The sequence below is a fragment of the Sitophilus oryzae genome, unplaced genomic scaffold (assembly GCF_002938485.1).
Source record: "Sitophilus oryzae breed Bouriz unplaced genomic scaffold, Soryzae_2.0 scaffold_186_pilon_pilon, whole genome shotgun sequence".
In the NCBI taxonomy this organism is placed as follows: domain Eukaryota; kingdom Metazoa; phylum Arthropoda; class Insecta; order Coleoptera; family Curculionidae; genus Sitophilus; species Sitophilus oryzae.
This window is the reverse complement of record NW_022146579.1, coordinates 239,813-494,007: the sequence shown is the minus strand read 5'-3', so window position 1 is coordinate 494,007 and position 254,195 is coordinate 239,813. Positions and strand designations below refer to the sequence as shown.

The 254,195-nt window shown below is 33.1% G+C and overlaps 3 protein-coding genes and 1 long non-coding RNA gene across 10 annotated transcripts; 2 read left to right on the top strand and 2 right to left on the bottom strand.

Annotated features, from left to right (window-relative positions):
- Nucleotides 1-11,025: 11,025 nt before the first annotated feature.
- Nucleotides 11,026-111,514, bottom strand: LOC115883355 (E3 ubiquitin-protein ligase RNF216-like). 6 transcript variants are annotated; one of them, XM_030901712.1, is made up of 22 exons: nucleotides 111,337-111,514; nucleotides 110,997-111,279; nucleotides 110,742-110,938; nucleotides 110,595-110,690; nucleotides 109,393-109,436; nucleotides 109,147-109,325; nucleotides 92,246-92,350; nucleotides 89,631-89,696; nucleotides 80,919-80,981; nucleotides 72,262-72,330; nucleotides 69,390-69,494; nucleotides 64,172-64,273; nucleotides 61,618-61,914; nucleotides 47,159-47,381; nucleotides 41,224-41,470; nucleotides 39,259-39,408; nucleotides 37,871-38,122; nucleotides 35,621-35,892; nucleotides 31,072-31,221; nucleotides 26,718-26,937; nucleotides 18,687-18,845; nucleotides 11,026-11,200 (listed from the first exon to the last, which is right to left on the bottom strand). In XM_030901712.1, the coding sequence occupies exons 1-22, from the start codon at nucleotides 111,337-111,339 to the stop codon at nucleotides 11,159-11,161; spliced, it is 3,324 nt and encodes a 1,107-aa protein (XP_030757572.1). In that variant the 5' UTR covers nucleotides 111,340-111,514; the 3' UTR covers nucleotides 11,026-11,158. The 6 variants fall into 6 exon arrangements, with proteins under 6 accessions (XP_030757572.1, XP_030757573.1, XP_030757574.1 ...); XM_030901713.1 differs by having other exon boundaries at nucleotides 18,687-18,842; XM_030901714.1 differs by having other exon boundaries at nucleotides 47,159-47,378.
- A 1,010-nt stretch (nucleotides 111,515-112,524) lies between these two features.
- Nucleotides 112,525-116,722, top strand: LOC115883333 (actin-related protein 2/3 complex subunit 3-like). Its single transcript, XM_030901685.1, has 4 exons — nucleotides 112,525-112,705; nucleotides 112,768-112,944; nucleotides 113,004-113,173; nucleotides 116,359-116,722. The coding sequence occupies exons 1-4, from the start codon at nucleotides 112,700-112,702 to the stop codon at nucleotides 116,537-116,539; spliced, it is 534 nt and encodes a 177-aa protein (XP_030757545.1). The 5' UTR covers nucleotides 112,525-112,699; the 3' UTR covers nucleotides 116,540-116,722.
- Nucleotides 116,723-131,216: 14,494 nt separating this feature from the next.
- Nucleotides 131,217-146,770, top strand: LOC115883340 (mucin-19-like). The gene is made up of 9 exons (XM_030901693.1): nucleotides 131,217-131,299; nucleotides 133,850-134,915; nucleotides 135,127-135,549; nucleotides 135,724-136,200; nucleotides 136,354-137,763; nucleotides 137,832-138,208; nucleotides 138,266-138,672; nucleotides 138,757-143,394; nucleotides 143,492-146,770. Exons 1-9 carry the CDS (start codon nucleotides 131,246-131,248, stop codon nucleotides 146,658-146,660), a joined length of 12,021 nt encoding a protein of 4,006 aa, XP_030757553.1. The 5' UTR covers nucleotides 131,217-131,245; the 3' UTR covers nucleotides 146,661-146,770.
- Nucleotides 138,237-138,656, bottom strand: LOC115883351. Of its 2 annotated transcripts, none has more exons than XR_004050366.1 (2): nucleotides 138,642-138,656; nucleotides 138,237-138,328 (listed from the first exon to the last, which is right to left on the bottom strand). It is a non-coding gene; the product is annotated as an uncharacterized LOC115883351 (long non-coding RNA). The 2 variants fall into 2 exon arrangements; XR_004050367.1 differs by lacking the exon at nucleotides 138,642-138,656 and adding an exon at nucleotides 138,432-138,450.
- Nucleotides 146,771-254,195: the final 107,425 nt, after the last annotated feature.

The following is a 254,195-nucleotide window of genomic DNA, read 5'->3' as shown; positions in this document are numbered from 1 at the left end:
AAGTAGACAACAAACACCAAGTCAAGATATTCACATGTTTATTCTGATGCCCAATGCCCAATTAAGTTATAACTTCTAACATAAAAAAATATCTACCTTTTTGGTAAAAAGAAAACGGTTACTAAGGTTCGAATTTTTTACTAAAGCCCTCCGCTGAAAACTAATTCATAAATATAAATTTCATTTAACGGAAAACATTATGAAAACATCATAAATCAACCAGCACTAAATCAAAAATCAATGTTACATTCAAAATCATTCATTGTTAAAAAATATTTACATAAAAGGGTAATTACCCATAAAAGATATTAACTATTACATAATGCTATTAAAAATTAATTTAATATTTGAATAAAATCTGCTCGTCACATGATAAATCTCTAGATCATATATAATTTATATACAAATATCTTAAAAATGTATTTCTATATATATGATCTAGGGATAAACGTCAAATTTTTGTCTATTTGCCCAAAAATTTGAAAGAAGAACACGTTTTTATTCTGTTTCGGCCTAGACATATCCTAAACGAAGAAAGGAGGAGGAGCTTAGGCGGTTTACAATCGGCTCCGCACGACCGCCCCCGATACTACACGAAAGTTTCGAGAGTTTGAACCAATGCCTTCTATTAAAAGATCAGCCTACGGGCGGACTTTTGTTTACTTCATCAGCTGTACATACTTAGATATTGGGTTAGATTCCGTTTCATATTTTGTCGGTTGATTTTTGGTTTTAACTCTTTGATTTTTGGTATTATTTATTATTGTAGTGCAAAAAACTAATTATTTTGGTGTTGAAGTGACATAAACTACTACTGCAGATATATGGTCACTCTTTGGTTTCTGCAAAAAAAAATAGAAATTTTAAAAATTACACGTTGTGCAAGTGATTTAACCTAAAAGTGCCCATACATTTTTTTACTTATCGTGATTTTTGTGTGTGTTTTTAAGACTCTAACAATTCATCAATAAAGCTTAAGTGGAGTGTGTTATTGGTGCTATGCCTCATCTTTGTGTTGTGTTCCTGGTGGAAAGGATGGTTACTGGGATAGTTATTATACTAGGCAGCCTAAAGTGTCCGGAAGAGCAAGAAAAGTGGGTACGAGTTATAAATCAAGAGAATTTTATTGAAAATATCTTTAATAAATTTAAAATAATATTCTCCCATGATGGTATTAATGAAAACTGGACAATTATGTTTATTTTATTCATATTGTGGAATCTCTCCACCCAAGTGTTGCTGGTTCAGCCCCGATAGATTCAAACACGTAAGTAGGTATTATGATCTAGGGAAAAATAAAGAATATGTGTATTAGAGAGATCATGAAAAAGATTATTATTTTGAGTTCAAATTTTAAAAAAGATTTTGTAAAGACAAGACTGATACAGTTTAAAAGAAGAATGTGTTTTTGTTTGATAATATATAATGTATGTTAAGCATAACATATATTTGTTCAGTAATTTTTTAATGAATAGTATTGATTATTTATAATACCAAATTAATATCAAATATTTAAGTGATGGCTGAATACAATATGAATAAAATAACAATAAAATTGGTATATTTGCATAATACAAAAATTAAGTTTTAAGAATAAAAGGTGTTACTAAAAATACTAAGAAATTCATATTTCTTTTGTTTTAATTGGTCTATCAAGTTATTTACATTTTACGTAAGAATTATACCGTATCATCGAAAAAAATCGGCGTCTAGTTGGCTTGAAAATGAACATCGATGCCATTCCCTAAATAACTGTACACATAAAATAATTAACTAGAATTTTACAATCTTGGAAAATTTGATATTCTTGAGCCTTGATTCTAAATATTCTAAATTTTTGATTTTCTTGGAATTTAGGTTCGGGAGGAAAAACTGATTGATTTTTCATTTGGTTTTTCATTATTTTTTATTTGGTTTAAAAAAAACGGTTCGGCTAACATTATAGCCTCCATCAGTGTTGTGTCATATGAAAAAAATAGTGTCGAATATAATCCAAAAATTGCATATAAAATATTCACACCATTGGCACATAATGTTTACTGCGTACTCCATAGTCAATGTAGATAATTTTAGTGTTAAATAATAATTTTAAAAAATATGGTCATCTTTTTTGATAAGTTTATATTAGTTTATTAATTGCAGTAAACATTATGAGGTGTGAATTATATTGGTATATTTAATTTTTTGGATTATATTCGACACTATTTTTCTCTCATATGACACAACACTGTGAAGGCTATAGTTAGCCGAAACGTTTTTTTTAAACCAAATAAAAATAATGAAAACCCAAATGAAAACTTAATCAGCGTTTTTCCCGAACCTAAAACATTTAAATAAACAGCAATATATTTTATACGTCGACTTGACGAGTACGTCACCGCAAATCGCTCTGCCCACTCATTTTATTGGCTACTTGCAAATTTGTCGAATTTTTATTGATGGGACGCGTCGTCTAATTTTTTACGAAAAACATCGAGAGAATATCGTTTCCCTCTCACGGATACCCCGTAGCTACAGAACGGACAGAAGTACTGTATCTGTGCTCTTTAAAAATTTGGTACATCTTTAAAAATAATCTAAAATGTCAGTATTCCATGGGTATATTAATAAATGAATTTAAAATTACAAGAAAATGCATTTTCTATGGAAACTTGAAGCGATAGGTAAAAAATGGTATAATACAATTTGATAGACAATTAAATTGTGCATTTGATTCTTATAAAATATACAGGGTGTTCTATTTAAATTAAAGAAGTTATTGCCGTTTAAAGCTAGCAATTATTTAAAATAAAATTTTACTGTATAAGGTAGTATAATTTTTATTATTGCAACACAATAACTGATCATTAAATAAACTTCAGTAAGTATTTATTATTAAAAACTTTGATACCCTTGGAGAAATGAAGCCTTAAAATATTTACTGCAATTTCACAAAATTGAAAATATTTCAAAACCGGTAAGGTTTAAGTGTAATAACCCTTAATCAAATTTACCTTTATTTTAATCGTAGAAACTAAAAATGTAATAATATACAGGGTGTTCCATTTAAAAAAAATACAACTTTGATATTTTTAATTTATTTGGGACACTCTGTATCTTGTAAAAATATTTTTAAATTGTAGCTCTAATAGTCCTTCAACGAATCCAAAACTTACAATTTGTAAAAATCTAATAGTTTAGGTACAATACTCCGTGTCGTATGTGGTGAACAACCCTGTATTTCTTTAAAGGTTTGGTAGCAAATATACTCTTAGACAAGTGGTCTTGCAGAAACGTTGGCCTTTTAGGAGCTCTGTTCACCTGTATCGGCAGTTTTAGTCTAATTTTTGTACGTGATCTAACCCTCTTTATGATCTTCTTTGGTGTATTTGAAGGTAAGAATCCTTATAATTAAATTTGTAAATATATCGGCATGTAAAAATATTATTTTTAAGGTTTCGGATACGGTCTTATTTTCCCTGCATCTTTGACGGCTTTGAACAATTTCTTCGATAAAAAGGTGTCGTTGATACTGAGCATCTCGCAGGCAGTGATGGTTGCTTGTACCATGGGCATGCCTCCCACAGCAAATTATATTATGAGAACTTGGAGTTACAGGTAAATAAATTAAATAAAATATTCTATTTGTTCTAATAAGCGAATTCCAGAAAGAGACAGTAAAATAGTTAGTTGTGCAACGTAACTATAATAATAAAAAATAATGCAATTTCAACACTTCCTAATATTATGTGACCAATAACGTTATTTCTCCAAAAAATCCTATATGGGTAATTCGCCACTGCAAGAAAATCTACAAAATAAAATAGTTATTTTTTGTAAACACTTCTGCGTTAATCCAAACGGAAACTACTTGTCAGAAGTTAGGTTTACAGATATACAAATTTGCCTAACGAACAAAAAAATACTTAACGTTATCTCTTTCCGTCGCACGGTGGAGTATTAGCATGAAAAAGGTGATCGAAATTCGAAAAAGCAAATGTGTTTAAGATTTCCCAAAAAAAGATAAATGATAAGTTAAATCATGTCTGTCATGTATGGCGTTGCTATGGGTGTGTTTAGTTGCAATCATTTGTTTCATCGAAACGTCAAAGTTGTTACTTCTCACCATAGATAAAAGACGTATACTATTAAATAGATAGGCAACTTATAATACATTTCAATTTTATTATACAAGGGCGCCTCTGGTAGACGGAGGAAGAAATACTAATGGAAGAGAGGGGTGCGGGAAAGGGGGGTTGTTTAAGTTAATTTAAAATAAATTTGGACATACATGTAAGAACACTTTGTGTGCTTTTAATTAGGTCGAAGATATTATAAACGATAAATCAACTAAATTAAAAGCATACAAAGTGTTCTTATATGTCGGATATTAATTAAAAAATATATTAAAAATACTAGAAATAGTATATATTAAGTTGTTACAGTTATAATTTAATCTTTGGCGGTTTTCAGCAAATAGCAAGCAGTTTTACATAATTTTCCTCCCTTTGAAGTGAATTGGAAACGGCTAGGTATATAATTTTGGTCTAGGCAAGATTCCCAGTTTCTTTCCGTTTGGGACCTGAAATAATAAAAACAAATTAAATCAGATGTAATCATCTGCTGATCATGCTAATATAAAACGCGCGTCCTTAATTCCTTACATGCACCGTAAAAAAAATTAAATAACTGCTCTGCAAGTAGCATTTATTAGCAGTACTAATTTAAAAATTCTATAACTGTAAGTAGATATATGTTTAATTTACTTACCATTGTATCCTTCGGAAACCAGGTGTACAACAATTAAACTCCATGATAAAAAATAATTAGAGTTATTACAAAACACAAATTGTCCCACCATTTTTAAAAAACATTGTCTAAAACAGAATACTGGCAAAAAATCTGAAGGAATTTAATTTTACAATAATTCGACAAATCAAAACGAAATCAAACCGTAAAATCACAACAAAAGCGTGTCTGAGTGACAGTTAAAAATCAAATTTTATTATTGTCAGATATTGACATTTGCATTGTTAATATTGACAGTTTTAATATTTTGCGCCTCTGCATCTTGGAGGAAAAACTATTTTTAATGAACTGTCATTTCCATTTAAGTTTCCCAGCCATGGTCTCGGGTAAGTTTTTTTTGTTTAGATTGCACGGGAAATACCCGACCGATTATCGTTTATGGGCGTGCAGAACTGCGAAATTAAGGGACAACAAACGGCAACATTCTTGAATATGGGAGTTGATTATTGGGACGTAGAAGCTAGGGAAGAACTGTATCTGGCCTGCGCAGTCCGCCTGTGTTAAATAACTGAGCGTTTGTTGGGCTCTAAAAGTGTTTAGAGAAAACAATAATTATAATTATTCTAGATTGGAAGCGAATTTTAAACTACTTTACGAAAGCTCAATAATTTTTTGCCGTTGCAAACGAAATCCAATACTAGCTTACTTCGGGTTTTATTACCGATTCGGAACCGTCCTAGAACTGTGATACCCTTGATTATTAATATCTCATATCACTGTCAATCAATTTAGCTGGCTAAGTATATAAAATTTGCTATGTGGATTAAGCGTTTATATTTTTTTTTATTTTCGAGAATATTTAGTTTGCCGAATATCCCTCCACTAGTAGTTCTTAGTAATTTTAGCTTCATTCATTTTGTACCTCTACATAAAATACAGTATCTGTCTGTTTTACTACCTGCCCTTAAATGAGTGTAATGGGTATCATTAATATTTTTACAAATTGGTATAAAATAGTATGCACTAAAGTTTTACTTCTACATAACTCAAATTACAAATTATACTCAATAGAACTGCAAAAATGGCATAAATGGATATGGTATTTTCCTAATTTTTTCTAGGACTGCTATGTAAAACGTTAAAAAACGCACGCCAAAGTCAATCTGAAAGTGATGTTTTTCACACACCGTGCGCAAATCTTTGCGCACGCTTACCTTAAACATGTGTCAATTTTAACATTTTTAACCTCCAATGTTTAGCAGAAACCTGGCTGAAACGCCAAACGCAACGCAGCCGTCAGAAAAGTGTCATCATTACATCGCAAATTATTCCACAAAACTGGCAACTGAGTGAGTCTGCTGCTAATTTGTAGTCGTAGAAAAAATAGCGTAAATAACTCGTTCGAAAACTTCTTTGTACACTCGTTCGACTTGTGGCTCTCGCCTGCGGCTCTAGCCAACAAACTGTCGAACTCGTGTGCAAAGCGTCGTTTTCGAAACTCGTTGTTTAATATACTATTGTTATGTATATTACTTACCGGGTGGTGCATCGTCGTTGCAAACATAGGAAATCCCATGCAAATTTTGAACTGTCCAGATATTGGCTCCCCTATTGATTTTATAGCGAAGTGGTAAATAGATTCTTTAAGGTCTACGTTTGGTAAACTGTGTCACATTTAAACAATTTTGGACAAGCCGATTTTGAGTAATTTGAAAAAAATTGAATCGATTTTTAAATTAAAACTGAATAGGTAACAATCAAACACCAGTCAAAAACCGACATACCTTAAGTTGTCAACATCATTTTCAAACGTAACTTAGGCTGTATTCCGTTGCAAAACCAGGCGAACCAGGCTTGTAAACTACGGTAAAGAGCGGTTCCTGAAAAACATCGGTTTGATATGGAACGGTTTGGTGAAATACTGGACACGTCAAATATTGACGTTTTCTAAATTTCAATACCTCTATTATAAAATTTATCTTTTATGCATTTTTAATGTACCTATTCTCTGCTTTTACGTTTGCTTCTTCTTTTCAATGGAGTTTAATATTGAAAAGTACTTTATTAATAAACTGTTAAACTCGTTGGACAGCTCAAGTGAAGATTTGCAGGTCCAATATTAAAACAGATCAATAATAAATAAACAAATCTAATCAATATTTATATTTTTATAGCTTACAAAACATTCACGATTACTTGTCTTTGATGTTTTCTCGTTTAAACTTGTTTTTCATGTTTTCTTTAAATGTTCCTGACTTTAAGAAACAATGGCTGCATGATAAGTTTAAATGGTCCTAAAAAAAGTCATTCTATTTAGTTAATGAAATTTATTTACCTTTACTGCCTACCTCCATATGTTTTGGATGTAAATACATAATATTATAACAAATTTTAGAAATTGAATGAGAATTTTACTCAAACTTCCAGTATTTGCTTGATTTCTGTCGCATAAATGACATGATTGACAAACAAAACCAGACAAACCAGTCTTCTCGCGCTGGTTAGTTTGGTGACAGTTATAACCGAATTTTTCAGGAACCGTGTTCCGTAATAAGAAAACTTTCAGGAAACCGATAGAAACGGAACATAAAACCATAACCAAGGTAAGCAACGGAATACACCCTTAATTTTAATAAAATTTAATATTCAGTACTAGTAATAATTTATGGTTACACACATAAAGAAAAAGTGAGCATGATAACATGCTACATACTACGTGGGAAATAGCTTAGACAGTGTATCTGACGTGTTTCGGTTTTTTTCTCCCGAATATTAAAAATTAAATTACTTTTGACAATTACAACAAGGAATGTCAGATTTTGATTGGTGTTTGATTGTTACCTGTTCGGTTTTAATTTAAAAATAGATGCTATCTTTTTTAAATTACTCAAAATCGGCTGGTCCAAAATTGTTCAAATTTGGCGTGTATTTACCATTATTTACCGTGTATTTACTTTAAAAAGATTTATTTACGACTTTGCTGTAAAATCAATAGGGGAGCTAATATTTGAGCAGTTCAAAATTTGCATGGGATTTCCTGTTTCCAACGACGAGGCACCACCCGGCACCCGGTATATAAAAACATACAATAGGTCTGTAAGGACGCGGTGATGACCCCCCCTACAAACATGTAAAAAAGTGTAATAAATACAAAAAATGTAATCGAACAATCTCGAAATTTGTTACATTTAGCCGTATATGCTGAGCACCCACGAGGTTTTATAAAAGCCGGCGCGGCGCCCCTGGCTGGGACCAATATGAATATATAATTAGAGAATATTTGACATTTCCCTATATGTAGGTATAGGTAGGTATTCCTCATTTGTGAGATATAGTACCCTAGAAAAAAAATATCAGTCATAATTATTAAAGAAAATATACAATAGTTTTTAATATTTAAAAAATCTGTTATAAAAAACTCATAGGCGCTATTGAAAATAAATTTTATTTTTTTAACATATTCTTATTCATTTTTTATAAAATTATTTTTAAGAAAGAGGAGCAAATACAACTTACAAAATATAATAATATATAACAAATAAGTATACACTACGTTTTATACAGGGTGTCCCAGGCTGAGAGTGCATTAGAAGTTTCTAGAGAACTACTATATCTAGATCGGAGATTTTTTGCACATTGCTCTTTCACAACGAGATCTATCGATTAAAAATATTTACAATATGGCGGCACTTCCGGAAATACCGGAAGTTGACAGCAACTCTCTTATTTTAAATAGGTACACCCATTTTTTATTGCATATTTAAATTATCTGTAAAATTTTATGAATTTTGATATCAAACACTCTATACCTAACATTAACCGTTATTGATAAAAAAATATATTAAAATTTTTGGAGAAAAAAAACCGCCTGTCAAAAACATTTCTATAGCCTAAACGACCAATTCAGTGATTACCACAGCCACTATGGCATAAAGAGAAGACATGTGGCTATCTATTTAAAAAATTAAATTGTTCGAATGTCATATAATATAGGCCGTAGCTGTCATGGAATTGAGCGATTAAAAAACTAATAAATCATTTTTTTCAAATGGAAACCCACTTTTTTTAATTTTACTAATGGAAAGGTTTTTCATTTCATTACTTTTTGACTATACATGTTCCTATACCTAAAATAAATCGTTTTTAAGTTATTTAAGATTTAGTTTTAAAGCGTAATTTTTTCTTGATTTTATCTAGCTTCCTTTGACATTAAGTGTCAAACCATCAGACAATTTTTTCTTCTGTCAAAAGACTCATTATTCGAATTTCCTATATTATAAATACTACTGGTAAAACTTTCTGAAGTGTATTTATAAAAATATATCTCGTATTTTAGTGATAACTAAGGGCAATATGACCAGATATAGTTCTTAAGGCCCTCACAGACGTCGTTCTTTTTCGGCAGGATTACTCGACGTGCAAAAATATTCGAGCAATTCGGTCGGTGTGTGGCTGAAAACCGTCGTGATTGCCGGCGTTCCAAATAATCTGTTTTGACCTGATTTTTCTCGTCGGTTTTGAACGTGATCGTGCAAGTCGGCCCGTGTGTGGTATGCGTACCGGTAATCACGATATATATTTCTAAAAATTGGCAATGTTAAAATGGCTGATTTGAGGCAATGCAGTAAACAATTTTTGGGCGAATTTATAGAAATGTACAGAAATTTTCCATGTCTTTGGAAAATTAAATCTAGTGAATACACAGACAGAGATAAGAAGAATAAAGCTTATGAAGTTATGTTATCCAAACTAAAAGTCGTCTCCAACAAATTAATGTGAGAGAACTGTTTTCTTTTTAGAATCCACTTTTTTGTCCATTTAGAGCGTTTTCTCTTAGCATATTTAACTTTTATAACTAAAACCGTTGCTAACGCCACTGTTGTATCCATAATTACGACAATACTGAAGAAAGCCTGAATAAAATACTGAATAGTATGTGGGCGCCACCAAGTTCGTGATTACCCAAACAGTTTTGCACGTCAAGTAATCCACAGAATATACTAACGAAAAAGAAGCCCAAGTTCCTTGTAATAAATCGGTTCCATTTTCGTAACGCCATCTCTCGACAAAGCTGACATTTACAGGTTAGCCAAAGGGGTGCGGGGCCGGGGGGAATTGTAAAATACACTTTTTTTATTTTAATTATTTTTATTCGCTATTTGCAATTTTATTTTTAAAACATATTATTTGAAACAATCACATAATATGTCTTATAAATAAAATTACAAACGGAAACAAAAGGAATTAAATAATCTGAAAATCTACAAAGTTTATTGATAAAATATTAAATATAACCTCTTTGGTATAACCAGGGTATAACATTATTAAACAAACATTAACAAATCATAACATATCAGATCATAGAACTAAAAAAAGTACTATTACATAAAAACAGGTGATACAATACTTCAAAATTAATTTTAGCATAATATCAAAACCGAAAAATCAAACTGCAAACACAACCACACTTATCACAACAGAAATTAACACAAACTTCCGCGGCAAATGTCCAAGAAAGACTGATCATTCTGATTGGTCCTGGTCCGGTCGTAGCCTGGTCGTAGCTCACGTCGTATTGTCGGTAAGCAAAATCCCTGTCCAAAAATCTTGACGATCAGCGCCATCACCCGTCATAATTGGGAAACTTTTGCTGGAACCATTTTGAATATTTCACTTACATGGCCCTGGAGTAATCCTGCCGAAAAAGAACGACGTCTCTGGGAGCCTTTACGTCGTGCGACGTTTAAGTCATAAACTACTGGTTAAAAAACAAAAAAATTATCGATTGATTTTAGGTATAGGAACACGTATAATCAAAAAGTAACGAATTAGAAAACCTTTTCACTAGTGAAATAAAAAAAGTGGGTTTCCATTTGAAACAAAATTATTTATGATAATTTTTTAATCGCTCAATTCCATGACAGCTACGGCCTATATTATATGACATTCGAACAATTTAATTTTTGAAACAGATAGCCACATGTCTTCTCTTTATGCCACAGTGGCTGTGGTAATCACTAAATTTGTCGTTTAGGCTATACAGATTTTTTTAACAGGCAGTTTTTTTCCTCCAAAAATTTTAAATATTTTTTTTCTCAAAAACGGTTAATGTTAGATATAGAGTGTTGATATCAAAATTCATAAAATTTTACAGAGAATTTAAGTATGTATTAAAAAATGTGAATACGTATTTAAAATAAGAAAGTTGCTGTCAACTTCCGGTATTTCTGGAAGTGCCGCCATATTGAAAATATTTTTAATCGATAGATCTCGTTGTGAAACAGTGATTGCAAAAAATCTCCGATCTAGAAACGAAAGATTAAAAACTTCTAATGCATGCTCAGCCTGGGACACCCGGTATATCTATCTTTTAAATAAAAAAAATGTCTGTAACGCTAAAATGTAATTAATAATATACAATTCTCACTATTCAGTTTCTTTGTTGATTATGGGGATAAGGTACTGCGGCATCCTGAAACAAAAAAAACTTTTATTACGGGGATGATACGACTGGGGATAGGATTTTTTCCGATATATATCATTAACTATCGATAGCTATCCATATCCATATTAAAGAGAAGAAAAAGATTAAACTGCTCAGCCCTCAACAACTCGTAACCGTATACACCAGTGTACACCAGTGCAGACACGCACACTCACACAACCACACTTTTTGGACACTCTCGTGGAAGACGTGAGGAGGAGACATGACCCAGTCGTAATCGCTGGTGACTTTAACGCCTGGTCCATTGAATGGGGCAGCCGTGAGACGGACAGAAGAGGTAAAACCATTCAAGAGGCTTTCTCATCATTAAACCTCATTCTTATGAATGAGGGAAATACGAGTACCTACCGTAAAGGCGCCGCGAGCTCCATCATCGACCTAACATTCATTAGCAGTGTCCTCTCAAAAGGAGGCTGTGAATGGAGAGTCGATGAGGAGTTTACAAATAGCGACCATCAGGCTATAATCTGGGAAATCAACACCCATCCCAGCAGCGGTCGGCGCCAGGGGATCACAAGGAGGCAGCCATCAGGCTGGAACGGCAAACGTTTGGATGCGGAGACCTTACAATTCATGATGAGGGCCTCACCAGTACCCCGAACAACAACTGCAGAGGGGATCACGGAAGAAGTAGCAGCCATTTTGGAGTCAGCTTGCGACGCGTCGATGCCGAGGAGTGGACAGAACAACGGCCGGCCACCAGTTCATTGGTGGAACGCGACCATCGCCCAGCACCGGCGAGAGTGCCTCAAGGCAAGAAGGCAACACCAGCGTGCCCGAAAGCGCGACAGGGCCACAACAGAGGAGCTCAGACAGATTTAGGAAGAGAAAAGGCGTCTCCTGGCGAAACGCCATCAGCTCGAGTAAGCCAGAATGCTGGAAGGAACTCTGTGCGGAAGTGGACCAGGACCCGTGGGGCAGACCGTATAAAACGGTCATGCATAGGATTAAAAGCCTACCCTCAACAACACCAACTTGTCCCGACAAGCTGCACAGAATAGTGGTACACCTATTCCCGGAAAAACCAGAACTCCCCGAATTCCACCCAGAGGATGGAGAAGTGGATATCCCCGGAGTAACCATAGAAGAGCTCACGAAGGCCTGTACTAGGTAGAAGAATGGCAACGCACCAGGACCAAGCGGCATACCCAACATCGCACTCAAAAGTGCAATTGCCGCGAGACCGGACATGTTTATAAGCATGTACGACGCCTGCCTGCAGCAAGGCGTATTTCCGACCCGATAGAAGCAACAACGACTGGTTCTTCTTCCAAAAGGGAAGAAACCACCGGACGACCCAGCCTCTTTTCGTCCACTTTGCATGCTGGATTCAGAGGGGAAAAACTTGGAGCGGATAGTGGCCGACAGATTGGAGCAATACATCGATCCTCAATTTTCTGAATTCCAATTCGGATTCAGGAAGGGGAGATCGACCATCGACGCACTGGAACTCGTCACGAACATCGCAAAGGAAGCCATCTCAGGAAAGAGATGGAAAGGCGGTTCCAAAAAGTACTGCTTCATCGTCACCTTGGACATCAAGAACGCGTTCAACTCAGCCCGCTGGGATCGCATTTTGGAGGCTCTCGAGCACATGGGTATACCCTACTACCTACGAAGGATGGTCAGATCATATTTCAGCGATCGACTTCTGCTTTACGAGACGGAGCAGGGAGCAGCGGTGCATGGGGTCACGGGAGGGGTACCTCAGGGCTCTGTCCTGGGGCCACTCTTGTGGATTGTTATGTACGACGGTCTGCTCCACCTTGAATTACCGGCCAACACAACACTCGTGGCTTTCGCGGACGACGTGGCGGTTGTCCTTGTGGCGAAATACTTGGAGGAGCTAGAAGCTGCGTTCTCCATCACCATCAGGAGGATAAGACAGTGGATGCAATCGGCAGACCTGTCGCTGGCGGAGCATAAAACTGAAGCACTCCTAGTGAGTAGCCGGAAGAAAATGGAGACCATCACCATCAGAGTAGGCGACGATGATATCAAGTCGCAACCCCATATCCGGTACCTTGGAGTGGTCTTGGATGAGAGCCTCAACTACAAGGAGCATATCTCCAGCGTCAGCAAGTAGGCGGGAGCAGTTCAGGGCGCACTCTCACGGATAATGCCCAATATCGGAGGCCCCAGGCAATCCCGGAGACGATTACTTGCAACAGTAGTTACCTCCGTCCTGCTATACGGAGCACCGGTGTGGTCAGAATCGCTGGAACTAAAAACATATCGCAGGGCAATGACATCAGTCCACCGACTCTCAGCGATCAGAGTGGCGTCAGCATACCGGACGGTATCACAGGATGCAGTGAGTGTAGTGGCATCATGCCTGCCAATTGACATCTTGGCGGGAGAACGCCAGCGACAACACCGTAAGAAGAAAGCCGAGCAGCGACAGGTCTTCTGTGAAGAAGAGAGGCCTGAAAGTCATCGTCTCTGGCAAGTGAGATGGGACAGCTCGACGAAAGGTCGGTGGACACATCGACTAATCCCGGATGTCACCAAATGGATCACCCGTGTGCACGGGGAGGTTGGATTCTACATCACCCAACTCTTGACTGGGCATGGATGCTTTCAAGCATACTTGCACAGATCCAAGAGAAGTGACTCCCCGAACTGTCACCATTGCCGCGTGGTGACCGAAGATGCGGAGCACGTGTTCTTCCGATGCCCTCTATACGATCAGATAAGGACAGAATTCGAGAGAAATCTAGGCTTGTCCATTAGCCCAGAAAATATAGTGGACTGCATGCTGAAGAGTCAATCGGCATGGAACAAGGTAGCGGAGTATGCTGAGACCATGCTCAAGGATCTTCACAAAAAAAAACACACAACCACACTTACACTAGTGTACATTGATGTAACTGCCTTCAGGCTTCATCAGTACGGTAAGGAATCAGGAAGCGATGAAACCGATCCCAAAACACAAAAAACAGGAAGCAAACGATGCAACGAGGCACCGTGTGCAACCCAGGAGATGGAAAAAAAAATGACGAAGAAGCGAAAATAAATGATGGAAAATAAAAGGAGCAACCGGGAGCCAAAAGCCCCAATTTGCAGGCAAGAGATAACATGCATATCCATATACAGGGTTGTTCACCACATACGACACAGAGTATTGTAGCTAAACGATTAGACTTTTACAAATTGTAATTTTTGGGTTCGTTTAAGAACTATTAGAGCTACAATTTAAAAATATTTTTACAAGATACAGAGTGTCCCAAATAAATAAAAAATAACAAAGTTGTTTTTATTTTTTACCTATCTCTTCAAGTTCAAATTTTTGAAGAGTACAGATACTAATATTGTCGATATAGCTTGTTTATTTCATTAAAAAATAAAAAAAAATTGTTTAAATATTTGTTAAAGAGGAGCAATTAATATGATTCCAATATTCAAACTACATTACTTGACTGTTTGCGTTGATTAATATTAATTGCTCCAAATACTAAAAAACTGACTTTTGTATGTGTATTAGACAGTGTGGTAAAAAGTATCACCTTAAAAATTATATTTCATTTTTTGACATATGCGTATTTATAACAACAGAGACATTCATTTTCATAACTTATTATTATATTGATTTCTGATTCAATTCTACATTTATTTAGAATAGTTATTTAACGAACATAATTAAGTATGTAATTAATTAGTATTTGGGCGGAAATAATGGTGGTATATTTAATTAATGGTATACTCTTTTATAAAGATTTAAATAGTTTTCTTTTTGCATACAAATGGGCTAGTAATATTATCATTTTGCTAAAAACGATAATATTACTAGCCTGTACATTTTGTACATTTGTTGCTTTAAAAACAATCTAAAATGTCAATAATCCATGGGTATATTGATCAATCAGGTCTAAATTATAAGAAAATGCATTTTCTACGAAAACTTGAAGGGATAGGTAAAAAGTAGTATAATACAATTTGATGGACAATTAAAATGTGCATCTGATTCTCCTAAAATATACAGGGCGTTCCATTTAAATTAACAAATTATTGCCGTTTAAAGCTAGAAATAATTTAAAATAAATTTTTAGAAACTCTGTATGAGGTAGTATTATTTTTATTATTGCAACACAATAACAGATCAATAAATAGACTTCAGTAGATATTTAATATTAAAAACTTTGATACCCTTGGAGAAATGAAGCCTTAAAATGTTTACTGCAATTTCACAAAATTGAAAATATTTCAAAAACGGTAAGGTTTAAGTGTAATAAACCTTAATCAAATTTACCTTTATTTTAATCGTAGAAACTGAAAATGTAATAATATACAGCGTGTTCCATTTAAAAAAATAAAACTTTGATATTTTTTATTTATTTGGGACAGTCTGTATCTTGTAAAAATATTTTTAAATGTAGTAGTAGTAAAAAAGTAGATGTAGCTCTAACAGTCCTTCAACGAACCCAAAACTTACAATTTGTACAAATCTAATCATTAGCTACAATACTCCGTGTCGTATGTGGTGAACAACCCTGTATATATCGAATACCCAATAGGAGGCTTCAAATTATTGATACCTACTGATATATATCGAAACTGTCGATGTACTGATAGCATTCCGATAAGTACTGGATTTTAAGAATTGAAGAGTGGAAATACTAAAGAGGGCGAGTGCCAAAATTATTTTTTCGAGATAAATGAGAAAAACACAGTAGAACTTAAAATAATAAATTTTTAAAATATCTTTTAAAATACATATAATCGAGCATATAATATACATACATAAAAAATAGACGTTTTCGCTTGGGACTTGTAACTTTTGTTAGGACATGCAGCATGGTATTTATTACGTGTCTAATGCAATAACGTAATATTGAAAAATTCGGCACTTACCCCCTTTGGTATTTTCACTCTTCAATTATAGATATATGATATATATAGTATGTCCCCGGATTGTCTTTACAAGAGGAAAACCGAGGGAAAAACGTTTGCATTCTTCATAAAAATTTTTGCTTGTTCTAAAATTGTTAATCTCCTTTATACTTTTCACAATTTCCATACCGTTTAGGAGAAAATTAAATAAATCATAAAAATATGATCGAATTCTTTCTAAGTTTTAAAAATCAAAAGGCGTTTCTATGGTAATATCATTTCGATTTCATTCTTTGATAGATGTTTATTTTTTTGATCAACAAGTTCAGGATCATGATTCTCGTAAAGTCTTCTTTGCTTGGATATTCACTTTGTTATTGCAATTATTAGGCAGTTGACAAAAACTGATGGTTAAAAAATGTAGGTACTTATTTTAACGTATATATAACAATGCGATTTAATAATCTTAAAATAAACTAATTTAAAAAAGTGCCTAAATGTTTGGGAAAATTTAGATATATATGTAAAAATGCTTATTTTTTTCCAAAATTACTGATAATAATAATTGAAGGGGTGGCTGTAATAACCAGGCAACTCCACTTTTTTCGAAAATGAGATTTTTAATGCCATTTAAAAAAATTGGCTGATCGTTTCCTGCAACAGTAAGTTCTTCTGCATTTAAGATTGGTAGGTGGGTGGAATAAACACTGTTATTTTTTGTTATTATATTATAACAATTTTATTTATTTTTTTTATAAATAAATATGTTTATAAAACAGTACAATTTCTGCTTTTTTTTATAATTTCCCTTATAATAGTAGTATTCTTTCGTTCTGAAAGAAACTGAACATTTTCACTTAAACTGATTTATTCCCTACACCACGTTTCCTTTACGTGGTATAGGGATTAAATCAGTTTAAGTGAAAATTTTCAGTTTCTTTCAGAATGAAAGAATGCTATACTAATTTCCCGCCAGTCAGAATAAGCGATAATGTCTTATGACACGTTTTATACCTATCTCGTTCTTTTTCATATGAAGCACACATAATAAAGAAAGATAGCAATAAAGACGTACGTCGTGCCATGGTCCTGCTAAATGGTTTCAAAATTGTTATTCTGAGTTGCGTTACGGGAACGCGATCCCACTCTTTACCATGAGATTAGTCCGTCTCTTTTTATTTTTTGTCTATAGTGCTTCCTTAACATTTTTAAAACAGCAAAAAATATGACGTTAATTAAAAGGCCTTTTTTAACTAATTTGAGTGGGGTAATATTAATTAACGTCATATTTTTTACTGTTTTAAAATGTTAAAGAAGCACAATATTTATTTAGTTTATTGCTACGGAAAGGGTGCTAATAGTTGTCGGAAAATGTGATACTTTAACGACAGCAATCAATATGACATTAATCAAAATTAATAATAACAGTCTATCAAAGAATGAATTCGGAATGATATTACCATAGAAACGCCTTTTAATTTTTAGGAGTTATGTATGGGAAATTAAAATAACTTTCGTTGCATATCATAATACGACCACCAGCAAACTCCATAAGACGACGGACGCAGGTGTCATTGATGACGTGCAACGAAAGTTGTTTTAATTTCCCTTTATACTATATTTTCATGTTTTTTTTTAATTTTCTCTAAAACAATATGGAAATTTGGAAAAGTATAAACAGGTTAATCAATTGAGAACAAGCAAAAATTTTTATGAAAAATGTGTTTTTCTCAAAATGTAATAAAAAAGTAATAAAAAAGTTTTTCCTCTTTTAAAGACAATCTGTAGATAATACTGTAGATAACAATCGAGATATTTTGTGCATAGTTATGGATATATCGAAATTTATACTTGTGTGTTTTTATTCACCTGTCTTAAAACAGTTTCTTAAATTAGTTATATAAACTTTTCAGAATTATTATGTAAAATAAGGTATATTTTCAGTTTTCCTTAAAATCTGATAATACCACTTCTATATTGGATACGATTAGTGATAGATTTTTTTTTGATATATTAATAATTACCAATTACAGACAATTAGATCCACATGAGAGCGTCAAAATTAATATATGTAAAGAGAATATGAACAGAGATAATGGTCCAATTCCTTCCAGTTCTTTGTTCCTATTACTCTAGCATTGGTAATTAATTGTTACATCCGCTTGGTAGTTTTTCAATGCTTGGTCAGTGCTGAGTGCCTATATAAACGTTCAATTTGTAGATAATAGGTTAGTTTTCATCATCTGCTGATGAGGCTAACATGGTTAGCCAAACGTGCGTTCGGTGCAAAAGTAAAGTGCTTGTGGTGAATTAGTGTTTTATTTTGGTGTTTTAACATCAAAGGTTCCAACCCCCAACTGTAATGATCATACGGTACTTTCTATTAGGAAATATCTTCCAAAGAAAAATGCTGAAAATTCTTCACCTATTTTATAACTACTTTACTATAATTTTGCTTCCAATCGTTAATTTCTTCGAAGGAAAAATAATTTTGAATTGACTGAATTCAATGGGCGCGCAATGTTAAATAACGGACAAATCTTGGAGACGGACAATGCGTTTAAATAACTGAACACTATACAACATTAGATACGAGTGATGCTGGAAATGTTTCTGTACTTACGGTAACATTTGGATTTTGCTGTACATATATACGGTTTACTTGGCGATGATGGTGTCTTTGTCGCTGATACGCAGCTACGCGTCGATGCGCAGCTGCGAGTTGCTGCGCACCTACGCGTTGCGCCTGGCCTATTCCAATTATATTCATATTCGGAAACTGCTAAAACAAAAAAACTATCTCAAATATCTAAATACATTTTTTTAGCTTTTAATAAACATAAGTAAAAATAAAAAAAAAAACAAATAAATCATATTCGAATAGAAATTTAAGCTTTTTGGTTTTACCGAATTAAGTAATTATTATTTTGGCTTCTACGTTGTTATTTCTGACCAAGAAAAAATCAAAGATTTTTTTTGATTTAAGTAAGAACAATCTTCGGATTGTCACGGGGTTTCTAACACTGTCTGTTCAACGAACACCTCAGTAGACTGAAGCTGAGAAACAACGGTGAATTTTCTGCGGGGAAAATGGGGAAACGCCAGAACATCTCATCACTGAAGGCACCGAGACTACAACCGTTCGTGCCCTCACAGATTAAGTATATGTATATGTATACAGATAAAAATCTTGTCCTTAATTCGTGGTACGAAAATTTTTTTATGACGATGAGCAAACGAGTAAAATTTCCTGTGCGCAAAAATAAACTCGAGTTTAAACAGCGTAAATAACTGGGCCGGTCAGGCGCTGTGCACAATTTTAGACGCCATAAATGGGCGTGCTATGTGCGCAAACTAGTAACCTAACTAGTGCGCGACTCAGAAAATTGGAACCACGAAAAACAATGCTTTTGACGATAAGTTTATAATCTGTGGTGCCATAAACTTTGGCACGGCTAAAGTCGGAGATGGAGAGTTGGCCTCAGCGGAGCCGTCTCAGATACTGGCTTTTGTCAAAGCCCTGAAACTGTATGATATAACAATGATGTATATGATACAACTCGTTATAACTCAAGAAAGGAGAACACACAATAAGATATTTATTGGGACTGAACAGTAGAATTCACTGCCAGAATTTCTTCAAAAATTTTAAAATACTGAATCTTCCTTCTTTATTCATTTTTGGATCCGTTTGCTTAATCCGCAAGCACATATCTGCTATTCTCGAAAGGCTATCTCACAACTATCCACTTAGGAATGCGGAGCACGATCTTTATCTGCCAACCCCGAGCTCAGAGCTAGTTAAAAGCTCAATACTGTACAATGCCAAAAAATGTTCAATTATCTGCCTTTGAATATCAAGTCGCTTTCATTCTTTCCCGCATATCGCAAATTTCTGAAATCATACTTACTGGACTCTATATGCGGTAAATGACTTTTTTGTTGATGTTTAATCATGAACAATTTTGAATTTTAAAATTTTGATCATCTCACACACTGGTTAAAGGTTTAGTATTTAATATTTTATAACTCTTACGTGATTATATCCATTCACAATTTTCCTATTGTAAAATTTTATTGATACGCCTTTTTTTGTGTTCTGCAAAGTCCATGTATGTTTTATTTGTAATTTTAATGACGTAAATTTTTTTGAATTGATTTGTATTGTATGATATTTTTTATTATTTGTATATTTCTTTTTGTACAATAAAGCGTTATTTATTATTATAATAGATCTGTAAGGTCGCGGTGATAAACTCCCCTCGTAAACATTCTACATTCTACAGTGCAAGTGGCGAAATACCTTTTGAAGAAAGCTATAAGTGTGTACTAACATGCTGCTATATAAAATTATACAGAAACTATAATAAATTTTGCGAGAAAGATACTTTCGTATTACTCTCGTACAATAAAATGTTTCACGATCCATTGGTTCCAACGATAAATATCTACTTGCCGCCTTTAGAAGCGATGCTAATTAAATTTTTAGTTACGTAATCGAGGGCGCGATTTTTAAATTCATTGTTGCCAACCATGGACATATTCGGAGCCGCGCCGGGCTGACTAACTGGAATTTAAATTTTCTGCTGGAGATTCAGGTGGTAGCTCTGCTGTAAAAATATCAAGTTGACACATTTATTTATTTATTTCCTGACACTGTCATTCGTTTTGATACTTTAGTGTTGTATTACGAGTTTTTGGTTTAAACGAATTGTGTTGTGATGCTTTAAGCTTAAAATGTTTTACTAGCAGACCTTGCAGTCGAACATTGTTCTTTTTAGAACCTCTTTTAGTGCGAACTGTACAAGATAGCTTAATAGCCGTTGCAAAAAACTCATCGCGAAAGCGGTAGTAATGACCCTTTATGTCCCTTAAGTGCTGCTAAGGAGGTGAGTCTTTTCAACTAAAACAATAACTTTTTATATACAGGGTGGCGCATCTCATTTGCGTCGGTTTGGTTTGGTTTGGAAACGCAAAGATGTAGGAACAAAATATTTTATGACTATTTATGTGGGACGGCAATTAATAATTTAATATTATTTTGAAATGTACGGGGTGTGTCAGAACTAAGATCCATACCAAAGTTATATTTTTTCTTATGGAACACCCGGTATTTTATTCTATTTTTGTATTCTTGGGTATAAAATAAGGCATTTATTATAAGGGTTTAATATGTTTAAAAACTTTAGTTTTTGAGATATTTAAAGATATTTAAATATGCATGCTGTAATAAAAAAGTTTGTCAACACCTTGTACATTACTTTTCAGAATTAATTTTTGTGCTGACTCTCAAGCCAGAGAAATAAACTTTACTAAGAAATTTGATTGCTTCCTTAAATGTATACAGGGGTATTAAAAATTGCTGGTCTATTTTAAATATTTATTTTATATTAAAAGTTCGTTATTTCAAATGCAACACTATGTATTTTTTTAAATAAGTCGAAGCAGATTTAAATGCTCTTTCAAACTCTATTAGGGTTTCCTATACCTATCTGGCTCAGATTTTGAATAAAGAGCGATGTTTCAATAAAATTGTAATCAAGATGACTGGTGTCATCATGGCAATTTTCTAGTGACACTTAGTAGCTTTTTTCAAAATCGACATTAGTTTATAGACCTTATTTAAATTTATAACAGGTTATTTTTATTTAATTTACCTACAATAAAGTTAATAAGTAAGTATTTATTATTTTATCAATAAAAATTAAGCAGTATCTGCCGACGGAAGGAATAAATATATGTTACTAGTGATTTTATTTTGTGAGAACAATTGCTTGTTGGTCTGAAGGGTTTATGATCAAAGATATCCAAATAGGAATTTTCTTGACAGGCGTTCCTTTGAAAAAGTATTTTTCCTATTTCGCAGAGCAGATAGTGAGGTATATAAATAACCTATTAGGCAGAAACCTCTCGTTGGAAGTGAAGAAAATGAATTTGCCTTAATTGGTTCTTTTATAGAAAATCCAATATATCTACAAGTCATCGTAATATACATCAAAGAACTACTTCTTTATATTTCTTGACAAAATAATAAATCGTCCCATTGCTACCAAAAGTCACTAACTTACTTTTTATTACTTCCGAGAAAAATGCATCTAAAAATGAATTGCATTGCATAAAGATGTTATAGTTAGTAACTATTCGGTATTAAAATAAAACATAAACAGCCAGAAATCGTAGTTAATGACTTTTGCAATCGATTCTCCGCTTCAAAACATAGTTAGTGATTGAATTTGGTTGTTCGGAAAAATGTTAGTTAGTGACTTTTGGCAGCAATAGGACGAAATATAATACTTATAAAACTATTGTAGGTAAATTAAATAAAAGTAAACTGTTATAAATTTAAATAAAGTTCATAAACTAATATCGAAGCTACTACCTGTCACTATTAACCATTGAAAATAGCTAATACTGTCACTAGCAAATTGCCATGGCGACGCCAGCCATCTTGATTGCCATTTTTTTTAAATAGCTTTTTATTCAAAATCTGAGCCAGATAGGTATAGGAAACTCTAATATAGTTTGAAAGAGCATTTAAATCTGCTTCGAGTTACTTTAAAAAATACATAATGTTGTATTTGAAATGACGAAGTTTTTATGTAAAATAAATATTTAAAATAGACCAGCAATTTTTGATACCCCTGTATACATTTAAGGAGGCATAATTTTTTTTACTACAGTTTATTTCTCTGGCTTCAAAGTCAGCACAAGAATTAACTCTGAAAAGTAATGTACAGGGTGTTGACAAACTTTTTTATTATAGCATGTATTTTTAAATACATTTAAATATTTCAAAAACCAAAGCATTTAAACATATTAAAACATATTAAACCCTTATAATAAATGCCTTATTTTATGCCCAAGAATCCAAAAATGAAATAAAATAACGCTGTGCCGGTCAAGGCAACACGTGAATAAAAGTTTATTTGATATGATCTATACACATCAAACTAGAGTTGATCAAACAGTTTGTGAAAGCAAGGGAAAAAACAGGACGCTTTTCAATTTTTGAATATTAGATTTACTCCCTTTAGTGAGGCCAAAATCAAGAAAGAAGTTCTTGTGGGTCCCCAGATTATACAGCTTTCCAAAATTCGACATTTATTGAATACCTCAATAAAACGAGCTTAGGTTGCATTTCAAAACAGGTATAAGAACTTCTTGTTGTCATTAACATGTCTCTTAAGAGTCCATTTCACCAGTCCGAAAAAGTAGCAAAATACGCGTTCGGCATTTAACGTTTTATGTAAAACTGGCTAGGTATTTTTACACAAATAAAGAAGGAAATTAAAGATAAAGGATTATACCATATCCGTATTGAAGCACATTTTTAGACAACTTCTTTATTTTTAAGATTTTGATGGTCCAACATCAACAAAATATTCCTTATGTTTGGACTAAATTTTCTCGAAAATAAAGACATAATATAAAATTCCGTTACAATAGGGAAATAGACTGAAGTTTTGTGATTACAGTGTTTATATGGTTTTGTAACATAATTGCTGGCTATTTTATGGCAAATGCTGAAGCTCTGCAAGCCTTAATCAAGCCTTAATCAAAGCACGTGTGTTGGAATGTTAACTTAACACGACAGGATCGGGCTAATCTTTAGGCAGATTTATTATAGAATATAGTAAACGCCACGAATGTTTGGGAGTGATTCATCGATCGCTACCATGTGAACTAATCTGTTCAAGGTCACATAAACCTTAATTCCAGTGCCGTGTTGTTTCAAGTCATATAATAATCAATATATAATCTGTTGTAATTTGTTGTTTTAATTGTCAAAGTCTTGTCAAAACATATATTTCGTTATAAATATAAAATGGAATGCCCCATCGGTCGCACTGCAAGCACACCAATGGACTGGCGTACAAAAACGAATCAATCAAAGAAACGCGATATAGTATCGTCTTTGTCAATCACGCTAACACTTTAGAATAAGTAGGAGGAGCGCAGGCAGATGATTAGACCGGGCCTTTAAAAACCTACGTCTGCGGTAAAAATTTACGTTTTTAATGTAAAAATGATAGCTCGCGTGTCGATTCTAACTTTATCAAGCGATGAATCACTCCCAAACATTCGTGGCGTTTACTATACGATATTAATTTTATTGGTAGAATTTCTTTTTTTTTTCTTTTTTTGATTGGTTAGAAAATAACGCAGTTTTTAAATTTATTACATTTTCATGCCTCCGTTTATCGGATATACGTTGGTGTTATTTTATATTTTCGTTTCCATAACGATTTAGCTATTTTACTTATATTTTTATTAAGGTTAGATTAAATTTGTCAAAAAAGTGTCAAAAGGTCCGTTATCGTATGAACGGGTCCGTTGACGGGCTGAAGTAAAATAATTACGGATGAAAAGTGGCGCGAAAATGCTATGACCAATAAGAGCACCGTCGGACCATCGTATCAACGTATAACGGATGCATGAAAATCAAGCTTTAGGCAAATTTCTGAAATATAATATACACGGTGATCCCTGTAAGTCGGTCATGATTTCGAGGAATGATAGAGGACGTCGAAATATTAATTTTGATATAACACACTATGGGTCGGAAATGCCTCTTACGCAAGATACAGGGTGTTAAAGTTTTTGAAAAATTAAAGATATTCTTTAATAGTCTTTTAACAGTTGAAGGTATTGTTATAAAATTTCATTATAGGAATCTACCTAACAGAGACACTTTAAATGTAAAAAGAAGAGGTTTTAGTTTCAACCAGTGGCGTAGATGTGATACGCATTGGGTATTTTAAAAAAAAAAAAAAAATAACATGACCACTGATAAAAATAAAAATTTCGGAGTTTTTTTATTTACTCGGTTTATTTCCAAGAAAAAATATCTCTTACAACATTCTCCTATCTAACACCATTTGTCACAATTTAATAATAAATACATTTTTTAATGAGAATCTTAAATACAGCGAATTATTATAATTAGAAGGCAGAAACACATGTGCATCAGCTCCCTTCATCTTGGGTAGCTTTAATACTTTTTACTATTAGCTCTAAATAAATTTTTTAAAAATTATAAATTTAAACTAGAATTTTTTTTTATTGTTAATAATAAAATTTGTAGTTTTAAGGTAGTTATTAGAATTCGCATATTTAAGGTTCTTATTAAAAAAATATTTATATTTAAATTGTGACAAAATGGTGTTAGATAGAAGAAAGTTGCAAGAGACATTTTTTCTTGGAAATAAACCGAGTAAATAAAAAGCTCCGAAATTTTTATTTTTATCAGTGGCGTACTATTTGTTTAAAAATATTAGCCGATGCGTATCACAGCTACGCCACTGGTAGAAACTAAAACCTCTTCTTTTTACATTTAAAGTGCCTCTGTTAGGCAGACTCCTATAATAAAATTTTATAACAATACCTTCAACTGTTAAAACACTATTAATGAATATCTTTAATTTTTCAAAAACTTTAACACCCTGTATCTTGCGTAAGAGGCATTTCTGACCCATAGTGTGCTATATCAAAATTAATATTTCGACGTTCCCTATCATTCCTCGAAAGCATGACCGACTTACAGGAATCACCCTGTATATTTCCTTCGGCCACACACCCGCTTTACCCGACTCCCGAGAACGACCCGACAGTACAGCGTAATAGACTCTTAAAGTAAATTTTCGCACCAGAACTTCTTCCCTGAAAATTTAGGAGCAATCTCGGATGAACACGAGGAACGGGTCTTGACATTGCTAAGCTGGAAAAGAGATTTTCAGAGAAGTGGAAGGCAAGTATGTTAGCAGAGTACTGCTGGTTTTTGGGACGAGAGAGTTATACTTCAGGGTATAAATGGCAAACAAGTACCAAATAAAGGTAGAGATCTTTTTATTTATTGTTGTTTACAGCTAAAATAATATAATTCCCCCCTTTCAATCTCTCCAAATTAAATTCAAGTCCATAAAATTATTATTATTATTATGGAAAGCTTCATTCAGAACCTCCCAATTAGTGGAATAAATTAGTGGTTTCAATTAGACTGTACTCTTTTTAGTTTACGACAATTAAAATTAATAAAATATCCTAGCAACAGTTTGCGGTAGTCTGTTGTATCCATAAAGAAAGCATAATATTTAACTTATAAAACAATAAACTTTTGATTTCTAACCAAAATTTTTCTTGACAGGTGATAATCAAAGGCCAAATATGACATTCCTCCCAAATTTTGAAGCATAATCAGTGGAAAAGTCAAAAGTTTGTTAACTTTTTCCAATAATTGAAAATTACTACCACTCATTAGGACGTTCTGAATGCTTATATTAAAATTAGATGAACAAACTTCTACGGCTAATTGAAACTACTAATTTATTCCACCGATTTCGAGGTTCTGAATGAAGCTAAAATGATAAAAATAGAGGAGGGATCTCCCCCGAAAATGGTGGGTGGTAGAGGAAAACGGGAGCTATATTCAGGACGTCGTTGTACATAAGAATCGGCAGGAATGGAGCCAAAGTTTGACAAAAATTGTTTTTGCAGACCAGTGTTATTAGAGAGTACGTTGTATTAAATTAGTTTATTGTGATTATAGTTCTAGAGTAAATTAGTTTAAGTGTTTTATCGTGTGTTTTAAGTTTAAGAACGCACGGAATTCGTAACATTATTATGAACAATTAGTTTTATAAAAAAATATATTTACCAGTGCAAAATTGGGCACATGGGGAAGTTGGGGAGGTTGCACAAAACCATGATGAACATGATTCTTACGAGGACTTTTTCCTTTCTTTTTAAAATGCTTCTCTAAGTCGGCAGTAGGATCGTTTATTAAATGAGCCTGGTTCACTTCGTTCTTCGCTTCTAAGGCAGCTTTTATCACTACTTCCTCGTTGACTGTGTAATTTTCCGTGTACAGTGGACACCTACAAAAATTATAACACAGATATGATTCGTCGGTAAGAAGAATGACTATGATTTAACAAACATTAAATAATTTATTTCAGAGGCCATTTTGATTAACTCCGCACCCTAATGTAAATCGTTGCAATAATGCTTTGAATAAAAAGACTAAGGAAGGAGTATAATGTTATCCATGTATTCATGCATGGTGGGCGGAAAAGGGGCTCTAGGGATCCATTTGAATTTGACTTGAAATTTTGTGAATTTGTCAGTCTTCACGGAGCTTATTTTATGTTATTTATTATTTATTCCACTACTGGTAGTTGTATAAAGGTAGTAAATCTAGATAGCAATTGTGGCAGAAGTTAAATTAACAGTGACACTATTGCGATTTATCGAAAAAGACTGTAAAATAGTTGGTTGTGTAGCGTGCGGTAGATCTCGGTCAAAAATCGAGTGAAATAATGAAATAACTTTTCGCTAGTAAGTGACTATATAATATACATACACAGATACATATGTGTAGTAAACCGATCGTTTATGAAATTCACTTAAATTAACTAATTATATATTTTTTCTTGCATTTTTGCTTTTATTAACTACTTGTCAATGATTAGATGTCAAAGAATTTAGATACGTCAATTTGACTTACCTGCTTCAGTAGCGAATCGGATGTTTCTGTTAATAAATAATTATTATAACTTATCTATTTTTACTAGACTTTTATATTTTTATAACAATTTCAATAACTACCAACATTTATTCACAACGTAAAACAACAAATTATTGAGTCTACCCCACGTCTACCCTACATCATAGTTTTACACTTTTTAAATAAAATTAGAACGGAAGAAAGACCATAGAAACGCCTTTTGATTTTTAAGACTTAAGAATGAAATTCAACCATATTTTCATGTATTTCTTAATTTTCTCTGAAACGGTATGGAAATTTCAAAAAGTATAAAAGGGATTAACCATTTCAGAACAAGCAAATTTTTTTATGAAGAATGCATTTTTCTCAAAATGTGAATAAAAAAGTTTTTCCTCTTGTAAAGACAATCCGTCATGCGTCGTCTCTTGTTGTGTTTAACCAGTCTTATCGGTTTATTAAAAAAAAAAAACGACAGATCATATTTCAATATGAATGGAGTGACGGAACGATGAACGATGCCCGTACGCGGATGCCTATGTACCGGGTGGCCAACTAAGAATGGACGCCGGCTGTATCTCAGAAACTACTTATCGTATAACTTTGGGAAAAAAATTCTAATAAGTAAATCGACCAAGAGAAATTGCTGGAAATTATTTTCATGTTCGAAAAATGTCCGCTAGGGGGCGTTTCTCTGATAGCCAAATAGAAGGCTATATTTCTCTTTACACAGTTAAATAGAGCACACAATTTCCAAAAAATCAGCGCAAACCGCAACTTTGTATCTTCTCTCTAACCGGAGATATTAAGAGAACAAATCATGTTAGGCTGTCGTTTAAGATTATATGATCTAAAAATTATAGTAGTAGGCTAGGAAACAAAAACAGGTAACTTGGTTACGTCAAAATATCAAAACGATTAAGTTCAGTTTTCATGCATCCGAATTTAGGGCGTTTTCTTAAAAAAATGGCGTCATAAGTTTTTAAACGTGTTTATGTAACATTATGGTCCATCAATATAATTTTTTTGGTTAATTACGAACGAATTTCTTGGTTAATTATACGTAGGCAGATCTAAGATTAGCATGACCAAAAGTCGGACAATCAATAATTTTATTAAAATTTCTTGGAATTGACTTCACTTGTTTTCGCGTTTTACCTGTTGTTTTTGTTATTTATTATTATATTAAAGTTTATGTTGTTTGGGTCACTTTTCAATATGCACTACTGGTCCAAATCTAACCTTGATGCAAGTAGTAGTTCAGCACCAAGACATTGGTCGGTAAATGTTTAGGCAGGAATTCTAGGATGGCGAATGATTGGACTTTTTTAATTATCTGAATGAAATAATAAACTATCCATAATTTCTAAGAGACGAATTGCCAATTTTGTTAGGGGATCCATAAATTGCATTTGTTACAATATCATCAGCATGAATGTAGTTGGTGTAGTTGATGCAGTAGGTGCGGTTGTGCCGCTTATTTTGTTATGAAAGTGTGGCGCTTCTTGGATACCACTTACTTTAGTAGATAGAGACGCTGCAGCGGCATATTTTCCATGGCCAGATAGGTCATTCGATTCAATATGCCTGGATTTTAATTTATGGTATCGAATCAAGAACGAACATGAATAAATAACAATTAAATGGTATTAAAATGAAATTAAAATGTATGTTTTCATATTTTGACGTAAAGAAATTTACCTCTTTTTGTTTCCTAGCCTACTACCAAACTACTCTAATTTTTAGACCTTAAGAACCTTAGACTCTAATAATCCTAGGCGACAGCCTAATATGATTTATTTTCTTAATATCTCCCGTTAGAGAGAAGATAGAAAGTTGCGGTTTGCGCAGATTTTTTGGAAATTTTGTGCTTTATTTAACTGTGCAAACAGAAATATAGCCTCCTATTTAAATTTTTTATGCAAAAGCGCAAAATCTGTTATAATGTCAAACAGCGCCCTCTAGCTACCACGAAAAAAAAATATGGAAAAAAAAATTTACTGGAGATCATTAAGGAAGAAAAGCTCTTTTAAACGAGCCCTAGTTTGTTTAAATCAGCTAACCTAAACCAGAGTTATCCTTATTTTAATAAATGCAGGTTTAACCTTCCCCCACCACTTTATTTTATGAGATAGAGCAAAATACTCTATATAAAAAAAATTACAAATTTCTCGATGATTACAACAGTCATATTTAAAATACCTGTTCACCGGCATATTTTTGACCAAAACCCTGTTTTCTGATTGGCTATTAGAGAAACGCCCCCTAGCGGACATTTTTCGAACTTAAAAATAATTTCCAGCGATTTCTTTTGGTCGATTTACTTATTATAATTTTTTTCTCAAAGTTATACGATAAGTAGTTTCTGAGATACAGCCGGCGTCCATTCTTAGTTGGCCACCCGGTACTCTATTTAAGATTTTTGAAACTCGTTAAACTCTTGTCAAATTAAAGATTGTTATTTGTGAAATAAAGATACCACACCACAGGTAAATAATAATAGATTTTAGTACAAGAGATAAGGTCAAAAGCTAATAATATAATAATAGCTCCCGTATATAGCGTTTAACGCCTTGGGAGTAGCAAGGTACAGCTTGCTATACTAGAGCCGTTGGGTATACAAGGAAGGTAATGTGGCTAGCACTACGCTTAAACCGCCTATTATTACCTCAGGATTCTGAATCCCAAGTACTCATTTAAGGCTGAGTCGACCTAGGTACCCAAACTATTTTTATTTTAATAAAAATAGTCGGCTGATGTAATGCCGGGTGTGGGAATCGAACCCACACCTTGAGATTGGTAGACGAGAGCCTGTGTCTCTACGCCACCGGGCACCTAGGTCAAAAGCTACAGGTTTAAAAAATTTAAGATTAAAGTTAATTAACTAACTTTTAAATTATAAAATTCAGTAAGTGTATTAATAAAATATTTTGTTTTATTTATGTTGTGTTTTATTTATTCCTGGGCAATATTTTTTTTTATTTTTGTACATAAGTTATATTGATAAAAAATATAATAATAAATGCAGGGAGTTTGAAGGTAAGAAATACCGTATGATCGAAAAAAAATGGCGTCCAGTTGGCTTGGAAATGACGATCGATGACATTTCCCATATAATTTTACATATAAAATGACAGCGATCTTCATTTCATAGCCATCGCTGACGCCGTTTTTAGTCAATCATACGGTACTTATTTCTGTATTTTTTGTATTGACCGTTGTTTGTTTTGTATTAACAAACACCCTAAACTATTTTTTTAATAAAATACCTCGATTAGATTTTTTGAGTTTTATACAGTTTTTTTTTCATAATATGTATTTTGAAATAATCATTTGTCGCTAAAATTTTAAATATATTAATTTCCCGTTTAGCATTCCAATTGTATTAACTTATTTCTTTGAAAAATAAAATAAACTACTTTGAAATTAAAATAATATCACTGTCAAGGATTTTATAGTCGACAGTTGAACAGACTATACTTGCAAAAATATGATTTTTAATACTTACAAATCATGTCTATCACCTCCTTGACCATTAAAATGTTTATAACTTTTGACAGGTTGTCGACATATGTAGCACATCACTGCACCGCAAGAACACGTCATTTTGTTACAACCCTCTATCTTGATGAACTTCTTTTTGCACTTATAGCATTCCCTACAACATTTAAAAAAATATATTTAATAATCTATATGAAAATCGGAAAAACTTGACGTGCACGTCATCAAAATATTTGATGAATGTAGGTCGCAATGTCTAATAAAATTCGTAATTTTACTTCAATATAGACACTATACATTATTATCTTGTCTAATGATTATTATACAAACAAATTTTAATTAAATGAAATTATTAGCATAGTATAAGGAAACTAGTAGCTTTACTCCTTGTCAAAGCCTTTGTTCTTTTTCTGTCTTTATATGACCTCGTTCTCGCGTTTACGTAGCTGTATAGTCGAGATCTACAGGGTGTCCCAGGCTGAGCGTGCATTAGAAATTTCTAGAGAACTACAATATCTAGATCAGAGATTTTTTACACATCCTTGTTTTACGAGATCTATCGATTGAAAATATTTTCAACATGACGGCACTTCCGGAAGGAATAAAATTTTATGATAATTTTAAAAAATGACACACTTTTATATTATTATTTTCAGAGATTTTCTACACAACTTATAAAAATCAAGTTTAATTTTAACATTAATGTGTTTGTTTTGTAGTAATATTGGTTAGGTGATTTTCAATGGATAACTACATTGAAAACACATTATACTAAATAATAAAATAATATATTTAAACTTCAATAATTGCTAATAAACATTATAGGAACTTCAAAAGAGAAAAAAGCATGAACAAGAAGAAATAGCATAACTATTTTCTCACGTAACAAAAGAATAATTTTTTAGTTATTGTTACCGAGTCCTAAATGTACCGAAAGAACCGGGAATTTCCAGTACTTTCTTTAACCGGTACTTTTTTAAATTCCGATCTGGAATAAGCTTCTTTTAAACCTCAAGTTGTGGCCGGCTGTAGCGCAAGCAGTAGCGTGTTGATCTGCGGAGCGAAGGATGGGATAGTACTGGGTTCGATCCGCAGCCAGTACGGTTGCTTTATTTATTTAAATAAAAATATTTATTTATCTAAATAGAGCGACCAGCGAGCCGCTACCTCAAGGAAGGCAATGACAAACTATCTCGAGTATATTTGCCTTGTACAACCTCTCAAAATAGTGCCGTTCGGATTCGGCGATAAACTGTCCCGTGTACTTGTGAAACTAGATGATGACACACATCACAGGTACATGCAATAGGTAGCCGACGCTCTGTATAGAGTATGGCACTGTAAGAAGAAACCTCAAGTTCGTTTGGCCATTTAGATCATCGTTGATGAATATTTTAATGTTCATATGGTCACTAATAATGCCTGCCCAAACGTTGTGGAATTTCTCTGGCCATTTAGTATAGACCTCCCTAATTCAGTGTACGTGTTCGTCTACCCAGTATCGACAGTTCTGTCGATATAGTTGGCCATTCAATGCGAAGCTTGAATTGTCAGATAAAAGTATGTCCTTTGAATTAACGATAATATTGTCAAGTAAATGCATCATTTGCTCATAAAACTATAGTCTCCTATCGCGAAAAACAACAACTATGAAACGTTAAAATGATTTTTTATTTGGTATATATCTAAAACGGTAAATTGGTAAATGTCTAAAAAATTAAAGGCTCTTTAAAAACCTCTAATAATAAGTTGTTGCCATTATTTAAAGAAATACCGATATCTTTAAATTTCTTTTTTGAGTCGCACCGTAGAAATATTTTTTACGTGAAAATTTGTGCGACTTAAAATAATAAAGAGTGTTCAAACATTTTTAACTGGATTATTATGATAACCAAAACAGCACACAATAAGGCACTCATTTTTTGTCAGTCCGTCTCTGTGTTGGTACGCAACCCTCGAACCTCGCAGGCCGACCGACGGAACTCAAACTGAAACGCTCTGCAATCTGTCACAATCTGTCGAATTCGAAAATCTGACAGAAAATATTTGGGAGAGTGCAACTACTCCTTTCCTTGTACTATGTTATTAGCAAGTTTTCTGAATGAAAGTTGCAAAATGTAAAGTTCTAATTGGTTAACATAAGTAACTTTTTTTACTTCAACTTTTTTCTAATTAAATTAAGTTATTAGCAGGTCTTTTGGATGAAAGCTGAAAAATGTAAAGTTCTAATTAGTTAACATTAGTCTTCACTTTTTGTGGGATTCTACTCACATTCCGTAAACTGATATTGAGCGCAGCTAAAAACGTTGAAGGATTTATGTATTTTCAATAAAAGCCGCAAAACTTATAGTCTAAGAGCTAGCAACGTTTTCGAGAAAGTATTTTAAGACGTCTGGGGTGGAACCACAGAATAACTACAGAACGATCAGTCAATGTAATAAAAAAGCGAACAAAATTTTTGCTGCCATCTATAGTGGGCCGAGTGCGGCTCAAGGCTTCAAGGTTAAATTATGTACACTTCCCTCGCTCCTCGCCCCGCTAAATCAAATTTTAATTTCATATTTAATTCAGAATAGTTATTAATCCGAATGGGCATCTTATTATTAAATACAAAATGTCAATATAGGCACACGGGCCTACTCGTGAACCCATATTGAATTTTTTTATTTAATTAGATGCCCATTCGGAGTAATAACAATTTTATTTTAAATAAATAAAACACATTAATTAATTATAATATATTTATTACTTTTGTGTCGTTTTTTTAGATCTAAACATATTAGAACATAATTGCTCGATTGAATTCTTATTATCGGGATAAATATCGAGACACATACACAAGGAACTGGCCAAACACAAATGGAACTGGCCAAACAACAAACTACACACGTGAACGCTCGTATCATAGATAAATGAAACAAGTTTAGATTGGAAAGTGCCCATAAGGACAATGTAAACACTATTTGGCGCTATTCTTGCAACGGTCGCGACCCAAAACATTTGAAAAGTTCGGAGCGGTTCGGCTTTTTCCGGAATTATATCGCCAAATATTGTTTATTCAAATTTATTATTATTTGCTTTTAATTTTATAAATAAAATACAGTGTGTTGCATACAAGAAACTTTATTTTATATAAGGATATGTATGAAATACCTAGGAAACATTGGAAACCGACGTTATGCCACGATCCACGATGGTTTTCACAGTTCACAGCACAGCTTTTTAAGTTTTTAGTGCCACTTTTTCACAATTATCACCAGTTGGAGTAAATAAAACTTGAATTAAACTCACAAGATAGCAATAATTACTTTGAAAATGAACGTTATAAACACTTTTCGGAATTTCTTTAATGAGAGCGGTTTAGATTTTTTGATTTTTGAAGATTCTGACTTTGACAAGAGAAAATTATTTCTGTTTTTGTTTGCCGTTGTTCTTAGCGACCGCTATAGCAGCGCCAGATCGCATATAACGGTCGCGACCCAAAATAATTTCGCGACCTAAAATTTTTACGGGCTTTCCTATCTAAACTTGTTGCATTTATCTATGGCTCGTATAAAACTGACGCGACGCGTAAGAGCGCGGGCAAGCGGGCAACTAATGGTTTGAAGAGTGGGGAGTCAATCGAACCAATCATAACGTTTAAAATTGATATGCAATAATCAGGCAACCAAATATACACGACTTTAGTTGCGCCATCTATAGTGGGCCGAATCGTTAATTTCTAATTTAACGCTCCATAAGAGTGACTGGGCCCTGGGTGGAACTCTGTAACGAAATAGCGATCGGTAGCGATGAGGAATACTGCCGCTTGCATTTAGTTTGCACGGCCAAGGTCAGTATTTTTTATCGCTACCGATCGCTATTTAGTTACAGAGTTCCAGTCCTGGCTCTTTGATATATCTTTTACTATGCTCTCGGGAACAGCATGCGGCCCGTCTGGCTGCCGATACCCGTTGCTTTCACTACTGCGCATCGGAAGAAGATCCTATATTTTTTTAAAATTTAGTCCTATAAATTCCAGTATTGAATATAAATCGAAAATGTCTCCATAGAGTAGAGTTTTCGACTACGAACCGAGGATTTAAAGTTCGAATCCGGGTCAGGGCAAAGACTTTTTTATTTTATTTTCGTTTATATTCTGATAGTAAAGTATTAAATAATTCTGGCGATTCAAAAAAAAACAACCAATATTTAATACTTTACTATCAGAATATAAACGAAAATAAAATAAAAAAGTGTTTGCCCTGACCCGGATTCGAACTCTGAATCCTCGGTTCGTAGTCGGAAACTCTACGCACTGCGCTATGGTTCGATTTATATTCAGTACTAGAATTTAAAGGACTAATAAAAATATAGGATCTTCTTTCAATGCGCAGTAGAGAACACAACGTTTACCGGCAGCCAGACGGGCCGCATGTTCTAGAGAGCATAGTAAAAGATATATTAAAGAGCCAGACGTATTAAAATACTTATTTTTCCGACGTTGCTAGCTCTGGTTTAAGCTAGCTAAAGTTTTAAAAAAAAATGTTTAATTTTTACACCACTCGATCCTATACCTTATTAAGGCCTCAGTCATTTTGTTCTCGATGTATGTCCGGGCTTTGACGCCTTCATCCTTCTCCACTTCGTCGCACCGGTACGGCACGTGCGACGGCTCTTTGCACTGCCTGCACGACTCCTTCATGCACTCGGGGTTGAGACAGCGGAACAGCTTGTCACCGGGCGCGGGAATGGTGGCAAATTCGCAAAACGGACACGACTCCAGATCGTCCACGCCGGCCGCCTTGATTTCGGCTAGAGCTTTCTTTTGCGCTATCTTGGAGAAAATCTAAAGCAAAGAGAACAACATTGAATAACACAAACCCAAAAAGATTATAACAGTGCACCGTGCAAGAAAATAAGTTTTGCTTTAAATGAAATTATGTGTGACCCAGTGGCGGCTCGTGGTTATTATTGTAGGGAGGTCAATATCTAAAAATATTATTCATTGCGTCGATTTTTTTTATGTTGCGACCAAATTTAATTGATTTCTTACAAGGTACTTGTACGTTTAGTTAAAGGAAAATAAATCTAAAAATAAATACAAATTATGTTAAAATGAAACCGACCCTTACATTTTTAAACAGGTGGTCTAGAGCCATTTCACTAAAAATCCAGTCAATGTTCTTTACACAAATTTTCCACGGTAGGACACTTAAATAATAATGTCACAAAAATATAAATACATATACAGGGTGGCACACCTCATTCGCCTCGGTTGATTATAAGGAAACGGAAAGATCTAGAAACAAAATATTTTGTGGGTATATGTGGGGAGGCAATAAAAAGTTGATTGTTTTATAAGCTAATTATTCGGTTTCCTCTATGGATACAACTGACTGCCACAAGCTGTTGCTAGGATATTCTATTAAATGATCAGAGTTTTCAATAACTCGATAATAAAAAAATCTCATTTTTTGCGAATTTTTATGCACATCCCTTATAATCGGGCATTAGACAGTGCGGTAAAAAGTAACACCTTAAAAATGATATTTCATTTTTTGACGAATGCTTATTTATAACAGACACATTCATTTTCATAAATTATTATTATATTGATTTCTGATTCAAATCCACATTTATATAGAATAATTTATTAACGAACATATTTAAGTATGTAATTAATTAGTATTTGGGCGGAAATAATGGTGGTATATTTAATTAATGGTATACTCTTTTATAAAGATTTAAATATTATAGTTTTCTTTTTGCATACAAATGAGCTAGTCTATTATCATTTTGCTAAAAACGATAATATTACTAGCCTGTACATTTTGTACATTTGTTGCTTTAAAAACAATCTAAAATGTCAATATTCCATGGGTATGTTGATAAATGAGGTCGAAATTCTAATAAAATGCATTTTCTACGAAAACTTGACGGGATAGGAAAAAAGTGGTATAATACAATTTGATACACAATTCAATTGTGCATCAGATTCTCCTAAAATATACAGGGCGTTCCATTTAAATTAAACAAGTTATTGCCGTTTAAAGCTAGAAATAATTTAAAATAAATTTTTAGACACTCTGTATGAGGTAGTATTATTTTTATTATTGCAACACAATAACTAATCAATAAAAGACTTCAGTAAATATTTAGTATTAAAAACTTTGATACCATTGGAGAAATGAAGCCTTAAAATGTTTACTGCAATTTCACAAAATTGAAAATATTTCAAAAAGGGTAAGGTTTAAGTGTAATAAACCAATCAAATTTACCCTTATTTTAATCGTAGAAACTAAAGATGTAATAATATACAGGGTGTTCCATTTAAAAAAATACAACTTTGATATTTTTTATTTATTTAGGACACTCTGTATTTTGTAAAAATATTTTTAAATTGTAGCTCTAATACTCCGTGTCGTATGTGGTGAACAACCCTGTATATTATGATAATATGGAAGAAGCGATAACGGCAACAATTCGGGAAACACTAAATGTAAATACTGAAACAGGGGGGTTATGTTATAGACTATAGCGAGATGCACGACGAAAATACGACATTATTCTATGTTTGAGAACAGTTTGAAACTGAAACCGGCTTCTTGGAACAGGTTGTACCTGTTTCGCCCGTCGTTCCGTCAGTCCTATCATATTATTGTATAGAGTTGCTTGTAAACCTACACTAAAGTCGAGTTTATATGCATCCGCCAAGCCAATCATAATGAAGGTTGACCTGTCGCTTTTGAAATAAGCTAATAAAATTACGTAAAAACGTCAACAGACCACACATGGCGGATGCATAACCCTACACTAGGACTTACCTTCGGCGTCAAAACGTTCTGCAACACTTGCAATTCGAACTCGGCGTCGCATTCTGAGTTGAAGCACTTGAAATCGATTTTGCCCTCGCCGAAGGCCACTTCCACGCCCCTCTTGATGCAATCGCGACAGAATCGACATCCCCCGGTACAGGTTAATATGTCTTTCAGCATTATCTCGTTGTCATAACAACAGTTGCACTCCTGCAGCAGGCCCAGCTCTTTCGCATTTTGGCGCGCCAATTCGTCCTCAGCCTAGGAGATTAGAAATACCAGAATATTTTAGATAAATAATGTGATGCCAAAAAGTTTACAATTAATTAGATAAAAAAAGTAAAAGTAAAGCTTCATTCAGAACCTAGAAATTAGTGGTAGTCAGTTAGCGTAGAAGTCTCTTTTTCTAATTCCAATATAAGCATTCTTACAGTGCCATACTCTATACAGAGCGTTGGATACCTCTCGCATATACTTGTGATCTGTGTCATCAGTGTTTCACCAGTAACGAGATCTACTGTTTATCGCCTAATCCAAAGGGCTCTATGAGAGGCTGTACAAAGCAATTATACACAAGGTGGTTTGGCATTGCCTTCCTCGAGGTGGCCGCTCTATTTAGAGAAATAAATATTTTATTTAAAATATTTATTTCTTTTAAACAAAAGATGTTATCGTGGCTACTGAAATAAAAAAGAACAACACATTAACAGTAAGATTAGTCATGTCTCACGACTAATCTTACAGTAAGATTAGTCATGTCTCACGACTAATCTTACTGTAGGCTTGGCCAATAAATTCTTTCTTCTTTTTTATTTTTATTTAAATAAATAAAGCGACCCAGCCACTACTGGGGTCGAACCCAGTACCTCTAGCACAGCAGTCGACACACTACTGCTGGTCAACGTAAGCATTCAAAACGCCAAAACTAGTGGTGGTAAAAATTTTCCGTTGCGTTTTTTTTGCATCTGAGTGTATTTCAAAATTTGCGAGTCATTTTGGTTTTTGATATCATCCGTCAAGAGAAATTATGGGTAGAAATAAAAAGTTGATTGTTTTATAAGCTAATTATTCGGTTTCCTCTATGGATACAACTGACTGCCACAAGCTGTTGCTAGGATATTCTATTAAATGATCAGAGTTTTCAATAACTCGATAATAAAAAAATCTCATTTGTTGCGAATTTTTATGCACATCCCTTATAATCGGGCATAAATATTCGCCAAGTCATCATAAAAATTCAATTACATTTTACATAACAATAAACGGTAATCATTAATATTTTTGTCCTTCAAACAAGAAAAATAAGTATGAGGGTGGTCAAAAAAGTTTTACTTTTTTTTAATATGTCCTTTCTAAGTTTCAATCAATGTCAATTGTTAACAATACAGTATACAAACCTTTTGCTTTTTAATGTGTTGCAAAATTTCTTCTTTATGATCGAAATAAGCTAACTCTTGTAATAGCGGTATATTGTGAGAATCCATCTTGGTAAACGTCACCGTTTTCGACTTTTTTAAACAGCCTTGATTAATCCTATTTTCTAATGCCTGAAACAATACGAAATTTTACTTGATAGTTTCATATTAGAACAACGACACCATTAAGAACACCATTAAATACAAGTACTAAAAAAAGCTTTTATACGGTACCCATTCTGAAACACTATTAATTTCAGTTTTGATTTCTGCAGACTATTTGTGTAGTAAAAGTGACGTCGACTTTTGATGGATTCATTCAGATTATGTTAACAGTGTTGCTGGGCGGTGTTTGTAACATTTTTTTCAATAATAATTTTTACTGTTTTTATTTGCAAAAGAACTATTTAAAGTATTTTTATAGTTATTAATGATACAAGTTCGATATGAACATCATAATGAAACGCGTGTAACGTTAAGCCACGAGGCGTTAGCCGAGTGGCTTAGTTACACCAAGTTTCATTAAAAAGTTTGTATCGAACGTGTATCATTCAAAATTTAATCTACGACGCGACACGAGGGACGATCCAAAGAGATTTGATTTAATTTAAAATATCAAAGATATCCTCATAAAAATTAAAATTCAAAATTATCAGGTGCCCACATTAGTCGACGCCGTGGTAACCGTGCTTGTTGATTGTTTCCATTTTGACTTTGACAACTCAATTATTGATGTTCAATTTTGTGTTAAACGTTCAATTTTAGCAAAAAGCAAAAAATAATATTAATATGGGTGATTCTGATTCTGAAAGTGTCCCTTCGGATATTGAAGGCATTGCGCAAATCGTTGTCGATTCCCTACTTCCCGAAAAATCAAGACAAACGTACGAGCATGGGAAGCAAAGGGAAAGGAATCAAGAATAGTAGTAACGAAAAGGTTCTCCGGCATATTTTAAACATCTTTCAAAACATAGGAAGGCTTCATCACTTTGTGTATATTATTCCATGCTACATTCAGTTATATCAGTGAAGAAAAATATAGATATTAGTAAGTACGTCCATTTAATTGCATTTCTAAAAAGAAAATCGGAATTTCGAATTTCGGTCAAAAAAATCGAGAATTTTAAGAAAAGAAGACTAACTCGTTTTTTGTTGGAAGCTGATGATAAAACTTATTTCCTGACAAAAGTTTCATTGATAGTAGGACTTGCGGGAGCCTGCCGCCGGCGGCGTATCGAGTTGACAAATCTGCAGCTGCAAAATGTTAAAGATGAAGGACAATGCATTCATGTCATTATTCCATTTACGAAAACAAAGATATCACGAGCTTTTTTTATAACGAAAGGGAATGTTGAAGGAATAAATATGGTTGCAAAATGGTTCCAAGATATATAGCTATGCGGCCAAGCAACATAGAGCATACTCGATTTTTTATGGGGTACAGAAATGGAAAATGTATTAAGCAACCCGTTGGCATTAATATTTTAGAGAAAATGCCGTATAAAATAGCATTGTTCCTAAGTCTTCCAAATCCACAACAATACACTGGACATTGTTTCCGTAGATCGTCTGCGTCATTGCTTGCAGATGCAAAAGTGGATTTATTAACTGTTAAAAGACATGGTGGTTGGCACTAGTGCTATTATGAAAGCCAGGAGTAATATATCGATATCAAAATCAAATTTCTCATGTCAAAAAACTCCGAGACACCATTTTCATCCAAATATTGATGTTACTTTAGAAATTATTTTGAAAAAATGAAAATAAAAATGAAACTTCTACACCCTGTATCTTCGAAACTAAGGGTTTTAGGACATACATTTAAACGAACCATTTTACTTATTTTTATCTGTAGAATATGCTGCCGAAGTTTCCGGAATACAGTTCGGACCACCAATGACAATGATGAATCCGCCTACATAGGAATACATTAATTAGATTACTTACAGTGATCACAGATATAATATTCTTATTGACGTGCTGATTGACCAAATGATCCACGTCCCTCACGTACAGTTGATTGAACTTCTTTCGCATGAACCAACTGACGTAAAATCTGTCGGCCGACGTCGAAACAGTGCTTTTCCTATTGGGATCTTCGAATACTGATACAGGGTCGGGAAACAGTTCCATAAAGCGAATCACATCGAACTCCGTGGTGTATTGCTTCTGTTGCGCCGAGATTTGTTGTTTCCTTCCAATAGAAAAAGTCAAATGAGAAACCAATTATACAGGGTGCTTCAGAAATAACTGCAAGTATTTTAACTGGTAGTATGGAGAAACACGCCCACGAGTTTTTTTGCGAAAAAAAAATATTATATTTTTCTTGACATTTTCCGGAAAATGTTGAAAAACTTTTGAGGGCCACTGTTCATTCCCCGGAAATTTGTTTTTAATAAATTCGTTTTTCTTGAAATAAAAATTAATTTTTAATTTTCAAAGAGAAATACGACAAAAATAATTCGGATAAGGCGGGTTTTGTTACAGTATGATGCATATTGTCGGTTTTGCTGAGGCAAGATATTAGCATTTAACCCTAACTTGGAATTATTAGTTGCTATGTGTAGTAGTATGCTATTTTATTAAAATTAGGTCAGGATTTGAAATGGATAAAGCTTGATTTACATGCCTCCGTTATACGTTGATACGATGGTCCGACGGCGCTCTGAATGGTCATAGCGTTTTCGCGCCACTTTTTATCCGTAAATTTTTTACCCCAGCCCAACTTTTTTACCTCAGTGACCTCGTCCCTTTAAACTGCGACTTCTAGGAGACTTCCATTATTGCCATACTGATTTTAATTCCACAAAATTTCATCATAAATTATGCATGCTATAGTATAATGAACATATATTCTTATTGAAATATGATAAATATTTTAAATCTTTAAAAATTATTTATATTCTTGAGAATATTTCGAATATTTTTTGTATATATTTTTGATGTAATACCTGTATTTTAAGTAATTATGTAAAGTATGGCAACATTGAAAAAAATTGACAAGGTTGGACTAGGTCAGAAATTTTCTAACCTTATACTTTTTTGCTTGTTTGTTTACTTGTTTACGCTTTTACAAGTTTGTAAATTTTAATATTTAGTTGAAATAATATTGTAATTGTTACTTAAATAAGAAAAAAAAAGTTATTGTGTAGTGTCATCGCGAACGTTTTAATAGTTAAATAGATACTTTCTGGATACTTCCATAAAATATGAAAATGAAAACATCAGAAAATGTTACAGACATTGGCGAAGAGATATGAAGAGTATTATTTATAAAGACTTTTCTCTCATATTGATTTCTATGAAAGGAAAAATTGGTTAAAAGGTAACTGATAATTGAGATAAGCATACAATCTAGAATATTTAAGACTAAATTTTACAGATATTAGGAAACTCTTATTGTGGTGAAACGGCAAGACAGTATTTTCCGAAGAATTATTGAAAAGCAAGGTTATTTATTGTAAAAGGCATACATTTCAAAGTGACTGAATATTAAGCTAAGGAGATATAGGTATATTTAGGAGTATTTACTACCTCTAACAGTCAAGTGGAAAAACGAAACTTTTGTACGAATTGCTCATAACCAAGTTGAAAATATTTGTCTAACAGGTAACTATAATATAGACCTAATATATCAATATTTAAGCAAGTATTCTCTAGGCTTTTACGTATTTCACTCAACATATAGATTTATATTTCATCGAAGGGTGGACTATGGATATTTTGTTACCTCAGTGACCTCGTCCCTTTAAACTGCGACTTCTAGGAGACTTCCATTATTGCCATACTGATTTTAATTCCACAAAATTTCATCATAAATTATGCATGCTATTATAGTATAATGAACATATATTCTTAATGAAATATGATAAATATTTTAAATCTTTAAAAATTATTTATATTCTTGAGAATATTTAATTAAATATTTCGAATATTTTTTGTATATATTTTTGATGTAATACCTGTATTTTAAGTAATTATGTAAAGTATGGCAACATTGAAAAAAATTGACAAGGATGGACATGGGTTGGACTAGGTCAGAAATTTTCTAACCTTATATTTTTGTTTACGCTTTTACAAGTTTGTAAATTTTAATATTTAGTTGAAATATTTAATATTGTAATTGTTACTTAAATAAGAAAAAAAAATAGTTATTGTGTAGTGTCATCGCGAACGTTTTAATAGTTAAATAGATACTTTCTGGATACTTTCATAAAATATGAAAATGAAAACATCAGAAAATGTTACAGACACTGGCGAAGAGATATGAAGAGTATTATTTATAAAGACTTTTCTTTCATATTGATTTCTATGAAAGGAAAAATTGGTTAAAAGGCAACTGATAATTGAGATAAGCATACAATCTAGAATATTTAAGACTAAATTTTACAGATATTAGGAAACTCTTATTGTGGTGAAACGACAAGACAGTATTTTCCGAAGAATTATTGAAAAGCAATGTTATTTATTGTAAAAGGAATACATTTCAAAGTGACTGAATATTAAGCTAAGGAGATATAGGTATATTTAGGAGTATTTACTACCTCTAACAGCCAAGTGGAAAAACGAAACTTTTGTACGAATTGCTCATAACCAAGTTGAAAATATTTGTCTAACAGGTAACTATAATATAGACCTAATATATCAATATTTAAGCAAGTATTCTCTAGGCTTTTACGTATTTCATTCAACATATAGATTTATATTTCATCGAAGGGTGGACTATGGATATTTTGTCGCTAAAGTGAACTATGGATCCTAATGGAAGAAGATAACCCAGTCATTCTGCATAACTTTATTGATAAATTGTAAATTTTATAACAATACATTTTTCACTTTATTAAACTGACTTTTATTTTGTCCTACATTTTGTACAATAAACTTGCCTTTGCGTAAATTAGTTGTGCAAAAAGAGCAGTAATCTTGTCTATTCTCTTGAATTGTTATATTCCTTGTGAAAATATTGTCCACATAGTTCATTCCATTTTCAAGACCTAAAAAATATAAACAAAAAGTTATGGCCATAGTAGTAATCCATAGCCTTATACCTATAAATATCAATAATAATTATTGAATATTAAAAATAATCTTTAAATAGGTAGTTTTTTGAAAATTTTCATTATATAAAGTACATAACAGCTATGATTCTTGGGTTTCTTAAATAAAATTTAATCTTCAATTAGCTATTACACTTTCGAAAATATTTAAATTCAACTGTATTTCTATTCTACTTAAATTGATAATTTTTACTTGCCTGTTGTCGCCTACTTGGTATTTTCTTAAAATAGTATTTTTGTATTCTTTGGGGGTAGATAGAAACGACTCGAAGGTATTCTTTCTATCCAAACACCAACTAGGTATTCAACATATTCTTGACAAATTCACAAATCATACGGAAAAGAATTTTTAACGAAGCAATTTTAAAGAAATAATTCGTAATCTAACCCTTCAAAACATTAGCATTAGGCGAAAATAAACTTGTCAGATGGAAATACAATGTTGCCACGTATAAAAAATTTTACCTGAATTTTGGGAAACTTTATAATTTACTACAGTAAAATTTTTAGTAATACAAAAAAAATACATTTATAATAGTATCTAAATGAATATAACTTAGATGTAATTATTTTATTGCATTGTTATTTATATATTTAGTATTATAATTCGTTTTATAATAAGATATATTTTATTGAATTCAGTTAACTGTTTTATACTTGGCAAGAATGTAATTGCTTGGAAATTGTCCATTTAAAATGCGACCCCCGTCTGTCTTTTTTTAAAAATCGTTTCTCTGTCCCACTGTCTCGTATTGTGTAGTCTTTGCTACTAGTGATGTTGGTAGCGAATATTTCCATTCGAATATTGCTGGAAATTTCAGAAATTTCCGAAATATTCGGTCCTAAAATCGCGAATATTCGCAAAAATCCGAATTTTGCAAGATATTTCTTTTCAAAATTCAAGACATTGAGCAAAAATTTAACGAAAGTGTATCAAGTATGCCGATTCTTCAGTCAGAAGAAAAAGAATGCTTCTCCGCCTTACAAAATAAAAAGATGGCTCTTGAACCAATGCATTTTGCCGCGAATCTCTTGGACCCCTGTTTCCTGGGAGAGCACCTTAACAATGAAGAACACATAGCCGCTATGGAATTTATCAACAATATCACCAACAATCATCCTCAGTTTGTCATTAATAAGCCATTTTTACAGACGTGGCAAATTATTGCGCCAAATCGGGTTTATGGGCTCTCGAGTACGTTTGGATGTCAGTTAAAAATGTAGACTGTCTAAGTTCGTGGCAAGCAATGTGTAAAAATACTCAGTTGAAATATTTAGCTGTTGCTTTGCTGTCTTTACCAACGTCATATACAGCCAAAGAGAGAAGTTTTATCCATACTAAAAAAAGGAATCGCTTAACTGCACAAAGAGCCGGTAAAATAATGTTCGTAGCTCATAACAATAAATTATTACTACAAAAACAAAAAGTAGATATGGAGCATGATATTCAACAACATAAAATTCCTCCAGAACCACTAGAACTCGTGGAGGTAGAGGTTCATCCTTCAGAATCAGAACCAGATGATACGTCCAATATATCTGATTTGGAAATAGAAACTGACGAAGATAGTACTACTACTACTATAATACCCTATGAAGATGGGACCAGCTCGGCGCCTGATATTCCGGAATAGAATAATTCAGTTATTTGTGTTTTACGTTTTTTAAATTTATATTTCGTGCTTTTTTGTTTTTTTTTTAAATTCATAGTCATAGTTCGTGGTTTATGCACAAAATACAAATGTTACCAAATGATTTTTGTTATGGGTTATGTTTATGACTTTTATGGGTTATGTATTGTTTATTAAAAATATAACAACTAATATTATGTCTATTGTTTTTTTTTTCACTTACATGTTGGTATCAAATGTCTATATCTAATTTATTCCTTTATTGTATCGAAAAAAAAATATGTAAAATTGTAAAATTTCCTTATATTTCATAAATTTCCGAAAGTTTCAGAAATTTCCTGCAACAATCAAAAATTTCTGAAATATTAACATCACTATTTGCTACTACTCCTTAGTTTCATTCATTCATACAAGGCGAATTCCTGATGCGCAGTAGTGAACAGATGTTGAATACAGATATGATGCGCAGTAGCGAATGCAACGTCTACCGGCAGCCAGACGCACCGCGCTCTGTTCACGAGAGCATAGCAAAAGATATATTGAAGAACCAGCTTTCTTAAAATTCTCTCTGGAAAACGTTGGTAGCTCTTAGAATATAATAATTAAATATAAGCGGAATCGTTATGGAAATGAAAATATAAAATGACACCAATCACAAGCAAATCGTATATCCGATGAACGGAGGCATGAAAATGCAATAAATTTAAAAACTGCGTAATTTTCTAACCAATCGAAGTCTTTAAATTCAACCAATAAAATTAATATTGTATCATTGTGTCATCGGACAACGGGTGTATGAAAATCAAGCTTAAGGCGGATTTTGCAACTTGACGCCTCAATTGTGTCACAACTATCCTTTATTAGTATGTAAAGCACGTAATGCTTTTCCTCGTAGTCATAAATTTGAACATTAAGGTACCTCTACCAAATAAATAGGACAGTTCAAATCAGGTGATAAGGATTTGAAACATCAGATTTCCCTAATGGACAACAAAATTGTTCGACATGGATTGCTTCATGCAAAACAAAATTAGAATTAAAAGTTAGAATAATATATCCGGCAGATCTGGAAGGCTCGATGTAACTCCGGACCCGCGGTATAAAAACGACAATTCTACTAATTGGAGTTCGACAAGCTGCCGTATTCGTCACTTTAATAATCAACTAAGCCTGTAAGAGACAATGTTTTATTACCTTAAATATTCCTTCATTGTGGGGTATTGGTGATTCTCTAGAGAATCGTCTATAAAGCGTTTCAACGCGTCCTGATCTCCGCCGAGGGTATAAAGGATGCCCTCTAAATAAATAGGGTCGGCATCGGGTAAAAGGGCCTTTAGGGTCTCCAATTGTTCGTTTTCATCCATTTCGACCACTGGAGACGGTTCTCTTGGCGGTCTTTTCGGATAATTACCTCCTGCTACAAATCAGTTCTTATAATCATATTTTACTGGCAAATTACGGAACAAATTTCTTAGTTTTTCTTTATCTTTTTGTAAAGTTGTAAATTTTTACTTTGTTATTTGTGAAAATAACATATTTTCAATGAGTTTTCAACATAACTATAGTGTTCAATATGGAAAAGAAATATTTACATAATCACGGTTTATTTTCTTTAAATTGAACGTAATCGGCGAAGTAACTTTTAATAAAACAGAATCTTTTTTGCTTTAATATTTTTTTTAATTTATTTATTAATATCTCTGAAATTATCGAAACTCATATCTTAGGATTATGTAAAGTGATCTGAAAGGAAGCCAAAAATGTAATAATATGCAGGGCGTGTTCCATTTAAAAAAAGAATCATCCTGATCCACTCACACTTTTTTGAGCCACCCTATAGAAGTTAAAATATTTTCCTGAAACATAATTGTACATATTTATGTTTGCACTTAAACAAAATTCTCAAGTTTTTTATTCTAGGAGCTACAGATGCCCGACGCACTATTGCCGGACCCTGTACATATATGTATATACATATACTAGTGATGTAAACTTTAGTTACTTATATGGACTTGTAACTACTTGTTACTTTTGCTAATAGGACTCGTTACTTTGGTCTCGTTACTTTAGTTACTCGTTACTTTGGTACTTAGTATCGTTAATTGTTACTTTATAATCGTTGTTTTGTGTACAGGTTGGAAGACTTGGGCTTGACTTGGAACTTCGTTACTTATTGTGAGCGGCGATCTTCGTTGCGTGCTCGGTTTAACCTATAAGGGGTTTCTACTTTCTTCTAGTGTAAGGGCTTAATAGAATAATTCCAATACTCGGTATTCAAGTACTGAATAATATGTTTTTAATAATACGTATAATATTTTTGTAATGATATGTTATCACTACGTATTAATAAAATTAAAAATAAAAGAAAACAAACCAAACAAAGAAAATACGTGTATAATATAAAGTTTTTTTTCTCTGTTCCTTTGTATTTTACATTAATAATTATGCAAAAATTAAAGAGTAAAAATAAAAGAAATATATATATTTTTGATAAAATGTAAAAATATTAAAAAAATGTCTATTCCTCTGTGACGGATTCATCTTTTCAAAAAAGTCCTTTAGATTAACGCAGCAGTGTTTACTAAAAATTACTATTTCTATTTTGTAGATTTTCTTACAGTGTAAGTGGCGAAATTATAACGTGACTTTATTTTCCGAATAATATTTCTTTTAATTTCTTTTGTTTTTAATTTTTCTTTTTTATCTATTCTTTTTTGAAGAGGAAAAATATTTGCTCTGCTTTTTCAGATGTTAACATTTTTTGTGAATAACGTGAATCCATTTTTAATTAATATCTAAGACATTAATCTAAATAAACAATTCTATTATTCGCCCACCGAGCAACTATAAATCAAAAAATAAAATACACTTTACCCCTAAATAATATCTTATATTACTTATTTCAACTAAAATTGAAAAAACGTGCGGAATTACCTAAATAAAAAGCGACAACAAACGGCAAAGGGACAGACCGCCGCGCCGCCAAGTCGGCATGAGCCAATCATAATAATTGTAATAAAAATATCACACATTTGCCATCCAAAACACCGGCCGGCGTCAAGTCAACACTTTAAACATAAACATATTGATAACAACTAGACCTATGTCGAAGTAAGGAATACTTCAGTATCGAGTTTCGAGTCCTCGGTTCGTGCATTTCCAGGAATTACGATTACTGCCAGCGCAAAATTAACGAATTAGCTTAGTAACGAGTAACGAGTCCTAAATTCAAACGGTAAGCGTTACTTCGAGTCATCGTAAAGTAACTGTTACTTTTTAACGATTACTTAGAATTCTTACATCACTAATATATACCCACAGGGGAACTGTTTACATTTTATGCGAATGCCAACATCCTATTGTTATTGTTTAGTATGTTGCCGAGTATATCTCCGCTTTTGTTTATTTTTAATTTTGTATACGTATACTTTGGGGAAATCTTAAGAAAATAATAATATAATTCGCTTACTACTTTTCAAAATTTCGACATTTATAATTTTATTTAGTACTTATTAAGATTCAGTCAAGATTACAAGAAAAATAAACTTGAAATATTTGTAAATTTCGTCATTTTTCATCAGCCGTTAGGATTAATTTTTAATCTGACAATGCCGCTCTGTTATAGTATTTTCTATAGTAGGGGAATTGGACGCGGTCAACAGTGTCAATACTGTCGATAAACAGCTGATTGGCATGATCAGCTGTTTGCCGTGCTTTTATTTTTCCATATTTCTTAACTATTAATAAACTATTAATGTATAATTGTTTCATTTTATATAAAAGACCAAAATTAGCATTTAAAATGGGTCTACACTGGCAAAATGTATGAGAATTAAAGAATTTAAACATCGTGGAGTGTCATTTCAAAAGTAAGTACTGTTCTGTGGTAATACAACATCTCGTTTTATTTACCTAAAATATTTACCATATTTGTTTAAATTTGTTTATTTGTTTTATAATATAATTGGTAAAGGTGTGGATCCGGTGGCTGACCTTGAAGCCAATATTTGCTGCATTTGATCATCGATACTACGCAAGCGCACATTGTCGATGTTGCCAAATTGCAGTTTATTTTGGAATTATTTGCAGTTGAAAATTTTTTTTGACTGTTAATTGCTGTTAATCGATAATAATACAAATTCTATAATTAATTTTATCATTTCAGATTTATCTTGATATTCAAAATTAAGGTAAGAAGGATAATGAAGATTGTGAAATGAAAATATTATGAATATATAAAATTCTAATAATAATAACATTTATTTATATATTTACATTAGAATTAAAAATTATCATGTACGGATTTTTTCTTAATAGTTTTAAACTTATTAGAATTATTTTATTTCTTTCAAGTTATCTAATTTCTAGTTATTTACAGGCAACAATAGTTTTGATTATATGTATTGATGTTTTGAAATACTACCATGACGAGTCTTATAGAACAATACATACGTCAATGGGAGATAGAGGTAACTTATCTTACCTATAATGTTACTAATATAATATACTTTGATTATAATGTTTGTATCATAATTTCTTAAAAATATCAAGTTAGTGGATTAATAATTTTAGACCATATATTTTTATCGAAGAGTGTGTTGATAAAGACTAAAATAAGCTGAATAAAGCTTTATGTTTTATCTTTTCTCTTTAGAAGGGAGATGGTTTGTGTCGTAGAATACATTACAGCATTTAATATCGTGTACTTTGATATTCTTTTCTTAATTAACTGTAATTTCTTGTTACCTATAATGCCAAATCTTGACAATATGGTGAAGGTTGAGTTTTGATCTTATTAGTTTTATAGCTGTGTTTATACAAGACCAAATTAAGATTAGTTTTGTAATTGGTTTTGTGATTTAAATTAAGATCTTTCTTATAATATTTTTTATGTCTTAATCTTAATACTATATTATTCTTTGTCTGGAAAATAAATGTTAAAATATCTTAATTTTACATATCCTATTCCATCCTTCCATTAGGAAAAATATGGTTTATAAATCATATTATGCTAAGAAAATCACATAAATTAGGTGTAAGAGTAAAGAAATCTTAAGGTAGCAGAAAAATTAATGCAATATATGTATAAGCAAGAATTAAACAAGGTAACTGTAAATGTTGCTGAAGCTGATTCTACAATTTTAATTACGGAGGCTAAAAGGCCTTTTAAGGCCTCCATAGTTTTTGATGGAATGTTAAAAAAAAAACCTATTAGGAACATGACATGGAGCTACAGCATTTAAAAATTAAAAAAGAAAAACTTGGACACATCCCTTTTAATTCCCCGAATTTTTAATAAAGCACTTTTTAAACATATCATTATAATCTAGAGCAATTAGATTAATTATAGGAATCTAGAATTTTATTTCTATTTAATTTTATTGACTATGAAAATACATAATAAGCGTTCACGTTTCACGTGTTGTGCGAAATATTAAAATAATAATATAAATAATATACCGGCGTACTATGATTGAAAAAAACAGCGTCAGCGATGACTATGAAATGAAGATCGTTGTCATTTTACTTGGGAAATGTCCTCAATCATGGTACAAAGAATACAAGGTATGATATTGCGCAGGTTGGTCGCTACGTCACAGGTGATAACAGGCGCTATTGGTCAGCACGCTCCGCGCGCCAGTTCAAATCGTCAAGATATTGTTATAAACCTGTTTTTTTGTTTATATACCGTCATTGAATTATCGCTAAGCAAGTTACTGTGGAGCAGTGCGTAAGAGTCGGGCTAGGAAGCGAGACCCGAGTTCGAATCTCGGGCGGGACATAACTTTTATTTATTTTTTAAATACTGTTGTATTCTATAGTTTATTTTTTGGTATTGTAAAAAAAGAACTATTTATTCCGTTATTTTTTAATCTCCGTTATTAATATAAATTGATTGTTAAGTACAATACCTCATTTAATATAAAATAATATTCTACTTTTTGAAATGTATCAGGGACCCTAATTGTACCTAAAAAGTAATATATTTTTAGTGATATACCATATTGTAAATTATTTAATATTTCAGTCACTTAAAAAGTTAATTTGCATTGAATAATTGCCTACCATTAAAGGAAATTTGAGCTATATAATCCTTGATGGGCATATTCACAGGTATGCAAATACTTCCTTTAAATTTTGGATGTTGTTCCACCGATTTATTCTCAAAACCAGAAACATCTACATATAAAAAAGCACAGGTCACTAATTATAATAAATTTCACCCTTGATTGTATTACTTCCACTAATTATAATAAACTTCACCCTTAGAATTACTTCTATCACAATTACAATACGTTCATCTGCATTGGCATTTTCTACTTTTCGATGTGAAACAATAAACTTCCCAACATTTTTTAAATGATGTAACAATTCCTCTTGTGGTTACTTTTCCATAGATATCCTCAACTCTGTCCTCATGTGAATTCAGAGGCAATGAAAATGAAAATTATTTACCATAAACATCGCAAACTAAAAACCTAATAAACAATTTTATACCGAATATGAAATAAATTTAGTATTCTTACCTATCGTCCAAATCCATGTTAATAGATAATTATTATTTTTAAATATATTTTTTTGGAACTGCTGGTTTAGTAATTATTAAATTAAACGAACTAAAAAGTCTTTAAAATAAACAATTCTTAACCATAACCCCAAAAAATGCAGATCTCCTGTCAACTTTCTTTATTTTTTATTTATTCATTATTTTCCTGGTGACGTCACAGGTGGTATGCGCGAACTGAACGAAATTGGAGCCGCTATCGATCATACCTTGTATTCTTTGTACCATGGTCCTCAATCGTCATTTCCCAGCCAACTGGACGCCGTTTTTTCGATCATACAGTATATATTGACAAAAAACACTGAAAAGCACATATTTGTTTTCTACTGAAAATAATTCCAAAATAACTTGCAATCTGGCAACATCGAAGATGTGCGCATGCGTAGTGTCTGTGACTATATGCAGCAAAAACTCGTTTCAAGGTCAGCCACCGGATCCACACCATTACCATATAATTTTGTGAATATAATATATTATGTATATTATAAGAAGTAATGTTTATATTTTTGTTACAATATTGTCCGATTTAAAATCGTATATTTGTATTTAATTATGAATACAAATAATTTGTATGTTCACGTAAATTATAATTGGTATGTTTACATTTGTAAAAAAAAATAATGCCTATTTACGTTTTCTATTACTAAGATAAATATTTTATTTCAGATTTCTAAAAGATAGTGAGAGAAAAATTAAATGGTTTTCTCTGTTAGGATTTATTCATAGCATAATATTAAAAAGTCGAGCAAAAGAGAACTCAAGAACAGCTGATTTTTTATAAGGAATTGAAGAAAATATTTAAAAATCTGATGATTTTTCACAGCCATTTATGTCGCGATTTGTGGTCTTTCAGTTGTTTCAACATCACCTAGGAAATTAACATTAAGATATCAGGATTCTGCATATAACGAGATAAGAACTATGATCTTGTTAGGATACCTATTCCGTCACAATATGTAAGTACATATATATTTACAGTTTAATTTTTTAATATAAAATATTACTATATACTAATATGTATACAAGCCCGAGCAATATTCACGAACATGAGAACTCTGTTGAGTAACCAAAGCCTGAGTCTACCCCTACGTTACCGTTTTGTAAAAGGCTACGTATACTCAGTACTACTATATGGCGTGGAGACCTGGACCCTCAAGGCAAAAACTATGAACCGACTAGAGGCCTTTGAGATGTGGATATTTCGAAGATTGCTCAGGATTCCTTGGACTGATCGCGTGAGAAATGACGAGGTTCTGCGACGTATGGGAACGGAAAGAATGCTGCTTCAAATAGTTAAAAACGAGAAAACAGCTTACTTGGGCCACATATTTAGAAACGCAAATATCAATTCCTGAAACTGATTATGGAGGGAAGATTGAAGGAAAACGTGGCATCGGAAGAAAGAAGTATTCTTGGCTTAAGAACATCAGAGACTGGACTGGTCTCGATGCCCATTCACTCTTTAGAGTCGCCCAAGATCGAGACGAATTTGCCAGAATTGTCGCCAACATTCATTAAATGAATACGGCACACTAAGAAGAAGAATATGTATACACAGATTCAAAGTGTACAGGGTGGTGCCTTTCATACGATATGAAGGTTTCAAGGATTTTTGTTGATGGAAGTTTGTATTGAAAGAACAAATGGAGGGTTTAGAAATCAATCAAGTCATACAAATTCACTTTCATTTTCCTTGGAGCCTTCGCGTCCTATGAGAGGTGTTACCCTATATGTATATATATATATATATATATATATATATATATATATATATATATATATATATATATATATATATATATATATATATATTATATTAATATTATTTTACTAAAATTACACTATAGTTGTATAAGATCTCACCATAAAAAAAAACAGCGTTAGGGTTGGCTTTGAAAGCAAGATTTATGTAATTTTATAAAATGTAAATTTATGTGGTGAATGTCATTGATCGTCAATTTTATTTTGCTCACAATGTATACTCAATGTAGATATTTATATTCACCAACTTCATGTTTATATTTTGTTTTAGGAAGTGAAGATATTCATGGTGTGGAAGTCGTTACTTTAATTACATAGTGCATATGAAATTGGTCCTTTACATCATGTTTAAAATTGACGTAATGCTACTATGCAAAATAGTGAGAGATGTGAACCCTAGGCAGAGCTACAGAATTACTTTTGTTGAGAGACAAATTATGATAGTGATTAGAATCGCATATTCTAGACTTTTACTTAAAAAATGATTTGTTCGGAATGAACTTTTATAGTGTGGAGGAATACCTGCAAATTATAATATGAGGCCTACGTATATGATAATTTTATTATGATCTGTTGTGTTTGTTTTTTTATATTTTGTATTATATATTTGTGTTAGCTTTAAGAATTTATTGACTATTCCTATACAATTGTACATTGTTTTATGGAAATAAATAAATGATTGATTGATTGAATAAGTTAGGAAACCATACGATCGAGAAAAAAACGGCTTCAAAGGCGACTGGGGAATGAAAATATGATAATTTCAGTGAGGTCAAGCCCTAGAAGTCATTTTCTTGGCTCGTACTATTTTTTAAAGGCGCTCTAAGGTTGTAATTTATTTTTACATTAAGTAAATATGATTTTTAAATGGTGTAGTTTAAGATTGACCTCGCTAAATTATCAATCGTCATTCCTCAGCCGCCTTTGACGCCGTTTTTTTTAGACTATTTGCTATAACTATGTTATCTGTTATGCAAATACATATGTCAACAAGTAAAAAGCCAATGAGAAATTAGTTTCTGCTTGGATCCTTACAGTGGCATTTAACAAAATATATATTTTTTCAGGTTACAATATTTTATTTAATATGAACCTGTAAATGTAAGAATATTATACATATATTATATTTTTTACTCAGTCCCTAAATATATTATTAAAATACAACACTTGTGTTTTTTATTAATATCGTGTTATGATTAATACCTAATTAATGTAAAATTATATGGTATGTAAATATCCTTACACTGAGAATTCGTTTGGTCAAAATATTACTCTCTTACTAATATGAATTTGAAAACTACAGAACATTGTTTTTTTTTAGTTTTTGTGCTAATATTTCCAATTAAAATTACCGAATATATTTATGGTATAGGTAGGAAAAGATGAATTTTGTGCTTTTTAATTATACATTATATTAATTATATTATTATTGTAAATAATATCTACTGATATTTAATATAAAAAATAGTTGTTCACATGCATCTATTTTTCTTTTGTAATTAATACTATCTAAATAACAAGACATCTTATATAATAGATCCATTAACATTTTAGTTTATCAATTATCAATCACTATACGATATACAAGATATACAATACGTATAATATCTTTTAATTATACTTCAGTTGGACACGTCCTCCTAGATCATCATGTAGTAATACTTCTGTCACTGTTTTGAGCGCATGTTTAAAGAAAATGATTCACCGCCTCTTATATCACACCACTTTTATGTCTCATTATACTTCTTGCGCTGGTACGAGCAGCAGTGTAAATTTAGCAGACAATATTTCATACAAAATTCGCGGAAATGGGTACAGAAAAGCGAGATAGGTTGTGAGAAAGGGTCAAGAAAAGGCGGAAAAATGAAAAAACTTGAAAAAGAAACTCTATACATATGAATCAAGTAAGTAAATAACCTTTAATTTCCCTAATTAGTTTTTTTTAGTTCATACAAGTAAACAAGGGTAGTAGAAATAGCTATGAGATGGTCTAGGGGTGTAGGCTGTTAGTCTAGACCCCGCATTTGCCTAAATTATATTATTTTCTTCGGCGACGCGGCCGTAAATTGCCTGCCTTAAAACATACCATTCATGACTCATAGCACTATCGAATTCGGTAAATAAACAACTTTTATCGACTCGAATATAAGCAATTTTCTTATCGGCTCGATAAAAGTAAACCTATATTAAAATTTAACGGAACCTAAACGTTATTTTGGGCATAAAAAATGTGGGCTCTTGCTAAATATTCAAGTGCCAGTAACACCTACAGGGTGCTAATAAAGTACTTGCTAAATATCCAAGTACCGACAACACCCATTGGGCGTCAATGTCCTACAAGATTACTTGCTAAATATTCAAGTTCAAAATCTTAGTTGCACTTGCTAAATATTCAAGTGTCTAGAAAATTAACGTAAAAGGCCAAAGCCCAAAGTCACCTTGGCAACCTAAAAGAAACAAAAATGTGTTCGGAAATATGAATTAAGATGGATTTGAATGGTTATCAATAATAGTGAGACAAATATTATGATTCTGTCTAATATTTACTAGCTTGGATTAATCCACATATAATTATATACACGTATAAATATCAATAGGCAAAGAAAAACTCATTTGTAACCCAGCATAGTCCTTGACTTATGCATGCTAGTATGTCTCCGAAAACTATTAACATGATCTGTATGTTCCGGCTGGATTTGGAAAATGGTGAGACAAATATTAGGGTTTTACCTAATATTTACTAGCTGGGTAATCCACCTTGTGGATATAAACATATGCTCATATAAACATTGTAACCCAGCATAGTTCTTGACTTATGCACGCTAGTATGTCTCTGAGAACTATTAAAATGATCTGAATCTTGGATCCGATATTTTGTGGCTGTTTTTGAAAAATATGCTTTGCAGTTTTATTAAATAAAGGTTGTGCTAAAACAGGTAACTTATATATGTTATACCCGGGCACAGAACGCCGAACGGAGTGTTTTTCTTTTAATTTTTAACTCTATGGTTTTCTACAGCATCAGGGTGACGCAACTTGTTGTTATTTGTTTACCTTTTTTTCTAGTGTGCTTTTTGCTCATTTTTGATAAATATTTTGTTGTTCGTTTTTGAATTGGAAATAATGAACTATATATTTTTTAGACAGGTCAAAACGAATCTGAATCTGTTTAAAAATAAAAGCTAAAAAACTATTGTGTTTACTAAGTGCAAAGTAAATACCGCTATTGGTTCTTAAACTAGAATATTGCTATGGGGACGGGGAACTGCAGAAGTTGCACAAATGTACCTTAGGCCCTTGTTTATATATTCTTATATTCAAGGCTTAGGCTGAGTTATAAAATATTTTATTAAAAACTATTTTAAACGCTCTCCAAAAATGTTTTTTGTCTTTGATTAAAGGTACAGATCCAGATAGTGTTATATTAGGATTTGTCTTACACATGTTTGCAATTTAAGAGGCCTTTTGGTTGCCATATAGCAAACAAAAGGCAGTCTAAAATAATTTTCCCATCCCCAGCAATTGCAGTATATTATAAGGACCGAGGTTAAATCCGGAGGTCAAATCATATTTTCTTCGACAGAAAGTAAGATATATATTTTTTGATAGACCTACAGCACGGTTTTAGGAAAACAAAAATGTCACCACTAGACCAAACAATTACAAGTTTGGTGGAACTTTCAAAGAAAATAACCAAGGTAGTTATCCTTAAAAATCTGATAAATTTAGGGAAACCGTTATGTTAGAGCATCCTACCGTACGAACCATCGCATCGTAAGGTTTTTTATTAAATTCACACTTTAATAGTAAAATTAAAAAGCGTGGCGATGCGATAGGTCAAATAAGCGATAATATGCCTTTTAGTAAAGTTTTAGTGAAAATGCAAAAGTCAAGAATCTTGACAATGCCAGAAAAAAAAATACTAGCAGGCTCATTTCAGAAACCAAAACATTTAAAAATTAGTGCTTTGAGATCCAGGTGAAGGTCCACAGACAGAATAATGAAAAGATAAGAGGAGGCAAATTCCTAGAAGAACCATTTTAAAAAGAACGAGGGGGAGCAAGAATTCGAAGAGGCAGGATGGATTGGAGGAGACAATAATTCAGGTTAGAACTCAAAACAAATATGCTGGTATAATTGATTATTTACTATAGCCAATGGTTGGAAATAACACATAACAAACTTGTTTTATGTTATGTAAAAGGTTATAATAAATAAGGTTGCGATTAAAATATATTTTAGGTCCTAGTAGATCTAAACCTAAAATAGTAGATCTAAACCTAAAATTTTAGACTAACCAGAAACAATATAGTTATTGAGAAACTCTCATTTGCAGCAAACTGGAATTTAAATTAAACCTTTAAAATATAATATATGTGGAGTTCAGATTCACGGGAAAATATAAAATTAAAAGCTATTTTTCTTGGAATTTGCAACATATGTTTTCAACCCCCCTGAACACCTGTAATTAACTGTTTAAAGGAAAACATTCTTTGTGAATGACTACGAATCTTGATGATGTTCTTTTATTAGACAAAAAATTTAGTGTACTGGAAATGTACTGGAAATATAAATAAAAGAAAGGTCTTTTCATACCTAGTCAAGAAATTTCAACAGCTGGCTTTATACATATTAAGAGATTTGAATGAGTTCAATACAAAGCCCTTAAGGAAAATAATGAAAATTATAACGCGTTCATTGTTCCAACAAGTTTTTTTTTTCTGAAGTTTATGACTGGTGGCTCAGAAACATAGAATGTGCAGATCAAAACTTCATGCTTCCTAAATTCAATTCAATTCAAAATGTCTTTATTAGGTATATAAACAATTGTATACAAATTAAAATAATAACGATGGCGACGTTCACATTTATGCTCTTCCACGCAACCATCAAGGTATGTACTACTAGATCATAAAATGTACTTCAATAACCTAGTACTGATGCACCAAAAATCGGGCTAGGGTACCTATTGTAATTATTTAAACTAGAGGTTTTGAGACCAAGAATATCATATACTGATAGAATAGGAGGTGTAAAACCTTAATTTTTTTGCACCTTAATTTTAACACTACTAAAATTTGGAAATGGTTTTCAGCAAGAAACCTAGGCCCAACTGCAACTTCGAAACAAACCATTGATTGCCAGATTTCTCTGGGCTGAAATCAAACAAGTATAATATAACAGATGAAAAAATGGTGGGTCTTTTTGTCAGTTAAACATGATTTTCCAACACAGTATACTCGGATATTTTAAAATTTTTAAGTCAAGAATATCAAAATAATTCAAAATATAACAGCCTCAACGCTCACCGATCAGCCCTTAAGATCTTAACGGATGCGGAAAACTGAATCAGTGGAAAGGCTTATGAAAGGTATATTTAAATGTACATCATCATTTCCCAAAATATGTAGAAATTTGGGATCCGCACCCAGTGTTGGTAATGCTTGGAAAACTGCATCCATTACATGACCTTGACTTAAAAAAATGTTATCAATAAAATTAATCTTATTACTGGCCTTATATTACAGCACAAAAGGTTCAAACTCTATCAAAGTATATACGGTTGGAAAAATACACATCATAGAAGAAGGACTGCACATTAAAATTAACGATATTTTAAAACATCTACCCCAAAATCTGCACAGCCGAGCTTTAACTTTTCTTTTTTTTTGCTGAAAGCCCCATCTTTGTGCCACCACGATTTTGCATTACATAGAACGTACTAAAACCTTAGGGGTAACGAACAATACTTATTTATAACAACAAAAAAAACCATACAGACGGGTCTCCACCCCAACCTTAAGTAAGTGGATAAGGGTTTAAAAGAGGGTGGTGTAAATGTAGACAAATTTAAAGGTCACAGTACACGACATGCCGCGACTTCTACGGCGGTGCAGATGGGGGTAACCATTGAAACCATTCGCAACACCAGCAGGCTCAGTCCGAAAAATTACTAACGTTTTGTAATTTTATAACAAACCAATAATAAGTGGTGCCAAAGAGCAGTCGTTTACTAATTTTACATAAACGACATTATTAATAACAAAAATAAGAAGTAGATTGTTAAGTCGTGGATACTTTAATGTTAATTGTTCGTCGTTAGATAGGAAATTAAAATATATAAACTTTATGAGTTTAATTTGGTATAGTAGTTTATTAGAGTGTGATTTATATAAACAATAAAGCTACTATACATTATTATGTTCATATAATTATTATAATTTAAAAAGAAAAATAGCATAACAGGGAAATGCTATAAATGTTACATTATCAAGTTCTTATTATAATTAACATATATATTTTGTTTTGCATTTCTTAAAATGCAGCTAAAATTACATGCAGATCATAGTAAAATTCTTTAAACATCTACATGGTGATCTAGGAGGACGTGTCCAACTGAAGTATAATTAAGGATTAAACGACTTACCTGTAAGGAAGTTCAATCAAATTATACGAAAGTTGGATCACAAATCCTATCTATGTGTCTCACAAAGTGAATCACACTATCAAAGGTAAACTACCTATATGATAGATACATACCCGACCCAACGGCGATCAGAGATGCTTCAGAAGTATAATGAGACATAAAAGTGGTGTGATATAAGAGGCGGTGAATCATTTTCTTTAAACATGCGCTCAAAACAGTGACAGAAGTATTACTACATGGTGATCTAGGAGGACGTGTCCAACTTCGTATAATTTGGATTGAACTTCCTTACAGGTAAGTCGTTTAATCCTTAATTATATCTAACTTTTAATTATTGAATATTTAATAAACAAATTTTTTATAGTGTTTGTTAAATATTTTATAGCATATACTATTATGTATTTATAATAATTTATTAGTTTTATTGCATGAACATATTTTTAAAATTTATTATTAAAAAAATATTTTATCTTTGCCTCTAACCACCTACTTCTATATCTCTGGCTTTTACTTTACTATCATCAATGAATCTCAAGGTTAAATTCTGTTTTGATGCTCTTCGGCTGTAAACTCCCCTACCACTTTCCTCTTTACCCCGCTGTCCATAAACTATGGTAGTGGGGGCACTCACCGATAAAACGATGTAGGCACCTCGATTTTGTGAATTTATGAATGACTTGCTCTATCTATTTTTATTCTTAATCTAAGTATATACCGTATAATCGAAAAAAAAAACGGCGTTCCAGTTGGCTGGGAAATGACGATCAATGACATTTCCCATATAAATTTACATATAAAATGACAGCGATCTTCATCTCATAACCATCGCTGACGCCGTTTTTTTTCGATCATACGGTATAAAAGACAACCCTCGCATTTATATAATTGAGATTAACTTACTGTCCAGTATGGCGCCTGCTATCTCGTTAAACACCATTCCGTTCCAATTTTTATTGTGACACAAGTTACGAATATAATCGGGCGACGCGTCGGGAAACATCTCGATCAACTTCAGTACCAGTTTCTCGTCGACGACGAGTTCCTCTTTAGGGATTTGCGGTGTTGTCAAATCGTCAGTATGATTTATAATTACTACGTCGTCATTACCTACATTATCGGCATTATCGACTATTGTGTCTTCAGATGATCGGTCTGTGCTATCCGATTCAGTATCTCGAACGCTTGGCGAGCTTGAAGCTGCAATGAGGAGAAAATATCTGTTAACAAGCCAGTTTTACACGGTGTAAAAAATAGTGTTACCTAACCAAACTTCAGTGGTTGATACTAACTAAATAAAGGGGAGAAAAAAGACTATTCATAAAACTTTATCTGTTTACAATCATACCTACTTTAATACTTTTATGTGAGTTAAAAAGAGATGGGTATATAAATATGTCAACGCTGGCTGTTGAGGTTCGAGTGCATTTCTGACTTCGGTCTAAATCCCCGTTATCAGAACTTCGCTGTGTCGCTGGCTACATTGGTTGACATTTCAAAGAACCAATGAGAGTTGATTAAATTTAAAATTGACAGCTGTTTCAATTTTCTAAAAACCTCATTGGTTCTTTTGACGTGTCGCTGGCGACACTACAAAGTTCTGAGAGCGGGGCTTAAAGGGCCGTTTAGACTCTCAGATAATTTGCGCAAATCGGCTTGTGCAAGCCAATCTGTACCAATAAGTGGTAAAGTGTAAACATAAATCGTTAGTTTGTGCAGTTCAAATATTTGGCTTGAGTAAAGTCAGAATCGACTTGATTTTTAACTGAGCGTTACCGCAATTTTAGAAATTTTGACAATTGTTGGTTAAGATTTAACTTTTGAATAAAAAGATTAAGGAAGGAGCATATCAAAAAACTTAGGTAGAGCGCAATGGGGTCCAAAAATGGCCGACTCAAATTCGGGTTTATCAGTGCCGTTATAATTTTATTCAAAACTTGTAAAAATATGATGTATGGGACACTCAGTAGTTTGTTGTTTTATTTTACGTTGTAAGGTGTTGGTGGTTGTTAAAATTGTTATAAAAATATACAGGGCGCTACAAATTCGTGGTACGAGCATTGGTATATCGGTAACCGTAATAGATACGAACATGGTTAAATTGGGGCAAAGTTGCGTAGTGGGGTGTTCACCAAGATGCCATCAAAAAAGATTTAAACATCTCAAGGGTTGCTGAGTTTATTGGAAAAAACCGATTTTTTTGAAAATTATTAAAAAAAAACAGAGCCGGACTTGAAATTAGTTTAAATAAATTGTGTTCAAATGTCAAAACAAAAAAAAATATTAAGTGTGGCATATCATTGTACTCAGGAGACCGAGTTCCTTCAAAATCTGAAATAAAAAATGCAATGTGCAATTAGTTTTATGATTTTCTAAAAAGTAACGACAGGAAAAAATAAATTTGATTTTCAAAAAAATCAATTTTTCCCCAAAAACTCAGCAATCTTTGAAATTTTTAAAACTTTTTTGATGGCATCTTGGTGAACATCCCAAAGCGCAACTTTGCCCCAATTTAATCATGTTCGTATCTATTACGGTTACCGAGATACCAATGCTCGTACCTCGAATTTGTAGCACCCTGTATAATAATTCTAATAAAAAGAGATAAGTTATAATAATTATTTATTAACACAAACATCCGATATGCTACTGAAGCAGATAAGTCAAATTGTTGTATCTAAATACTTTGACAAGTAGTAAATAAAAGCAAAAATGCAAGAAAAAATTGGCGCCGGGAGGCACGTATAGCCGCCCATACTAAAATATGTTAATAAAAAGTTGGTAGGCAGTTCTTTTAGTTTCAATTATTTCAAAAACTGCGACTTTGACTGATTTTGATGTTATTACAAATTTTGTTGCAAATATTATTCCTAATCTTAAATTGAAAACCGCGTTTCGCTAGCTACTGTAATTTTGGAGTTATGATTTTTTAAATTTTTAACCCCCTCCCATACCCTCCTTACCAACCCCCCACACCCACCAAAAATTAATGGCAAGATTCTCGGGTGCCACAGTATTTTTGTGCCAAATTTGGTTAAAATCGGTTTAGCGGTTTTTGAGTTATCGTGTTACAGACAGACGGACAGACAGACAGACAGACAATATGAAAATATTTTGTATTTAGGTCATTTATGACCCAAATAACTCATTTTGAGTGGCATTAAAAAAACTTTTTTTTAACGATCTTAATAGCCTACCATACCTGTTGGTATGGTCGGCTAAAAATATATAATTAGTCAATTTTAAGTTAATTTCATAAATGATATATACTATGCATGAATAATACATGGAAAGAATTATACTTTTCCATAATCTTTTTATTCAAAGGAGCGCATCAAAACTCGATCAGATTAAGGAAAGCCAAGATTTAATTAATTAATTAAATTATATGCAGAAAAATGTGCATTTAAATAATGTGATCGGAGAGTTACAAAGTTGAAAAAAAAACGTTACTTACCGCTAAATGAATCAGTATTAATATAGTTCGTAATTGTATTTATTCGTTCAGTTGGATTCAAACTATTTGTTAATCCTTGATCTGCCATGTGAAAACTGTCTCCTAAAAGACCGAAAATAATAACTTAATAAATTAGGTATAAAGCGCGGTCCACACGTAACGACTTATCGTACGATTGTTTTGCGTCGGCCAAACGTCGCAGATAAAACGTGCAGGCCAAGTTGAGTCCTCATTACAACGACTTGTCGTTCAGTCTTTTGTATTCTGTTATATATCATCGTGGTGGAAACACTGTTGTGGCACAGATTAGGTATCCTATAAGTATACAGATAAAAATCTTGTCTCTAATTCGTGGTACGAAAATTGTTTTTTACGACGATGTGCAAACGAGTAAAAATAATCTCGCGTAAAATAACAATAAACAGCGTAATAGAGAGATATCGCTAAACCGAATAGCGTGCATGGACGTTAATAAGGCCAGGTGTTATTTCCTTTACGTGAGGTGGTATTAACTCTCTTCATTTATAGTTATCGGATCGGAAAAAATTCTGTTCGCGTCGCGTCCGGTATTTAAACTTAATCTAACTTTGAATTTAAAACTTTGAAATTGTTTTATTTACTAGGTATTTTAAAACTAAAGGGCTAAAGTGCTTATTTCCAGTGCTTTATTGCTCAACGTGTGCCAGTGGGTTTAGGGCAACAAGCAACAAATTCTCTTAGAAGGGCTAACTCGTCATCTGCTGTAAACAGCCTCTTTATAGATTCTTTAATATTGGAAGAGGTGGAATTGTGGAATCCATATTTTGGGCCATATTTATTTAATTAAAATTAATCCCAGCTACTTAAATATCAAATTACCTAATAAAACTAAAGTAATAATTCAAAACAGTTTAAACATAACCTAAAATAAAAGATCTCGCCGGCCGGTCGGCCCCGGTTGTCAAATACTCAAATTCAAATTTCTTTATTAGACCCCATTAAGTTTTACAGAATAATATTAGTATTAATAAATGTGTGTCTAAAGGGATCGTACCGCGATTAAAAAACCGATAGAATGGCACAAAGTGCCAGAGTGGTGCGACCCCAAATACAAAATAGAAATAAAATAAATTATAGGGAAAAAAAAAAAATTAAAAAATTAAAATTATATAAAAAAAGTAAAAACATAATTTTATCAGGGATGAGCGGAGATAAGCAGAGAGGCATAATGAAACAGTGTAAAAACCGGAACAGCAACCAATGACGAGCATATCAGAAGAACAAGATCTCACAAATCAGTCGAAGAAATTATAATATTTACGAAATTAGTAAATTATTTTTAATTTGTTTTTTATAATCTGTAAAGGATTGAAATTTAAAGTTATTAGAAATATTATTCCACAAATGTGGCGCCATGAAACTGAAAGATTTTTGGAAAGTTCGGTGTTGAGGAATTTTAAAATAATGCACTTGTCTAGTCGAATGATCATGGTCAACGTAGTGAAACAATGAGAACAAATAGGGAGGCTGCTCTGTAGTTAAAATTCGATAAATGAATGTCATTAAATGAAATTGTCGTCTGTTAGTCATGGATAAAATAGATAAATTTTTAAGATGTGGCGTTATATGATCTCTAAAAGGAATGTTAAAAGAAAACCGTAGACACGAATTTTGAAGTATTTGGATTTTTCTAGAGAATCTAGCGTTTATGGATGTACCATAAACAACATCGCCATAATCAAATAAAGATAAAATAAGTGTGTCACATAATTGATACTTAGTCTTTGATGGTATATATTTCTTAAGAGACGAAAAATTCTTCAACCGTATATAAGCAGCCTTTAATTTAGTAGTTATATGTGCCTGAAATGAAAGCTTCGAATCAAAATAAACTCCAAGATTTTTAGTCTCTGTAACAATGGGTATCGCAACATTATCTATATGGATATTCATGTTACCAGCCGTATTTGTAATTTTGTTTATATCACTACCAAATACTATAACACAAGATTTACCGGCATTTAATTTCAAATTATGATCCAGAGCATATTTATTAATTTTATTAAGATCGTCGTTAAAATTTAACTGAAATTGTGCCAAATTATTAGTATCTATTCTGCAATAAATTTGAGAATCATCTGCATATTGCTGCAATTCAGAAAACTGTAATTCCTTTATTCATATCAGCTACATATAACGAAAATAAAAGTAATACCTCATCTATTAGTTTGAAATTTAGAACATTATTCCCTATTTTTTCATGCTTATTTTGTCGTAAATACTGCATGACGCTATTCGGTTTTCCGATATCTCTCTAATAACTGTGCCGGTCAGGCGCTGTGCACAATTTTAGAGGCCATAAGTGGGCGTGCTATATGCGCAAACTAGTAACCTAACTAGTGCCCGATTCCGAAAATTGGGACCAAGAAAAACAATAAAGAAAAAACAAAGTTTATAATCTGTGGTTGTGATTAGTTTTTGCTGTTTGTTGAAGACGCCTACTATGTTTCTATATGCAATATAAAAGACAACACTCGTAGAATTTCTTGGGGTGTCTTGATCGTTCTGAAGATTTTGTAAATTAAAATACCGCAGAGACGGTTAAATATCTTCATCCCCACCACCCGAACCTTATAGTTCCTGCTCCTGTATCCCTAGTCGTCTCAGGATCCACGTCCATGAACGTTTCAATAATAACACAACCACACAAAAAAGTGGGTTTTTACCAGACCGTCATACCCTATATCCGAATCCGCTATAAGAATTACGCTCACATCTCATTTTTTAACCTCAAAAATATGGTAAAAATCCGTAAAAATTCAGGAAAATGTAGCAGTAAAAAATAAAAAAAAATTCTTATGTATAACACTACTATACACTGAATAGGCCGTAAACAAAATTTTCATAGAACTCTTCGTTTCTGAACTACAGGGTCTTTTTGAAAAATTTGCAATTTGGGACAGCCCCCGTATCTCCGTTATTGTTAAAGCTATCGAGAAGGTGAAAACTGTTTATTGTAGAACTTTTTACGTAGAATATAGTGGCGTAGTCTGCCAGTCTACGAAAAGTATATTTTTAAAGATATGGACTAAAGTTATGTTTTCCTAAATGGAACACCCTGTATATTTATAAATTATATGATCTGACTTACCATAAGCTTCTCAAAAATATATATCACTCTATATTTATTTTCACTATTTACTGCAATGTTTAAAAGTTTTTATTAAAATATCATATTTATTAGTAGGCCATGATTGAAAAATGATGAAACTAAGGAATTATTAAAAGTATACCGCTACCTGTCTCTTGTTTTATTTTGGAAGCCACTAATAAATTCTTTATATATTAGGGAAACTTAACTCTCTACCGCTATTTGTAAATCTTGGAAGCTACCGCACAGGAAATTTTCCTTTAGCTAATTTACGTGAAATATACTTTGAGCAAGATGAGGTTCCAGCTCACAACTTTGAAAATATTAGAATTTTGCTAAATTATTATTTCTCGAATGAATTAATCCCAACATATGGAACCAATGAACCCATATGATGGCCCCACTGATTCCCGGATTTGTTCGTTCTCGATTTTTGATTTTGGATTTTTTTGAAATATGAAGTATATCCTGGCAACTACAACAATGTCGAACACCTGAAAATGCTTTAATAATGCAAGCTTTTAGATATTTGCAAACGCATCCCGTTATAATAAATTTCGTTATAAGAAAAATATATTCACATATTCAGTGGTAACAGTAACACAAAAGTGTAATATATTAATCCCAAATAAAATTTGAATATGTGTAGATTATTTTAGTAAATACCTACCATTTTATTTTTTTTTGTTATTTATCACGGTCTACTAATAAGAAAATGATATATTTTAAATATTGCAGTAAATACTGAAAATAAATATAGAGTGATATACATTTTTGAGATAGTAAGACAGATCATATTATTTATAAATATACAGGGTGTTCCATTTGAAAAAACCTAACTTTAGTTCATACTTTCAAAAATATTTTTTTCGTAGAAAACCAGTCTACGCCACTGTATTCTACGTAAAAAGTTCTACAATAAACAGTATTCACCTTCTCGATACCTTTAACAATAACAGAGATACAGGGGGTGTCCCAAATTGCAAAATTTTCAAAAAGACCCTGTAGCTCAGAAACGAAGAAGGCTATGAAAATTTTGTTTGCAGCACCTTCCGTTTGACAAAAAAGTGGGACAGGTTTGTGCAAACCGCATCCTCCTATCTTTACTAATAACGGAGATACCGTATGATTTCAACTAAAATGGGACACCCTGTACAGGATGTTAATAAACAATTCTTTTTTAGCATGCATATTTAAATATCTTTAAATATCTGAAAAACCAAAGATTTTAAACATATTTAACCCTTATAATAAATTCCTTTTTTTGGGCCCAAGAATCCAAAAATGAAATAAAATACCGGATGTTCCATAAGAAAAAATATAACTTTGGTATGGATCTTAGTTCTGAGACATCCTGTATATTTCAAAATAATTTTAAATAGTGCACGTTGCCTCCCCACATAAACCCATAAAATATTTTGTTTCTACATTTTTCCGTTTTCGTATAATCAACCGAGGCGAATGAGGTACGCCACCCTGTATAGAAGGGGGGCATTAAAAATATGAAAGTACATTATTGAATTAAACGATGAATTTGCTTTTGCCAGACATTTTTTGTGCAAGAAAACCTAAAAACAAAGATTTTAAAACAAAAAAATTATGGCGGAGGTCCACAATGTTGATGTTTGTTTTCATTTTGAAATCCATACATAGACATAGACTATTTTAGTTCGGTATTTTGTTTCTTCACATTTAGAAACAGTGGCTGCTGAAAACGGGAACATCGTGGACACAATGGACAATCGTGGATACACACTTCTCTAGAAGTTTTGATACCGCAGCGAAACATTTCAGGAAACGGCTAGTGCCACCACATTAGAAACACATGTAATAAAGCCATATAAAATATATAGTTTCGAAAATGTTTCCTATTTGTGGCACACCGTTTCCATTTTGTACCAAGAAACAGATACAATTATTACAAACATTACCTAAAATGTGTCCAAAAATGCTACTGGGGTGCTGTCCTACACGTTACGTTTTATCTGCAACGTTTTTTCGATGGGAGCAAATCGTACAATAAGTCGTTGCGTTTTGACCGCGATTAAGAAAATACGTGATCCCTAAAACATATAGAAATTATCTTACCATTAAACGAAAAATTATTAATATAGTCTGTAGTTTTCTTCATTGGTTCAATTCGATCCAAACTGTTTACTGATGAAGGTCTTGCCATATAGTGATCACCGTATTCTAAAAGACAGAAAATATTATAAGAAATAAAATGTGATGATATATAAATTATTTTTCGGTTGATATCACAGATCACAGATAAAAGAAAATCATCTCTTAAGAATTGATCATAGATATAAGATACTATAATATAAAATAGATAGGAAACTCAATACATTTTGTCCGGACCGAGCGGTGGTGCCTTTTAGTGGGTCTAGTAACGAAATACAACATAAATTTAAAATGGATGGTTCCTATATTTCTGGATATTTCCATTTATTTAAGTAAATTGATTCAAGAAAGAACCAATTTGCTCGAATAAATGGATTTAAGTTAAAATGACAAAGGGGATTAGGGATATAACAAAACACAAAAAAAATATAAGAAACCATCTTTATTGAACTGAATATAATAACAAAAAAAAACAATACAAAATATTATAACAATAAAAACTATCTAGATCTATAACAATTAGGGCAACCTATTTTACGATTAATTAACAATCTCAAAGGAAGGGAAACTATCTTGGTTTATACTATGTAACACGTGTTAACATTTACTACTTGATTCTTCGGAAACATATGCACTTGGGCATCTTTTTGGTAATTCTTACAGCCAGTAACACAACACATAAAAACCATTGTCGACAGTTAAAAAAATATGAAAATAAAAAATCGGTAAAAAAACTTTTAAGTTAAACGGTTTTATCTTATGTGCACTGAAAACTAGAAAATAATAACAATTAGGTATTTTGAACTTCTAGTTCAGAAATATTTTAGTACTAGGCAGAATAGCGCGCTTTTAGGCATATTAGACTAAAATAAAAACGTGGGGCCCATTAACTATTGCTGTAATACTTTCTTCTATACCAAGTGTGGATTGCATCGACTTATAATCGTAACTGGAGATTTTGACAATCAATAACCAGCCGTGGCGGCTTCACCAACGAACGCCGAGCTCATGATCTACCAAAGTATAAAGATATGCTTTGCCATAGGTAGGATTTCAGAGGGGCCCCACGTTTTTATTTTAGTCTAATATGCCTAAAAGCTATTCTGCCTAGTACTAAAATATTTCTGAACTAGAAGTTCAAAATACCTAATTATTATTATTTTCTAGTTTTCAGTGCACATAAGATAAAAACCGTTTAACTTAAAAAGTTTTTTACCGATTTTCTATTTTCTAGTTTTTAGTATTTAACGGAAATGCCTACCGAATATTCCTCATTCTATTTAATTCATTTAGTGCATCATTATTACATGGTTTTTACCTGATAATTTATTACAATCTAATTCCTCAATACATAGCCCTTCCAGAGACTTGACTCGAGTTAGAGCCACGTATGCTTGCCCTTCCTCAAACAATTTTGAGCCCAAATACACTACTGCATGGTCGACTGTGCTGCCCTGCATTTTATGGACGGTGGATGCCCATGACAAAATTAAGGGTAGCATCCTTCTTTCAGCCGTACCATAATTGAATTTTGCTGGAAACTGTATGGCTTTCGGGTGTATAACGTGTATGCCGTCTCTGCCAAAGTCAATCCAAACTGATGGTACATCTGTTTCGTACATTTGGGATCGACGGAACTGAGGCCAAACAATTTCTGTAATGTGGCCTATAGCACCATTTACCAATCTTTTTGTAACGTCAATGTTGGACCGCAACATTTTCACAAATTCATCACCTTTTTTTTTTTATCTGTCCTTCTAACGTCACACAATCTTGGACACAACTGTTCTGGACACGACTACTCATGCCCTCACCTATTACGCCATTTTGTAACGACGTCCATCTTGGATTTTAAATTTTGTCATAATCACAGTATTCTACTAGTGTAGCCCTTTCATTTGATACCCATATTGAGGGGGTTGTGGAAAAATATGAAATCCGCTATTTTGTACCGGCGGCCATCTTAGATTTACAATGTTATTGATATTACTATTTTGTATTGTCATCGGAACTAAAGGTGTGTACCAAATTTCAGATCAATCTGATGATTGATCTCTAAATTTCAATTTCTAATTTTGACCCAAACAAATAAATAAATACCGTACGGGTCGAGCTAAATAAAACCGTTTAAAAAAACAAGAACAGAGCCGTATACAAATCAAAAACAAATTTAAAACAGGATCTATGGATAACTGGATCGCAATCAACAGGCACAATAAAATATAAATTGACAGCTGTTCACAGGTTAAATTTTACATTTGACGATAAAAAACCGGTAAAAATTAAAATTTTGTTGCTAATTGAGCCCCCTAGTGCGTCTAGTAATGGACTATCGGCTACAACCTGTCGCTTCCATAAGAGTTAGGCATGGATCAACCAACCGTTTGCTTGAGAAAAATATTATCATAGTTTTGTGTGTTTCCCGTATTTTGGATAAAATAAAGGTTTAAACTCTGTTGGTTGTTATCAATATAATATGAGGGTGGTCGAAATTGTAATCGTGAAAATTTGGCTGCATATTCTGCAGATAAAAATAAGAAAAGCAGCTCATATAAAGGTATATCTTAAAATGCTTCGTTTCGGAGATACAGGGTGTAGAAGTGTGTCATTTTTATTTCTTTTTTTTTTAATAATTTCACATCAACATCGATATTTGAATGAAAATTGGTTGTCTGGGTGTCTATGGGTAGTAATATTTTCATGGCTAATCTTACTGTCGGTTTTACCCGATAGTTTAGTTTTTCTTTTACACTTATATACTTATTTACCAATATTCAACATAATTCTAATACATAATTTCTTAATGTCAAACATAGGTATATAATTTAATACTTACCGTTAGTTGAAGAAATACTTGTTTTTTCATTTGAACGCATTGAATTTAATGGCACACTAGACTTTTCATCTAAAAATACAAATTTTTTATTACTAAATATATTGAAAAATGTATTTACAATTAATTCATTATAATTTAATACAGGGTGGCGCCTCGCGGAGGCTCCACGGAGAACGACAGTTTGTAATGAAATTAAATTTTGTGAGCATATGAGTTTACGATTGATCGAAACACGAAAGACTCGAAAAACAGTGCTCCGTATAGATAACCATATTTCAGTGTTACGGGTAAAGAGAAAATATTCATAATTATGCATTCTACAGAACAAGTGATAGTAAATGTGTAGTGTGAAATTCAGAAACTTGTGTGGAAAATGAAGATAAATAATTGAAGAAAACTTAAAATACAAGGTCAAGTTTAATATCAACATCATATCAACATTGAGGGCTACAAAGTCGTGGAAGGTCTGCACCAATATCAAAACCTGTTCTTAAAATGGTTGACTTATCAAACGAACATCTTACCACAATATTAGAAACAATAAAAAAATCTTCCGAAGAAACATCTGCGGCAGTAACCAGTCAATTAAAAGAATATTTCAAGGAAGAAACTGAAAAACTCCTGAATAAAATTAATGAACAAGCTCACAAAATCGAGATTTTAGAAGAACGCTGCACGAAGATTGAGGAAAATCAAATTAAGTTTGAGAGATTCATAAAAAGAAAAAATTTAATTATATTTGGAGCCAGATATAACAAGGATAATAATAATATATTACAGTTCACGCTCGATCTACTTCAAAAGTATTTAAATGTCCAAATAACTGAAAACGATATAGACAATATTTATACTCTGAATAACGTATCATCAAAAAACGGGCCACCAATCAAAGTAGAATTTGTGACAAATCTAAAGAAGAATTTGATAATTGGGAATTGCTACAAATTAAAAAATACCGAAATATCAATTGCACAAGATCTTTCGTATGAAGACAGGCAGGAAAGAAAAATTTTACAAGAACACTTAAGGCAGGCAAGAGCAAAGAATTACTCAGCAAAAATATTGTCAAACAATAGACTTCAAATAAATGGCGATATCTACACTACAAATCAACTGAAAGCAACAAGTAACGAAGTAATTTTGCAGGAAGAATCTAGAAGTTTAAGCACTAAGCCACAATCACCGAATCCAACGTCTGACTCAGAAGAAGTGTTTGTGCCGGCATCTTTAAGTATTGAAAATAAAGAAAAATCTACAGCTAAATTCCAAACCATAGAAAACGAAAAGTCAAAAAAAAGGGAACTAAATAATAGCAACTCACCAACCAAAGCACCTCTGTCCGAAGCGAAAAGATCAAGAACTACTTCTAGATCAACCAGGAAACATACATAAATTCAAGTAAGCAACAGATTTTATTCTATTGGTGCTGGCGGTCAAAATCCAACTTGATGCCCATGATAGTTTTTCTGTTGGTCATTCATATACCGAGATAAGACTCATAGTGTTGTCGATAAATGTGTCTTTATTTTTAATGTTGTTTACAAGAATTGTTTTTTTTTTAAATATTAAGAAGATTACTTTAATTACCTTTTAGATTTAGAATTGGTTAGACATATTTATATTATATTAATGGATTAAGTTTATTAGGCTGTAATTGTAGTTGAATAGCGATTAATTAATTTGTTTCTTAATAAATTGTTACAATGACCTTTTTTAACGGAGCACATATAAATATTAGATCTCTGGTGCATAATTTCGATACGTTTAAAGACCATGTTCTAAGTAATGATTATTCTGTGATCGGAATTTCAGAGACGTGGTTGACGCCTAATATTAACAATGAAATTATAGATGTTCCGGGATACAATTTTGTAAGACAGGACAGGCATTCACGGGGGGGTGGTGTTGGCTTGTATATTAAGAACCAATTCATTTATGATATTTTACGTGGCGAGTCTGTGGATGTTGTTGAGCATCTTTGGGTTAAACTTGAATGTGGCGCAAAAACTCTCATTATAGGCACTGTATATCGGCCGCCTAATGCAAATAATAATGAATTTATATCATACCTAGAGGATATGCTTATTGATTTTTTTACACAAAACAGCGAAATAATATGTTTTGGTGATATAAATATTAATTTAATAGATAATGACAGCTCGCAAACCATACAATTTCAAAATGTAATCAAAACTTTTAATCTTGAGCAAATTATTTCTGTTCCTACTAGAATTTCATGTACTAGTTCTACACTTATTGATGTGATTTGTTGTAACACTGAATATGTCCAGGATTCTGGTGTGAAGGATATAAGTGTCTCGGACCATTTTCTGGTTTACGTAGTATTAAAATATATAGAAAGGAAGCCTAGTCAAACACCTATTAAATATAGAAATTTTAAAAATATGAATTTAACTAATTTTCAATCGGATCTTGAGAGTGCTCCCTGGGATTTAATTTTTGGTATGGATGATATTGACGAAAAAGTTACATTTCTGACTGATCTCATTCTAAGACTTTTTGACTGTCACGCGCCTATGAAATTAATCAAGTGTAAAAGATATGCATATAGTCCGTGGATAACAGACAATGTAAAATATATGAAAACGCTTAAAAACCAGGCATTAAATCGTTATCGTCGAACAAAAAATCCTGAACATTGGAATTATTACAAGCAAATGAGGAATTTAACAACATCAGCAATTAGATCAGAGAAAAAAGCATACCTTAACTATAAGTTTCAAACCTCCACAGCCAAGGAACAATGGAATGAGCTAAGACGACTTAATATACTGTCTAACAAAACTAGTAATATTCCAGAAAACCTACAAAATGTCAATGAAATTAATGGATATTTTACCCAAACAACAAAAACATGTAATATTCCTAAAAAGGATATCTTAGACTATTATAATAACAACAGTTTACTTCCTCAAAATTCTTTTTCTTTTTCTACTGTGTCAGAAGATTTAATATCTCATATTATTCTGGCTATTAGATCTAAAGCCTTTGGATCCGATGATCTAAATATCTCTTTGATATCTTTTTGTTGTCCTCATATAGTGCCTTATATAACTGATATAATTAATTCTTGTATTCAGAGATCTTATTTCCCAAAGTCTTGGAAACTTGCTAATGTGACACCATTACCAAAAAAAAGTAACCCCACAGAATTCAGCCATTTACGTTCAATTTCAATATTACCAACTTTGTCGAAAATATTAGAAAAAGTAATGGAAACCCAAATTCGATCCTATCTTTCAGTTACTAGTATCTTGCCCATTAAACAATCGGGGTTCAGAGCTGGTTATAGCTGTGGCAGTGCTTTGACTGATGTTGTTGATGATGTGGTGAGAGCCCAGGATAAGAATAATGCTACCGTACTAGTACTTCTCGATTATAGTAAAGCCTTTGATGTGCTTAACCACATACTTTTAATACTTATTTTAAAATACATAGGTTTTACAGTAGAAGCTTCATCGTTTATAAAATCATTTTTGACAGATAGATGTCAACGAGTTGTTTGGGAGAATAACTATTCAGAGATATTGAGTGTTTCATCTGGAGTCCCACAGGGTAGCATTTTGGGTCCTCTCTTATTTAGTATATATACCTCAAATTTTGTAGGGAGTCTTAAGTACAGTGGGTATCACCTGTATGCCGATGACACACAAATCTATATATCTTTTAATCAGAATCAAGCTGATGCTGCACATAGAAAACTTAACTCTGATTTGGATAGAATATTGAAAGTATCCTCGGATCATATGCTTGATTTAAATCCAAGTAAATCAACTGCTCTATTGTTCTGCGCGGAGAGTTACCGGGATATGATTATGGAGCATGTTAGACCTAGATTAGGTGATAATCTTATCTTATTTCAGAAGTCTTGCAAAAACCTTGGTCTAGTCATGGATAATAAACTAAAATTTAACGGACATATCACCCTCTGCTTGGCCAGAGCTTTTTCAAAATTAAAACTAATATATTCACAGCGGCACTTTTTATCACAAAAAACTAAAACAATCTTATGTGACACGCTTGTTCTATCTCATTTTAATTATCTAGATAATGTATATGGTCCATTTCTCGACTCAAAAGATAACAACAGAGTACAAAAAATCCAGAACTCTTGCGTAAGATTGATCTGCGGAATAAGAAGAAGACAAAGAGTGTCACATAAACTTAGAGAACTTAATTGGCTTAACATGTCCGAACGTCGTCTTTTGCACTCGGTATGTTTTTTCTATAAAATTCTGAAACATAAATGCCCACCTTATCTTTACAACAAATTACAATTTCGTACAGATGTGCATAACCTAAATATCCGCAGACAACATCTTCTAACCATACCCGCTCATAAAAAAGAATTCTTTAAAAAGTCATTTTCCTACCAAATTGCTACGTCAATAAATAAGTTCACAATTACTGATTTTTCGAGGTCTGTCCTGTCTTTCAAAAGAAAAATTAAGAATCAACTGCTCCCGGAATGAATTGATATAATTTTTAATTTTTTTTTAATCCTCTTGTGCTATTTTAAGTAGAAAGTTCTAAGTTTATTAAAGATTGTTGCTTTTTTGTGTCGTAATAATACTTTTGTACGGTCTTTTTTTTAGTTTTGTATGATATTGATTTGTGCAAAATTATATTATTATTGCCTTTTGTTTGGTAATATTGTTGTATATTTTTTTTTCGTGGCCTCAACAGCACCTTCGACTTTGAAGGAAGCTGACTGTGCCTTTTGTTCCAATTGTTAAAATAATTTATATATTATGTATTTTGTATGTGATTTGGAACAATAAACCTTTTTTATTATTATTATTATTATTATATGTAGGTTAATTCAGAGCACTTTTTAAAAATATAGAGAGTTCTACAGGGTCTCCCCAAAAAGCTACATATCAGAGTTGTGTTTTTTTAATGGAACACCCTATATATTAATTGATTTTTGGATTCTGGGAGAAAAATAAAGGTGAGTTTTATAAGAGAAGTATATGACTAAAATGTAAGGTTTTTGACATATTTAACATTTTCTAGAAATAAAGAACAGTTTTTAAATTACAATAAAAGCTACCTAAATTATAATTTACCCGGTATAGCCTAATATGTAATTAAACCAACTATTGTACTGTAAATTAAATTAAAACTTGATCCAAAAAGTTATACAGGGTGAGACAAAATTAATATTGAACATTGGTCACCTTTAAAAGCATGTTACTCTCTTATTTTAAATGGAACACCCAGCATATTATTCCGATGTTCAATGGAGAATTTATGTCTCTTCCAAATACTATTTAGGTTGCGTACCCCTTAAACAAAGATTTTCCTAGATATTTTCATTTACATGATTTGATCTGAGTAGATCTTTATTATTTGATAAAATCTAGGTGGCTGTGATAAAAAAATTTCTAAGAAATTTGCCGAAAATGCAAACTTATCCTACATCAGAAAGAATAGATATGATTCTATTAGTTGGTGATTGCAGTGTGCATTCATCAATTAATAGAATACTTAAATGGTCCTGATTTTATCTAGTCTAGGTTTTTTTTATGGGGATATGTTAAAGCCAGTGTTTGCAAAACTCGGCCAACTAGTGTCGACAACATAAGAGAAATTATTGTAGCTGCTTTTCGAGGTAGAACTCCACTTATGCCTTTTAAAATGAAAAGATCCTTTTGAAAAAACAATCATTTTATGAAGTTAACAGGAAAGGAAGCATTTTGAGCATTTGATTTCATCTAGCTCATTTTTGTTGCATAATTATAGGTTTATATCTAGTTTTAATTCTGTAATAATTTAAAATGTGTTTTAAAGGTGTATCTTTTTATTACCCTTGAGTATTTTACTTTACAATCTTTAATTTTTGTTAAATTAACAAACGGTGTATCATACAGCCACCTAGATTTTTTCAAATAATAAAGATTTACTGACGCAAAATCATAAAAATTAAAATATCTTGAAAAATCTTTGTCTGAGCGGTAGGCAACTTTAATAATATTTTGAAGATATATAAATTTCCCATTGAACACCGGAAAATATACTGGGTGTTCCATTTAAAATAAAGCAGTAACTTGCTTTTAAAAGTGACTAATATTCCATATTAATTTTGTCTCACCTTGTATAACTTTTCGGGTCAAATTTCAATTTGATTTAACATACAATGGTTACTGTAATTAAATATCAGGCTATACAAGGTCAACTAAAATTTAGGTAGCTATTATCGAAATTTAAAATTTACTCTTCATTTTCACAAAACGCGAAATATGTCAAAATCCTTAGATTTTAGGTATATGCTTCTTGAATAAAATTCACCTTTATTTTTTTCCTAAAATCCGAAAATCAATTAATATATAGGGTGTTCTATTAGAAAAAACACAACTTTGGTGTGTAACTTTTTTTGGGAACACCCTGTATAATTCTATATATTTTTATAAAATGCTTTCAGTTAACCTACACATGCTGCCAAAATTTCACTTCGATATAAAGTACCGTTCTCCTTGGAGCTTTCGCGGCGTATGAGAGGCGCCACCCTGTATACACGGGCAACCAGAAAAGTTTTCCACGTCATTATGTATATGGAAGCATTGCTTGGTTCATTACTTCTTGTATTAGTCCTAACCTTACTCTTAACATTAACACTTTGACACTAACCTTAAGGAAACGACGTTTATGCTTCTCCAGCTTGTCTTAAGTTTCATTCAGAACAGCGAAATTAGTGGTTTCAATTAGCTTAGAAGTTTGTTCCTCTAATTCCAATGTAAACATTCAGGACGCCAAAATTAGTAATTTTCAATTAAAGGAAAAAGTTAAGAAATTCTTAACTTTTTCCACTAATTATACTTCAAAATTTGCGAGTAATGCCGTAAGGGGCTTTGTTTATAATCCGTCAAGAGAAACTGTGGTTAGAAATCAAAAGTTTAAAAAGAATAAAGAATAAAAAACTATAAAATGTAAGTGAAACCACAAATTAATTCCACTAAAGCTTCATTCAGAACCTTGAAATCAGTGGAATAAATTAGTAGTTTCAATTAATCATAGAAGTTTGTTCACCTAATTTTAATGTAAGCATTCAGAATGTCATAATTAGTGGTAGTAATTTTCAATTATTGGAAAAAGTTAAAAAACTTTTGACTTTTCCACTGAAGGGAAATTAAAACAACTTTCGTTGCACGTCATCAATGACACCATGCGTCGTCTTATGGAGTTTGCTGGTGGTCGTATTATGATGTGCAACGAAAGTTATTTTAATTTCCCCATACTTCAAAATTTGCGAGGAGTGTCATTTTGGCCCAATGACTAAAGAATACAAGGATATGTAACGCCTATACACGAGCTGCAGCAGAATTTATGACCTTAGACGCCATTTCTTTGGACATAACGAATGAGTCATTAGCTGGTCATCAGCGACAATTTTAGCGATCTTTAGTAGTTGGTTGTGTTAGTGAACTTTGTATAAACTCTATTACAATGGTAATTTGTTCAGCTTTCAAGTGTAAAAGGCACAATGATAAGAAAGAGCCAGGTGTTACGTTTTATAGGGAAATAAACAATCCACTCCACCTTTTAAGCGTTTTTTTATTGAATTCGATAATTACTTTTTTAATATTATATGTACTTGATATGTGTTATACGTCGATACTAGTTTTGTACCTTTTGTTAACATTTTAATACGTTTTTTTTGCAATTAATTAGTATGACACCACCGGATACACCATAGGCGTAGTGAAAACATTTATCAAAAATATGAATATCGCTTCAAGCGGCCATGTTAAGAAAAATATGTGCCACGACACTGTTTGGAAGAATGGTCACAGTTTGGTCTCGGGTGCTATTTGTCCTTTTATTCTTTAGTCATTGTTTTGGCCTTTGATTATCACCCGTCAAGAAAAATTTTAGTTAGAAATCAAAAGTTTATTGTTTTATAAGCTAAATATTATGCTTTCTCTATGGATACAACAGACTACCGCAAGTTGTTGCTAGGATATTTTATTAATTTTAATTGTGTTTTTTAGACATTGTGAATAATCGTAAACTAAAAAGTATAAAGTGTAATTGAAATCACTAATTTATTCCACTAATTAGGAGCTTCTGAATGAAGCTTATGTTTTGAGTTAACCGAACTTTATAATTATTTTTAGAATTTAGAAAAATAGAGAGACTAATTTTCACAATTTATCCACTAATTTGTCTTTGAATAAAGCTTAATCATTTCTAGACCAAAAAATAGATAATTATAAACATTTATAAACCATCAAATTCACATGTGAAATATTATTTCGAAAATTCTTGACTTGTTTTTTGTTCAAAACCTGTTTTTTGAACACGAAAAAAACATCCTATTTCTCTATAAACAGTGCGTGTTCGCAGAGAGAAATAAAACAAATTTTCCAAAAAATGTTTTGTATTACAGCTGGAAACTTTTTAGATTAACCTCGTAGAATTTATTAATGTTATATACCGGGTGTTTCTCAAAAGTGGCTCATCCCTAACTTTTTTAATTTTTTTTTCAGATAAAAAAAAACGAGATTTGATATGTTAGTATATAACATAAATGAGAATTGATTGACGTATTAAATTAGATTTACACATCTGAAAAAATAAAAAAGTTATAAGGATGGGCCACTTTTGAGAAACACTCGGTATAGTTTGTTACTTACTTATGCTATTGCTAATAGGTACAATACTTGGTTTTTCAGGTGAAGTTGGTTTATAAGCTGAACCTAGGTTTGAAAATTAAAAAATTCCGTTTAATCAAAATATTAACTAGCTTCTACGTCCTACTAGCCAACCTAATACGTCCTACTACGTCCTACTAGCCAATACCTAACGATGTTGCCGTTTGCTGTGGCATTATCTTACGAACGGTTCACATATACAAGACATATACCATATGATCTTGGAAATGAACATCGATGACATTCCCCATATAATTTATTTGGTTAATAAATGTAAAATACCAGTATTTCTAATAGCAGTGAGAATGTCATAATCGCAGTTTTGTGGATTTTAGTGTGCTTCGGAAACACGTTAAAACATTTCATCCGAATCAGATAGAGGAAATAGCATTTTTAAAAACTAAAGTATATGCATTTAACTGCGATTTTTTTAATAAACGTTTTAGCGCAAAGAAGAGTTTAGCATATCATTTAAATCATATGCACAAGTGGCACAAGGTAATTGACCAAATTATCAAAGAAGTGAGGCAGATTCAAGTGAAGCATTGTTATCAAGGATATTAGTAATGATGGTGCATAGACTTTGACTGTGTCTTTCTTTGTCCTCTTTAAGAATGGCAAATTTGATCTTAATATCATTGATTGACGGATAATAATAGAACTGTTTTAGGTGATGCACTATGGTTTCTAGAGGCTACTTTTTTGGCCAAAATTAAACAACTTACATTTAATGGAAAATATTGAAGTTATTTTTTATCTTCTCATTCAACATGTGATTAACTTTTACATATGAAGCAACTTCTGTATCTAGTTCCAAAAAAGAAAGTTGATCAATCATCGAATTACTGCAGTCCAAAAAACAATCTTGTTTAGAAATATCTTCTTGCTCTTCTTCTTTTTGCATTTCTTCTTCTTCTTGTTCTTCCTCCTCTTATTCCTCTTCTTTTTCATGCTTCTCTTCAAGTTGTTCTTCATTTAACTTCTTTTCGATAAAGTCAGGTACACGAAGTAGGTTAAGTACATCTCGGCAGGATAACTAAATTTACAAAGCAGCCTGCACAAGTAAAGCCCAATCCTGCTTATGTTTCTCGGAAACTTTTGAGGCCGTTCTTCTCCAAGTTCTGGAAGATTGCTCCAAAAAAGGTAATCGTGGGCGGCCGGCAGATGATGTGGATGGAGGGGGTTCATTTAACTAAGGATAAAATCCTTCTTTAACCAGTCATCAGTTTGTTTTAAAAATAAATCTTTACGCCGCGAAGCCGCCTGCCATCTTCTTTCAAAATTTATACAAAGGCGATTTATTTTTTTTTTCATTGTGCCTGATAGTTCTTGTTCATTATTCTGAAATTTATGTCTTACAAAATTTGAAACATTCCCGTTTTTCTCAACTTTGTCGGCCCCTCGTAGCCATTTTTCCAAAAGATCTATTTTTTTCAATCGATACATAGCTGAAAAAATTTAAAAAAAAAAGTTGCAGCTAGTAGCAGCCAATTTTTTCTTTGATATGTTCAGAAAGGATTGTTTATAATAACATCTAGTGGAGAAACATGGAGAATTTTTTATAAGTCAAACTAAACTTTTAACTTTTTATTTATGTTCTGTCTTAAACTCATTATTTTTAGTTAATTAAAAAATAATGGACTCTGATTCTTATGTGTAATTGTTAGTGATTTCTTAAAAATAATACCATAAAGTGTAAAAATAACAGTAATCCGTTTTTATATCCCACTGAAATAGATCACTTAATATTCACCAAAACTCTTCCGAAAATAAACAACAACTGAATAGGTACAAATACTTCACTAGAACCTCTAAATATAAATGCCGATAAGGAATAAAAATAAAAACTAAACAAAAATAATATATATTATATAATAAATGTGGTCTTCTTCATTTCTTTATCTGCTTGCATTCTACTTACAAAACAAGTCCATATACAGTGTGTCTAAAATATGTATTTTGGCCAAAAAAAGCTTCTAGAAACCATAGTGTGATGCTTTAAATAATAATATTCCTGTACAAAATATTAGAAAAAAGGTATACCGAAAAAAAATGCCCTGTGTGTGATTTTGTCAGTAGGTTTATAGATGACTTACATGAACATTTTAAACGGGATTATGGTATTAGTGTTAAAACAAATTACATGAAGATTTTCTCAGCAGAACAATTTAATTTGTGGTTTTCTGAAACCGAAAGGGAAACATAAATTAAATCTGTTTTAGAAAGACGTTCAACAACATCTAAAGCAATTTATACTAGCTACGTGTGTCACCGTTCAGGTTTTCTTATATCAAGAGGTTTTGGAAAACGTCATCTTAAATCTCAAGAGAGTAAAAAAATAGTGGATTTTGTCCAGCTAGAATTCAAGTAACCATTAATAAATATTGTGATAGTTATAGATGTAGACACATGTTGGACATCAGAATGATTTACGTTACTATAATACTTTATCAAAAGTAGTTTTTGTTAATATATCTTAAATATTTTTATAAACAAAATATAATATTTGAATTCAAAAATAGTAGATAAAAATCTTTCTAGGTGGTTTGACTAACGTTCACTCTGAATAAAAAGCAGTGAAAATTAAGATCTAGTAGCTTATCAAAAGTATCATATATTTTCATAAATAAACGTCTCTAGTTTAGCTGACAATTGAAAATCATGAAATTAAGGGACAACAAACGGCAACATTGTTGGGTATGCGAATTGACTAGTGTGACGTACAAGCTAGTAAAATATTACCACTGAATAAGTAGCATACTCCAATATACGGACCAATCAACAATAATTGCAATAGTTGGCGATACTGTGTTAGAGGATTTTAGGATTAGTGATTGATACTGATGCAAAAACAAATTATTTGAAAGTACTCCTCCTCCGAGTGATAGACCTCCAAGGCATAGAAGGCATTGAAAAAGCAAATGAGCCAGCTCGAAAAGGAGCAAATACTCCACTAAACGGACCAGAACCGTTCTGCTTTCCAAGTGGAAACCATCTCAAAGCAGAACTCAAGAACCTGGAACCATCCGTAACCCAGAATGGGAATCCTCCAACGGTCTAAGACACTGGACGACATTTCTCAGGGCGACCGAGAAAAATCAAAGATTTTCGTTCATTCAACTAAGAACAATCTTCGGATTGTCACGGGGTTTTTATGAGGACATTGTCTCCTCAATGAACACCTCAGTAGATTGAAACTAAAAAACAACGGCGAATGCAAATGATGTCTTAAACTTTGGTACGACTGATGTCGGAGATGGAGCACTAACATCTGCAAAACTGTCTCAGATACTTGCTTTTGTTAAAGCCCTGAAACTATATGATGAGTTATAACTGAAGAAAGGGGGACACAATAGATCTATAAAGTCGCGGTGATTAACTTCCCCCTCCCTTAGATTCTACATTGTCTCTACATATATCAAAAATTTTAAAAACCTATAGGCTAACTACAGCCACCGGCAAAAAAACCCGGCCACTAAAAACTAGACTCAATTTCAAAATTGGATTTCTCGCGAACCACTCATTAGATTTTGATGATTTTTTTTTAAACGGTAAATTAATTCCTTCTTAACGGATGCTACGTCAGAAATTTTGATACCGAATTTATTTTGAGCATATACAGAACACAACAATGACTAAAAAATTCAAGGACAAATAACACCCGAGAGCAAATTGTTACCATGGCACCAAACAGTGCCGTGGCTATATTTTTTTCTTAACTTAGCTAATTGAAGGGATATTTATATTTTTGATAAATGTTTTAACTACGCCTATGGTGTAGGCGCTGGCATCATAGTAATTAATTACGAAAAAAACGTATTAAAATGTTAACAAAAGGTACAAAACTAGTGTCGACGTATAGCACACATCAAGTACATATAATATCAGAAAAATAATTATCGAATTCAATAAGAAAACTTAAGAAAACGCTAAAAGGTGGAGCGGACTGTTTATTTACCTATGAAACGTAACTCCTGGCTCTTTCTTGTCACTGCTGCTTTTACATTTGAAAGCTGAACAACTAATCAGCATTGTAATAAAGTTTATACAAAGTTCACTACACACGAACTATTAAAAATTGCTAAAATTGTCGGTGGTGACCAATCGATGACTCATTGTTTGCCACCAAAAGAAAAGGCGTCTAAGGTCACAAATTCTGCTGCAGCACGTATAGAGGCGTTACATGTCCTTATATTCTTTAGTCATTGGGACACAACAATAAGACGAAGTTTTTTGACCGAACTTTGTAACACCCTGTAGGGTGCAGCAGCTGTAGTAGCTATTGCTAAATCAAATCACATTTTAGCCTCATCTTTTGTGAGCATTTTGTTTTTTTAATCACGACATTATCTCTGTTTGCATTGGAGATACGCTCCTTTAAAACGAATGTGTCGGAAAAATGATTCGCAGGCAAAACCGCGATTCATCCGTGAAAAGAACTTTAGTCCATTGCTCAATATCCCCATTCACATGTAAACGCGCAAACTGAAGACGTGCTCGCCGATGTCTTGGAAGTATCTGGGGTCCTGTGGCAGGCCTCCTTGCAGACAAGCTATTTTCATTTAGTTTCGTAGGATTGTTCTCTCACTGACTTGAGTTTTACGCACGGCTTGAAGCAGATGTTGATTCTGAAACGCTGTAATTCTACGATTTCGTAAAGTATTCAAAACAATAAAGCGGTCGTCAATTGCATTTGTCTTCCGTTTTCTTCCGGAACCTACTCGCCTGGTGAAATTTCCCGTTTCTATATACCGATTCCAGGCATCCTGGACTGTTGTTCGAGGTATACCCAGGGTATCGGACACATAACGTTGACTTCGGCCATGCTCAATTAGAGCCACAATACGAGCAACATCCGTCACAGATAATGGCATTGTTGTCATATGGTAAATACCGATAAATCCGTTTTCGCCTATGTCGCCTTGATCATTTTCACATTAAACTTTCTGAATGCGAAGCATTTTTCCGAGACGTTCGTTTTAAAGCAGCGTATCTCCAATACAAACAGAGATAATGTGATTAAAAAAACAAAATGCTCACAAAAGATGATGCTACAATGTGATTTGATTTGGCAAAAACTACTATAGCTGCTACACCCTACAGGGTGTTACAAAGTTCGGACACAAAACTTCGTCTTATTGTTGTGCCCTGTATATGCTCAAAATATATTCGGAATAAAAATATCTGACGTAGCATCCGTTAAGTAAATTCAATTTACAATTTAAAAAAAATTCATCAAAATCTAATGAGTGGTTCGCGAGAAATCAAACTTTGAAATTGAGACTAGTTTTTAGTGGCCGGTTTTTTTTGCCGAAAATTTCACACCTCTACTTTTCAACCAATAACATGCTTTAATGTTGACTAGTTACCATGGCAACTGAAAAAATTTCCGGAAATTTTTTCGAGGCGCCACGAAACTTTAGTGGAAATTTTTTGACAGTTGAAAAGGTAAACATAAGATCTACAATCATAATGTGAATGAACTACAATGTCTATATATTGAAATATTACCCATTTGAGTTTTAGCATTTGATGTAACTAAGGTTGGTAATATTTTTATTTAAGGAAATATGTTAGATATACCTACATATGAATTTCTTCGAAATTGCCATGTTCTAAAAATATAGTTCTACCGCCTTTATTTAACTAAAGCTGGTATTTTTCTATTTAACGAAATATGATGGATATACACTTGATTTTGATTTTCGGGTGTTATCTGGTTTTATATTTTCAATTTCTTCTTTAATGACTTGTTGGTTTACTTTTCCAAATCGCGACATTTCGCTATACACTTCTTACTCTACGTACAGACGTTTTAAAACTAGTAATAGCTTAATGACAGAATCGCAAACAAAAATGACAAAACACATAATATGTCAAAACATCAATACCTTGGCCAACTTAACAAATTGAAATTATTTTAAAATGTCATGTTGGATTAATATTTTTTTCAAATTTAGGTGTGAAATTTTCTTACCGAATACCACGCAAGCTTAAATTATTCCTGGAAATTTTCTTTCGGGCACGAATATTTTAGGAAAATTATCCCTCGTCTTCGACTCGGGATAATTTTCAAAATATTCGTGCCCTCAAAAAAATTTCCGAAAATAATTTAAGCTCTTGTGATATTATAAGTGATAAGTTTATAAATGCAATTAAAGTTTTTCTTAATTATAAGTATTAAAATCTACCAAATAAAAAGACGGAATAAATGGCATGGAATAAAAATGTAAAAAGAATAATCTTTCAATTAATACACTTACCTTTAACAGTATGAAATAGAATCTGATTTGGTTACTCTACAGAATTTACAATCTACAAATCGAATTATCGAAAATAGTCATAATTTTGATGCAAATTTCGAAATATTACATACTGAAAAGAAAGATGCTAAAGTAGACTACCTAGAATCACGGGGAGATAAATAAACTTAAAACAACTAAAAGCCCTTTGTTGAACCTTTTAAAAAAAAACATTTTTCATATCTAAATAAAAAATAAAAATAGACCATAGTAATATAAGAGTAAAAGTAGGTAGCAGAAATTTGTCAATCGAAAATAGTCAATTTGTCGAAAATTTGTTAACTGTTTCAATCATTGTTGATCGCTGTGTATAATTTAATAATAACAATATACCGTATGATCGATAAAAACGGCGTCCAGGTGGCTGGGAAATGACAATCGCTGACATTTCCCATATAATTTTACATATAAAATGACAGCGATCTTCATTTCATAGCCATCGCTGACGCCGTTTTTATTCGATCATACGGTACTAGCCCTCCGGTGGGATTCTGTAATATGTCCAAAGTCATTTCTTGCTAGTGACTCACACTTACTCGACCTTCTTTGCGAAAATATTTAGTCCATCATACCACAATCATACTATAGGCTTGGTGCATTTCAGTTGATTTCAACAAATTAAAGATATTATCAGTATATTTAAGGAAAGAGCATATATTAAAGGGCATTAAAATAATATTGAAATCGTGGTTTTGTCATAATACTTAAGTATTTTTGTTTTTTGGTAGTGCAGTTATTGAGACTATAAAACAGATACGAGGTTTGTGTGATGTAGTAACGCTGTTTTGGGTAGTAAAAAATACGTGAAAAAGAATTCGAACTCGAATTTCAAATGTTTATAAAATTGACCAAAAAATGTTAACGCATAAAGGAGAGCGTAATTAGAGCGTTGTTGGGAGCAATAACATTTAATAACTTAACTTTCCCGGATATTCAACTCTCCCGAAACAACATTTTATAGCTTCATAGTTTCTCACATCAAAAGCAAAAATGGATTCAAGCAGTTCGACGAAACAAGTGAGTAAACAAAGTGCTCGTCACATAATCAAAAAAGTAAATAAATATTATATGAGAAGATAAAATATAATTTGCAGTATTAATGGTATACTTTTTTAATCAACTAGTGATGCTACCAAAGATATTTAAACTCGAGTTTAAATATCTTTGGATGCTACCGTAGTTGAACTCACCTAAAATATTTTTTAACTGGAATATTAAATTATAATACACGTTAGACCTTTTTCGCATACTTCCTATTTAAACCCGTGTATTTGTATATATTAGTTGTTTACGATATTCTCTGATGGTGGCAGCACCGGTGGAGAATGCACCAAGCCTATAGCTGCCAAAAATATCATATAGTTTATTTGTTTTGGCACTGACATTCTTGGTTATGGTCTGAATTATTTTGTAAATAAAATTTAGAATGTAGGGAATTTGATAAAATATCGATATATTTCATAAAATTCATTAATGTTTTTCATAGAAAGTACCGTATGACGTCGTCCAGTTGGCTTAGAAATGAGGATCGATGACATTCCTTATATAATTTTACATATAAAATGATAGTGATCCTCATTTCAAAGCCATCGCTGACACCGTTTTTTTTCGACATACTTGTATTGTAAGTATATTATGCTTGTTGATAAATAAATACGCGGGAAAAGACGGTTTGAATTATATTTTATATGTAAAACTATATTAAATTGCGCTCTTTTTATTTCGATTGTACATATTCAAGGAATATCAATGAATCTAAGAAAGAAATTGATGACATATGGAACACTCCTCAAAAATAATATGACAGTTATGATAGTTCAGTGGGTCAATTTCGCAAATCGAGGAAAATTATATTATTACATCCGAAAAAATATCATAAGAATAGTCCGTCACTAGCAAGAAATTTCATGCTACGAGCTTACAGAACCGCATCTCTGGTCACTTCGTCTGCGTGGTCTGTATTTTAATGCATGCGACAGAGATATTTATAAATGGCCGGTTGACAGACAGGGAGCCAAAATAAAAAGCGGCATACAGTGTTGCCGGTTTTTTACGTTTGTAGGAAAATGTGTGTAGAAAAAAATAAACAATGTATTTTAAAAATTTTCAAGTATACTACTGAAATGAAGATAATATATCTAAGCTAAATATAATCTCCTACAGCTGTAGTAAACTGAGCAACTAATTGTGAAATAAAGTTCCAACTCTAGATGCAACATTTTTCATATGTGCGGTTTGAAATTTTGATGGAAAATCCGGCAATACCGCATAAAAAAATGTACCAACCCAACTTTTATCTCATTTTAATACATTTGATTTTCCATTAAGCTATCTACATCACTGTCTGACCACGCAGTTTCGATGAGCAAATTAGTATATTCGATATACTTACCACTAAATGAGGACGGGACAGGGTTTTTAGTTTCATATAATGGACCGGTTGGCTCGCTAGGCCTATCTACAATATTTTTAAGTGCGTTTTTTAAAATCGAGTAATAGTTTATATACGAACGCAAAAAAAAACGGCGCAAGAGCTGGCTTGGAAATGAGGAAAAGTAAAATTATATGGTAAATGCCACAGATCTTTATTTCCAAGGTCACTCGACGCGATTTTTTTTTCGATCGTACGGTAATTAATGAAAATTTTTTATATTGATCTATTAAGCCTCATTCGGTACCTCAAAATTGGTGATTTCAATTAGCGTAGAAGTTTGTTCCTCTAATTTCAATGTAAGCATTCAAAGCGTCAAAATTAGTGGCATTCATTTTCAATTAGTAGAAAAAGTTCGTCCATTTTATATTTTATTTTTTTTTTTCATACCTACGACAAATATACATATACAGGGTGGCCCATCGAAAACGTTCCGCAAGGCATAACGACCAGGGTATTTATTTTTTGAAAAAGCCCAAAACACATCAATTTTGTTCGTGAGGGGGACAACTTTTGTCCCAAAAATGATTGCAAAATCTTCAACCCTTTAAGCGGGGGTGTCATCCCCCACCTTTTATTAAATGGGAAGGGGTGTCAAGTGGTGCCGCAATGAAAAGGGCTTTCTATTCTCTATATTTCCCCGCTTCGTTTTTAAAAATCGGTCGAGTCATTTTGAAAATATGAAGGATTGAAATTTGAAAAGTACTTTTTGCAAAAAACGTATAAATTGAATTAATTAAAAAAACTTAACTTATTAATGAAGTAAATGCTGAAAATGTTGCCCGTCAAACTCCATACAGTAATACAAATTATTTCCAAACCGTTCTCGAACATTCTGAAGAACTTGCGGGGTCACTACGCGACAAACATCAATAATTCGTCTTCGTAGGTCTTCTAATGAGGCGGGTGGAGTGCTATACACTTTACTTTTTATGTGTCCCCTTCAAAAAATAGTGTAAAGGAGTCAAGTCGGGTGACCGGGGAGGCCACTCAATTACACCCCTTCGTCCTATCCACCGACCAGGAAAGTTATTATTTAAATAATTAAGCACATTTTGAGAGTAATGTGATGTAAGTCTTGTTGAACTATTTATTAATTCCGCTTCAACGTATCCAGGATTGTTCTCTATGTCAGTTAGTGCTGGGTCGATGGTATTTTTCAGTAGATCTAAGTACATATCACCTGTTAGATTTTTAGGGAGAAAAAAAGGACCCACAATAGAATTTCCAAAAATACTAGCCCACACGTTCAATTTCTGAGGGTTTTGTGTGCTTTTGTCCTCAGCCCAGTACCGACAGTTGTGCAGTGATTAACCACACCGTTCAAAAAGAAAATACACCCATTCGAAAAACACACATTAACTAACGCATAAGTCACAGAACAGCTATCTAGCAACTACCTACCGCACCTGATCGTTCAACCTTGTGGCAAGTGAAAAAATGCGTAAACATCTAGAAATTATAAGAAAAGAACAGCAAATTGGTGGAAGGAATTTATCCTTATCATTTACTCTGATACATGTTTAAATAAACTTTTCAAATTTCAATCCTTTATATTTTCTCAATGACTCGACCGATTTTCAAAAACAAAGCGGGAAAGTATAGAGAATAGAAAGCCCTTTTCATTGCGGTACCACTTGACCCCCCTTCCCATTTGAAAAAAATTGGGGGATGACACCCCTGCTTAGAGGGTTGAAGATTTTGCAATCATTTTTTGGGCAAAAGTTCTCCCCCTCACAAACAAAATTGACGTGTTTTTGAATTTTCTGAAAAAAAAAATTACCCTGGCCGTTATGCCTTGCGGAACGTTTTCGATGGGCCACCCTGTATACTGAAATTTTATAATTCGTTTTATTTAAAAAATGTTAGAAAACAAGCCTGTAGTTGACATACCTAATTGTTACGTAATATATTTCATTTAAATGTAATATATTACTTTACAATTAAAAAATGCATATTTAATAAATATTGTCAAGGTGTATGTAGCGCTAAACTGTATTACTAGTTGCATAACTGCATTACTGCTACATAACCACAACGTGCATTGAGGAACCTGGCGAATTCGCCAGAAAGTAAAAGAAAATTACAGAATTCTTTAGAACGTTCCAGAAACACTCGCCAGGGGGTATATAAGGCCCGCGCTTTGGCAGTTGGCAGTCTGAAGTTTGATAATACCGCGTTTTAAATTGTGAATTAATTATTAAGGTTCCAGTACCGTTAGAGTAATATTGTTGCATAAATTGTGTTGTAAATAGTATAAGTTGTGTGTACAGAGTGAGACAAATAAAATCGTTAAGTATTTTATCGTGAGTTTAAATTAGTGGACCCACGAAATCCGTAACAATATACTAAAAATATATACAGGCATTAATTGAAATTTTTAGTATGCGAACAAACGCGAGAGGCGCTTTATTTCCTTTCATTTCTTAACATGACAGATGAAATTCTGGACATTGTGAATAACCGTAATATCTTAAGTATAAAGTATAATTAAAACCACTATTTTATTGGACTAATTTCGAAGTACCGAATGGGGCTTCAAGGTTTATAAAATTCAAGGAAAAATAGTTACTTACCATGAGAAGACGATAGAGCTAGTTCATGACTTAAATCTAAGAATATTGAGTCATTATACTGATTACTGATTGGCGAATGATTTAACGATAAAGGTTCAGGTTTCTCTGCAAAAAAATAACTTAGATAAAACAGTGGACTTCCTCTTTAGATCAATATTTCATGACACAAATAAATGTTTTAACCATAGACTAATGTCACTGATATAAAACAAATAAGTCCGTCATTTAGAGCCACCTGGTGATCCGGAAGAAACTAATGGGGAGTTTTGGCATAACATAATTTTAGCGTTCCGCTATTTATTAATGCTAACTAAAAGGGTAACGTTAGTCAAGCGCAAAATTATTGTTAATATAATATATAATAATAGCTCCCGTATTTAGCGTTTAACGCCTTGGGAGTAGCAAGGTACAGCTTGCTATACTAGAGCCCTTCGGTATACAAGGAAGGTAATGTGGCTAGCACTACGCTTCAACCGCCTATTATTACCTCAGGATTGTGAATCTCAAATACTCATTTAAGGCTGAGTCGACCTAGGTACCCAAACTATTTTTATTTTAATAAAAATAGTCGGCTGATGAAATGCCGGGTGTGAGAATCGAACCCATACCTTGAGATTGGTAGACGAGACTGTACCTCTACGCCACCGGGCACCAGATACAATATTGTTAATATAAAATAATAAATATAGACTTCTTTACTGTACTTTATGTTTTATTAGATCATTAGAAGTGTAACATATTCAAAACTAAAAATAAAATTATGAATAACGCCTATTTTTTTGATTTAACAAATAAATTATAATATAGTAAAAATATTATAGACTACTAATTACCTGTTACTAAAATACTATATTACCAACAACTATGTTAACTACTTATTTATGATTAAACATTTTTTTTTATTTCGTTCATAAATGACAATAAATGTATTATTTCTAAGATGTCTAAATTGTCTCTAATAAAAAAGTTTAGTATCTAACACAAAAATGATGATTGACTGTAAATATCAAAATGTACAAACTAATAAAAACACAAACTATAAACACAAATCATTTCGGTAAATTAGGAATATCTGAATTAATATAATTATTTAAAAATGATTTAAAAATAACTTAACGGATCATCAACATTTTGACAACTCGACCAAAACTAGAAGTTAAAAAAGTTTAATAAATTCCTGGTGCCAGGAGTTTTTTACCGTTTTACAAATTACTTTTTTAGCCTAATTTTGCAAATAATTTAAAAACAGCTTGATAGGTAGGTAGCCCGATCTAATCTGGTAGTTAAAAAAGTTCCCTTAAAAGTTTCTTCTAAAATCAATAGGGGAGCCAATAAACGATACCCTTAAAATTTACATGGGAATTCTTAATAGTCCAGCAGACAGTGAATATTTTTTGTACTGATTTTCCATAAAAGTATTGTTGCGGACCCGTGTGGACTCGGCCTAACCTAACTAACTAATATGTCCCGCCCCCATATGACCTCACTATCGCATTAACGAATAAACACCGTAATGATTCATTCGAACGTTCGAGAACAATCGAGTTCCACTGGAATGGAGGACCCAAGTAGCATTTGGACGTTATCTAACGTCGGGTATACGTCGCGTTCAATAAACTTGACGTCGGGTACCAACGTCGGTTCGACCGCCTGACGACCCTTATTTGCACCTAAATGGGGAATATAGATTCGGGTCGCCTCGACGTCGGTATCTGACCTAATAGAGAATGTAATTCTACCAATTACCAACGTCATATTACGTTGGATTTTAGTTACTTAAAATTCGTCGCTAAGCACTTACGTTACGTTTGGTTTCATATTCGCTACCAAGAATACATAAAAACCTAACCAAACTACCTAATTACAAATGGATTCATAATCACTCCTCGAATATAACTATAAGTGTCTATTTAATTTCATATTATAATAATTCTGAATCATTAATCCAGACATCAGTTTTGTCAACGGAAGTTACTTTCTTGATATATCTGATTAAAATACTCCGGAAAACAACGAGCGCCTTCAAAATTAGGTAGATTTATGAAATAAAAATATCTATAAAAAAGTAACTCGCAAAATATTTTTTTAATTTTCTAGCTGGTTTAATCATAAAACTGTACTGTGGTTCCTCCCAAACTCAACCTTATCAATATTATTCTACTAGAAATCGAAATGTGAATATAAATTTTAAAAACAAAAACGATTTTAAAATGGCTGACAATCGGATACGTGTTAAGAATGGCGGATTTCTGTGTCCGACTTAATATGAACTACCAATATACCAATTCCGACCGGGTCTCCAACATTAGTCGTCTCACACGACCGAAGTCATCAAACCGGACGACCGGCAATCGTATTATGACGTATATAATTCCAACGTACGCCACGTAACCTCACTTTGCGTTTTGCGTATCAGTGATTTGTGGATTTGTGCTACTATATTTTAGTTTTTGCTTTCTCGTTAAAAAAAATGGGCAGCCACTTTTTTAAGCCTAACCTCACATGTCGGAGGAGGATGGGGTCTGTTGGTATCCTAAGCTAAGAAATGAAATTAAGATGCACTAGTGTAATGCAGCATCTCTTCCGGATAAAAAGCATTTACGGGTGGAGGCAAGACATCACTACTATTATTATTATTTTGCAAAAGCCTCGACCTCTTTCTGTAAAATGTAGATGAATGTCTAAATGCAGTTTTAGTGTTTTTTTAGGCATAATAAAAAATTTAAGTTTGTTTACAAAAACTTTATATTAGGTTATGTTCATGATGTTCATTACGTCGCAAATGCTACTTAATGGGTTGTATTTACGGACATAAATAGAGATACGTAAATTAGGTTATAAATATGAACATAAAATACAACAAAATATAATTGGACGTTAGTTTAGGGATTATCAGTGAGACGTATCCTATTCGGACAACGGGTAGACGTCGGGCTAGTTCAAGTATATATGTACGTCGTGCAAGCCAACGTGGGAACGACGTTGGGAAATTAATAAAAATGGTACGTTGTTATTTTGTACGTCGACAGATCGTTGGATTTACCGACTCGGATCCAACGACGTCGCTTTTAATAGGAAAGCGACGTCACAGGTCGTATCACGAGCACCCGACCTAAATTTGCACAAAGTCTGATGTCGCTTCAGGTCAGATTTAGTTTGAAGTCAGATAGATGCTACTTGGGGAGTACATATGAGAACATTCTAAACCTTCTATATGCACCTAAGGATCTAACGTCTAACGGATTATTCGAGAACTGTTTAGCTCTGGGTATATAAGTCGACGCCTGAGGCCTGAGAATGGCAGAAACAAATAGACAAGTACAGTTGCCGCGCTAAGTTCAAAATAAATTCTTTCTAGATAAATAGTTATAAATAGTTCTTTAAGTCTTTTATCGTTATTGTTTTTGTTACTTAGTGTAGAATAAATTGTGTTTAAATAAATTGTGACTTTCTATCCACACGGAACCGACGAAAAACGTAACAGTATGTTCGGATGGGTTCACTAGATAAAAAACTAAAAAAGTCTACTTATTTTCCCAGTCATAAATATTCGACATTTATTATTTTTATTAATGGAAATAACAGTCTGGCACATGAAGTGGAGAAAAGTCACTCTGACTGAAAATTTGCGGTTGCAAAAATTTGACAGATTTTTCAAATCCATAATCCTTATTTTCCCATGCTTGAAATTTAACGTATCATTTGATACTAAACTCTGTTTTTTTTTCTCAGATAAAATTTCGACAGACGATGACAGAAGAAAGGCAGATGACGTCCCATACCAATCTATTTATTTTACTAAAAAAAAATTCTAATATTTTTTAAGTTAACTATGGGTTGTTTTAAATATAAATCTGTCATGGCGTTGTCTCCTGTTGTTTTTAACCAGTTTTATTGGTTTATTTCAAAAATGAGAGATCATATTTCAATTTTATTGGTTTGACGGAAGGATGAACGACAAACGGACGCCGATGCGTATGAACTCGCCTTTAGATTTTTGAGGCTTGTCAAAGTCTTGCCAAATTATAGGTTATAATTTTGTGCCAAATGTCAAATTATGTCAAATACCCTGCGTTTTGGAAGATGATGCATTTTGATTCGTGTTATTACGTATTTTGTGTCTTTTGAAGTCAAGTAGAGGAAAAATCGAGGGAAAATTAACTGTAGACCCAGAAGCACAGTTTATAGTTAATACTCGCTGGCCAGGCAGAAAGTCTTAATACACCAATAAAGTTACCATCAATAAAGTTTGTATACCATCTCGTCGTACAAGGATCGTACTAAACATATACTAAAAACTGGAGTAGCTGTAAAATATCGACATCACACGATAGGCAAATAATGGATTTTAGTACTGCAGAAAAATAATGTCAAAAGGTACTGGTTTAAAAAAAATAAGGTAATAAAATTTGGTAAGTGTTATTATTAATGAAATAGTTTGTTTTATTTATGTTGTCTTATTTATTCCTGTGAAATATTACAAATTTGTATTTGTACATAAGTTATATTGATAAATATAATAATAAATGCGGGAAGTTTCTTAAAGCTTGAAAGTAAGAAATAGTTTTTTTTGATATGTGGTGTTTTGTACTTGTTTGTTTTATATTAACACATACCGTTTTTTTTTAATAAAACTCGGTAAGGTTTTTTCAGTTTTATACAGTTTTTTTTTCACAATATTTTGATGTGTATTTTGATCACTTGTCAGTCAAATTTCAAATATATTAATTTCCTGCTATGCGTTCCAATTGTACCAACTTATTTATTTGTAAAATAAAATAAACTACTTTGAAATTAAAATGACAGACACATCTATCACTGTCAAGGATTTTGTCGTTGGACAGACTATATCCATAGATAAATGCAACAAGTTTAGATTGGAAAGCCCGTAAAAATTTTGGATCGCGAAATTATTTTGGGTCGCGACCGTTCTACGCGATCTGGCGCTGCTATAGCGGTCGCTAAGAACAACGGCAAACAAAAACAGAAATAATTTTCTCTTGTCAAAGTCAGAATCTTCAAAAATCATAATAATCTTTCAAAATCTAAACCGCTCTCATTAAAGAAATTCCGAAAAGTGTTTATAACGTACATTTTCAAAGTAATTATTGCTATCTTGTGAGTTTAATTCAAGTTTTATTTACTCAACCGGTGATAATTGTGAAAAAGTGGCATTAAAAACTTAAAAGCTGTGCTGTGAACTGTGAACTGTGAACTGCAACTGCAAAACCATCGTGGATCATGGCATAACGTCGGTTTCCAGTGTTTCATAGGTATTTCATACATGCGTCCTTATATAAAATAAAGTTTCTTGTATGCAACACACTGTATTTTATTTATAAAATTAAACGAAAATAATAATAAATTTGAATAAACAATATTTGGCGATATAATTCCGGGAAAAGCCGAACCGCTCCGAAATTTTCAAAAGTTTTGGGTCGCGACCGTTGCAAGAATAGCGCCAAATAGTGTTTACATTGTCCTTATGGGCACTTTCCAATCTAAACTTGTTTCATTTATCTATGACTATATCATAAACTCTAGTGAAAAGCAAGTCTGGCTGATTTACGATATTGGCAAATGAGTCTGTCCGGCGGCATCTTGAAAATTGTACATTACAAAATTTTTGCCCGTATTGTTCCGGATTTGAAAATTTGTCACATGATAAATAATACTATAATTTCATTGAAAATACACGTCTGGCTGTTATTTACAATCACGAAAGCCCCGCAAGACTCACAAGTCAGATAGTTAAATGAGGAGAGGCAGCGGCACGTGCGTATGAATTTAGCGCGCCTGACAAGCGTTGGTCTAGTCTGGCAAGGCTTTCGGAACGTTCCACATTAGCCAGACTATATTTGCAGCTGTAATTATAATATAAAGTATAATCTGACAAATTTTTAGGAATGCGTAAATAAGGGCAATGGTTTCAAAAATTTTTATCCAATTTTTCACCTTCCAGTCATATTACACATTCTCACAGATTAATAGAACTATTTTTACCGCTGGATAAAAAAGTGCAGTATCTTTGTATGGTAATCGCAAAATAATTTCCGATGCACGTGATCAACTTTGAGTGACAAGCGATTGCGACAGCGCTGCCAGATTGTGATGGATTTATAAGATGAATCTTAATTTAAAAGTGACAAACAATATATTTATTATATCATTTATTAAAGATTTTTAAGTTTTATTTTTAATTTAATAACTAATATTTTAGTCATTAATTGATTTATTTGTTATATAGTTTATTTTACTTATTACATATTGGCAAAAACTAGCCCATTATGAAGATTATTCTAAGCGTTATTATGAGTTATTTATTTATTTATTGACATACATCTTACAACGCCATAAGAAGTGGTAATAACAAGTAAGAGGGTGCTAATAATACACAAAATAAGAGAATCACAGAATTTAATAAAAACTAACATAGAAATAACTTTGAAAGTGGTGTAATGTGCTTATCAATCAAACTTACTTCTCTAACTGCAGTCAAGGATAATAAAGGACCTTTATTGTCACGTTCTCGTTCAAAATAGTTTATCAGGGAAGCTACAAACTCTTTGCTTCGACTGTTTAAATGCTTCGGCATATTTTCAACACACAATTGCATTTCTTGAAAACCAAAAACTCGAAAATTTAGTTCTTAAAAGAACTGTTTGTGCTTTTAAAGTACAATTTTTAAAAAGACTATGAAAATAAGTAAAAAAACGATAATTACTCACAAAGATTCAACAACACGATATTATACAAAATAATGACTGATATTACAATAATTGTCAAATAATAAACGACAACCTTGCTGAAAACGGCGCAACGTGACCAACATACCGATAATAAAATTCGGTTTAAACTAATTTTTGCAACTTTAATCTAAATAAAATATCTGTCACAATCATTTGCTCTATTAAGTCAAATAAAAAGCTGCTCGGTATCTTAAAGTATACAACAAATTTAAACGTTTTTTCCAAAATTTCATTTAATCAGGTTTATAGACTTTAGTGTCAATGTCGTTATGATTGATGACGTGCATCGGAAAATGTTTTGCGATTACTATTATTTTTTAACGGATTTTCCGTCTCAACCACATCGGACCCCCCCCCCCCTACATATAAATGAAATTTGCTTAGAATATCATACTGAATAATAAATATACCATACACTCAGATGCAAAAAAACGCAACGGAGAAATTTTTGGTCAAATTTAAAGTGTTATATTTTTGTTATTTTTAACCCTATTTTCATGATATTTTTAGCAAGCTGTATATAATTACATCAACTTTAACTCGTAAACTCAGTTTTTTATAAACTTTAGTATTTGACATATTATGCAGGGTTAATCGAGGGGTTGTTTTTTTACCCTAACTTTAAAACACCCTGTGCAATAATTTCGTGTGTAAATTTTCTTAAAATATAATTTTACGGTTAAAACCATGCCTCCTGAGCATTTTGTTTTTTTATTCATGTCAATACATGCCTTGGTTAATTTTTAAGGGTGAAATGAACTCGCCATCGACAATTTGCAATTTTTCCAATTATCATTTTTTTTGAAGTTGTTTATCAATATGACAAGGCGGCTTTGGAGATTATTGTGAACTATAAACCACTATCACAGATTAGGTATCCTATAAGTATACAGATAAAAATCTTGTCCCTAATTCGTGGTACGAAAATTGTTTTTTATGACGATGTGCAAACGAGTCAAATTTCCTGTGAGCAAAAATAAACTCGCGTAAAATAACAATAAACAGCGTAATAGAGAGATATCGCTAAACCGAATAGCGTGCATGGACGTTAATAAGGCCAGGTGTTATTTCCTTTACGTGAGGTGGTATTAACTCTCTTCATTTATAGTTATCGGATCGGAAAGAATTCTGATCGCGTCGCGTCCGCTATTTAAACTTAACCTAACTTTGAATTTAAAACTTTGAAATTGTTTTGTTTACTAGGTATTTTAAAACTAAAGGGCTAAAGTGCTTATTTCCAGTGCTTTATTGTTCAACGTCTGCCAATGGGTTTAGGACAACAAGCAACAAATTCTCTTAGAAGGGCTAAGTCGTCATCTGCTGTAAACCTAAGACTCTTTATAGGTTCTTTAGTATTGGAAGAGGTGGAATCCATATTTTGGGCCATATTTATTTAATTAAAACTAATCCCAGCTACGTAAATATCAAATTACCTAATAAAACTAAAGCAATAATTCAAAACAATTCAAAAATAACCTAAAATAAAAGATCTCGCCGGCCGGCTCCGGTTGTCAAATACCCGCACATGCCCATTTAAGCAATTTTTAAACGTTATCAGTGGTTATTTAGAAAGAGCGCTTGGTGTAATTGATCCGCAAATTACGTCAGGCGGTAACGTTATTAGCGGGTGTTGCGTTGACTCCCGCATATCGTAACCATGAAAAGGTACGCGTAAATACTGGATGACGCTATTCGGTTTTCCGATATCTCTCTAATAACTGTGCCGGTCAGGCGCTGTGCACAATTTTAGAGGCCATAAGTGGGCGTGATATGTGCTCAAACTAGTCACCTAACTAGTGCCCGATTCCGAAAATTGGAACCACGAAAAACAATAAAGAAAAAACAAAGATTATAATCTGTATAATCTGTGCCACTATGAACTGTTCGCCATGTTCTACGTTTGGGAAATGCTTGGCAGGAGGGTCAAAGGTCGCGAAGCGCTACCAGCTTCATTAAATGAACTTCGCTTTGTCCTTAAAGAAGAATGAGAAAACTTATCGCAATATGATACATGCAGCCTCAATGACAGTATGAACGGACGTATACAGGCAGTTATAACAGCCAAGGGAGGCATTACAATGTATTAGGTTATTTTTTACAACATTTTTTCTGTTTGTATACTTGATTATTACAGATTTTTTCTTTAATATCGTTAGTTCTGTTATCGTCATTAATGTTGTTTAGTATAACAAGGACTGTATCTTTAGTATTTAACGTTTATTTTTAATTTAGTATATAGTATCCAATGCAGCGTAATATGACGTTATGACAATAATCACCAAAACCATCTAGTCATATTAAAAAATTACATATAAAAATAATAATTGAAAAAATTGCAAATTGATCGTAATCAGTTCATTTCGCTCTTAAAAATTAACCAAAGCATGTATTGACATGAATAAAAAAAAATGCTCGGAGTCATAGTTCTGACCGTAAAATTATATTTTAGGAAAATTTACACACGAAATTATTGCACAGGGTGTTTTAAAATTAGGGTAAAAAACAACCCCTCGATTAACCCTGTATAATATGCCAAATAATAAGTTTATAAAAAATTTAGTTTACGAATTAAAGTTGATATAATTATGTATAGCTTGCTAAAAAATTCATGAAAACAGGGCTAAAAATAACAGTAATATAACACTTTAAAATTGACCAAAAATTTCTCCGTTGCGTTTTTTTGCATCTGAGTGTATATAATACCGAATAGTTCTGACTGGGAAAATAAATACCGAAAATCTTAACTGCCTCCTGGACTATAAATATGTCTCAAATCGATGCATAATCCTCGACCCGGTAAATCAAAGATAAAATATTTGTAATTTTAGACATACCTTTAGACATATTTAAAACGATTACCTTAAAAAAAAATTAAAACACAAACATAGCAACAAACGTAAGTACAGGAATAAAACAGAAAAATGATTAGACACGGTCCATATTTTTTGACAACTCCGAACAGACACCTCTATTGAGCCTTCTCAATAACAGCCAACAGCAAAACTAACGTTAAATCAAATAGGTATATCAGAAAGATATCACAAGGGTTTTTATATATGTTTTTATTGGTCAGTTTTTGTTCTGATTAATGAATGACAATACAATAAAAGATAACAACAAAAATATTATTAATATGTAAAGGAATGTACAGGGTGGTCGAAATTGGTCTGTTTTAACAGAGAAAATATATACAGTATGTCACCGGATTGTCTTTACAAGAGGAAATACTTTTTTATTATTTTGACATTTTGAGAAAAATTCATTCTTCAGAAAAAAATTTACTTGTTCTAAAACGGTTCATCCCGTTTTTACTTTCCTAAATCTCCGTACCCTTTTAGAGAAAATTTGTAAGTCGTAAAAATCAAACCGCGTTTCTATGGTGATATGACGTTAATTAAAATTCTATCAATAACAATCTATCAAAGAATGAAAACGAAATTACATTACCATAGAAACGCGTTTTGATTTTTTGGACTTGGGGAAACAATTCAACAATATTTTCATGTTTTTTTTTTAATTTTCTCTAAAACGGTATGGAAATTTGAAAAAGTATAAACGGGATTAACCATTTTAGAACAAGCCAAAAATTTTCTGAAGAATGCATTTTTCTCAAAATGTCAAATAAAAAAGTTTTCGGTGCATACGTGCATGTAATCAAAGATATCGAAACTATTACTAAATTCAATATCTAATAAGTAAAAATTTGATTGAAACTAAACCAACCCAACCCAATCTTATATTTCGCTTAAAAACTGTCAGAATCCAGCCTTTGAATAAAAAAAATGGCGCCGGGAAGCATGTATAGCCGCCCATAATAAAATACGTTAATAAAAAGTTGGTAGGCAGTTCTTTTAGTTTCAAAGTAAAGGAATTTTTCCAATTTTTTTTATCTCAAAAACTGCGACTTTGACTGATTTTGATGTTATTACAAATTTTGTTGCAAATATCATTCCTAATCTTAAATTGAAAACCGCGTTTCGCTAGCTACTGTAATTTTGGAGTTACGATTTTTAAAAATTTTTAACCCCCTCCCATACCCCCTTACCAACCCCCCACCTCCCACCAAAAACTAATGGCGAAATTCTCGGGTGCCACAGTTGTACCATGACGTGTCATCGGAATATTTCCATTCAAGGCTCCATGTTCATTACTCTGCGGACTATGTTCACCGTACCCAAAATAGCTGCTTTAATACATTGTCTTATCATATTTTCTGGTAGCTTCAGCTCCTTTAAGTTCTTCTTAAAATCAATGTGAACCAGACCATTGCTTGAAATGCTGAGTGGTATTACTCGGGTTGCTTTTAGATGATAGGTTTGCCTCATATCGAAAGCCAAGTCTTGATACTTCGAAATTTTTTCCCTTGCAGTTTTGACTACGTTGTGATCTAGTGGTACAGCTACGTCGATTAAGTAGGCTTTCTTTTCGTTTTTATCTATCCAAACAATGTCCGGCTTATTATGAACTACTGTTCTGTCTGTCTGTATTTGCGTATTCCAGTATACTTTATGATGTTCGTTTTCCTCTAATTCTTGTAGCCTGTATTCATAATATTTCTTTTCAGGGTTCTTGATTTTTAGGTACTTTAGCATTTCCAGGTGAATAATCTTTGCTATGTTGTCGTGTCTTTCCGTGTAATAGACTGACGCAAGACTCTCACATCCAGAGCTGATGTGTTGGATGGATTCGCTAATCTTATGACGTACTCTAAATTTGTCACTTGGTAGGTTTTGTTTTAAAATATGCCTCCTATACGCTCTAGTGCTAACCACTTGACCTTGTATTGCACATATGAAGCCCTCGGTTTCTCCCATGAGGTTAATGTTTGTAAGGAATTGTATAGATCCACTTTTATCAATTCTTTCTGCCTGGCTTTCGTTGGCATACCTTCCATGCAGGGCCTTTCCTCGAAGTTCCCTCAGCTGTTCCTGAACCGATGGAACTTCCGTTGGGATATGGGAAGCCAGGTTCAAGAAAGAATAGCCTCGGTCAATCTCGCATATTGCTCGATGAAGGTAAGTATCCCTTTGCATAAAATAGGTTGCTAGTTTGTTATTTTGTCTGTTGCATGCTCTTTCAACATTGATAAGTCCTCTCCCTCCATGGATCCTGGAGAGATACAACCTGATTTCTGAAGACGACTGATGGTGCAATCTGAACTGTGATAGTGTTCTCCTAGTAGCTCTGTCTATTTCCTGCAGCTCTGTTTTGGACCATTTCAAGACTCCGTATGTGTGCGCCAGGACAGGAATTACTTATTGACTGCTGCAATCTTCTGTCTGCCCGGTAAGTATGTTTTATAAACGATTTTCACTCTCTTTAAGTGAGTATTTTTCATTCTGGTCTTCATTTCCTTATCCTTGATCTGCCCCCTTTATAACATTCCAAGATATTTGTATGCAGATGTTTTTAATGTCTCTATCTCTGTACCATCCATTAGTGTAACATTGACATGACTTATCAGCTTACCTTTTTTGTAGCGTACAGTAGTACATTTAGATAAGCCAAATTCCATATGGATTGATTTGCTGAAACGGGATACCAATTCCAACAGATTTTGAAGCTGCTCGGGGTTAGTTGCATATACCTTAAGATCGTCCATGCACATAAGATGATTTAGTACTACTTTGTTTCGCTTGGTGATCTTGTAGCCTAGGTTGCTGTTTGAAAGTATCTTATTCAAGGGGTTTAGGCCAAACAAAACCAGACCGGACTCAGGCTGTCGCCCTGGAATATACCTCGGTTGATCTTTATGGTTCTCGTTTCGTATGTTTGTTTCGGTCCAGCCACAATTAGTTTTGTATTCCATTAGTATTATTATTATTATTTATTTAGGTTAATTATTATTTATTTAGGTATATTCGGTTTTTGCCGATCTTAATAGCCTACCATACCTGTTGGTATGGTCGGCTAAAAATTAAGAAAGGAGTATGTTATCCACGTATTCATGTATGGTGGACGAAATTAGGGACCTAAAGTGGGTATTCCTGACAGTTCTGTTTGACGTTTCACTTCACACATTTGAATTTGATTTGAAATTTTGTGGATTTGTTTGTCTTTACTGGGCTTATTTTATGTTATTTATTATTTATTCTACAACTGGTAGTTGTTTAGAGAAAGTAAATCTACGGAAAGAAATTGTGTCAGAACTTAAATTAACAGTGACGCTATTGCGATTTATCAAAAAAGACTCTAAAATAGTTGGTTTGGTTAGGTTTGGTTGGTGTAGCGTGCGGCAGCAAAATCAAGGGATATAATGGAATCATTTTTTACTGGTAAGTTCAAAACTTCACTTAAAATTAACTAATTATATATTTTTTCTTGCATTTTCGCCTTTATTTACTACTTGTCAAAAATAATTTATATACGTCAATTTGACTTATCCGCTTGGATGTTTCTGTTAATAAATAATTATTATAACTTATGTATTTTTATTAGAATTATATATTTTTATAGTAATTTTAATATCTACCATTTTTTATTGCCAATGTAAAATAAAACAACAAAATAATGAGTTTTATTGAGTCTACTCTACATCATATTTTTACATGTTGTGAATAAAATTAGAATGGCACTGCATAGAAATTTAAGTCATGCCCTAGACACTCAATGGTAATTTTATAGAACTCCAAATTTAGTTTCTTCGGCATCGCCAGGCGGCGCAAAAGACATTAAAGTACAGGTTTCTAATTTATATATGAAGATGACATGACAGTCCCTATGTTGACTATTGTCTATGGTCTAGTTTTTGTCTAGTTGACAAAATGTTGGTGATCCGTCAAGTTAATTTTAAATCATTATTTAAATAATTATTAATTCAGATATTCCTAATTTGTCGCAAAGTTCGGTGATTTCAGTGATTTGTGTTTATAGTTTGTTTTTATTAGTTTGTGCATTCTGATATTTAGAGTCGATCATCATTTTCGTGTTAGATACTAAAACTTTTTTATAAAGTCATTTGGACATTTTAGAAATGATAAATTTATGAACCAAATAAAAAAAAAATAGTTTAATCATAAATAAGTAAGTACATAGTTGGTAATGTATAGTATTTTTAGTAACAGTTATAATTAGTAGTCTATAATATTTTTGCTATATTATAATTTATTTGTTAAATCAAATAATAGGCACTATGTGCTCTATTGTTGGTGTTTAAAATGTATGTATGTATTTTAATTTTGTTTTAATTATGTTACACTTCTAATGATCTAATAAAACATAAAATGGCAGTAAAAAAATCTATATTTATTATTTTATATTTTACAAGGAATAATTTTGCGCATGAATAACGATCCCGTTTTAGTTAGCGTTAATAAGTAACGGAACGTTAAAATTATGTTATGCCAAAACTCTCCATTAGTTTCTTCCGGATCACCAGATGGCTCTAAATGACCAACCCATTTGTTTTATATCAGTGTCCAATCTATCTCTAGTACATGACATTAGTCTATGATTTAAGTCGACCATTTAATGATATGCTCCTTCCTTAATCTTTTTATTCAAAGCATCAAGTAAACGGCTTTATGTTGGTAGTCATGGCAAATGATGCCAGTTGTCATAAGATTTTTCTTTGTGAGATATCTGTCATTATCAATTATATAATTTTTTGACATTCAATTTTATTCGCAGTTTTCCATAGATAAAGGAAATAAATTTAGATTGGAATGCTCGGCTTCCCGCTAAAACGTATAATTGTTTTGGGTTGCATACGTTGTAGGGATCTGGCGCTGCTATAACCGTTGTTAAGAACAACCGCAAACAAGAACAGAACGAATTTTCTCTTGTCAAAGTCAGAACCTTCAAAAATTATAAGTTTTTCAAAATTTAAACCGCCCGCATTGAAAAAATGCCGAAAAGTGTTTAAAGCGTCCATTTTCAAAGTAATTATTGCTATCTCGTAAAATTAATTTAAATTTTATTTACTCAAACCCTTGATAATTGTGAAAAAGTGACAGAACCAAACCAAAAACTTAAGCTTAGTGAACTGTGAACTGCAAAAACCATCATGGCATAACATCGGTTTCCAATGTTCCATAGGTATTTCATACATGTCCTTATATAAAATAAAGTTTCTTATATGCAACACACTGTTTTATTTGTAAAATTAAAAGAAACTAATAATAGCTTTGTTTGGGTTTTTTCTTGAACCGCCCTAGAACGGTGATACGCATGCGCAGAAGCAAACTGTTTTTGAACCTTTTTTGGATTCTCAATTAGATCAAGTTAGATGTTCGGGTTATAACGCGGACGGTTCTAGGACTAGAAAAAACAGTTCAAATTTGATCCTAGCTTGGCAGCAAGAATCGTTTTAATACATCTGAATAAATAATATATTTGACGACATAATTCCGGAAAAACCCGAACCGCTCTGAAATCATCAAAAGCTTTGGGTCGCGACGGTTGCAAGAACAGCGCCAAATAGTATTTACATTGTCGTTATGGGCACTTTCCAATCTAAACTTGTTTCATTTATCTATGCAGTTTTCTTTGATAAATTCGAAATTAACTCTGGGTTTTGTTTAGCTAAAACTACGATTTTTATTGCAATAAAATGCCAAAATCACTAAATATTCGAATTCGGCAACTTCTCTCGTCTCTACTCAATTATCTTAAATAAGAAAAAGATCGCGGCGAATCCTTTTTGCCGTTAACTTGCGTTAGAGAGGTAAAAATTGATATTGTTACTTAAGTTTAGCGGCTTTTTATTGAAAATACATAGATAACTATTTGTGTACAGCTATGCTCATATCAGTTTACAGACTGTGAGTACAGTACGTCTGTCCGTTCTGTAGCTACGGGGTATCCGTGAGAGGGGAAACGATATTCTCTCGATGTTTTTCGTAAAAAATTAGACGACGCGTCCCATCAATAAAAATTCGACAAATTTGCAAGTAGCCAATAAAATGAGTGGGCGGAGCGATTTGCGATGACGTACTCGTCAAGTCGACGTATAAAATATACCTACTGCTGTTTATTTAAATGTTTTTTGTCCGCATTCCTTTCATAGACATAGATCCAGCAGACGTACTGTATATAGAATCTCACAAAAATGAAGACTAACGTTAACCAACTAGAACTTTACATTTTTCATCTTTTATTCAGAAAACTTGCTAATTACTTAATTTATACAGGGTGGTCCAAATTGTATTCCGGAAACTTCGGCAGCGTATTCTGCAGATAAAAACAAGTAAAAAAGTTCGTATAAATGTATGTCCAAAAAAGGTTTACTTTCGGAGATACAGGGTGTAGAAGTTTCATTTTTATTTCGATTTTCTCCAAATAATTTCTGAAGTAACGTCAATATTTGGATAAAAATTCTGGCGTCTGGGCGTTTTTTGACATGTTTTGTTTACTCTTCAAAACAGTTAATACACATGTAGGTGGCGCCCCCTACAAATAGGAGTAATATTGACATCAAAATCAAATTTCTCATGTCAAAAAACTCCCAGACAGCAATTTTTATCGAAATATTGACGTTACTTCGGAAGTTAAATAATAAATATGAAACTTCTACACCCTGTATCTCCAAAACTAAGCATTTTAGGGCATACATTAATACGAAGTTTTTTACTTGTTTTTATCTGCAGAATATGCTAGTGAAGTTTCCGGAATACAGTTCGGACCACCCTGTATAAATGATGATCTATGATCTCGCCCCTTTCTCTTCTTATCCAATAAGTTAAGAGCCTTAAGTTAAGTTGAGCCAGCCCTGAGACTATGATGAGTTATAACTCAAGAAAGGGGGATACACAATAGATATGTAAGGTCAAGGTGATGCCACACCTCCCATACATTCTAAATTGCCTCTATATACAGATTGTTAATTGGACAGATACTTATAGGGGAACAGAATGGCAACACTGCCTATTTAGAACGCATGCACTTATAGGGTTGTCTGCCGACTCGTCCCGTCGCGTCGTCTATCGACGAGCGGGCCGAGGTTGCCATATTTCGACCATAAAGCTCTTACCGCGAGTAATAAACAAATTAACAACCTGTATATGAAAAATCTTAAAAAACCTATAAGCTAACTATAAATGCAATTAAAGTTTTCCTTAATTATAAGTATAAAAATCTACCAAATAAAGAGATGGAATAAATGGCATGCAATAAAAATGTAAAAAGGAATAATCTTTCAATTAATACACTTACCTTTATTAGTAAATGGGATAGGATCTGGATAAAACCAAGAGGGACCTGGATCATTAGGAAACGTTGTAGTAAATGAACAGCTGGGCTTTGAAGATTTTACCTCGTTAAAAGGAGCAATTTTTTCACATGGGTGATTCTGATTTTCACAGTAATTTCTATTATCATTTAATCCATTATTCCTAGAATATATAAAAAAGGAATTTTAACTAGAATTTCATATATATTAGTTTCAGTTCAATTACTTACAGCAAATCATATTGATAATCTGTTTTTAAAGATTGGTTTGGTATCTAAAATAAAAATTAAAATAATTAACTTATTTTTGATGATTAAATCATTGTTCTAAAATACACTAAGGGGGCCATTAACTGCTCGAGGAAATCAAGGGGGGAGGGGAGGGGGTGGTTAAAAAATCCTCAAAAACGCCTTACATAATTTATGGAAGCCCCCTAAGATCAGATTGTTGCTAGGTGTCGGGAGATTTTTCTTTGACAAATTTGAAATTAAATCGGGGTTTTGTCTAGTTAAAACTGCAATTTTCATTACAATAAAATGCCAAAACCACTAAGGGTGGTTGCAACGACGTCCTGTCATACTACTGTTAAAACATAAGTGCTGGTTTTAATATATAGAAAGCAGTTGTTTTATTTTAACAGCAGGATTACGGGAGGTCGCTGCAGCCACCCTAAATAGTCGGAATCAACAACTTGTCTCGTCTCTACACAATTATTTTGAACAGGATAAAGACTATGGTGAGCCACTTTTGCAGTTAAATTACGCTATAAAAATTGATGTTGCTTAAATTTTGTAGCTTTTATTGAAAATATCTTCTAGCTGGTTTCAGCTGTGTGCAATATCAGTTTATGGACTGTGAGTAGAATCTCATAAAAAGTTCGGATTAATGTTAATTAATTATAACTTTACATTTTTCAGCTTCTATTTAGAAAACTCGTTAATAACTTTATTTAATTAGATTATATTTCAATAATAATCATAGACAAAGTAATAATGTAGATATAAAATAAATATTTGTATATGTATTGTATCTATGTAACCTATATTATCTTAAATTGAAGTATAAAATCGGCAGCAAAATTACAAATTTTATTTGACACTCAAAAATCAAAGTACGTTCAAGTAAAGAAAGTGACCTTAGCAAAAAAAAATTGACGATCCACGGATCCACGCCAACTTTTATTGATTTTCCTATAGGTATATTTTTGAAATTCTTTGGACAGTAAAATTTAACAATAAAGCCCCGTTCTCAGAACGTCGTCGTGTCGCCAGCTACACTAATGGACACTTCAAACGACTAATGGGAGCTGTACAAAATTCAAACAGCTATCAATTTTGAATTTTGTGCAAATCTCATTGGTTCTTTTGACGTGTCACTTGACAATACGAAGTTCTGAGAACGGGGCTTAACATATTTTATTATCTAGCCTTGCCTTAGTTGGTGAAGCCACTAAAAATTGCTTATTGCCATTGTTATCTGTGAAATTCTTTATTCTAAGTTTTAGAGGAACCATATTTTGATCTTGAACCTAAACAATTTAACATCAAATTTCCTGTCTTGTGTCAAATCTTTAACTTACCCCTTCTAATTCTCCATTGGTTAAAGGTACATTTGTAGAAAATAAATTACTATCAGCTTGTTTTAGTATTTTATTATTATTATCTGTCGTTTTCTCAAGCCCATTTTCTTCACATTTCCTTTTCTTTAATACATTTTCCTGAGATAATTTATTAAACAATAGCATTGCAGTTATTTTTCTCCTTTTTGGTATAGGGCCTAAAGTAAAAAGACATCTCTAAATCATAGTAATACATAAACACATATAAATGATTACCTAGGATTCTAAGTAACTTTAAAATTTCTGCATTGGATACATTTTTAAACAAACCCCTTAATAAAAAACAGTCGTATTTAATGTCTTCTGAATCATTTTGTTCTGAAACGTCTTTATCAACTAAAAAATGCCTTAAAGCAAACAGACAACGATTATTAACTTCCGATAGGGGTATGCTGGATCTTAAAAATGTAAATATTTCGCTATAAGATACGTCTTCTACTATATCTTGTATCTTGAAAGCTTCTGCTCGCAGTTCGAAGGAATCATCATTTAACATTTCCTAAAAAAATAAGGACTTATCAATGTAGAAAAAATTAAAACGTAAATAAAAACAAACCATTTTAGACGTTACTTTCAAAAATCAGATAAACACTAGACTGAATACTGAATTATAGAAAAATATATAATCGTAGCACTTTTCAAATAAATCTCTGATATAAACTAAAACAAAATTGGGAAAAACAAAATTCTTGTGTAAATTTTGACAACGTGCGCAGATCTTGGCGTAGATGAAGAAAAACAGAGGTAGCGAAGTTCAATGAACCACCGCGAAGTTAGCGATATGGAGTGTAGAGGTAGGTAGCAATATATCACATGTCAAAATTATATATGAATAATAATTTTATATGATTTTGATTTAAACAAATTGTAATTTCTTGCAATTTTTTAACATTTCCGCAAGCATTTCCGGTAAAGGTGTGGATCCGGTGGCTGACCTTGAAACAAGTTTTTGTTGCATATCATATACTCACTTATACTACGCATGCGCACATCGTCGATGTTGTCAGATTGCAGGTTATTACGGAATCATTTTCAGTAGAAAAAAATTATCTTTTTTTCAGTGCTGTCAACATATATATGTTATACAGTATACGTATTATTTACAGTATACGTATTATTTACTGCCAGAGATAGATTATTACGGATTATTACTGATAACGCTCAAAAAAAACATTTGTTTTTAACTGCAAATGATTCGAAAATAAACTGCAATGTGGCAACGTCGCCAATGTGCGCTTGCGTAGTATCGATGATCAAATGCAGCAAATATGGGTCGCGTTCATTAGGACAAGTTGATCAGTGAGCGATGTACCATCGATTGGTTGTCCTGCTGAACGTGCTTTTTAGATCAAAATCATAAGTAAGGCATATTAAATTGTTTTCACCTATTTTTGGCACAAATCGAGGGGATTAGTCAACCGAGAACAATAAACAAAATGCTTTGTTTTCGTTTTCCAAAACATTTTGTGACATTTGGAGTATGTGACGTTTAATCCATCAATGCATCGGTAGCGTAGCGTATTTTAAATCTGATGGAAAAAATGGCGACTGATCCCAGAGCGCTCACAACTAATCGGCGCGTTCAGCAGAAAATTAGTGATCGCTGCGGTAGCGCTACGTCCTGATGAACGCGACCATGGGCTTCAAGGTCAGCCACCGTTTTAATTTCTCATAAGAAGAATTTCTGTCAGGGAGATTCCAACCTCCAGACATTACTGTCAAATCATGTCAAATGTCATATCCATAAAGTCATATCTATGGTCATATCCATAGACAAGGTCAAAGGTCAAGCCAAGTCTTCTGAGTCAAAGCCTCAAGCCTCGCCTTATTTATGATCTATCAGAAAGTGATGAGATACAGTGCATATTTATTTTTATAAATATTAACAAAATAATATCGCTTGATACTTATTTATAAATATGCCGGTAATATGGTTTTTATAAACGTCTAATTTTTAGTTTCATAGTCCTTATGAATCTTATTTCAGGCTTATCATTCAAGTTTCCCAGCTCCTAAAAAAGTTATAGGCAATACGGCTATTCTACCTTTTAAAACAAGCTTTAGAGGTCCTGCCCCTCAACAGTTAAGCACAGATCAAGATATTATAGATGAAGCTCTTTATTATTTCAAAGCCAATGTTTTTTTCCGAACCTATGAGATAAAGGTATTTAATTCCACACTTAAAATTATAACATATTTTTTTTTACAAATTCATTATTTTAGTCTGAAGTCGATCGTCTGCTCATTTACATAACTTTATACATAACTGAATGTTTGAAAAAACTTCAAAAGTGTTCAAACAAAAGCCAAGCGCAAAACGAAATGTATACTCTAGCTATTTCAAGATTTGACATTCCGGGAGATGCAGGTTTTCCTCTGAATTCCGTATACAGGTAGTTATATAAATGTAGGGTCAAGTGTGGTGTAAAAATGAGACCTTTTTTCAAAACTTAGTTTAAAAACTATCCCCTAAAAAGTCAGAATGCAGAAAACAGTGTCTCATATTTAACCTATAAAAAGTCTAAAAATTAGAGAGGCTGTGTAAAATATAAGACAAAATCCATGTTTAAAGGCCCTGCTATCATTTATATTAAATGCTAAAAGGATAAAAATTACCTCTTTTTTATTAGTAGAACTCAAATAAAACAATCTATGAACGCTTACTACTTCATACTGATGTTACCATACTGACAAAAGTCTGGTAGTCAGTTTCAAAAGTTTTAAACCTCAAAACGAGAAAATGAATTTGTAATTTTAGTTTTTCCCATGATTCATCGCACTAAGATTTAACAAATTCTGGGGATGATTTCTTAACAATTATTGTTAAGTGTTCCTAACAAGAAAATTAACCGTATAAGTTTTCAGAAGTTTTATTTGGATGTCTCATTCTTTACCTAAATATGAAGTGTCTTATTTTTACACCATTTAGCTCATGTCCCAGGCTGAGCGTGCATTAGAAGTTTCTAGAGAACTATAATATCTAGATCGGAAATTTTTTGTACATCATTGTTTCATAATGAGATCTATCGATTAAAAACATTTTCAATGTGGCGTCATTTCCGAAAAATGAAAAAGACATTTTTTATTACATACTTAAATTCTTTGTAAAATTTTATGAATTTTGATATGAAACACTCTATACTTAACAATAACCGTTTTTGAGAGAATAAAATAGAATTTTTGAAGGAAAAAAACTGCCTAAACGTAAAATTTAGTGAATTTAGTGATAACTACAGCCACTGTGACAGAGATCACATGTGGCTATCTATTTCAAAAATTAAATTATTCGAATGTCAAATAATACTGGTCATAGCTGTCATGGAATTGAGTGATTAAAAAATTATCATAATTTTTTTTTTTCAAATGGAAACCTGCTTTTTTATTTCACAATTCATTCATTTTTCGAATTGAAAAAGGTTTTTCAATTCGTTACTTATTGATTATACATGATCCTACACCTAAAATAATGCTTTTTTAAGTTATTTAAGATTTTGTTTTAAAGCATATTTTTTTTAGGTTTTATCTAGCTTCCTTTGACATTAAAAGTCAAACAGTCAGACAATTTATTTCCTTCAGTCAGAAAACTAAAAACTAACTTCGAATTTCGTATATTATAAATACTGCTTGCATAAAACTTTGTAAAGTGTATTTATAAAAATATATCTCGTATTTTCGCACTTGTGATATCTAAAAGTGGATATTATATATTGTCCTATTGCTGCCAAAAGTCATTAACTGACATTTTTCCGAATAACCTGAAAATTCAATAACTAACTATATATTGAAGCGGAGAATCGATTGAAACAGTCAGTAACTACGATTTCTGGCTATTTATGCTGTATTTTAATACAGAATAGTCACTAATAACAACTTTATGCAATGTAATTAATCTTTAGACGCGGTTTTCTCGGAAGTAATAAAAAGTAAGTTAGTGACTTTTGGCAGCAATAGGACGATATATAATATACCGTATGGTCGAAAAAACGGCGTAAAGTAGGCTTGTAAATGCGATCGATGACATACTGATTTTTTTAACAAAGTGTCATAATATGACATGGCCAGATATATTGTTTGACATCGCTTGACTTTTAAAGTCATAGGCTACTGGTTAAAATCAAGAAAAATATGCGCTTTAAAATTAAATATTAAATTTATTTATTTATTTATTTATAAACATGTACAATTATTATTGTTCTGCAGATATCATACTTTCACTTTTTTTTCAAATATCGATATATTGAATGATGTAGATCTTTTGAGTTACCAATAGTTACCAACAAAGGTAGTCACAGTTACAGGGAGTTCAAGCTTAACAGGTGAATGGCCAAAAAGATTCATTTCAATTGGATAGTATAAAAACAAAACAATTCCATCAAAAGGCACTGAGTTTAAAAAATTGTCTTAGATACTTACTATATAAGAATTTACAATTACCGAGTGTTAAAATTAAAATTAAAGTATCTATCTTATTTATTACTTTTAAAATAAAATATATTTTTTTTAAATAAATTATAGAGGTTGTCACAAGATTACAAATTAATTAAAAAAAACTGCTAAAGAGTTTTTTGATATCATAATTTTATGTATTTGGCAATAGTTTACAATACGGCTTTTGTGTGTCATGTACGAATAATATCATAGTTTTATTATCTTGTATTTATTTATTAATAAATTAAGTTGTTAATAAATAAATAAATTTAACCATATAGTTGCTATATATTAGACCATTTGCTACGGTGTTAGATTTTAAGTCCCAAACATTGCTCTTGAGAATTTGTCCCGCTAGAATAACATCCGCCGCACTGTGGAGCGCTGGTCAGCGCGTGACGTAGCATTCCACGGCGGCTACGACAGCGGCGATTTGACGCGATCGAACAGTCCTTTAGAATATATACAGTCCTTGCATCCAGCCCTACACACAGATAATTTATTTATCTCTGTAGGAGTTACAATGTATTATTATTATTTTGTAATTTTTGTTTCTGGAAATAAATTATTATTATTAATATTATATAATCAGATTAAATAATTTAAAAACCCAGATTTGTGACTTGAAATTATTTTAAATAATAATTAAATAGTTTTGTTGTTGTTAAGGTACCCCAAAAAAAAATTAAAGTATAAAGTGTGGCATATCATTGTACTCAGGAGACCGAGTTCTTTCAAAACCTGAAATAAAAAATGCAGGTCCGTATTTAAAAAAATTAAGTTGGCCGCTGTATCTCACAAATTATCATTACCAGATAGCCCTAATAAAGTGGCTATGAGAATGTGCAATTAGTTTTTTGATGTTCTAAAAAGTAACGACAGGAAAAAATAAAATTGATTTTTAAAAAAATCCGTTTTTCTCAAAAAACTCAGCAATCCTTGAAATTTTTAAAACTTTTTTGATGGCATCTTGGTGAACAGCCCAAAGCGCAACTTTACCCCAATTTAACCATGTTCGTGTCCATTACGGTTACCGAGATACTCATTCTTGTACCTCGAATTTGTAGCACTCTGTATAGATGTTGTAGTCTAGAAACTTCTAATGCACGCTCAGCCTAGGACACCCTGTATGCTGTACTCTTTTTTGTAGTAAGCCTAATGATGGAAAAGAGGTGGATTTTTTAAAAGCTTATCTAACTCAGCTACGACAAGAAATAGGTCTTAGAGTTTGTGAAAAAGTTTTCGGTGAAAGTGGAAAGCCGAGCAAATGGTGGTTATGTTTTGCCAAAAAAAAGTTTATGGACAAATCGCTGTCTGGCCCAGGCCAGTAATATATTTTTTAGATTTTGTTACAAATTATTAATTAAAGTATTCCTATTTGTTAAGACATTATTTTTATTTTTTGCTGACAGAATATAACATTTAACTACATTTTTTATGAATTATAAGTTTTAATAACTGTATTTTAGCATTAAAATGATATCCATGTGAAATATATTTATAGTTTGATATAAGTATTTTTATTAAATAAACAACTGGTTATTATTAAAAAGAGCTTAAGATTTTTTTTTATTCATTCTAATTATATTAATATTATGGCAAGAGTCATTTGTAGAGGTGGGAATTCTAGTTCCTTATTTCTAATTCCTCTAGAGGAATAGTTCCTTGAATTAGGTCTTTAGTTCACAATAGTTCCCGACTAACATTGACATCCCCGTTGCTTGCTAATGGGTTTCGTTGTCAGTCAGAACTATTCACAGTATGATCTGTATAATTTTTATAATGTTCGAAATATAACGAGACGTGTATAATTATGTATATTTAAAACATAGAGCTAAGTTTTATTGCAGATAAAAAAAATTAAAAAAGAAACTCAAATCAGAGTTTAAAAAACTATATCACAAATCAATTGGAGCAAATAATACGAAAATTGCATTTTTCCTCACTTCAAACTTTTTTGTTTTTGGCTAAAAATTCAGAATATCTACTTCGTTTTATAAGATATTTCTTAATTTTAGGGAAATAAATTGAAATGTTCCCATAAAATATTCAAAGAACAAACTAAAAATCAAAAACAGTATCCACGACAATTTTCTGTGGTGATTACGCCGGCGCGACTGTGGCAATAGTCAAGGCCGAATCCATCGTCGTTGCCTTGTACACACTTGTGTACACACTCCTGCCTAGCATCGATCGCGCTGGTCGATCCGTACGTAAACTAGTCTTTTATTTAAGCTTACTTCGGGTTTCTCTTATTACCGATTCTGAACCGTCTTAGAACTGTGATGCGTATGCGCAGAAGGAAATATGAAGACATTATTTCATTTGCGCATGCGCTGCGGAGTTCTAGGACGGTTCAGAATCGGTAATAACAAGAACCCGAACAAAGCTTTAGTTCCTCTAGGCTCGGATCCGCTAACATACGGCTGGCACTCCCTACTTAGCATTGGGCTACGATCGCGCTGGCCGATCCGTCGCCGTCGCATATTATTATATATCGGTCACAGTCTCGATCCCGGAATAGGACCTGAGGAACTAGTTCTTTGAGAAACCGGGAACTAGTTCCTTTCATTCTGAGGTCGGAATAGTTCCTTGGGACTAGTTCGTTCACGAACTACACACCTCTAGTCATTTAGTTGATTGCAGCGGCGAAGCTTCCATTGATGCGGGTGATGCGTCGCATCCCTTCAAAATATTGTCAAATAGATCCTGAGGAACTAATTCTTTGAGAAACCGGGAACTAGTTCCTTTCATTCCGGGGTCGGAATAGTTCATTCACGAACTACACACCTTAGTCATTTCTCTGGTCATTTGGTTGATTGCAGCGGCGAAGCCTCCATTGATGCGGGTGATGCGTCGCATCCCTTCAAAATATTGTAATACGTTTTTATTTAAAAAAGTCACCTTAGATCTGCTATAATAAATTAAAATTCTCAGTAAATTTATTAAAATAATTAAATTCAATTTCAATTAGTTAATGTGTATTTGGTCGAGCTTTATAGATAATGATAAGGCCTACGCTAAACGCTAAAAATAAAAATATCTCGACAGCGCGATGATGCGACTGTCCTTGTTACATCTCGAACGCAAGCCGACGTTCGAACTTTCCGGACACTATTACCGTTCGCTGTTTTAGTCGGTGGGTGATGCGATTTTTGAAACACATGGCCGTATAAATTAAAAAAAATATCGTCGCGCGTCGCATGACCGATTATGGGTGCGGCTGTAAAATAGAAATAATTTTGCAATCATTCTTCAGTTCTATGGTGTGTTTAGAAAAATTAAAAACTATCGAAGAAGGACCTCCAAAATATATTTTTGAAGATTAATACTAAGTTATTAGTAAAAAAAATTAAAAAAATATTATAAGGTACTCGAGTTATAATTGCGAAAATTGCTTTTATTTATTAAGAAACGCGGATTATTAAGAAACATTGGATTTAATTGTTGGCAGACATTTTTCTAGTCGCTAAAATGCTGACAGACAACGCGAAAGAGGCATATGAAATTTTAAAAATTATTAAAAAATTAAATTTAAAGAATGACAAAAATTATGGCATACATGCATGCCGATTGGTGGAATGTCATATTTATTTATTTTAAAAGCCGTATGCAAAAGGGCAGACAAAAAGATCCTGGCTAAATCAGCTGCAGACAGTTATCAAAAGCGCAATATTACTCTAGCGCTTTCAGGGAACGCTCGCTGCCTCATCCATTTAAGTATAGATAAATCATGTATACGATTATATTATAAATATATTTTTTTATTATTTCAAAACACATATCATATAATATTTACTATTGTGGTTTTAAGGGTGATATATTTCGACCCCCGGAACACGTCTATGAGTTGTTTTTTCGCAAAATAGATGTAGAAAATCGTGCCTTTTTTTTAATTTTCTTGTATATTTCAGAAAACTTTTTAGAACTGTCTGTTCACCGCAAATTTACCCACGGCCCACGGTATAATTATTTCTTAACCTACCATGCTTATTATGGCTTTACTCTATGGCTACGACACTAAATGAATGGATGCAAATACAGAAAAAAAACAGGTGGCTCACAAAATTATTTAAAAATAAATCAATTTTCATTAAGTAAATTTTTAAGTTCGTTTTCAGTGTAAGATTTAAGGCCTATTACGATAACACGATGGAAAGCAAAATTATTTGGTTAAGATAAATTAAATAAAAAAATACTCTGTTAAACTAGGTATAGGTTGTTTTATGTTAAAAAGTTAAATCATGCATATTTTTACCTTATTTGTGAAAATAATAGACTATATTATATTTTTAGAAACCTCATAATAAGGCAAATAAAATAAAAAAAGTAATATACAGGTTGTCCCGTTAAAAAAAACATAAGTTTGAGCTATATTTTGGAAATGACAGCTCCCAGCGAAAAACTAGTTACGTCACTGGATTCTACGTGAAAAACTCTACGGGATTCAGTTTTCGTCTTTTCGATAAGTTATTATATAACCGAGATAATATGAAGTGGATCGGAAATGCAACATTTTCAATTTCGCCCTGTATTATGTCACGTAGTTTCATAAAAAAGTAACACTGTGATGTGAAAACCGCATCTTTTGTATCTCTACTCATAAACGAGAAACCCAATAAAACACACAGAAATGGGACATCCTGTACAAATAAACAGCTATACAGGGTCCGGCAAAAGTGCGTCGGGCATCTGTAACCCCTAGAATAAAAAACTTGAAAATTTTGTTTAAGTGCAAACCTAAAGTTTCCGGAAAATATTTTAACTTCTATAGGGTGCCTCAAAAAAGTGTGAGTGGATCTGGATGACTTTTTAAAATGGAACATCCTGTATATTATTGCATTTTTGGCTTCCTTTCAGATCACTTTATATAATCCTGATATGAGTAAATCTATTTCGATAATTTCAGAGATATTAATAAATAAATAAAAATTATATATTTTTCAGCCTTTCTTAATTTTTTTTTTAATAATACAAGAACTGTCCTGAAATCAACACTGTATTAGATATTTTCTTTAGATGGTCTGTACTAGTTTGCTATAAATATGGAAATTGTAAATCATACAGGATGTTCAAAATTCTACGCCAAACTTTCTAAAATATACAATAATTTTTCTTTGATTTTTAAATTGGACACCCTGTATATTATTTCTTCAATAGAAGGAGAATTAAAAAACGAACATTTTTTGCATTTAAAATATTTCAAAATCTTTAGCGGTTACGCAGATATTCCCGGTTTTGTATTTCATATGACATTTTCCACAGTAAATTTTTATCAAAGCCACCCAGTGATTTTTCCCTCGTATTTTGCATTGAAAGCGCCATATGAAATAATACTAATACTGCGTGTATCCGAAAAACCATTAAAAATTTTAAAATACTTTAAATACAAAAAATGTTAATTTATTAATTCCCCATCAATAAAAAAAATAATATACAGGCCATTTAAAAAAACGAAGTAAAATTATTTTATATTTTTGAAAGTTTGGCGTAAAATACTGAACATCCTGTATGATTTACGATTACCATATTTATAGCAAAGTAAGAACAGACCATTTAAAGTAAATATCTAATATAGTTTTGATTTCAGAACAGTTCTTGTATTTTTTTTAAGAAGGGTTGAAAAATATATATTTTTTATTTATTTTTTAATATCTCTGAAACTATTGAAATATATTTACTCATATCTTAGGATTATGTAAAGTGATCTGAAAGGAAGCCAAAAATGCAATAATATACAGGGTGTTCCATTTAAAAAAAAGTCATCCAGATCCACTCACACTTTTTTGAGTCACCCTATAGAAGTTAAAATATTTTCCGAAAATACATCCTGGTACATAGTTTAGGTTTGCACTTAAACAAAATTCTCAAGTTTTTTATTTTCTAGGAGAGCCCGACGCACTAGATTTTAAAAGAAATAAAAATTTTTGTTCAAAAAAAATTGGGGTGGGCCACCCTTATCACTTAGGGGTATAAAAAATAGATAACAACCTATTCTCACATCTACTGAATATACAGATATAAAATTTCACCAAAATCGGTTTGCATTGTCCGGTGATACACCGCAAGGGTTAGTCGGTCCACTTTAGAGGTGGGAATTCTAGTTCCTTGGGAGGAACTAGTTCCTTAGTTCTAGTTCCTGCAGAGGAATAGTTCCTTGAACTAGGTCTTTAGTTCACAATAGTTCCCGACTAATATTGACATCCCTCTTGCTTGCTAATGCGTTTCGTTGTCACTCAGAACTATTCACAGTATGATCTGTATAATTTTTATAATGTACGGAGATATAACGAGACGTGTAATTGTGTATGTAAAAAACATATAGGTAAGTTTTATTGCAGATAAAAAGAATTAAAAAAAAAATTCAAATCAAAATTTAAAAAACTATATCACAAATCAATTGGAGCAAATATTACAAAAATTTTACGAAAAATTGCATTTTTCCTCACTTCAAGCTTTTTGTTTTTGTCTAAAAATTCAGAATATCTACTTCGTTTTATAAGATATTTCTTAATTGTAGGGACCTAAAGTGAAACATTCCCATAAAATATTTAAAAAACAAACTAAAAGTCAAAACAGTATCCACGACAATTTTCTGTGGTAATTACGTCGCGCCGGCTGCGGCAATAGACAAGGCCGAATCCATCGTCGTCGCCTTGTATTATATATCGGATCTGCCGACTGAATAGATTCCCGTGAACTAGTCTTTTAATAGTTCCTCTATGTCCGGATCAGATAACATACGGCTCGCACTCCCCACGCCTGCCTAGCATCAATCACGCTGGCTGATCCATACGTAAACTAGTCTTTTATTTAGTTCCTCTAGTTCCTTTAGGTCCGGATCCGATAACATACGGCATAAGGCTGGCACTCCCCACTCCGGCCTAGCATTGATCGCGCTGGCCCGATCCGTTGGTACGTAAACTAGTCTTTTATTTAGTTTAGTTCCTCTAGGTCCGGATCCGATAACGTACGTCTGGCACTCCCCACTCCTGCCTACCATCGGGCTACGCGCGCTAGCCGATCCGTCGCCGTCGCATATTATTCTATATCGGACACAGTCTCGATCCCGGAATAGGTCCTGAGGAACTGGACCTTTGAGAAACCACTAGTTCCTTTCATTCCGGGGTCGGAATAGTTCATTGGAACTATTCCCACACCTCTAGTATATAAAAAATAGTCTAGTCCACTTATACAGAGTCCCGTATGTAGAAGTAAGGGAGACCAAAATACAATGAGTTGCCCCTGGTGTTCCAAGTTTGAGACTAGTACACCTGACTAGGAGTTCCCCCACCATCGACAACGTCTCGCATCTTCTAGAGGAAGTTGCGAAAAGAAAAAAAATAAACGCATTTTTTAAATATTTTAAGAACCATTCTACCGATTTGAAAGAAATTTGAGGTTCCTATGTTTCGGTAAGAGCTTTAACATTTGACTTTCACAAAAAAAAAACAAGAAAAAGTACGGAATAAACCTCCACTCCTATATACATGTTAGTCGAGATATTTTCCAGCTCTAACGACGATCACTTTTTTTCGTATAATGGTCCTTCTAGTATTAACTATACATTTCTTGTCTCTTGTAAAAAATACCAGATCGCATAGCTTTTGATAAAAATCCTATTTTGCTAAACATGATGTTTGATATCTTTAACGTCATAAATACATTTTGTTCTGCATGGTTACCAGAGCTGCTAGTCCATATTTATATCATCCTATTATCTTCACTAATTCCCCTTTTTTTTACAGAGAATTCTGTGGTTTCTTGTGAAATGTTTGCACGCCGCATTCTTAAATAAACTTTGAGATTAGTGTGTAACTGAAACACGTGATATATCTTTTTAGGAATTGTTTTTGTAAAATTTGATTTTGCAAAAATAAAGTTTTGCGTATATAAAACCTTTCGAAAAAGCTCTATATCACGTTTCTGATTTTAGATTTTCATTTCAATATTTTTTTCTAAGATATGCGGGCAATATCTGCGCGCATTTAAAAAGGTTTTTTTCATACACAGGGTGTTAATATACATACTCCCCGGCTCGTCTTTACAAGAGGAAACACTTTTTACTACTAACAGTTTGATTATATATAGTAAGCTTTGGGTTCGTTGAAGGACTATTAGAACTACAATTTAAAAATACTTTTACAAGATACAGAGTGTCCCAAATAAGTAAAAAATATTATAGTTGTATTTTTTTAAATGGAACACCCTGTATATTATTCTATTTTTGTATTCTACGATTGAAATAAATGTAAATTTGATTAAGGTTTGTCACACTTAAAACTTACCGTTTTTGAAATATTTTCAATTTTATGAAATTGCAGTAAAAATTTTGAGGCTTCATTTCTCCAAGGGTATCAAAGTTTTTAATACTAAATATTTACTGAACCGAATGATTATTTATTGATCAGATATTATGTAGCAATAATAAAATTTTTACTAGCTTATACAGAGTGTCCAAAAATTTATATTAAATAGTTACTAGCTTTAAACGACAATAATTTGTTTAATTTAAATGGAACACCCTATATATTTTAGGAGAATTAGGTGTACAATTTAATTGCCAATCTATATTATACCATTTTTTAACTATCACTTCAAGTTTTCGTAGAAAATGCATTTTCTTATAATTTAGACCTCATTTATTACCCATGGAATATTGACATTTCAGATTTTTTTAAAGCAACATATATATGTACAAAATATACAGGTGGTAAATATTGCCAGGCTATTGGTATACAAAAAACTATTTAAATCTTTGTAGAAAAGTATACCAATTAAATATACCACCATTATTTCCCACCAAAAATTAGTTAATTACATACTTTTAAATTGTTTTAATTAATAAAGTATTTTAAATAAATGTGGATTTGGCTCAGAAATCGACATAATAATAAGTTTTGAAAATGAACGTCTCTGTTTTTATAAATTAGCATTCGTCAAAAAATCAAATCAAATTTATAAAGTGTTACTTTTTACCACTGTGTCTAATACACACACAAAATTCAGTTTTGGAGCATTTATTATTTATTATCAACGTAAACAGTCAATTAATGTAGTTTGAATACTGGGATCATATTAATTGGTCCTTTTAGCAAAAAATATTTAAACAGTTTTTTATTTTATTTTTTAATGAAATAAGCGAACTATATCGACAATATTGGTGTCTGTACTCTCTGAAAATTTTTTACATCTTTAAAAATAATCTAAAATGTCAATATTCCATGGGTATAATGATTAATGAGGTCTAAATTATAAGAAAATGCATTTTCTACGAAAACTTGAAGAGATGGGTAAAAAATGGTATAATACAATTTGATAGACAATTAAATTGTGCATATGATTCACGTAAAATATACAGGGTGTTCCTTTTAAATTAGACAAGTTATTGCCGTTTAAAGCTAGTAATTATTTAATAAAAAATTTTGGACACTCTGTATAAGGTAGTATAATTTTTATTATTGCAACACAATATCTGATCAATAAATAATCTTCAGTAAATATTTAGTATTAAAAACTTTGATACCCTTGGAGAAATGAAGCCTTAAAATTTTTACTGCAATTTCATAAAATTGAAAATATTTCAAAGACGGTAACGTTTAAGTGTCATAAACCTTAATCAAATTTACCTTTATTTTAATCGTAGAATCTAAAAATAGAATAATATACAGGGTGTTCCATTTAAAAAAATACAACTATAGTATTTTTTTACTTATTTGGGACACTCTGTATATTGTAAAAATATTTTTAAATTGTAGCTCTAATAGTCCTTCAACGAACCCAAAACTTACAATTTGTAAAAATCTAATCGTTTAGCTACAATACTCCGTGTCGTATGTGGTGAACAACCCTGTATAGTTGGGGGTTGGAACCTTTGGTGTTACAACAAGAAAATAAAACGCTAATTCACCACAATACACCAAAACACTTTACTATTTTGCACTAGACGCGCGTTTCGCTAACCATGTTAGCATCATCAGCAGATGATTAAAATTAAACTAATATAATCTACAAATTGAGCGATAATACATGGTTCCATAGCAATCAAATAATAATCTTTGTCCATAGTATGTCGATTCGTTATACGTTTTTTACGTATTTAAGCGTTGAAAAGCATTTTTAGCATTCTACTTGTGTGCACGCTAAAGCAAGTTCATACTTCTAGGCCTTAAATAGCTGAGTGCTGATTCTACGACAAATGTACCGTATGATTGAAAAAAAAACAGCGTCGAGTTGGCTTGGAAATGACGATCGATGACATTTCCCATATTATTTTACATATAAAATGCCAGCGTTCTCATTTCATAGCCATCGTTGACACCGTTTTTTTTAGATCATATTGTATAATTTGTAATTATTGTAGAAAATATTATAAGAGCAAACCACATAAAAAAGTACCTCAAATTCAAATTTAAATCTAATTTAAATGTTTTGATACAATAATACAAAAATTCGAATAGTGTCTAAAATGTGAAATCTTTGCTATTTTTTTTTAATAAAACACTAATATTAAAAAAAAACAGAAACATATACGGCCAGAAAATAATTATTCTTTTTGTTACTCGTTGATGGTCACACCGCCCGTATAACCACGCGATATAGTAAACTCAAGCCTGTATAGATTAGTTTCTTTGCTAAAAAGGTGTCGCGATAAAGACTTCATATATAAAATATATTTAAAGAATACTAATACTCATATATTTCCTTTACAGACATGTTCTGTATTTAATCTTTATAGCAACCATAAAGCACTGCCTGTATATGTTCTCCTATAGAGAATAGATGAATGATATTTATAACGCAAATAAAGAATCTATATAGTATCGATAATACAGATTCTATACAGTTTTTCGATGATAATATTCACTGTTACGAAAACTTTACTTATCCTTTATTAACTCTATACAAATGTGTATAGTTATACATAGTAAATATATGCGGATCCTTTACAATTTCATGTATTTTATATATCTATAATGATATTCCGCTGGTGCATCATTTCTGGGGTTATAATCATTTTAATATGCCAGATACAAATGTGCGTCTCCGTGTTTCTTCAACATTCTACTATAATATAATGGAAGAAAAATCTAAAATTTGAAATCTGTTTATTTTCCACAAGTTGAGTTATTGAAGGGCAGGTCGTACCTAATATATCTTATCAATAGAAGACTTCCGCGGGGTAATTATAATAACGGTACTGATGGTCACATGGTCACATTATACAAGGGAAACAAGTAGCAAGATGAAATTTTCCCATGAACACCCTTGATGAAGTTACAAGACTTGATGAAAGTTTTAAAACTGATGAAAACAGTAGTGTACACGAATTTGTAAGTAAAAATATAATAAAAGAGTAATCAAATTTTCAGTAATTTTACTTAAATCGCCCCACTATAAATCTTATTTAACCTATAGGTTTGATAGGCGTCCTTTACAAAATATGTATTAAAATATATCTAGAAAATTTTTCTTTGGTTTTTAAAAGTGTTACCTGAATTAGAGATAGAGATGTTTATCTAAATACTTAAACATATCGTTTGTAGTATTTTATGCCTTTAGAATATTTATATTAATATTTGGAATATTAATACTACAAAGGATATGTTTAAGAATTTACTTAAGCATAACTTTTCTAATTCAGGTAACAAGAAAAACTTTCTATAGGATATAGATTTTAATACATATTGTGTAAAGAACGCCGTCAGCATGTATATCGGTACGATAACGAATCGACAAATTAAATTTATTCAATCTAAATCCAGATTGTATAGTGGCGGTAAAGTATCAATACAGGCCAACTTTATTCAGTAGAGGACTGTATTCAAACACGTATCGTCGCTGTACCAAAAGAATAAAGGCTGCCTTTATCGACTAAAGATTTTAATGGCTCGATAGAGGTTCTCTACTGTTTGGTTATACGGGCGGTGGCGCTGTCTGTAAATAAAATAAGTTTATTTTAAACTATATGTATAGAAATGCGTAGGTACCATTATAGAATTCTTAATGTCATCTTACTAGATATAAATATGTCACTTATAAGAAATAACATTGAAGATTGTTGACACAGTGATAAAGAATTATTTGTTTTTTTTTTCTGCAGCTTACATTATTACATGAATGTACTGGTTATCTTGACAACATATTTATTTGCGAATAATTTGATGACAAAACAATAAATAAGATTATATATTATAATTAATTTATTTAAACTCTTTTTCTTGAAAAGATTTGGGGTTTTCACAACTTGAAGAAAATCTACAAAATAAAATAGTTATTTTTTGCAAACAACACTGCATTGATCCAAAGGAGACCAAGTTGTCAGTGATTTTTTACCAATAAAACAAATTTGCCTAATGGACGAAAAATGCCTAATGTTTAAGGAGGTATACAGGTTGTTAATTGGTTTATTACTCGCGGCAAGAGCTTTATGGTTGAAATATAGCAACCAGGTGGATGACACTTCTTATGGGAGAACTGGAAATGGTTGAAAACTTGACTACAAGCGATTTTCTAGGAATCTTCCTTACCGATAAATTATTGACAAGAGTGACAGATAAAGCCTTGACGTTCTTTCAGTATTCCAGTTCATCTCTTTTTCTTTCTAAAGTGTGCGTTGAAAGGAGACAAAAACAATTTTTGGTGACCCATAATTGTTATTCGAACACCACTTTTCTCCTTGTCGGGTCGTTGACGTTGACTTGTCGCCATTTTATTTCTTTTGTTTACACGCTGCATTTTGCTTTGCAAATTTAATACATAAATTATTTAGGCAAATATATAGGTTTTTAATAAAACTCCTCGGACTAACGTGTAGGTAAGTGTTGATAATTTTTTTTTCATCTTAACATGCTCATTGTCGTTCTCCTGATTTTAGGTGACAGAAAAGGATCATCAAATCAAATTGAATTTTATATTTTCCTTCCTATTTATCCTTCCTAAATATCAACGAGATGAGCCATCGGAAGAAAGGGACCATAGTACAAAACAGAAAGGTGATCTTTTTTCTTTCCACTTCGGATATTGAAATTATTATATACTGTAGTCGTGTTCGGCATTATGCTCTGAGAAATATAGATAAACAAAGAACAACAGATATAAAGCATCCCAGAGGAAAAGAGAGGCAATACCTGTATGTACTCTCTCTGATATTTGTGAAAGTTACAGCAAAGTATTGTTGTAAATGTCATCTTTTTGATCGACCTGAAAACTTCGAGCAAAAAGATGACACTTTCAACAATACCCTGACAGATATCAGAGACGATACAGGTTTTTCCTCTCTTTTCCCCTGGAATACTTTTAATTTATTATTCTTTGTTTATCTAGATTTCTCAGAGCACTATGAACGAACTCAGCTTGTATGTTTGAAATAATCGTCCAGTTGGCTTAAAAATGATGATCGAAGACATTTCCCATATAATTTTACTTTCAAAATTATGATATATCTTTTATTTCTAAGCCATCTATGACGCCATTTTTTTCAGTTTTGTTATAATTAATTTTGTCTCTTGATCTACTTGTAACATTATTCTTTTAATTTTATTAATTTATTGTGGTGAAATTAATTTCTGTTGTATATTTGATATTGATATTAAACATATTTTTAAAAAATGGTGTATTTTTTGTGTTTTTGTGTATGTCATAATTAAAAATAAATGAAGAAATAAAATTGTTTATTTTTTTAAACTTCCCGCCATGCGTGACAATTTAGTCCGTAGTTCCTACAAGCGAAATTGGGGGCGCTAGTAGCAGTAGACTTGTCAACAGTGTCAAATTTAAACGTCAATTTCACTTTCCAATATTTAGCAAGGCGCTCGCACTTCTTCTTGTGTATGTGTTTTGTGATAGCAACCTCGGCCCGCTCGTCAAGAAACGACGCGACGGGACGAGTCGGCAGCTTAGCTTAGGCAGTGTTGCCAATCTCTTCCCCAATAAGTAACCGTCCAGTTAACAATTTGTATATCCTCCCGTTGCCAGAAGCAAAAATAACACAAAGAACAAAGAAAAAAACTATTTAAAATATCTAAATACAACTATTTAAGAACACTTTAGTGTTTTAGATAAGTCTGTTATAAATCGTTGATGTTCTGTCGATTGGAAAGTGCCCATAAGGACAAAGTAAATACTATTTGGCGCTATTCTTGCAACGGTCGCGACCCAAAGCTTTTGAAAATTTCGGAGCGGTTCGGCTTTTTCCGAAGTTATGTCGTCAAATATATTATTTATTCAAATTTATTATTATTTCCTTTTAATTTTATAATTAAAACACAGTGTGTTGCATATAGGAAAATTTATTTTATATAAGGACATGGAACATTGGAAACCGACGATATGCCACGATGGTTTTTGCAGTTCACAGTTCACACAGCTTAAGTATTTTTAATGCCACTTTTTCACAATTATCAGGGGTTTGAGTAAATAAAATTTAAATTAAACTTAGCAATAATACTTTGAAAACGGACGCTTTAAACACTTTTCGATATTTTTTCAATGCGGGCGGTTTAAATTTTGAAAGATTTTATAATTTTTGAAGATTCTGACTTTGACAAGAGAAAATTCTTTCTGTTCTTGTTTGCGGTTGTTCTTAGCAACGGTAGCAACTGCTATAGCAGCGCTAGATCCCGTACAATGTATGCGATCCAAAACAATTATACGTTTTAAGGTTGATTCTCACTATACCTTCCGAGTGGGGAGTGCCAGCCGTACGTTATCGGATCCGGACCTAGAGGAATTAAACTAAATAAAAGACTAGTTTACGTACGAACGGATCGAGCCAGCGCGATCGATGCTCGGCAGGAGTGGGGAGTGCCAGCCGTATGCCGTATGTTATCGGATCCGGACCTAAAGGAACTAGAGGAACTAAATAAAAGACTAGTTTACGTATAGATCAGCCAGCGCGATTGATGCTAGGCAGGCGTGGGGAGTGCCAGCCGTATGTTATGGGATCCGGACATAGAGGAACTATTAAAAGACTAGTTCACGGGAATCTATTCAGTCGGCAGATCCGAGATATAATACAAGGCGACGACGATGGATTCGGCCTTGTCTATTGCCACAGCCGGCGCGGCGTAATTACCACAGAAAATTGTCGTGGATACTGTTTTTGATTTTTAGTTTGTTTTTTAAATATTTTATGGGAATGTTTCACTTTAGGTCCCTAAAATTAAGAAATATCTTATAAAACGAAGTAGATATTCTGAATCTTTAGACAAAAACAAAAAACTTGAAGTGAGCAAAAATGCAATTTTTCGTAAAATTTTTGTAATATTTGTTCCAATTGATTTGTGATATAATTTTTTAAATTCTCATTTGAGTTTTTTTATCTGCAATAAAACTTAACTATATGTTTTTAACATACACAATTACCCGTCTCGTTATATTATCTCCCCCGTACATTATAAAAATTATACATATCATACTGTGAATAGTTCTGACTGACAACGAAACGCATTAGCAAGCAAGGGGGATGTCAATGTTAGTCGGGAACTATTGTGAACTAAAGGCTTAGTTCAAGGAACTATTCCTCTGGAGGAACTAGAACTAAGGAACTAATTCCTCCCAAGGAACTAAAACTTCCACCTCTAAGTTAAACATTTTAGACCGTGCAAGATCCAGACTACTTATTAGACAGCAAGACCAAGGCCAAGACCAACAGGATCGTGGTCTTACATTTGCTCATCACTATCGTTTTCACCCGATACCATGAAACTTCTCGATCACAATAAATAGATCGTAGCAGTCCTGGGTAAAATAAAATAAAATATTTGTATAAACTATTCTATGTGTAGTAAGAGACGTTGTTTAATATAAAATTAGCAGCTGTAATCCAAGAGACAACTTACAGTTAACGTTTGTTTGAATCTCCCTCTTATACACGGTAAAGTATAAGATTTCGCTCTTATCGTAACAAATGAAGTACGATTAAAAATATTTGCTCGTGTATTAATTGAGACAATAGAGGATAAAGGTATATTATTTAAATACCGATCAAAGAGTGGTTTCGAGCTTAGTATTAGGTGAGATGTGCTTTTAGTACAATGCGTTTAATACTTTTTGGCGTGCTGATTTTGGGGTTTCTATCGAACACAAAGGTAAATTAAAATAATCTTTTCTATTGATAGTCTACCGATCATACAGAGTGTTTGTAAACAAATACCAAACAACTTAAAGGGGAGATTTTTTAGTAAAAAAATAAGGGTGGTTTGGTATATAAATTTTGGGTCAAAAGTCAATCATTAGGGTTATACCTTCCTTTTTATTAACATTTTGAAAAATGGAATCCTCATAAAAGTATTTGCTTGATAAAATTAGCTAATCCCCTTTATACTTTTCCAAATTTTCATGCCTTTTTAGAGAATTTTCATACTGTTTATTATTCATTTTGAATAATGTTATATTTTTTACTGTATTAAAATGTTAAAGAAGTACAACGTTTATACAGGGTGAGTCTTAAATAAGCGCAAATATTTTCAGGGCTGGTAGATCTCGATAAAAGGAACATATTTTGTCATTACCATTTTTCAAATAAATCCAAAATAACTGAGATATTTTACTTTAAAAATTTTAAAAAATAAGATTTTTCTCTTAAAATTTGCGAACCGTTAGATCTTTTCTGGGTTTTCTTTCTTTCTTCTATCTATGTTGCTATATTATGAAGATATTATGCTTTTAAATTAAGAAAAATCCAAAAATTGTTTCAAAAAATTCCAAATTTTCCAATTTTTTATTTTGCGAAAAAAACCTTACTGATGCGTTTCTGGGATCGAAATATACTATCCTTAAAAATATTCGCACTTATTTAAGACTCACCCTGTATAGTTCAATGTTACGGAAAGGGTAATTGATACTAGTTTTCGGGAAGTGTGATATACTTTAATAACAGCAAGAAATATGACTTTAATACAAATTGTAATAATAACCATCTATCAAAGAATGAAAATGAAATGATTTTATAGAAGAGGCGCGGCGTTTTGATTTTTAGGACTATACTGAAAAAATACAACCCTATTTCCATTTTTTTTTCTCTGAAAGGGTTTGGAAATTTGGAACAGTATAAACGGAATTACCTAATTTACAACATTTCGGCAATCATACTTATAAAAAATACATTTGTCCCAAAATTTTAATGACATTCTGAATTAGTTTAATCAAAAACTTGTTATTTGAAATAAATTATCTTGATTGTTTAATTAATCTTGAGTATAGTTTGCGAATTAATACATGAAAGATAGGTTAGGTCAAAAGAAAATGTTTGTTAATCAGTTATTTTTTAAATATGTTGTTCATAAGAAAATTTAACATTAGGGCAAAAGAAAACTGAGTTTGAAAGCAGCCAACTTAGACTTCTTTTATAATATAATTTTTTTGGGCGTGCTAAATATACCACAAGGTGTCTCAAAAATTATAAAGAAGATATTAAAGAAGTATAATGTAATAGCCGGTACGGTATTGGCAACCTTTTCCTATACAGGTTGTCCCATAAATAAGTGCAAGCATTTTAAGGGGTGGTAGATCTTGCGAAAAGAAACATATTTTCTCTTAACCATTTTTAAAACAAATTGATAATAAATAACTTTGAAAATTAAAAAAAAAATAATGGTAATATTTTGAGAGCCGGCAGTAATGGATAATCAGGCCCAAATACCAAGCAATTATAGAGATCTTAACTTATTCGACGCCCAGTGTTGACATATCGACTAGAAAGATTCAAAAACGAATTGGAAAATTCAGACTAAACAGAGGTTTACTGTTTTGAGCAAAATCTCAAATGAATTGGATAACCTAAAATTCAAAATCAACTGATCTGTTTAAAAGTAGGTCAAACGTTGACTATCTATTTACGTATCTAAGAGAGGGGCGCTGATTCAAAAAAATCGAAAAGAAGGTGAAAAAAAAAAAATTTCAGAGTTTCATTATTTCAGCTTAGTAAACTGTAAAAAAGATATTTAAAATAGTAGACATTGTACTATACTTAATAGTAATCTAAAATGATTAAAAATCTTTACTGAATAAAGTTAATTTAAGCATTTTTTTGTAGAAATTTAAAAATCTGAACTTATAACTTATAAGCACGCACGGGTTGTGGATAAAGTAGGAGATGGCAACATTGGATTCTCTCGAAGCACTATAAACAAATTTCCGGATACAAGCGGCACTCAAAAGTTTTTCCATACTTTCTGGAAAATGCCAAGAAAAATATAAAATTTTCATTTCAACATTCTTTTTTCGCAAAAAACCTCATGGGCGTGTTTCTGAGATAACCTGTATATTTTTTTTTCATATTTCATATATTTTAACTAACGGAATTTTACCAATTTTTTGTTTAGAAATTCATGTTGAAAATTTAGATTTATGAATCAGATCAAAACTTATTTTCCAAAGTTTAAAAATAAATTAATTAATGTAATATAAAATATTTTAAGAGTTATACCTGGTCGGAAAAAAATAGGCTTATATTTGTTTATAATTGAATTATTCAACGAAATGAGTTTTTATCTGAAATTTGGGAAAAATGTTTTTTTTTAAATGTATACGTATGCTTGCAAATGTTTATAAAAAAATTATTATTTTCCAAATTAATATGTTGTCTATTTATTTTAAAGTCAGTGGTATATTACTTAATTTAATCACAACTATTTTAGGCATGCTCAAAATGTCTGGAAGAACCCGAAGTGATTATAAATTGTTATGGAAAGTATTTTCATTGCGTCAATCAAACGCACTTTTATCAATGTGCAAATTACGGACCGATTACTCTGGCATTTTCCAGTCAAGAGATACAAGAATGTCCAGGTGGATTAATATGTAGCGATGCCAACAAATGGGAATGCGTTGAACCGACTGAAAGCAGTACCACTACAGAATGCCCTAACGACACAACAACAGAAATTCAAACTACCGTTACCCAAGATACATCGTCTACTAAATTGACAAATGTACCTACAGTAATTACACCAGCATCAGATAACAGTAGCGATGTAACTTCACCAAAATCAACTCACAGTGTTACACCTAAATCTACCAGTAATCCAACGACCTCGGCATCTAGTAAAAATGATTCAGACTACTCAACACCAAGTGATCGAGGGCCTGGGATTTCCTCTGACGAACCAGAAACGATTGAACCAAGTTCTGACGAACCAAATAAGACCACTGAACTAAGTTTTACTACAAGTACTTCTGATGGTTTTTCTGACGAGCCAAGTGAAGCTACGGAACCAATCTCTACGATATCTGAATCTGCCACAAGCACATCTAAAGGTTCCTCATCGACAGAGAGCGGATCAGGTGGATCTTCTGACGAACCAAGTGAAACTACCGAACCGAGCTCTGCAACATCCGAATCTGCCACAAGCACACCCGAAGGCTCCTCATCGACTGCTGGTGGATCAGGTGGATCTTCTGACGAACCAAGTGAAACTATTGAAACGAGCTCTGCAACATCTGAGTCTGCCACAAGCACATCTGAAGACTCCTCATCGACGAAAGGCGGATCAGGCGGATTTTCTGACGAGCCAAGTGATACAACTGAACCGAGCTCTGCAACATCTGAATCTGCCACAAGCACATCTGAAGGCTCCTCATCGACTGCTGGTGGATCAGGTGGACCTTCTGACGAGCCAAGTGAAACTACCGAACCGAGCTCTGCAACATCTGAATCTGCCATAAGCACATCTGAAGGCTCCTCATCGACTGCTGGCGGATCAGGTGGATCTTCTGACGAGCCAAGTGAAACTACCGAACCGAGCTCTGCAACATCTGAATCTGCCACAAGCACATCTGAGGGCTCCTCATCGACTGCTGGCGGATCAGGTGGATCTTCTGACGAGCCAAGTGAAACTACTGAACCGAGCTCTGCAACATCTGAATCTGCCACAAGCATATCTGAAGGCTCCTCATCGACCGAAGGCGGATCCAGGTGGATCTTCTGACGAGCCAAGTGAAACTACCGAACCGAGCTCTGCAACATCTGAATCTGCCATAAGCACATCTGAAGGCTCCTCATCGACTGCTGGCGGATCAGGTGGATCTTCTGACGAGCCAAGTGAAACTACCGAGCCGAGCTCTGCAACATCTGAATCTGCCACAAGCACATCTGAAGGCTCCTCATCGACTGCTGGTGGATCTGGTGGATCTTCTGACGAACCAAGTGAAACTACTGAACCAACCTCTGCAACCTCTGAATCTGCCATAAGCACATCTGAAGCTCCTCATCGACTGCTGGTGGGTCAGGTGGATCTACTGACGAACCAAGTGAAACTACTGAACCAACCTCTGCAACCTCTGAATCTGCCACAAAGCACATCTGAAGGCTCCTCATCATCGACTGCTGGTGGATCAGGTGGATCTTCCTGACGAACCAAGTGAAACTACTGAACCAAGCTCTGCAACATCTGAATCTGCTACAAGCACATCTGAAGACTCCTCATCGACCGAAAGGCGGATCAGGTGGATTTTCTGACGAGCCAAGTGAAACTACCGAACCGAGCTCTGCAACATCTGAATCTGCCACAAGCACATCTGAGGCTCCCCTCATCGACTGCTGGCGGATCAGGTGGATCTTCTGACGAGCCAAGTGAAACTACCGAACCGAGCTCTGCAACATCTGAATCTGCCATAAGCACATCTAAAGGCTCCTCATCGACTGCTGGCGGATCAGGTGGATCTTCTGACGAGCCAAGTGAAACTACCGAACCGAGCTCTGCAACATCTGAATCTGCCATAAGCACATCTGAAGGCTCCTCATCGACTGCTGGGGATCAGGTGGATCTTCTGACGAGCCAAGTGAAACTACTGAACCGAGCTCTGCAACATCTGAATCTGCCACAAGCATCTGAAGGCTCCTCATCGACCGAAGGCGGATCAGGTGGATCTTCTGACGAGCCAAGTGAAACTACCGAACCGAGCTCTGCAACATCTGAATCTGCCATAAGCACATCTGAAGGCTCCTCATCGACTGCTGGCGGATCAGGTGGATCTTCTGACGAGCCAAGTGAAACTACCGAACCGAGCTCTGCAACATCTGAATCTGCCACAAAGCACATCTGAAGGCTCCTCATCGACTGCTGGCGGATCAGGGTGGATCTTCTGACGAACCAAGTGAAACTACCGAACCAACCTCTGCAACATCTGAATCTGCCATAAGCACATCTGAAGGCTCCTCATCGACTGCTGGTGGATCAGGTGGATCTTACTGACGAACCAAGTGAAACTACTGAACCGAGCTCTGCAACATCTGAATCTGCCACAAGCACATCTGAGGGCTCCTCATCGACTGCTGGTGGATCAGGTGGATCTTCTGACGAACCAAGTGAAACTACTGAACCAACCTCTGCAACATCTGAATCTGCCATAAGCACATCTGAAGGCTCCTCATCGACTGCTGGCGGATCAGGTGGATCTTCTGACGAAGGCCAAGTGAAACTACTGAACCGAGCTCTGCAACATCTGAATCTGCCACAAGCACATCTGAAGGCTCCCTCATCGACTGAAGGCGGATCAGGTGGATCTTCTGACGAGCCAAGTGAAACTACCGAACCAGGCTCTGCAACATCTGAATCTGCCACAGAAGCACATCTGAAGGCTCCTCATCGACTGCTGGCGGATCAGGTGGATCTTCTGACGAGCCAAGTGAAACTACTGAACCGAGCTCTGCAACATCTGAATCTGCCACAAGCACATCTGAAGGCTCCTCATCATCGACCGAAGGCGGATCAGGTGGATCTTCTGACGAGCCAAGTGAAACTACTGAACCGAGCTCTGCAACATCTGAATCTGCCACAAGCACATCTGAAGGCTCCTCATCGACCGAAGGCGGATCAGGTGGATCTTCTGACGAGCCAAGTGAAACTACCGAGACCGAGCTCTGCAACATCTGAATCTGCCACAAAGCATCTGAAGGCTCCTCATCGACTGCTGGCGGATCAGGTGGATCTTCTGACGAGCCAAAGTGAAACTACTGAACCAAGCTCTGCAACCTCTGAATCTGCCATAAGCACATCTGAAGGCTCCTCATCGACTGCTGGTGGATCAGGTGGATCTTCTGACGAGCCAAGTGAAACTACTGAACCAAGCTCTGCAACCTCTGAATCTGCCATAAGCACATCTGAAGGCTCCTCATCGACTGCTGGCGGATCAGGTGGATCTTCTGACGAACCAAGTGAAACTACTGAACCAGGCTCTGCAACATCTGAATCTGCCACAAGCACATCTGAAGGCTCCTCATCGACCGAAGGTCAGGTGGATCTTCTGACGAGCCAGAGTGAAACTACCGAACCGAGCTCTGCAACATCTGAATCTGCCACAAGCACATCTGAGGGCTCCTCATCGACTGCTGGCGGATCAGGTGGATCTTCTGACGAGCCAAGTGAAACTACTGAACCGAGCTCTGCAACATCTGAATCTGCCACAAGCATATCTGAAGGCTCCTCATCGACCGAAGGCGGATCAGGTGGATCTTCTGACGAGCCAAGTGAAACTACCGAACCGAGCTCTGCAACATCTGAATCTGCCACAAGCACATCTGAAGGCTCCTCATCGACTGCTGGTGGATCAGGTGGATCTTCCTGACGAGCCAAGTGAAACTACTGAACCGAGCTCTGCAACATCTGAATCTGCCACAAGCACATCTGAAGGCTCCTCATCGACCGAAGGCGGATCAGGTGGATCTTCTGACGAGCCAAAGTGAAACTACCGAACCGAGCTCTGCAACATCTGAATCTGCCACAAGCACATCTGAGGGCTCCTCATCGGCTGCTGGCGGATCAGGTGGATCTTCTGACGAGCCAAGTGAAACTACTGAACCAAGCTCTGCAACATCTGAATCTGCCACAAGCACATCTGAAGGCTCCTCATCGACCGAAGGCGGATCAGGTGGATCTTCTGACGAACCAAGTGAAACTACTGAACCAACCTCTGCAACATCTGAATCTGCCTACAAAGCACATCTGAAGGCTCCTCATCGACTGCTGGTGGATCAGGTGGATCTTCTGACGAACCAAGTGAAACTACTGAACCAACCTCTGCAACCTCTGAATCTGCCATAAGCACATCTGAAGGCTCCTCATCGACTGCTGGTGGATCAGGTGGATCTTCTGACGAACCAAGTGAAACTACTGAACCTCTCGCAACCTCTGAATCTGCCACAAGCACATCTGAAGGCTCCTCATCGACTGCTGGTGGATCAGGTGGATCTTCTGACGAGGCCAAGTGAAACTACTGAACCAACCCCTGCAACCTCTGAATCTGCCACAAGCACATCTAAAGGCTCCTCATCGACCGAAGGCGGATCAGGTAGATCTTCTGACGAGCCAAGTGAAACTACTGAACCGAGCTCTGCAACATCTGAATCTGCCACAAGCACATCTGAAGGCTCCTCATCGACTGCTGGCGGATCAGGTGGATCTTCTGACGAACTAAGTGAAACTACTGAACCAACCTCTGCAACCTCTGAATCTGCCACAAAGCACATCTGAAGGCTCCTCATCGACCGAAGGCGGATCAGGTGGATCTTCTGACGAGCCAAGTGAAACTACTGAGCCGACTGAAGCTCTGCAACATCTGAATCTGCCACAAGCACATCTGAAGGCTCCTCATCGACTGCTGGTGGATCAGGTGGATCTTCTGACGAACCAAGTGAAACTACTGAACCAACCTCTGCAACATCTGAATCTGCCACAAGCACATCTGAAGGCTCCTCATCGACTGCTGGTGGATCAGGTGGATCTTCTGACGAACCAAGTGAAACTACTGAACCAACCTCTGCAACATCTGAATCTGCCACAAGCACATCTGAAGGCTCCTCATCGACCGCTGGCGGATCAGGTGGATCTTCTGACGAGCCAAGTGAAACTACCGAACCGAGCTCTGCAACATCTGAATCTGCCACAAGCACATCTGAAGGCTCTCATCGACTGCTGGTGGATCAGGTGGATCTTCTGACGAACCAAGTGAAACTACTGAACCAACCTGCAACCTCTGAATCTGCCACAAGCACATCTGAAGGCTCCTCATCGACTGCTGGCGGATCAGGTGGATCTTCTGACGAACCAAGTGAAACTACTGAACCAACCTCTGCAACATCTGAATCTGCCACAAGCACATCTGAAGGCTCCTCATCGACTGCTGGCGGATCAGGTGGATCTTCTGACGAGCCAAGTGAAACTACTGAACCGAGCTCTGCAACATCTGAATCTGCCATAAGCACATCTGAAGGCTCCTCATCGACTGCTGGCGGATCAGGTGGATCTTCTGACGAGCCAAGTGAAACTACCGAACCGAGCTCTGCAACATCTGAATCTGCCACAAGCACATCTGAGGGCTCCTCATCGACCGAAGGCGGATCAGGTGGATCTTCTGACGAGCCAAGTGAAACTACCGAGCCGAGCTCTGCAACATCTGAATCTGCCACAAGCACATCTGAAGGCTCCTCATCGACTGCTGGTGGATCTGGTGGATCTTCTGACGAACCAAGTGAAACTACTGAACCAACCTCTGCAACCTCTGAATCTGCCATAAGCACATCTGAAGGCTCCTCATCGACTGCTGGTGGATCAGGTGGATCTACTGACGAACCAAGTGAAACTACTGAACCAACCTCTGCAACCTCTGAATCTGCCATAAGCACATCTGAAGGCTCCTCATCGACTGCTGGTGGATCAGGTGGATCTTCTGACGAACCAAGTGAAACTACTGAACCAACCTCTGCAACATCTGAATCTGCCACAAGCACATCTGAAGGCTCCTCATCGACCGAAAGCGGATCAGGTGGATCTTCTGACGAGCCAAGTGAAACTACCGAACCGAGCTCTGCAACATCTGAATCTGCCACAAGCACATCTGAAGGCTCCTTATCGACTGCTGGCGGATCAGGTGGATCTTCTGACGAGCCAAGTGAAACTACCGAACCAACCCCTGCAACCTCTGAATCTGCCACAAGCACATCTAAAGGCTCCTCATCGACCGAAGGCGGATCAGGTGGATCTTCTGACGAGCCAAGTGAAACTACTGAACCGAGCTCTGCAACATCTGAATCTGCCACAAGCACATCTGAAGGCTCCTCATCGACTGCTGGTGGATCAGGTGGACCTTCTGACGAGCCAAGTGAAACTACCGAACCGAGCTCTGCAACATCTGAATCTGCCACAAGCACATCTGAAGGCTCCTCATCGACCGAAGACGGGTCAGGTGGATCTTCTGACGAGCCAAGTGAAACTACTGAACCGAGCTCTGCAACATCTGAATCTGCCACAAGCACATCTGAAGGCTCCTCATCGGCTGCTGGTGGGTCAGGTGGATCTTCTGACGAACCAAGTCAAACTACTGAACCAACCTCTGCAACATCTGAACCTGCCACAAGCATATCTGAAGGCTCCTCATCGACCGAAGGCGGATCAGGTGGATCTTCTGACGAACCAAGTGAAACTACTGAACCAACCTCTGCAACATCTGAATCTGCTACAAGCACATCTGAAGGCTCCTCATCGACTGCTGGTGGATCAGGTGGATCTTCTGACGAACCAAGTGAAACTACTGAACCAACCTCTGCAACCTCTGAATCTGCCACAAGCACATCTGAAGGCTCCTCATCAACTGCTGGTGGATCAGGTGGATCTTCTGACGAACCAAGTGAAACTACTGAACCAACCTCTGAATCTGCCACAAGCACATCTGAAGGCTCCTCATCGACTGCTGGTGGATCAGGTGGATCTTCTGACGAACCAAGTGAAACTACTGAACCAACCCCTGCAACCTCTGAATCTGCCACAAGCATATCTGAAGGCTCCTCATCGACCGAAGGCGGATCAGGTGGATCTTCTGACGAGCCAAGTGAAACTACCGAACCGAGCTCTGCAACATCTGAATCTGCCATAAGCACATCTGAAGGCTCCTCATCGACTGCTGGCGGATCAGGTGGATCTTCTGACGAGCCAAGTGAAACTACCGAACCGAGCTCTGCAACATCTGAATCTGCCACAAGCACATCTGAGGGCTCCTCATCGACCGAAGGCGGATCAGGTGGATCTTCTGACGAGCCAAGTGAAACTACCGAGCCGAGCTCTGCAACATCTGAATCTGCCACAAGCACATCTGAAGGCTCCTCATCGACTGCTGGTGGATCTGGTGGAACTTCTGACGAACCAAGTGAAACTACTGAACCAACCTCTGCAACCTCTGAATCTGCCATAAGCACATCTGAAGGCTCCTCATCGACTGCTGGTGGATCAGGTGGATCTTCTGACGAACCAAGTGAAACTACTGAACCAACCTCTGCAACATCTGAATCTGCCACAAGCACATCTGAAGGCTCCTCATCGACCGAAAGCGGATCAGGTGGATCTTCTGACGAGCCAAGTGAAACTACCGAACCGAGCTCTGCAACATCTGAATCTGCCACAAGCACATCTGAAGGCTCCTTATCGACTGCTGGCGGATCAGGTGGATCTTCTGACGAGCCAAGTGAAACTACCGAACCAACCCCTGCAACCTCTGAATCTGCCACAAGCACATCTAAAGGCTCCTCATCGACCGAAGGCGGATCAGGTGGATCTTCTGACGAGCCAAGTGAAACTACTGAACCGAGCTCTGCAACATCTGAATCTGCCATAAGCACATCTGAAGGCTCCTCATCGACTGCTGGCGGATCAGGTGGATCTTCTGACGAGCCAAGTGAAACTACTGAACCGAGCTCTGCAACATCTGAATCTGCCACAAGCATATCTGAAGGCTCCTCATCGACCGAAGGCGGATCAGGTGGATCTTCTGACGAACCAAGTGAAACTACTGAACCAACCTCTGCAACATCTGAATCTGCCACAAGCACATCTGAAGGCTCCTTATCGACTGCTGGTGGATCAGGTGGATCTACTGACGAACCAAGTGAAACTACTGAACCAACCTCTGCAACCTCTGAATCTGCCATAAGCACATCTGAAGGCTCCTCATCGACTGCTGGTGGATCAGGTGGATCTTCTGACGAACCAAGTGAAACTACTGAACCAACCTCTGCAACCTCTGAATCTGCCATAAGCACATCTGAAGGCTCCTCATCGACTGCTGGTGGATCAGGTGGATCTAATGACGAACCAAGTGAAACTACCGAACCAACCCCTGCAACCTCTGAATCTGCCATAAGCACATCTAAAGGCTCCTCATCGACCGAAGGCGGATCAGGTGGATCTTCTGACGAGCCAAGTGAAACTACTGAACCGAGCTCTGCAACATCTGAATCTGCCATAAGCACATCTGAAGGCTCCTCATCGACTGCTGGTGGATCAGGTGGATCTTCTGACGAACCAAGTGAAACTACTGAACCGAGCTCTGCAACATCTGAATCTGCCACAAGCATATCTGAAGGCTCCTCATCGACCGAAGGCGGATCAGGTGGATCTTTTGACGAGCCAAGTGAAACTACCGAACCGAGCTCTGCAACATCTGAATCTGCCATAAGCACATCTGAAGGCTCCTCATCGACTGCTGGCGGATCAGGTGGATCTTCTGACGAGCCAAGTGAAACTACCGAACCGAGCTCTGCAACATCTGAATCTGCCACAAGCACATCTGAGGGCTCCTCATCGACCGAAGGCGGATCAGGTGGATCTTCTGACGAGCCAAGTGAAACTACCGAACCGAGCTCTGCAACATCTGAATCTGCCATAAGCACATCTGAAGGCTCCTCATCGACTGCTGGCGGATCAGGTGGATCTTCTGACGAGCCAAGTGAAACTACTGAACCGAGCTCTGCGACATCTGAATCTGCCACAAGCATATCTGAAGGCTCCTCATCGACCGAAGGCGGATCAGGTGGATCTTCTGACGAGCCAAGTGAAACTACCGAACCGAGCTCTGCAACATCTGAATCTGCCATAAGCACATCTGAAGGCTCCTCATCGACTGCTGGCGGATCAGGTGGATCTTCTGACGAGCCAAGTGAAACTACCGAATCGAGCTCTGCAACATCTGAATCTGCCACAAGCACATCTGAGGGCTCCTCATCGACCGAAGGCGGATCAGGTGGATCTTCTGACGAGCCAAGTGAAACTACCGAGCCGAGCTCTGCAACATCTGAATCTGCCACAAGCACATCTGAAGGCTCCTCATCGACTGCTGGTGGATCTGGTGGATCTTCTGACGAACCAAGTGAAACTACTGAACCAACCTCTGCAACCTCTGAATCTGCCATAAGCACATCTGAAATCGACTGCTGGTGGATCAGGTGGATCTACTGACGAACCAAGTGAAACTACTGAACCAACCTCTGCAACCTCTGAATCTGCCATAAGCACATCTGAAGGCTCCTCATCGACTGCTGGTGGATCAGGTGGATCTTCTGACGAACCAAGTGAAACTACTGAACCAACCTCTGCAACATCTGAATCTGCCACAAGCACATCTGAAGGCTCCTCATCGACCGAAAGCGGATCAGGTGGATCTTCTGACGAGCCAAGTGAAACTACCGAACCGAGCTCTGCAACATCTGAATCTGCCACAAGCACATCTGAAGGCTCCTTATCGACTGCTGGCGGATCAGGTGGATCTTCTGACGAGCCAAGTGAAACTACCGAACCAACCCCTGCAACCTCTGAATCTGCCACAAGCACATCTAAAAGCTCCTCATCGACCGAAGGCGGATCAGGTGGATCTTCTGACGAGCCAAGTGAAACTACTGAACCGAGCTCTGCAACATCTGAATCTGCCATAAGCACATCTGAAGGCTCCTCATCGACTGCTGGTGGATCAGGTGGATCTTCTGACGAACCAAGTGAAACTACTGAACCAACCTCTGCAACATCTGAATCTGCCACAAGCACATCTGAAGGCTCCTTATCGACTGCTGGTGGATCAGGTGGATCTTCTGACGAACCAAGTGAAACTACTGAACCAACCTCTGCAACCTCTGAATCTGCCACAAGCACATCTGAAGGCTCCTCATCGACCGAAGGCGGGTCAGGTGGATCTTCTGACGAGCCAAGTGAAACTACCGAACCAACCCCTGCAACCTCTGAATCTGCCACAAGCACATCTAAAGGCTCCTCATCGACCGAAGGCGGATCAGGTGGATCTTCTGACGAGCCAAGTGAAACTACTGAACCGAGCTCTGCAACATCTGAATCTGCCATAAGCACATCTGAAGGCTCCTCATCGACTGCTGGTGGATCAGGTGGATCTTCTGACGAACCAAGTGAAACTACTGAACCGAGCTCTGCAACATCTGAATCTGCCACAAGCACATCTGAAGGCTCCTCATCGACTGCTGGCGGATCAGGTGGATCTTCTGACGAACTAAGTGAAACTACTGAACCAACCTCTGCAACCTCTGAATCTGCCACAAGCACATCTGAAGGCTCCTCATCGACCGAAGACGGGTCAGGTGGATCTTCTGACGAGCCAAGTGAAACTACTGAACCGAGCTCTGCAACATCTGAATCTGCCACAAGCACATCTGAAGGCTCCTCATCGGCTGCTGGTGGGTCAGGTGGATCTTCTGACGAACCAAGTCAAACTACTGAACCAACCTCTGCAACATCTGAACCTGCCACAAGCATATCTGAAGGCTCCTCATCGACCGAAGGCGGATCAGGTGGATCTTCTGACGAACCAAGTGAAACTACTGAACCAACCTCTGCAACATCTGAATCTGCTACAAGCACATCTGAAGGCTCCTCATCGACTGCTGGTGGATCAGGTGGATCTTCTGACGAACCAAGTGAAACTACTGAACCAACCTCTGCAACCTCTGAATCTGCCACAAGCACATCTGAAGGCTCCTCATCAACTGCTGGTGGATCAGGTGGATCTTCTGACGAACCAAGTGAAACTACTGAACCGATCTCTGCAACATCTGAATCTGACACAAGCACATCTGAAGGCTCCTCATCGACCGAAGGCGGATCGGGTGGATCTTCTGACGAACCAAGTAAAACTACTGAACCGAGCTCTGCAATATCTGAATCTGCCACAAGCACATCTGAAGGCTCCTCATCGACTGGTGGCGGATCAGGTGGATCTTCTGACGAGCCAAGTGAAGCTACTGAACCCAGCTCTGCAACATCTGAATCTGCCACAAGCACATCTGAAGGCTTCTCATCGACCGAAGGCGGATCAGGTGGATCTTCTGACGAACCAAGTGAAACTACTGAACCAACCTCTGCAACATCTAAATCTGCCACAAGCACAACTGAAGGCTCCTCATCGACCGAAGGCGGATCAGGTGGATCTTCTGACGAGCCAAGTGAAACTACTGAACCGAGCTCTGCAACATCGCAATCTGTCACAAGCACATCTGAAGGTTCCTCATCGACTGCTGGCGGATCAGGTGGATCTTCTGACGAACCAAGTGAAACTACTGAACCAACCTCTGCAACATCTAAACCTGCCACAAGCACATCTGAAGGCTCCTCATCGACCGAAGGCGGATCAGGTGGATTTTCTGACGAACCAAATGAAACTATTGAACCGAGCTCTGCAACATCGCAATCTGTCACAAGCACATCTGAAGGCTCCTCATCGACTGCTGGCGGATCAGGTGGATCTTCTGACGAGCCCAGTGAAACTACCGAATCAAGCTCTGCAACATCTGAATCTGTCACAAGCACATCTGAAGGCTCCTCATCGACCGATGGAGGATCAGGTGGATCTTCTGACGAATCAAGTTCTACAACATTTGAACCTGCCACTAGTACATCTGAAAGCTATTCATCGACAAGTGGTTCATCTGACGAACTTAGTTCTACGACTTCCGAGTCTATTACTAACACTACTGAAGTCTCTACAGAAGCCGGATCAAAAACACCACCTGGTGGATCCACGATATGGCCACCTAAACCAACAGATTTTACCGATTACTCTGGTCCTACTTCAGAGTCGTCAAGTTTGAAACCAGGGTTCAGATGTCACAGTGCCGGGAAGTATCCTGACAACGTAAGCTGTCATAAATACCACATTTGTGTCGACCTGTTCCATGAGATAGTTGACTTAGAAGGCGACTGCCCTCCAGGTACCAACTACGATGCTTTCGAGAACCAGTGCACCACTCTACCTGTTCAGTGTCCCGGAGAACCTCAATTGAACTGTACCAGAGATGGCACGTTTGCCCACCCGCATAAATGTAACAGGTACTATACCTGCGATTTTAATTATGTTTTTGATCGGTACGATTTGAAGCAGTACCTTTGTCCCTATGGTCAAGCGTATGACGAAGAGAGTGATGCTTGCATTGGATCGGCTAGGTGTCGTCAAGACCCACAAAGGAACTTCTCATGTTCTGAAATCGGGTCTTTCCCTGTAGAACGAAATTGTACCAGTTTTTACGAATGTACGTTGGACAACAGAGCTAAGTTTGTTCAAACTACGAAAACCTGTGGAGATAATGCTCTCTTTGATAGAGTTAGAAGGAGATGCCGTCGATCATGCTTGGTAACGAATTGTCCATATAACAATATCGATATCGAGTAACCACACTGTCACACTGTACTGTATATATTTCTGTATAGCCCTCTACAGAGCACCTGAAATCTAATATCTGCATAAATGTATCAATAAATTTTATTCTTTAAAATCTATTTGTTGTTTCATGTTTTCAATACTGAGGAGATTATTTTGTTAGATATTATTCAAAAACTATTTTTATAGGGTATTTATAGGGAAGAAATATTTATATTATTTTGATTATTTAGAAAGCTGTGATACTTCTTTAAATAAAATATCTTTTTATTTAAATAAAATTTTTATTCCTGTATATTTTGTAAGTTTGGAGAATTTGTATATTAAAAGAAATGCATTAATCCTTCTTTAAATCTTCATATTTATTTTTATCATTGTTTTTAAGTTAACCCTTTCTGTTACCCAATTTTGTGACCTAAATTTTTATTCTTTCTTGAGGAAGTAGACAATTTAAAAAAAAGGCTATCCACCAACTTTTATTGACAAAGCATTAAACAAAATAAAAACCACGAACCATAAGTAGAATACACGCAGTGAAGATAATATATATACAGGGTGAGTTTTAAATCAGTGTAAATATTTTTAAGGGTATTTCGAGCCCTGAAACGCGTCTATGAGGTTTTTTTCGCCAAAAAATTTTTTTGAAAATTTGGATTTTTTTCTTAGTTTTAAGAAAGATTAGAGTAAAACTTAGAGTAAGATTAGACTTAGATTTTTAAGTTAAATAAGCCGATTATTTTGGACTTACTGAAAAACGGTAAAGAAATATGTTTTTTTTCGAGATCTATCAGCCCTGAAAAGATTTGCACTTATTTAAGACTCACAATTTCATAAATATGGGACGTTTCGGGAAAAAATAAGGATAGGAAAATAATATAAAATATGAACATCCTTCAAAATACAAAATGTACTAGATCCCTTCTAACCCACACTGAAACGGGTCTTACACGTAACGGTATCTGAGAGATTTGAACTGTACAGTTCTTCGATTCAGTCCAAAACTCAACGTGTAGTGGCGACTTCGATAAAGATATGAACGAAGAGATGAGATCTGCGATCTTTCAACGTGCTGAATATCTTTAATTGTACAGACCACAGATTTGTCGGGAACTGTTCTAGACTACAGACTGACGAAATTATCTTTTATAAATTTGAACGTGTAGTGTGAAAAGATCGTTTGCGCTTTGGTCTGAAGATATAAACTGTGCGATTTGGCATGCAAATCAAATCGTTGCGTGTAGGACCCTTTTAAGCCAATGAACACTGAACAACAAACAAAAAATGCGAACTGGTAAATTTAGGACTTTTTAATTTTTTAAATTGATCATACATTTTTGTCTTGGTGTTTTTGAACATAAGGAACTTGATTTTGATGTCAATATGATGTCTATTTATAGGGGGTGCCACCTATATATGTTTTAGCTGTTTTGAAGCGACATTTACCATGAGACCTTTTTTACGTAAAAAACGTCGCAATTGTATATTTTTTTGCTCACTAGTTTTATACAGGTACGGACGAAAAGTTATTACTCGTCAAACCAGTTAAAAAATATATAGGTGGCGCGGCGCCCTCTACAAGTAGGAGTCATATTGACATCAAAATCAAATTTCTCATGTCAAAAAACCTCCTGACACCAATTTTCATCCAAATAATGACGTTACTTCAGAAATGATTTAGAAAAAATCGAAATAAAAATAAAACTTCTACCTCTGTATCTCCGAAACTAAGTATTTTAGGACATACATTTATACGAACTATTTTAATTATTTTGATCTGCAGAATAACCTTTTACCAAGTGACAATATAAAGAAATATTGCCCTACGAATTGGTACTTCCTTGTAAGAACTTAAAGTATGACAAAAATCTAAAAAATTGCATTCCCAATTTTAATTAGGAATACATTTTTTACATAAGGCAACAATGCATTCGAGAAAAAAAAACGAAGTCTGACAACGTCTTTACTCCTGTTAAAGGTCCGAGGCAGTCCGAGGTCACGGCGGCATTTATCAGCAAGATGAAATAAGTGCCGCATCTGAAATAATAATCTGTGTCTCTAATTAATACTTGAACAGTGACGTTATCGGAGATTATTTTGGCCAGAGTTTGCTCAAGTATGCGTTTCGTGGGCGCATTACCGTCATCATCATGATTCAACAATTTGACGCGATCGGTTGCTGCGAAAGACGGAGGAGAGAGGTTCATCTTTACGGCGACTTAAGCTTTTCCAAACTCCGAATTTCGGCCACTCCACCAAAAACCATTTAAAATTTAGATTCCGTCTCGCCCCCGCTTAATGGGATGCGATGCCGGCGAATTGTGGCATTTTTATGCATGAGATTTCTAAATTCTTTTACGCTAATGGTGCGGGCAAACCTTTTTTACTTAAATATGTCGCCCTCCGTTTTAAAATTGTTTTCTGTGCCTAATAAAATAAATTCTTAGCCTGTTTTTCTCTTTCTTCTTGTACTTTTCTTCCATTGAAATCCGAATTTACCGTTTTACCCGTTTTGTTTTCATCAGATCTCATTAAGGGGCAATTATTGTATTGTAAGGGCATTAATTATGTGAGATGCTTTTGATGATTTTTTGACCCTTCCCTCACTGTCACAGATGTCGTGAGATTTCTCTCTAACTCTCCCCCCTCCCTTAGGAGAATGTAGAATGTTTGGGAGGGGGGCTAATCACCGCGACCTTACATATCTATTGTGTTTCCCCCTTTTTTTATAGCAATTTTTCTTTATGGCAATTTGTAAAACGTTATGTTTAGTTATTAAGTTTGCACTGGGTTAAGTTGAGTAGCTATTGCAGCTAGAATGCGGCAGATTTGCAATTTTGTTATCATTTCATGTGAAAAAACTTTATGAAATAAAGCCAATTTCTTATTATTATTATTGTTATTGAGTTATAACGAGTTATAACTCAACATGCAGTCTCAGGGCTTTGACAAAAGCCAGTATCTGTGATGTTTTTTCAGAGGTTAGTTCTCCGATATCAGTCGTACGTTTATGGCACGAATGGTTATCGTCCTGGCGCATTCAGGGATGAGGTGTTCTAATGTTTCCCCATTTTTCCACAGAATCTGTATTCGCCGTTGTTTCTTTTCTTCAATCTACTGAGGTGTTCGTTGAGGAGATAGTGTCCTGTTTAAAACCCCGTGACAATCCAAAGATTGTTTTTACTTAAATGAAAGAAAATCTTGATTTAAGTGATTTTTCTCGGTCGTAAGTTCTAAGAAATTTCTTCGAATGTCTTAGACCGTTAGAGGAATCTCATTCCAGGTTACGGATGGAGTCTTCCAGGTTCTTGAGTTCCGATTTAAATTGGTTTCCACTTGGAAAGCAGAACGGTTCAGCAGGGCCCGAATTCTGTAACTTGGAAAACGCTAAGCGCTTTTAGACGCTCAGCGTATATGACGTTAACTTTCGCTTAAAAATATTAGAATTTTTTGAAACAATTTTTTTCCAAATCAATGTATTAGGGCCAATAATGGTCCCATACTATAGCCTCCCAGATCACCAAATTTGTCAGTCCTCGATGTCGTTCTGTATGTCCTAAAATGCTTAGTTTCGGATATAGAGGGTGTAGAAGTTTCATTTTTATATCGATTTTTTCCAAATAATTTCTGTAACGTGTAATATTTGGATGAAAATGGGTGTCCGGGAGTTCTTCGACATGAGAAATTTTATTTTGATGTCAATATGATTCCTACTTGTAGAGGGCGCCACCTACATATTTTTAAACAGGGTTGAAGAGCAATAACTTTTCGTCCGCACCCGTATAAAACCATGCACTGAGTAAAAAAAATATACATTTGCGACGATCGATGGTTCTCGACTATGGTTCTCGAGATATTTGGAACCGAAATTATCAATACCCCTCACACACTGATAAATTAAACACGTTGGACTAAATATCTATTAGACTGAGATCATAAATTAGAAATGTTTTTGTGCCAAAAGTACTACAGAAACTATTTTATCCTCATTTTTTCAAAGTAACATTTACCTATGATTAATTTTAAAAAATAGAAAGTTCCCAAATGTATTATTTCAGTCAAATAATTATCTACTTAACATGTTTTTATTTTTTGTCAATAATAACATATATTTACTCTCCCCACTCTAAATATATTGAATTGAAGTTTGCGCTTAGCAATTTTTACCAAGAGACAGTGGCGGTTCGTCAGGGTAGGCAAGGTAGGCGAAGCCTATCCTAAGATTTTGGCAGAATTTAAGCGATTTATTACATTACATTATTTACTATTAATGTTGCCAATAGATAAAAATACTGTTAATACACGGAAGTGTGTTTTAATAATCAATATTATTTTAATATTTGTGGTCTTGTATATTAACAAATTCACTACCGCTGCACAGTGGATCGAGGTATAAGGATATAGCGGTCATAAATAGAAAAAATACTTTAATAAGTAATTTGTAGCCCAGCTGCTTTATTTATGGCGAAAAGAAAAATATCTATAGATTTTTTTATAATTTTAATTGAATTTTAGCAAAACGCCGGTCTAATTATGACTGCAAAAATTATTTTTTTTGTAAAGCGTACATACCTGTAGATTTACCGTTATCGCTTAGTAATGATTTCTGGTGAACTCCAAAAAATGTTTTTCTTATATTAACAGCCCCACGCTCCCTCCTTCAAAGGGTGAACGTGCGGGATGGGTTTCGGGAAATGTTTGGATTGGGTGAGCAAGTGAAAGATGAAAGAGATAAGTTTATAAATTCTTTAAAAATCACTTCTTGTATCACTAGCTCTTTGTTTAGACCTTTCTTAATAAAAAAATTCAAGTTGCCCAGTGAAAAAATAAAATTACAAGATACTAATTTAACAATGGGATCCAAAAAATATATTATATGCGTGGAGAGGAAGAAATGTTTATAATTTAATTATGTTTGTAAAAAAGTTTTATTTTGTAAATCAAGGGAAATCACTTAAAAGAAATTTTAAACAATACTAAAATAAACCTGAAGTATAAAATTAAAAAAGATATATATTTCACAAAACAAAAAAACTAAATCACCATTACAACTCTGAACGTAAAAGTAGAAAATAATATTTATGTAAGAAAACATATCCTCAACCAACTCAGTAATATGTTCTATAAAAGGAGTTCTTTGGCTTCATCATCCAGCTCTAAACATTCACTTTTCTTCCCCATATGCCGAAATGCAGCCAAATAAGGGTCAGAGGATATCAAGAGACAATTAAAAATATCTTGATTTGTGGCATACCGTGAACATTTTCGACTAATAGAGAACAACGGCATACCGTCGAGTCGGCCTAAAAACACGTAAACGTTTACGTACGCATGCGCATTTCTAATATTTCTTATTTTTTATACACGTAAAAGATTCTTTACGTCTACGTATACGTGTCAGCAGCGGCCGATTCGACCGTATGCCGTTGTTCTCTATTGTCTTTTCTGAAAAAACGTAACTTAAAATTGTGTTGCGGTCTATTGAGAAACACGGACTACTTCAAATAAATATATAGCATGAATAGGCAGAATTCGGCAGACCATTTTTTATTTATAAACAAATACATTCCCCAAACAATATTATTTGCGATAAGAGGAAACGTCGAGAAGCGTCGATAGTATTTTTTTGGTATTTTGAAAACTATAAAAATATGGATAAAAACGACGTTTAAAAAAACATGAAAAATTAATACATAATAATAATTTCAGAACTTTCTTAGTAATAGTCCAAAAGGTAGAGAAAACCTTTTCTTTAAAATATAAAAAATAATAATCATCTCGGATTTTTTAAAGCCTCCAGGAATATTTAGATTCTTATTTGCTATCACTAAGCGAAAAAGACAATTAAATGTGATGGATTTAAGAGAAAAAAAACATGGTTACAAATTTTGTTCAAAAAATCGCCACTTGCCTTACTTTCAATCTAAAAAGATCTTTTCACAGCTCTTCAACAATCTGATGATTTTACTGATATAATAATAAATAACTTTTCTTTATTAAGAGACCTACTCATCAATTTAATATATAAAACATAACTATTCTTTCTCTCAATACTACCAATTTTTAAGTTTGCGTAAATAAATAATAAAATAAAATTCTATGATGTACTCCATAGTGATTCCATAGTAATAGATAAAAAAATAGATAAAATAGATTAATAAAAACTATACTTATACATTATGTCAATCATTATGTCATTATGTTGAATGCTGTTATTTTTGCTTTAGTTTTATCCTAAATATTTTTGAGCTATATTTTTAACCCAGAGATAACATTATGTAAATTTTAGAGGAAAGGCAAATAGACGCAACTAAAATTTTGTCGCCTACCCAGTCACACGGGTCACGAGCCGCCACTGGTAAGAGACATTTTTTACGTAGAAAATCACGGAAATGTATATCAAAAATCCTCAAAAACGTCTCACCGTGTAATTAATGGACGCCCTCTTTATTCTTTTCGAAATATATTCTGCTTCTATTGGTACAAATTTACTTATATTTTGAGCTGCATTATAGTGTGAGTCGTCCCTAATTCCGCGTAGCATAATAAAGCGATAATTCGGCGTGGCTCGATGATATCGTTTAAAATGCATGTCGTCGTCCGAAAATTTTTCTTTAAAGCGTCCTTTCGCACCATAAAACCACTATACCTTGGTAATATTTATGGGCACTATTTCAATGTAGCCGGGCCACAAAAATCACTGGCGAACATCTTTCGGCTGAGTTATCGGCCGTGTTGGCTTAGCGCCCGGAATTTATCGCGCATCGGCCAGAGTAGAAAAGAGAAGAATATCTATTGCCCGATTATGACAAGTCTGGATTACCGATCAAAGAGAAATTAAAGAGAAATAATACTTACTCTGCTTTAAAAAAAATCCTCTGGATATCAGTGGCGGCTCGTGACCCGCGGGACTGGGTAGGCGACTAAATTTTAGTTGCATCTATTTGTCCCCCCCCTCCCCCTGCCCTAAATTTACATAATACTCTAACCCAGTTCATAAATATATGTTACCTCTGGGTTAAAAACATACCTCAAGAATATTTAGGACAAAACTAAAGCAAAAATAACAGCATTCAACGTAATGACATAATGATTGACATAATGTACAAGTATATGTTTTTTTATCTTCTCAGATCAAAAAAAAAACACTAAATCACCACCCGCAAACGGTAAAAATACCGTTTGCTCCTTTTTTTTCCATAATTTATTTTCGTTTCTTCATCAATTTTCTTTATTTTTTTTCCATCTCCTGGGTTGCACACGGTGCCTCGTTGCATCTTTTGCTTCCTGGTTTTTTGTGATTTGGGATCGGTTTCTTCGCTTCCTGAATCCTTACCGTACTGATGAAGCCTGAAGGCAGTTACATTAGTGTGCACTGGTGTAGGTGTGATTGTGTGAGTGTGTGAGTGTGCGTGTCTGCACTGGTGTACACTGGTGTATACGGTTACGAGTTGTTGAGGGCTGAGCCGTTTAATCTTTTTTCTTCTTTTTTATTTTTATACATTTCCCTCGCTATTTCTTTCTTTTTATATATATATATATATATATATATATATATATATATATATATATATATATATATATATATATATATATATATATATATATATATATATATATATATATATATATATATATATATATATATATATATATATATATATATATAAAGCCTCTTTTATTTTTCATGACGCTATCGCTTCCTTCATTATAATTTTGGCGTTGTTAAAATCTATTCTGTGCCCTGTGACACTGCTGCGTTAATCCAACGGAGACTAATAATTGTCGGCAGTGGTTTACTAATAAACAAATATGCCTAACGGGACAAAAAAATATTTAACGTTTAGGAAAGTATATCTTTTTTTGTCGTCGGAAGCAAAAGAAAACACAAAGAACAAAGAAAAAAACTATTTAAAATATCTAAATGCAACTATTCTAGAACACTTTACCTTTTTTTAACAGATACGTCTACAAAAACCGTTGACGTTCTGTTAAAAAACGTAACCAAGACGATCATCATCATCATTTTCAGCTTATTCAACCATTTCCAATTATGATGTAGCCTTCCTCACATATCATACTCTCTTTGTAGTTGGACCCATTGTTGTCTATTGTTAGTAAAATCTAAATTATCTTTGCTAATTTCCTGATATCAGGGTCCCATCTCAAGTTTGTTCTTCCTCTAGGTCTCTTGGTTCCTCATGGGTACAAAGCTGTAATTTTTGTGATCCATCTGTTGTCTGTTCTTCTTGCCAGGTGCCCTCCCCATTGCTCTTCGGCAATTTTATTAACATTTGAAATTGTCAGCAACACAACACGACGACGCCTAGTTCGGATTCATTTTCACTTACCTATTTTTTACTACCCGAAACAACGTTACATCACACAAACTTCGTACTTGATTGTTTAATAGTTTCAATAACTGCACTAACAAAAAGCTAAAACATTTAAATACTATGACAAAGCTATGATTTCAATATTATTTTAATGCGATCAACATGAACTGTAACCGGAGGGCGTGAAATACATAGAGAAAATGTTTGATTTTTGTCGTATACAGCGCTGCGGTCGGAATTTTTTGAAATCAACTGAAATGCACCAAGCCTATACTAACAAAGCAAAATTTGCTTGGCCGATAAATAATGCTTAAAGTTTCAGGAAGTATATCTCGTCCCATCGTCGAAAGCAACAAAAAACAAAAAAAAAACTATTTATTATATTTCCTAAAGACAACTATTCAAGAACAATCTAGGTTTTTAGCAGATATGTCTACTATAAGCCGTTGACGTTGTGTTAAAATTCCATACATAAACCGTTGAACACCCTCTAAGAAGAGAGTTAAGATTAAAATAATAGTTATTCTAATGTTACTAATAACATTTTTATTACTACTTTATAAAACATATTTTTACCATATTCAACAATTTTATAGAATCGGTACAAGTATGATGTGAGATACCTACGTTAATAAAAAATCAATTCGTGTGTCTGACGTTATTTAAGTCGTAAAAAAAGCAGACTTTTCTCGACAAAACTTCACAGTTGGTTTGTTTCAAACCAGTCATATAGAATAACATGTAATGGTATTCAAATAAGACCAGACGTAATTTTTGTCTTACGTCTAATCTTATGGAGAATATAAGACAAAGCCTTTTATTTGCTTTTTTACTTTATTCCCCGACAGAACCAAAAAATAACTTTTCTCAGATTCTAATAATTTCATATTTGTAAAACGTGGAAAATAAGCTTGTAATGCATAGAGTACGAACTGCAAACTGCAACGAACGAGCCGTAGAAATGAATGAGTCGCATTTTGATCCAATTCAATATTTACGACTCTTTTTTACATCTCGTTTGTCCAAATTTTATGGATCCGTGCTGGCTACGATTCAATTGAACAAAGCGTATTGTAAGCAATTAATCAATTTTCACGATTTTTTGAACGAACGAGCCGTAGAAATAAACGAGTCGCATTTTGATCCAATTCAATATTTACGACGCTTTTGAAAATCCCATTTGTTCAAATTGTATGGATCCGTGCTGGCCACGATTCAATTGAACGAATCGCATTGTAAGAAAATAATCAATTCTCATGATTCTTTGAACGAACGAGCCGTAGAAACGAACGAGTCACATTGTGACCCGGTTAAATTCTTACGACTCTTTTTTACACCTTGTTCGTTCAAATTTTATGGATCCGTGCTGGCTACGATTCAATTAAACGAATCGTATTGTAAGCAATTAATTAATTCTCATGATTCTTTGAACGAACGGGTCGCATTGTGATCCGATTCTATTTTTACTATTTTTTTTCCATCTCGTTCGTTCAAATTTTATGGATCCGTGCTGGCTACGATTCAATTGAACGAATCGTATTGTAAGCAATTAATTAATTCTCATGATTCTTTGAACGAACGGGTCGCATTGTGATCCGATTCTATTTTTACTATTTTTTTTCCATCTCGTTCGTTCAAATTTTATGGATTCGTGCTGACTACGATTCAGTTGAACGAACCGTATTGTAAGCATAGTATATTTAACCGAATTGTTAGCATAGTATTGTAAGCATAATATATATTCTTTGAACGAACGAGCCGTAAAAACGAACGAGTCGCATTGTGATTCCGATTCAATTCTTACTACTCTTTTTAAAGTCTCGTTTGTTCAAATTTTGTGAATCAGTGCTGGTCACGATTCAACTGAACAAATCGAATTATAAGCAATTAATCAATTCGTTCAAATTTTATGGATCCGTGCTGGCCACGGTTCAGTTGAACGAACCGTATCCTAAGCGGTGAATCGAATCTCACGATTCATTTTTAATACTCGTTCAAATAACCGACTCGTTGAATCTTGCCCAGCTACATCCTGTACATAATATGCGATTCCGACAAGTTCAGGCGCATGTATATAGATCGAGGAATTTTGGTAATAATAGCTAATTGACTGGATACAGCGACGTATATCTCGAGTTTATGATCTGTTATATTAACTTAATAATGCTCAATCTATAGATATCAGCTTCCGCTTTATGATGATGAGGTAATGGAGTGTTTTATGCGATGCCGGCGTATTATGTTGTAGATATCTCCTGGGCGTTAAGTAAATTAGCAAATTCGATCGCTAAAAACGTGCTGAGGTAATTAATTTCTGCATAACGAGGGCGTATAGTTTTCAACTTAAAAATATAAAAAATAAAATTTAGAAGAATATACTTTAAGATTAGATGGTCCGATCGGATTTTGAAAAAAATTCTGGGAAACCTAACCGTAAAAACAACATAATTTTGTAGAATATTTTAATCGTTACAATGTGTCATATATCTACTAAACTGACATTGTTCGAAAGTACCCATATCTATATCTGGTAATTTGTTTCGTTTTCGGTGCATTCGTGGATATTGCGATTTTTTGTGTTTATTTTGTTATGGTTACGTCCGCTATATGAATATAAAAGTGTCAAACTATCCACGACACCGACAGTTGTGCTTGTTATTTTAATTCACAAGTAAATTGAATTTTCTGTCATTTTTTGAGTATCATCTGTCGAAATCTTCCCTAACTTGCTGAATAGACTTTAGCTCATGCTAATTGTATAGGCTTGGTACGTTTCAGTTGCTTTAAAAAAATCTGATCGCGGAGCTGTACATAGTAGAAATCAGAAATTGTCGATATGTATTTTACTTCGTCGAAAATAATATTGAAATCGTGACTTTGTCATAATATTTACGCATTTTAGTTTTTTGCTAATCCAGTTATTGAGCCTATAAAACACTCAGATGTGGTGTGTTTTTACAAGAGACAAAAAATGTAGTAAATACTAGAGGGACCATTTTATGAAAATAACAATCGGTCCTGGTACAAATGTAAGAACTTGACAACGCTGTTTCCACTACGCTTCAGTCCCTCCTAGGGATCGGCAAGACAAGAAATCTTGTCTTGACAAGCAATTTCTTGTCTTGTCTTGAAATATTTTCAAGAATTAAAGACAATCTTGTCTTGACCATTACTTGAGAGTTGATTTCTTGTCTTGCTTCAAAAAATCTTGAAATTTCTTGATATCTTGACAAAAGGGAAAACCCCGTTTAAAATTCGTTTATTAAAGGGAAACCCCCTGTTTAAAAGTCGCGGTGAGATTGGTTAATGTGATGTTTATGCTTTATGCGTAAATTCGAGGGTCAGGCATTTTATTTTACGGAGTACGTTTTAATCAGTACGGAGGGAGTCTCATGTGCCTGAATTCATAGCTCTCAAACACTAGTTTAAGCTTTTTAAGGAGCATTTACCAACCAGTAAATAAAAATTATTTTTTTAGAAGCTGTTCTTGTTATCGTGTTTGATGTGTTTGCTATTTTGATATTTATTTTTATTATTTTTTTGCAAAACAAATATTTTTGTACTTGGATATTTATTTTCATGGAAGTGTGTGATATCTTATGATCGTTTTTTGTTTCTTCAATATGTATTTTTTTCTTATAAAACAATAAATATTTTTTATACTTATTGCAGTTTTTTTTAAATATCTAAAAAAGTTAGATATTATGTGATATGTTATAACTTCAGTGACGTACATTAAAATGTATTATTTTTTTTATTTTAAAAATTTTACCTTAATTCAAAATGTCTGTATGCCACTGAAGTAGACCCGCTTTGCAAAGTTTTTTTTATTCTAATATCGTAGGCCATAACATATCCAAAAAATTATAAAAAAAACATTTAAAAATAAAAAAAGTATTGATTAATTAATTCACGCTTAGTTAATTAAGTTCCAATTTAATTTGGCCCACAGTATGCCAACATTGGACATCCGACTTTGGACGTACGTGTGTCAACTTTGACAAACGACAAAGTACCGCTTCGTACAAATATTTTTTGCTTAATAATTTTTTTATCCATCAATTATTAATGGATATTCATATAATATACAATTACCTAAGTAAATGAGTATTTCTTTTTTATTTTATATTTTCAAGAAATTTCAAGATTTTCTTGATTTCTTGTCAAGAAATCTTGATCTTGAGAAGTAATTTCTTGTCTTGATCTTGTCTTGAAATCAAGACAAGATCAAGAAGTTGTCAAGAAAATGACGACCCCTATACGAAATAATATGCATGTACTGATTTCTTTTGAAAATCGACAACTATGAAACTATGAACTCTTCCTGGACACAAACGGTACATTGTGAGACAGAAAATTGTAGAGAGAAACAAGCCCTATAACATAGGATACAACATTTTAATGAACAGTGCTTTCCTTAAAATCAATAAAATGAAAAATATAGGAAATAACATGCATGTACTCATTTCTTTCGAAAATCGACAACTATGAAACTATGAACTCTTCCTGGACACAAACGGTACATTGTGAGACAGGAAATTGTAGAGAGGAACAAGCCCTATAACATAAGATACAACATTTTAATGAACAGTGCTTTCCATAAAATCAATAAAATGAAAAATTTACGAAATAATATGCATGTACTGATTTCTTTCGAAAATCGACAACTATGAAACTATGAACTCTTCCTGGACACAAACGGTACATTGTGAGACAGAAAATTGTAGAGAGAAACAAGCCCTATAGCATATGATACATTTTAATGAACAGTGCTTTCCATAAAATCAATAAAATGAAAAATATAAGAAATCATATGCATGTACTGATTTCTTTCGAAAATCGACAACTATGAAACTATGAACTCTTCCTGGACATAAACGGTACATTGTGAAACAGAAAATTGTAGAGAGAAGCAAGCCCTATAACATAGGATACAACATTTTAATGAACAGTGCTTTCCATAAAATCAACAAAATGAAAAATTTAAGAAATAATATGCATGTACTGATTTCTTTCGAAAATCGACAACTATGAAACTATAAACTCTTCCTGGACACAAACGGTACATTGTGAGACAGAAAATTGTAGAGAGAAACAAGCCCTATAGCATATGATACATTTTAATGAACAGTGCTTTCCATAAAATCAATAAAATGAAAAATATAAGAAATCATATGCATGTACTGATTTCTTTCGAAAATCGACAACTATGAAACTATGAACTCTTCCTGGACATAAACGGTACATTGTGAAACAGAAAATTGTAGAGAGAAGCAAGCCCTATAACATAGGATACAACATTTTAATGAACAGTGCTTTCCATAAAATCAATAAAATGAAAAATATACGAAAAAAATGTCAAGAAATCTTGTCTTGATAAGCAATTCCTTGTCTTGTCTTGAAATATTTTCAAGAATTAAAAACAATCTTGTCTTGACCATTTCTTGAGTGTTGATTTCTTGTCTTGATTCAAGAAATCTTGAAATTTCTTGCTATCTTGACAAAAGGGTTTAAAATTCGTTTATTAAAGAGAAACCCCCCGTTTAAAAGTCGCGGTGAGATTGGTTAATGTGATGTTTATGCTTTATGCGTAAGATCGAGGGTCAGGCATTTCATTTTACGGAGTACGATTTGATCAGTACCGACGGAGTCTCATGTGCCTTAATTTATGGCTCTCAAACACTAGTTTAAGCTTTTTAAGGAGCATTTACAAAACAGTAAATAAAAATTATTTTTTTAGAAGCTGTTCTTGTTATCGTGTTTGATGTGTTTGCTATTTTGATATTTATTTTTATTATTTTTTTTGCAAAACAAATATTTTTGTACTTGGATATTTATTTTCATGGAAGTGTGTGATATCTTGTGATCGTTGTTTGTTTCTTCAATATGTATTTTTTTCTTATAAAACAATAAATATTTTTTATACTTATTGCAGTTTTTTTAAATATCTAAAAAAGTTAGTATTATGTGATATGTTATAGCCTAAGATGCTGATTTAAATACTAAAGAAAACTTTCTAGAACGGGTCTACTTCAGTGACGTACATTAAAATGTATTATTTTTTTTATTTTAAAAGTTTTACGTTAATTCAAAATGTCTGTATGCCACTGAAGTAGACCCGCTTTGAAAAGTTTTTTTTTATTCTAATATCGTAGGCCATAACATAACATCCAAAAAATTATAAAAAAAATATTAATTAATTCACGCTTAGTTAATTAAGTTCCTATTTAATTTGGCCCACAGTATGCCAATATTGGACATCCGACTTTGGGCGTACAAAGTATCGCTTCGTACAAATATTTTTTGCTTAATAATTTTTTTATCCATCAATTATTAATGGATATTCTTGTAATATACAAATACCTAAGTAAATGAGTATTTCTTTTCAAGAAATATTTATATTTTCAAGAAATATCAAGATTTTCTTGATTTCTTGTCAAGAAATCTTGATCTTGGGAAGTAATTTCTTGTCTTGTCTTGAAAACCAAAAATCATTTCTTGTCTTGATCTTGTCTTGAAATCAAGATAAGATCAAGACAAGACCAAGAAGTTGTCAAGAAAATGACGACCCCTAGTTCCTCCGTTAAAAAAATGTATGGAAGGAAAAGATATGGAACGGAAGGGAAATGAAACGTTGTCCTATTGTTTGTGTCCTATGAAACGTTGTCATATTGAAGCATTGTCCTATTCATTTACATAATATAATATTTTATGTAAACGGAAGGGAAACGGAAGGTAGCTGATACGGAAGGTATAGTGAGAATCAACCTTTACCTGTTTTTTTTTCAGATAATGACTGACTTTTCAAATAATGATTTTTTAATTAAATTGTTATTGAGTTCCGAAAATACCCGGAATTAATGTTGTGTCCCGGTTCTTTGATGCCTCAAAAGAATCTTCTGAACTGTAGTTACAGAACAGAACACCGTTTAGAGACGGCAATTTTGTATACAGACAATTTTTTATACGTTTTATTTATTAGCGAGTTTTACATACAAAACACCATGTTAGCAATTTGGCCATGTATTAAAATGGTTTTTATTTTTATACGCAAAACTCGTGCATCTGACAGAAAAAGCTAAGAGATATACTATATTTTAAAATGAATGGAAAGTCTAAAAATAATTTTTATTTTAAGAAAAATCGTGGGTACCAGTTTTTTTAATTCAAAAATATTCAGTTGATACCTCGTACGAACGCCACTGGTGAAAATTTGGACATTTTTAAAAAAATTAATTTTATTTTTCAGAAACTATTAGAGGCAGAGTTTACCAAAAATGCTTTTTATAACTACTAGTGGGTAAATGAATTTCTAGATATATTACGAATTTTTTTGGAACTTTAGTTTCGGAGATATAAATTTAATCGGACCTTTTTAAAAAAATTAATTTTATTTTTCAGAAACTATTAGAGACAGAGTTTACCAAAAATGCTTTTTATAACTACTAGTGGGTAAATGAATTTCTAGATATATTACGAATTTTTTTGGAACTTTAGTTTCGGAGATATAAATTTAATCGGACCTTTTAAAAAAATTAATTTTATTTTTCAGAAACTATTAGAGACAGAGTTTACCAAAAATGCTTTTTATAACTACTAGTGGGTAAATGAATTTCTAGATATATTACGAATTTTTTTGGAACTTTAGTTTCGGAGATATACATTTAATCGGACATTTTTAAAAAAATTAATTTTATTTTTCAGAAACTATTAGAGACAGAGTTTACCAAAAATGGTTTTTATAACTACTAGCGGGTAAATGAATTTGTAGATACATATATTACGACTTTTCTTGGAACTTTAGTTTCGGAGATATACATTTAATCGGAAGTTTTACATACAAAACACCATATTAGCAATTTGGCCATGTATTAAAATGGTTTTTATTTTTATACGCAAAACTCGTGCATCTGACAGAAAAAGCTAAGAGATATACTATATTTTAAAATGAATGGAGAGTCTAAAAATAATTTTTATTTTAAGAAAAATCGTGGGTACCAGTTTTTTTAATTCAAAAATATTCAGTTGATACCTCGTACGAACGCCACTGGTGAAAATTTGAGAAAATATTTTCCTCGAAAAATGCCTCTTGATGGTTAAAAAACATGTACAAAATTTCGTAAAAATATCTGCAGTGGTTCCGAAGATAAAAAACTGTTTTTTTTTCTTAAAACTTTGGCACCCTGTATCTCGAAAACAAAATATTTTAGAATATATGTTTATATGGATTTTTTGCGTTAAAAATATTTTAAAAATCACCCTGTTAAATATCGGACACTATTCAGAAATATCCTGTATCGGTATCAAGATCGGTATTTACAATTATTATTTGTATTGCGGTCCAACATACTCAACATAGTGTGCTTTGGCCAGGTATCCTAGCAACCAGCATTGACAATCGAGAAAAAAAACTGAATATTTTTCTTTGTACTCTGTCAAGACGAGATAAAAATAGCGTGTTTTGGCGTTTTCTTTATTAGGTATTATGTGATTTTATGTTAAGTTCTGTTTTTGATGAATATTTTAGTGAGAATAGTGAAAACTCGGTTTATTTTGTTATTCAGTGGTATGTAATCCATTATCCTGGTTTAATAAGGTAGGGATTTTATATTTTAATGTATTTTTAAAAGTATTACAAGTTGTTTTAACCAATATTATTTATGATTGAATAATTGGTGATATTTTCTGAGGCAATGATGTTATCTGGTTTAAGTTGAGCTCAGAAGTATTTTTTCACATACAGGGTAGCCCATTAGTGCGAGAAAGTCCAATATATTTTTGTTGTTGACAAAAATATTAAAAAAGTTCTATATAAATGTTGCATGGATTATAAAGATGCATATCCAAAATATTCTTTTGTATACAGGGAGTCCCCAAAAAAATAATGATAGAGTTGTAAGTTGTAACCCTCAAATTGTAACCCCCATTTTTTTTGTACAGAATTGGATTCAGCATAAAATTAGTACACAATTTTTGTTTGAAGCATTATGCGATGTTGCCATGCTATTTCTTATTTACTAAAGCTTTGATAAATAACAGTATATTCGAAAAGTGGCTAAAATCCTGGAGTAAATTTTTTAACTTTATTAATAGTTGCATATATTTTCCTAATCACATTGAGCGAACCATATTATGTAATATAATACCGCTAATATCTGCAAAACCGTTAAAAATTTAGGAACACTCTAAATTGAATAAATTTATGTTTTTTTAATTCAGCATAAAGAAAAATAATAGTGTTGCGTTTAGATGGTCTGTACGCACTTTGCTATAAATATGGTTATCGTAAATCATACAGGATGTTCAAAATTCTACGCCAAACTTTCTAAAATCTATACTAACTATAAAATCCTTAAGTGACTGAGTCACTGATTAATCACGATCCTGCTCAAACCACTCAACGTTGTAAGCTTAATTTTGGCATACAGGTCGATTCTAGGGTGTAGAGGTTCGATAAGAAAGGATTTTTCGAAATTCCAGTTCCAAGGGGGTGAAACCTAACCCGTCAAATATTACAATATTTTTTATTTAAAAAACGGTCAAGTTTCCGAAGAAACGCTTAAACACGTATATTTTATTTTGTTTTTTTACATATTTTAAGATTTTTTAAAAATGTATAGAGGGTGTTTCGAAAAATCTGGTCATTGATTAATCACGATCCTGCTTAAAGCGCTTGACGTAAAAAACTGATTTTTGGAAAACGGATTGACTTTAGGGTGGAGAGGTTCGATAAGAAGAGATTTTTTGAAACTCGAATTCTAAGGGTGTGAAACCACTCCTCAAACTCAAATATTAGAATATCTTTTATTTAAAAACCGGTGAGTTTTTCGTTAAAAACTCTTAAACACGTATATTTTATTTCGTTGTTTTACATATTTTAAGATTTTTTAAAATTTATACAGGGTGTTTCATAAAATATGACCATTGAGTAATCACGATTACGCTTAAACTGCTTGACGTTTAAAGCTGATTTTTGGCAAACGGATTGACTGTGGGGTGTAGAGGTTTGATAAGGAGGGGTTTCTCGAATCTCAAATTCCAAGAGGGTGAATACGCCCCTCAAACATTACAATATTTGTTATTTAAAATACGGTTAGTCTATCGGGAAAACGCTTGGACGCGCATAATTTATTTTGTTTTTTTACATATTTTGATTTTTTTTAAAAAATCATACAGGGTGTTCCAAAAAGTTGGGTAATTGATTAACCACGATTCTGCTTAAACTACTTGACGTAAAAAGCTTATTTTTGACAAACGGATTTTTCGAAAGTCAAATTCCAACGAGATGAAACTACCTCTCAAATATTACTAATAAGTTATATAATAATATCGCCATATTGTTTTTTCTCATGCTGACATAGTAAATGTGAGAAAATTTTATCCAGGTTGTATGTTAATGGAAATTCTTGCTTTGCTTTATTATTACCCACCATTACAAATGATTAATTCGACGCGAACGAAGTCGCGGGTACACGCTAGTATAAAATAATTTTTCTTCATTTTTTTTAAATGGAATAGCCTGTATATTATTTTTTCAATAGATGGAGAATTAAAAAAATGAACATTTTTGTTATTTATAGTATTTCAAAATTTTTAACGGTTTCACAGATATTTGCGGTTTTATATTTCATATGGCATTTTCCATAGTAAATTTTTATCAAAGCCACCCAATGCCTTTTCTCTCGTATTTTACCGTTGAAAGAGCCATATGAGATAATACTGCGTGTATTTGCGAAACCATTAAAAATTTTGAAATACTTTAAATATAAAAAATGGTCATTTTTTAATTCTCCATCTGATAAAAAAATAGTATCTACACAGGATATTCCAATTAAAAAAAAACGAAAAAAAATTATTTTATATTTTAGAAAGTTTGGCGTACACTCTATTATTTCAAATTACGATATTTATAGGAACGTAAGTAGAGACCATCTAAACTAAATACCTAATATAGTTTTGAGTTCAGGACAGTTGTATTTGTAATACTTTTTTTAAGGAATTTTGGGAGCTACAGATGCCCGACGCACTATTTCCGGACCCTATACTATTTTTGAATTAATTTTGACTGCAATGCAAATATTACTATAATTTAAACATTGTGCAGCTTGAAATACGAATACGAATTATTATATTTCGGGCAAATATTTAAAATAATACCTTACATGTGTCTTAAATATATAAAGATGCGATAAAAGAGTAGACTTAAAAGCTTTATATAAATAAATAATTCTAAGAAATAAATTATATTTAGTTTGTGTAAATATTAGTTTAAATTTAAGGGATAAAAGATTCAGAGTAAACGGTATTATGTGTTAACTGTTCTAACTTATTGAAATAGGGGTTGCCTATTCTGATTTTGCTCGGTTGGTTGGTAATAAATTTAAGAAATTCAAATATTTATAGGTTGTTCAGCGTCAAAACAAACCAAAAATTAAATAATATGTTTATTTTTTTAACGATATTTACATTCGTTTTTCTTAATAATGTGAGATTCAGCCAAACTAGGTGAGAAATAAATGGATTTAATCTAAATTTATTTTAATGCAATTTACTGAATAAATTTATTAAAAAAATATGGGTTAGGATATTTGCTAAACTGCTTTGAATAAAAAAGGATTAAGTAAAAGGGTAAGGAGCATATAAAAAAAAATGCACGACTTAAATTCCGGTTTATCAGTGCCGTTCTAATTTTATTCAAAACGTCTAAAAATATGATGTAGCTTAGATATGGGGTAAACGCAATAATTTGTTGTTTTATTTTACGTTCTGAATAAATGTTGGTAGTTATTAAAATTGTTATAAAAATATATAATCTAATAAAAATAGATAAGTTATAATAATTATTTATTAACACAAACATCCGATACGCTACCGAAGTAGGTAAGTCAAATTGACGTATCTAAATTCTTTGACATCTAATCTTTGACAAGTAGTAAATAAAAGCAAAAATGCAAGAAAAAATATATAACTAGTTAATTTTAGGCGAATTTCATAAATGATCGGTTTACTACACATATCATCGGCTTTATGACGAAAAGGCGTATCTCGATTTTTGGCGATTTTGAGATATCAACGACTGCCCAATGGGTCATATTTTAACATAGCGAATTTGCGCATCTCAATATTGTACTTTTTTCATTTTATATTCGTTTAAAAATTTGCCCCATCTCAGATACTACAATTCTTCGTTATAACTAAGAGACGTATGTTGAGATAGGGCTCTTTGTTATATCAATTGTTATACCAATTGTTATACTACAAGAAAGATGGAATTTGAGATAGGTCCTTTTGTTTTAAGTTATGAAAATGCCTGCGAGAGAAAATCACATCATTCTACCTAATGATTTTCTGATGGTTGCTTGGGACAAAATAAAACTTCTATCATGGCAGCAGCTCTCTTTTACAGTGTGATTTTCAGTCTGTTTTTTGCCAAAAACCATTGTTAGAATGAGCTAGACTCTGCACATAGCTGTATCGGGTAAGCAAAAGATTGTCCGAGAATAAATGGCCGAAGAAAAATTGATCGAAAGCAAAACAACGAAACGAAAATTGCCCTAATGGAAAATTTCCCGAAATCATATGTTCCCTAAGAACATTTTAGCGCACCAAAAACTTGTCCGAAAAATACAATAATTTTCATCTCATTATCATTGTCAGGCTATTGGCATTGTCATCCCTGCCAATTTTTAGAAAATTTTGTTTATTGTGCCTATCATTATCCAGCATAAAAACGTAGAATGGAAGTCGAATTTGTTATCATTGAACAGGGAAAACAGAAACTGTTACTCCACAGTTATTTGTATCAAAAAGGCACGAATGAAGAAACATGTTTTGTTTTTGTTTAGTTTGGTTTTTATTAAATGGACCGTGAGTGCCTTGTATTAATGCCCCAATTAACTAAATAACTACTAAAAATATATTAGTTAAAAAATATATTTTTGCATAAAAAACAATATTATTAAAATAAGCTAGATAAGAGTATTTTAATTGATTATTATTGTCTTTACTTCTGGAATGAAAATTGTCTTTGTTTTCAGTTGACCTAATCCAACGTGAATAAAAGTATTTAAAAATATTTGTTTCTGATTTTTTGGTGATCTTCAGATTTTTTCTTGTATGTATGTATTGTATTTTCTTGTATGTATGCCGTAATGTGAATATTGTATTATTTTTTTTTCCTTATTAAGAACACTTTACCATCATTTGTAAATTTATTTTACATGGGCGTATGTATACTATTCGTTCGGAAATAAATTTATTATTATTATAACAAAAAGGCCTATATATATTAAACATCTAAAAATAAATTATTTATTAGAATTTACGCTCAATTTATCTTCAGAACGTTTCCTTAATGTCTCCGTTTAAATGTTAATACAAAAACACTATTAAAAAATTAAAGACTTCACATTTATTGGCCAAATAAAGTAAGTAATTTTCTTTAAACTGCTCTACTGAAAAGTAGCAAAAATCGAGATACGCCTTTTCGTCATAAAGCCGGCGATATATATATTATATAGTCACTTACTAAGGAAGAGTTATTCCATTATTTCTTTCGATTTTTGACCGAGATCTACCGCACGCTACACAACCAACCATTTTACAGTCTTTTTCGATAAATCGCAATAGTTTCACTGTTAATTTAAGTTCTACTACCAAAAAAAATTCTACTAGATTTACTACCTTTCAACAACTATCAGTAGTAGAATAAATAATAAATAACATAAAATAAGCTTAGTAAAGACTGACAAATCCAAAAAATTTCAAATCAAATTCAAATGTGTTAAACGATTTGTCAAACAGAACTGTCCAGGATCCCCACCCTAGGGCCCTTTGTCCGTCTACCATACATGAATATATCGTAGTCACATAGTGTATTCCGTCTTTTCATGAAGATCCTAGGTCACTTCATGAAGGGTCGGTTAGGTTAGCAGTTTAATTATGTTATTAGGTTAGTTTTTTTCATTAAGTGACTAGGATCTTCATGAAAAGACGGAATACACTATGTGACTACATGGTTCATGTATGGTAGACGGATAAGCGGCCCTAGGGTGGGGATCTTTAAGCTAAACTTTAAATTTTGATAATGAAACGCATACGACATCAAGATGGTCTAGGCGACAAAGTTTCACAAAAAAAGTTCAACAAAACCAGAACATTCTGCTTCTATAACTTACCCCATACCAATCTTGGATTCTCAAATTCATTTATTTACAAATACAGCAATTTTACCTTTGTCCCCTAGACCATTTTCTATTTACTATCAATCTAAAAGTTTATTGCAAATCTAACGAGCAAAATAATATGCCAACTATTTCAATCATTCGTGATCGTAGTATAAACTAGTTTTATTCCAAACAAATGTTTTTGGAAAACGCCCCCTTATTTATACATAATTTATCAATATACGATTTATACGAAGTTCCTCTATAGTATACGGTGTCAATTGTCTTTGCAAAGCTATAGATCTATATCTCGTGTATTAAATCGCCGTTTTACGTGCAGATGTTTGATATGGTTAATTGAGAACGCGCTACTAATATTGACAGAATATAATGTTACTCATCAAGGATCAACAAGATAGGGAAATTAATTTTCGTAACCATCAAGATGTCTGTTTATTGATGTACATACTTGTCTTAGTTAAGCTCAGACTAACGGTATGGTAGATAAGAAAACCTTAAACAATACATTTTGTTGTAATATTAACTAATTACAAGTTGTAACTGAAAATGTTAGACAGTCTATATTAATTTGAGTGTTATAGTCTGTCCAACGACAAAATCCTTGACAGTTAGATGTGTCTGTCATTTTAATTTCAAAGTAGTTTATTTTATTTTACAAAGAAATAAGTTGGTACAATTGGAACGCATAGCAGAAAATTAATATATTTAAAATTTGAGTGACAAGTGATTATCTACTTCAAAATATTGTGAACAAAAACTGTATAAAACTGAAAAAATCTAATCCAGTTATTTAATTAAAAAAAAATGATCGTAATATGTGTTAATACAAAACAAGCAAGAGTGTGTTTTAAATAAAACACCACATACCAAAAAAAATATAAAAAAGAGTTCTTACTTTCAAGTTTAAGCAATTTCTTGCATTTATTATTACATTAATCAATATAACTTATGTACAGGGTGTCCCACTAAGAATAGCTCTTGGCTGTATGTCGGAAAGTATTAGCCATAGGGCCTGCGGAAAAGAAAAATTTATAACTAAAGAGGCTATGAGAAATTGGTGGAAATTATTTTCAAGTTTGTAGAACAACCGCTAGAGGGTGCAACTGCAACAAAAAATAAGAAAATGGAGTTTTTGGATCACAATTTTGCCTAGATAAGGTGTATTATAAGTAATAGCTTCATAATCTTCAGTAAATTTTGAATATTTTTTGTTTGAAACATTTTCCTCCATCTACCAAGATAAAGTGGTGGGGGGAACTTAGATCTGTTTTTATTTAAAATATTTTAACTCCGAACCGGATGATCAGAATCCAACAAGCAAGGGCTCGTTTAAAAGAGCGTTTCTTACTCTATATTGTACCATATAAACAATAAAAATATTCTTTTTAATGTAGATGCTAGGGGGCGTTGTCTTACAACTTAACAAACATTGCGCGATTTTTCAAAAAAATTAAATGTGATAGTATATGGAATTTTAGCTGATAGTAAAGAGTAATAAAAACTTAACAAGTCAGCGAAAACCGCATCTTGATATCTTTTTTCAATCCAAAATTATTAGCAAAATTATAATAAATACGAAAATATAAGCCCTTAATTACCTTATTTTTCTAACACGGTATTACTAGCCCTCTTGATTATGAACATTCTGACAAAAAATAAGATAGAAATGATTAGATTATTTCAAAATCGACAATATACCATAATACCAGATCTATTAATATCTAATAATTAAGATATCAATGACAGTTAATAAGAAACGACGCCTCACTGAAGTCATGGTAGGCTTTGGAACAGGTTGCTTTTGACGTAATAGTATAAACGTCAAAGTGTTATTAGATCAACATTTTGATAGTCTTAGCAGCGTTTTTTCTCTGTTGAAGAAAGGCATTTTTAGAAAAGCAATCAAAAGATAAAAAAAAAGGCTACTGAGACTATCAAGATGTTGATATAATAATGTTTTGATGTTTAAACTATCCGTTTAAAAACAACTTTTTTCCAAAGCTTACCATGAATTCACTGAGGTGTCTTTTCTTGTCCACCGTCATTGATGTCTTAATTATTAGATATTAATACACCTAGTATTATGGTTTTCTGGCTCATTGTCGGTATTTTGAATAAAATAATCTTTTTTATATTATTTGTTATTAGAATGGTCATAATCAAGTGGGTTAGGGATACCGTGTTAGAAAAATAAGATAATTAAGGGCTTATATTTTCGTATTTATTATAATTTTGCGAATAACTTTGGTTTGAAAAAAGATATCAAGATGCGGTTTTCGGACTTGTTAAGCTTTTATTACTCTTTACTATCAGCTAAAATTCCATATACTATCACATTTAATTTTTTTGCAAAACGCGCAATGTTTATTAAATTGTAAGACAACGCCCCCTAGCGTCTACGTTCAAAAGTTTATTATTATTGTTTATAATGGTACAATATAGAGTAAGAAACGCTCTTTTAAACGAGCCCCCGCCTGTTGGATCCCGATCATCCAGTCCGGAGTTATTAATATTTAAATAAAAACAGATCTAACCTCCCCCCACCACTTTAACTTAGCAAATAGAGGAAAATGGTTCTAACAACAAAGATCCAAAATTTACTGAAGATTATGAAGCTATTATTTATAGTACATCGTATCTAGGCAAAATTTCTTAAAAATTCCATTTTGTTATTTTTTATAGCAGTTACGCCCTCTAGCGGCCGTCTTACAAACTTGAAAATAATTTCCAGCAATTTCTCATGGTCTCATTAGTTATAAATATTTTTTTCCGCAAGCTCTACGACTAATACTTTCCGAGATACAGCCGAGAGCTATTCTTAGTGGGACACCCGGTACAAATAAAAAAAAATATTGCAAAACTATAAATAAAACACAAAATATATAAAACAAAACATTTTATGATAATAACACTTACTGAATTTTATACCTTAAAAGTTGGTTAATTATTAACTTTAATCTTAATTTTTTTTAACCAGTACCTTTTGACATTATTTTTCTGCAGTACTAAAATATATTATTTACCTATCGTGTGATGTTATTTTACAGATACTCCAGTTTTTGGTACCATACGAGATGATATACAAATTTGTGGCTAATACAACTCTCTGGCAAAGTGTAGCTCTGGGCACTGAATATTAATGGTCTGGGTCAACATTTAATTTTCCCTCCAGTTTTCCTCCACTTAATTTTAAAAAACACGAAACACGTAATAGCACAGTCCAATATACAAAATATTTATGATTTCTATTTGACATAATTTGACACAAAATTATAACCTATGATTTGGCAAGAGTTTGACAACTCTCAAAAATCTTAAGTCGAGTTCATACGCATCAGCGTCCGTTTGTCCTGCATCGTTCCGTCAAACCAATAATATTGAAATATGATTTGTCATTTTTTAAATAAACCAATAAAAGTGGTTAAAAACAAGTGACGACGCATGACCAATTTATATACAGGGTAATCCGAACCGTATTCCGGAAACTTCGGCAGCATATTCTGCAGATAAAAATAAGTAAAAAAGTTCGTATAAATGTATCTTTTAAAATGCTTAGTTTCGGAGATACAGGGTGTAGAAGTTTCATTTTTATTTCGATTTTTTCCAAATAGTTTCTGAAGTAACGTCAATATTTAGATGAAAATTGGTGTCTGGGGGCAGCTGGGAGTTTTGTGACATGAGAAATTTGATTTTGATGTCAATATGACTCTTATTTGTAGGGGGCGCCACCTACATGTGTTTTAACTGTTTTTAAGAGTAATAACTTTTCGTGCGTATCTGTATAAAACTACTGGATAAAAGAATATACATTTCCGTGATTTTTTACGTAAAAAATATCTCTTAGTAATAATGGCTACAACCGTTCTTGAGATATTTAGACTGGAAATAGTCAATACATGCCATTATTGACAAAAAATAAACATGCTGATGTTGAGTAGATAGTTATTTGACTGAAATAGTAAATTTGGGAACTTTTTATTTTTGTAAATTAATCATAATTTTTTCTTTGAAAAAATGATGATAAAAAGTTTCTGTTGATATTTTGACACAAAAACATTTCAAATTTATGATTTTCGTTGAATAATTATTTAGTCAACGCATGTTTAATTTATGACAATGATGACAGGTATTTATAATTTCAATTCCAAATATCTCGAGAACCATTACTCGTAGCGATTTTTACCGAGAGATCTTTTTTACGTAAAAAACGGTGTAAATGTATATTTTTTCACCCAACAACTTATACAGTTACGGACGAAAGGTTATTACTCTTCAAACAAGTTAAATTTATGTAGGTGGCGCCCTCTACAAGTAGGAGTCATATTGACATCAAAATCAAATTTCTCATGTCAAAAAACTCCCAGACACCATTTTTCATCCAAATATTGATGTTACTTTAGAAAATATTTGGAAAAAATAAAAATAAAAATTAAACTTCTACACCATGTATCTCCGAAACTAAGCATTTTAGGATAGACATTTATACGAACTTTTTTACTTATTTGTATCTGCAGAATATGCTGTCGAAGTTTCTGGAATACAGTTCGGACCACCCTGTATAAACCCATCCATAGTTAACTTAAAAAATATTCGAAACTTTTTTAAGTAAGTACTGAATATAATCTTAAAAATGGTTCTGAAAATGGTTGCCAATATCAATAGTAATATTCTTGATATAAAAATAAATATTTTAAAACCATTAAATAAAATGGTATAGATGCGTGAGCGGCCCAGGGACCGTTTCTATCGAATTTCTTAAATTATAAAGTGGTAGTTCCGTCAAAGTTTCTATTACAAATATTTCTCTCTTGGAGCAAATTTAATTTTTGGTCCCCTCCTTTCATACAAATTGAATTTTTTCCTATTGCCGACGCTTTTATCCCCAAACAAGTAACACGAATTTTCCGGGAATGAAAAACTTTTCACAGCGATTAGAAACATTTTTCCCAGTATGTAGTTTTTTGTTTGTTTGCCTTATTCCGTGCTTTTTTGAAACGACAGCCCTTATAGTATATTTGAGTGAAGAATTTTCAATATTACTTTCGCTTTTTTGGAATTTTAGAGTTGATATACCGGGTGGGTCTCAAAAGTGGCTCACCCCTATAACTATTTTATTTTTTCAGATAAAAGAAAACGAGATTTACGAGAAGACAAATCACTCGCATTTAATCTACGAGCCTCGGAAAAATAGATTTGATCGTCTAATGTTTTTCGTCTCTTGTCCTGGCCAGTTAAAAGATGCCCAAATCGTATTTTTAATCATAACACAATTTTTTCAAATACAACAAGGGTGGCTCATTAACATATTCGGAAAGAGCATTTTTTACGAATAATTTGGTACCACAAACTCAGTATCTCAAATTAAAATAGTCGTTATATTTCATGTCTTGGCACACGATTGAAATTTGAAATACTATTTTCCTCAGCGAAAGTATCACAGGTTGACATGTGATATGCATTCTGTTCATAATCTCATTATCTATCAAACAAAGTAAAAAAATATCTGGGGTGCTATTTAAAATTGAAAAGTTATACTTATTTTCGTTGAAAATAGAAAGCGACTGAAACTATCTGAACACGTCTGTAGATCCTGTTTTATGTTATATACTAACATACCTAGTGATATAAAGGGTAATATTACCACGGTAATATTATCGGTATTTTGGTAAAATTACGTAATATTACAGCCAGATCTGGAAGATTGGAAATGTTGATTTTTCCCGCTCTACTCTTTTTCTTTTTTTTTCTTTTTCTTTTTCTTTTTCTTTTTCTTTTTCTTTTTCTTTTTCTTTTTCTTTTTCTTTTTCTTTTTCTTTTTCTTTTTCTTTTTCTTTTTCTTTTTCTTTTTCTTTTTCTTTTTCTTTTTCTTTTTCTTTTTCTTTTTCTTTTTCTTTTTTTTTCTTTTTCTTTTTCTTTTTCTTTTTCTTTTTCTTTTTTCTTTTGGTGAAAACAAGACGGGGCTGTTTTCTGGACACTAAAAAGTTCTTTGGTACTAAACACTCATTAAAAAGCTTAGCAGTTGATGATAACACAGATATTTCTGATGTTCTTCCACCAAACACAGTGAGTCCTCTGCGAGGGAACGAACGAATTTTGTCCACAAATATAAGCAAATTAGCACTTTTTGTTAACAATTTCAAAATATTTTACCTGTTTTTTTTAAATATAAGCCAAATAATAATAAGTTTATGGAGTTTATTTAAATTCATAACAGGTTACTTTTATTTAATTTTCCTACTTAACTTTAAGTGCCTTTGAAAAAGTGCTTTTCCTATTTCGCAGTGCTGATAATGTGGTATATGAAAAACCTATTAGGCAGAAACCTGTCGTTGGAAGTGAAGAAAATTTGAAAGAATTTGCCTTAATGGTTCTTTTATAGAAAATCCAATATGTAATTATTTTTGTTTACCATGAATTGCAAGTCATCGTAATATAAATCAAAGAACTACTTCTTTATTTTTCTTGATAAAGTAATAAATACTTACTTATTAAACTACGTTAGGTAAATTTAATAAAAGTAAACTGTTATAAATTTGAATAAAGTCAATAAACTAATGTCTATTTTGAAAATAGTTACTAACTGTTACTAGCAAATTGCCATGGCGACAGCAGCCATCTTGATTGCCATTTTATTGGAAAATCGCTTTTTATTCGAAATCTGAACCAGATAGGTATAGGAAACCCTAATATAGTTTGAAAGAACATTTAAATCCGCTTCGATTTATTTAAAAAAATACATAGTGTTGTATTTGAAATAACAAAGTTTTTATGTATAATAAATATTTAAAATAGAATATAGAAATATATATATATATATATATATATATATATATATATATATATATATATATATATATATATATATATATATATATATATATATATATATATAAAATTGCTTGTATTTGTATTTATACCCTTGTATACATATAAGGAAGCTATACATTTTTTAGTAAAGCTATTTCTCTGGCTTCAAAGTCAGCAGAAGAATTAACTTTGAAAAGTGGTGTACTGTACAATTTTTTTTTTATTATAGCATGCATATTTAAATATCTTTAAATATCTCAAAAACCAAAGCATTTAAACATATTAAACCCTTATAATGCCATAGTTTATGCCCAAGAATAAAAAAAAATGAAATAAAATACCGGGTGTTTCATAAAAAAATATAACTTTGATGTGGATCTTAGTTCTGACACACCCTCGGACACACCTTGTACATTTGAAAATAACTTTAAATTATGCACATTCTCACATATACCCATAAAAAATTTGTTTCTACATCTTTCCGTTTTCGTATAATCAACCGAGGCGAATGAGGTGCGCCACCCTGTATTGCCAATAATTATAATTTACTAAATGGAGAAGAACATCCAAGAATAGTAGAGGCTGCTGAGAAAGAAATGGAAGAAGATGTCGATGTCGAAGTATAATAGACTTAACTCAATTAACGAAAGAGAAGAAGATAATCATATGATATGATTGAGGACGATTTACGCATCCACTCTATTACGTACTATAAGATAGGCCACTTTGACTCTGACTAGCTTAAAAAACGTGTTTGTCTTTCTTTTGTTTTTTTTTACAGTTTAGAAATATAAAAAGTAATATTATTTAAAAAGCTGTTATTTTATAAAATTATAAATTACCAACGTTACCGTAATATTACCGATTTATAAATTACCAGTAATCTTATACATCATTAAACATACCTTATACATAAATCTCGTTTTTTTATGTACAGGGTGTCCCACTTAAGATGGATACAAGCCAATATCTTGGTTGTTTGTTGAGCGATCTTTTTCATTTTTGGCAGGAGGCTGTATGGCTATACGACGTACATTTTGCCCAAAGTAAGAAATGCGATACTTCATAGACGTACGTTTTAATAGGGTTTGATATTTTTCGAGTCAAGAGTAAACTACCCTTAGGACAGTATTTATTTCAAATCTGATAAATTATATTGAATCCTCCGTACCTAAGATGCTTAATTTCTAATTTTTATAAATATTGATACCTCCTGCTAAAAATGCAAAAGATCGCTCAACAAACAACCAAGATATTGGCTTGTATCCATCTTAAGTGGAACACCCTGTATGTAAATAAATAATAAATAAGTTATAGAGGCGAGCTACTTTCGAGAAACACCCGGTAGTACTGTTTATGAAAATCTTGTCTGGATATACGTTCTACTCGGATACACCTCGTATAGCGAGGTAATGGAGTACGTCGTCCGCGGACACTCCAATTCTTTACTGGCGACACGGTTCCCCACTCAAAGATGACCATTAGTCTCCGTATTACCGTATGGTCGGTATAGAAGATAGTGGGGGGAACAAGGGGAAACGAGGGCCATTTATACAATGCATTAAAAGTCGCGTGCGGAACTCACAATGGGTCTTCATGGTCATTAAGCTGTCTGGGCGAAAAGGACGTTATACGTACTGCTCTATACTGTTCTCCCGCTTCGTCTCTGCATCTCTCTTGTACGCTTTTTTTTCGACTTCAAAGTGCATGGAAATGGTTTTACGTTCTACTTAAAGGAATTCTTAATTAGGTCGAAATTTATTAAACTTATGTGGCCTAGGTCAGTCTTATATTTATTGAATAAGTATTTAAAACTAGATTATTCTGTATAAATTAAAAAATAGTTCTATTTAAAAATCGATGGACTTGTATGGTATTGTGTGAATGGAAAAAACAACACTGGAAATAGTAGAAGAATATACAGGGTGGTCCGAATTGTATTCCGGAAACTTCGGCAGCATATTCTGCAGAAAAAAATAAGTAAAAAAGTTTGTATAAATGTATGTCCTAAAATGCTTAGTTTCAGAGATACAGGGTGTATAAGTTTCATTTTTATTTCGATTTTTTTTAAATAATTTCTGAATATAACGTCAATATTTGGATGAAAATTGGTGTCAGGTAGTTTTTTGACATGAGAAATTTGATTTTGATGTCAATATGACTCCTACTAGTAGAGGGCGCCACCTACATGTGTTTTAACTGTTTTGAAGCCTAATAACTTTTTGCACGTACCTGTATAAAACTACTGAGTGAAAAAATATACATCTCTGTAACTTTTTACGTAGAAAATATCTCTTTGTAAAAATCGCTACGAGCAACCATTCTTAAGATATTTGAGAATGGAAATAGTCAATACATGTCATTATTGACGAAAAATAAACACGTTGAGTAGATAGTTATTTCACTGAAATAATAAATTTGGGAAATTTTTATTTTTTTTAAATTAATCATATTTTCTTCTGCAAAAAATGATGATAAAACCGTTTCTGTTTAACTTTTGGCTCAAAAACATTTCAAATTTATGATTTCAGTCTAATAACTATTTAGTCAACGCATGTTAAATTAATGTCAATGATGAGAGGTATTGATAACTTCGATTTAAAATATCTTGAAAACCATTACTCGTAGCGATTTTTACCAAGAGACCTTTTTCACGTAAAAAACGTCGTAAATGTATACTTTTTTACTCAGTAGTTTTATACAGGTATGGACGAAAAGTTATTATTCTTCAAACCAGTTAAAAAATATGTAGGTGGCGCCCTCTACTAGTAGGAGTCATATTGACATCAAAATCAAATTTTTCATGTCAAAAAACTCCCAGACACCAATTTTCATCCAAATATTAACGTTACTTCAGAAATTATTTGTAAAAAATCAAAATATAAATAAAACTTCTACACCCTGTATCTCCGAAACTAAGCATTTTAGGACATACATTTATACGAACTGTTTTACATATTTTTATCTGCAGAATATGCTACCGAAGTTTCCGGAATACAGTTCGGACCATCCTGTATAATTTGGGACAGCTAATACACAAGTTAGGGTCTCTACTACCAGAAATCAACAGAAGAATTATGTTATCATGGAGTATCTACTTATGGAAGATAGTCAATCATATTCAAATTTAGGACGCCACTTTATCTAAAGTTGAAAACATTCGACAAATGCCAATGTCAAAATACTACCAGTCATGATCTATGCATGCGAAACCTGGACACTTAAAACATACCCTATAAGGAAACGGCAGGTCGCACAACGTTCAATGGAATGAAATATGCTGGGAATAATATAACAAGGTCGCTTTTATGTATGGAAACCGTCGATTAATTCTTTGTAACCGTCGATTAACTTTTTGTTTAACATTTCAATTCTTCAATTTATGTACATTGTGTATTTATTGTTTAAGATTGAAGGAAGAATTGAAATATGCAATAATATACAGGAGGTTTCATTTAAAAATAATAAAGTTTGATGTGACACAACTTTATCACCGACCCTGTATACTTAAATTTACAAGTAGCTAATAGGAATTTAAAAACCCATTACAACAGTATCACAGTTTAGGCAGAATGGCATCATTAAATCAAACCAAACACATCGAAATTAATTAAAACGAATTGTTTAAGTGATATTTTCAAAAGTCAATAACTCGGAAACGGTTGCTTTGAGGTACATTGTGTGTATTTCGTGTTTTGCTTAGAAATGAAGAAAGAATTGAAATATGTAATAATATACAGAGGGTTCTATTTAAAAAATGGAACTTTGATGTGCCACGACTTTATGAATGACCTTGTATACTTAAATTTATTACTTGCTAATAGATATTTAAAAATCCTATAACTTTTGTATTTAACTTTTTGCGGTACCTCCTATATTTTACCAAATAATCGACCGTTTCCATACATAAAAGCGACCCTGTATGTATTTTTGGGAATAATATGCTGGGAATAACCAAGAAAGGCCGTAAAAGAACAGAATGGATATGATAAAAGACCCAGGTAAGGAGAACGGACAACATATGGACTACAAAAGTTACAGCATGATACCCACAAGGAATTAAGAGACCTAGAAGAAGACCAAACTCAAGATAGGACCATGATATTTAGAAATTAGCAGGGATAACTTGGGCTCGCATAGTCAACAATAGACAACAATGAGCCCAACTACAAAGAGATTATCTAGATAGTATGTGAGGGAGGCTACAGCATAATTGGAAATGGTTGAAAAAAGCTGAAAATGATGATGATATTTTTTTTGAAAGTAACTACCGAAAAGAGGTAGTTAAATAATTTGCTAAATATCTTTTTGCTTGCAGTGTATATTAACGGCAGTTATGGAACAGAACCAAAGTTTGGTGACATACAGTAGGAAACACATGTAGTTATACCAAACTTAGCCACGGAGCTTTAAGGGCGCAAAGGACTAGCGTTAATCTATGATTTAAGATGAATTAATATGTAGCATTCTCTAACACTAACAGCTCTAAGAGGTAGCGAAACTTTTGCTAAGCTTTAGTGAGGTGCATATTTTAATGACTATTACATATTAAAATAAGATCTTATGACAAATTTAAATAAAATATATTTGTGAACTAAAATAATATACATTATTAAAAAATCAGCACCTTAACATATTCTCCAAATTGGAAATACTTTATTCTTAATTTCACTGGTTACGTTTACTTGGTATTATTATTATAATAATTGTTATAGAAATAAAGATGTCATATGTTGATACGGTCACTATAAATGTTGATTATGATTTTCGAAATAAAATAAACTAATGGTTTTGGAAAAGTCTATAATATGTATGAGTTATAAATTGTTGTTTTATAACATTTATATAAGAAAGTAACAATCAAAATTTTATTTATCTTATACTATAAAAAATTATTGTTACTGCTAATAAAACTACTATAAACATTTTCTTCTTCAAATATGGATTTTTGAAAAGAATATACACACTCATAATTTCAAATCATTATTATCTGTAAATCGTATGTTAACAAATTATGATACATTAAATAGTTGAGGATAAAATTTAAATATATTTTGTAGAAATATTATAATAATTGTCAAAACCTGTATGGAAAAAAATTAGGTACCAGTCCATAATAAAAGTAAAATACTATAAATCTAAATAAAAAAAAAACATTGTAACAACATTGAAACGTATGTATTTGTAGATCCGAGGAAAAAATAAAATGTCTGAACGTTCTTGAATCTCTGTAGCCAGGGTATTTGAAGAATGTAGAAGAGGTAAAATTAGGGTCAACTGAAAAACAGTTTAGAAAGATTATTGAAGTTTAGAAATATTTCTTTATCCATAACTTAATTCTTTTAAATACTGATTATTTTAGGATAATAGCGAAACAAGGTATTGACAAACTCTCGCCAATATACAGGGTTGTTCACCACATACGACACGGAGTATTGTAGCTAATCGATTATATTTTTACAAATAGTAAGTTTTGGGTTCGTTGAAGGACTATTAGAGCTACAATTTAAAAATATTTTTATAAGATACAGAGCGTCCCAAATAAGTAAAAAATATTATAGTTGTATTTTTTAAAATGGAATACCCTGTATATTATTCTATTTTTGGATTTTACGATTGAAATAAAGGTAAATTTGATTAAGGTTTATCACACTTAAACCTTACCGAAATATTTTCAATTTTATGAAATTGCAGTAAAAATTTTAAGGCTTCATTTCTCCAAGGGTATCAAAGTTTTTAATACTAAATATTTACTGAAGATTATTTAATCATCAGATATTGTGTTGCAATAATAAAAATTTTACTACCTTATACAGAGTGTCCAAAAATTTATATTAATAAATATAATTTAATTTATATTATATTTATTTGTAACCAAAATCTCTTCAAGTTTTCGTATAAAATGCATTTTTATATAATTTAGACCTCATTTATCACTGATAAATTATTAGATAAATGAATTATTTCTCCATTATCGTTTAAAGCTAGTAATTATTTAATATAAATTTTTGGATATTCTGTATAAGGTAGTAATTTTTTTTTATTGCAACACAATATCTGATCAATAAATAATCTTCAGTAAATATTTAGTATTAAAAACTTTGATACCCTTGGAGAAATGAAGCCTTAAAATTTTTACTGCAATTTCATAAAATTGAAAATATTTCAAAAACGGTAAGGTTTAAGTGCGATAAACCTTAATCAAATTTTTACTTTTATTTCACTCGTAGAATCCAAAAATAGAATAATATACAAGGTGTTCTATTTAAAAAAATACAACTATAATATTTTTTACTTATTTGGGACACTCTGTATCTTGTAAAAATATTTTTAAATTGTAGCTCTAATAGTCCTTCAACGAACCCAAAACTTACAATTTGTAAAAATCTAATCGTTTAACTACAATACTCCGTGTCGTATGTGGTGAACAACCCGGTATACAAAGAAGCCAAAGCAAGAGTAATGATATACAGGGTGTCAGAAATAATTGCCAGTATTTTAACTGGTAGTATATTTTAACCCCAGAAACAAGCCTATAAGGTTTTTTTCGCGAAATTTTTTTTTGGAAAATTCGAAATTTTTTGAAATTTTTTTTGGAATTTTTTTTAGTTTTTAGTTAAAAAACATAATTTCTTGATAATATGGCAACATAGGTATTAGATTAAATTTACAAGCAAGATTTTAGCAAAACATATTTTTTTTTTGGAAATTTTCAAAGTAAAATAACTCCGTTATTTTGGACTTATTTCAAGAACGATAAAGAGAATATATCTCAAAATACTTGCACTTATTTCTGGGACACCCTGTATAAAACAACCCCAGAGTTCTCAACTGGCAAAGGAGTACAACATTAGAAGAAATCTTCCGTCAACTGGACTGGACCAACAAAGAATTAAAAATAGATGGATATCTTAACCATTTAAGATTCGCTGATGACATAGTCCTAATTGCCAAGAGTCATGAAGAACTACAACACGAATTAATGAACGAAATACAGCCAGCAATAAAGTGAGTCTCAAAATGGATCTAGTAAAAACTAAACTAATGTACAACGAACTAGTGGAAAGAAAAGACATTTTAATAAATAACACAATATTACTAATACACAGCTCGGGATCTCTACTACCAGAAATCAACAGAAGAATTAAGTTAGCATGGAGTACTTATGGAAGAAACTCAATCATATTCAAATCAAGAACGCCACTCTATTTAAAGAAGAAAACATTCGACCAATGTGTATTACCAGCCATGACCTATGCATGCAAAACCTGGACACTTTAAGCGGACATCATAAGGAAACTGCAGGTCGCACAACGCTCAACGGAACGAAATATCCTGGGAATAACCGAGAGAGACCAACTCTAACCAAGTAAAAGAATAGAGTGAATACGATAAAAACTCGGGTAATAGATGCCATCCACAGAGTCAAATCCCTTAAATGGCAATGGGCAAGACACCTGGTAAGAAGAACGGACAACAGATGGACCACAAAAATTACTGGAAGAAGACCGAACCTGAGATGGGACCATGATATTAGGAAATTAGCAGGGATAACTTGGAACACCATAGCCAACAATAGACAACAATGGGTCTAACTACAAAGAGAGTATGTGAGGGAGGCTATATATCATTGGAAATAATTAAGGGAGTATATTGAGGGAGGCCTAACCATAATTGGCAATAGTTGAATAAGCTGAAAAAAATGATGATGATGATGTGTTTTTTCTATTTTTTTTGAATGAAATAAAAAAGCCAGGTTTCAGTTAAAAAAACAAAGTTGATGATGGTCCCAGAAAAATGAAACGCCCCAAGTGATTTTTGACAAATTTTGTTAGAATTTTTATCTGATGACTGACCTATCAACATTTATATTAACTAGACATCTTTATTTCTACAATAATTATAATATAAACAGCAGGATTTCAATTAAACATTTATTGAAGACTTTCCAATAAATTTCAGAGCGAATTTCTGAAATAAAAGTGACTATCCGTTTTATTTCTTATTCAAAGGCACATAGTACTGTAAAATTTTGATGCGGAAAGAGCCCCGCCACCTACTACGTACACAAAATAAAAATAAAGTGAAAATCTCAATCAAGTTTTTATTGTCGTAGAATACAAAATGACTCTTCTGTGACGGCGTTCGATTGCTCCCCGCGGGGATAAAACAAAATACTCTCCTCAAATAGAGGAACTTTGGCTTGGCAACAAAGCCGGAGCCTAATAAAGCTTTGTCGTGTGAGACAGTTTCGTTATTCCCGGCTCGGGAACTTTGCGAGCGCAAGTTTTAACTTTTAAACATGGCCTTATGAAAACTTTGACACTACTACTGCTTCATCTCAAGCTACCTGTGTTTCTATTTACTTGTCAGTTCTAAATAGGATAGACGTTAGTTCCGCTTTTTACCTCATTCAATTTACTTAAGATTTCTTAAATCATCGAAATTAATATACAGGGTGTTTCAAAAACCATGTGCCTGGGAAGATCCCCCACGTAAAAACACGATTTTCTTTTTATATTAATATAGGCACGGTTCTGCTTTGTTTTGTAGAAACAGGGGGTTAAAGTCTTTATTATAATTATCTTCCTAAGGATTTTAGCGATTCGAATTAAATTTTGAAGGTAAAAGTTACTATAAGTGCGACATATTGAAATATATAGACATAATATGCACGGTGGTCCATAATGTATTTCGGAAACTTCGACAGCAAATTCTGCAGATAAAAATAAGTAAAAAAGTTCGTATAAATGTATGTCCTTGTTTCATTTTTATTTCGATTTTTTCCAAATAATTTATGAAGTAACGTCAATATTTGGATGAAAATTGGTATTTGGGAGTTTTTTGACATGAGAAAATTGATTTTGATGTGTCAATATGACTCCTATTTGCAGGGGGAATCACCATTACATGTGTTTTAACTGTTTTGAAGAGTAATAATTTTTCGCCCGTCTAAAAATGTCTCTTGGTAGAAATCGCTACGATCAACCGTTCCCAAGATATTTAGAATGGAAATAGTTAATACATGTCATTATTGACAAAAATAAATACGTTGAGTAGATAATAACTCTGAAATAATAAATTTGGAAAGTTTAATCATAAATTTTTCTGCGAAAAAATTATGATAAAATAGTTTCTGTTGAACTTTTGGTACAAAAACATTTCAAATTTATGAGTTCAGTCTAATAACTATTTAGTCAACATGTTTAATAATTTAGGTCAATGATGATAGGTATTGATAATTTCGATTCCAAATATCTCGAGAACCATTAGTCGTAGCGATTTTTATCAAGAGACCTTTTTTACATAAAAAACGTCGTAAATGTATATTTTTTTACTCAGTAGTTTTATACATGTACGGACGAAAAGTAATTACTCCAGTTACCAGTTAAAAAATATGTAGGTGGCGCTCTCTACAAGTAGGAGTCACATTCAGATCAAAATAAAATTTCTCATGTCAAAAAACTCCCAGACATCAATTTTCATCCAAATATTGTTACTTCATAAATTATTTAGAAAAAATGGAAATAAATATGAAACTTGTACACACTGTATCTCCGAAACTAAGCATTTTAAGACATACATTAATAAGAACTTTTTTACCTATTTTTATCTGCAGAATATACTGCCGAAGTTTCCGGAGTACAGTTCGGACCTCCCTGTATATTTTTGTACCTACTGTTTGTTAAAAAATTATGAAAATAGGACTAAAAATAAAAAATATAACAATTTAATTATTATAAATTTAATTCACTAATTTATTCCACCAATCTTGAGGTTCCGAATGAAGAATTAGTGCAATGAGAATCCAAAATCAATATTTTATTAAATTTAAAACTATTAAAAGAACTAGTAATTAATTAAAATTCTTCCTCGTGCAAATTTAAGTTGCCTTTTAAAGACGAATAATAAAGTACAAACTCCTTATAGCAAAAAAGCTTTATTTTTGTGTGCTATCCTTCAAGACAATTTACCAATTTAGATAGCAAACAAACCCTATTAAAAACGTTCCTCCAGCAGCAGCCCAGATCCTCCGTAATATCTTCCATCCGGCTTTGATAGCGCTTCGCCTTAATGCTACATTTTACGGATTGTTGCAGTTACGCCCCAATATTTGTGTTGCCATCAGAATATTGTTCACGAAAGTTTCATTATCAAACACAAACTTACTGAAAATGCAAAGCCCTTTATTATAACTATATTTGCCATTCGAAGAGAAAGTTCCTTCGTGGAGATTAAACAGCGTTTCAACATTTTTTTTACTCAGCTCGATAAATGTGTTTCAAACATTCTGAAGCATTGTTATAGTTCCGATTGCTTATGTTTATTTTTGGTGCTAAACTGACATCTAGTGTATGTTATCACATTACTATATGTATACAGATAAAAATCTTATCCCTAATTCGTGGTACGAAAATTGTTTTTTATGACGATGTGCAAAGGAGTAAAATTTCCTGTGCGCAAAAATAAACTCGCCTAAAATAACAATAAACAGCGTAATAGAGAGATATCGCTAAACCGAATAGAGTACATGGACGTTAATAAAGCCAGGTGTTATTTCCTTTACGTGAGGTGGTATTAACTCTCTTCATTTATAGTTATCGGATCGGATAGAATTCTGTTCGCGTCGCGTCCGCTATTTAAACTTAACCTAACTTTGAATTTAAAACTTTGAAATTGTTTTGTTTACTAGGTATTTTAAAACTAAAGGTCTAAAGTGCTTATTTCCAGTGCTTTATTGTTCAACGTCTGCCAGTGGGTTTAGGGCAACAAGCAACAAGCAACAAATTCTCTTAGAAGGGCTAAGTCGTCATCTGCTGTAAACCTAAGCCTCTTTATAGGTTCTTTAATATTGGAAGAGGTGGAATCCATATTTTGGGCCATATTTATTTAATTAAAACTAATCCCAGCTACTTAAATATCAAATTACCTAATAAAACTAAAGTAATAATTCAAAACAATTCAAACTTAACCTAACATAAAAGATCTAAACCGGGCCGGCCCCGGTTGTCAAATACCCGCACATGCCCATTTAAGCAATTTTTAAACGTTATTTAGAAATAGCGCTTGGTGTAATTGATCCGCAAATTACGTCAGGCGGTAACGTTATTAGCGGGTGTTGCATTGACTCGCGCATATCGTAACCATGATAAGGTACGCGTAAATGCTGGATGACGCTATTCGGTTTTCCGATATCTCTCTAATAACTGTGCCGGTCAGGCGCTGTGCACAATTTTAGAGGCCATAAGTGGGCGTGCTATGTGCGCAAACTTGTAACCTAACTAGTGCCCGATTCCGAAAATTGGAACCCCGAAAAACAATAAAGAAAAAACAAAGTTTATAATCTGTATAATCTGTGATGTTATGTTATTGTTTTTATCAATTTGACATTCTTGGGTTATAATTTACTGGTATAAGATACACAGATAATATGTTTCTTTTCAAAAGTTCACAAAATTATTAATTTTTGCTACGTGCTTGATAATATAAAAAAGTCATTTTAACGCCTAGGCATAAAGGTAATGCATTTTACGCCTAAGCATAAAAGTACGAAAATATATTACTAAATTGACATAAAGTGTCAATTTCAAAAAGCGTAAATTAGTTTCTCGATATTTTCTATTCGGAGTAAAAATGACTTTTTTGTCTCGGCTGTCAAACGTACAGCCTCGCCCCAAAAAGTTATTTTTACTGCTAATATAACAATATACTATTTTTTTCAAACGTCACAAAAGTATTAGTTTTTTTTCTACGTGATTGACAATATAAATAAGCATTTTTTCTACGATCGTGCAAAAATTAGCTATTTTTAACACTATCTACTGTAGACTATCTTCACTATATACTTAGACTTTTTTAATACTATCTACTGTATTAAAATTCAAATTTTTTACACTAGTGCACACCTTGGCATTATTAATGACAAGCTTAACCAAAGAGAAATAATTTGTAAATTTTTATAAAAAATTGTAAAATCGTGGAAGGTAGACCAAGTACCAGTACACCATGCAGCAACATTGCAGAAAACAGGTTTAAGTGAAGAACAAGAACCCGAGGCCTCCACGAGCAGAAATGGAAATAAAATTCAAACAGCTACTGGAAATTAAGTTTGTCCATCAATTATTATTTTAGTGAATTTTATAAATTGTGACATTAAAATCAAATTAACTCAAAAAAAAGTTACAAAAAAATAATATGTGTTTATAGTGTCATTGGTAGTGGTAATATTATTCTGTTAATTACTGTATATACTTTTTAATAAACACAATTAAATAAGAATTTCAATTAAGTAGTAACATGTTAATAAGTAACATGTGCATCGTGCAACAAATATAGTATTCTTTTTACACTAGCTACACAAATAACTATTTAGCGCCTAGGCATAAAAGTAAAGCGCTTTTACGCCTAACCATAAATGTATGAAAATATATTATTAAACTGACATAAAGTGTCAAATTCAACGAGCGTAACCATAGTTTCTCGATAGATAATTATCTACAAGGTAGGTATTTCTTTGAAATCTTTTTATATTATTTGGAACGTTTGAAATTATTTAAAACATTATTTGTGGCGTTTGAAAAAAATATCATGTTCTATTCGGACTAAAAATGACTTTTTGTACCTCGCCTGTAATGTCAAACGTATAGCCTCACCATCAGCGGCCGACACAGAGGTGGGCTCAGGGGGCTCCGGCCCCCCCCCCCCTAAAATCTGCAAATTGTGTTAAATATTAGGCTGTTGGGTTGAAAATTGCGCCTGAAAAGCAAATTATATGTTACTTTTTCGATTTGCCCCCCCCCCCCCTAAAATACGCCCCTGCTCACCACAGGAAGAATTATTTTTAATCCTAATAAAACAATATACTATTATTATACTATTATTATACTCGTATAAACAATATTGTATGGGTGATGTTCCAACTCTTACTTATAGCAAAAAACTATTTTTATATGTAAAAACTATTTGCTTTACAGTTGGTATAAATTTTGCTTTATTATTTATTTCAGATAATTAGTAGATCATCCTTTCATAAAAAGTTTTACTAATCAAAATATATAAACCAAACTTTATATTATTAACTCTAAACCGCAAAACTGCCAAATTAAAATAACTTTCCTAACAGATATCCAATTAAAACTATCTATTCGAAACATTGCAAAACCTAGGAAATATATTTTGATCCCGGTAGCTTCAATTAGCACGTGACAATTTAATTATCCCTGGTTCCATTGAATCGCTGCCGTTTTATTTGTTTTAAAAATAAATTTCTCCCTTGAACGGAAGCCACCCCTGTCTGTCGAACAAACTTTCCATAGTTAAATTTTAATATAAATAAAGCGCAAACTGCGGAAATTTATAACTAAATTAACAAGCTGCAACCGTCCCATATTTCATCTACGATCCCGCTCTCGGGATTCTGCTCTCTAACAATAGGACGTGCACGGAGGATGTATTATGGTGCATTTGGTTCGATCCACAGAAAAACCCAAGCGCAGTAAATTTTCAGAGGAAATCGTACGATATTACGATCTTTTCTTGCTAAAATAGGTATATAATTTGGCAAATACGTTTTTTGTAATGGAACTTGACTATTATCGATAGAATGCACCACTTAATGTCTTTGGAATGCACTAGTGGCGGCTCGTCAGGGTAGGCAAGGTAGGCGACAATTTTGTCAGAATTTAAACGGTTTATTACATTATACAGGGTGGTCCGAACTGTATTCCGGAAACTTCGACAGCATATTCTACAGATAAAAATAAGTAAAAAAGTTCGTATAAATGTATGTCCTAAAATGGCTTAGTTTCGGAGATACAGGGTGTAAAAGTTGCATTTTTATTTTGATTTTTTCCAGATAATTTCAACATCAATATTTTGATGAAAATTGGCGTCCAATAGTTTTTTGGCAATTCGATTTTGATGTCAATATCACTCCTACTTGTAGAGGGCGTCACCTACATATTTTTTAACTGATTTGAATAGTAATAACTTTTTGTCCGTACCTGTATAAAACTACTGAGTGAAAAAATATACATCTCAGTAACTTTTTACGTAAAAAAATTTTTCTGGTAAAAATCGCTACGAGCAACCGTTCTCAAGATATTTAGAAATAGTCAATACATGTCATTATTGGCAAAAAATAAACACGTTCAGTAGATAGTTATTTGACTGAAACAATAAATTTGGGAAATTTTTATTTTTTAAAATTAGTCATACATTTTTTTGCGAAAAAATGCTGATAAACAGTTTCTGTTGAACTTTTGGCACAATAACATTTCAAATTTATGATTTCAGTCTAATAACTATTTAGTCAACATGTTTAATTTATGTCAATGATGACAGGAATTGATAATTTCGATTCCAAATATCTCGAGAACCATTACTCGATTTTTACCAAGGTACCTTTTTTACGTAAGAAAAGTCGTAAATGTATATGTTTTATTCAGTAGTTTTATACAGGTACGGACGAAAAGTTATTACTCTTCAAAATAGTTAAAACACATGTAGGTGGCGCCCCTTCGAATAGGAGTCATATTAATATGAAAATCAAATTCCTCATGTCAAAAAACTCCCACACACCAATTTTCATCCAAATATTGACGTTTCTTCATAAATTATTTGGAAAAAAATCGAAATAAAAATGAATCTTCTACACCCTGTATCTCTGCAACTAAGCATTTTAGGACATATATTTATACGAACTTTTTTACTTATTTTTATCTGCAGAATATGCTGCCGAAGTTTCCGGAATACAGTTCGGACCACCCTGTATTATTTACTATTAATGTTGCCAATACATAAAAATACCGTATGATCGAAAAAAAATGGCGTCCAGTTGGCTTGGAAATGACAATGGATGACATTTCCCATATAATTTTACATTATAAAATGACAGCGATCTTCATTGCATAACCATCGCTGACGCCGTTTTTATTCGATCATACGGTACTTTTAATACACGGAAGTAATAAAGTAATAATCAATATTAATTTAATATTTTTGGTCTTGTATATTAAAATATTCACTACCGCTGGCGTACGCTGACTGCGTCGCTGCGTTAGAAAACAAAATAATTTTGACCGTTGGAGTATACTGCAAACGCCTTTGATCGGCGATTTCTACATCGCCTGTTCTCGTACTATCAGAGTCGATTCACGACGCACGACAATCTTCTGTTTCTGTCTAACTCATCGTTCGGTATCGACGCACCGGAAGTCGGAGTTCTATTGCAGTATCGAAATCTTGGGTCACTTACAGGGTGTCCCACTTAAGATGGATAAAAGCTAATATCTTGGTTGTTTGTTGAGCGATCTTTTTCAATTTTGGCAGGAGACTGTATGGCTATAAGACGTACATTTTGCCCAGGGTAAGAAATGCGATACCTCATAGACGTAGGTTTTAATGGAGTTTGATATTTTTCGAGTCAAGAGTAAACTACCCTTAGGACAGTATATATTTCAAATCTGATAAATTATATTGAATCCTCCTTACCTAAGATACTTAAGTTCTAATTTTGATAAGTATTGATACAGGGTGTGTCATTAAAATAAGACATTTTTATTTTTATTATTATTTTTTAAGTCCTTACGACGCCACTGGATAAACAACTGGTTTATTATCAATAACCAATTATAACCAATTATCAGTTAATAATCGTTTTTTTTATGGTGGTTTGGTCGAAGATGTTGACTTTTAGTTCGTTTAGTTTTATAACTCTTTGTTTAGAGCATATTTTCCAAGTTAATAGTGATTGTTTTAAAAATCTAACTGTTGAATTTTTTAAAATATTCCTCAATAAAACGAATAAAAATCATATTTCAGATTACATTGAAAACTGGGTTTTTAAATTATTTTGTAACTCATTTTATCCATTTGTATTAGCAAACTTAAAAAACAATTTTTTAAAGTAAACAAAATAAATTGAAAATATTTAGTTTTTTTGTATCGTATCTTAATTATTATGGAAGCTATCTGAAAACTTAAATCGATTGATTATTGATAATTGATAGTAGGTTATAATTGGTTATTGACAATAAACCTGGGCCCGTATTCTGTAACTTTGAAAACGCTAAGCGCTTTTAGACGCTCAGCGTCATCATCATCATCAGCCAGCCCTTTGCGTCCACTGCTGGACATAGGCCTCCCCCATTTGCGCCCACTGTTGCCTATTTTGTGCGCTCTGGATCCAGTTATTGGTGATCCTTTTTATGTCGTCAGTCCATCGTGTTGGTGGTCTTCCCTGGTTTCTTTTGTCAGCTCTCGGTCTCCATTCGAGCAGTGTTTTGGTCCACCTACCATCGGTCACTCGAGCCACATGTCCAGCCCACTTCCACTTGAGTGTAGCGATTCGTGACACAACGTCGATGACGCCTGTTCTCGCACGTATATCCTCGTTGCTTATATGATCCCGCAAAGACACTCCAAGCAACTTCAACTTTCACGCTCCAACTTTCACGCTCAGCGTATATGACGTTAATTTTCGCAGAGTTGCCTTAAAGGATCGTTTTGCTTGTCGAACTGTCAGTGAAAATCGAAAAAATTGTGATTTTATGCGTTATCTTGTTCTTTAGTGAAAATTACTACTTCTTCTATAAATTCCTCAATAAGTAATTGATAATTTACGACTTGGCAGCTATAAATATTGTTCAAAACATCGAAAATGCTGAGAAGCGTCTTCAACACTTCCCTCGTATAATAAGAATAATGACATATCCATAGAAAAATAGCTTGACATAACTTAACAATAGGTTATGAAATTCACGTAACATTGACATTTTTCATTAGCTTTTTTCGTTTTCCTGTTATTAGCGATTCTGAACCGTCCTAGAATTGTGATGTGTATGCGCAGAAGGAAATATGAAGACATTATTTCATTTGCGCATGCGCTGCAGAGTTATAGGATGATTCAGAATCGGTAATAACAGGAACACGAAAAAAACTATTGTTACATCCGTCATTATATATCAATTTTTGACTATTAAGCCTAGTTCTCATGGGGCGGAAAATCGCATTGCGAGCGCGGATTTTTTTAAAATTGTCTCGCTGCGGGAAAATTTCAACTTTTGGCGGATCCGCAAAAAGTTAAACTATTTTTAACTTTTTAGCCAGTTTTTATACTCTATCTTTGTCTAAACATGTTCTTTCTTCGTTAAATTTTTAACCTAACCTCAAATTGGGAGGGAAGCTGTTTGTTTTAGTTTTAATTGTTTTGGTAGTTTGAATTTTAATTTTGGAGTTGGGATTTTGATTTTAATTAATTATGGACGTCATTGAGGTAAGTACTTTTCTCGGTAATTTAGTATTTAGTAAGTCTGTACTTCAGAGAGTATAACTAAGTCCAAATTTTGCCAAAACGGGATAAAGTTAAAAATGTTAAGTCGTTAATAAGAAAAAGCTACTTTCTTTTGCTATACTTTCTAAAATGCTATCATTTAAGGGTAAAAGTTTAGTTAATAATAATTATAGCTCCCGTATATAATGTTTAACGCCTTGGGAGTAGCAAGGTACAGCTTGCCATGCTAGAGCCGTTCGGTATACAAGGAAGGTAATGTGGTTAGCACTACACTTCAACCGCCTATTATTACCTTAGGATTGTGAATCCCAAGTACTAATTTAAGGCTGAGTCGACCTAGGTACCCAAACTATTTTTATTTTAATAAAAATAGTCGGCTGATAAAATTCCGGGTGTGGGATTCGAACCCACTACCTTGAGATTGGTAGATGAGAGCCTGTACCTCTACGCCACTGGGTACTTATTTTTACCGGGCAAAAAGTTTAGTTATTATAAAATAATATTGGTATCACCCCATGGTTTAGATCAAAAAATATTTTTAATCCGCATCCGAAATCCCGCTTCATGTGAACCGGCCAATTTTACCTTCTTTAACAAAAACACTATTCAGCTCCCGCAACGCGATTTTCCGCTCCATGAGAATTAGGCTTTAGTCGTATAATAAGAAAAAAAAAACGTTGACAGAACGTCAACGGTTTCTTGTATCTGTTTTAAAAAAAAAGTAAAGTGTTCTCGAATAGTTGAATTTAAATATTTTAAATAGTTTTTTTCCTTATTCTTTGTATATTTTTTTGCTTCCGACGACGGAAAGAGATAAACTTTCCGAAACGTTAAGTATTTTTTTCTTTGTTAGGTAAATTTTTATTACTGTAAACATAACTTCTGACAAGCAGTGTCCGTTTAGGTTTAACGCAGAAGTGTTTACAAAAAATAACTATTTTATTTTGTAGATTTTTATTGCAGTGCAGTGGTGAAATACCCATAAAGGATTTTTTTAGAGAGATGAATCCGCCACATAGATATAGACATTTTTACTATAATATTGTAAAACCCTAAAACTTTTAAATTGGCGCTTATCATGTTTTGCCTCTGGACCCTTCAAATATGATCCACAAAGTGATGTCTTAAATTTGAAGTTAATTTCCTCAAAATAGGCCAGCAACCTTTCCATTCATTGTATTAACATTCTTTTTACAACCATTTACTTTTCAGTGTTTTTATTTTATCAACATACAGAATGTATTTGCGTTTCGACAAAAAAAAATGAAAAATTCGCAAATGAAATAATTTTCTGATAAAATCTATCTAATTGCTTTTATATTCTTGAATAACATAACAAGCAAACAAAAATAAAGATTTGCGGAAAGTTTTACCTTGGTTTATATTACCGTGTGAAACAAATTCGTGGTGACGCCTAAGCGAATAATTATTATAAAAATCTTTATTGTGTTGTTTCTCAGATTCCAACGAATTTAAACATATTTGCATTACTTAGCGATGCGTCTGTCAATATTTAAATTATTCTTGTAAATATTTTTCTTGTGTAAAAATAAACATTTAGACCACCTGAGAGTTATATTATATGTACAATATGTTGTTTATTATATCAGATAGACAATACAATAATATGGAGTGCTTCTATTCATAGTAAAAATTTTATTTTATATTACTATTATATTATATAAAACAAGTATTTACTTATTTATTTTAATAGATAGGAGTATATAGTTTGTCGAGTAGGATACCTATTTGATTTTAGTTTTTATTTATTTTATATATTTATTGACAGGTAACCTCATTCCAGTAAAAAAAAATAACAAAATAATATAATTTTATGTTAGATATGTATATCCAAATTAGAAATTTAGAAAATCTAAGTTAATAAGATGATATTTTCTATCATGTATAACCATACATCATTCATAATATTTATAATTATACAATTTATAGAATGATAACAATATGTCATTGTCATATTTACAGTTAACTACAATTAACGAAGAACCTTGACTGTCTTATGCATTTAAAAATAAACAACTAAATATGATTTACTACTAGAACGACCTAAATGGAAATTTTCATTTATTTAATAAACTGTTGACAATATTTTCGAAATTGTTATAAAAAAATTATTTTTGCATATACGTAGATTTCAGGGAATTTAATTTTTTCAAGGACTATTTTAAAAAAATATTTTTCTACTATGTCTGAAATATAGCGAATAGTCCGCGTACTTTGACTCAGTGTAATTTATCAGTATGTTTTTAGAGTGATTTCTATCAGTTTTTGGTTGATAATTGTTGATTGGGTAAAGAATGCACACATTGAAAAAAAAAATGTCATGCATATAGTGGTGACGAAGTACAATGAATTGGTCTAAAAAACAGTGTGTGCACTATGTGCGCATATTTGAAGTGAAACTTCTTACTAACAGCTATTAAATTGAAGGATCTGAAGGATATACAGGGTGTCTCAGATTTTAATCAGAAAAATTTAATACACGATAGAACTTGCAAAAATAAAACAAAAAGTTCATATGAACTTGTAAGATTTAAAGCTTCCTTTTCGAAGTACAGGGTACCATTAGAATCCCAATTATAATATTAATTACCAATTAGAATTTAATTTTTTTCGCAAGAGGTAAGCAAGATAGACAAAAAAGTCAGGATACAAAAAAAATATATTTTTAATTACTAAATCCAAAAGTAATATTAAACTTCTAAGAAAGCAGTGGCGTGCCTATTTTTTTCTTTAAAATAATTTAACAGTGATGCCCCACCGCCACCCCTGGCCATTAAACTTAAATCTAATTACATCAAATTAAGTCCCATAGTAAGTATTAACGGGTCAAGTTATATCAAAATCGATTAAATTAAAGTTTTTCAAATATCTTATTTTTTTTTTCTTTTTTAAGTAATTTTAACACCCTGTATCTCGAAAAGGAAGCTTTAAATCTTACAAGTTCATATGAACTTTTTGTTTTATTTTTGCAAGTTCTATCGTCTATTAAATTTTCCCGATTAAAATCTGAGACTTATATATATAGACTTCAAAAAATAGAGTTAATATAAAACCGTATACTATTCTAGCTTTATAATCTTATAATGTTTTTTTTTAATTTTTATTAAATAATGATAATTCTATCACCCGGCCGGATAGCCCAGGCAGCTGTGGCCATTAAACCAAAATATTACTACATCTATATCTCTGACTACTACTAACCAAATTTGTTTTGTGTAGACTGTGGTCTGTTTTTGTTTAAATGTTTTGTTTATTATTAATTATTTACAGCGATTTACAGTAATTTTATTAAATTATTTAAATATTCTCGTTGATTATTGGTTTGAAATAAATATGCCAAGTGTCTTCCAATGAAAATACGAGTTACTAACTCTAAATTCTAATTCTGAGCTGGCAAATGAGCTAGATGCTTTACCTAAACCGTTAATTAGAAGCTACAAACCTATCCTTGAATTAAAAATTGCATATTGAAAATTCACTTTCTAGCACACAGAGGATATTTGTACACATCAATGTACAATATCAAGTTTATTATAGTGATTTTCTTAGCAGCGTATGGCACAGATCGTTACCCAGTGTTGCCACAAGCTTATTTTTCATCGGGGTAGATTATCACGAGATAGCGGGGTTAAATTGTGTTATAAAGGGGTAGATCTACTTCAAATGGGGTGGCTGTGGCAACACTGCCGTTACCACTCTTCTCGCTAGCTCGAGTGTTACGGCCTTAAATTTTTACTCCCAACGCGGGTAAAGAAGTGTCACTTCAAAAAGCGTTCTAATAAGTAACAAAGAAATACGAAATTATCGGGCAAAACCTACAGTAAGTTTAGCCATGAAGACATGATTAAAATATGACCTGTCGACACTTAGTGTTTCTGCCTTCCGGCTTCATCAATACTGGCGGAATCAGCAACGATGAACTAGTGATTTGTAACTTTAAGTGGTAAATGGGCAGGACACCTGGCAAGAAGAACTGACAACAGATAGGCTAAAAAATTACAGTATGGTACCCACACGGAATTCAGAGATTTAGAATAAGACGAAACCTATCAGATGGGACCAATATTTTATTTTTTAATCAAACAATTTAAAAATTAACAAAAAATATTTGGAGAAATACAACATTTTCAACATTTTTGTTAACTACACTTTCATAGACATGTTTCAGGGGTCGAAATATACCTCCTTTAAAATTTTTTGCACATATTGGTAAAGAAACTCGCCCTGTAATACAGCACTTTCACCCTGTACTTCCTATTTTCTCTCCGATTCTTCACGATGATCCCGATAAATTGGTTTTTAAGCGAAGTTCGTTCGTTCGAGTCGGTTCGAATTCTCTTCGGCGTAATTAAAAAAGTTTTCTGTGTATCTTAAGCTTTTAGTATAAATTATTGGAGATCGGCTCCGACCTAGTCACGTACTATTCAGATAGTTTTCGAACGGCCGGACTCACTACACGTTTCCAAAAGTTAGAAATAACTCTTTTGTTCTTTAATAGCTTCTGATCTTGTGAAGTTGAGCTGTGGAAAGGTCGTTTCGACCGAAATTAATAAGAAACGCCGTTCGGTTGAAGACTTCGTTAGTTCGAGAAGTTCGTCAGTTAAAACCATACGGTAAATCTTTCTAAAAGAATCTTATCCTCTTTTTTCCGAACTTTTCAGACTTTCTAAAATATCAGTTTGGCTTGAAAGGGATGCTGCGAAATTATGTTATAATAGGCAATTAGTAAATAAGAAGAAAAGCATGTAAAATATAACGATAAAAGTAATCACAAGTTTCTTGAAATTAAAAATGGGTATTTTACCACTGAAAGAGAAATGTAAAAATAAAAAATATATATATGGTCCAAATTGTGATAAAATAAGTAAAACATTTCGTATAAAATCATGTTCTAAAATGCTTCGTTTTGGAGATATAGGGTGTATACATTTCATTTATATTTCATTTTTATATAAATAATTTCTGAATTAACGTCCATATTTCGGTGAAAATTGGTGGCTGTATGTTTTTTGGCACGAGAAATTCGACTTAGATGCCAGTATGACTCCTATTTGTAGGGGGCGCCATCTACATATTTTTTAACTGTTTTGATTGGTAATAACTTTTCGTCCGTACCTGTATTATAATACTGAGTGAAAAAATATACATTTCCGCCGTTTTTACATAAAAAGGTCTCTTGGCAAAGATCTCTGTGTGTCCTGGTTTTCAAGATAATTGGAATCGAAATAAAAAATACATGTCTTCATTGACAAAAATTAAACTTCTCGATTAGATAGTTATTAGATTAAATTTGAAAATGTTTTTGTACCAAAAGTTCAAACGAAACTGTTTTATCACAATTTCTTCCAGAAAATTTTATGATTAATTAAAAAAAACTAAAATGTTCCCAAATTTATCGTTTCAGTCAAATAACTATCCTGTCAACATATGTTTATTTTCTGTCAATGATGACATGTATTGATAATTTTTATTCCAAATATCTTGTGAACGGTTACGAGCAGCGATTTTTAAGAGTCTGTTTTTACGTAAGAAATTACAAAAATGTATATTTTTTACTCGGTAGTTTGTAGTTCTGGACCTTCTGGAATCAGGAATAAAGTTTCTTAGAAGAAGACGAAACCTAAGATGGGACCAATATTTTATTTTTTACCAAAACATTTAAGAAATTGATAAAAACATTTCGAGAAATGCAATATTTTCAACATTTTTATTAACAACACCCTCATAGACATGTTTCATGGGTCGAAATATACCTCCTTTAATTTTTTTGCACTTATGACAAAGAGACTCGCCCTGTAATACAGTACTTTCACCCTGGATTTCTTATTTTTTTTCCGATTCTTCACGATGATCCCGCTAAATTGGTTTTTAAGCGAAGTTCGTTCGTTCGAGTCGGTTCGAATTCTCTTCGGCGTAATTAAAAAAGTTTTCTGTGTATCTTAAGCTTTTAGTATAAATTATTGGAGATCGGCTCCGACCTAGTCACGTACTATTCAGATAGTTTTCGAACGGCCGGACTCACTACACGTTTCCAAAAGTTAGAAATAACTCTTTTGTTCTTTAATAGCTTCTGATCTCGTGAAGTTGAGCCGTGGAAAGGTCGTTTCGACCGAAATTAATAAGAAACGCCGTTCGGTTGAAGACTTCGTTAGTTCGAGAAGTTCGTCAGTTAAAACCATACGGTAAATCTTTTTAAAAGAATCTTATCCTCTTTTTTCCGAACTTTTCAGACTTTCTAAAATATCAGTTTGGCTTGAAAGGGATGCTGGGAAATTATGTTATAATGGGCAATTAGTAAACAACAAAAAATCACGTAAAATATAGCGATAAAAGTAATCACAAGTTTCTTAATATGAAAAATGGGTATTTTAACACTGTAAGGGAAATGTAAAAAATAAAAAAAATATATACAGGGTTGTTCACCAGATACGACAAGTAGTATTGTAGCTAAATGATTAGATTTTTACAAATTGTAAGTTTTGGGTTCGTTGGAGGACTATTAGAGCTACAATTTAAAAATCGTTTTACAAGATACAAAGTGTCCCAAATAAATAAAAATATCAAAGTTGTATTTTTTTAATTAATTTTAGTTTCTACGATTAAAATATAGGTAAATTTGATTAAGGTTTATTACACTTAAACCTTTTCGTTTTTGAAATATTTTCAATTTTGTGAAATTGTAGTAAAACTTTTAAGGCTTCATTTCTCCAAAGGTATCAAAGTTTTTAATACTAAATATTTACTGAAGTCTATTTATTGATTAGTTATTGTGTTTCAATAATAAAAATAATACTCCCTTATACAGAGTGCCTAAAAATTTATTTTAAATTATTTCTAGATTTAAACGGCAATAACTTGTTTAATTTAAATGGAATGCCCTATATATTTTAGGAGAATCAGATGCACAATTTAATTGTTTATCAAATTGTATTAGACCATTAATCCCTTCACACCTATCCCTTCAAGTTTTCGTAGAAAATGCATTTTCTTATAATTTAGACCTCATTTATCAATATACCTATGGAATATTGACATTTTTTAGATTGTTTTTAAAGCAACAAATGTACAAAATGTACAGGCTAGTATTATTATCGTTTTTAGCAAAATGATAGTATTACTAGCCCATTTGTATGCAAAAAGAAAACTATTTAAATCTTTATAAAAGAGTATAGCATTAATTAAATATAACACCATTATTTCGGCCCAAATAAAAATTAATTACATAGTTAATTATGTTCGTTAATAAATTATTCTAAATAAATGTGGATTTGAATCAGAAATCAACATAATAATAAGTTATGAAAATGAATGTCTCTGTTGTTATAAATAAGCATCTGTCAAAAAATGAAATATCATTTTTAAGGTGTTACTTTTTACTACACTGTCTAATACACATACAAAATTCACTTTTTAGTATTTTGAGCAATTATTATTAATCAACGCAAACAGTCAATTAATGTAGTTTGAATACTGGAATCATATTAATTGGTCCTCTTTAACAAATATTTAAACAGTTTTTTTTTTATTTTTTAATGAAATAAAGAAACTATATCGACAATACTAGTATCTGTACTCTTTAAAAATTTGGTACATCTTTAAAAATAATCTAAAATGTCAGTATTCCATGGATATATTGATAATGAGTTTTAAATTAAAAGAAAATGCATTTTCTACGGAAAGTTGAAGAGATAGGTAAAAAATGGTATAATACAATTTGATAGACAATTAAATTGTGCATCCGATTCTCATAAAATATACAGGGTGTTCCATTTAAATTAAACAACTTATTGCCGTTCAAAGCTAGTAATTATTTAAAATAAAATTTTAGACACTCTGTATAAGGTAGTATAATTTTTATTATTGCAACACAATAACTGATCAATAAATAAACTTCAGTAAATATTTAGTATTAAAAACTTTGATACCCTTGGAGAAATGAAGCGTTAATATTTTGATTGCAATTTCACAAAATTGAAAATATTTCAAAAACGGTAAGGTTTAAGTTCAAATTTACCTTTATTTTAATCGTAGAAACTAAAAATGTAATAATATACAGGGTGTTGTTCTATTTAAAAAAATACAACTTTGATATTTTTTATTCATTTGGGACACTCTGTATCTTGTAAAAATATGTTTAAATTGTAGCTCTAATAGTCCTTCAACGAACCCAAAACTTACAATTTGTAAAAATCTAATCGTTTAGCTACCATACTCCGTGCCGTATGTAGTGAACAACCCTGTATATACACCTACAGGGTGGTCCGAATTTTAATCGGGAAATATCAATTAAATATTCTGCAGATAAAACTAAGTGAAGAATTTCCTATAAAATTATGTTCTAAAATGCTTCGTTTTGGAGATACAGGGATATTTGGAGATACAAGGTGTAGAAATTTCATTTGTATTTCGTTTTTATATAAATAATTTCTGAATTAACGTCCATATTTCGATGAAAATTGGTGGCTGTATGTTTTTTGGCACGAGAAATTCGACTTAGATGCCAGTATGACTTCTACTTGTAGGGGGCGCCACCTACATATTTTTTAACTGTTTTGAAGGGTAATAACTTCTCAGTGAGCTTTTTATTCCCGGGAAATGTGTTCTAGCCCAAAAAATTGGGAAATGGGTGAGGGCGTTGTTACGTTACCAGGCCCTTCTTTTGAGCTTTTTTAAAAATACCAATTTATACCCTGTTACGTAAAATGAGCATGTAGTTCGTTCAATTGAACACACAAACAAACGAATCGTAGGAGTCGATTGAATTTCTTATATTGAATCGACTGTGATGTGACTCAGTAAAAAGAATTGTAATCCCTTCACTAATATACAGGGTGTCCCTGGGTGAGTATGCATTAGAAGTTTCTAGAGAACCACAGTAGGTATCTAGATCGGAGATTTTTTGCATATCTTTTTTTTACAAGGAGATGTATCGATTAAAATTATTTTCAATATGGTGGCACTTCTGGAAATACCGGAAGTTGACAGCAACTCTCTTATTTTAATAGGTGCCTCCCGTTTTTTATTACATACTTAAATTCTCTGTAAAATTCTATGTGTATTGATGTTAGACATCTATACCCAAACAAACCGTTTTTGGGAAAAAAATATTTAAAATTTTTGGACAAAAAAACTACCTGTCAAAAAAATTTGTATAGGCTAAAAGTCAAATTTAGTGATTAGCACAGCTACTGTGACATAAAGAGAAGACATATAGCTATCTATTCCAAAGATTAAATTGTTCAAATGTCATATAATAATGGCGGTAGCTGTCATAGAATTGAGCGATTAAAAAATTATAATAAATCCTTTTTTTCAAATGGAAATCCACTTTTTTATTTCACTAGTGAAAATGTTTTTCAATTTGTTACTTTTTAACTATACATGTTTCTATGCCTAAAATAAATCGTTTTTTAAGTTATTTAAGAGTTTGAAAACGTATATTTTTCTTGATTTTATCTAGCTTCCTTTGAGATTAAGTGTCAACAGTGGCTTAGAAAGGCGGGGGCGGGCCGCCCCGGGCGGCGACCTTCCAAATACCTGCGGGGCGACAAAAAATTATTATAAATGCGGCGGACGGATTCTGTAGGGGCGGCAAACCTCTCTCCTAGAGGCTCTCCGCCCCGGGCGCCCCTAACCCACACTACGCCACTGAGTCAAACAGTCAGACAATTTATTACCATGATTTTCGCTCTTTACTGGTATCTCATAGTTAATATCTAATAGTTAATTAATAATAGATATTATTAATTATTAATAATATACCGTATGATCGAAAAAGAAAAACTGCGCGAAGTTGGCTTGGAAATGATGATCGAAACATACTGCTTTTTGAACAAAGTGCAAAGTGCCAATATGTCATGGCCAAATCTACTGTTTTATATCACTTGACGTTTAAAGTCTACTCGCTACTCAGCAATGTACCCTCAGCCTGGGACACCCTGTACACCTAGGTGTTTTACTAAAATTGATTACTGCCGTGATCCGCATAAATCCGATTTTTAAAAATTATATCATTAATTCATCGTATCCGCTATAAATATTTATCAATAAAATAAATTCCCGACATAAAATTAATACAGCTGTTACACGACCCGACGCACATATTTTTATTGTCCGATATTAAATACTCCAACAAATATTAATTCGGCCGAAAAATGTTTGCCCATTTTATAAATTACATTCCTATAAAATAAATGGCCGCGATTCGTATGAAATATTTCAACGGAATTTGTCAGTTACACTCTATTAAGGGTGATAAAATAAAAGCTGAAAGTTAATTACTGAACCGTTTAGTACTATGAATTGTAGAGATTGCAAATCGCGTGGGAGGGGAAAAGTTAATCACAGTGACCTTATAGATCTAGTGTGTCCCCCATTTATACATATGTACAGGGTATCCCACTTAAGATGGATACAAGCCAATATCTTGGTTGTTTGTTGAGCGATCTTTTTCATTTTTGGCAGGAGGCTGTATGGCTATAAGACGTACATTTTGCCCAAGGTAAGAAATGCGATACCTCATAGACGTACGTTTTAATGCGGATTGATATTTTTGAGTCAAGAGTAAACTAGCCTAAGGACAGTATTTATTTCAAATCTGATAAATTATATTGAATCCTCCTTACCTAAGATACTTAAGTTCTAATTTTTATAAATATTCATACAGGGTGTGACATTAAAATAAGACATTTTTATTTTTATTATTATTTTTTAGTACTTACGACGCTACTGGATAAACAACTGGTTTATTATCAATAACCAATTATCAATTAATATCGATTTAAGTTTTCAGATAGCTTCCATAATAATTAAGATGCGATACAAAAAAAAAAAATATTTTCAATTTATTTTGTTTACTTTAACAAATTGTTTTTTAAGTGTGCTAATACAAATGAATAAAATGAGTTACAATATAATTTAAAAACCCAGTTTACAATGGAATCTGAAATATGATTTTTATTCGTTTTATTAAGGAATATTTTAAAAAATCCAAATTAGTTAGATATTTAAAACAATCACTATTAACTTTGAAAAATACGCCCTAAACAAAGTTTTTTTGTATCGTATCTTAATTATTATGGAAGCTAACTGAAAATTTATATCGATTATTAATTGATAATTGGTTATAATTGGTTATTGATAAGCCAGTTGTTTATCCAGTGGCGTCGTAAGTACTTAAAAAAATAATAATAAAAATAAAAATGTATTATTTTAATAGCCCACCCTGTATCAATATTTATCAAAATTAGAACTTAAGTATCTTGGGTAAAAAGGATTCAATATAATTATCAGATTTGAAATAAATACTGTCCTAAGGGTAGTTTACTCTTGAATCGAAAAATATCAAACCCCATTAAAACATATGTCTATGAGGTATCGCATTCCTTACCCTGAGCAAAATCTACGTCTTATAGCCATACAGCCTCCTGCCAAAAATGAAAAATATCGCTCAACAAATAATCAAGATATTGGCTTGTATCCATCTTAAGTGGGACACCCTGTATATGTACTGCCATTACTCGACTGACGAGTATTTGACACGCATCAAAAGATGGTTACCATTATACGAAAGGTGTTTTCTTTCATGAGCTGTTTTGTTACTGAAAAGCCCGATACGTGATGTTATCTCTCTTCCGCACTCCGGACATTCAAAAATCTCATTGCTTTGTTACCTCTTTACATTGTGGTTGTCGGTGTTAACTGAGTTTACAATTCTTCTCCATTGCGTTCTATTGTGTGCTGCTTCTTTCCACTCATTCTGCATGTTAATCTCCTTTAAGCTTTCATGGAAAATCTTGTACCTTTTGAGTTGTCCAACCGGTTTCCTCTTACCGTCTACAAGCTCACCGTAAAACAGAGATTTTGATATGCGGTTTTCTTGTATTCTACATACGTGACCAGCCCATCTTAAGCGAGATTTTGTAATCAGGACTTCAACGCTCTCGCAGCTAGCCTTTTCAAGAATCGATACGTTTGAGATATGGTGGAACCACTTGATTCTTCTAAGGTGTTTGTCTAAGGCGTCTTTGTTGCAACTTGTTTAATGCGGTCATGTATCGGCGGTACGGCACCTAGGTTTCGCTTCCATATAACATGGTCGGGATTATTATTTCTGAATACACTGCAAGTTTTGTTTTTGTGCTCATGTCATGATTGTATAAAACCCTGTCTTTTAATTTCCAGAATGCTCTTGAGGCCTTGAAGAAGGCTTTTGAGGATTATCAGCCTGTGCTGAATTTCAGAGTCGACATTGGTCTTTTCCGAATTCAAACTGCCGAGGTAATTGAATTCCGCTACATATTGTAATAGTTCTTTTCCGATTTTTATAGCATTGTTGTAATCTTCCGGAGGAGTGCACATGATTTTAGTTTTGTCGATGTTTAGCCCAAAGCCTCGTATACTCAGTTATTTTTTTATGTTCAACATTTTTTGTAATTGCTATAACGTATTTGCAACTAGAGCGCAGTCATCAGCGTATTGAAGCGTCATGAGCGTGTCTCCCTTTTATGAGTTGTAACTCATCATACAGTCTCAGGGCTATGACAAAAGCCAGTATCTGAGGCGGTTTTATAGAGGTTAGTTCTCCATCTCCGATATCAGTCGTACCAAAGTTTATGGCACAAATGGTTGTATCTTGGTGTACTTAGTGATGACGTGTTCTGGTGTTTCCCTATTTTCGCTCCAGAATCTGCATTCGCCGTTGTTTCTTAAGTTCAACCTACTAAAATGTTCTCTCCTTTTCTACCTAAATCTTTTATCTCTTAGTGGACTGGCATCCAGAGTACTAGGACTTTATTTTCTTTGCCTAATTTGTTGTGCTTCTGTAGGCATTCTTTGACCAACTTCGAATTGATGGTTACTGAGTTGATCGCTTTTAATGCTGCTTGACTATCGGATATGATGGGTATTTCTTGTTTCCGATAGATCCTATCTAAGATAAGTTTTGTACTTATTATTCGATGGCGTATATTTCTGCCTGAAGGATACTGGGGTAGATGCCCATTGAGTTCGGAGTATTTAGTTTTCAGCCCAAATACTCCTATCTTTGTTCCTGCTTTGATATTGGAAGTATTGGTATACCACGTTATGGTATGGTCTTATACCACGTTATGGTCTTGATCCAAAGCTACTACTACTACTACTACTACTACTACTATATTGAGTCATGGTCTACCACATTCATATAAATTCTATATACAAGGTGAGTCTTAAATAAGTGAAAATATTTTTAGAGCTGGTAGATCTAAAATGATTTTGTGGATGAATTATGTACAGGGCGGGTTAAATTCGACGCTTTTAACGCTATTAAAGTAATTTATTTATTTTGAAAACTACTGAATTTTTCATCGGTTTTTATTCTTTTAAATTTAATCCTTTACCTGTGTTTCCATATTATCAAAATATTATGTTTGCGAAAAAAACCTTAGTCATATTTCTGGTTGAAATATACTACAACTAGAAATATTTGCACTTGTTTAAAACTTACCGTTTCTATCACTATGATATAATTTATTTTTAGTAAATCATTTTTGAAACTTCTTATTTTACGTCATCTAGGTTTCAAATTGGCTTATCCTCTATAATTTTGTTTTTGCCTTGCTTGTTAAATATTGTATCACGACGTAATTTTGTACCTTTTATAAAGCAACGGGAGCAGTGTACGTATTATTTGTTTAAGGAAATACATCCAAAGAAATTAATTAAAAATGCCGCCTCGGGCTGATAAAGCGACAAAGAATAAAAATATTTGAAAACGAGAAAATTTAAGCCACCGGCTTACGGTGGGCGTTTATTGTTATTGTGACGCAAACAGTATTTATAGAAATATTTTATAATATACAGGATGGTCCGAATTGTATTCGACAAACTTCGGCAGCATTCTAGTACTATTATTTCATATATTTGGTTTGTTTTGACGCTAGTCATAACAGCTGAAAAATAATCAAATATATTTTTATTCACATTATACTATGTTATGGTACTCACGTCTTTATTTAACAGACAATTACTTCTATAAACTCTGGGGAAATTTTATTTAATTTTCCCATGTCGATGTAGTGTTTGTCCTGTCATACGTACACTCTCTCTCTCGAGTTATCTTTATTTAATTTGCTGTACGTTATACAGGGTGGCCCATCGAAAACGTTCCGCAAGGCATAACAGCCAGGGTAATTTTATTTTCAGAAAATTTAAAAACACGTCAATTTTGTTTGTGAGGGGGACAACTTTTGCCCCAAAAATGATTGCAAAATCTTCAACCCTCTAAGCGGGGGTAAAGGGCTTTCTATTCTATATACTTTCCCGCTTCGTTTTTGAAAATCGGTCGAGTCATTGGGAAAATATGAAGGATTGAAATTTGAAAAGTTTATTTAAACATTTATCAGAGTAATGATAAGGATAAATTCCTTAAACCAATTTGCTGTTTTTTCTTATTATTTCTAGATGTTTACGCATTTTTTCACTTGCCACAAGGTTGAACGATCAGGTGGGGTAGTTGCTAGATAGCTGTTCTGTGACTTGTGCGTTGAAGTTCTTCTCAATATCGTTAAACTTTTTAACAATTATGGTGTACTCACTTGCAGAAAAAGTGGAAATAATCGAACTTAATTTTAAAAATAATGAATGTGGCAATCGGGTTGCGCAGATATTCAATAAACGCCATCCTGACAAATAGGTTTATGGCAAAATTGTTCGCGAGTTAGCAGCAAAAAACTGGTTTCGTTATGAATAAAAAGAGGCAGAGGGAAAATCCTGTTGTAAATGAAGCTATGGAGGTATTCGTATTGGGCCAAGTTGCCATGGATAGTACGCTGAGTACAATAAAATTAGTCAATGAGACCGGCGTAAATCGTACAAGTGTCCAAAGGATATTAAAAAAACACAACTTCCATCCGTATAAAATTCAGTTGGTACAAGAACTCAACGAAGACGATTTTAATCGTCGCTTGCAATTTTGTGAAACTATGAGTGAAGGAGTGGTCAGTAATAATAATTTCCTCTTTAATGTGTGTTTTTCGGATGAGTGTACTTTCTTTTTGAACAGTGTAGTTAATCGGCACAACTGTCGGTACTGGGCTGAGGACAACCCCAGGGTTTTTCACGAGGTGCACACACAAAACCCTCAGAAATTGAACGTGTGGGTTGGTATTTTTGGAAATTATATTGTGGGTCCTTTTTTTCTTCCTGGAAATCTAACAGATGATATGTACTTGGATTTACTGGAAAATACCATCGACCCAGCCCTAACTGACATTATAGAGAACAATCTTGGATACGTTGAAGCGGAACTAATATTTCAATTAGACGGTGCACCTCCACATTGTTCTCAAAATGTGCTTAATTTTTGAACAATTACTTTCCCGGTCGGTGGATAGGACGAAAGGGTCAATTGAGTGGCCTCCCCGGTCACCCGACTTGACTTCTTTATACTTTTTTCTATGAGGAGACATAAAAAGTAAAGTATGTAGCACTCCACCCGCCTCATTAGAAGACCTGCGAAGACGAATTATTGATGTTTGTCGCAAAGTGACGCCGCAAGTTCTTCAGAATGTTCGAGAACGGTTTGAAAATAATTTATATTACTGTATGGAAGTTGACGGGCAACATTTTCAGCATTTGCTTCATTAATAAGTTTTATTTAATTAATTCAATTTATGCGTTTTTTTGCAAAAAGTACTTTTCAAATTTCAATCCTTCATATTTTCAAAATGACTCGACCGATTCTTAAAAACGAAGCGGGGAAATATAGAGAATACAGAGCCCTTTTCATTGCGGCGCCACTTGACCCCCCTTCCCATTTGAAAAAAGTTGGGGGATGACACCCCCGCTTAGAGGGTTGAAGATTTTGAAATCATTTTTGGGTCAAAACTTGTCCTCCTCACAAACAAAATTGACGTGTTTTTGGATTTTTTGAAAAAAAAATACCCTGGCAGTTATGCCTTGCGGAACGTTTTCGATGGGCCACCCTGTATATAAGAGTGGACTGGAAATTACAGAAATTAGTGCTGCTTCTGATTGGTTTTCTGGAGCTGAATTCGGAACAAATGAACATGGCGCGACCGGGACCGAGACGCTTCCATTTTCAGCGAGAAAACGTTGGCGCCGGGAAATAAAATGTAAGAGAAAATAGTGAAAAAGTTCCAGTTGGCTTAGAGAAAAGGGTCGGGTCGTGGAAATGCACCCACGTCAGAAATGTACATTACTACTTCAAAGGCCTATAATAGATTTTTATCCTTAATATACTTTTTTCGGTTTTATGTGCCTGATGGTTTCGTCAGAGGCGAGCATTCTAATAAACTATAATATTATTGAAGGTTAAATAATAATATCTACGGAGCGATACACAATCATTGAAACTGTCGGCTATAATGTGTGCAAGAATTTAAGAAATAGTGCTAAAACTTTTAGGAAATTATGTAAAATTTGTTATTATAGAAAAAGAATTTATATATACCGTCAAAAAAAATAATAATAAATTAAAATAAAATAATAACAACTCATAAGTAAATAAATTTCTTAAATTTATTGTCAACTAAACAATTGAAATTATTATACATCGCTCCGTATTCTCTCTATAACTTTGTATAATATATTTTTATTTGTAATACATTACGTTATGATAGTCACGTCTTTATTTAACAGACAATTAGTTCTATAAACTCTGGGGAAATTTTTATTTAATTTTCCCATCTCGCTGTAGTGTTTGTACTGTCATACGTACACTCTCTCTCTCGAGTTCCCTTTATTTAATTTGCTGTACGTTATATATAAGAGTGGACTGTAAATTACAGAAATTAGCGCTGCTTCTGATTGGTTTTCTGGAGCTGAATTCGGAGCAAATGAACAGGGTGCGACCGGGACCGGGACGCTTCCATTTTCAGCGGGAAAACGTCGGCGCCAGGAAATGAAATCTAAGAGAAAATAGTGAAAAAGTTCTAGTTGGCGTAGAGAAAAGGGTCGAGCCGTGAAAATGGACCCACGTCGGAAATGAACATTACTACTTCAAAGGCCTATAATAGATTTTGCTCCTTAATATACTTTTTTGGTTAATCGTGCTTGATAGTTTCGTCAGACACGAGAATTCTAATAAACTATAATATTATGGAAGGTTGAATAATAATATCTACGGAGCGATTAAGAATGATTGAAATAGTCGACTATACCGTGTAAAAGGATTTAAAACATAGTGGTAAAAATTTTAGGAAATTATGTAATATTCATTATTATGGAAAACGAATTTATATATCGTAAAATGTGTTGTGTCACCTTGCTTCACTTCCTACGTATACTGGGCACATAAAAGTAATAGTTTCGAAATATGTGTACAATTGTTCGCATGAATAATGCTTGTTGCTCACTTGTTCGAAACAAAACGAAACGAACCAAACGAAAAGAATTTTGACCGAAATAAAAGCATACAATTATTCAAGCTAGGCACGCCCACTACGCCGAACGGAATCCGTTGGGCATAGTGTGCGCTCCTTGATTGATTTGTATGCTTTTCGGTCGGAATTTTTTCCTTTCTGTTTGTTTTCGTTTCCGACAAGTGAGCGACACGCTTAAAACGCAGATATGTAACTGTTCCTTAAATGTGACAAATATTCCTCACTGGGTACTTCAGTCATTATACATCGCTCCGTATTTTCTCTACCATTTTTTTGTATATTTTATTATAGATCAAAATTTATCAATAATATATTACGTTACGATAGTCACGTCTTTATTTAACAGCCAATTACTTCTATAAACTTTGGGGAAATTTTATTTAATTTTCTCATCTTACTGTAGTGTTTGTCCTGCCATACGTACACTCTATCTTGAGTTTCCTTGATTTAATTTGCTGTACGTTATATATAAGAGTGAACTGTAAATTACAGAAATTAGCACTGCTTCTGATTGGTTTTCTAGAGCTGAATTCGGAGCAAATGAACAGGGCGCGACCGGGACCGGGACGCTTCCATTTTCAGCGGGAAAACGTCGGCGCCAGGAAATGAAATCTAAGAGAAAATAGTGAAAAAGTTCTAGTTGGCGTGGAGAAAAGGGTCCGGTCGTGGAAATGGACCCACGTCGGAAATGAATGTTACTACTTCAAAGGCCTATAGTAGATTTTGCTCCTTAATATACTTTTTTCGGTTACTCGTGCCTGATGGTTTTGTCAGAAGAGAGGATTCTAATAAACTATAATAATATTGCAGGTTAAATTATAATACCTAAGGAGCGGCGAACAATGATTGAAATAATCGGTAATAATGTGTGAGAGGACTTTAGGAATTGTGATTGGCACTGATGCTAAAATAAATTATCGAACAAAAAATTTTAGTAAATTATATCAGTTAATTCAGATAATTTTTTTTAGCTTTTCTTTATCTTCTTTAAAATTTACGAGTTTTGACTTAGTAATTTGTAAAATTGACATATTTTTCAATAAAAAAAAATACAACTGATTCAATAATTAAATTAAAAAAACTTTTAGATTAAATTCATTTATTGTTCACATCGTTTTGATTAGTCTCACATTGATATGAAAAACGGATTTATGTATCGTCAAAAAATTAACCATATTATTTTACATTTGGTTTGTTTTGACTGTAGTTTTAATAGTTGATAAATAATCGAATATATTTTTATTCATAACATATTATGTTACGATATTCACGTCTTTATGTGCCAGACAATTACTTCTATAAACTCTGGGGAAATGTTATTTAATTTTCCCATCTCGATGTAGTGTTTGTCCTGTCATACGTACACTCTCTCCCGAGTTCCCTTTATTTAATTTGCTGTACGTTATATATAAGAGTGGACTGTAAATTACAGAAATTAGCGCTGCTTCTGATTGGTTTTCTGGAGCTGAATTCGGAGCAAATGAACATAGTGCGACCGGGACCGGGACGCTTCCATTTTCAGCGGGAAAACGTCGGCGCCAGGAAATGAAATCTAAGAGAAAATAGTGAAAAAGTTCCAGTTGGCGTAGAGAAAAGAGTCGGGTCGTGAAAATGGGCCCACGTCGGAAATGAACATTACTATTTCAAAGGCCTATAACAGATTTTGTACCATAATCTACTTTTTTGGTTACTCGGGCTTGATAGTTACGTCAGACGCGAGAATTCTAATAAACTATAATATTATGGAAGGTTGAATAATAATATCTATGGAGCGATCAAGAATGATTGAAATAGTCGACTATACTGTGTGAAAGGATTTAAAACATAGTGGTACAAATTTTAGGAAATTATGTAGTATTCATTATTATGGAAAACGACTTTATATATCGTCAAAAAAAATAATATTAAATTAAAAAAATAATAACAATTCATAAATAAATGAATTTAATGTAATTATTGGACTATTGCAGGAGGAACATTTCAAAGTTAATACGCCTAGTTTACTATTAAAATACAGAAGTTAATAAATTTTTTTATGTGTAGCCATTTAGTAAGAAATAAAGTGCCATGATGTGTACCCTTTGTGACAACGATATGTGAGAGAACAAGTTTCTCGCTAAATTTAAAAAAAATAAGTAGCATAAAAAGGAGCGATAAATGTCTTATTTGTAAGTGTATTAGTTTACGCATTGACAGAATACCGAATTTTTGCCTAAAATGCGTTGTATCACCGTATAGTCGACTACTTTCCACGTATACTGGGCACATAAAAGTAATAGTTTCGAAATATGTGTACAATTGGTTAAAAGAATTTCGACTGAAATAAAAGCATACAATTATTCAAGCTAGGCACGCCCACTACGCCGAACGGAATCCGTTGGGTATAGTGTGCGCTCCTTGATTGATTTGTATGCTTTTATTTCGGCCGGAATTTTTTCCATTCTATTCGTTTTGTTTCCGACAAGTGAGCGACACGCGTAAAACGCAGATACGTAACTGTTGCTTAAATGTGACAAATATTTCTCACTGGGTACTTCAATTATTATTGTTATTATTATTATAGATCAAAATTTATCTATAATATATTACGTTACGATAGTCACGTCTTTATTTAACAGCCAATTACTTTATAAACTCTGAGGAAATTTTGTTGAAATTTTCCATTTTGCTGTAGTGTTTGTCCTGTCATACGTACACTCTCTCCCGAGTTCTCTTTATATAATTTGCTGTACGGTATATATAAGAATGGACTGTAAATTACAGAAATTAGCGCTGCTTCTGATTGGTTTGCTAGAGCTGAATTCGGAGCAAATGAACAGGGCGCGACCGGGACCGGGACGCTTTCATTTTCAGCGGGAAAACGTCAGGAAATGAAATCTAAGAGAAAATAGTGAAAAAGTTCTAGTTGGCGTGGAGAAAAGGGTCGGGTCGTGGAAATGGACCCACGTCGGAAATGAACATTACTACTTCAAAGGCATATAATAGATTTTGCTCCTTAATATACTTTTTTGGTTTCACGTGCTTGATGGTTTCATCAGACAAGAGGATTCTAATAAACTGTAATTAATATTGAAAGTTAAATGATTGAAATGGTTGGCAATACTGGGTGAGAGGATTTTAGGATTTGTGATTGGTACTGATACTAATAATAAATTATTGATCGACATTTTTTTGTAAATTATGTTAACTCATTGAGGTCAGTTTTTTGTCTTTTCTTTATATTCTTCAAGATTTACAAGTTTTGACTTTGATATTTGTCAAAATCGACATAGTTTTCAATGAAAAAAAAAAAATTTTTTTTTCAATACAGCTATAACGTTCAACATTAAAAAGGAATAGTTATATAATCACGACATATCTTCATCCGGGTGTTTTACCAAAACATTATTAAAAATTGTGCATAATGGGCGAAGTAAATTTTAATTAATATTCGCAATTTTGAGCATAGTTTAAATTATTTATTACATATCAGAAACTTATAGATGGACGATTTCAAGATGCTGTTAACCAGTATGTAACAAACGAAGATGGAACAATATAAAAGCTTGTAACTTAACTTAATTAAAATAACCTCATGAGAAAGCAAAGTTTTTGGATTCCTTCATATGTTAAGGCAAAAGATTTTGACTGAATATAAAAGCAAGCTTGTAACTTCACTTAATAAAAATAACCTCATGAGAATGCAAAATTTTTGGATTCCTTCATATGTTAAGGCAAAAGATTTTGACTGATTCTATGTAACATATGTTCTTTATCTTATCCGATATCCAAGTAGCCTTAAGAGTGTGAATTAAGCAGAATGTGAGTCAAACAACTTTAGTGACCAACTCAGCAATCATGAACTCAAAGAAAATAAAATTCTCCTACTCTGGGTGCCAGCCTACCAAGGGATAGAAGGTAATGAAAAAGCAAACGATCTAGCTAGAAAGGGAGCGAACAATCCACTAACTGGACGAGAACCGTTCTGCTTGCCAAGTCGAAACTCATTCAAAACAGAACTGAAGAACCTGGAAGAGTCCATGAGTACCCTGGAATATGAATCTTCCGACGGTCGAAGACACTCGAAGAAATTTCTCAAAACTTACGACCGAGTAAAATTAAAGATTTTTTTTTGATTTAAGTAAGAACAATCTTCGGATTGTCACGGGGTTTTTAAGAGGTTACAGTCTCCTCAATAAACACCTCGTAGATTGAAATCAGTGAGAGTGCCGAACCATTAGTGCAATAAACTTTGGTACGATTGATATCGGATATGTAGAACTAACTTCTATAAAACCGTCACAGGTACTGGCTTTTGTCAAAGCCCTGAGAGTGTATGGTGAGTTTTAACTCAAAAAGGGGGGACACAATAGGTCACGATGATTTCCTCTCCCACAATTTACAATCTATAATCTACAATGGCCCTTGATAGTATCGGAATCATAGTCTTCGAACATTCAACTTAAAACTTTTCCAATACAACACAAACTTCCCTATTCTATTGTAAACTGCCATCTGTCGAAAAATGCAAACACAAAGTAATAAAATTAATGCCTTAAATTGAACTTGTTTATTGTCTATATGTTGGGGCAATAGAAGTCGAACAAGAAAGTTTAAAGATAACCTAGTTCGCGATCATTAATCCTTGTAACCTACTCGCATCGAGTCCGAGCTTAAAAGCCTTTTATTTTCGATCTCGCCAATTAATTTTACAAGGAACGAGGCTTAAAAACGATTTTGTGCGTTAATGTTAACGTCGAACTGAGTTAGTTTTGTCATTTATGAAACTCCGGCTTGTGCTAAACTGATTATATTCATATGGGACGACCACAATATAGGCCAACGAGGTTAATAGACTTATGTAATAAGTGTCCTAATTTGTTTGTAAATATACAGGGTTCGGCACTAGTACGTCGGGCATCTGTAGCTCCTAGAATAAAAAACTTAGGAATTTTGAAAAGAAGGAAGTGCAAACCTAAAGTATGTACAAGGATGTATTTCAGGAAAATAGTTTAACTTCTATAGGGTGGCTCAAAAAAGTGTGAGTGGCTTGGGATGATTTTTTTTAAATGGACCGCTTTATGTAATCCTAAGATATTATTAAATATGTTTTGATAGTTTCAGAGATATTATATATATAGATATATTATAAATAAATAAAAAATATATATTTGTCAGCTTTTCAAAATATATATTTGTCAGCTTTTCTTTAAAAAAAATATTTAAAATACAAGAACTTTCCAGAACCAAAACTATATTAGGTATTGTCTTTAGATGGTATGAACTTACTTTGCTGTAAATATGGCAATCGAAAATCATACAGGATATTCAAAATTTTAGGCCAAAGTTTCTAAAATACTTATAAAATATTTTGAAAATATACTGTATATTATTTTTTTAATAGGGGAATTAGAAAATGAAAATACTTTGTATAGAGCAATTCAGAATTTTTGACAGTTTCGCAGATATTCGCGGTTTTTCATTTCACATGGCATTTTCCACAGTAAATTTTTATCAAAGGCAATCATTTATTTTTCCCTCGTATTTTACCGTTGAAAGAGTAATACTGCGTGTGTCTGCAAAACCATTAATAATTTTGAAATACTTTAAATACAAAAAAATATTCATTTTTAAACTCTCCATCTAATAAACAAATAGTATACAGGACGTTCCACTTAATAAAACGAAGTAAAATTATCTTATATTTTAGAAAGGATGGTTTAGAATTTTGAACATCCTGTATGATTTAAGATTACGAGATTTATAGCAAAGTAAGTATAAACCATCTAATGTAAATACCTAATATAGTTTTGATTTCTGACAGTTCTTGTATTTGTAATATTTTTCATAAGGAAGGTTGAAAATATATACTTTTTATTTATTTATTAATATCTCTGAAATTATAGAAATATATTTTAATATTATGTAAAATGATCTGAAAGAAAGCCAAAAATGCAATAATTTACAGGGTGTACCATTTAAAAAAAAATAATCCAGATCCATTCACACTTTTTTGAGACATCCTATAGAAGTTAAAATATTTTCTTGAAATACATCTTCGTACAAACTTTACGTTTGCACTTAAATAAAAGTCCGAAGTTTTCTATTCTAGAAGCTACAGATGCCCGACGCACTATTGCCGGACCCTGTATTTTTCGCTTATTAATAAAGATATTAAACTTTATTTTTAGTAAAATATAAGAATTCATAAGTAAAAATGTCATAGCCATAGGCATACTTAAAAGATATAGGTACTAACTATATCCCACCAAACATATAAAATGTAAAAAAGTCTCGAAGCGCTGTTTTTCAATATTACAAATAATTGGGAGATCTGTAAATAATATGTAAATCCGTACTATGATTGCTTAAAATTTTATTATTGTTTGCTATAAAGAAGGATTCTTTAAACTAGCGCTTTTTCCACACGTAGGTTCCCTGTGGATAATCCGAGCTTCCAACCACTTTATATTGTGCTGTTTTGAGCAAACATGGTCCGCAATACCTGACCTCATTGTTTCACCTTTTTGTACATGTTTTTTTGTGCTCGCTAAATCGTACATTTACAGCTCTTTCAGATGGAGCGGAGCGTCCGCGCTGTTTTTGTGCTGCTTGTTTTTTCAAGATAGCTGTCAAACGAAATCATCCGGACGGAGTATACGTGACCCATGTACAATTGTTCATATAAACTCATGGTACTTGCTTGAAGACGCGCACGGTACGAGCGGACGCCCCGCTCTATTTGAAACATATCTTACAGCGCTTTCAGATGGCGCGGACCGTAAGCGCGGAGCGTCCGTGCGGATGTTTTTTCAATATAGCTCATCCGGACGGAGCATACGCGACCCATGTGAAATCGTTCATATAAACTCATGGTACATGCTCTAAGTCGCGGACGGTCCGTCGCGGACGCTCCGCTCCATCTGAAAACTCTGTCAGACGAACTCCGTCGGGCAGAGCATAGGCGCCTATGTAAAATTGTTCATATAAACTCATGGTACTAGCTCGAAGTTGCGGACGGTCCGCTCCATCTGACAGCGTTTTCAGATAGAGCGGCCGGCCGCGACGGACCGTCCGCGACTTTGAGCGATTTTATAGGAACGATTTCACATGGGTCGCGTATGCTCCGTCCGGATGAGCTATATTGAAAAAGCATCCGCGCGGATGCTCGGCGCGGACGCTCGGCGCGGACGCTCGGCGCGGACGCTCGGCGCGGACGCTCCGCGCGTACGGTCTGCTCCATCTGACAGCGCTGTAAAGCACTATTAGGGGCCGTTAAGTTTCGGGTGAAAATATGTTGATTAGGAAAGTAATTAAATCACCCACATTAAAATTTGAAGTAAATCTCGTAAATTAATAAATATTGGCTGGTCGAAATATTACGGATTATAAGAAGCGGCACAAGGTATTTACGTTGACGCTCTGACGTCTAATTATCCCGATGCCTAAATTAGTTTGCGTTCGTTCTAAGCCAACGTAATGCAAGGCAAACTTTATATCGTACCTACTACCTATCAAAATTTCCTATTAATTAATTTTTTGTCATACGCTCCCAAAAACAGCTATTTTACGGACTCATTTCAGTCCGTAAAATGTTTCTTTTTCGGCCTAGGCCGTAAAGGTCGTCATGGCAACCTTTATGGACTAAAATGTCTAAATTCGTTATTTGGTTGTTTTATTTTGTCATTCGAAATTTGTCACAAAATCACATAAAATTATACATATATTTATAATTAGGAACTACGTCACATGACACGGAATTAATTATGATGATTTATATCACGGAAAAAAATCGAGCAGTAAATTTTGCTACAAAATTGTAACACGGTAAATGCATTGTCAACTGATAATACATTTATATAAATGTATCTGCTGTTCCTTAGTTTAATCAATAATTCAGGTTTTTTGTTGTAGCAATAGTCTTATCTATACTAATATACAAAATCCTTAAGTGACTGACATACTGATTAATCACGATCCTGCTCAAACCACTCAACGTAAGAAGCTCAATTTTGGCATACAGGTTGATTCTAGGGTGTAGAGGTTCGATAAGAAGGGATTTTTCGAAATTCCAGTTCCAAGAGGGTGAAACCACCCCTCAAATATTACAATATTTTTTATTTAAAAAACGGTCAAGTTTCCGAAAAAACGCTTAAACACGTATATTTTATTTTGTTTTTTTACATATTTTAAGATTTTTAAAAATGTATACAGGGTGTTTCGAAAAATCTGGTCATTGATTAATCACAATCCTGCTTAAAGCGCTAGACGTAAAAAGCTGATTTTTGGAAAACAGATTGACTTTAGGGTGTAGAGGTTCGATAAGAAGGGATTTTTCGTAACTCGAATTCTAAGGGGTGAAACTATCCCTCAAATATTCAAATATTTTTTATTTAAAAACCGGTGAGTTTTTCGGAAAAACTCTTAAACACGTATATTTTATTTTGTTGTTTTACATATTTTAAGATTTTTTTATAAATTTATACAGGGTGTTTCATAAAATATGACCATTGAGTAATCACGATTCTGCTTAAACTGCTTGACGTTTAAAGCTGATTTTTGGCAAACGGATTGACTGTGGGGTGTAGAGGTTCGATAAGGAGGAGTTTCTCGAATCTCAAATTCCAAAAGGGTGAAAACGCCCCTCAAATATTACAATATTTGTTATTTAAAAAACGGTTAGTCTTTCGGGAAAACGCTTGGACAAGCATATTTACTTTGGTTTTTTACATATTTTGAAATTTTTAAAAAAATCATACAGGGTGTTCCAAAAAGTTGGGTAATTTCTTAACCACGATTCTGCTTAAACTGCTTGACGTAAAAAGCTTATTTTTGGCAAACGGAATTTTCGAAAGTCAAATTCCAACGAGATGAAACTACCCCTCAAATATTACCAAGTTATATAATAATATCGCCATATTGTTGTTTCTCATGCTGACATAAATGTGAGAAAATTTTATCCAGTTTGTATGTTAATGGCAATTCTTGCTTTGCTTTATCATCACCATTACAAATGATTAATTCGACGCGAACGAAGTCGCTGGTACACGCTAGTATATTTCTAAACAAGCACTTTTAACAATCATTGGTACTACAAAAAGTTGTAGTAAAATTTGCTTATGGTTGGCGTAGTTATTGAAACTGTTGGCGGACAGGTTGTGACAATTTTATAAAGTCATCATCAGGGGAGAGAGAAAATATGGCGGATGTGTATATGTGTGGCATTTGTGATCGTGCTGTAAAGGTAAATCACACATCAATTTGAGTACGCTACATGTTGTGCTTGGGTCCACCGGGGATGTTCGGGTCTCGGAAAAGTAGAGTATGACAAAATTGTTGCCAAATTTCGGAAAAATAAGACTCATAAGTAAGTGGGACGTTATATTAAACCACAGAAGAGGAATCTTCTGTGCTGTAAACAGTGTAAGGGTTGTGTAAAGTTGACTGAGGTTAGGCGACTCATTTGGAGTTGTCCGCTACACATCGATTTCTAAATGCGAAAATTTTCTCTGCAATATGTGGTATTGGTTAAGAGCGTATTGTAGTAATTATTACTACAAAAGTATTTAAGAATTGCCGATAAGTCATTTAGATGTCACAACGATTTGTAGTTTAAAAAAAAATAAACATACAGGGTGGTCCGAACTGTATTCCGGAAACTTCGGCAGCATAATCTGCAGATCAAAATAAGTGAAAAAGTTTGTATAATTGTATGTTATAAAATGCTTAGTTTCGGAGATACAGGGTGTAGAAGTTTCATTTCTATTTCGATTTTTTCCAAATAATTTCTGTAGTAACATCAACATTTGGATAAAAATTTGTGTCTGCGAGTTTTTTGACATGAGAAATTTGATTTTGATGTCAATATGACTACTTGTAGAAGGCGCCACCCACATTTTTTTTAACTGGTTTGAGGAGTATTAACTTTTCGTTCATACCTGTATAAAACTACTGAGTAAAAGAATATACATTTGCGACGTTTTTACGTAAAAAAAATCTCTTGGTAAAAATCGCTACGAGTAATGGTTCTCGAGATATTTGGAATCGAAATTATCAATACCTGTCATAATTGACGTAAATTAAACATGTTGACTAAATATAGTTATTAGAGTTAAATCATAAATTTGAAATTATTTTGTACCAAATGTTCAACAGAAACTGTTTTATCATCATTTTTTCGAAGAAAAATTTATTATTATTCACAAATTTGTCATTTCGGTCAAATAACTATCTACCCAACATGTTTATTTTTGGTCAATTATAACATGTATTCACTACTTCCGTTCTAAATATCTTGAAAACGGTTGCTCCTAGCGATTTTTACCAAGAGAGATTTTTTACGTAAAAATCACGGAAATGTATATTTTTTCACTCTGTAATTTGATACAGGTACGGACGAAAAGTGATTACTCTTCAAAACAGTAAAAACACATGTAGGTTGCGCCACCTACAAATACGAGTCATACTGACATTAAAATCAAATTTCTCATGCCAGAAAACTCCCAGATACCAAATATTGACGTTACTTCAGAACTTATTTGGAAAAAATCGAAATAAAAATGAAACTTCTACACCCTGTATCTCCGAAACTAAGCATTTTAGCACATACATTTATACGAACTTTTTTACTTGTTTTTATCTGCAGTATATGCTGACGAAGTTTCGGAAATACAGTTCGGACCACCCTGTACAAATAATAATAATAAGTATAGTTTAAGGCCGTCTTTATAATTATGAAGAGTTCGTATTTACGTAGCAGAGCATCAATAGACTCAAACAAAAACTATAAACAAATATTATGGATATAAAATGCAAGCGATGGTTAAGACCTCTTTCAGACGAGGACGCTGTATCCCAGACGCGCGTTTCTCAGATGCAGAAAAAGCATGTAGTTAAATGAGGAAAATGCATGTTTTTAAATAATGGTTTTAAAAAATAGTTCATATAATTACAAATTGAACAAAAAGAATCGTTGATATCGGTTAAGAAATGACTTTAATATAAAATAATTAAATATTGTTAATTTAAATGGCCGGGCAAACGCTCTCTACCGCGCCTTGCCGCTGTGACGTCACCCGCCGTTCTTCTGGTTGAGTGGAGCCAGACGCGTGTTTATTTTACACAGTTTGCTTTTAAACGCTGTTGAATCCGAGTCAAAATTTTAGTTATTTGTGTTAATTAATACATAATTAGTAATTAGTGATATTTATAAATAGTAATGGATGAGCGAAAACAGAAAAAAATGCTCCAAGGCCATGAGAAGAGATGAAACGAAAAACGTTAAATTATCCTCTATTTTTACGATTTATTGTTGTGAAGATCATTTTGATTAAGTTCATATATTTATGTATATTGTCTTACATAGGTATATGAAATTTGAATGTCCAGGGTTATTCATTATATTTTGACACCCACATACAGCCTTAACTGCAAGTTTTAGAAGAAAACGTTAAATAAAAAAGTTGCATGGTTTTTCATATACTCTCTTTTAAAATTAATTCTAGTTATACAAAAAGGTGGTGCAGAAAACTGTAGATATTTTTCGCTTTTCAACTGTCAATATTTCGTAAACATTTGAAGATAGGTATAGGATATTATACATGAAATATATCTAGAATATCTAGAAATTTCCGAAGAATCCAAAAATATATAGGGTGTTTCCCTTAAAAAAGTAACTTAATTTTGGCGTTTGCTTATGGGACACCTTGTATAATATTTTCATTATTGATAAACAATTTATTTCCTATAATTTCGTAAAAAAAAACAATCTTTGAAAATAACAAGGGTAAGGGGGTGTCAATACATAAAAAAAACTTTCTTTTTCACGCTATGCTCTGGAGTTATTTTTCCACGTACTAAACAAATATTTTTGTCTCTTTTCACTTCTACATAACCTACAGCATTATCTCCATACGTCTTCCTACCTGATCTGAAAAATAAGTTTATAACATTAATTTATAACTATATAAAAGTTCGTAACAGTAGGTACCTACTTATATTTGAATATGCCTCAGTACTACAAAGAATAAATGTTACATACCTCTCTGTTTTTTTCCTCGTAATTCAGCACCAATAAATTGGGAATTTGTATTTATAAAAGCAGCCGACATAAAAGCATCGACTTTTGGCAAGTTATCTGATTGTGCTTTTACAAACCCGGAATCTGCCATTACTTAAAAAATTCTCAGAACACACAACACATACAAATAATAACTGCACAAAAAAGCATAAAAAGCTCCTTCAATCAACGCTAAAAGCAACAAAAATGTCTTAGTACGCCTCCTAAATACGTACGTAAACGGAGCACGTCTGGCTGCTGCTGGCCATCGCGCGTCGACGAGAACGGCGGGTGACGTCAGACCAATAGAATATCGTTTAAATTCGCGAGGCGTCGTTTGCGTTATCCATAGTATTTTAATGGCACGTTTTATAAAATTGTGGTTCTGCTTTTAAGAAAAAAGTTTTTTTTTGCATTTACACATATTTATTCTAATAAATTGAACAGTTTCTGGCGAAAAATAAAATATATGCATCTTCCTCATTGTACCTTGCACATGGCATTCGGTGACGCATACAGTATCGCGCGGCCAAATTTTTGAATGTGGAATTTTCAGCCGCCCGCCGACAAAGGAGTATCCGGGATACAGAATTATCATAGTAGCTTATGGACCTATGATACAAAAAGTTCGATTTCATAGGCGAACAGAATATTTATTGTAGGTTTATTATAGTAAAATAATAATTCAGTAGTGAGAGTGACTTCGAACAATAAATACTAGAACCATGGATCGTGCCGCTTTGGTTAATGAAAAATTTATAAGCTTCGTATTATTATACAGGGTGATTCCTGTAAGTCGGTGCATGCTTTCGAGGAATGATAGGGGACGTCGAAATATTAATTTTGATACAGCACACTATGGGTCGGAAATGCCTCTTACGCAAGATACAGGGTGTTAAAGTTTTTGAAAAATTAAAGATATTCTTTAATAGTTTTTAACAGTTGAAGGTATCGTTATCAAATTTTATTAAAGGAGTCTGCCTAACAGAGACACTTTAAATGTAAAAAGAAGATGTTTTAGTTTCGACCAGTGGCGTAGCTGTGATACGCATCGGGTAATATTTTCAAAAAAAAAGTCCGCCACTGATAAAAATAAAAATTACCGAGTTTTTTTATTTACTCGGTTTATTTCCAAGAAAAAGTGTCTCTTGCAACTTTCTTCTATCTAACACCATTTTGTCACAATTTAAAAATAAATATTTTTTTAATGAGAACCTTAAATATGCGAATTATTATAACTACCTTAAAACTACGAATTTTATTATTAACAATAAAAAAAATTCTAGTTTAAATTTATAATTGTTTAAAAATTTATTAAGAGCTATTAGTAAAAAGTACTAAAGTTACCCAAGATGAAGGAAGCTAACGATGCACATGTGATTCTGCCCTCTAGTTATAATAATTCGCTGTATTTAAAATTCTCATTAAAAAATTTATTTATTTTTAATTTGTGACAAAATGGTGTTAGATAGGAGGAAGTAGTAAGAGGCATTTTTTCTTGGAAATAAACCGAGTAAATAAAAAAATCCAAAATTTTTATTTTTATCAGTGGCGTACTATTTTTTTTTGAAAAAACTACCCGATGCGTATCATCTACGCCACTGGTTGAAACTAAAACATCTTCTTTTTACATTTAAAGTGTCTCTGTTAGGAAGATTCCTGTAATGAAATTTTATAACGATACCTTCAACTGTTAAAAAACTATTAAAGAATATCTTTAATTTTTCAAACCCTTTAACACCCTGTATCTTGCGTAAAAGGCATTTTCAACCCATAGTGTGCTATATCAAAATTAATATTTCGACGTCCCCTATCATTCCTCGAAAGCATGACCGACTTACAGGAATCACCCAGTATATATGCCACAGCAGAACGCACTCTTCAATATTCATTTTATAATACAATAATACAACTGCACCGCACTGAAATTTGTTTTAAACTAGAATATTATTTTGTACATAAAAAAAGTATGCCAAAAGAGTATCTCGAAAGTATTCGACTGTAATTCTGTATCCCGTATACAGAATCTCGCATACTATTCTGTATCCTCGTCTGAAAGAGCTCTAAAGTTACTTACAATAAAGTATCTATTTATACTGTGATCCCTAAAATGTGTTTGTAGTTTGTTCAAATGAATGAATCGTAAGAGTCGATTTAAATGAGAAATTGAATCGCGTGATTCAATTTACTAAAACAAATCGTAATGCCCATCACTACTGACAAATCTTAGATTTCCAAGAATCACTCTTTTATAAATAATCTTTTTGTTCTTTTATTTACACATTTAACGGTCTAGATGTTTTAGCAATATATAATTTCTTACAATCACATGCTATTTTGCATATTACATTTTTTTTGGACTAAATATGTTATATTTCAATTACGACAAAAAAGGGAAACGACGAGTATATGCAACAGCTACATTGAAATTTATGGGTGTAGTGTGTGTCGGTATGATAGCAAATAACGCATTCTCCAAAACCATCTAATAACTCTTTGTGGATTTATGTTCGGGTCATAACCTTGCAAATTTTTAATAAGTTTCTCTTTAGCTGAGCAAAGCTTGCATATCAGATAAGATATAATATATATATGTAGGGCTAAATTTATCAGTTATTTTAAATGAAACATCCTGTATTTTGTACTAAAATGATCTTATTATTAATCAAATTTTGTATTTTTATAATGGGTGCAAGCAATATTTTTATCTCTACTCGAACAAAAATCAGCACAGATATCAAAGATATACCGGGTGATTCAAATTCGAAACGGTAAGAGATACAATTTAAGCCCCCCTAAATTGTAGCAAAATTGCCAGTTAGTTAGGCCAATGATAATCTGTTCAGTAATCTTTCAAAAGAGATCATATTAATTAGTTACAAAAAAAAGTATTAACAAAAGGTATAAAACTAGTATCAAAATCATATGACATATCAAGTACATATAATACTAGCGTGTACCAGCGACTTCGTTCGCGTCGAAATTAATCATTTGTAATGGTGATGATAAAGCAAAGCAAGAATTTCCATTAACATACAAACTGGATAAAATTTTCTCACATTTATGTCAGCATGAGAAAAAACAATATGGCGATATTATTATATAACTTGGTAATATTTGAGGGGTAGTTTCATCTCGTTGGAATTTGACTTCCGAAAAATCCGTTGGCCAAAAATAAGTTTTTACGTCAAGCAGTTTAAGCAGAGTTAGTGGTTAAGAAATTACCCAACTTTTTAGATCACCTTGTATGATTTTTTAAAAAAATTCAAAATATGTAAAAAAACCAAATAAATTATGCTTGTCCATGCGTTTTCCCGAAAGACTAACCGTTTTTTAAATAACAAATATTGTAATATTTGAGGGGCGTTTTCACCCTCTTGGAATTTTAGATTCGAGAAACCCCTCCTTATAGAACCTCTACACCCCACAGTCAATCCGTTTACCAAAAATCAGCTTTAAACGTCAAGCGTTTAAGCAGAACTCAATGGTCATATTTTATGAAACACCCTGTATAAATTTATAAAAAACCTTAAAATATGTAAAACAACAAAATAAAATATACGTGTTTAAGAGTTTTTTCCGAAAAACTCACCGGTTTTTAAATAAAAAATATTTTAATATTTGAGAGATAGTTTCACCCCCTTAGAATTCGAGTTTCGGAAATCCCTTCTTATCGAACCTCTACACCCTAAAGTCAATCTGTTTTCCAAAAATTTTTACGCTTTTTACGTCAAGCGCTTTAAGCAGGATCGTGATTAATCAATGACCAGATTTTTTGAAACACCCTGTATACATTTTTAAAAAATCTTAAAATATTATAGAAAACAAAATAAAATATACCTGTTTAAGCGTTTTTTCGGAAACTTGACCGTTTTTAAAATTAAAAATATTGTAATATTTGAGGGGTGGTTTCACCCTCTTGGAAATTGAATTTCGAAAAATCCCTTCTTATCGAACCTCTACACCCTAGAATCAACCTGTGTGCCAAAATTGAGCTTCTTACGTTTGAGCAGGATCGTGATTAATCAGTATGTCAGTCAATTAAAGATTTTATATATTAGTATAGATTAGAAAAATAATTATCAAACTCAATAAGAAAACGCTAAAAAGGTGGAATGGTTTATTTATACCTATGAATTGTAATTTCTGATTCTTTCTTATCGTTACGGCTTTTACACTTGAAAGCTGAACAAATCACCATTGTATTTAAGTTTATACAACAAACTATTAAAAATTGCTAAAATTGTCGCTGGTAACACATCCGTTCCTCAAAAAAAAATGGCGTCTAACAATACGAAAATTGCTTTAGTCCGTATATGGGCATTACGTCTCCTTGTATTCTTTAGTCATTAATTTGAAGAGATAAATATAGATTTAAAAAGAGGATAGCTATGGAAGAAATTGTTTTTTCCCTTGGGTCGAATTGTTTGCGCCATATTAAGTTATAAAGCTGGGATAATTCGTACGGTCGAAATGACTTTAGAGAATCAAAATAGGGGACCGTAAAACTTGGAATATATATTCCCATTAGCTCGACAGACCGTCTCCACGGAGGCAGTACACCATATTATATTACAACAATACCGTTTCACCTGAGAGCACTACGTCATGTGTAGTGACAACGAGGTGGTTTTTACGTTGCTTGTCGGTTCGTGAACTTGTGCTAGAATTCCGAATTTTTGCATACACTGAATTTTTAATGAATGAACTGAATACGCATACATTTTTAGAAGTAATATTTACTATACAAACTTAAAAGAAATAAGTCTTCCAAGCTATAATACCTCACGAGCTATAAAATTTATGTATGATTGAAAAAAACGGAAGCAAATACGGCTGGGGAACGAAAATTGATGATAATTTTAGCGAGGCCAAGCCCTAGACGTGATTTACTAAAAATTGACATAAAACTTATCAAAAATTTATACTAATTATACAGGGTGTATCAAAAAACATGTGCCATCTCTCGTGGGGAGATTTCTCACGTAAAAATAAGATTTATTTTTCATACCAACATATAGGTCTGATTGTGCTTTGTTTCGTAGCTACAGGGTGTTAAATTTTAGTAATCTTTCGATTTATTTCGATTTATTTGAATGCTAAAAAAGTGGAGATAAATTCATCAGGGACATGCATATGAGTTATCACTGGCATATTTTTCAAAAAAAAACATGTGCGCCAATCACATTTTTCTTTTGATATCCAAACTGTGTAGGCCGTTTAATGCCAATTAAAAATTATCTCTTGATATTTTGTCGAATTCGGCCTCTTATCAAGGCAAAATAACTAGCCTAGCTTTCCCAAATAAAAAGTGTCGCTTGCGATCCAGAGCCTCGCAGTGACATATTATGTGCTCCGCTGTTTCAGGATCTTTATCGCAGAGTCTGCAGCAAAGACTTCCTTGATACAGGTTGAGCTTGTTCAGGTAACGCTTGACAGCCATGTGTCCTGTAAAGAGGTCTGTTGTAATCTGCACTTTATTCCTACTAAGCATTAGCAGTTCTTTTGGAGTTTTAGAGCTAGGTCCTTGGATAAAGGTCTTGCTGTGCCTGTGCCCCTGTCTGTTTCTTCAGTGGACATTCTGCTTTTTCTTTATCCAGTGTTCATCAATTCGAAGTCGTTAAAGAATGTCTAGAGAAGCTGAACAAATTAGGCAAGAAAATAAAATACTCCTACTCTGGGGGCCAGCCCGCCAAGAGATAGAAGATAATGAGAAAGCAAACGATCTAGGAGTTAGGAGAGCTAGAAAAGGAGTGAACACTTCCCCACTAACTGGACCAGAACCGTTCTGAATCCCGAGTGGAAACCAACTTAAAACAGAACTCGAAAACCCGAAAGACTCCATCTGGATCTGGAATGGGAATTCCCTAATGGTCTAAGGTAGCTATCACACTAGCAATACGCGATGGCAACGATACCGCGACGATATTGAAATGATAGCGACTTGTCGGCGACCAGTTCCTACGAAGACACTACACCAAGGCTACGCTACCGCTACGGAACTTTAGTACCTATCAAAAACAAAAAACTGGTGTTCAGTGTTCACCATGTCTTCATCAAGTGAAGATGAAGCAGTCGTAGTGGCATTGTAATTATTTAAGAAAGCGCAGGCGCAGATTTTGGGTTCACCCTTATATTACAAATAACTCTCATCGAACAGCCTTTATTTGCGCAAGAGAATTATTATATGACGAAAATAAGTTTCAGTCATTTTATCGAATGTCAAAAGAAACATTTAGGTTATTAGTCTGCATAACCGGTCCCGCCATTCAGAAATAGGATACACATTATAGGAGATGTGTGAGTGTTGAAGAACGATTACTAATAACTTTGAGGTGAGTTAGCGAATAAGGTGAGGAAGGGCTGGTAAGAGGAGTAGATATTTGGGTTGATGCAACAGAAGGTGGATGAGAATAGTGCAGAAGCGAGGACTCAGAAGATGACAAATAAGGTAAAGAAGGGCTGTTACGAAAAGTAGATATTTGGGTTGATGCAACAGAAGGTGGATGAGAATAGTGCAGAAGCGAGGACTCAGAAGGTGACAAATAAGGTAAAGAAGGGCTGTTACGAGGAGTAGATATTTGGGTTGATGCAACAGAAGGTGGATGAGAATAGTGCAGAAGCGAGGACTCAGAAGGTAAAAAATAAGGTAAAGAAGGGCCGTTACGAGCAGTAGATATTTGGGTTGATGCAACAGAAGATGGATGAGAATAGTGCAGAAACGAGGACTCAGAAGGTGACAAATAAGGTAAAGAAGGGCTGTTACGAGGAGTAGATATTTCGGTTGATGCAACAGAAGATGGATTAGAGAAGTGCTGAAGCGAGGATCCAGGAGGTAGCGAATAAGGTAAAGGACTGTTACTTAGAGTATCAATTATCTCGAAGACTTTACGCTTAAACTGCTTGAAAGTGGTTTCTGGCATCTCGTCGACTTCTGGCAGTAGGCTTTCCAAAAATTGTCTTCGAGTATTGGCTGATGTTTCAGAAACACTGACCTTTCTCTTTTTTGCATCGAAAAAGTCCATTATTGATTTGTCAACTGTCTTTAAATTTCCGGATTTTCGTTTTCTTTGTATAGGTTTAGGAATAATAGAGGTGGTGGGAGAATCAGTATCTTGTTCCTTTTCGACTAAACTGTGATCCTGTTCCGCCATTTCGTCGTTTTCCACAACCTGTTCCACGATAGTATCGCTGGCAGGTGACAATGGGGGTGGCGGTACATTGCCTTGCCCTGTATTTTGAGTTTTAATGAAAGGAACAATAAATTCCATATATTTGTTTAAATAATATGGCTTTTCTTTCTTTCCTGATCCCCTAGGGGGTAGTTTTCGCTTGCGTACAAAGACAGACCTTAAATTCTTCCATTTGTCTTTTGCCAATGACACTGAAAAAAAAGTAACTACCAATTAAAACATATTGTACATTTAGTTATTGAGTAGAAGTTGTGAAGAAAATCCTAAGAACCGTTTTTTCAAAAAATTTTTACAAGTAAACTGGTATTTTACGACGTTTTTCCAAAATCAAAACAGTAGGTTTTAAATAATCTTCTATTCTTAAATTTTTTACTATTGGCCAGTTAAAGGTTGATTCTCACTATTACCTTGCGTTTCCATTCCATATCCATTCCATATCCGTTCCGTATTTTTTATTGTATTGACGCTATACGTAAGCTTCCCTTCCGTATCAGTTCCATACTTTTTATTGTACAATTTATATCATCACGAAAGTTTTATTTTAAAAACTTGTATCTTTTGAAAAAGGTAATAAATTTAATTAAGAGGTGAAAGAATAAATAAATATCAGCAAAATGTTAACAGAGCTGGTACAAATGTAAGAACTTGACAAGGCTGTTTCCGATACGCTTCAGTCCGTCCGACAAAAAAAATATGGAGGGAGAGGATATTGAACGGAAAGGAAACGGAACGGATAGTGTGCATTGTCCTATTCATTTACATGATATAATATTTTATGTAAACGGAAGGAAGCTGATACGGAAGGTATAGTGAGAATCAACCTTAATAAGGCCAATATTACGTACTAATTTGTGTTTCTAAGCAAATTTAAATAAAGCCTCTTTACTCTAGAAAAAATTGAAAAAAACCGATTTTATCCAATTATATTATTGTAAAACGTGTACGCTATCGAAAGATGCGTACAAGTTATCTTAGATAGGAACTATCGTAAGTAAGTATAACCAACTTTGGAATTTCACGGGGTTTTTAACAGGATGTAGAATGTAGAATGTTTAGGAGGGTAGTTAGTCACCGCGACCTTACAGATCTATTGTGTTTTCCCCTTTCTTGAGTTATAACGAGTTATAACTCATTATACAGTCTCAAGGCTTTAATAAAAGCCAGTATCTGAGACGGCTCCACAGAGGCCAGCTCTCCATCCTTGACATCAGCCGTACCAAAGTTCATGGCACGAATGGTCCTCGTCTCGGCGCACTCAGTGATGTGTTGTTCTGGTGTTTCCCCAAATTCCCCACAGAATCTGCATTCGCCGTTGTTTCTCAGCTTCAGCCTATTGAGGTGTTCGTTGAGGAGACAGTGTCCTGTTAGAAACCCCGTGACAATCCGAAGATTGTTTTTACTTAAATCAAGGAAAACTTTTGATTTTTCTCGGTCGTAGGTTCTGAGGAACTTTTTCGAGTGTCTTAGACCGTTGGAGGATACCCATTCCAAGTTGCGGTTGGAGTCTTCCAGATTCTTCAGTTCCGTTTTCAGTTGGTTTCCGCTTGGAAAATAGAACGGTTCTGGTCCAGTTAGTGGAGTGTTCGCTCCTTTCCTAGCTAGATCATTTGCTTTTTGTGTTCCAAGCCCCTGACCTAAAAATTCTCCCAGTACTGTTTCCGTCAATGATCATTCTAATCATTGTCACATTGGCATAACTACCGACGACAATATGCAGTAGTGTTAGGTCTAAAATGACCTCCATTACTGCTGTTGCACATGTTCTCATGGCACCTGTGATACCGATACATGCCAGTCTCTGTACTTTGCACAGGTTTTGCCTTGCTTTTTAACAGCATACTGTCTCCTCAATGAATTACGGCTAAGAAACAATGGCGAATGCAGATTCTGTACATTCGAAATGAGATTTTCGCGTATCGATAACGAACGAAAGCCTTACATTACAGCGCTCAAGTCAATCTCCGCTTTTAGTGATTGCTATAAAACATACTGATGTGTATTGTGTGGTACAAAAAATATCCAATCAAAACGCGAAGCAAAAAAGGGTCAGCAATTATTAATGGTCGATATAAATAATTTTTTGACGGTCCGACATTATTCTGCGGAGACGCGCAATAAGAAGGGAAGAGGTTTAACAACTTTTAACAAATCGTAAAAAGCGTTTTCATTTTTCATTTCGAATTTGGGAGCGGGTTTTTACGTAAATTTCCAAAGCCGCTTAACCTTTGTAAAAACGGTGAGCGAGCCGCTCTACCGTCAACGGGAGCAACGACTGAATATTTGAATAATAACAATCATAAATCTGGCTTGTATTATTTTCGTTTGTCCACGGTCTTCGTCTTGCTTTACGGAGGATTCAGTCGCCGGAAATAAATTCCACACTGCGTTATTAGGGATAACGTTATTAGTCGTTCAAGCGTTATTTTACTAAGAAATGACTTGGATATACAGTGTAGTTCCGAATGAAATTTCCAATAAGACTGTACAGGGTGAGTCAACGATAGAGTAAATTCCATTATCTCATTTGTTTAGAGGTTTACAAAAAAAATATATAAAAGTTATAGGGAAGGTTAAGATACACATGTTAAAATTGTATACAGGGTGCTTCAAAAAAGTGAGGCGGATATAACATAATATGATGTTTTAAATGCAACACCCTATTTTTTAATAAATTTTTATATTCTGCATAAAATTCCATAACTTTTTTTATGTATAATGTTATACCGTGCTGGCAACTGTTACTTTTGGGTCGGCATTTACATGTGTGGAAGTAAATCGCATAGGGATCTTATTAAGTCGGAGTGAGAGAAATGCGACCGACCGACGCTACGCGCGACGGTGTGCTGTTGCGGCGTTGCCGCTACGCCTTTCCCTATCAAGTAAAGTAAAATCGCGATCGCAAACCGCTTATTTTTAAATGACTTTTTTTCAAGATATAACTAGATAAAATCATTAGACATGTTTCTGAGCATCTGATATGGAATTATAAGGATATCGTTAGGGTGTCATTTTTTTTATAACGAGAAAACGTCAGTAATCGCGATAATTTAAAAACTCAACTTTTTAACACATAACAGGCCATAACTCAAGAACCACTTTAAATACTGAAATTTTTTTTTAATTTTCAAGATCGGATATTTTACAATATGTTTACATAAGAAAAATTCGATAAGGTTGTTTTTTCCATTCAAAAATTGTAAACAATCCATCCATTTACTTTTAGAGCATAGCAATTTTCAGCAATCGTGTATTTTTTTTATTAATAACGATTTTCACATACTGTCTACAAAGAAAATACAGCAGAAATATTAACAAAGTTTTTGAAAAAACTACAATCTATTATTTCTAATAGATTTTGAGATATCGATTTTTGAATTCAGAGTTCTAATAGCGCGACCACTATCGAATACCCACACAATTCCACTTATTTTTACCAAAAATGCAAGTGTTTCTAGCTTGCACTTAAAAAAATTCAAGCTATAGGAAAAATTACAACGACTCGTTAGTAAATAAACAAACTAAGTATCACGAGACGTAATTAAATCGTGAAGCTGAACGCATGACGTACACCTTTCCCTAGAACTTTAAGTACTGACAGAGGTATTGATTGGGTCGACCGGTCAACTGCAGAAGTGTCTAGCCCGAGCAGTCAACTTTTAAGCTTGACCAATCAGGTTGGTTAGCGTGGTTATTTGAAGGGTGTTAATTCATTTGTGTTTGTCAAAAACTCTAACGTGATTGGTCGGGCTTAATAGTTGCCTGCTAGGGCTAGACACAAGTGTCAACTGCGACAAATCTGCTATATCCCCTTCCACGTCTCTTAGCGATGTGCACAGTTTCTCGGTTTATTTCATACGTTTGGCAACGTGTTTACTGTCCTCTCTTTGTTCAGTACATTATAAACGCATTGTACTCTTCTTACATACGGAAATCTCGACCCAAGACTAACCTTTGCCGGCCTTTAGTATACCTAAAATTAATAGTTTTTGTAATATTTAAATTTTTTTAGACAAAAAATGTTAAATTGCTGTGTGGTAAAAAATTGTCAGTGGTGTCATTGTTTCTGAAGTTGGAGTACAAAAATTTGGTAGGTACGAGTTTTATAGAGATAAAAAAAATATGTAAAGATATTTTAGTTAAATGGCTACAGGGTGCTCAAAATATATTTTTTATGAATTTTAACTAATTAAAATTAAAAAATCTCAAATTTTTAAATGGTATACCCTATATATTATCAATTTTTCTAATAAATTTTACAAAGTTCTTCAAATTTTATTACTTATGTCATATACCTATTTTTAATTTTAATTTTTGCTATTTACACCCATATTTTTAATACAATTAAGCTATAACATCATAGTTACCATGAAAAAAGAAAAATATTTATTACTTATCTTCTATAAGTGGAAATTTCTGAAATCGACAACGGATGGAGTTCCTTCAATATTCTGTAAGAGCGTTAGCCTCATTAGCCAGTTTGTCTGCTTGGTCGTTACCAGCAATGTCACAGTGTCCAGGAATCCACATAAAGTTAACATTGTAGTTTCTTTCAGTAAGTTTATATACTAGATCTCGAATGCTGCAGGTTAGAGAGTTTTTGGGGTTTAAAGAAGCAATACTATTGAGGGAACTAAGTGAATCAGATAGTATTAATACTTCAATCGGTGGCATGCTCCGAATTAGGATAAGAGCCTGGTAAATAGCTGTGAGTTCGGCTGTTAAAATGCCGTATGTTTTGTTGAGTATTTATACCAATAAATACAGCAATTAAATCGACTTGGAATATATGAATATTGGGAAAATTTTATAAGCGAATGTCACGGAACCTATTCATTATTTTATAAAAGCTTGTGGGCATTATAATCGGCTAATAATTTCTGGTATTAGCTCTAAAAATACGTATTCAAATTAATTTATATGCGTACGGTGGTCTTTTTAAATATAATTTGATATTGATTATAAAATGATAGATTTACATAATTCAAATGAATCTTTGAAAATCGGATTTTGATATTTGTATACATTATATATAGTATTAAAATATTAGTATATTTTATTCCTTTGCTTTTGGTCCCAATCAATAGACCTAGATAATTTTTTGTTTTTCTAATATAACTCTAGTGTGTCGACCTGCTGAGCGAGCGGTACTGGGTTCGATCCCCAGCCAGTATTGTCGCTCTATTTAAATAAAAATATTTATTTATCTAAATTGGGCCACCAGTGGGCTGTCACCCCAAGAAAGGCAGTAGCAAACCACCTTGAGTATATTTGCCTTGTACAGGGTGAGCCAACGATAGAGTAAAGTCCATTATCTCATTTGTTTCGAGGTTTACAAAAAAAAAATTAAATATAAAAATTTTAGGGAAGGTTCACATGCACATTTTAAAATTATTATAGAGTTTACAAGGTGCTTCAAAAAGGTGTGGCAAATATAACATATGTTCTTTTTTAAATGCAACAATCTATTTTTTATTTTATTTTTAGATTCTGCGTAAAATTCATTAATTTTTTTATGTAATGTTATATACCTAAAACTAATAGTTTTTGTAATATTTCAGTTTGTTTAAACAAATGTTAAATTGCAGTGTTGTAAAAAATTGTCGGTGATGCCATTGTTTCTGAAGTTGGAGTACCAAAATTTGGTAGGAGAGTTTTATAGAGATGAAAAAAAAAGATATATGTAAAAATATTTCAGTTAAATGATACAGGGTGTTCAAATTATATTTATGAATTTCAACTACCTACTTAAAATTTAAAAATTTCAAATTTTTTAAACGGGATACCCTATATATTATCATTTTTTCTGATAGGTTTTACAAAACTCTTCAACTTTTATTAAGTATGTCATATACCTATTTTTAATAGTTTAGGATTTATTCCTTTTTTTTTCTATTTTTACCCATATTTTTAATACAATTACCCTATAAAATCATAGTTGCCATAACAGCCTGTAGCATCTAACTAAAATATCTTTACATAAGTCTTTTTCTATATCTCTATAAAATTCTCCTACCAAATTTTAGTTGTCCAACTTCAGAAACAATGCCATCACTGACAATTTTTTTATGACACTGCAATCTAACATTTGTTTAAACAAATTGAAATACCACAAAAACTATTAATTTTAAGTATATAACATTATCTATAAAAAAGTTATGGAATTGTACACAGAATCTAAAAATAAAATAAAAACTAGGGTGCATTTAAAAGAACATGTATATTCGCCACACTTTTTTGAAGCACCCTGTATACTCTATAATAATTTTAAAATGTGTATTTTGACCGTCCCTATAACTTTTATACCTAATATTTTTTTGTAAACCTTGAAACAAATGAGATAATGGACTTTACTCTATCTTTGACTCACCCTGTACAGCTTCTCAAATAGTGCCATTCGGATTCGGCGAAAAACTCTAGGTGTGTACTTGTAAAATACTGATGACACATATCACAAGTATATGTAGAAGGTAGAATCAGTTGAAGAGGGTTTAATCACCGCGACCTTATAAAGATGTATTGTGTCCCCCTTTTTTGAGTTATAACTCATCATACGATCTACAACTCATCGTACATGAGGATCTTCTTATTGTAGGGAGGACACACAGGTGAGGACTTTAATTTTTAATATGAAAAAAGTCTATACTCTTTCAAAATCGCCTTACTAAGATAAACTACCGTATGTTCGAAAAAGATCGGCGTCAAAGATGGTTAGGGAATAATACTGGATTGTAATTTTGGCGAGGTGAATCTCTGGATGTTATGTATTAAATATTGACATAAAACTTGTCAAAAATTAACACCAACTAATTATAGAAAGATTGAAAAAGGATAGAACGTTTCCAGATATACAAATATACAGGGTGAGTTTCCTACGATGTTCTCTATGGGTATCCCGGAAACAACTGGAGATAGAGAGTCGGTTAAATGGCGAAAGAATTGCAGTTTTGTGCGGTCATAAATATGCGCTTTTCAGATTTTTGAAAAAGTCCATGGCTTACTAGATATTTCGAAAAAAACAAATTTTGGCTATTTTAAAAATTGTCCATAATTCCATTATAATCTATTTTAGACAAAAAGTTTTCAGACAAAAGTTGTAGATAATCACATCCCTAATGAGTTTGTATTCTCTGTTTTTTTCTAAATCTTGTTATATTTGATATATGACACAAACATATTTTTTTTTAAATGGAAATCATAGTTGACCATGACTTCATAAAAAGTGCCATTTTTTAAGTTTTCAGCGATATAAGCTATAATATGTTTTTTTTTTCAAAAATTACTGAGTTATAGCCAATTCAATTCGTCATTCTTGACTAATTTCACTTAGTTAGCCATGGAAACAAGTTCAATCGTCGTTGCTTTCAAAAATGTGAAACTGTCACCATACTGTCGCATCCAAACTTTGTAAATTAAAATAAACAAAAATTGTGAATATGAATTTTTCAAATGCAGAAAAGCGTGTAGGATTATTGGTTCAACTTTTCTTGGCCATACAGATTTGAGGATACATTAACCGCTGACGTTACTTACGTTTTTTAGAGAATAGTTTTCAGGACATGTTAGAAAAGTTAAATGTAGATACCCGCGCATTAATAGAGTGGTTCCAGAACTCATGAATTAAGAGAGGCACTCGAAGAGGCGGTACAGGAGAAGCTTAATTAAGTCGACCGGTCGTTCTGTGAGAATAGCTAGAAATTCAGTTTTAAAAAGATGCATTTATTTACTCAAAACATTGGCGGATTTTTTGAACATTTTCTAAATATCTTAAAGTGTATGTAGTGATATTATTTTTTTTTATTATTAAGTTTTAGTTTGTGTGACGTAAATTGTAAAGAGTTGTTTAATAATATATTTTGTCTTTTTATAAGTTATAAATCTTAACAAAATAAGAACACCATGCCAACTAGATACTCTAACTATAACTGGTAATTTTTTGAAAAAAACATATCATAGCTTCTATCGCTGAAAAGTTTAAAAAATAGCACTTTTTTTGAAGTCATGGCCAACTATGGTTTCCATTTTAAAAAACATATGTTTGTGTAATATGTCAAAAATGACAGGCTTTAGAAAAAATCGGAGAACACAAACTCATTAGGGATGTGATTATCTACAACTTTTATCTGAAAACTTTTTGTCTAAAATAGATTATAATAGAATTAGGGACAATTTTTAAAACAGCGAAAAATTTAATTTTTTTGAAATATCTAGTAAGCCATGAACTTTTTAAAAAATCTGAAAGGCGCATATACTCTCTATCTCCAGTAGTTTCCGAGATACTCATAGAGAACATCGTAGGAAACTCACCCTTATTTCCAAAAAAATATTTTTTCTCTAGTTTTAAACTACACTATTTGAAAATCATTCTTACTCAGTGTAAAAATAAATTACAACCTTTTTAAGGACAACTAATGGCAATAAGTGCCATTAAAAAGAAGAGTACGGGTCAAGTAAATGACGTCTAGGGCTTGACCTTGCCAAAATTATCATATATTTTTGTTCCCCAGCCCTCTTTGACACCATTTTTTTGACCGTATGATACATTTAAGTTAAAATACTTGAACATTTTTAGGTGCCCGTATATATTTGTCTCTTATTAAGTTTATACGCTTTTAATTATGATATTGAATTTTATTTGCCAATTATGTATTTTGTCTTTTACGTTCGATTTCATTTTTGTTTTGTTTAATTATATATAATATTCCAGCGTTCTAAAATTCGGCCGGCGTAATATAATTATTAGCGTATGAATTATGGATATCAACAATAGGTCAAACGCGCCGTTCACCGCGGATTTATAAATCAACTAGCAGATAACTAATTTATATTGTAATATATAAAGCTGGGCTAAATGGAATCGCGGCAGTTTATTTTACCAAATTATGGCGGAAAATGCAGGCCGTGGTGTACACGAAAATCGTGTTATTTACTAAAGAGAATATTGTGTAAAAATTACTGAAATTTATTAAATTAATTTGCATTATTATCTTAAATCATCATCATCATTTTCCGCTTATTCAACTATTTCTAATTATGGTGTAGCTTTATATATATATATATATATATATATATATATATATATATATATATATATATATATATATATATATATATATATATATATATATATATATATATTTGGGATTAATCTTATAAAAATACACTTACTACTTATTACCACTTATTACCACTTATTCAACTATTCAAATTATTACCACTTATTCAACTATTTATATTATATGTAACTATTATATATATATATATATATATATATATATATATATATATATATATATATATATATATATATATATATATATATATATATATATATATATATATATATTTGGGATTAATCTTATAAAAATACACTTACTGTACTATACAAATTATACAACTAAATGTTGCCTTCCCAGTCTCAATCGCTAGCCATCTCTGTCGTACACGAGATCTTCTTCGATATTCCGATCTCTCATCGCCTGACCGACGCGGGCGTCCCCTTTTGTTTTTTCCAGTGGGTGACTATTTGAATACACGTTTTGGCCATCTTGTGTCCTCCATCCTCATTAGATGACCAAACCATCTCAAACGTCTTTTCTCTATTCGTTGAATTACTGTTTCTTGTGCCGATGTTCTGTTTCTGATTTCCCCGTTTCTCACTCTTTGTAATCTGGACACTTTAGCGCTTCTACGTAAGTAATCCATCTCTACAGCCAATACTCTCCGTTTATCTTCTTCTCTTAGGGCCAATATCTCACTCCCATAGCATAAGACCGATTCTACCATTGTTTGGCCAATATGTTTTTTATTCTTTATATTAATATGTTTGTCCCACCAGATTGAATTCTCTGTCGTATCTCTGTCCCACCGATTCTATTTTTATCAACTATAGCTCCTACATATTTGAATGTGTCTACCTGTTGTATTTCTGCCTTGTCGTCAATTGGAATATCAAATTTGGCGTCGGAGTTTAATACCAAGTATTCTGTTTTTTCTAAACTGACTTCTAGACCCCATTCCTGATACTCATTATATAGTCTCCTGATCATAAACTCCACGTCAAAGGAATCTTGAGCAAATACTGCTTGATCGTCTGCAAAATTAAGTGTCAGAAGATGTTCCTCATTAATTGGAATACCCATTCCTTGACATGATCTCTTCCACCTCCTAAGAGCTATCTCCAGGTAAATATTAAACAAAAGAGGGGATACGCCTTGCGTCAGACCTTTCGTTGTACATATGGGTTCCGAGAGTATCTTTCCTTATTCTATATAACTGATGTTATCGGTGTACAGTTTTTTGATAACTTCTATAAGATGTTGGCTAACCCCAATAGTTTCTAATGCCATCCATAGCTTATTTCTCGGGATATTATCATATGCTTTCTTTATATCCACAAATGTTATATGTATTTCTTCATTTATAGATGGTGTAGCTTTCCTCACATATTTATAGACATCCATATTTTTTACAACTATACCAATCCTCACATATTTGTTACAAATAGATAATCTCTTTGTAATTGTTGTCTATTGTTGCCTATGCGGGTCCAAGTAGTTACCCTAATATCATTTTGCTAATATCATGGTCCCATCTTAGGTTTGGTCTTCTTCTAGGTCCCTTTATTCCTCGAGGATTTTTTGTGGTCCATCTGTTTTCAGTCCTTCTTGTCAGGTGTCCAGCCGTCCTTGACGCATTGAGCTTCCTGAGGGATTTGATTCTGTATATGACATCTATTACCTGGATCTTTTGTTGTATCCACTCTGTTTTTACAGTCTTTCTTTGTTACTCTTAGCATATTTCATTCCATCGAGCGTTGTGCGATCTGCAGTTTCCTTAAAATATCGGTTTTAAAAAACGGTTGTTTTGAAATTGTAGGCTTAAAAAACGAGATAAATTTCGAACAAAATGCTCTGCCATAAATTTTGACCCTAAATCAAATGGTGATACTGAAAAATTATTTGGAAAAGCGGAAAGGGTAGTTTTTGCAAGGGTAGGGGGTTGTTTTGTGAATAACTTTTTTGAGGTTATTTTTTTTGCAACGTGGGTTCATTTTTTGAAAACTACATACTTTTTTCCTACAAAAAAGGTACTCTTGTTGCACATCGCCCAGAGTGATGGTTTTTGAAAAAATTGAAGGCAAAGAGTTTGTTCTGATGGGTTGCTAACTCAACATAAACTTATGAAAGTTATGGCGGTTCAAAAGTAACCAAGTAGTTATTAAATAATTAATTGGAAAATCAAAATCTCATGATTTTTAAAACATCTTATTGCTTTAAAAACGAAATAAACCAATTACCAAAATTCCTTATTAAAATAATGCATTCTTTAATTCATTCATAGTAAATGTTTAAAGTGACCACACCATTCATTTCAATGCAGACATCTGCTCTTCTTCTCCAAGATCTACGTACCCTGTGGAATATCCTTGGTGTTGTCCGAATTTGATTGGAACAGTCAATAATGCGTTGCCCATAGTTGCTCTTCAGTATTAATCGGCACTGTGTAAACCAAAGCTTTCAAAGTGGCCCAAGAAGTAGAAATCTAGTGGATTATTTCGTTTTTTAAAGCAATAAGATGATTTAAAAATCATAAAATTTTGATTTTTCAATTAATTATTTGATAACTACTTGGTTACTTTTGAACCGCCATAACTTTCTTAAGTTTATGTTGATTAACCAGTTAACACCCCATCAGAGCAAACTCTTTGCCTTTAATTTTGCAACGAGGGTACCTTTTTTGTAGGCAAAAGTGTGTAGTTTTCAAAAAATGAACCCGCGTTGCAAAAAAGAATAACCTCAAAGAAGTTATTCACGAAACAACCCCCACCCTTGCAAAAACTACCCTTTCCGCTTTTTCAAATAATTTTTCAGTATCACCATTTGATTTAGGGTCAAAATTTATGGTAAAGCATTTTTTTTTTCGAAATTTTGTCTCGTTTTTTAAGTCTACAATTTCAAAACAACCGTTTTTTAAATTCACCCTTTCAGTGTCCCTAACTCCCTTAATATGCATTTTCCGCCCTATACTTATAGGAACTTTTTTTACTATTTTTAGGAGTACTATCACCCCCTGATTTTTTTACACCATTTCAATGACACCCTGTATATCATTACTCTTGCTTTGGCTTTTTTGTATATTCTGATAAGAGTTTCTATATAAGGCATGCCTATTCCTTGTTACATTTTCAAGTGATTTACGAAAGAGAACATTCTATAAAAATTATTGAAGTTTATTAAATATAATATTAAATTATTATCTTAAATTATAACGAATAACTTAAAAAGAAAAAAAAGATTGAATTAAATGGATTAACACGCGAATAATTTAGATATTTTTTGACAAATACATCTAAAGCAAGATGATCCACTTACAAATATAAGTTTGCCAGTTATCTTGGTTACTAAAATTACGTTATATGTCGTTCTGCATGCTAAATTCGATGGTTCTGAAGAAAATAGGTAAGTACTTAGCAAGTCATTAATAATTCAACTGTAGGTTGAAAGCGTACTTGACAGATTGGATATAAGATATAGAGTTCGTTTATTGTACGACTTAATATCAATGGCTGGAATATTTTAACGATATTTACTGTATATGTATATATATTTACCTAGAAATTAATTAAACTCTTCTCAAACTTTGTTCGCCATTTTATTTATCAATATATTTTCATTGGTCATTTTACTATGAGAACTATTTAATATTTTGTAGTAGTCAATTATGCTAGTTTGTTTTAGTTATTTTACATTTTAGTTATTCGACATATTTGCAGAAGTGACAAGTTGAATTACTTAATGAGGTTATATTATTAGACTAGTGTGGGATTGTGTCTGTGCTCTAAACATATTGGGTGAGCGTAGCACGGCACGAGGGTCATAAGGGCAACGAAAAAGTATATAAAATGGCCAAATAAGGCTCATCAATGCCAGTAGGCCCAGAAAAAAGAAGGCGTTAGAAAAGTAGTGACTAGAATGACAACAAAACGCTGGGTGGCTAAAAAATCTCTAGAATGGTTTAGAAATTCACCAGGGCAGAGACAGGCAAAGAAGTTCATAGTAGAACATTCTCCAAAATTCACAGGAGACTTGATAAGCAGAGATAGAAATACAGTCAAAGCTGTAATGGGTCTAGTAACATAGGGGATGGTAAGCTGAATAGTTATCTAAATAATATATCATCATATAACTAATAGGATTGACGGCCGAAGCCATGTGCAGGTTCCGTCAATCTAAAGAAGAAACGACAGAACCCATTTTATGTATGTGCGTCACTTTGTGCGGTTCTTTGTACTAGGCAATGATAGACCACTGAAAAAGAGCTGTATGGAGGGTTCAGTCTCAAAATTTCCAGAATTTTTGAAAAGAATAGCAGAATGCAACCTAAAGATCAGAAGAGAACCACAATAGACTTGAAAAGGTCGCAGTGGAATAGGCCGCTGGCCACCTCGGAGGCAAATTAGCTTTGATTTGAGCCACCTTGTATCTCTTACCGTTAACCAGATCCCAATGGTGAAAGTAGAATTTAAAACACCCGGTATACTGAATAAAAGTTTCAAATTTATTAGAAAAACTGCAATCAAATGGCTGTCTTTGCAACAATATTGTTTCCACCCGTTTTTGTTTATCTATTTTAGTTTTGTTAACTTTTAGCTGGTTATAAGAATGTTAGAAGGGCAGAATAACTAATTAAATAAATAAATTAAAGTGTCCTTGTAGATGTAGATAACTAATTGATGTAGAGCAGTCGTCCTGGTTTTGCGGATGTTAAGGACTTCACAATTGACGTTTTTTAATACCTTGAAACCTTAACTTTGTGCTCCACAAAATCAATTACAAAATGTATCCCTTAACCAAAAAATTACGTCAATAAAATCACATGCGGCACTTTTTCACCATTTGGAACCACTGTGCGACGTATACGTGCCTGGGCCGAGATGTTTCCACAGCCGCTAACATAAAAGGGGAAAGAAATATTTGAAATGTAATTGTTTTCTTATGGTTAAAGAACACTGGCATTCTCCTTGTTCGTATAAATAACCAGTCCAGTTACTTTATCTTTAAGTCTTTAGGATAATAGTTTGTGTAAGAAAGCAGTAATCATGCTTTGTTAAGTTATAACAAATAATTTATATGTAATAAACATTTTTTATATAAAATTTATTCGTACCTACGACAGTTTTATGGAGTCTTTAGGATAACAGTTTGTAAGAAAGCGGTAATCATGCTTTGTTAAGTTATAACAAATAATTTATATGTAATAAACATTTTTTATTTAAAATTTATTCGTACCTACGAGAGTTTTATGGATATTTAAAAATTTTACGACCAAGATATTTTAAGAAATAAGATCTTTGTTAGTTTTATTTTAATTGAAGAGGAAGTAAATATGGTTAAAAAATCAAATAGAATAATAACAAAAATGAAATAATAAATGACACAAAAATACCTAATCAAAATAGTAATAATATTGAGATGAACCGCCTATTTAAAAATAAACATATTTCTTTAAATTTAAAGCATTCATTTTTAAGACACTCTGTATACATAAATAAAATTATTAATTTTTAAAATATTATTCTCAAACATATAGAGAGGTAAATCAGACAAATAACAACTATAATAGATGTTAGGTAATAACTATTATACTACCGTTCGAGACTCATTGATGTTTTTTGTGGTTTGCAAGTTTGTTACAAAGAATGATATTAAAAAGTAAATGTTTCCTCATTATTTAGCTAATGTTAACTAAAGCATGTATTTTGATTTTCTGTTAAAATACTCTGTGCTAAGCTAAAGCTTTTCCTTATTTATTTAATCTGACCGATTTTAAGATACCGAGGGTGTCATTTAAAAATAAAAAGTTGTAGTCATTTTCGGTGAAACAGGAAGTGACCAAAAACAATTGAATACGTCAATCAATTCTAATTTATGTCATATACTAACATACCAAATATCGTTTTTTTATCTAAAAAAATAAGAAAGTTATAGGGGTTAGCCACTTTTGAGACGCACCCGGTATATAATCTATTATTGTTTTAACGTTTTAAATTATCCGCAATTAACTCGAAAAACACTACGATCCGGAAATAAACGGGACATATGCTATAACAGTAGAATTATTCGCGCAGTCGTTTTTTTGCGCTTTGGCAAGTATAGCCAAGGCTGGCCAAGTCTACACTTGGCAAGTGTACGAATAATTGTGATCCTTTGACTCGGGCTATGTTTACCGACAGAGAGTGGGAACGCGACGAGTGACCAAGGAAACCGTTCTTACGACATGGCGAGTATATTCCAATAACAAATGTTTGTCAAGTACACGAGTCGTGAGTATGCGCCTTTACACAGTTGGCCAAAATATTACCTCTTCAACTTTGTTGAATGACCCTGGGTTGTTATACTACAATATATATTTATGAATCTCTGAGTTATCAAATAGACTACTAAAGTGTGAACAATGGGTAAAATTAATCACTAGTAATAATTTTCTCGCAGTATATAAAAAATGGTACACGTAAAGCGAACTACATCGATTTCTCTAATAAATAATGAATTCTGTTCGCTTGATGTATTAAGTTATCACAGAGCGCTAAAGGGAGATTGGTAATGAGGAGAAAAGTTTTATATACACAGGTCTCGCAACGGCGCGAGTGATTGATCTCTTTCGTTTATGTCACGCAATCTTGAAGACCGTTTTTATTACTTTACTCTTTATGCGGCAATCTTTCTCCATTTATAAACATAGTGTAACAATGCGATTTTTTTGTTGGCCACTTTAATAAAGCGATAAAAATATACCGTGATTTTTAAATCACACATTTTAATTGATACCTAACGTGATTTTTTTATATCAGTGTTTTAAAATAGTTATATATGTCTTGCTTAGTATTCTTATCTCTATATATCCAGATAGAGCTTAGAGCTCTTGTCTGGAGAGGTAATTTTCATTGGCAGTGACATTATCTGAAGTCATATAGTGAGTCTTCTACAATGTTATCTATGGGTATCTCGGAAACTACTGGAGATAGAGAGTCGGTTAAATGGGGAAAGAATTGCAGTTTTATGTAATAAATATGCGCCTTTCAGATTTTTGAAAAAGTTCATAGCTTACTATATATGTATTTCGAAAAAAAAAATTTGGCTATTTTAAAAATTCTCCTTAATTCCATTATAATATATTTTAGACAAAAAGTTTTCAGATAAAAGTTGTAGATAATCACATCCGTAATGATTTTGTGTTCTCCGATTTTTTCTAGAGCCTGTCATTTTTGACATATGGCACAAACATATGTTTCCTTTAATAGAAACTATAGTTGACCATGACTTCATAAAAAGCGCCATTTTTTAAGCTTTTCAGCGATATAAATTATAATATGTTTTTTTTTCGAAAATTACTGAGTTATAGCCAATTCTAATTTTTCTTATTTTCTTGGCGAATTTCACATAGTTAGCCATGGAAACAAGTTCAATCGTCGTTGCTCTCAGAAATGTGAAACTGTCACATCCAAACTTGGTAAATTAAAATAAACAAAAATTGTCAATAGGAATTTTTCAAATGAACAACAAGCACAAAATTCGAACATAATAAAATGGCAAAAAATTACTGAACATGAAATTAATATTTTTACAAATAAAACACAATAATAAACCTAGTTTCAAGATACATTTCCAACGCATATCGAAAACGAGCAAATCGTTTATGTGCTGAAACATTTGTTGTGGTAAAAGTCGAAATTCGACAAATATTAATCAAACCATCGGAATGAATTGTACGGTTGCTCTTTGATGTTTGGGCATTTGCATGGCTGGACACATTCGAAATTTAACGAATGTTATTAGATGCATTTGGCACGTGTATATGCAACAAAATGGATGCAAAGTGTGTTTTGGTGGTAAAGGGAATTTAATATTTTTTATATTTAAAGATTTATGCCTTATTCAGAACTTCGAAAATAATAAAATAAATCGGTTGCTTCAATTAAATATTATATATCTCATATCAATTAAACTTTTAGTTACGTAATCCAGAGCAGAATTTTTAAATTCATTGTTGCCAACCATGGATATACTCGGTGCCTTGTTGACTAACTGGAATTTAAATTTCGCGCTGGGGATTCCGGTGGTAGCCCTGCGGTAAAAAATGTCAAGTTCGTTTTGACATTTTAGTTTTGTATTATATGTTTTTGGTTTAAATGAATAGTTTTGTAATACTTTAAGATTGAAAATTTATACCAGCAGACCTTGCAGTCGAACATTGTTCTTTTTAGAACCTCTTTTAGTGCGAAGTGTACAAGATACCTCAAAGGCCGTAAAATCTGATCGCAACTTTATTAGAATATATTGAACGGGAAAGCGGTAGTAATGACACTTTATGTCCCTTATAAGTACTGTTAAGAAGCTGAGTTTTGTCGATGTAAATAATCACTGTTTATATATTTATAATTCATTTATTTTTGTTTCCTAAAATATTTTGATTAAAAGAAAATATATAAAAGTAGGCAACGTTGTGCCGGTCAAGCTCAATCACGTGACTAAAAGTTTATTTGGTACGAACTGTACTTAAATAGCTGACTGTATATAAAACTGTATATATAAAAATTGGTCAAGTGCTAGTCGGACACGCGCACGAAGGGTTTCGTACCATTCATTATCTATACATCAATATACACTATATTATTATAAACTTTTTTTCCGATTTAGCTGAAATTTTGAATGCGCGTATAAGTAATTTAAAAAAAAAATGAAGAAACACATTACTAAAAATTGTATTAATCAATAATAAATATGTAATAAGTAAAAATAAATATGTAAAAATTAAAAAAAACGATTAAAAAAAGTCGCCTTGACTAGGATTCGAACCTGCCTTACTACGGCTCCAACGTCATAGCAGCGTAAAGTCCGAACGCTTTAAACCACGCGGCCACCGAGGACTTGAAATATTCTATGTAAAATTCTTACTTAAAAGATAATGTTTAGTGAAAGTACTTTTTTATTTATAAACATTTATTTAATTCGGTTTTAGTATTTGTTCTTATAGCAGCAACATAGATACATTATCTGTAAAAATCTTAACTGTCTAGCTATAACGATTCATAAGATAGACCTTTGTGTCATTAGGATATTTGGAAAAAGCAATTTTTCACGAATAATTTTGTACCACACTCATGGAATTTCGAGTCAAGTTGTCGTTATGAACCATCAGGGCCGGCGGAAGGAAAATATTGAGACCGGGCGAGTACCCTATCTAGCGCCCCCCCCCCCCTCCTTAACAGTTATTATAACTCTCTTTTTCCTTCAGTCCTATACTTTAACTACAAACTAAGCATATTTATGCTACTTTAACAATACATTTTCACTTAAAGATACTTCAAAATTCTTCTCTTCGTTCAATCTTAGTCTGCCATTGTTGTTTTTTCTACCAAATTTTTAAATTTTTTTAGATAAAAAAACGAGTTTTGGTATGTTAGTATATGACATATATTAGGTTTGATTGACGTATTCAATGGTTTTTAGTCACTTTATGTTTGACCGGAAAGGACTAAAACTTTTATTAATGCACCCTCGGTATATTTCTACTTTATTCCAAAAGAAAATAACATTCTGAGTAGAATGGCATATCATATGTCAACTTTTGACATTTTCGCTTAAAAGAATCGTATTTTAAATTTTAATCTATAGTGCCAGGGCTGTGTTAAAAATAAACAAATTATAAGAGGTTAAACTTCTGAGACGCACTCGGTATATAGAGCATAAGAAATAGAATTCCAACTTCGGCAGTCTCGTTCTGGTATAAGTGATCTTTGAAAACATAACAGTATTTAATTGCAAGCAGTTGCATTATAATTTTGATTATATTTTATTATTAAGAAATTAAGAAAATTTTCATTTCTTTTTCACAAACAATTACATATTTAGTGCGGAATCAGTATTATGATCAGACAGTTTTGTCGACTGCAAAATGAGGATCAGCCAATGTTTGAGATGCATTTCTTTGTGAGAAATTTTTCTTTGTGTCTAATGTAATGGTGACTCTAATGAGAAAATTCTACGATTTTGCTACCATTTTCAGTAATTTACTCAATCCGCAACAATCAAAACCACCAAAAGATTGATATCTTTCCCACTACTATTAATAAATTAATTTAATTAATGAGGCAAACTTATAAGTTTTTTTTTTGATAATAAGGATATCGGGATCCTCTTCAGCTTCTTGCGAATGAATATTTGCCGCATATAACTTTAGGGCATATCAGCCGTTAATAAAAAATAAAGGGTGTGGATAGTAGAAAAAGTGCAATTTTGAGCGGTCAGCGGCGGTCAGTCTAAAACTGTTAATTTTGCTGGCTCTTGACCCAAAACAGTTTGTTTAGAAATTTATAAAATCGAGAATTATAGAATGAAGGATTATTTACAAAAAGTTGTTAGCTTCTTAGTTATAAAAATGCAACGAACAAATCCGATTTATATTTTTTATTAAATTTTGTTTAATATTCTTCCACGAAAATTAATTCGCAAATCCCAGTTTCGGATAGAGCACTCAAAAAACATATAGAATAGAAGAAATCAAAACTATCCCAAGGCTTTCGTGCTAAGGATTTTTTTGAGCATAATTTCAGTAAACTATAATAGGATACATCTAGGATATAGTATAGTGTTTATAATGTTTAGTCATATATTCTTCCCTATGTGGTGTGGTAATAGCTAATGTGTTAATGTGGAAATTGACAGTACCGATTAATTATTGAACTGGATATTTGTTACTATTGGTTTAGATTACTGTTTTTAAATATTTTAGTTGCTGTCGTGGCGCCCCTCGTTTCCGGCGCCCCGGGCGGCCGCTCGGGTAGCCCGGCCCTTCCGCCGGCCCTGTGAACCATATACTAATGTCACCTACTACAGATAGATTGGACACTGATATAAAACAAATAAGTCTGTCATTTAGAGCCACCTGGGGATCCGGAAGAAACTAATAGAGAGTTTTGGCATAACATAATTTTAGCGTTCCGTTATTTATTAACGCTAATTAAAACGGTAACGTTATTCACGCGCAAACTTATCCCTTGTAAAATATAAAATAATAAATATAGACTTACTCTATTTTATGTTTTATTAGATCATTAGAATGGCAACATATTTAAAACTAAAAATAACATTTTGAATACATACATTTTAAACACCACCAATACAGCACATAGCGCCTATTTTTTTGATTTAACAAATAAAGTATAATATAATAAAAATATTATAGACTACTAATTAACTGTTACTAAAAATACTATATTACCAACTATGTACTTACTTATTTATGATTAAACATTTTTTTTTAATTTCGTTTATAAATGTATTGTTAATCTAAGATATCTAAAATATCTTTAATAAAAAAAGTTTAGCATCTAACACGAAAATGATGATCAATTGTAAATATCAAAATGTACAAAGAATAAACACAAATCACCGAACTTTCTGGCAAATCAGGTATATCTGAATTAATAATTATTTAAAAACGTTTTAAAAATAACTTGACGGATCACCAACATTTTGACAACTAGATCAAAACTTTTTGCGCCATCTGGCGATGCGGAAGAAACTAAATTTTTAGTCCTATAAAAATTATCATTAAGTGTCTAGGGCATTTTATGAACCGCATGTTAACATTTCAAATAAACCATATGCGAAAATGTCCAAAGTTGACATATGAAATGTCATTCTATTAAGAGTGTCATTTTCCATCGAATAAAGTACAAATATACCGTATAATATAATAATATAATAATATAATAATATAAAAATAAAAAGTTGTAGTCATTTTCAGTGAAACAGGAAGTGAAAAAAACAATTGAATACGTCAATCAATCCTATTTTATGTCATATACTAACTATAATAATCCTATTTTATGCCAAACCAAACCAAACCAAATCTTGTTTTTTTGTCTGAAAAAATAAAAAAAATTATAGGGGTGTATGTAATAATACTATATATAATATGTAATGTAATTATACTTTTGAGACGCACGCAGTATATCCTAAGCCGCTGCATAACCCGGAAACCTCGAGCAAACTTTTAATTTCTATAACTTTTAAAATAAAGTACTAGTTAAAACGTGTTTTATTCTATTATTCGAAGTTGTACTTCCTTTTATTATACTCGTATACAACGTATCGCTGTTGTCTGATTTGATTATATAAATTAAGATAACAATGGACTTTTTCAACGGTCTTTGAAAATCGTCTTTGAGTGAAAGCCCATTGTTAGAATTAGAATGAGCTAGTCGCTTGAAAGGTTAAACCAGGGTTGGATTCGTAGTAATTTATCAATTTCCTTTTGGTGTATACAACATCTTAATAAATTTATGACATTCGACAAATTTAGTCGAGACTTCAAAACTGGACGTGCGTAGTTTATTCATTTGTCTCCAGACAATTTCTAAAATAATATACCGGATGTTTCATAACGGTAAGAGATACGGGGTGGTTTAAATTGGGGAAGATTGCCTGCTAGTAAGCCTAATGGTAATCTGTTTAGTACTTAAACTTATTTTTGTCGTTACCGGAAATTTGGCGGTAAAACTGAAATTTCCGGTTTTTTGACTATACCGGGTGCGTCTCAAAAGTGGCTCACCCCTATAACTTTTATTTTATCAGATAAAAAACGAGATTTGGTATGTTAGCATATGACATAAATTAGGATTGATTGACGTATTCGGTTGTTTTCTGTCACTTTCTGTTCCTGGAAATGACTACAACTTTTGATTTTTAAATGGCATCCTCGGTATTTTTTTAATTTATTTGATAGAAAATGACATTCTAAATAGAATGACATATCATATGTCTACTTTTGATATTTTTGCTTAAAACAAAATTGAATTTTAAATTTCAATCTAGAGTGCCATGGCTGTGTTAAAAACACTAATTTTTAATCAAGGAGCCTTGGAAAAATAGATTTGATCGTCTAATGTTATTCGTGTCTTGTCCAGATCGGTTAAAAGATGCCCAAATCGTATTTTTAATCATATCTCAATTTTTTCAAATGGAACGAGGGTGGCTCATTAGCATATTTGGGAAAAGCATTTTTTTGCGAATAATTTGGTACCACACACTTGGTATTTCGAGACAAATTTTCGTTATGAATCACATGTTGTAATTTCAGATAAACCATATTCAAAAATGTCAAAAGCTGACATATGATATGTCATTCTATTCAGAGTGTCATTTTCTATCGAGTAAAGTAAAAATATACCGAGGGTTCCATTTAAAAATCAAAAGTTGTAGTCATTTCCGGTGAAACAAGAAGTGACGGAAAACAAATGAATACGTCAATTAATCTTAATATATGTCATATATTAATATACCAAATTTCGATTTTTATCTGAGAAAATAAAAAAATTAATGGGGTGAGCCACTTTTGAGACGCACCCGGTATAGACTAAATCTCTAAAGATATTCTCAAAGAAACTTTCTTAGCTTCATTTTTTGGTGACGTGAAAAATCACTTACAACGTTTCGGTTTTTTCGAATCGAACCATCATCAAATTTAATTTTCTAAATACGGATATATCTACTGGGTGTTCCAAAAAACGGGTGCCATCTCTGGTGGGGAAATTCCTCACGTAAAAATAAGATTTATTTTTCATATCAACATGGGTCCGATTCTGCTTTTTTTTTAGTGCGCCTCATGAACAAAATATACACAAAATTATTTAAAAAATCGTTTAATTATTTATTGTTTCTGGTTATGATAAAGTAATATTTATACTGTAGTCTGTAGCAAAGTTTAGTTTACGAATTTGGTTTTGTTTTTCTAGTTTGAATTGTCTAAATCCCTCTATAATAAATACTAGATGAATGAATTTATATCAAACCATGCTGGGTGCTAATAAAAGTATTGTTTACAAATTTCTCTTAAGGACAATAAAAGAACATTGCTTTTAAATAATATCCGTGGACCATACTTTTGTTGATATCGGGTCATTTAATAATTTTCCCAAGCGGATATATTGAAAATGTTACCAATATTACGCATCAAGCAATACCACTACTATACTTCTGTATATAATTTTATATACTAATTCATTATAATTTTTTAGAATTTTTTTTAGAATGAGTGGGAGGGGGGTTAATCACTTCGACCTTACAGATCCATTGTGTCCCCCTTTCTTGAATCATAACTCATCATACAGTCCCAGGGCTTTGACAAAAGCCAGTATCTGGGACGGTTTTATAGAGGGTAGTTCTCCATCTCCAATATCAGTCGTACCAAAATTCATGGCACGAATGGTTGTCGTCTCGGCGCACTCAGTGATGAGGTGTACTGGTGTTTCACCATCTTCCCCACAGAATCTGCATTCGCCGTTTCTTCTTAGTTTCAATCTACTGAGGTGTTCATTGAGGAGACAGTGTCCTGTTAAAAACCCCGTGACAATCCGAAGATTGTTCTTACTCAGACCCAGGAAGATCTGTGATTTTTCTTCATCATAAGCCCTCAGAAACTTCTTCGAGTGTCTTAGACCATTGGAAAATTTCCATTCCAGGTTGCGGATGGAATCTTCCAAGTTCTTGAGTTCCGCCTTGAGTTGGTTACCACTTGGAAAGCAGAACGGTTCTGGTTCAGTTAGTGGAGTGTTCGCTGCTTTCCTAGCTAGATTATTTGCTTTTTCATTGCCTTCTATCCCTTGGTGAGCAGGCACCCAGTGTAGGAGGACTTTGTTTTCTTTGCCTAATTTATTCAGCTTCTCTATGCATTCTTTGACCAATTTCGAATTGATTGATACTGAGTTGATCGCCTTTATGCTGCTTGACTATCAGATAAGATGGCTATTTCTTGTTTCCGATAGTTCCTATCTAAGATAAGTTGTACGCATCTCTCGATAGCGTAGATTTCTGCCTGTAGGATACTAGGGTAAGTGCCCATTGGTTCGGAGTAATTAGCTCTCGGCCCAAACACTCCGATCCCTGTTCCCGTATTGGTTTTGGAAGCATCAGTATACCAAGTTATGGTATGGTCTTTTAACTGCTGGGCAAGCGTTTCGCTCTTCCAATCCTTCTTATTGCTCAATACTACATTGACATGTTTGTCAAAGTTGTACGTTCTTGGCATATCGTCCATTGGGAGTTGCAGAAGTGGTATTTCTTTTTTGAGGGTGTTCCAAGCCCCTGATCTGACAATTCTCCCAGTACTAATTCCGTTAGTGACCATTCTAATCATTGTCGCATTGGCATATCTACCAATGACAATGTGCAGTGGTGTTAGATCTAGAATGACCTCCATTGCTGCTGTTGGACAGGTTCTCATGGCTCCTG

Bases quoted from the DNA above. Each gene is read 5' to 3' on its own strand.
- LOC115883340 (XM_030901693.1), top strand. From the start codon at position 131,246: ATGCGTTTAATACTTTTTGGCGTGCTGATTTTGGGGTTTCTATCGAAC. The intron at 131,300-133,849 runs GTAAATTAAAAT...CAACTATTTTAG, and splicing joins GGTTTCTATCGAACACAAAG to GCATGCTCAAAATGTCTGGA. The intron at 135,550-135,723 runs GTGGATCTTCCT...ATCTGCCACAAG, and splicing joins ATCGACTGCTGGTGGATCAG to CACATCTGAGGCTCCCCTCA.
- LOC115883355 (XM_030901712.1), bottom strand. The intron at 72,331-80,918 runs GTAAGTAACAAA...TTGTATTTTTAG, and splicing joins ACCTATTAGCAATAGCATAA to ATGAAAAGTCTAGTGTGCCA. The intron at 26,938-31,071 runs GTAAGTATTAAA...TAATTTTTGTAG, and splicing joins GGAGGTGATAGACATGATTT to GTGTCCACTGTACACGGAAA.
- LOC115883333 (XM_030901685.1), top strand. The intron at 112,945-113,003 runs GTATTTAATTCC...TCATTATTTTAG, and splicing joins TCCGAACCTATGAGATAAAG to TCTGAAGTCGATCGTCTGCT. The intron at 113,174-116,358 runs GTAGTTATATAA...TCTTTTTTGTAG, and splicing joins CCTCTGAATTCCGTATACAG to TAAGCCTAATGATGGAAAAG.